Source organism: Harpia harpyja, chromosome 22, assembly GCF_026419915.1.
Source record: "Harpia harpyja isolate bHarHar1 chromosome 22, bHarHar1 primary haplotype, whole genome shotgun sequence".
NCBI classification, from domain to species: Eukaryota; Metazoa; Chordata; class Aves; order Accipitriformes; family Accipitridae; genus Harpia; species Harpia harpyja.
Window position 1 is genome coordinate 10,410,652 of NC_068961.1, and position 219,067 is coordinate 10,629,718.

The 219,067-nt window shown below is 41.9% G+C and overlaps 6 protein-coding genes across 15 annotated transcripts; 2 read left to right on the top strand and 4 right to left on the bottom strand.

Moving 5' to 3' along the window:
• Positions 1–18,348: 18,348 nt before the first annotated feature.
• Positions 18,349–20,151, bottom strand: CHST7 (carbohydrate sulfotransferase 7). The gene has a single exon (XM_052774065.1). The coding sequence runs from the start codon at positions 19,839–19,841 to the stop codon at positions 18,399–18,401; it is 1,443 nt and encodes a 480-aa protein (XP_052630025.1). The 5' UTR covers positions 19,842–20,151; the 3' UTR covers positions 18,349–18,398.
• Positions 20,152–51,538: 31,387 nt separating this feature from the next.
• TUBGCP5 (tubulin gamma complex associated protein 5) lies at positions 51,539–78,610 on the top strand. 5 transcript variants are annotated; one of them, XM_052773874.1, is made up of 24 exons: positions 51,541–51,741; positions 55,058–55,111; positions 55,189–55,297; positions 57,764–57,860; positions 58,469–58,579; positions 59,141–59,220; positions 59,697–59,832; positions 60,865–60,982; positions 62,424–62,513; positions 63,064–63,157; positions 63,458–63,704; positions 63,907–64,109; positions 64,799–64,914; positions 66,257–66,525; positions 67,493–67,691; positions 69,131–69,319; positions 70,293–70,475; positions 70,757–70,841; positions 70,945–71,065; positions 72,060–72,238; positions 73,022–73,147; positions 73,741–73,829; positions 76,311–76,411; positions 77,553–78,610. In XM_052773874.1, exons 1-24 carry the CDS (start codon positions 51,581–51,583, stop codon positions 77,597–77,599), a joined length of 3,204 nt encoding a protein of 1,067 aa, XP_052629834.1. In that variant the 5' UTR covers positions 51,541–51,580; the 3' UTR covers positions 77,600–78,610. The 5 variants fall into 5 exon arrangements, 3 of the variants coding, with proteins under 3 accessions (XP_052629834.1, XP_052629835.1, XP_052629836.1); XR_008232986.1 differs by lacking the exon at positions 73,741–73,829 and having other exon boundaries at positions 51,540–51,741; XM_052773875.1 differs by lacking the exon at positions 58,469–58,579 and having other exon boundaries at positions 51,542–51,741.
• Positions 78,611–86,076: 7,466 nt separating this feature from the next.
• On the top strand, positions 86,077–167,815 carry CYFIP1 (cytoplasmic FMR1 interacting protein 1). Of its 4 annotated transcripts, none has more exons than XM_052774098.1 (31): positions 86,077–86,092; positions 104,869–104,992; positions 105,168–105,257; positions 106,655–106,732; positions 108,540–108,641; positions 109,862–110,043; positions 111,413–111,509; positions 111,650–111,778; positions 113,070–113,174; positions 113,339–113,430; positions 114,678–114,795; positions 115,449–115,571; positions 119,194–119,319; positions 119,603–119,769; positions 121,165–121,312; positions 123,189–123,342; positions 124,572–124,728; positions 125,298–125,394; positions 125,746–125,822; positions 125,916–126,024; positions 126,594–126,713; positions 130,700–130,899; positions 137,414–137,501; positions 150,350–150,493; positions 152,048–152,138; positions 160,035–160,165; positions 162,480–162,552; positions 163,748–163,842; positions 164,977–165,215; positions 166,134–166,281; positions 166,755–167,815. In XM_052774098.1, the coding sequence occupies exons 2-31, from the start codon at positions 104,876–104,878 to the stop codon at positions 166,917–166,919; spliced, it is 3,762 nt and encodes a 1,253-aa protein (XP_052630058.1). In that variant the 5' UTR covers positions 86,077–86,092; positions 104,869–104,875; the 3' UTR covers positions 166,920–167,815. The 4 variants fall into 4 exon arrangements, with proteins under 4 accessions (XP_052630058.1, XP_052630059.1, XP_052630057.1 ...); XM_052774099.1 differs by lacking the exons at positions 86,077–86,092; positions 123,189–123,342 and adding exons at positions 86,824–87,037; positions 122,738–122,885; XM_052774097.1 differs by lacking the exon at positions 86,077–86,092 and adding an exon at positions 87,016–87,037.
• Positions 142,770–147,036, bottom strand: LOC128135296 (fibronectin type III domain-containing protein 9-like). Its single transcript, XM_052774103.1, has 2 exons — positions 146,694–147,036; positions 142,770–144,695 (listed from the first exon to the last, which is right to left on the bottom strand). The coding sequence occupies exon 2, from the start codon at positions 144,563–144,565 to the stop codon at positions 143,894–143,896; it is 672 nt and encodes a 223-aa protein (XP_052630063.1). The 5' UTR covers positions 144,566–144,695; positions 146,694–147,036; the 3' UTR covers positions 142,770–143,893.
• Positions 167,816–170,196: 2,381 nt separating the features above from the next.
• Positions 170,197–183,850, bottom strand: NIPA2 (NIPA magnesium transporter 2). 2 transcript variants are annotated; one of them, XM_052774101.1, is made up of 8 exons: positions 183,684–183,850; positions 180,897–180,953; positions 176,056–176,116; positions 175,464–175,686; positions 173,715–173,771; positions 172,873–172,963; positions 172,079–172,239; positions 170,197–171,181 (listed from the first exon to the last, which is right to left on the bottom strand). In XM_052774101.1, the coding sequence occupies exons 4-8, from the start codon at positions 175,600–175,602 to the stop codon at positions 170,544–170,546; spliced, it is 1,086 nt and encodes a 361-aa protein (XP_052630061.1). In that variant the 5' UTR covers positions 175,603–175,686; positions 176,056–176,116; positions 180,897–180,953; positions 183,684–183,850; the 3' UTR covers positions 170,197–170,543. The 2 variants fall into 2 exon arrangements, with proteins under 2 accessions (XP_052630061.1, XP_052630062.1); XM_052774102.1 differs by lacking the exon at positions 183,684–183,850 and adding an exon at positions 183,306–183,534.
• A 4,814-nt stretch (positions 183,851–188,664) lies between these two features.
• NIPA1 (NIPA magnesium transporter 1) lies at positions 188,665–204,356 on the bottom strand. 2 transcript variants are annotated; one of them, XM_052773964.1, is made up of 6 exons: positions 204,068–204,356; positions 200,807–200,854; positions 199,155–199,325; positions 196,795–196,885; positions 195,335–195,495; positions 188,665–194,017 (listed from the first exon to the last, which is right to left on the bottom strand). In XM_052773964.1, the coding sequence occupies exons 1-6, from the start codon at positions 204,225–204,227 to the stop codon at positions 193,506–193,508; spliced, it is 1,143 nt and encodes a 380-aa protein (XP_052629924.1). In that variant the 5' UTR covers positions 204,228–204,356; the 3' UTR covers positions 188,665–193,505. The 2 variants fall into 2 exon arrangements, with proteins under 2 accessions (XP_052629924.1, XP_052629925.1); XM_052773965.1 differs by lacking the exon at positions 199,155–199,325.
• Between the last annotated feature and the right edge of the window lie 14,711 nt (positions 204,357–219,067).

Below are 219,067 nucleotides of genomic sequence, written 5' to 3' on the forward strand. Positions count from 1 at the left end.
AAAGACTGAACAAGGGTGAAGTATCACATACTTGGTACTTGACCAAGTCTAGCCCTATTCCAAGGATGCAAGTTTTTTGGCCTATGAAAGGAAACCAAAAATATTTTTTATTTTTTTTACACTGAAGGAATTGCCTTTGGGGAAAGGACTGCAGAAATTTTAACTGAAGGGGAAAAAAATCTAAGCTTTTTTGGCTGAACTTCCAAATAGCTGATCTGAAGCAAGTACATAGCAAAGGTTAAAATGATGTCTACTACTAACATGATAGCTACTATGTTTTACTCCTGGGGAGAGAGAAAGACCTCATGGTAGGAAGTCTAGATAGCATGAGCACCTTATAATAACTAGAAAGCCAGATCCTGTGATTTTAATCTTTATAATCAGTGAGACAATTTGTAGATTGGCATGGAAAGCATGGTCCTTCTTGTGTAAGTTCAATATAAATTGAATTGCTGTCTCTCTTCAGACAGTATCAGTCAGAGGAGCTTCTCTGAGTCTAATTTGTAACAGTAAAACCCTGGAAGCTAATATGCTTCACATGCTTTTCAAAGAAAGGTTCAGTGTTTCTTTTAACTCTGTTTGAAGTAGCTCACAGGAATAACATCTTGACCTCAGCCTTGGCAGAGATGGTCTCTGCCTCTGCACAAGTGTGGGAATGGAATTTGAGTAACCAGAAGCCTCAACTTCATGTGCTTTTCTTTAAGATGCGGGTGAGGGGAGAAACTTTTTGGGGGAGAAACCAGAGAACTTACAGATACATCAGCAGGGAGTATTCCTCTTCAAAATACTGAACTCGTGACCCGCTGAGTCTTAGAAGCAAGGGAAGATAAACCATGACCAAGAGGCACAGACCATCCAGCAGGAAAGCAGGCAGAAAATACCCCAAACTGGCTATGTACAGTCTTGGTTGTAATCGGAGTCGCAGAAAGTAGGACAGAGCTGCTGAGTAGCTTGAACACATTCCTAAGAGAAAAACACGTAGAATAACAATTTCAAATGTCCCTACACTGAAAAATGCTCTTTGTAAGAAGCAGCCCGTGCAAACCTTATTTGCAGTGCAGGAGGAGGGTCTCGCTTCCCCAGTTTGGGGAGGAGAGTTTAATACTGCGCAGTGAGAAGCCACAGATACTTCTTGGCCTGGGATTTTTGGGAGTGCCCTTCTAAAAAATAACTTCCAGTAGAAACAAGCCTGCAAAGTGAAAGAGAAGGAAAGTGTGGAGGAAATAGTGAATTACAAAGCCAGGAAATGGCTTAAACAGGCAGCTTTACTGTGGGAACAGCATGATAAACAATTGCTACTCTTAATCTTGCAGTCCTAAATGCTGAGAATTTTTGTAGGCTTCTGCATACCTTATCCTAAAACAGGGGCAATGGGATAATGCAAAAGTAATTAAACTACCCTACCCTGATTGATCACAAAATCAAAGGCTTTCACAGGGAAGCACTGACTTGCTTCTACTCCAGAGCAAGGAAAGTAACTTTTTAAAAAAAAAAATCTTCAAAATAATCTTGCATTGCTACTATGTTTTTTTGAATCTAAAAAGCCTTTAGTAATTTTGAAAGCAGTTCTAGGGTAATATTAGTCTGGTAAATATGGAGGTGCCTTATAAAATGTGCATACATACAAACAGGTTGTAAATGCTTGGCCAATCATATTTGTGTTGCAGACTCAAATGAAATTTCATATCTTCATTTGATACTTGCAATTTATACAAGCTTTTGCTATGGAAATTAAACAGTTGTGACAGTGATTAAATGCTAGAATCAGTTCAGATTTTCAGGTAATAAAATGATCTATCTGTTTTGGATGCTTTATCTACTATGCCTTTATCGTATGCTACTTTCTTGATCGTTATCTATTTTGCACCACCCCACGTGGACTTGCAGACCTCCAAAATGCCATTGGGTTTGAAGCTTTATCTAGGGACTGAAACTTAACTGGGAGAGACAGCTCATAATAACTTATACTGGAATAAAGGACTTCATTTGTTGCCTGTACTGTCTATGTCGGGAAACTTGGTGGTGTAGAAAGGTGTCTGCAGGGAGGGAGAGAAGCCGTGGCTTTTTGAATACCTGGTTATGCTGATGCAGATAAAGCCAGTGTCCCTCCCAGGTTCATGTACAGTAGTACGGAGCCAGAAGGGATTTATACTGGTGCATGCAAAGAGGCAGCAATCTTTGTCCGAGGGAAATTAAAAATGTTTGGGTTAGTCCTAGCTTTTGTTAACGTAATGCTTTTTCATTTAATTTTTTGATGGCCCTAGTTTCTTGCATTTTTTTAACCTTTTGGAGCTTGAAAGCATCATCCCATATAAACACATTATGTGTGTATTTTAAAAGGGGGGGCAGGGCGGGTGTGTTAGAATAGTCAGGCTTCACTTTTGTGCCTTAGCACAATGTCAAAGCTATGCTACGTTGCTAGCTTATGCAAATTTGGTTAATTAGATGGCAATAATTTGAAATACTGTAATTAAAGGTCACTTTCCCACTTTTATTTAGAAAAAAAACCAGATTTGCATTCCCTCAGAGAAAGTGAATGCTCAACTTAAAAGGGTTTTGCTGCAATGTTAAAATACTTAACTTTAGGCTATGAGAAATAGATTAGATTTATTTTTTAACTAGTAAAGTCTCTGAAGTTGTTATTACAGAGGCAGGGAGAAGTAGGTCATGCAGTTCCATGTTATAACATATTTATGAATTTTATTTCCAGATTTTAGTTTAATCAAGGAGGTTATCATCCACTGTCTGATTCTGAATTTCAGTCCTAAATTGCCTGGCTGAATGTCTTGGTGTTGACACAGATTAATACCAGAAAGCAGAATACCAGAAGGTGGTATTCTGGATCGTATCAGCCGATTAGTAATAGTCATTGTGAAATAACAGCTTCCGGCACACGGGGTCACTTGAGGTAAGTTTGTCCGATTTTAGTTCGGGATGTTGGAAGTAAAGAAAGGGATATGACCCATAGCTGGTTTCAGTGGAGCAGGGAGAACGTAAGCATCTAAGGGTGTCCCAAATTTGCTTCCTTCCTTTGAGGGAGACAGGCTGCTGTGCCTTTCCTTTGCAGTTATAGGATGCGTGCTACAGGTTTTCTGTTTATTAGTTCTGATCTGATCATAAAGCACAAAATCAGAAGCAGCATTTAACCTGATTTCCATCAGTCTACCATGCTCACAACTCTTACCCTCTTGTCATTTAACATACAAACACATCAGTAAGGTTGCAGGAGGTGTCTTAAGGTTCCTTTGAACATAAAAACGCACTAGGTATCCGAAGCATATCATGCTGTCCTGACCAAGACTGCTGTGGTAGATGGTCTGTCCAAACCTTTTGGTAACTTCTGCTCCCTTGTTATCAAAGCACCCAAGGCCTGCGTGGTATGATAGGTTCAAGCTGGAGGGGGGCCAAGCACTGTATCGGGGGGGCTGTAATGTATATTAAATCCTATCCTTCCTAGAGATAATGTTATCTCTTGTGTGCAAGAAATTGGGTGCTACTGCACCAAATGTCTTTAACAACACTGAAGTAATTACTGTAAGCAGAGGTTTGTAGAACTGGAATATAATACTGTATCCCCTGATACATCCTCTTCATAGTGTTGATAGCTACAGCAACAACCATCTTTCCAAAATTTGCAGTTTAAGCTGTGAGGATTTAAGGAAGAGAGCAGCTCTCTGCGGTGTCAGGGTTTGGTTTTTTTGGTCTTCAGCACTTAGTGCAACAATGGCGTGCAGGTGCTCTGAGCCCTAGTTTGGGAGCTCAGCGTCCTAATGAGGTTAAGTAGCAAGGGATTATCGTTTAACTAAAACAGTGGGTGGGGAAGAGAGGAAAAGCAAAATATTGTGAAAGCTCTCTAAGTTGTGGGGATAGTAGTAGTGGAGGAGGGGGAATAAACACCTGCTGGGCTTTCTGCCACTGGCTGATTTGTGTACATACTTAGCTAAACATTCAATTGTGTGGACAAGATACTGCAGTAATTTCAGCTTTGTCTGAGTGTGCTGATTAAGGCTTCATCTACACATTCCTTTCTCAAGAGAAGAAATGCAAGTGCTGCTTGGAGCTCCTGCTCTGTCAACAAGTTTCAGGTTAGGTATGAAGATGGTGTTACCATTCCAGGTCAGCAAAGTACTTCATCTTTCCTTTTCTTCTTAGTACTCCATTACTTCACGTAGATCTTGGAGTCACTGGGAAGTCATTGTTTTATGTCGAGTTATACCATTAGCTGCACTAGAACAAATAATCATATTTGTCATCTGTAGTCAAGTCAGAAATATGTCATCTCTTCTTATTTGATTAAAAGTGGTGCAAAACTTCCTGTGGCTTGATATATACAAATAAACTCCGTATTTCAGCTCAGAAGTGAAAAGGGCTGATGCTGGCAGGTCTTTCCTCAAGGCAAAGCTAGCAACTCAGCCCTCTTCTCACAGTACGGAATTGATTGAGAGTTCCCTTTCTTAAAATGTAATTAATGACACCTACCTGGGAGCATCCAACAGTTGCTCCGATATCCTTTTATTTTAGGAAGGACTGCAAGCTACAACTAAAAGTAAACATTATTATATGGAGAAATAAAATACAGATTTATGTCAATACGGCTGTGATAGAGAGGAGTTATAACTTCTAAATCTGTTCTTAGAGTGAATGATCACGCAGACAAAGGAGGTCTAGGTGATACACTTCATTTTATAAGATGGTATTTGGAAAGTGCTTTGGCAAGAAGTCTTAGCTCATGCTTAGTTGCTGTAGTAAGAGGAATCTATCAGGATTAATAACTGACCATTTAATCTTGGTTCTGTTTCTTATCTTTTCACCAGTTTTCACAATGGAGAAAAGTTGCTAGCAGTGTCACCCAGAGGTTTGTGCTGCTGGATCTGGAGAAGGGAGTGAGTAGGAAAGTGAAAAATGTGTGGGATATTCAGTTACTTAGGATGATGGAACCCAAAATTGACTGTGGGGTAGTGCTTAGTGAAAAGTACCTCCAGCTATACAAGTGCAACAGCCTATAAAATAGATATTTGCTTGTAAGAAAGAGCTTGGAATCATTCTGGTTAGTGTTTAGAAGACAGCAGGAACCTGTCTTCTAAAAAGACAAACAATGTTGGGAACTGAAGTCAAAAATCACAAATCTTCTGTTGCTCTCTAAATCCCCTACGTGTCCCTGCCATCAGCATCCCATATAGCTTTGGTCATCTTTGAAAGGACATAAAAAAAAAAAACCTGAAGAGGCACAGAGCAGGGCAAAAAGGTAACCAGAAGTACAGTGCAATTTTCATATGATGAGTAAACACTGGGTTCTTTCAGTTGGGTAGAAGAGATGGCAAAGGATTTTTGTAAATATAAAAATGGTATGGCAAGGGAGAACAGGGAATGGCGATTCACCTGTTACTAAGAAAAAAATGAGAGGGTACTGGCTGACATGAAGCAGCGAATCAAAACCAAAGGCAATGTTGTCACCCTAAACAAACAGTGAAACTTGCTGTTCAAAAGTGTATCAACAGGTTCAAAAGTCAGAGTTTCTGACAAATACCAGTGGCACCGATAGCCGTTCAACACAATCCAAACCTCGCCTCTGCCTTAGGCACTCCCCCAACAGCTGAGGAGTTGGGGGAGGACTAAGGACGTCTTCTGTTGCATTGCTTTCCCTAAGCATGTCCTGCTAGCCTGAGTCAGGTACCGCTGCTGTGAAGGTTTTTCCCCTCGTACACACACAGTGAGCTAGTCTGAGTTTTGCAATAAGAGAGATGAATGCTGGAAACAAACATCTTGTGTTAACCCCTCTGCTGTACCTGCACACCGGGCTGGGGAGTTGGGGGTCCGGTGCAGAATCTGCTCGTTAGTACTGTCCAAAGCAGCGATGCTTTGCCTGTCTTCAGAGAGGACATGAGGTGGAGCCTAGGCAGACTGCTAATTCCAGTGTAAGAGACTAGTGGACAGTCTTATTTATCTTGCATTATCTTATCACGCATTTTACACCAAACCACACTAGTTACATACAAATTGATGAGTTTGTTACCATAGTGACCAGTTAGCCTTGGGTTTATTTTTCAGCTCAGTGAAAACAGGAACTCACACCTCAGGTTAAATATTTCTCTCGCACCTTGCACTTTTTCCATGACACTGAAGACATGGGCACTTCTCGGTAGCTTGTGAAATCACTGGCAAGGCTTCTGCTCACAGCGTGACCTTCTTTGAGCAGGGATGGTCTTCCTCTTCCCAGTGATGCAATCTGAGGGCTTTGCTGTACTTTGCATGCAGTGAGTCACTTTATTTTTTTGATGGCAGTATGATCCACAGTCAGCAAATCTGAGCATGAAATACTACAGTGCCAGTTGAAGGAGTTGAAACCCTTCTTATGCTATTCCTGTTGTCTTGTTTCCTTACAAAGAGCTGGAAGCAGTGTCTCCAGTCATTAAGAGTTGCTGCATTTTGACTGTACTTGTCCATTCTGGTCAACAATGAGGTTTTTAAAGAGACTGGAACTTGTTTTAGGAAGAAGTAGTTCTTGATCCTCTCCACACAGAAAGTTTGGCTGAAGAGGATGGGTGCCCTACATTTGGAACTTTACTAGTTCACTCTCATACCGTATATGCAAAGTGTGAGCTGGCTGAGAAGGCGGTGCAGGTACCTCCGTCTGCTTTCAGTGAGAGCAAACTGCCCCCTGCGCCGAAGTTCATCCTGCAGTCGAGAAGAGAAGCTCTGCAGTGAGCCTGAAAGTGAGAAGCATATCAGGTTTTGCAGTAATAAGTAGGTTTTAGCATCTGGGGGAAGATATGAAAGCTTGTAATCAGGTAAGTTACGAAGTTCAGACTTTTATTTGTTCTTTGTCATTGTTATTTAATGAGAAAGGGACTCTTCTTCAACATTACCAAGTGTTATCTTGGAAAACTGAGATCTAAGAAAAGTACAGCTATTTCCTGCCTACAACTGTAGAGCCCCTTTGTTCAGGAGGCCCAAGAATTGATGTTTTTAATGCTACTTATTTTCAACCTTTTGTTTGTTTGGTTTTTTTGTTCAATCCAAAGAAACCATTCTTCTTTTGCTTTTTGCAATATGTTTTCCTCAAATATGTGGGAGCTTCCTTCTAAAAATAAGGGGTACTCAGTAAATTTTCGGTATGCTAACATCAGCTGAATATTTGAACTGGATCAAACAAGGGAGGAGTGGAAATAATGATAGGAGAGGGTGATTAGAATTAAACTGTACTTGAAGAGCTAAAGACGTTCCGCACACTGTCTTTCTTTCCCCCAGCCATTCTGTGTATTCTTAAATATAATCAGTAAAGGATGTTTAAGTGTTTATCAATCTAACATAGCTTCTGTTCCAAGATTAACACACCTATGATATGACTGAGTTCAATATTCTCAAAGCAACTGACTTTTGTTAATCCATTTACCTCTTCTCCCTAACCAAGAGTGGGTTCATGAAGTAAAAACTATTCCTGCTAAACTAATCCACAGTCCAAGACAAAGTGATTTCTGCAAAGCACTTGAAGTAACATAAGCCATGTGTGTTTTTGAAGTTAGGAGCAGTTTTGGTTTTGGTTTGGTTTTTTTTTTTTTTTTTAAGAATAAAAAAGGTGACAGCTTACATTCAGTTTTGTGTAGCGTAATGCTTGAAAATGTGACTTTTTCTAAATACACTATGTGTTCTGAGGCATCTGGTCAATGAAATAAAGTATCAAATCCATCTCTATTAAAAATCTTAAACAAAACCAAGTCTGCTTTCTTGTTATGGGACAAGAAATAATATTTAAATACTAAATGATTACATACAATCTGAAAAAGGGAATCATAACCTGAGGTAAGACTACAGCTATCTTGAAAACATGCTTTAATCTAGAAAGGATGAGTAATTAAACACATGTCCCAGCTATAGACAGAAACTTTGTTCATGGCGTGAAATTTTCAATACCAACTGCAGTACTGAAACATACCTATCTTTTTCTAGAAATGCCAGCCTTGTCTTTCCAGCAGTGCTTTTAGTCTTTATATTACAATGAGGAGAGAGCTCTTGCCTATGCTTAGCCATGCCCCACCTCTCGCTGTACACTAGTCATCCTCTACAGAAAATTGTTTCTGTCCTACTCTACCAGTAAGTTTGTCTTGTGTCGCAATGGTGGGTTTTAAAATGGCAAACAGGAGTTGCCCTCGGTGGGAAGCAGAGCTTTCCTGGTGCGCTCCGCTGTGCCGGAGGCAGCCTCCTCCCCGGTGCCGGACCAGCCGGCCGCTGCGGGGTTGGATGTGGCCGCAGAGCTCCAGCCGCCTGCTCCCACCCGGGTCCCTCACTACGCAGATCTTGAGAAACCAAGTGCCCGCTGGCTTAGCCAAAGAGCGGGATTTCAGCTGCATGCATCTGTGAGTCAGGCTTTTCAGTAGGAATTTGGGCTTAGACCCCAGAGAAGCAGCAGCGTCGAGCAGTTTAAGGCAGTGAAAGGGAGGGGAGCCCAGGGTGTGTAGGTGCAGTTTTGCCTAACGGACCGTGGGAAAGAGTCTCCTCCGGCGTGAGTAACACCCACGTTGGTAAAACCCTACTGCACAAATAGACAGAACAAAACATGATTTACCCTCGCTATTGGTATTTAGAAAGGAAGGAGAAGGGAATACTATCAAATACAAACAAAACTACCCTCAGGTTGCTAAAAGCTATTGATAGCTGCATGCTTCAACAAAGATGCCATAGCTGTGTGGGGCAGAGGCAGCAGTAAGAAGGAAGAAAAAGGTGCTTCTAAGAAGGAAGGTGGTCCATCCTGGGCCTTTGTCCAAGAAAATTTGCAAAGATGGATGTACATTTTTTTCTTGTAGAAGTTCATTTTTTATTTGGAGAATAATACTATGCATGTATGAAAGCACTTGGTTACAATAATCAACCTAATTTTACCTTTTGGCAGTTATTCCAAAACCTGACTGTCCAAAGGATGTAAATTTGCTCTGTATTAATTGCACTTATGCCATTACAGGTATTCAAATTACTTCTCACAGTTAGATGCTTCTAGTACTATGGCTGCTTTAGTTTAAGGAGTAACTATCACCTTCCCCAGATAGATAGTTTTTACCTTTCCTGGTTTAAAACCACTCAATATGGAATGAACAGTTCATGGGTAGAGCAGTGATGAAGCCCTGCAGACATTCAGAAATAAGTCTTGGGAATTATTCTGTAGAGCCGTATACTGCTTCTGCATTCCCCAGATCAAAGCATTGTTAGAAGATGAAAAAGTTGTATTAATTAAATGCCTACCTCAAAATTATTCTAGCTGTTCTGTAACAGATCACAAGAGACTTCTGCTTATCCCTGGACCTTCCACTCCCATGCAATAGTAAAGATTTTTAAAATAAACTTTACTAAAGGCACAGCCTAACTCTTCAGACGAGTGGATGTTTGCCACGAGGACTGGGGCATCACCCACCTGCTCTGTTGCCAGTAAAGGAGTTTCACACTCTGCCTCTACCTGCTGAGGAGTGCTCCTGGGGCAGCCCCGGGGAGCTCAGTGTCTCAGAGCTGGAATTCCTCCTGGCAGGAATCTGTGGAGCTGTAGGTACAGGCATGACTGGATAAGCTTTGACAGCTCCAAGCAACTTGAAACTCAGTTTAGAAATAAGCTGAGTTTATTCAGTCTTAAAACCGCTTACTAGCTGTTTTCTCCAAGGTTAGCATTACCAGTTCACAAGCAACACGTTAACCTACAGTGGAGAGCTAAAAGCAGTAGGATGGCCATTTTCCAGGGCAGAAGTATGAAACTAAAATATTTATCTGGTGAGCTGATCTGGTGGCATTAAGGCAGAACTGGGAGTAGTTCTGGGGCTTGGGCCAGGTGGAGTGTGGAAGTTGCTCAATATGAAAGGATGAACAAACCAAAGCACTTCTTTATTGTTAAACTGAGGCCCGAATTGGAAACTAATAGGCTTGAAAGCTGATTAGGGGTTTTGCTGTTGTTGTGTAAAAATGAATTATATAATTACATGCTTGTGGTAAGACTAAGCACAAAGAAATGGCAGCAGGCTGTTTTCTGCAGCCAGTAAGAGAAGTAATAGGCTTAAACTGAATCAATGATTCAAATAGATGGTAGAGAGCGCTTTTTAACAGTGGATGTACTGACATACTGGAGTAAGTGACTGCTGGAGGACAGGAAGTCTCCATCCTTAATGATTTTAAGAACAACTTGGGGCAGGTGACAAATGTCCCATCCTATCATCTTTAAATCCATTTGAGATAAAGTTAGGTATCGCTAATTGTTCTTAAACTGGTTTTAGAAAAAAAAAGGGGAAGGAGACAATTCACCCAAGTCATCCCTTCTCAAGCAGCAGCTGAAATGACTGTCTAAAAGCTGAGGAAAGATTTCCAAAACTTCCATCAGAGAGGCCTCTGCTGTCCTTAGGCTGAGCTACATCTTCGCTGCACTTTAAATGCTACCCAAAGCATACCTGAAACTCATACTGTTTTATGCGTGTGCATAATCACTTCACAGATCTATGGCAAAATGTTAAAGACAGCTCATCCACAGGCAGGGTAGTGCTAGGGCTGTATGACCCCACTCCCTACACTTGCCTACACAGCCGGGATTTCTACCCATTGCAAGCGAACAACCACACAGCTTTTGCTTATACAAACACATGCCGCCTTTCCTTTTCCCTCAGCTCCTGCCTTCTCAAAAAAACAGGGCAAAAATTACCGAGTTAATGGTGTGGCGTTTGTTGTCCTCTTGATTTATTGTACAGCTCTAATATATTTTATTCAAATACTGGCAAAGCCAAAATTAGCAGATTTCCTCCTAGGAAATGTTATGAGCCATTAACCTATTGCAGTGTACTCCAGAACAAACTAACTATTTTACAACATTTCTGTGAAGGTCACCGTTGCTTCCTTTTCACAGAGCACAAACAAAATGTACAAAGCATCTTTAAACCAGGGCTCAGGTCTTTTTGTACATTAAAGCTGATTTTTCAGGAGACTTCAGCACTCTGTACAGAACTTTCCAGGGATCACAGGGCTCCTGGACCACACAGCTTCCTATCTTGCCATAACATGGTTCTCTACCACATCAGTTCCTTTTTATTTCTAATTTAATGGAGTTGTCTTTTAAAATTGGTTGTCTTTTTTCTCTCCCGTCCTGCCACACTGTTCTCATGGTTTAAAAAACCCTTCTTCCAACTTCCAGGCTGAAGTGATTCATTGCTCATGTACAAAAATCTGTTCTTATGCCAGCATTGTCCATAGCTTGATTACCTCTCTCCCACACTGCTGCTCACGCTGCTATGCACCACTGTCCTCTTTCAACCTTGACTTTGAGGCTAAATAAACCACACAGCTTAGTCTTCTCCAAGACAGAAGACAAAGGGCTGTTATTTCACTTAACATTTCTCTGCATCTACTAAAACGCTGAATTCATCCCCTTGGCACTTGGGTGGCTAGGACAGAGAACATGTTAGTGCCACTGCACATTTGCCCTCCTCACAACCAGCTCGCTCAGGGGTTCAGAGTCACCCCGTCAGCCACCGGTGCTCCCCGACCAGGCACACCCGCACGCTGACTGCTGCTACAGCAGTTCTGCAAAGCCAACTCCAGCATACCAAATGCGTCACTCAGCTTCTGGCAGCCTGATACGGACTTGGCCTGTTCAGAAAAACTAACTTATTTGTCTAACATCTCACAGATAGTCTGGCGCCAGGGACCGAGTCCAGTTCCTCTGAGAGCTCTTGAATATCTCAACCATAAGACACTGCCCCCATCCTTTCTCCTCCTTCAGTCTCCTACCGGATTCCTGCGCGCTTTCTAACTTCTGCCACAGACCAGGCAATGCTCACAGTGCCAGATGCGTTGCACGACCCATTCCTGCCCCAGATGGGTCTAATCTTGTGTGTTGACCAAGTGCTGTAGAGGAGAAAAAAACCCAACCACCTGTGACATATGACTGTCAAGGAGCATGAAAGGGGAGGCAGCAGATTTCCTTCAGTGCTTGACTTTGCAGCAGACAGTGGACATCCCTGTAACAGTGTGCATACGCAAGAGGTTTCCTGGCATTTTTTTTAAAAAGCTCATACTGAAAACAATAGATGTCAGTGATATACACATGAGTCACTGCCAGAATGGGACTTCTAAAACCAGTGTGCAAACGTCTGTCACTTGAACCAAGGACATGGCCAAGGACGTCCTCCAGACCCCTCTGTTCTGGCGGCTGGTGGTAATGCCCACTGCAGAAGGGACCACGAAGGCACTCCCAAATGCACCTCCGGCAAAGGCAGCTGGCTGAGACAGCTCTCACATCATCCCTGGTACTCACGAGCTGAGCCTGACAGTATCAGGAGGCAGGGGAAGACTCTAGTTTTACAAGTTTAAGCTTTACAACTTCAGTTTTGCAGGACAGCACTAATTCCCATGCCTCCCACCCTGATGCTGCTAGGAGAGCTGTGGGGCAGTCAATAAATTCCTTATGCAGAGGGGAAGAGAGGAGTCTGGTTTGCAGGAGAAATGTGTTTGTATGGCTGAGAAAGGGATCGTGGAAGGCAAGCCACCGTTGCCCTATGGACCAGCACTCCACCGGAGGGGCTGGTCCACCGCCAGTTGTCTGCACAGCCATTTGAAGAGAGAAGCGGGAAGACCTGACTTGGAAGAGCTACCAGTTTTCCCTCTACAATTTGGATTTGGCCTCACCCTGCTCTCCATCCCCCTGAGCTCTCCCCCTTCATCTCCTCCAAACAATGCTCTCGGGGCAATACCCAGCACCTCACTGCAGCCCAGCTCTTGGTCCCTACTTCTCCCAGCTTGCTCTCTCCATGTCCCTTCCTTCACTCCCGCATGCTCTTAGCTGCCTTTTCCAATTAAACCGGTCCCCGCTTCCAGCTGCCCCTCCTCATCAAATCCCAGTCCTTCATCCCTCTCACACCCAAGCCCTTTGCCCAACAAATCCCACCCTCTACAACTCAAAGGCAATTCCTTTCCCCTGCTCCCTCACGTTTACCCCATCCATCATCAATGTCTTCTCCCTCTCACCTATAGTCCCTTCCATTATTAAGCACTGGAAAGCTGAACGCTGGATTTGGGAGTCTTCCTTAGGACTACCAGCAACAGGGAAAGAGGGGCTAGAGAAGGGATAAGCAGGAGCGCAGGAATGGCAGACTCCTCCCTGCTCAGCCCCAGCACTGCAGCCCCAGCCGAAGTTACGTGGCTTTGATTCCCACTGCCGTATGTCTGGTACCACACTGAGCTCTTCTGTGGGAAAGAAAGAGGTTTGAGCATGCTCACTGAAGATAAAACCAATGCAGATTTTATTTGGTATAAAGTAAAGATACACACACATACCAAAATCACTTTTACTGAGCACATGCTATCTGTTTTTTACAAACATTAACATATTTGGCCAAATCAGAATAGAAGGCAGAGGTAAAAACAAAACATGGGGGGCATCCTCTACACAGAGGTCATTTCCCCTACCCGAACTGGAGTTCCTGTCCCAAAGCACTGAAGTAACAAATGATTCAAAGAAACATCTTTGAGAGTATTTGAACACAGGCAAAAGACCAGCACATCCTAACCCTGGGTTCAAAAGAACATGCAGTTTTGACTGAAGTTCCCCAAAGAGATTTAAACCTTAAGCCCAAGATGACAACTTTCAGCTGACATACAGCTGAAGTCTGGCAATTAAAAACAGGACAACAAATTTAGAAGCGCCAAGGAAAGAGCTGATTCCCATTTACCAACACCAAGAAATGGCGCTGCAGGTGCGGTAGGTCAGCAGCATTGCTCAACGCCTCAGTGCTGGAAGCACGAACTCCCTGGTACTCAATACCCAGACAGACTGTAAGTACCGAGATGTTAATCAGCTTCCAGCCTGTTGTCCGGAGCCAAGGCTGCCAGAGATATGCCTCAGCAACAAGCAACAGGTCCCTTAGTCATTGAAACCCACCACCTTAAGGAGCTTGGACTTAACATTCATGTCTTTAAACCACAGTCAAGAGAAGGACAATCTGGACCCCAACCCCCCACTCACGCACACATCGCCAGTGAGGTGTTGAAAACTTCTACTAGTGCAAGATTTGCTTTGAGAATCGTATTTTTCCCATATCCTTCTCCATGGTGGTAGGCGTCACGTCAAGTTAAATAGGAATGGCAAAATAGTATCTAAGGTAGCCCCAGTGCTGCGTGGATCGCAGGGTGATTCTGAGAAATGACATGCACCGTTCTCACTGTCCTTGTACTCCAGATACCATCAGAGACTCTCAGCGGCCACTCTTCTGCGTTCAAGAAAGGAACAGAACGTGCTGTCAGGCTTGTTGGCTTAGTGTTTCAGGAGCTCAGTTCTTCACTGAAATGTTGTTTAATTGCATTACCGTAATAAACCCAGAAATTCTGCACTGTTTTGTCATCAGGCTTACTGAAAGTGGTGATACCGAGAACTTAATGTTGAAACTCAGAACTTTTTCTTCATGCACAAACCGATTGGGGGGGGTGTGCTAAAATAACCCATGCAATACTGAAATTGTTAAATAAATAAATCCACAACCGTTCTAACACTTCTGTTAGATATTGCAACTGAGGGAGCTAGTAAACTATTTCTGTTGTATCTGAAGTATGCAAGTACATACCGTGGATATCTACAAGGACTCCGTCAGTAATGTTCTAGGGAGTAAAAGTAAGGCAGGGGCTAAGTATTTCTTGTTCCTGGACTTGCACCGTTCCTCACAAGTATGTCACTACAATTGTCTCCCCAAAAGCAACAAATTAAATACAGATATAATGTTGTAAGAGAGCAATTAACAATTCCAGTGTGGAAATATCACAGCCTTTTACGTACAATTACAGTACTCAAGTTTCTACCTCCCTTAAGGCAGACACATGATGACCAGAAGTTAAGTAAAAACAGATGATAGAAATAAGTCTTATGAGCATTTCTCAGTTTTGTTCCCAGTTCCCACTATGACTTTTTAATATATTACAGTTGTTAATTCATTATATGTAATGTAGCACAAAGTAGGTATTTTTCCCAAATCTCAGTCTGAACTAGTATAACTCTGTAGCTCAGTCCGGCTCTCCGATTCTAAGCCTGCCAAGTTCAGCCTGGCTATAAAATGTGTTTATTGTTCCCTTGCTTATCATGCCACCCTCTGCTCTAAAAGATGCAGTTATAGTTTGGTTTTCTACCTCATTTAGTAGAACTGGGACTTTACTTCAATGTCTCAGTTGAGCCCAGTAACAGTAAAAAAAGCTGGTGACCAAGCCATAAATGTCCAGCTGCTCTCAAAATGCAGTTTAACCATCGGTGTCCTGCTTTCAGCAAGTTCTGCTTACTTCCAAAGACAACTGCCAGTGAAATTCCACACTGGTCATCCTAATCAGACCTGTTTCTGTCCGTTCAGGTAAGTACCAACACTGAGATTTGACAGTACTTTTTTTTTTTTCTTCAAGGTACAAGTTTCAAGGCCAACAAGTATATGCTGTAAGCATCCTCAGTGATGCTTTCCAACACCATCAAAACGCCTTGAAGAGAAAAATGGGATGCATTTGTTGGTGAGCCTTAGCTGTCCTCCTTAGGCAGGGGAATTTTAGAAAGCCTTCTAGGGACTGAAGCACACGTCGCAACATCAGTCATTAAGCAACCGACATCCAGCCTTAGATGCTCTTGCACATCCTGCTCTAAGATCCCACTCCAGGTTTCTTACTCCTTTTTCAGCTTTGGGTATTCCCTGTGGATTGTTTTGAAGAGTCTTCTAATGAACTCAGGTATCCTGAATGCAAACCACAAATTGCACTTGCTGTATTTTGTACACTTTGCCCAACAGACCCCTTTTCACAGTACACAAAAAAACTTACAAGAACAGCTTGGTATGAGAAAAAACCTGAATTAATCACTAATAAAGAGCAATTGTGTTTGTTAGTGAACAACTTCTGCTGAGAAAAGTAAGTCTTGAAACAGAAAATGCATCTATGTCAAACACAGAAACTGCTTCAGAAAATACTAAATAATTTGCAATTAGTGTATTTCTTCCCAGCTATAGGCATCAAGTTAAGCTAGATGGCAACACTTCTTTCTTCATCATGATGAACCAGTGCCAGTGAAACTAAGCGTGGATTTCTGAAAACTTCTTATGAAAGACATTTACCACCTGAAACAGCAAGACGAGATTCCCCGTCAAGGTGAAGTGAATGCTTAACAGTTACACCGTACAAATCTGTGACTGCAACTTGCTAAAACCAAATCAGCAAGATATACTGGATTTTAATCTCCCATCTGACATAAGAAAATAAGTACCGTATCAACTTTTGGCATGCAAGAAAATCTTATCTTCTTCCCAAACCTGTCAGTACAAGCCAGGCTGGGTGTACTCCCAGAGAAGCTTTCCAAAATAGGTTACCCGACACAGGTTATCAAGGCATTGATACAGGTATTATCCACCTATACAAATACCATTATTAAATACCAGTAGAACACCCAGGAACAAATTTTGCTCTCACAGTGCCTGTGAGAGAATACAGAAACATCCCTTACATAATATGAAAGGTTGTTCCAGCACAAAACGAGGCCCTGTAATTTCTGCTTCAAGCAGAAGCCAAAGGACGCGGAATTGTTTGAAGCATGCTACTGTGAAATGGATAGATCTACTCAAAAACGTTTTTATGACTACATTTTTCTGTCAGATAATGAAAGAAACCTGCTTCTTGTGCCAATGCACTCTCAGGTGGGAGGGTCAAGGAAGAAAAAGTGCTAAAATAAACAAAGGTTCATCCTAACTCACTGACATGTTTTACAGCACAATATTCAGAGCACGAAAACCTACAATGCAATTCAAATGTTTCCTCCAAAAGAATGCAACATTTTTGAACTGCCTTTATTTCCAGCACTTTATATAAATATTGCTTTCTTCCTGATCCTGGATTATCCTCAATTTGAAGTTCATGTTCTCAGTTTGTAGTTGAGGACTGCACATAAACATCCCTATAACCCTGTATACTCTTGTGGGGCTGTTTAAACGCTGCCAGGCTGTAATGGACTCAGAAGCAGTCCCTAAGAAGTTACAATACTGCATCCCTAAATTACAACTGAACCCTCTATCCCCGAAGAAAAGAAATAAGGAAAAAAAGGTACTCGCAGATACACACACACATGCACACCCTTCTCATACAAGTTGCAGGACAACTACAGGAAAATGTCATTTTAAAACCCCAAATGAAACTTAAGCTTTTCTTTTTTATTTTAAATTCAAGCTTTTATTTGGGAACTTTGTGATTAATCTGTCTTAGCCTCTTAGGAAACATTTGCTTTTGTCCAGGAGTTGCCAGCTGAGAGGATGTTATTGTTCGGAAGGGATGTGACCAGGAGGACCCTGTGCACGGCACAATGTGTCAGCCCGGAAGCCAGGGAAGAAAAGTGATTCTCTCATCTGGCTGAGAAAACAAAATGGAAATACTGAGTGTTCATTCGCCTTCCAGTTACAGTCACCCCGACGCGTGTCCCCAAGAAACATGTTAGTCACCTGTATCTCACAAGAGTATCACCACCTAACTATACCAATATATTAAAAAAAAAATAAATCCTACTTTAAAAAGAATTACAGATTTCTTTAGAAAAGCAAAGATTTCTGCCACAAACATCTTTGAAACACGGAAGCAGGCGAATGCTTACCCCCTCCACACGCCCGCCGCTTCGGAGTCAGACACGGCTCCCCTTCCCTCGGCCGCTACCCCCTACCAGAGCATCAGCGACCCGCACGGGCAGAGCCCAGCCCTGCAGAGAGCCCGGCGGCCGGCCGGGAGCAGGTGAGCCGAGTCCTCCCCTGCGGCCGGCACCCTCCTGCCCGTCCAGGCCTGCACGGACCTCGGCAGCGAACTTCACAGAAGCCCCTCGCACGCGTCTCAGCGGCGACAGGAGAGAGCCGAGCGTGCTTCAGCGCTCGGGAAAGGCGACGCTCTCGCAGCCACACCGTTCGAGCCCTCCAGTTCCTTGCCGAGCGCCTTCGCTTGGCGGACGTTTTGAGTTTCGATGCAGTTTTTCGGGAGAACACCCGTGCTTTGCACGTGGTCGCGGTTTCACGTCGAAAGGGCTCCGAGATCGACGCCTCCCGCCAGACCTTCCTCTTCGACACGACCCCCGCCGCGCCCTCTCCGCGCGCCCCGTTCCCCGGAGCAAACACAGCCCCGCCGAAGCCAACGGCGGGGAGGCCGTCGGGGCTGGGTCCGGACCCCGCAGCGCTGCCGGCGCCTGAGGCGAGGCGGCTTTGCCTCCGCCAGGGCCGGCCCTCCCTCCGCCGGCGCGCCCGGCCCGTGAGGCGAGCGGCAGGCCGCCGCCACGCCAGCCGCGAAGCCCCGCGCTCAGCTCTGCGCGGCAGGCCGCCGTGGCGGAGCCGGGCCCCCCCCCCCCCCCCCTCCCGCGCCGCCCCCGCCCGTCCGGCCCTCACCCGGCGGCGGGCTCGCTACCGGGCGTCGCCGCCGCCGCTGAGGGGGTAGGCGAGGAGGCTCATGGCCTCGCCGCAGGCGGCCTCCACCTGCCGCACCTGCTGGCGGCTGAGGCGCTCCCGCCAGGCGTGGATGGCCTCCCGCGCGTCGCGGGCGGAGATGAGGAAGGGCCGGTCGGAGGAGTAGGCGGCGCCGCGGGTCATGTTGAGCACGAAGGCCTCCAGCGCGGGCGGCACGGGCAGCCCGGCGAAGCGCAGCAGGCGGCGCAGCTGGGCGCGGGGCTCCCGCACCAGGTCCTCGTAGCGCAGCTGCGTGTAGCGGCGGCGGAGCCAGGCCGGGGCGCGGCGGGCCAGGAGGAGGTCGCGGAGCCAGGCCTGGCAGATGACCTCCAGCGCGCCGCCGAGGAAGAACTCGGCGCGGTGCTGCGGCTGCGGCGCCCGCCCGCCGCCCAGCAGGCCGGGCGGCAGCAGGAGCTGCTGCTGCGGCGGCGGCGGCTGCTGCTGCTGCTGGTGGCGGGGCGGCCCCCGCGGCTCGGCGCGGTGGCGGCTGCGCAGCACCTGGATGCTCTCCCGCAGCAGCGCCTGCCTGGCCTTCAGGCGGGAGTTGTGGACGGCGCGGGGGTCGCGGAAGAGCTGCACCACCCGCAGGTTGAGGCCGGGCTCCCGCAGCAGCGGCAGCAGGGCGCCCAGCTCCAGCAGCCGCACGTCCTTGATGACCACCACCGGGTACTTGCGGCACTCGGCCTCCAGCTCCCGCAGCGCCCGCGGCGGGCACGTCTCCTCGCAGGCGGCGCCGTCGACGAGGCCGATCTCCCGGCGGGGCCGCGGGGCGGCGGGGCAGAGCGGCGGCGAGCAGATCACCTTGTTGGTCCGCCAGCCGAAGATGCCGGCCGTGGTGAGGTTGGCGGCGGCGGGCGGGGCGGGGGCCAGCGGGTCGCGGGGCCCGGGCGGGGCGGCGTAGAGGCGCAGGACCGAGAAGTCGCATCGGAAGAGGGCGCGCAGCATGTCGCGGAGGGCGCCCTGCAGGCTCAGCGCGTCCCCCGGGTAGAGGGCCTGCCACAGGTGCCACATGGGCTCGTAGAGGTAGAAGACGTCGGGGTGCTGGTTGAAGAGCTCCCCCAGGAAGGAGGAGCCCGTGCGCCAGGTAGCGTGCAGGTAGATGTGCCGCTTCCCCGCCGCCGCGCTGCCGTTCCCCGCCGCCCCGGCCGTGCCGCCGCCGCCGCCCTCCTCCTCCTCCTCCTCGTCCAGCGGCGGCTGCCGCTGCTCCCAGCCCCACTCGCTCAGCGCCTCCTCCAGGCTGGGGCAGCGCCGCAGCAGCGGCTCCTCGTCCGCCCGCCCCCGCCTGGCCCCGTAGTCCAGCGCGTAGGGCACCAGCAGGAGCAGCAGCAGCGTGTACAGCACCAGCACCGCGGCGAAGCGGCGGTGCTCCCCCCGCCACCGCCACCGCCGGCGGCCCTTCATCGCGGGGGGGCTTGCTCCGGACCGCCGGGGCTCCGCCGACCCTCTGGCTGCCGGCGGGCGGCTCTTCGCGAAGAGGCAAAGTTAGCGGCGGCGGGGGGTGTGGGCTCGGGGGGCCCTCCCCGCCGGGGAGCACGCCCACGGGCACGCCGGCCAGGCTCGGGCCGCCGGCCCCGCCGCCCGCCCGCCCTCGGGCCGCCTCCTCCTCCTCCTCCTCCTTCTTCTCCTCCTCCTCCTCCTCCTCGCAGCGCGACGCGGAAGCGCCCGCACCTGCCCCCGCCGCCGCCGGAGGAGCCGCCGCCGGCGGGGCGCGGGCTGCTGCTGCTGCCGCTGCCGCTGCCGCCGCTGCCGCCGCTGCCGGGGCTCCGGACCACCCGTCGCCCGGCCCCTTCCCGCCCTCCCCTCGGGCAGGGCCGGAGGGGCGGGCTCGGCACCTCGGGAGTCACCCCCGCCCGGGGAAGGGCGAAAAGGCCAGGTATGTTAGGGACCCAGCAGCTGAGGCTGTCCTGAGGAGGAGCGTTTGGTCCTCTCATCTACCAGGTCTCCAGAGAAAGAACACGCTACGGTAACGAAAAGAGGTGCAAATATATTTTTAGGGTGGATGACAGCTATTAAAATCTGCAGCGGGTTTCAGAAATACTGCAGTTCGGCGCTGTGGAGAGCTGCGGGATTTCTCAGCCGCGCTTTTGTGTGCGTGATGGGACACAGACATCTCGATCATGACTCATTGCTCCGGTTTACGCATCTAAAAGTTTTGTGTCTGTCTGAGCTGGTCACCCTTTGCAGTTGGTAGGAAGGAATGGGCACCCACAGAGACATTCAACCTGTCTGGGATGTCTGATAGCCTTCTGATAACCCTTCTCTTTATTAACTACACTGGGAGCATAACGTAACCAGCTGAGACTTAGACTTCGAGTTTTTTCAGACATCTAAGATTAGCTTAAGTGAGTCTCTTGTGGGATGGAGTGTCAGCAAGATGTTGACTTCAGGTGTTTAAATTCAGATGTGTAGTCTCAAAATCTCCAGCCCAGCCCCTGCCTGACCTTGGAAGAAGCTCACAGAAAGGGATGGACCACGATCCCGTGTTCCTGGTTAAGGCATCCACCTGGCAGGAAAGCGATGTCCCTGTCCTGCTGACTGTGTAGCGGGGGCTGCTGACTGTCCTAACCTCTAGGCAATGGATGGCATCCCCTGTAAAACACTGCTAACATGTAAGTGTGGCGTGCAGAGTGAAATTCGGCGAGGATAACACAATTCTTACCCTCAGTCTGTGATGCTTTGACTCCCAGAATAGCCTGTGCAGTACGTATGCACCTGTGGTAAGGCACATTACACAACCTTGGTCAACAAGATCACGGGGCACAGAAATGACCCACTCGTTATACAGGTTCTAAAAACGCTCCTTCTATAGTATAGATATATAGATATGGAGTCTGCAGCTGCTGCACATAGTCTGAATGTCTAGCTATTGAAGAATAATCTTACTTCAAATTTGTCGGGCAAAATACGAGGAGCACAAAGCAATGCGAGAGAAAAAGCATGCTTCTCTTCTGTCCAGGTGGTGAGCCAGCAGTCTGCCTGCTAACACTTTACTTGACCTCTGTTAAGTAAGTGTTAAAGACTGGGCTTCCTGCAGTTTATGGCGTGCTGAGTGAGTAGATGGTGCCAAACAAGACTTGTAGGCTCCTGAGCAGAAGAATGTAGAAATGATGGCATTGGAAAGGAAATTCTGCCCCAACATACATTTCACCGCTTATATTCGTCATGGCTTTGGGCTTTTTAAACAGCAAGATACACCAGTGTGAGTTTCAGCTCTGACTCTGTAAAGGCCACGATTTCGTCCAGACGCTCAAGCAACTAAGGGAGAACAGAATAAAAACACACTCGCCAAAACCAGGTCACAGTCTTGCCCAAAAAACTTCCCCTATCCAAAGAACACGCGTATCTAGCATTTTGAGAGGTATCTCCAGTGTAGTTGACTTCTGTGCCATCATGCAAAATAGTAATTTTGGAAGATTTGCCAAGATGGGATCCTGAGAAGTGCAGATGAGAATGGATAACTCTGAGCTGCTGGGGTTTCCCCTTTGTAAGACAAAATACTGAGTTGGCAGTAGCATCAGCACCATCGCTGACAGAGGAGCCACAGTGCAATACATGTTACTTTAAACTAATTTTGTATTGGTTTCTATGGCACATACTTGTCCAAAAACTAAAGTGAAGGTCTTAAAACAGCCTAACTAAAGTAAAGCTGTCTTGAAAAGAATGAAACATCTCGCAGCATAAGACGGCCTGCCAGACAAATGAGAAACCATAGAAATAAAACTATGTACATGTTATGCTGATTTTTTTTTCAGGCAACGGAGCTACAAACTTCTGTGGCAACTGTTCTGGAAAAAGTGAAAGATGCAAGTCACTTTACCACAAGCTACATCTTTACTAAGATAAAAACGTAGTCAGTTGTTAAGAGATGATCAAACCAAAAAAAGAATCGCAGAAAATGTTTTGTTCTGCACCTTCATGTCAGTTCCTCTGCTGAAAGAGGATTAACCTGTAAATATTTAGTTTGTTTGTTTTGGGTTTGGGCTTTTTTGGCGTGGAGAGATTGCAACAGAGCCATTTTGCCACTGATCGGGTGCCTGAGCTAGGCTTGAAATCGCCGAGCTCCAGCTTTCCTGAGGGGTCATGTGAAGTACCCAATTTGAACATTGGGGAGTGGATTGCTGGTCCAAATAGAGCTTGTAAGAGATTGGCTTTTGCTTTTCTTGTTTCTCAGTTCTGTATTAATTTGTTCTGTCTTCAGCACAGATAAGAGGGATGACTTTCCCCTGTTCAGGCTTTTTCTATGGACCATAAAGAACACCATTTACATATACAGAGGATCTTCTGCATCTCCTTCCGAGAGCGGGACAGTTCAGTACCCAAGAGAGGCAGCCAGGTTCTTCTTCATTGATATGCGAAGCACCCTGGCCATTTGGTGTCTAGCTCCTGCCTTCTCTTGGTGATAATTCTGTGCTTTATGTTATTTTATGAAGGCAGAAAAAAAGAGAATATAGGCATAACGTGTTCTGCATAGTTTAGTACAGCAGTATTTCCTTTCTAGTTTCCAAGCTTGTCACTGAAAGTATTGGCTGTTTCTAATCTAACATAACATTGGCTTCCTGTGTATTATCTCTCTAACTTAATTTTTGCTCTTCCATCTCCCACGGTACTTCTACTGACAAGAGAGACAGTAAATGCTGGAATGCCACGTTTCAGCCTCAGAATCATTTTTATCTTCTCAGGAGAGGTTTCAAAATAGAAATAGTTGCCTCTATATCTAGCCATATTTCAGCTCTCTCATGCTCTTGTGATTTTCAAAGAGCGCTTTGTGATTAAAAATAGCTTGATTAGCTGATAAAATTAAATATGCTTTGCACAGGGAGCACCGCCCTCAAACATCCTGGCTGTTAATGAGTGCTCTGCTTGCACATACTGTCACTCACAGGCTTCAGCCAAAAAGAAGTCCGTGCTTAATGGCAGCTTAAAAAGCTTCAAGAAGCCGACAAACTAGGACAATATTTTTACTTTTGAAGTTGCTTTGTCATCAGATGGTTCAACATGTGCAATACCACATGTTTCACATATGAGTCCAGTCTTAGTAGCACACACTTCAGAAGGCACATGTTGAGAATGGTGGGATGGATAAGCCAGTCCAGGCGAGGTGGCTGGCACAGAAGGGACTTTTTGCAGTGGAGTTTACCCCAAAGCGGAACAGAGGTTGAGGGCCTGCAAAAGGTCAAAAATATCACAGAAGTTTTGAGAGACTCAGTGGAAATTTAGAGGATATGAAGAAAGTGGAAAGTTGGACAAAAGGAGAGGAGACTTCTAAGCTGGGGCTGGTGAGCAGCTGAGTGGAAGAGGCTTCAGAGGCAAAGCCACGGGCAGAAGGTGGTAACTCTGCTCTCTGCACATACCTCTGAAGTCACTCTTCAGTACCTGCAAGAAAGACGAGGAAATGGGGCAGGAAAACCAGTGTTCATGACTGTCTTGGTCTGTGTACTCCTTCTGCTAGTTAAACTGGAACAAGTTCAGACCTCTGAGTTTGTGGGCTGATTTGAGAGAAGGCAGGTGTACAGCTTCAGGTTTTGGTTAATATAATCGAGTAGTCGCCGTGCGAATCATACCACCCAATGGCTCTCTGCAAAAGAGCAGGGGCAGCGGGAAGGCAGGAGACCTCTCAGTGCCCCTCCAGACTGAGGGAAGCTGGCAGCTGAGGTTGGGGACCAACAGCACGTGTGGAGTCGGAAGGGAGGGGGTGCGTTGCTCCCTTCTCGCTCCTGAATTTCTCCAGTTATTCCTAACTGAGCACTGGTAAAGTTACGCACCTGCTGGTCTCTGCTGCCTGACGTAAATGCTGGGCACAGAGCGCGACCTGGGGAGGTGTTGAGATGAAGCCAAATCCAGCGCTGCAGCCTGCTTTTGGGCTAAGGGGTGCTTGATAACACAGTCCAGCATTGCTGAACCAGCTGCAGCAGCCTGATGGGTACGCAGCTAGGGGAGCTCTTCTGCGCCTGAGAGAAGCAGATACATTTCATTTCCACTTTTGATTTTTAAAAAATTAATCTAGTACTAATACACTACACTGAAAGCGTCAGAGTGGGGATTGTCTGTGGTTTTCCAAGACGTGGCTTTTCCAAGAATGTGAGGTCTGCGTATTGAAATGGACAAAAAAAAAAAAATTGAAAGCAGGTTTGGTTTTTTTGTTGTTTTTTTTGTTTTTTTTTAATTTAAAACACGGTCCCTTTTACATCATCAGTGATCTTGTGAGGTCCTCTAACTTCGGCTAAGAAAGGAAGATAATGCCCTCACTGAAGGTGATAGAAAATGCTTACTAGGAAATGCAACAACAAAATGCAGGAGGTGGAAGGCAGAGCAAAGCAAGCTTATGTATTTGTTGAGGTTCAAGAGGAAGTTCAGAAGGAAAAAATCTGTTATTATTTATGACAGTGGAAATTCAGTTAAATCAGTAACAATGAAAGAAGAAAACATCTATTCTGCGATCCAACTCAATGCTAATGTAACTTGAGTCTTTCTAAGTTATGCCAAGGATGACTCTAATTTGAAGTCTTTAAGCCTTTCCCCTGCAGAGTGTGCTCTGTTATCCCATGAGCAGTGAGACAGTCATCTCGCAACCCAGAAGTGGGCTTAGGCTACATGAATAGCCAGCATCTCCATCGAGCCTCCCACTGCCTGGCAATTTACAGTAGCTGCTGAAGAAAAATTATTCCTTCGATAGTAAGAAATATTAATTTCGATAGTAATGTATTTGGGGTCTCACAGCTTCAAATACAAGTGCCTCAACACTAAAACGTGTGGGAAATAATTATTTGTAATGGCAGAAAGTGTGATTTTTTTTCTGTTTTCTCTCATTGTCACAGACTCGCTATTGCTGAATTGGAGATGCTGATTAAGAATAACAGCAAGCTTTTGCAACTCAACAAGTTAAGCCATTGTGTCGGTATAATTAGGGAACTAAATCTTTTATAGTTCAGTCAAGCGAAGAAATGAACTAGAAAATTTGAGACCTATTTTTAACTGGGGATTTCCCCCCCCCCCCAAAAAAAAAACCTCTGACAGCCTTTTTAACGAAATACTTACAGCTCTCCTGTGCCTTCATAAGGCAACACTTTCATGCACAGAATATAATTTTCAGACTGAGAATCTATCTGCCTTTTTATTCATTTCAGTCTTATGTGCAAATCTGTACTGGCATGTGCAAATGAAAATGCTTAGAGCTCAATCACTGCACCTACTTTATAAATTTATCCCACCAAGTTTTCTAAAGATCATTTTGTAAATTCAGAATTTCTGATGCAAATGATTTCCAGGTGTCATTACTGTGCCTGTATGGGAGAAAGACAAATGCCAGAATGTATCATTCATTTGAAATTTATTCTTGTATATGCTTGTGCCAGATGATCTAACTTTTATGAGGAAAATGTTAGCAGGCAAAAAGGTAGTGATTCCGGGAAACTCCTAGGCTCCTGGAACCTCTGGGAACTGGTTTAGCTCCCTGGCTGTCATTACTAGTTATTAATGAGGAAGTCTTTGCTGGGTTTGTTAACACTGTTAATTGGGGTTTCCCAACTTGAAGGGTAGTCAGCAGGCCATAGTTTATTTTTTTCCAGCTGTCTAATAAGTGCAACAGATTTAAAAGTTGGTTGTAGTCTCTTGCCTTGGGCCTTCATTACAAGCTTTACAAAACCTGGCCAAAGGGATCACACGCAGCTGCGACACACCATTTGTTTAGTGATGCATCAATATGCTTAAAACACTACGTGAAAACCATTTTGGTTTGACTGTAACCTTTAGCAACAAGGAACTTGCACACAGGCTAACCACACTTCCTCAGGCTCTGCAGGACAACCCTGCTTAAGTTTCCAGTGCCACCGTTTCATTTCGTGACTCCTAAACAGAGGTCTTTATTTGTGAGTACAGGCATGTCCAGCCAAAGCTGAGCCCAACTGAGTTGATTGTAAGTGGTTAGATATCAATAATTTTAAAAGGAAATCTTCATGGTTAAGGTTTAAAATAAACTTTGACTACATATAGTTTATGATACTAAGAACTGCAAGCAATAAGCTGTGTTATTTGTCTGTGAGGACAACAGAAGATTTCCTGGAAGGACCCCCACGCATGCCCACATGTGTGCAGACTCACGCATGTCTGAGAATCCCTGTAACAGCGACAACTGCATTGACATGCACATCAGCTGTCATGGATATTTTACTCCTACTCACTCTATCAAGTTTGTAGTTGTCAGAGGTAAGAGAGATTTGCCTCTCAAAGCTGCAGAACAAGGACAGGGTACTGGTGTCTTGCAGTCCCAGGACAGGTGTCTGCTACCTGCACTTCTCACTGTCAGGACTGAGCTTAGGTGGGAATAAGAAGAAAAGGATGCATTAGGTATCAGCACCCTGGCAGAAAAAAGCGATTAGGACAAAATGCTTACAGAAGTTTTCTGTGAAGGGGCGACTGCTTAAATTTACTCTGGACGGGTTTTGGAATGCAAATGTTAATTGTCAGGCTCTTTGCTGCTTTAGCTATGTAGACAAGTTAATGCAATTTTAGGTTTTATATGACTGTGAAAATTGTCTCACAAAATTTACTAAAGCTTTAGCACGGAAATCATCTGCTCTTCTGCTCTCACAGTAGCTTCACTCTTACAATACCTATTACAAAAATGAAGAGAAAACCCACAAACCCAACTCATTAAACAAGTGGGAGAACAGAAGAAAAACACAGAGTAAAAGGTCAGCACAGGATACAGCGGCTGATTTACAAATGAGAGCTAACTAATGTTCTCGCTGAACAACAAAAAAGTTACATGCAATTGCAGAGCTGCTGTGCAAATTAATTTGAACTATGCAGCTCGAAGTATTTAAATGCAGCCTGAAATCTTCAAGCTGACCTCAGCACAGTTTCTGCAGTACTCCTCATGTTCTCCTCCCAGAAGAAATTCCTGCCCATTCCACCTGTCGCCTTCGGGTTGACGATAGAAATGTTTGGGAAAATCTGATCTCTGCACCTCCTGGAATTATCCTCTGTCCAGGCAGGCTTCCCGCATCATTTATTAGCCACTGGAGTTGGTTGTATGGAGAGGAGCATGTAGGCGTTACTGGTGGTAGGACTGAACACACCAAACCAGGCTGCTCCAGCTTGCCGGCCGTGAGGTTCATCAGGCAAGACCGGAGTATGTATTCAAACTCCCTATACCTCTGCGCTGCTTACGGAAAACTTTATTGTAGTCTCCTTTGCTGTATTTCGTTGGTTGGTTGGTTGATTTTTCTTTTGTCCTTCCTTCACTGTCTTCATTCCTCTTACCTATGGGCTTTTTTTGTTTATCCTCTTGCTGGGTGGTCTGGTCATCCAACCTTCAGGGAAGAGCATTGACCCACTTGAGCCTGAAGCAGCTGCCCAGGCAGGAGCTACAGAGAGCTGTTCACATTTGTTTTGATACTGGGGTGAAATGGAAGGAAGCCCCTGTTTTGCATCTTGTTTTCACAAAATTGCCATACTTTGTGGTTTTACTGTTCGGGGATTTTTTTTTGGTGATTTCCCCTTCAATCTGCTTTTGGGAAACACCCCCTGTAAACACTGCAAGACTACTGGTAAAACAGGCAGAAAATTTTACTAAATTTTCTAATATTTTAAGTATTTGAAATTGTTGCCACAGTTGCTTCCATCAGAGTTCTGATGAAGTTAAGTTACCTCAAGCGAGGTAACTTTGATCTGGACCTTTCCTGACCAATGGCCCCCCAGTTGGGCTGAAATGGGGTCCTGGGCTGTGGGCGAGGGGGGGTCAGGGTGGGCTGGGCAGGGACAGTGGTGTCTGTAGGTGGCCTCAGGGGCCTGGCACTTGGTAACTGACAATTTTCTGCACTCTTGCCTTTCATTTCTGCCAAGAGTCACTCTGAGGGATGTGCTGGACACCCACCTACATCTGAGCTGATTCGCTGCTGTAAGGACCAGGCTCTCCCACCTGTATTCACTAATAATTGCTAAAAGAATGGAAACATACTAGTGGGCTATTGCCTTGTAAGGCTTAGTCCATGCCCTTGTATCTCCAGAGTAAGCATAACACAAACATGGCAAGCGTATATCTTCTCTGAGTCTCCTTGATGCACCCACAGCTGTTTTGCAAAGGGAGTGGGGTGTCCTTTTGATAATCAGGACAGATTCAAGTAACTTCTCTGCCATGAAGAGTCACACCTGCTTCTGAACCAAGCAAAACCAGGCAGCTAAACAGCCCCTTCACATTTCAGCTATTTTGGGGCTTTATCTACTCGGTGAAAGGACTTACAAATGGTTTTCACCCAAGCTCACAGTCCACAGTGTGAATTGAAATAAAGGCGTTTCTTAGCAGTAGCATCACGTTGCCTCTTGAATAACTCAGCCATAGCAGACTTTCACCTGATGAACACTGAGGACCTCCTTTGAGGGTCTGGTTTGAGTCATCTGCTGAGGGACATCTCCTGAATACACAGAGCAGGTCAGGAGTACATGGCCCTCTTCCAGCTGTCCTGGGCCCTGGCGTCCTGACTTACTGACAGGCATCAAGGTTATCAGTCAATCCAGCCATGCCCGGTACTTTGGGAAGTTCCTTAGTCTCAGTTCCTTCATTTTTAATCCATTTTTTTGTTCCTCTTCTTGTAAAACTCTTTATTCCTTATTTACAGCATGAACTCTCTCCACCTAAGAGTACCTTGAGCTTTGATGTACCACACCTTACAGTACCGACAAAAAGGTTTTGTAGGGAAATCTAAGTCACCACTATTCACAGTAGTTTGGCTTTACTGACTTCAGGTGTCCAGATGATGCCTAGGGATTGCTCAGTGCCATCCTTCTTCCTCTGGGAAGCCTGACAGTATTTCTGCAGGGAAGTCAAATAGATCAGTTTGCTTAAACGTTTTGTCTGGGATCTAAGATGCCCTGTGTCTATTTACTTGGTTAATTTATCCTTATCCTGTGGGAGTCCTAAAAAATTGAGTTTCTCTTCAAAGGGCTCCTGTAAAAACAATTAAAGTAATTAAAATTATCTGTGTTTGTGTTAGGAGACCTGTTTTCCTTCCCTACGTGGCCCAAACAAGAGCTTCCTGTGATCTGAGTTCCAGCCATACATCTTGCAGGGTGGACTTTTACTGCCTCAACCACAATTCCTTCTGCCCAATAATGCGCTCAAATAGAAAGCGTTTAACGTCTTTTCTGATTTAATTAGCAATTGACTCATGATGGAAGTAAAACTAGCATCAACACCAAACTGTGTGGCTTTGCTGAATGCTGTCTGTCTCAATTTCTGCTGTCATTGAATGAGAAGATAGTCAAGAAAATTAAAATAATTTGATAGGTATAGTAGATTATAGTGACATGTCTCAAGTTTTCAAATGATAGATGTTTGTCAGTCATCAGTAACCTCATCAGCAATCAATAGGTAAGTAGATAGCTTCTCAGATGAAAAAATACACTGGTTTCCACTGTAATCCAAAACATTTTAAACAGTATTTACAGGAAATTAAAAGTGTGAAAAGATTTTAAAATTCAAAATAGGTTTATCTATTTCAGTTTGGGAAAAACCCAGACCAAATGAAACATCACATGGCTAATATTTCAATCCCAATTGATTTGCCAATCAAACTGGACTGCTGTCTTTCTGTTATCATTTTAAGATGTGTAATTTTGCAGTTCAGGAATAAAAAAGAATTCATTTGCTTAGTCTCTCTTTGAATAACATAGCTTTTATAACTGACTTAAATGAATTACTTAAAACCAGAAAGGGTATATCCTGTATGCGCCTTGCAGTTCTCCTGCTCATATTAACTCTGCTCTTCACATTATCCCTTTCTGTGTCAGCCTGCATCAGTCCAGAAGCAACATCCTCAGAAGGCAACTCTGGATGTGGCTGAAAGGATCATAAGCTTATCAACACAAAATAGCTATAGTTTCACTTTGGTAGAGTGGTGTACTCGTGTTACCCATGTTACATAGTGTCAAAAATGTGATTTATTATGTATTTCTGATGTAGAAAACTGTATTTAGAGGTTGAAATACAATAAAATTAAATCAAGAAAAGAAGTCACCAAAGCTACACTACCTAATGTAATACTAAGTTGCAATAAAACCAATTAAAGTATAAAGGAAATTAAAGCAGGTCTTGATTTTTTTTTTTTTTACTATGCTATGCTCAGTAAAGTAAATTCAAAATCAAAATAATTCTGTTAATACAAAGATTACCTTTCCTTATATAAACTCTAAAAAATGACTTTGAGTTTGATCAAGAAGTCTAGACTAGGAGTGGAGAATTTTACTGAATAAATATAGAATGTAGCTGAACAGAAAAGCAGAACTATTCTTTTTTGAGTCACAAACTCGGAACCAGTTACAGAGCTCCCTTTAGTTTTTGCTATGATGATGGGATTATTCCTGTTATTCTCACATTACTGTCACATTACACACTACAGAACCTTTATAATACAAACATTAGCAAAACAGTTTCAGTAGGACTCAATCCTTAATTAAACAAAAGCACATGACAGTCTCAAATCTCTAGGTTATTTTAGGTGCATAGAATGTTTCAGAGAGTCTTTATGAAAATACTTAAGATCATGTTAAATCTGGGGAAAATTTTCTCACCTACACACTCCTATCATTGGCTTTACTGACAGCTTTTTTTCTCCTCCTCCAGCCCTGCAGCATTCACTCCAAAAATCACTCTGTGTAGTTTGGGACCTGCCTGCAGCTCTGGCTGGAGCAGTGCTGATGTACTCTGAGCTTCTGCGCTCCCTGAACTTCTGGTGGCCCCCACCGTCGCCTGTCCAGGCATCCTGGACAAACTTAAAATGGTTAGTTGGACTAACGTTTGCTGGACGTACGCAAACCGATTGCAGAAGCCCAGCTGACCTACACATTTGCAGCAAATTTGGCATGCCTAAAAGATGCTGAGGCTTCATGGCCTTGCCGCTAGTCTCTTTGGCTGCTGACGTTGGCTGGGCTGTGTATAGACATGTGCCTCTTACACGTAGCATGTGCAAAGCTGTCGCTTCCCTTGTCACAACATTAAAAAAAAAGAACATGGGGATGGATGTCCCTCAGGCAATAATAATAAACAAGCGAAAATAAAAGGTGGGGAAAAGCCGGGGGCTCACCTACTCTGTTTCCCCGGCCCTTGAGACTCTGGAACGGCAGAGTCCGGCACCGGAGGGAAGGAGCTCGTCACATAAAACGATGTTTTCTCGCTGCTTCAAGGGGAACTGGAGAGCATCTGGGAGGCTTAGATGTTGACATTGGGATGTTTTCTTTTCCCATGGTCTTCTGTTTTGAAGAGTCTGGAAAGTCAGTCTTTCCTCAAATATCAGATATCTCAGACTCTCTTGATTCTTTTTTTAGGAATTTTACATACTCCAACCTCCAAGATTTACAGATCAATCGGGTATGAGACTCACGGCCACTTGAATTTCAAGTAGGTCACTAAAAATGCAGTTATTTTTAAGCAAGCAACTGCAAAAATACTCACCATTTTCCACATTACGGACTCTGCTGTTCTGATGTCTTTCTCCAGAAAAATACTGTGACACATACAAACAGGTTTTTAAATTCTCAACACAGCCTTATCACACTGAATGGTCTTAAAAACATGTTGCCGTTGGTTTAGTAGAAGTCACTACAGAAATTACTGTTAGAAAAAAGCCTCTAACACAACAAAACCAGCTGCTCAATCATCAATTAATTGGAAAATTACAACAAAGAACTGATGATTAATTTAAACATCTCTGCTTTTCCTTAGTATGACCTAAAACCAGATGAGTATCCTTGCTCTTGGTAATATAGCAGGTGGGGTAACTTTCCTGTTTAAAACTGGGTCATGGATCACCTGACTCATTTCTGAAATCTTGATAGAGCAAAATTGCATGAAAGCTTATCAAAAGGAAACTGACATATAAACCTATTCCTAGGCCAGCTTTTCTCTTCTCACTGTGCCTCAGCAGCTGCAGGTGATGTACCATCACTCTGCTGTAGTACTCATTAGCCCACACCACTTTTACAGCTGGTGCAGGCTGATTGTCATTGGGATTTTGTACCCACGCCAAGTCTGACTTGGCTGTGTAGCTCGTATGCCCACATAGGGGTTTGAGGGTGTTATGTTGGTCATTTAAAAGAATTACTAAATGAAAATCCCACTGCTCAATTTGAAATATCCCCTGTGCCAGCAGCTTTCTAATTTGTTCAGGCACTTTGGCAGAAAACAGCTGGTGGAAGTAGCTGGTATAAATGAAGGAGGGTATCAGAGCAGACTGCAAAACATCACCTGGTACAGCAAGGTGATTTTTTTTTTACATGTTTAAAAATATATGAATATGCTAGTGTGTCTCACTGTTATTCTGATATGTCCCTATACTTTAGTGAGTTTCAGTTATGAAATGCAAATGATGCTAGTGATGTTCTGGTTATTTAGGTGCCAAAGGCTGTGCAGTGATGCTCCAGGCACCTGAGTGTGGTCTCCATGTGTGCCTGATATTCTTTGTCACCAGTGCTATACACAGTGTATGTAATATTGCCAGGATGTAATGGCTTCATCCTGCAAAATGCTGAGCACTCTCACCTGTCTGTTTCTGCTGTAAGTGAAACATGCTCCTGCTGCACCAGAAAAACTCAGTTTATATTCTGTTGGATTGAGCCTTATATTAATCTACTATAGTTACTTTTATTTTAAGTGCAGTGGTGTAGTTGTACAGCTATGCAACCTTATAAAAAAACAAAACCAGGCTCCATTTAAGAAAATAAAGGTTGGGAACGCCAGCTTTGTTAATTAATTGAAGTTCATCGTGAGGAATGTTTAGGATTTAAATGTCCTAATATAAAGTCCTAATTCAAAGGATAAGTGACAGCCACATAGCAGACAGTGTGTTATTACAGATAAGGCATTAGAGTAGGATTCAGGCTATCTGGATGCCATCGCTTTTTCTTTTATACTGAATTACTGCATGGCCTGGGACCAGACCATTTCCCATGTCTGAGCCTTTCAGCATTTGTTTGTCAGTGTTGATCTTGACTGAGAATACTACTGTAATAAATAAGGACAAATATGTAGCTCTTTGCAAGAATTGAAAACAGTGTTATCATTAAAAGGACACAACATAAATATCCAGGTTTCAGGATAAATTGGAAATTCAGTGCTCCTCTAGCCACACCATCTGCTGAGACCTACAGGCAGAGCTTGACTGGTGTAGTATCTAGAGATAAAACAATTTGCAGCACAGGGGAATAAAAGCATCTCTGCAGCAGACAGATTAAGCTGCTTTTTTTTCGCATTCTAATCTGTTAATCATGCACAGGGCTTAAGTATAGCTCAAGGCAGACCAGACATTGAATGATTTAATTTTGCGCTATTTATTGAACTGGATTTAATTTGAAGATATGTTGTTATCCGCTGCTCAGCAGTTCTTCAAAAAAATGAATGTCCATAATGAGATTTCTGCCATGAATCAGGGATTGTGTGTTTAAAATGGGTCATGGGCCTGGCCTTTCCAGGCTCCTGCAACTGCAGCTGCCTTTACGACAGTCATGCGGGCTAACCTTTGCAGAATTCACTTGAGGGTCCAATTTGGGGCCACTCCACTTAAAGTACTTACCATCCTTTTTTGTTGTTGTTTAAAACTAAGTGATGGGGGTCAGTAGCTTAAAGCAACTTCAGCCAGCACAGAAAGCAGGGAATAAAAATTAAAAGAGGGAGTCGTTTGGAGGTGAGGGGATGGGAGTAGTAAATTGGAGCTCAGCCAAGAGGATGGAAGCCAGTGGCCCTGCCAGCCCAGGAGAGAGTCTGCAGCCATTCCTGGGGAGAAGGGAATAGGCCCCACTTTCAGAAGCTGAAAAGGGCTGGGATGCTGAGAATGTGTAAATGTGGTCTGGCAGCCCCAATGCATGTAACTGCTGACAGCATCACAGCAAATCTCAGAGGGAGAGAAACAACCAGACATGGAAATATGCTTTGGAACAAGAGGGAAAACCAGCTAAATAATGGAGACTATTAAAGTATGCTGAAAAGAGGCTTCTATTAATTTCAAAATTTTTGCTTTTATAGTTTCTGGAAGGCTGTGAGCTCCTCCTGCAATGCTTTTACCAACAAAGCCTTTCTTGAATTTTTTTTTTTCCTGTGTATGTGTGAGTGTTTTTAGAGTTGAGTGGACCAAACACCTGAAGATGCAGTCTCCAGGCCTGAAGACGCTGTGCTTGTTCAGGGTAGGGTCAGATATTCTGGAGGCATTGCAAGATACAGGACAGTGCATTTTAAAGTGATTTTTGTCCGCACCATGTCCTTCCTGATGCTGTGCACAGGAGTGCATGTTTCTGAGACTTACTCCTGGTTCACATCGGTCATGCTGTGACATCTGCTGCTGTTCCTTAACTCATCTCACACATGGGACTTGGAAGAGCTGACCAGCAGCAAAGCCTGTGTGCTCCTTTGGGGCATTGATTGCTGGCTGCCATGAACATTTCTTTCGGCTAGGAATGTGAGGAAATACTTTTGTGAGAAACTATAAAATTAAATGGGACTAACCTAAAATATTCAAGTAAATAGGTCTGTTAGATCATTTACTCCCTTGCTGCATAAGCTGGCTTGCTTCATTTAGCACAGTGAAAGATATGGGTATTACCTTCCATGATTACCTGATTAAAAACTGGATAGCAAAGCAGAGAATCAGATCCCTCGTGAACTGAATATATCAAGAAAGCAATAAAGAGGTTGAATATAAAATTGCCAATGCCAACCTAATGCATCCATCTTTCTCCCTCTACCTGTTTTGGAGTAAGACAAGGAGTACTTTCAATAGCCACCAAGAATTTTGACATTTTGTTTTAACTTCTTCTCCTTCTCTCCTCAGTTTCTTCTTAGCCACATTCCTGGCTTGGCTAATGAAATTTATTTTGCATAGTAAAAGTACGTTTTTGGGATGTGAATTGGAAAGCAATGCTAATCACCAGAGGGAAAACTGTGTTGTGAAGATGAATGCATACCTCACCTTGCAGCCCAGAGAGGGCTATAGCTTTTGAGTATGGTAGGTGGGTTTGGTGGGGTGGGGGAATTAGGGAATCAAATTCTTTATTCATTGTCACTGTACTCCTAAATATTTTCCTTGGGTTTACTGATAAAATCCTCAGGGCTGGAAGTGCTGAAAAGGGGAAGGGCATATAAAGCAATATAAACTCCTTCCTTCTTCTGAGCAGCTGTTAGTCCAAGACAGCTGCCATGGATGTCCATCTGTCCCAGCTACTTGCTGGTACTAGGCAGTGTTTTGGACACATGAGAAAGGTAACTTCTGGGTTGTTTGTTTTTTTTTTTTTTTTTAAGTTCATTTAAACTATGGAGGACATTTTAAGGTTTTTTTGGGGGGTGGGAATTATGGCCATCATAGGTCAAGGTGCTCCTGGAGGGCCTAGCCAACTGCATTAAAACACAAACCTAAAGAATACTGAAAAACAAATCCTACGTTGATTACAAAGGGTATTACATTGCCTCTGTAATTCAATCAACCTATGGGCAGCTAGATGCTGTATCTGACAGCAGTCGCAGAGGAGCACTTTCTTTTCCTCACACCTCCGTACTTCTTCACACCCTATCAGCCCACTTTAATCTCTGACTCATAAACAGCTTGGAGATGACTACACTTACTCTTCTGAGTTGATCTATTTCCAGAAATTAGTGGCAGAATGAGACTTTCAGGTAAATAACCTGACCTTTTCCAAGTTGTTTGCTTCTTTGGCCATCACAGTCTCCTCAGAAACATGCCAGTTTGGTTGCAGGACTCCATCTTTCCCTTTCCCTATGGCAGCTGCACATTTTTTCCCTCCAGCCTGAGGCACTTTATATTCCTCAGCAGCTTGGACATCAGTTCCATGTCTGTTGTCTGGTCACAAAGGGATTAAAAAATGATTATTTAGTAATTGGCTAACTCTCATAATGTAAAAAGTCGTTTATTCTGTTCCCAAGAGCCACAGTTTCAGTCTATCTCTTCTTGAAAATGGCCAATGACACAGCGATCAATATCTTAACAAAATTAGGGTTGTCTGTAATAGGACCGACCCTTCAGTAAGTTTACCTTTGCTTTCCTGACAATCTCTTAATGAGCCTCTGCACGTACTATCTTGTCAAAGCTTGCATTTTTTTTACCCAGGTGAGTAAATGGAGTGACAATATCACTGACCCCTCATGACTATCCTGTTTTCATTTCAAATGCTGTGAAAGACTGGACTTACACCTAGTTTGGGTACATGCCTTGAGGAGCAGCTGCCTTTGGCTGCTTCAATTTTACATGTTGGCACTTTGCCTGGGCTTCACAGAATCACAGGATGGTTGAGGCTGGAAGAGACCTCTGGAGGTCCTCTGGTCCAATGCCCACTTCATCTTCTAACTTGATTTTATACATCTGTGTTGGAAGCATTTACAGCTGAGTCGATCACCCTGCCTACCCTCTACAGTCAATGGAGAGAAACTGGCAATTTCAAGGTGCAGTTTGTTTGATCTAGTACAAATACCGGGTTTCAAATGGGATGAGTCATGCCTGGAAACATCTGCTGCTCTCCATTGACTGCGAAGAGAGCCCAATGCCAAAGCAGATGTCTGCACTGGAAATGTCGAATCTGAGCAGATTTAGCCTCCTCTCTCATCTTTGTATTCACCTTTTAAGGTCTCCTGACACAGCTCTATACAATCTTTGTGGTCTTCCAGCTTGCTGCTGAACTTGAAAATTTCACCCATGAGGACTGGGTTGAATCTGCACTATACTGTCTGAATTAGTTCACATTTTATAAGTGTTTTGAAATTCCAACTAAGCGATGAAGGCAGGCTTTTCCCATGCATCTTCAGATCCAGTGTTTGGTTACTAGGAGTCCTTAAAGAAATCAAAAGGGCCTCTGCATATTGTCCATACAGGTCAAGCAGGACAAGTACACCACTGTCCAAGAAATCTCTTGGTGGGCAAAGTGGAAATGGGGTACTATCATGCTTCAGGCATGTCCATTCCTCAGCCATACCTTCAGTAATTCACTTGCCTCTTCCAGCTAAGTCACTTTTTTCTGACTGATGAAGAACAGAGTCCAGTGCTGCTTCCTTTTTCACCACCCTTTAAATAAAAGCAATCTGTTTCTACTTGTATTTCCTTGAAATAACTTAATTTGCTAAATACCCATCCCAGACATAGCTTGTGCACTTAACCAAGTAATTGCTTTCTGGCAGCGTTCTCTAAGAATCTGCTCACTCTTTCCCAAATGTCTTTCTGTGTATTTCCTCTGCATATGAGGAAGTTTCCAGTATTTTTGACTATAAGTGTCCCACTGGATTGACACCCTTAGGGTGGAAGATGAAAGACTCTCTTCCTCCCCCCAGGCAGGCTCACTCTGACTCCTGCCTACAGGGAGAGCAGATTCGATACAGAGAGACGGATGTCTCAGCCTGTGCAGCACCGAGCAGGGCTACTGCTGATTTACTCTGGAAACCCATCTTCAGCAAAGCGAAGCACTCCTCAGCCTCTCCCTGCTTTTTTTTTCCTTCTGTTATTGTAGTATTAACTTCATTGTGTTTTGGACACAAGAATACAATCTGAACATTTGGTTAAAATCTAAGGTGACCAAGTTGAGCTTTTTTCATAAGAACTTCAAGTTTCTAGTAACCTGAAAAAAAGTTGTATCTGCCCTCAATACCAGATCATCTTATTTTTCAGTGTTGAGCTTCCTTATCTTAGTTCCATGATTCCTGGAAGCTGCCCCAATTTATTGCCATTTGCTTCTTGGTCAACTTCATTGCATTGCTGACTGATTTTCTTGCTCTTTGTTACAGTTTTTAAATTTTCACCTCTTTTCCTCTTTTTTTTTTTTTTTTTGATGTTTCATGTTTTATTTAGCTAGTATTAGGCTGGCTTCTCTCCTAGTTTGACTTGCTTAGAAGGCAACTCTTCCTCTTTTTTCACAGCTTCTCCTTGCACTACTTTCTTCCAGAAGGTAGCAGGACAGACTCTAATTACTCTAATTTAAGCATGTGTGGCTTAATACCATAGGTGCAATTTAGTGCAAGTTTGTTGTATTGCTCTCCTCTGAAGTCAGGCCACCTGAGCTATTGCCAGCTCTTGCTGAAAGTGTTTTCCAAACCAGGTGACATTTGCCAGATGACCAGATGGAAAGTAAAATAAATTAAGAAACTAGCAAGCAGATTCAGAAAACAAACAAAAAGAAACAGAGCAACCACAAACTTTATTGGCTATCTCTGCTTGGAGCGATTCCCAAAGTCCTGTCTGTGTTTTGTTCAGCTAGGAGCTGCCAGGACATGTCTGCAGCTGCTTGGAGCTGGGAGCTGGTTCCCTTGACAAGCTGTATGCCCTGGCACTATCCCCCAAGCTACAACCTGCTGTTTACAGCAAAGATCTTCCAATTAATTTCTCGGCACGCTGGCAATTCAGCTGAATACAAACACACTTCTGGAGACATCCCGTACCCAACAGTCATGACACCAGTTTTAAACACGGTATTAACTTATGACTCCCCAATTTGTGAAACATCATCTCAGATAGCATTAGCTTGTGATCTGCCACCACGCTTTGGAAAGTCCAGGCTGGCCACTTGGCCTGCCCTCTGTTAGTATCAACTTATTAATAGACAGTTCACTCAGTGCAAACATCTCCATTCTGACAAAAGGGTTAATTAAGAGCTGAATTCATGAGAAGCCAAGCATATACATTTTCTATATTGCAGGCCTCAACAGCTACTTATTTTACAACCGTTTCAGCCTTAATGAGAAATAAAGCTTATTACTAGCTTTAGACAAAGAGTAATTATGATAACTTGGAGATTGCCCCATTATAGCTTGCAGGATCCCGTTTTTTGCTGACAGAAAGATGACATGTTTGAAGGGGCTTGTAAGAATTTGGAGATGATAAAATGAGGTGCTCTTCCTTAAATGGATTAGAGTCTCATCTCAGTGTTATAAAGCAGAACTAAGTCCAATGAAAATATGCAGGTGTTCGAGCCTCAGAAGGAAGTTCACACATACATGGCCAGGCAGGACAGGAATGACTTGTCTTCAGACAAGTTAAGCACTTGTACGGCTCGTGGGACCTATAGGAGTACAAGTTACTAATGTATACCTGATCTTAAGAACATCTTGCAATGTACTCTGGAACCCACAACCCTTCTACAGCTTTTCTGCTGTTCATTACAGTGAAAAAGGCGTTTCAAAATTGTTAGGATCCATCATGACAAATGATGGCAAAGCCAGCCAGCTTAAATCCTTGCCCTGAAACCTTGCAGAACTCAACATTCGCTCCCCCAAAGCCCTTGACTCTCAGAACTTCTCCACTTATAAGTATGCTAAGACTGTGTATGAGCAAGAGAATTTTTATTATATAAAAATAATCACAGTCAGGAACTTGCACAAAAAATAGCAGGAAAAAATAGAGATCAACTTTGACAGAAGCTCATCCACATCCAACTCCCTTTCTGTGATTTCCAGATGGCAGCCATGTTATCACTTGTTATGGAAGTCATGTTGATAGTGTCCTAAATGTGTCTGTCAATCGTCTTGCTGTGCTTGATGCTGATGTGGGCTTGTCCTAGTTAGAATTTTTGATGTTGTAAGAAGATCCTTCTCTGAGGATTTCCTAGGAGCATTTACATCGGAATAAGTAAATCTTTTTATTAGTCACCCTAGTGGTTTTCCGTGTCCCCTCACCAAAAAGTATGAGGTCTGTACTGAAAGTATGTATTTCTGGGATGTTCTTAATTTAGGAAGGTTGTTTGTTGCTTAGACGTTCATTGCTCATTGCCTATGCAAAGTAAAACTGTTTTATTCCTGTTCTTCCTGTAATACTTCTCTATGCATTTAGGTGTTTTGGAATGCATATAGCAATACACTTTGATTTCTTTTGTTGAAGAACAAATTTCTTTTGCACTGAGTAATATTTTTAAAAGATCAGGGCATTCAGAATAATTAAGATAATCCAAAGAAATCCAGCTACTCACTCTAGTTACCCTCTCCACAGCTGGTAGTGCAGAAATGATAGTGCAGTTGTTAGGGTGATGTGCATCACAATTCTAATTCTGGAAAAGTTATCAGGCGCAGGTGCCATGCTCTGTGAGTATGTCTTGCGTCCAAGCTAGTGAGTCCTACCAGTACCTAAGCTGCCATGCAGAGGTCCCTGCCTTAGCCCATATGGAAAGAGTCCATAAGTGGAAGGACATCATTGAATCATGCGTGTCAGCTCTGTGAAGAAGCACTTCACTATTGTATTGCTGGGCTTCTTACAGCACTGTGGTCCTTACTGCAGCTGGAGTGTGGTCTAGACACATCCACGTAAGCTAGGTGTAGAAATCTGTTGGCACCTGACAGGTTCAGGTTATTCACTTGGGTTCAGCCATGAGAGAGTATTTATGTTGTCTCTAGAGTTTGATCCCAAAAGCAATGTAGCTACATTCATACTGTCTGGTACCCGAGCTAGTAAGACATGCACAAAACCAGCCTGTATGCCTCTGCACCTGCAGCACTCTTCTATGTAAGGCCAGTAGAAAGTGGCAAGCAGACTATATACCTTCCAGCCACTCCCAGTGGCCTGCTTAGCTGCTCTATACAGAGCTCAGGATATTCTTTGGGGACTGCTTGTCTCTTTACCTATTTTGAATTCATGAAGCTTGCTTTGGTCTTCTTTCTTCTGCTGCTTCCTGTTAAGCTGTTTTGCTATTTCTGTTATTCTCCCTGCTTTATAAGTAGTTCTTTCATGTTTTCACATGTTTTGCTTTTCACAGCTGCTGTTATGAAACTGAAGCAACTCTTCAGTTGTAGCTAAAACATTGAGCATTTCTGTCTTTTACTGGTGGACTACTGGAGAGGTGTCTATTGGCCCTCTCCATTTAAATGAGCTTCCAGTTACATGCTAGTGTCGTGACGATATTCAGCAGCCAATAGGGCAGGTACATTTGCCTATAATTGTTAGATTTTTCCAAAAATGTCTTTTTGCAGCACACTCTGGAGAGTTTCATGGCATTTCGTGTATCTGTAAGTAGAGCTCCATGAACCAACAGCATATTCACACAGCAAAATCTGACTTCATCATTCACCATTCTGACTAGACTCAGAACCAGTCCAAACGTGCCCAAGATTTTAAACAAATCATCATTGTTATTTTGCATTAAAATTGCTACCTAGGCACTAGCTGTCATCCCTAAAGACCTCAAGGAACACATGCTGTAGCAAGTTATAACAAGAACCTTCACCTTTTCTGTTTTTAAAATAGGTTTTCAATACTGTATGTTTGCTATTTTTTTCTGATCTAGAAAAAAACTCTAGTAGTTCTTTCACTGAGGGGTTCTCCCTGAGTCAATGCTTGCTCTGCTTCCAACAGCGCTGAGACAGCGCTGCCAGATTTCTGTCACAGAAATTCTGGAGTGGACAACAGTGATTTTTCTGATGTATTATTTGCTTGAACTGGGCCACCTGCTAATAGTAATTTTAAGGATATTAAAAGCTATTTTACCAGACATTTTACCAGTTTCCCTCATTAATCTCACATCGTTCAATTCAATTTTCATTACAGATGTGATCTACAGGACTTTTCAGGACCTGGCTTTCTTCTGTGTTTTGTCAAAAGGCCATTGCATTCTTCTGATTAAGCTGATCTCTTGTTGAGGCCAGCTTGGCTCCCAGCGTTTCTTTCAGCAGCGAGACTTGTTTTGTGCGATCAGAAATCCTTTGAGCATAGAGGTGTTGGATGAGGATGAAAATATTACATACTCCATAGCAACAGAGCTACCTGGGGTTTATCACCTGGGAATGACCTGCTAAAAAAAATTATCCATTCCCAAATCCTCCCTCCTTGACTGTATCTTTTGGGGAATGCTGTGAGAAGTCACGGTGGGTAAACTCTGGTTAGTCTCATAACTCTCCTGGAAAATCATATAAGTAACTGGATAAATATTCCCCCACCCATCGCTCCCGAAATTTAAACACTTGTGGTGTCTCAGTCATAGATCACCTGGACGAAGATTCCTAGTTCCCAGATCACCTGGATAAAAGGGCTAGTAAGACATTAATAATTTATAGAATTTATGCTTGCTTAGCATCTCCAAAGGGATGTATTTGCTAAACTCAGCAAAATGTGTAAGCCAGCTATACTGTAAGGCATAAAGCAAATGCTAATTTGTCTGTAAAACTGCAGTCATGACCTAATCCAAATACTGCTTTCTCTATAGTGATGTGCCGCTACCTGAACAAGTTGTGGGACTAAATTGCATGCAGGCATCAATTTCAGCCCACTAATGCAAAAGGTTTGTGCAGTATGTAAGTGTGGGATTTGGCATAGATTAGTTGATTTTAAAAGGAAAAATCATGAACGATCTTCATCTCCAGCACAATTCTCTGTACTAAAAAGAATGTACAGAGTTCTGCTTTTTTGAACATACAGAGAATCAGACAAATTGACACAGTTTTCATCACCAAGCTCCTTCTCACTAAGCACCCCACAAATATCTCTTCTCAGGATCATACCGCTATGTTTGTTTAGACTGCTCTTGAGTTCTGCCTACCTCTTTCACCATCTGGACTATCTCTCATCCTTCCAGATGCCACTGGATCAAAACAGTTCTTAGAAAGCCCATGGTAGTTCCTGAGAAACTTTTGAGCAGCTGTCATTTTTCTTTCTTTTAGGCAGGGATATTACCAGTGTTTTGGATGAGAAGGCTGCCTTAATCTCTGCTGCCAGCTCAGATAAGGAACATGTAGATTCATTGCAATTCTCTCAAATGAAAAATGAAGATTGCCTCCAATTATTTCAACTTGTTTTAATTCAGCTTGTAATCATATTAAATTATCGGGTTTTCCACAATTTAGCAATTATGTCATTTGCTATATGTTCATTACAAACTTTCAGCTCAACAACAAGCCCAAATCAATTTCTCATACTTCGTTTATTTTTTAATGTCATCCTTATACTGTGAATTCCATTCTATGCCTGGAAATCAGATTCAAACACCACCACCACCACTGGAGCCCCAACTACATGCTGCAGTTCCATTACTCAGCTGAATAAAAAGAAATGCCCTTAACAATACTAATGTCACAGCTCGGAATGGGAAACCTTCCCAGCCCAATAGACAAGGCATTGCTCATTTCAGCATAGCACCTGAAATGATTTCAGATTTGCTGATTACCTGTACATCCAGGAGCTAGTAACAGATTCACCTAAGCACAACGCCTGGAAATAATTGAAAACTATCTAGGCTCTTCTGGAGAAGTTTTGGGTTTGTGTGGCGGTGTTTTTGGTATGGGGTGAGGGTCCGCAGGGCCGGCTCCTGTAAGAAGCTGCTGGAAGCTTCCCCGGCCCCAAGCCGGACCCGCCGCTGGCCCAGGCCGAGCCCCTCAGCGACGGCGGTAGCGCCGCTGGGAGAGCGGAGTGAAGAGGGGAAACCTGCGGAGAGTCGGGGATTGGGATGGGAGAGGAACCCCTCTGCGGGTACCGAGGTCAGGGAGGAAGGAGGGGAGGAGGAGCGGGGCAGGAGGGGATGCCCCCGCAGCCCGCGGTGAGGCGGCAGGCCGTGTGTCCCCAGCCACGGAGGGGAGCGGGGGAGCAGATGCCCACCTGCAGCCCGGGGAGAGAGGAGCCCACGCCGGAGCAGGGGGATGGATGCCCCCCAAGATGGCCGGGACTCCGTGGGGGACCCACGCTGGAGCAGGCTGGGACTGAAGGACTGCAGCCCATGGGAGGGACCCATGCTGGAGCAGCTCGTGAAGAACTGTAGCCTGTGGGAAGGACTCACGTTGGAGAAGTTGGTGAAGGACTGTCTCCTGCAGGAGACCCCCCACAGCGGAGCAGGGCCCGAGTGCGGAGTCCTCCTCCCCCTGAGGAGGAAGGAGCGGCAGAGACAAGGTGTGGCGAGCTGACCCCAGCCCCCATTGCCGGGGGGAGGAGGGAGAGAGAACCGGGAGTGGGGTTGAGCCGGGCAGGAGGGAGGGATGGGGGAAGGTGTTCTAAGATTTGGTTTTACTTCTCATTATCCTTGTTTTGATTTGATTGGTAGTCAATTAAATTGATTTTGTTTCTTCCCCAAGTTGAGCCTGTCTTTTGCCTGTGACCATAAGTGGTGAGTGATCCCTCCCTGTCCTTATCTCAACCCATGAGCCTTTCTTTATATTTTCTCATCATCCTACCGGGGCCAGAGGGGAGGAGTGAGCAAGTGGTTTCGTGGTGCTTTGTTACCAGCTGGGCTGAAACCATGACAGGAGAGTATAAAAAGGTGTTTTCCAAAAAGCACCCCTTGGAAACTTCTGAGGACCATTCAAGTTAATGGGACCTGGTAGTATTTTGTTCCCCTTTGCACAGTTGCACATTACCGCAGGAGGTAGAAAGCAGGAGAGAATCAGGACCAGGGGACTGAGGTGTGTTTGGGTACCAAGACAAATGCCACTCATTTGTTTCAAATAGGACAGGGAGTGCTCACTAGTACCATCATACCAAATCCTAGCCCTCTTATAGATTGTCTTCACTTGTATTAGATTCTTCTTAAACACAAACAGGTCCAAGAGCAAACACATGCTTTTCATTTCTGACTGGTCAGTCTACCAGCTGTGAGAAACAGTGGTCAAGGACTTGATATCAGTGTGTCCGCTAATGTGAACTGTTAGGATCATGGAGCTATGCAATTTACAGTAGCTGAGGACCTTTCTGGAGCTCTTTTCTTCCCAGGTGAATGACTGGACATTTTCTGCCATGATGCATGCCCTGGAATGCTGTGCTGCAGTTCTAGCAGTGAAAGTAAAACTTGTGGTGATATGGAAAAAGCCTAGTGAATGCGGAGTAGCGCTACAAGATAGGAAGGGGTCCACGGCCAGTGGTGGATAGAGGTTACAATGTGTACAGAATCACAGGATGGCTGAGGTTGGAGGGTACCTCTGGAGGTCATCTGGTCCAACCTCCCTGCTCAAGCAGGGCCACCTAGAGCCAGTTGCCCAGGACCATGTCTGCATGGCTTTTGAGTATCTCCAACGATGGAGACTCCACCACTTCCCTGGGCAACCTGTGCCAGTGCTTGGCCACCATCACAGTAACAAAGTGTTCCCTGATGTTCAGAAGGAGCCTCCTGTGTTTCGGTTTGTGCCCACTGCCTCTGATCCTTGGCACCACTGAGCAGAGCCTGGCTTCATCTTCCATGAAACCAAACAGCACAAGGTATTACAGTGCTACCACTACTGACCTGATGGGATGGATCACATAAACTTAAGCTGACCCTCACAGTCTGTTACCCTCTATCTGTTATTTAATCTGTACCAAACTATGTAAATATCACACATCTCTTGCTTGTTCTTTGTTTTTAAAAGAAGGGGTTTTTTGAAGTCTCCTGCCCAGATCTTCTTGTTTTCATTTTTCTCTATGTGCTGGCTGCATCCCTTAAGGTCTCCAGTAAGCCCAGTATCTCCTTTCTATCTCTTTCTTTACCCATCATGTCATATAAGTTTGTGGGTTTTTTTGTTGATTTACAAAGAAAACTTCACAAGTCTGTAAGGTTTCAGCAATATGCATACCTGAAGGGTGACTGCTGGCCTACCCTGTCCTCCAAGGTCTGTAAGAAAAAATTACACATAGTCAGAATTTTATCTATGTCCTGGTTTTGGCTGGGATAGAGTTAATTTTCTCTCCAGTAGCTGGTACAATGTTGTGTTCTGGATTTAGTATGAGAATAATGTTGATAACACACTGATGTTTTCAGTTGTTGCTAAGTAGTGTTTAGACTAAAAGTCAAGCATTTTTCAGCTTCTCCTCCCCAGCCAGCAAGAATGCTGGAGGGGCACAAGAAGTTGGGAGGGGACACAGCCAGGACAGCTGAGCCAAACTGGCCAAAGGGGTATTCCATACCATGTGATGTCATGCCCAGTATATAAACTGGGGGGAGCTGGACTGGGGGGGATCGCTGCTTGGGAACTAACTGGGCATTTGTAGGTGAGTGGTGAGCAACTGCATTGTGCATCACTTGTGTTATATATTCCAATCCTTTTATTATTATTGTCATTTTATTCTTGTTATTATTATCATTATTAGTTTCTTCCTTTCTGTTCTATTAAACTGTTCTTATCTCAATCCACAAGTTTTACCTTTTTCCTTCTGATTCTCTCCCCCATCCCACTGGGTGGGGGGAAGTGAGCAAGTGGCTGTGTGGTGTTTACTTGCTGGCTGGGGTTAAACCATGACAATCTAATATTCTACTCTGTAGTCAAAATAATACTTTATGTCATCAGAACTGTACAATGATCCTTGCTGAACCTGATGATAACAGTGTAATTAGAAGACTGGCAGCATGCTTTTTCTTTCAATAGACACGTAACACCCTTGAGCGGAAATTTAACTGCACATTAAATCCTGATTTTTAAGCAGGACTTTAATACAATACCAAATTCCTCAAATTACCCCTACTATCCTACTGTCTTCTTCTCAGTTAGTCAGCTTGGTACCCTTACAATTTCTTTATATGCACACCTCTATCCTATTTTTCCTTTAGGATTACATCAGATCTTTATCGGTCTCACACAAAAATCTGTTGGATCTGCAATTAATGAGACTCTTAACGAAGGCCCTGAAATGTCTATTTAAACATACATCCAACTAAAAGAAAGCTCAAACCGTTATAAATCACAGGTTTAAAGTCAGTTTCAGCAGTTTTTGAAATCTGTCCTACATTATATTCAATTGTGAAACTCCACCAGATGAAGAATTGAGAGTAAGAAGTTATGGTGCACTTAAACTATTGTAGTAGAAAGTTATCAGATGACCTCCTTCCTGTTAAGGATAAAGATCAGGTACATCATCTTCCTGTTGCTTTTCAGAGGTATTTTTGTGTAACTTCTGCTGTAAATCATAAGCTTATATTCTCCTCTGGTATTCAGTCACCTGGACCGATATTTGCAGGACCACAAAGGCAGGTCTTACTCTTTACTGGTAGCTCAGCACTCACATTAGTCTCACAAATCCTAAAGTTAGTGTTAAAGGGAAGTATACCCACAACATATTTATGATAAGTAACAGTTTTCTTTAACCCCCTCAGGCTAATTATTAAATAATTATTTCTATAGATAGATTGAAAATTAAAAAAACCTTAAAATCTTCAGTATTTCTTTAAACATGGTATTTTAAATATACTCTCCATCCATCCTGTGGAATTTTTCCCAGGTTTTGCTGGTAACAGAGGTGACTGATGAAAGCGATGAGAGAACTGACTAGTCTCATGCATGAGGCATGAGCCTCATGTAGCTGGTTTGTCTAATGGTCCACTGCAGCCTGACATGTTTCACCTCACGCATTCCTTCTCCTGCCTTAGAATCCTGCTTAACAAACCGGCTCATCAGTTGGGGTTGAGAATCAGGGGAGAGATTGCCTGCTCAGAGAAGTTTCTCTAAAGGACACACAGGTCAGCAAAAGACTTGCATTGTAATTCCTCCTCCAATATGTGACTGGACACAGGTGTTTATATGACATTACAAAGAGGGACACATCTCCAAAATATGACCTAATCCTATGGAGACTGTCCTGGTTTCAGCCCAGCCGGTAACAAAGCAGCACACAGCCGCTTGCTCACTCACCACCACCCCGGTCCTTGTGGGATGAGGAGAAAATATAAAGAAATGCTCGTGGGTTGAGATAAGGACAGGGAGGGATCACTCACCACTTATGGTCACGGGCAAAAGACAGGCTCAACTTGGGGAAGAAACAAAATCAATTTAATTGACTACCAATCAAATCAAAACAAGGATAATGAGAAGTAAAACCAAATCTTAGAACACCTTGCCCCCAGACCTCCCTCCTGCCCGGCTCAACCCCACTCCCGGTTCTCTCTCCCTCCTCCCCCCGGCAATGGGGGCTGGGGTCAGCTCGCCACACCTTGTCTCTGCCGCTCCTTCCTCCTCAGGGGGAGGAGGACTCCGCACTCGGGCCCTGCTCCGCCGTGGGGGGTCTCCCGCAGGAGACAGTCCTCCACCAACTTCTCCAACGTGAGTCCTTCCCACAGGCTACAGTTCTTCACGAGCTGCTCCAGCATGGGTCCCTCCCATGGGCTGCAGTCCTTCAGTCACAGCTTGCTCCAGCGTGGGTCCCCCACGGAGTCCCGGCCATCTTGGGGGGCATCCATCCCCCTGCTCCGGCGTGGGCTCCTCTCTCCCCGGGCTGCAGGTGGGCATCTGCTCCCCCGCTCCCCTCCGTGGCTGGGGACACACGGCCTGCCGCCTCACCGCGGGCTGCGGGGGCATCCCCTCCTGCCCCGCTCCTCCTCCCCTCCTTCCTCCCTGACCTCGGTACCCGCAGAGGGGTTCCTCTCCCATCCCAATCCCCGACTCTCCGCAGGTTTCCCCTCTTCACTCCGCTCTCCCAGCGGCGCTACCGCCGTCGCTGAGGGGCTCGGCCTGGGCCAGCGGCGGGTCCGGCTTGGGGCCGGGGAAGCTTCCAGCAGCTTCTCACAGGAGCCGGCCCTGCGGACCCTCACCCCATACCAAAAAAAATCCCGTGCCACACAAACCCAAAACAGAGACCCTAGTTGAAATATACCTAGTTCAAAGCAGTGTGACCTGGAAGGACATGTGGGTAGGAAGTAACAGTTACCACATGAAAATCAAGGAATATGAACTATTAAGTTTCCTAGCATTAAATCTTATTAAATGAATAGTTTAAATCTGTTTTTATAGAGTGCCTTCGTGCCTTCTCCCTGCCTGGTGTTCCCTCCTCCAGCTGAAATCAAAATACCAAGCCCTGCTACTGTAAATTGGCAAACAAAAACAGAAATGAGGCTTATGGTGAGGGAAAGAAAAAAAAAAAAGATTTGTAGCATTAAAGCCTTTTATGACTGAGGCAGCACAGATGTTATATATTTGTCCCAGCCCTTGTATCCTGTTTTGAAAACCAGCCACAGATTTCTGATTCACCAGCCACGGAGGGTGTACTTTCATTGCCTGGGGGCTTTAGGGTATGTGGTTCTTCTCTCGCTTTTTGATGCCTCCAAAGGAATGGATCAGTGAATTAATCTGAGTTAAAACTCCTGGCAAAACAGAAACAAGGCTATTTCTAACCTGGATCAATTCCCTGATTCGGTTCACTGTGTTTCTCCACGAACAGCAGAGTTGAGGGTGTGGTGTGAGGGGAAATGGACTTGTATGGGTCAGCCGGGAAGCAGGAAACCTTTCAGACAGTGCTGTCATTAAAGCCCAGGTTTCATGGTACTCAGCTTGTCATGAGGCAGCTGTTAAGATCTGGAATCCTTCTCGCTGCGAAAATCCCCCCCTTTTTTTTTTCTGATGGGGTGCTGAAATGGGTGGCTGCCACGCTCCTCATGCCACAAAGGGCACAGGTGACACATGCATGCTTCTGTCATGCTGCAAAGCCTGGAACTTCTCCTTTGGACAGCAATTGAAGCGAAGCACAGGTATGCTTAGATACATAGGAGTTAAGCAACAACCCCAGTTACATTGTATGAAGAACGCTTGAAGACTTAATATTTAATAATTTTGTTTAAAAGCCATTCACAGTATTCCAACTGCTAATTACTACTGTACATACCATTGCAGTGTCTACTAACTGTGTAGACCTTTAGTTAACATCTAGGACAACAAATTATGGCTCAAAACATTGTTTGGTTACGTCATCTAACGAGTAGAGAGATTGCTTTTGATCTAAAATAGGAAACACATATAATGTCAGAGGAGATGTAGGAACACCAGTAAAGTTTTATAGACTTTTCCTTTGAATGTTTAGTAAGTTAAAGCTTTATAGGAAAGGCCCTGGAGCAGAGCCCCCCTGAGCTCGTGTTCATGCTTAACATCCTGCCTGCAGGTGCAGTGAGGCCATCACTTCCTTGCAGTTCTGCATCTGAACCCTAAAGTAAGATTTAGCCTACCCGGGTAAAAATGTACTAGCATTTCTTAATACACTGTAAGAATGTCCGTATTATTTTATTATTGTTAGGATTATGAAATTGTACTATAACTACTATATTTTTACATAATTCTGCACATTGTGTTGGTACATTAAATACATTTTAACTTAAAAAGGACATTTCTGAGGCCTTCTTTCTACTGCTCCTCCCGATTGGCTACTCCTTTTGTTGTGCCAATATAAATGTTTTAATAGAGAAGAGGAAGAAGATATTTTGGCGGGGCAGATTACAGTCCAATATTTGTTATGAGATAAAGCAAGACAAAGCCCAACAACAAAGGACAGGACAACTGTGGCAAAGCAGGGACTGTTACAGGAATTGGTCAATAATAACATTTCCCACCGATTTGGTTAGTTTCTTTCTAGAAGGAAGCTCACGGCTCAGCTGTTGTCCTTGCAGCCCTATAAAACCATACTGAGAGTCAAAAGCATTTTCAACTGCTCAGCAAATGTTTGACATGGAACTAGGACAAAACTGGTTTCTTACACCACTCCCAACGTGCACGCTCGTGTCCTGTGTACCCAACATCCACTAATGGCGGTTTATCCAGCCATGCAAAAGCAGAGGTTCAGTCAGGGAGGAACACACCCAGCTGCCTCAGAAGAGCTGGGTGGCAGCCAGGCCTGTTGGTGCAGGGTGGTCTCAGCAAGATGCTGAGATGTGGTGTCTTAAATAGTACGTACTAATTAAATACGACTGAAAAGGGTCACAGAGCAGCTGGTGTGATGTGGAGCGCAGAGCCCTTGGGAAAACCCGAGTGATGGAGCGTCCTACCCTAACTAACCAACTGATCAAGACAGGTATCACATTTTGGTTTGCTGCAACGCAGAGCCAGCCCCAGGCCCTTATTTGGATGGCTACTAATACCCTAATTACTCATCCCGCGTGGTCATGCCTTTATGGGGCCGTCTCCGAAGACAAGTGACATTTCCGTGACAGGAAGATGCTGCAGAAGTGGGGCTGGAGGGCCACCGCCCCGCCAGGCGACCCAGGCCCCCAGCCCGGCCCCTCACGGCTCGTCCCGCCACCGAACACGACGGCGACCGCCGCCCCCCCGCTTTCCACCGCCCCTTCCCGCCCCGCGCGTGCGCACGCGCCCTCCCCCCCCGAAATCCCTGGCGGGGGGGGAGGAGGAGCCTCTCGCGAGCAGGCGCAGGGCAGTCTCGCGAGAAGCGCTGCCCACCCGCGCGGCGGCGGTGAGGGGAGGCTCGGTGTCGCCCCCCGGAGGTGTCGCCCCCCCGTTCCCACCCCGGGCCGCCGCGGCCATGGCGGCACCGCTGGTCTCGCCCGGCCACCGCAGCCGGTTCGAGCAGGAGCAGGACCGGGCCGTCCGCGCGCTGGTGCGCAGCGTGACCGGCCTGCCTGAGGAGGAGCTGGGCGGCGGCCGGTTCCAGACGGCGCTGAATTTCGCTTGGTCCAACTTCAGGTCAGCGCCCGCCACCCCCAGCCCCGGGGGGAAGCTCCGCGGCTGCGGCGGCCCCGCGGTGCCCGTCGGCGACGGGGCCGCGGCCGAGCGAGCGAGCGGGCCCCTCCGCCCCCCCGCCGGGGCCCGCCGGCGCTGCCGAGGGAAGGAGCCCCCGGCGGGGCCGGCACCCGGCGCTGGGCCGGCCCCCCTCTTCTGTGCTGAGGGACTGCGGTGTGGCGTGACCCGCCTGGCAGCCGCCTGCTCGCCTGGAAGCGAGGGGAGGGTGCCTTGTGGCTGCTGGGGTGAGGTACCCTCCGTGCGCCGTGTCTGGGGGCCGCTTGCGAGCGCCTGGCAGAGGGCCAGCGGCTGTTACTGCCTCACGTTTAAATCTCGGTCTTTTAGGGCTTTTCTCCTGATCCGTAACAAGGTGTCTTTCGACATCTTCATTTAGCTATCCAAAATTGGGTTGTTGGGGGGAAGTGCAGAAATAGTCATTAAAGGCAAAGAGCAAGTAAAGAGAACTCCACCGAATCGAGATAAAGCTTCTGGCCAAGAATACTGAGCTGCTTATATGAAAGGTTATCAATCTGCAGAAGATAATGTGTTTGACGTTATTTGAGCTTGTGGTAAGCGTGGTCTTTATTAACCTGTGGTATATACTACCTGTATCCCTTTAATTCTGTTACACTGCCATCTAAAATGTCCTTATTAGAGTTTTACACACTGCTTTTTCAGTTATTACAGTTATTGTATCAGTGTCTGCTGCCAATTTTTACATGATCTGTTTCCAGTTTCCCATACTGTCACTAACTGCTGCCTTTTCGGAGTCTTACATACTTGTTTAACTTCATGCAGCAACTACTTAATCCATTTAAAATCAATGCTACTTACATTTTTTTATGCTGTTTAAATCCATTTTGGGGGGTGAGCAATAGCGTAACTGCATTGCATCAAGTCAGGCTGTGAATCCTAACTACTAATAGGCTCAAATAAGACTATTTTAACAACCGAATAACCATTGGTAAACAGCAAAGGTGAGTCTGAGGTGTGGGAGAGCCGAGTTTGACCTGTAGCTGGTGTTTTGACAAGTTCAACTCATTGCTGAATTTTGAGGAGGCTAGTTGTATTCATTGGGAATGTAGGAATGTGGTATTGTTATAGACGCTCGTGACAAATTGGAGGAGCCAATTTGTATTAAATGACAAGATCGAATTTATTAGCAAGCGATAAGAGAGTAAAACAGCGCTGGGCGGCCGGGGAGACAGTGCTCCGCCAAAGGCTCGCGCCGAAAATGGGGAAGAGTCCCGGCTGGTATCTTCTGCATTGTGTGTGCGTTTGTGCCGTTATTTGTTTGTTAGGTGGAACGTCTTTCGTTAATCATCGGTACTTAACTGGATACTGTGGTTTTAGATAAGCGAGGAATGTCTCTACCCCCACATGCGATTTCATGAACAAAGTTAACCAGTTCATTACAATCCCCCCTTTTCTATTTTATCCTGATTTTGTTCATTAAATCGATCCAATGCTTCTTTTGCCCACCCGAGGATAGGAGTAATTCCTCTGTCCCCGATTTGTTCGTATTGCTTCCATAGCAGCATTAAGTGTGCAGTTTCTAAGCGTCCTTTAACAATAGCGATTAACCTATTGAAAATGCATGGCTCAAAAGTCAAAAATAAGATTAATACAATAAGAGGTCCTGTAATAGTCGACAATAGGGTGGTTAACCAGGGTGAATAGTTAAACATAGACTCATACCAGTTCTGTTGTGATTCCCGGTCTTTTTTTCGTTTTTCTAACCCCTCTCGTAGCTTGGCCATGGTATCTCTAACTACCCCAGTATGGTCAACATATACACAACACTCCTCCCGTAGGGCTGCACATAACCCCCCCTGTTGCATGAACATTAGGTCTAAGCCCCATCTGTTTTGTAATACTACTTCTGATAAAGACCTAACAGACTGTTCCAGGGCTGTCATGGCCTTTTCTATCCTGGCTAAATCTTCATCGACTGCTACCCTTAAAGATTGAAATTTTTGATTTTGTTGTACGAGGGAGGTTATTCCTGTACCAGCTCCAGCAGCTCCGACTGCCAGGAGTGTTGCCACTGTGAGGGCTGTAAAGGGCTCACGCTTTTGTATATGATGGGCCTGAGTAGTTTGATAGTCATAAACGAAATCTTCGGGATGGTAAATAAGCTTAGGTATCACAGCTACTTGTATACAATATTCAGTTGTCCAATTAAAGACCTTTAGGGATATACAAGGTGTAACCCCAGTTTGGGAACAAATCCACTTAGTATTATCTGCAGGAATTAACCATTCAGCTGTTATTTCTCCTGATTTGCGAGTTGTGTTACATAGGTGTCGTTTGTCTTTTGGGACATTTCCTATACACTTTCTTTAATACGGGCATATCTTCATCGTCCAGTGATACTTATGAAAAATCCTTGTACCTGCCTTACAGTTTCATTTTCTAGTTCATTACTTTGACATTGAGGTGATTTTAGATTTTCTTTCCAAATTCAGTCTATTTAGCTTAATTTTTGCTCCTGATTTAGCTCTAGTAGTTTTCATTTCTGTCTGTGGTCATGAGAGTTTTACCCCTGTGTTCTGTACAGTTGTTGCTGCAAGCTGAGGCAAACTACTAGGTTGGCTTTGAGGGCCTATATATAGAGTATCTTGACCTTGTGCTTACTGCTGTCGCATCCCATTCCCTGGTTTTTCTCTATATATAACTGAAGAACCTTACTCATATTCTAATTTCTTATGCAAAGTCCATCTTACCTTTCATGAGTTCTTATTTTGTCCTTATATATGCTACCTTTGGCGTTATGTCTGTCTGTATTTTAGTTAAGCTCCCTTTTCTTTTAGGCACTGTCCTTTACTATTTATAAAGGAGCTTCATTTGGGTTTAGAGGCCTTTCTGTGTGGGTGTTAGTTTTACCTGTGCTTGTGATGCAAGTCCCAGATAATTTTTGTGCATTTGACAGAAGATGCCTTTGACAACACAGTTCATGATCTCCTTGCTCCACTTGATGTAACCGGCAGTGTACTTTAATTGCTTAGTTTTCTGATACAGTAGTAATTTTCAATTCAGCTTAAAGTGCCGGTTAAATGTAACCTGCATTCCATTTTTCGATCTTTAAGGTCAATTGTAGTTAATCCTTCTTGAGCTAAGAGACACTGAGAATACATTTTGTTGATGCTTAATGCTGTTGCTGAGTTAAGCATGTGTTATTAAACTAATAATGTTGTCCTCATATAAGTAAATCAGCTTTATTTTCTTCCTTACTTAAGCTTCCTTTTTAAACATATTCTAATACAGATTTCTTACACAGATTTCACCGTTTTCTTGATGTGAACAGTCACAAAGTAGAGAGGACAATAGAAGGGTAAGTTTTATGCTTATGGATTAATAACGTATTAGTTAACTTTTTTGAAGCATTTTTGATACTATTTTTGTTATTAGAATACATGAAAAATTGATAGTTCATTCTGACCTTGGAAAAGCTGCAAGCTGGAAAAGACTAACTGAAAAATTTCTGAACTCACCACTCCCAAGTATTGAAGAAACAAAGGTAAGTATGTTGCAATTTCCTTGGTCTTTTTTTCCAGTACTGTTGCATTTATACTGGCAATGGAGACTTCAGTTGTAATGTTGTGTTGGAAATTTCAGATAACTTAGCAGTGGGGTTTGCAGTGGCTGTTCAGGTCGTGGATTTTCAGGGTTGTATTCCTTAGTTTCGCCATTTATTTTAGAAACGTGTTTATTGTCTTGTCAGGGTTTCAGCATGTGCAGTTTCACAACTTAAAGGACATCTTCTCATTGCAGAGATGTTTTATGGTCAACATTGTACAAATGTTGTAGCTAGAGTCTAGATGAATCTAGATTCCAGTCTGTTCTAAACCAGCAGCGAACTGAGTGGTTCTTACTCTTTGCCCAATTTTTTTTACCTTAAGTAATGTTTCTGGATGTTTTGATTTTAGTATTTCCAAATGGAGAGCTCCTTATCTGTAGCTGCCTTACTGATACTATGTATACGTTTCACCTTTGATACACTTTGCATCAAATCAGTTTAGGATATGGATTGGATGGATATGGCAAAAGTTGTCTCCCTTAGACACTTTCCAGTGTGGTAGTTTAATATTGAACTTGATCTTTGAAAACTGAAAGTTCCTGCTATTGTGAAATTTAAGCTTGTGATTTAAGAGGTGATGCTCCATATAATGATATTCTTTAACAGGGCTGTGTGTTCTGAGTTGAAGTCCAATTTTACTTCTCATTGAACTGATGTTTACCTTTCTTTGCACTGTTGTAGATTTCTTCTAATTTGTAGGGAAAACCTTGGAACCCTCAATAGCTTACACACATATCTTCAGTTGCTATAGCAACCTTATAGCAGTCTTCCAGTACCTAAAGGGGGCCTACAAGAAAGCTGGAGAGGGATGTTTTACAAAGGCATGTAGTGATAGGACAAGGGGTAATGGCTTTAAACTGAAAGAGAGTCGATTTATATTAGATGTAAGGAAGAAATTCTTCACTGTGCAGGTGATGAGGCGCTGGAACAAGTTGCCCAGAGAGGCTGTGGATGCCCAATCCCTGGAAGTGTTCAAGGCCAGGTTGGATGGGATTTTGAGCAACCTGGTCTAGTGGAAGGTGTCCCTGCTCATTGCAGGGGGGCTGGAACTAGATGATCTTTAAGGTCGCTTTCAACCCAAACCATTCTATGATTATAGTGTACTCTGTAGATTTTTGAAAAAGTACCTTTAGTTGTGCTTGTTTTGAGAGTCGAATAAAATGAAAACCAAACAAACCCCCCAAAAACCCCAAGCAAGCATTTAATACTTGAATGTTGCAAGTATCCTAAGATTTGAAAGAGCCTTTTTTTTTTTTTTTTTTTTTTTTTCCCTTTTGAAAGTACAATTGGGATATAGCTGGAGGTAGATAATATCTCATATTTGGGAAGTTAAACTGCATTTAGTTTTTAGCAGAGGCACGTAACTGGGAAGATTGAGTATTTATCAGTTTTATAACTGGTAAGTGAAACAGCAGCTTGCACATGTGATTCTGTCAATGACCTACTGGTGTTCTTTGACAAACCTTTGTAGAGTCAGTAATGTTCAGTAGGAACATATTATATTCCATATATACTAGATGAATATGGTGCTGCTTTATCAGAAGTTTGAATTATTTTTTTTTAAATACAAGTGGATCTAATTTAGAAACAGCTTTGTAAGTGTGTGGATGTATGTCAAAGTACGTAGGATGTAGATAGCAGAATCTCCATGTGTCTAGATATGAAATGGTCTGCTGAAGAACTTTGGAAAGTTAGAATCAGGCCAAAGAAAAATCTTTCTTGAGTAAGAAATGGTTGTGCTGTAAGCAGATATTAGGGAATAGATGATAACATACCTGTCTGCAGCATACCAGTGTTGGCGCAGTACTCTTACCTGATTAAAGGCCTCTGTTTCACAACTGCGTTGGTGTAATATTGGAGTTAAAGATGCATCCTTAATGCTTTGTGTAGATTTTCAGATGAGGGAAGATAATGTGAACATGATATTAAAATGTAGTGATTTTAGCAAAGTGCTTTAGCTAACTTCATTTTAGCCTCTGTTTGAAATAATTACCCATATGATAAGGGAACCTAAGCCTTGATTTCCTGCAGGTCTGTTACCTGTGCCCTTCCACGTCATCCATGTTAATGTAGCTGTCCATTATCCCTTGTCCTCTGGTGACTTCTTACATTTCACAGTACTTTAGGGTTCATCTTATCTCTTTTCCATATTCTGTGATTATCAGCTCAGTAAGAGGCAGCTTATGTTGTGGCTACTTTTGAAGTATTTGTATATTGATTGGCTAATTAGTAGACAAAAGAGGATGGATAACATTCAATATCATGTTGCAGATATTACTTTTGTAATTCAGGACTGGGGAATGGGAACTAATGGGGAGCATTCATGCAGTTAATAGGCTGATTGTTCCTAACCAAAATCTTTTAGACTGCTTATTGACCTGCTTTTTTTTTTAATGTGTTTTAAAGACAGATACACACTATTCCATACTGTCTCTTCTGTTGTGTTTGTCTGATTCTCCATCCAACACCACCTATGTGGAAAAACCGAGAGTCAAAGAAGTGGGTAAGTTTACAAGATGTTTATATTGCTAATGAAAGATACAATCCATCAATGTAATCTGATAAGAAGGACGTTTTTTCTCTCCATTTTTATTATCTCCTTCACTTCAAGGCGCTTTATTGTTTGTCTTTTTATGATTTGTACATTTAAAGTAGCCTGCAAATCTTTTCCTACCCCCATTTATGTTACATTGCCTAATTAAGTTTTCCAGCCACCAGAGTACCTTGGGAGCTCTTTTTGACTTCTACTGCTATCACTTACTAACGTTCTCCACCTGTTCGGCAGTGCTTACATGCTCAAAGACAGACAGTGGGTTTCTATCCTCAGTCTCTGTCTTGCACCTCAATAGGAGGTCTGTTGAAACAGCTTTGGTGATGTAAATTCCTATGTTCCCTATGTAGTCAAGGAAAGGGAGATACCTTTGAAGGTTTCAAGAGGGAGGTCCCACCCAGCTGCCTGCTTTCTAAAGTAGGACTGTTTCACTCAGTGCCTAAAAATGAGGCTTGTTCTTAAGTTTGAGTGGGTACCATCCCCCATTTGTTTACAGTGTTGTATCATAGACTGAAAGAAGAATATTTCAGACTAACCTAAAGAAAATCTTGCATCTTAAGATTCCTTTTTGAATGATCTCTGCACATTCCCTCGGCGGTGTTTTGAATGCACTTTCAGCCCATTCCAGGAATGTGAATATGAAGAGGTTATCTCAAACAACACTAATTACAGTTGAGTAAGCTTCATGTTTAAGATATAATATATTGTAAGTGTGATTGTTATTTTTAAAGTATTACACATCACATCATGGATATGTGGTGTCTTTTCCAGAGAGTAAGACAGTTCTTGCTTTATGTTGTTTACAGTCCAGGATCCTTGTGCATATGTAAATTATACATTTAGAATATTTCCACTGAGCTAAATGGGACTAGTCCCTATAAGGGATATGTTGCATTCTTGCATGTTTTTCCCGGACTGAAGCATAGGGTAGTGTAACATAGTACAGATAAATAAGCTGATGGCACGCTATGTTGCATATTTTGAGTGTATAAGCAACAAAACTGAGAATTAATAAATAAGGAATGTACGTGGTTGATATGTCACAATTTACATGTCATGTTGAAAATGTATAACCTTGTTAAAGGAACAGTGGCATAACCTTATGTGGAAGGGAATGCCTTTTGTTTTAGATTTAGAGTAACAAGATAATTTTAACTTTGGAGATCTTTTTAGAGGAAAAGAAAGTCAGAGTTATGTGTTACTTACTACTTTTATATTTATACTTCTCTTAGAAAAGGAAGAAGAATTTGACTGGGGAAAGTATCTGATGGAAGGAGAAGAAATTTACTTTGGCCCGGGTGTAGATACACTAGTAAGTAATTTCTTAAGGTAAAAAACCCAAACTGTATAATGTGGTTTGAAGTATGTTAGAGACCTGGTTGAGTTGTCCTAGTTCGTATGCTCAGCATGTTGATTCTTGCAGGATTCCCTAATATGTTGCTTCCATGAAATATACACAAACCCAAGCAGAGTAACAGTAATACAAATGCATTTGGTTTTCACCATGTTTTGACTTAATCCTGCAACTAAACTGGTTCCTTCTGCTGACTTCTGCCTGCTTCTAATCAGAACTTGCTGTAGTTCTGTGATCTTTTCCAGTTCTCTCATTTGTCTGGGTATTAATGTTATGTATAACTTAAACCAGTCTCTGGTAGACAGTTACATTAGTGTCCTGAATTTATAGTGGAAGAAAGAGAGAATAGTTTATGTTTGGCCTGAATAGAAGGTGATGATAGATCTGTCTGCTATGTTGTACTGAAGTGTACTGGGTTTTGTTGCACTTAATAGGATTGGTCTGGAGAAAGTGAAGAAGAGGAAGACACTCAGCCTTTGAGCAGGGAGGACTCGGGTATTCAAGTAGACAGGACACCTTTAGAAGACCAAGATCCAAATAAGAAAACAGTACCTAATGTTTCCTGGAAAGGTTAGAATAAGCTATAATTCTTCTGATATAGTCGTACGTACTCAAATTTAGCAAGCTAATGCAGCTTTGTTTATTATTCTTTAGTGAGGTATTGTGTTTTAGACCTATAATTATAGTTTTAAGGTGCACCTTATTGTTCACTACTGCTTTTTTATTTTTAACAGTAAAGAAGCAATAGGGGAGGTTTGATCTGATTTCTGTTGTTGCTGATAGAGAAGGATTCTGTTTATTTCTGTGGAAATATACATGGATATTCCAATATAGAAATGAAAACTTATATAGTAAATGTAGCATGTACTTGTATGGATATAATGTAAATTTTTATTATTAAGTATCAGAATGCTGAAACAAAATTTGGTTGACAGCAGAAACAGTTGACTCAGTTCTGGGTATGAAGCATTTTAAAAAAAAATAGTTTTATGTAATTAAAACACTAGTGGCTTACTCTTGAATAGCTTCAGGGAATATTAACTGTAGCTATATATTTTCACATAGAATATTGTAGGATACAGGATACCTTGTATAAGAAGACTGCATAATATTCGTATGTTGTATAAGCAGTAGCTATCTAACTGGGATTAGGTAAAGTTTTCTTGATAATCACATTTAAGAAAAAAAAAATTTAGGTAATGTACTAAATGCATAGTAAAAATGAACATAGTGACAATATTGGTGATATCTGGCAGTTTGTTTTTTAAGCCAGCTTGGTTTTGTATATATCATTTGAGAATTGCCTGAGACAGAAGCACATTTTCCGAGGAAGAATTGGAAACTATGTAAATCTCCAAGTTTAGTTTTTAGGACTTTGGCAACTTTTAGGAGTTGAGGCATTTCTATGTAAATTAATTTGTGCACAATGGTATCCTATAAATGAGTGCAGTAAAGTGTAAATGGTTGTAAATTGTAACTTGTTTGAAAAGATCTGTGATTCTGCAGCTGAGCGGATAGGCTTATTAATAAGTTTTCGCTGTGTTTTAAAAGCATTTCCTGAATAAATAAAAATACCTACCTGATGGTCAAGTGTTTTCACAGTCGGTGAACCTGATGCCCGCAGCTGGCTGGAGCAGCATGTAGTTCCTCAGTACTGGACAGGAAGAGCTCCTCGCTTTTCACATAGTTTGCACTTGCATTCCAACCTAGCTGCAGTCTGGTAAGAAAACAGTATCACTTACATATTCCTTACTGGCATACAATGCTAAATAATTACTTTATTAAGCATCTTTATGGTGGAAGCATAAAGATAGTATAGTTATTACTGATGTAGTTAAAAACAGAATTAAAAGGGTACAAATTAATAAGATGAACAAACAAGCTGTTTTTTCTATTAATAGATTATTTTCCTTTTATTTAGTTTTTATTACGTTTGTCATATCAGAGAGAGGTTTTCCTTTTTCAAAGAAGCAGATCTTATCATTGAATTTTGTTTGGGTTAACCCTTACAAAGGTCTCTGAGGAACTAATACAGGTGGGTTGTAAGTGGTCCTAGAAGTGAGGAGTTCCCTAAAGTTTAACTTTTTGTTTTCGGTGCCTCCCTTACAAAATTAGTCTTAAACACAGATTTTGTTTGGGGAGGGAGCATAAAGCAGTATATTGTTGTGATCTGCTGTGGGTTTAGAAAGAAAATGAGAAGGAAGTTCAATTAAAAAAAAAAAAAAAAAAAGCGAGCCTGATTCTTCCCTCTGTCCCAAATTCTGATGTATCAGTACTGCAGTAGTACAGATCATTAGATTTGTCTTTGGCTTCTTAATCTAATGAATTTCTTAATCAAGGACTTAACCAACCAACACTAAAATAAATTTATCCCAGCCAGTTATGAACCAAAATTTACAGTTAATATTAGGAAATCAGTAACATAAATAAAGCAATGCTGTTTCTGTTGCAATATTGTTAGCAGATGTGTGTTATATATATGTATGCTACATAGCCAGTATTACTTAATTGGATTTTTGAATTTTGAACATGATTACATACATTTTGCCACTGATGATATTAATGAGTCAAAATACTACAAATGCAAATAATTGTTCTACACTTTGCAAAAATATTAAAAATACTGTATTAAAAATACAAAGAATTGCATGACAGGATCGTAAGGGAGAGTTCTTAGGTGGCTGTGAGAGTTTCCATTTCTTAAGTAAACTTTTGCACTAAAGTGTGAATTTTCTTATATGGGTTAGGGAAATGGATATTTTACTTTTTGCTTAGTATTTGTAACAAAGTAACTCTATAAATTTTCACAGCATTGAATGTTAAATAATAAAATAATCAAGCATCAAGAATTTAAAAAAAAAACACCAAACCCACAAAAAGCAAAACAACCCAGATTCAGTAGTTCAGGTATTTGCTACTTAATTGCTTGTCTTGCTATGTATGACTAGATGATATTAGAATGCTTTCCATGGTAGTTTGCTTAACAATATGAGAACAAACTCTGCTTGTGTTTATATACTTAAAATGCTCCCATGAACATTGAATCTACTCAGATACAATTAGAACAAAACTGAGCCTTAGGATTATTGCTTTATCCTTACTTTCAGGTGATTCAGGTGTTACTTCAACTATTAAATTGTTTTCATTTCCTTTTTTCTAAGGGACCACCACTTGTACACCAGTGATCCTTTATACGTGCCAGAAGAGAGAACATTAGTCACTGAAACTCAGGTTATACGGGAAACTCTTTGGTAAGACCAATATCAAAAAGCTTGCGTTTCAACTTTTAGTATTTCTTTTGAGGAAATAAGAGCTTTATCTTTGAAGTGGTGTCTGAAGAAAGAATTATTACTGATCTTTTAGCTTGCACCATTCCTGACAGTAAAGATGCTGCTTATGTCTGTTAACTATTTGGATTCACAAAGAAGGAAGTAGCTTACTGCTTCTTATATGCATTGATTCTTCAAGTCTAACTGTTAAGAAGAACCAACTTGTTCTTATCCTGCCCCTGTGGATTTTTAATACAGTGTCCAATTTTAGAAAGTAGGTTTGAATCATCCTATAGCTGGAAATTATCTCAACTGGAAAGGAACTTTAGGAGATGTTTACTTGATGCCAGTGTTTTATTGTTCTTGTTCTAGCAACAACTTACAGTACCAATAGCATTGTAGTTGATTTGTGGTCCCCTTTGATTTGAAGAAAGGAAACTTTTAGGCAAGGGAGAGCTAATTCTTTTATTAATTATATAATTATGAGTCTATTAAGGCGGAAGAATTACTACTCTTTTTGTTTCTTTTCAAGGCTACTTTCAGGAGTGAAAAAGCTTTTTATATTTCAGCTGAATGACGGAAAAGTGTCTGTGCGGAATGATATTATTGTAACTCATTTAACCCATGTAAGTTGTTTCTGAATCTCTATCTGTCATTAGGAGGACGTAATTTTGGGGAATAGGAAATTAAACTGCTTGTGGAAAAATCACATTTCCACAATTATGTTTTGACTAAATTAAGAACATCTGACTTAATAAAACTGAATGGACTGTTCCCATATCTGAGAATGTCATGAAGCTATAGAGATGATAGAATTTTATTGTATTTTAATTCATAGAAATATCTTGTGATTTAATTTTTAGGCTTTATAAAATACAGATTTTTATTAGATGATTCTAAAAAGTTTTGGGTTTTTTTTTTTCCAGAATTGCCTGAGATCTGTATTGGAGCAGATAGCGGCATATGGTCAAGTTGTGTTTAGACTACAGAAGTTTATTGATGAAGTGATGGGACACAGCCCGGAAAGCATAATGCATGGAACAGTTTCCACTCCAAAGAAAACTACCGAAGCCCCATTCAGAACCTACCAAGCTTTTATGTGGGCCTTGTATAAATATTTCATTAGCTTTAAAGAAGAGCTTACTGAAATTGAAAAATGCATAATCAACAAAGGTACAGTGCAAGGGAAATTTTACAACGGGGGGGGGCACACAAGGAAATTTTTATAAGAGGGGAACATGAAAAACATTATGCAGATACATTTTGAAACTGTGAAAGATGCCATGATACATTTTAAAACCTCATTAATAACACTGACAAAATTTTGATTTTCTCTTGGATGTTACATTTATACATCTTTGGGGTTTTTTTCCAGATAAAACAGTCACACTTTCAATAGTAATAGATAAGTTGTCTCCCCGACTGGCACAGCTGAAGGTACTTCACAAAGTTTTCAGCACAGGAGTAGCGGAAGTGCCACCTGACACTAGAAATGTTGTACGAGCATCTCATCTGCTTAATACTCTCTACAAAGCTATTCTTGAGTATGACAGTGTTGGAGAAGCATCTGAGCAAACGGTAGGGAAAATCATTCCTTCCTTAATAGAACAACACGCTAGAAAATTTAGTAACTTAAATTTCTGTGTGGTGATGGAGTACACTAGCCTTATGCTACTGAGGATTGAGGACAAATTTGGTAGCTATAATGCGTTACTGTTTTCTGACATGAGTTCACTCAACCTGGACAAAATCAGATTTATGAGGAGATCAGCAGCAGTGTGTTTTTAGGATTGAGGGGAGGGACGGTGGGCAATCATCGGGCAGGTAGCTGTTATGAAAGAGGGAGCTTTGGAATAGCTTTCCCTCCCATTTCTACAGCTGCATAATTCAGTTAATGCTGAAATGTAGGGTTCTGGGTTTTTACAGTAACTTGTTGATTATAGTAGATGTCATTATGTCCTTTTGTTTTCTTGTTTTCTGCGTTATAAAACCACAGAATGTTTTAGGACTATCCCTTACTGAGTGAAAAAAATGAAAACTGTTGTTTGGGTCTGATGACAAAAGTAACAAGGGGAAGCATGCACAATGTGGGCTTCCATTAAAACTGCTAAAGCTGTAATTTTTAGTTTAACATTTTATCTTGAAAAATTCTTAAGGGTGGTTATGTATATCATAAACTATAATTGCACAATTAAGAGGTTAGGCTTTGCCACATTGCTTCTAATGCTTAGTATAAAAACATTCAGCCACTTTTTCTTTAAATTCAGGTATCCCTTCTGTTCTCTCTCTGGGTTGAAACTGTGAGGCCATACTTACAGACAGTGGATGAGTGGATCGTCCATGGTAACTTGTTTGATCCTGCAAAGGAATTTATCATTCAGAGGTAGGGATACTGATACTGGCCACACATAATGCTGTACAAGTAGGAATACAAAACCTGCTGTAGAACATAGGAAGTAAAGGGTGACAATAAAAGCAGGATTTCACGTTTGTTATTTTACTTAAGTAGAATTAATTTCTTAATCATACTTTTACAACTTTTCTCAAACTTCCCATTAGGAAAATGGCATTAGATATGGAGCCCTACCGGGTATTGTTCTGGAATGGAAATCAATAGTTTTATTTTTTCCATCTACAATAAATAATCAGCAGTCTGACTCTGAGTGTGTTGACTTTTTTAAAAGCAATTAACCATTTTTCAAAACCAAGACATTTTCAAAAATTACAAAATTTACTTTTTAATTCTTCTACTAATCTATGGTTGTTATAAATCAAATGCTATTTAGAATTAAGATACTCATTCCTTCCAACTTGTAGCACAAGTTAGTATGGCATCTTGAATTACATGCACATATCCTAAACATTATTTGAGCTGTTAATTTCTCTTCTGTTTATATGCTATGTTTTGCTGGTCCCTTTTTTGACAGCTTGAAATGGAAAGTGAATATAGAAACTAGAATTTTGGCTCGTAATTACAAATCCATTTCCCCCCATCTGCCAAACTTAATTGAACCTCTGTTAAGGCAGATCAAGGTGAGCATGAAGTAAGAGAACAGCTCTAGTACTATTGTCATAAATCCTTAGTAGCTGAGATCTTTAACATCTTTATTATGTCCTACTTGACTTTCTGTGGTTATGTAGTTGTGTTTTCAGTGCTACCAATAGGGGTGATTTCAACTTTTATTTATATTTGTGCTTCATTTTAATTATCTAATTCAGGTTGTTTTCCATCTGACTTCAAAGACCAAGCTGTGTTTCAGATGTAAACAACACAAAAAAGCAAAGTGAACTAAGAATTGAGTTTCACCTACTCTAGAATTTTTCGGCTTTCCCAGTGGTTTTTGCTTCATTGTGGGTTTTAAATAAATCTGCAAGTCAATCACTAATCATTTTGTTATTAAGGATGCATGCCACTGTGAATAGTTAACTTCCTGGACAAATTTTATTATAACTACTCTATTTGCCTTGGTTTGGGGGTTTATTTGGTTAAATGATTGTTTTATCTCCTGTGAGCTGATTCTTTATCCTGCTAAAGCTATCATCTTTTCTAGAGGTGTGTAGAGAGTTTATGATATGAATGAGCTTATTTTATATAGTTTTGAAAGTGCTTCTTGGCTATCCTAAGAGAAAGGCAAAGCATAGAGCAAAGATGATGTGCATCTTCTAGTAGTGAAGTTTCGTGTTTTCAAAAGGGAAATACTCAACAGCTTTTTATTTCTTCGCAGAAACAAAAATGTTCCAGTTAATCACAGAGATTTTTGGTATGCTACCTACACATTATATAGTGTGTCAGAGAAGACAGAGAATGAAGAGAAGATGAGTGATAATGCCAGTGCCAGTTCTGGCAGTGATCAGGCCCCTTCAAGCAGGCAACACACTATGGTCTCTTTTCTGAAACCGGTGCTAAAGCAAATCATCATGGCTGGAAAATCCATGCAGCTGTTGAAGAATCTTCAATGCAAAGATGGGTCTCCACAGCAGGCTGCATCAAGAGGTGAGATGTCAGTTTGTGGACTATCATACCTTGGGGTATCTAACAGTATGGGTGTATTTTTTGTAGTAGTGTTTCCATCGTTTTAGAATAATATAATGTTCCATGTTGAATGTCAGTATCATGGTTGGTAACTTCAGGTGTGATCAAAAACAGTTACTCTTCCAATGCAAAAAAGTGACAAGAGCAAAGTTAATAAAGATTGAGTGTTCCCTTTGCTTTTTATTGCTTTAAATTTTTCTTAAACTTGCTTTCATGTACTTGCAAACCATTTTTTTTGCTATGAGACAAATGAAAACAGCTTGTATGTTCTAATAGTAAAACTGTTTTGTTTTAATAAATAGTTGTTTTCCATTACTAAGTGATTGACTAACTCTGAGACAGCATGTGGAACTTTTTTTTTTTTTTTAAAAGCTTACTAATAATTAGATGACAGATACTTGGATATTTAGGATATTTATCTTGAATGACTGTAAAACATAGTACAACAGTGTAATCAATGTTGGGGTTTTTTTTTTTTTTGAGGAAACAAAGTTTTTGGTTTTGCTGTTTCTTGATGTTTAGAAGTAGAGGTAGTTAAATTATTTTGGAGACACTCTAGGTTTATTTCCTGCTTTGGTGTGAGAATATTATCTATTCTAGTGAATACTGAAGGGTTGTTTCAGGTGCTAAGAATTAACTGCCTTTGCAGCTGAAGGAGGAAGTTCTCTAGCAGTCTCAGAACTATTTCATATTTCAGACGCCCATTCAGCAATCCATTTGAACATATGCCTGACCTTAGGCATTTGACTAGTCCTATTGTTTTAGCAATGCCTATTTAAATATGTATTTGAGTTTTTTCCTGAATAGTGGCCTAAACTTAGTATTTTAAAAGTTAGCAAGTAAATGTTGGACTATGAAGTTGTTCTTATAGTTCAGATGATGTCTTCTCAGAACAAAATCTTACCGTGGAATGTGTTGCCCAATTTAGATGCTGAACGAAAGAGTTTGTATACGCTGTTCTTGGAATCGGTGCAGTCTCGTCTGCGGCATGGGGAAGAGTCTGTTCCAGATACTATTACAGAACAGCAGGCCACAAAGCAGAGCCTGATAAAGATGCAGTCTATAGCAGAAAGACACTTGGAACTGGATGATGTCCATGACCCACTGCTGGCTATTAATTTTGCCAGGTAAATGAATGATCCTCCTGCTGTGTTGTTAAAAGCAATGTTCTGCCTGGTGACATTTGGTAGACCAAATTTTTATTGCTGCTGCTGCTGCTAAACAAGCAAGTGCAGAATAAAGAGGAGCACCAACAATCAGTGACAGAAGCTAAATAAACACCACCCTTGTGCTTAGTTAAAGAAAAACAATTAAAATCAGTGAAGAATCTGCTACTCACATCTGTTAGCGTACAAAATGGGAGTAGTCTTTATCATAACAGGCTTTTAGCACATAAGTGTTTTAATAGTGAATGCTTTTGTAAAAACTAAACTTTTAAATGTGTTTGCTTGGAGTTTGTACACAATGGCTTTGATTTGCACTAAGTATATTGTTTGAAGAATGCACCTTCAGTTGCGCTGTGCTTAAATAACTTAATTTTAAAAGCCTTCCAAAATTCATGTTAATTGCATAAAAATTCTTCATTCTTCATAATGAGGGAAGTCATATAGAGGTTATAAAAGTCTTGGAAATTAGCAGGAAAGCCGAACTCTGAAAATCTTACTTATTTTGTGATTACAAATAAGAAAATATCTATTTATGTTTTTCCTAAATACTAATTGGTGATTTACGTGTTTTCATTTCAGTCCTCGGAGGAGTTTGTTTTAAAGAAATCAGAACTAATAGTAGATAAGAGTCTATTACTTCCCTTGTTCTTTGGGACTATTCTATTTGTCAAAATTCATAGATCAATTCAATGTCTGACTCATCCAGTCTATCAAAGCAATAGCTGATATGAGCCAGGCTTCCTCTTACAATGGATTCAGCTAACAAGTAGCTTTTTACAAATTATTATAATAATTTGATCCTTTCTGTGACAAAATAATTAAACTTACCAAGTTTAGACTGCAGATACTCTCTTTCCATGATATAACAGATGATATATAGGGACCCCATATTTAAGGTGCTTCAGACCAAGTCTCTGTGTGTGTGGTGGGTTTTTTTGTTTTTCAGTTTGTGGTTTTGTTGTTGTTGGGTTTTGCTTTTTTTTTTGTTCAAATTTTTACTGTTTCTTTAATTTTATTTTTCTTTCCTGGGAAGTTCATCTGACTGCTGTATGTGCACAATATAGTTTTAAAAGTTCCTATGATTCTGGGTTTGTTTATTAAGCTGTATAGTGTTTGAACCTGACAGGTTTTTTCAGAATTATTCCTTGAGCAATTATGTGATTACAGTATGCCATCCTTTTTGCTAGTCTTATGCCTGGTCATACAAAACCAGTCTGAAGGATCACTTAATAGGCTTGATATGTACTATAGTTATGAAACAGCTTTTATTACTTCTGCACCATATATTTTAGAGCAGAGGATCCAATTTTGATTAAAATCTTTGAAGGTATGACATTTTTGTTTTATATATTGTATGAATTAGGGAAGAAGGTTATTAAGTAGTTTGTTTTATTTTGAAGATTATATTTGGAACAGAGTGACTTTCATGAGAAGTTTACTGGTGGGGATGTTTGTGTGGATAGATCCTCAGAATCTGTGACCTGCCAGACTTTTGAACTGACATTGAGGTCTTGCCTTTATCCTCACATAGACAAGCAATACTTGGAATGCTGTGGTAATCTAATGCAAACTTTAAAGAAGGATTATAGGTAAGAAAGTAGATTTGCTTTTCCTTAATGCTTTCTTTTAATTACCAGTGGTATGCCATATGCTAAAAGCAGGAATTTTATGTTGTGTTTCTACTCCAATTTGATAATCAATGATAAAATCATTAAGGAGGAAAGGGTGATCTAACATGATAGAATCCTGGGTGAAAACTTGGTCTAACTTAAATCAACAGCAAAGCTATCATTTGTCTTCAGTGGATGTTCAACAGGGAAATTGTTTCAAGCAGTACTTTTAATAGTGTTGTTATTTGAAACTGGAAGACAAATTTTAGGAAGCCAGAATATATTTGCTTATAGAATCATAACTCAATCTCAAACTAAAATCAGACAAAAGAATGTTATGTGGTATTTTTATATTACTTAGAGTAAAATGGTGTCTTCCTTTTACCTTTCAGGTGGTCATAAGTCATCACTCTTTTTTTTTTTTTTTTTTTTTTTTTTTAATCTGTCTGAAATACTTTGTCTTTATAGTCACGGTTCTTGTGAGAGTTGGAACAGTACTGTTCTTCCTACTTTATCCAAAAAGTAAAATCTGTAATTATAATTTTCTGGGGCTCCATAATAGTTTCTTCTTAAGACAGAGCTCTCCCTGAAATTGCACCCCCTTCCCTAAATTCTGTTTAGGGAGGGGGACAGGGTTTCCAAACTCTAAGCTATTTTTGAAAATTGCCTAGCCCATAAGATGGCTGAATACCATGAGCACCTCTGTTGAAGTTAGTGGGGCTGTTCAAGCTTACAGGAAAAAAATGGCTTGGTTATTTTGTTTTATTTGAACATATGTGAAGGCTGTCTGAGAATTAAGCAAAGAACTTACTGTGGACTTCATTAAGTTTGTGTTCAATACCGAATTCTTGTAGTGAAGAGTTTTTAAGATTTTTGCTTCTGTAATAGTTGTGTTTGATTTCACTTGTATGGTGAAGGCTGAGGAAATGTTATATGTTTGTTCCCCATTTAGGCTTGTAGAATATTTGCAGGCAATGAGAAACTTTTTCTTACTTGAAGCTGGAGATACCATGTATGACTTCTATACATCTATTTTTGACAAAATCAGAGAAAAGGAAACTTGGCAGAATGTTGCTTTCTTAAATGTTCAACTTCAAGAAGCAGTTGGGCAACGTTATCCAGAGGACAGTGCAAGGTAAAATGCAAAATCCTGCAAAATATAGTTTAGTTACGTTTCTTTCACGCTTACCTATATTAATGTACTTAACTTGCATAATGCAATACTAATTATTGCGTAGTCATTAAATGAATCTATTTTAATGAAGTTTTGAGCTGTTGTCATCTCTTCTACCCATGTCCCCCAGATTAAATCAGACAGTTGGTATTTAACAATAAGAAATAAAAAGAAAATTAATGAAACTAACCACTAATTTAAAACCTATTATCACCAATTAAATCACTTGTTTCCTTGCATAGGTTGTCTATTATATTTGAAAGTGTTGATACAGCAAAGAAGAAACTCCCTGTCCACACCTTAGATGGTTTGACATTGAGTTACAAGGTAGTGAGTTAATATTGCTGCAGTTCTTAATCTAGAATAGATTTGACATGTTGTATTAAAGTGACTTACATTTTTTGTCTTGATTATCCCCTCCTCTTCTTAGGTTCCTTGGCCTGTGGATATAGTTATAAGCTTAGAGTGCCAAAAAATTTACAATCAAGTTTTTCTGCTCCTACTGCAAATAAAGTGGGCCAAGTATAGTCTAGATGTTTTACGATTTGACGGTAAGAAACTTGTTCAATGAAAGATACTCTAAAAACTTGTTCTGTGGTCTAAGGATATAAATAGTGTGCTGCTTTCTGCAATAAGTAGTATAAACCAGGTAGAATTTTGCTTTGTTCTATAAAATATTAATCTCTATTAGCTTTGCAAATTGGATACATTAAGCAGGGCATGTTTTTCGCTTCTTTTCAGCCCCAGGGACAGCACTGTTTATGTGTTCCCTTTGTCCCTTTGATTCAGGTCTAGTTAGTTATTGGAAGCTTGTTACTTCATTCTTCAGACCTTACTGTTGAAAGAAGGTCTGTCTGCCACACCCTAATGTTTTGCTTTATGTATAGTCCAAGTTTTTATGAGTAATAACCTTGCAAACAAGTTAAGAAAACAAGATGGAAAAAATACTCTAAGATTGAAACAGTAAGCTAGATAGTTAGGAATACATACTCTAAGCTGCAATTTAAATATTTAGGGACTGTAGAAAGAGATTTCTTAGTGTCTCCTTGACCAGGTTAATGTTTATACTCTTCCTATCCCATATAAAGTAGATACACTCTTCATGTCCTAGAAAAATAAATTAGAAAGTTGATGTGTTCATCTGTGTTTTGTGTATCAGTTAAGTAATTCTCTTCCTAAAAGTATGTGGTTTTCTGTTGTTTAAACTTTATGGGTATGGCTTTGTGCTTAAGTCTTTTCCCCTTTGTGGAGATAGTATACACATTTATTTTTAATGTAGATTTTTTTTTTTATCCTTTCACATAGTCTTTAGCTCTTAAATAGTATTTCCTATTCTAGTATTTATCAAGTTGCGTTGTACATATACTATCAAACTATTCAGTATATTGTTGTTATGTTTTAATAACACATCTGAATTGCAAGAAAAATCTTACATCGCTATTGTGTGCAGAATAATAAATAACAAATTTCAGTTTTAAGTAACATTTTAGCTACAGTTTGTCTTCATAAGCACTTCAATATAATACTCTTGCCTTTTCTTTTTAGAACTAGTCTGTGCTGCAGAAAACCCACAGGTTAAGGAAGGAACTGTATTAGAACAAGGAACGCTTCCTCTATTTGGACCGCAAACAGAAAGTATAAAACAACAAATACATCGCATGTTCCTCTTAAGAGTGAAACTTATGCATTTTGTTAACAGCCTGCACAACTACATCATGACTAGGGTTTGTCTTATGTCACAATTTCATTTATATTAAAATCTTGTAACTGGAGATGCAGTATTAATTTTCCTTTAAAACATAAAAAACAAAAATAAAAAGCAAAATCTTAGTCTAATGGCCTTTCTGCAAAATGATTTTGAGCTAAACAGGTTTCAGTTTTAACTTGGTGGTTTTAAATCAGTAATTGAAAAAATGGTTTAGAAGTTCTACAAGCATATGATTGATCTTTGGATATTACTAGTTCTTTTTGACTGTTTCTCCCAGTGCTAGATGACTGAAGCACAGTCATGTAAAAATAGGTTTCTGTAAGCTGTTACTCTCTTAAGAGCTATTATGCTTATGAAAGTGCTACTACAGACATTTTAGTTAAATGGATCCTTCTCAAAAATCTCTAGTACACAGATCCAAAAGTGTATACATGACTTCTCAAATATACAGGCATTGTGGGTAGATTCGTATCTGATCTACTGTTGCCTTTTTTTTGTCTTCAATAAAATCAGTATACTCCAAATTGGCTCCTCAGGGGATAGTCTGCCCTTGTGCAATGGCAATATTCCTATTTATATGAGGAAAGTCATTGTGCAGTTATGAGAAGAGCTCAGATTTTTTGCTATTGATGGTATTTTGCAATTGATAGTAATTTGTAGGGTGAGCCTAAAATTTGAGAGAGAAGAGTGAATGAATCAGGCAATTTTAGGCTCTTAAAAAAAAAAAAAATATTGGAAGAGTCTCATAAGCACTTGTGTGCAACATGAAATTTAATAGCTATGGTCTTTTTTTTTTAAGATTCTTCACAGTACAGGCTTGGAGTTTCAGCATCAGGTAGAAGAAGCCAAAGATTTAGATCAATTGATAAAGATTCATTACAGATATCTGTCTACAATCCATGATCGCTGCCTGCTGAGAGAAAAGGTGGGTAAAAAAACTGGCATATTTGATATATTGAGTTTAGCGGGACAAGAAGGTAGTTTAGTACTAGTTATGCTGTCTGTTTTGCAGTTCATACATACTAAGCAATAGATAGGTACTCTTGAGGAAATGGTAGCTTTTCCAGAGTTAATATTGAGATCCAGTTTCCCTTGCAAGTCTCAGCTCAATTCTGTCAAGGAGAGAAGATAAAATTAAATTCTTTATATTGGATTTTACATGACTCATTTGTTTCTAAGAGACAGGAGGATTTGAACAAACTGAGGCTTGATAATGTAACGAGGATTATACATACTGGTGTGGCAGGGAATGGAGGTACATGGATAGCATTGTAGCCTTCTATCCCACATACTGTCTCTGCATAGTCCTCATCAAAATAGTCAGCCGTGAAATGAATTAGAGAGCAAATACAAAACACATCTTAAATTTGGAAGAATCGCATTGTACTTAGGAGATTGTTTTTACCGATCAGGTTAAATGGTATGGGATACCTTTGTATTGCAGCTTAATAATGAAAATGATTATGTTTAACAATGACTTTCTGACTGTTATTCCTTTTGTTTTAATTCTTATTTTAGGTGAGCTTTGTGAAAGAAGCTATAATGAAAGTGTTAAATTTAGTACTGATGTTTGCAGACCGTTGGCAGGCTGGTTTGGGGGCTTGGAAGTGAGTACACGTACCTAAAATTCTACATGGTCTTAATTTCACAGCTCAGAATATGATTTTTAGATATTTTTTGTGTGAAATAAGAGGACTTTGCTCAGTGTTTAACAGCAGATACCAGAGGCTAATTCCTGTTTCTTAGCAAAAGTGAAATTTATTTTAGATAAAAATTAACAAGTTTCATGCACTTGTGTCAGTGTTTGTTCAGCGTTTTCTAATTAAAAGGGTGGCCAATATATAACTTCTAAGAGTTTGAAAAGATTGTAGAGCATAGCAACAAAGAGGGTTTTCTTTTCCTTCGTGTTTGTTCATATTGGTAAAATGAGGTGTTCACAGGTTTGGTTTATGATCATGTTTCCTGGCAATGATTTAAAATTGTAGGCAGCTAGATGCTGACATTCATTAATTGGTTTATGAAAAGTGGGATTATTTAGTTTGGCCTTCATTCTAGAAGGCAATAGATTTTTGTTTTTCTTTTAAAAAAAAAATCACCTAAATCTAATCTTTAAACCCCCTTATTTTTCTAATCTGGACTGTCCAAATTACAAAGCCTTTGTAAAAAATTTGTGGTAAAAATGTGGAGTTGTTGAAGTCAATGAAAGTTCTGCCGTTGACTTTGGAGTCAAGATTTTCATGCAGAATGTTTGATTCCATTAGTTCAAATGCTCAGATTTTGCATTAGTGGTGAAATCTGAAGTTGTTTTTGGTCTATCCTACCTCTTCTGTAGAAGCAATGTGGGATTGGTGTCATGGTTGGGATTTTTAGAAAAGATGTCTGCTTCCTTATGTGCCGTGATTGAAGTTAGGAACCCACCTGTAATTTCCAAGATGAGATTAATGTGTTGGTCTGTGAATCAGTTGCTCTTCTCTAAGCCATCCCTTAGACAAGATTAAAAACAAGATCTGATTTTTTATTTTTTATAATAAAATAGTTCAATTGGAAGGGACCTACAATAATATCCAGTCCAACTGCCTGACCACTGTAGTGCTAACCAAAAGTTAGGCATATTATTAAGGGCATTGTCCAAATGCCTCTTAAACACTGACAGGCTTGGGGTATCGACCACCTCTCTAGGAAAGCTGTTCCAGTGTTTGACCACCCTCTTGGTAAAGAAATGCTTCCTCATGTCCAGTCTGAACCTCCCCTGGTGCAGCTTTGAGCCATTCCCATGTGTTCTGTCACTGGATCCCAGGGAGCAGGGATCAGCACCTCCCTCTCCATGTCCCCTCCTCAGGAAGCTGTACAGAGCAATGAGGTCACCCCTCAGCCTCCTTTTCTCTGAACTAGAGAAGCCCAAAGTTCTCAGCCGATCCTCAGGACATTCCTTCCAGCCCTTTCACCAGCTTTGTTGCCCTCCTCCGGACACATTCAAGTACCCTCACATCCTTCTTAAATTGTGGGGCCCAGAACTGCACACAGTACTCCAGGTGAGGCTGCACCAACACTGAATGCAGCGGGATAATCCCCTCTTTTGAGCGGCTGGTCATGCTGTGTTTGATGCCCCCCAGGGTGTGGGTTGCCCTCTTGGCTGCCCCGGCACACTGCTGACTCGTACTGAGCCTGCTGCCGACCAGCACCCCCAGATCCCTTTCCGCAGGGCTGCTCTCCAGCCACTCCTCTCCCAGTTTCTGCTTCATACTTTTGCTTGTGTAACCTGTAGCTTGAAGGATGAATGACAGCAGGCAAGTCTCCAAGGCTATGTCTAACGCTCAAGGCTTGATCTATGGCCCTGAGGCCAGCTGGTGTGGACTGGCTCACATCCGTATTTTTCAGAACTAATTCTCTTTGGCACAGATGCTACCTAGAACTTGGATTCCGCTCTCCTGTGGCATTAGGAAGTTGCTATTTTTGGAGTGCTTTTCTGATTTGAAGTGTCAGAAATAATTTGTGAAGGCTGTTGATAAAGACTGGCCATGTGGTTGTGTGCTCTTGGATGTGGCAGGAAGAAGTCATAGCTGATGTAGTTTCATCCGTATCCTCCTGGGAGAGGGGAAAAAGGAAAGGAGTGACTGTTGTGAACTACATCTTCTCCCTCTTCTGGTGAGCGCTAGGTGGCACAGTCCAAAGTGGAATTCAAGAGCTGGCTGATAGTCAAGCAGTGTGGGTGTCCCTCTTTTATTTGGTAGCGTAGGTTTACCCCACGGAGCTCTGAAGCAATAGAGACCAGGAATGGCTGCCTTGAAGTACAATGCTATGTAGGAATAACAGTTGTCAGTTGGAACCACACAGGTCCTCCTACTCACTGCAGAGATTTCTAAGATGATGAGGAAATTAATGCCATTGTGGTAGTGCTCACGTGCTCCTGTCAAAATTGCCTTTGTTTTCTAGTAGTAGTATACGCAGGCATAACTGATATATTGTAAGTTCAATCCAGGATGCCATGCAAAGAGTACTTTTGTCATTTACTGTGAAGTTTTGGTCATATTTTGAAGATAACATAGTGGCTTGTCTGTTAAGCATTCCTCTGTTAAACTGTTTCATAGGATGGAATCCATAGAGAAGATGGAATCTGATTTTAAAAACTGCCACATGTTTCTTGTAACTGTTCTCAACAAAGCTGTCTGTCGAGGCTCTTTTCCTCACTGTAAGTACATGAGGCTTTTCACATACCTGCACTTACTGGGACACAAGCTTTACTTGGAATGTATTTATGTTTTAATCTGTTTTAATGTTTGTCAGTACATTTTAAAAGAACCTCATTTTGTGAGTTATTCACAAAGGGACATGAAGCCTTACTTCTTAATAAGTTAACTTCATTATTTTTTTAGAGTATTGGTGCCATGCTTTTTTTATGCCATCTGTCTTCAGTTTACCTGTTTTCTTGACAAGGGCATGCTGATGTAGCCAAGCAAGTGACAAGCAGTTTTCTGAACAAATGAATGAAACTAAGTTCTGGAGGGCATAGAAGAGCATTCATTTTGTTGTTGTTGGGTGACAGCTGTGATATATCTTGAACAGATAAAAATTTAGTATTATGGTGCCTCAGCTGCAACTGCACCAAGCTCTTGGCTCTGCCCATCTGTTGGAATTTACTTCCTCTGTAGCAGAAACAGCAGAAGACGACATGTCTGTGCTTCTACTTGCAGCCAGTTATTAGCTGCAAGTAGTAATTTAAGCCAATTAGCTTAAAATTCTGATCAGTGCCAGTCTGAGTTAAGGGGGCAACTGCTGAATGGAGTTAGCTGGGATGTAGATGCATGTTCTAACAGATTTCTACACCACATGCAGATGTCGTGCTTAGGGACATGGTTTAGTGCTGGACTTGGCAGTGCTAGGTTAATGGTTCAACTTGATGAACTTAAAGGTCTTTTCCAGTCTAAATGATTCTATGATTCTAAAAGAGGTAATATCTGACATCACTGCTACTCAGTCTACAAGAGCTTGTCTGCAAGAACCATCTGTGAGAATGGCTTACTGCATATAACCCCCGCCAACATTTATTCATTTTTCTTCATGTACAGCAGTTAGTATTTCAAAGGAGCTAATTTCTTACCAGTTCTTACCACCTGAAATAACTATTGGATAACTGATCATGAAAGTGGTGAAATATTGTCTAAACTGACAGAGATTCATAAAATGTCTTACAGTCTTAAATCCTGAAGTGTTACAATTTAAAAAATAAACTGGTATCTTCCTTTTAAACTACAGAATTGATTAATGCAATAAATATTTTCGGACTGCTGCAAATGCAAATATTAACTACTTTTTTATGGTTTGGTTCACAGTGGAATCTTTAGCTTTGTCACTGATGGCTGGCATGGAGCAAAGTTAACACCTGAGTCCATTGAATTAATAAAGAACTGAAAGCAGCATTTATGTTGAAATTCCCTTGTTAAAAAGCTGTAAGCATTTTACACTCTAGTTTGAAATGTATATAGCTAAATGATGCTGATGGTTTGGAGCTGTGTAAAATATTTTAAAATGTAAATATTGTACAGGTATTTAAGTGTATTGGTTGTGGCAGTATTTTTCTCTGTATGTATATGCTTCAACATCAAAAAACACGTTTAGTGTAACATTCATCCTGTGTAAACAGTCTTATCTGAAAATACCTGAAATGTATTTCATGCTGTAAAAAGGATTTATTTTTTGTTTAATTATGAGTAATTGCTGATTTACTTTTTCCATTAATTTTGCAGCTGTGAATAGGTCACAGGGCAGTGTGGAGTGGTGTGACTCAATTCTTATTATTCAAAAGCTTGGTTGAGTTAATTTTTGGCCTTTTTTCCTTTGAAAAAAGGCTAAGAAGCATTCATCTTATTTGTTTAATGGTTCTTAAGAACTCTTTCGGAACAGTTATGACTGTTACAATAAGCTGATGTAAAAAATACAAGATTAACTTACCAAAATGGATTATTGCAGACCATGAAATACCAATATTTTTTATGTTAAATGTTCAAATGCTTACTAATTTTAGAAGTAACTTTTGTCAGTTTAAGTAGGATCAAGATCACAGTGTGTAATATATTAATTTTAACTATTGGATTGTTGAGATGTTTCAGAGGTGGTCAGATATGACTTGACCATTCTCCTCCTCCTAAGCCTTTTGCAAACAAACCCTACATCTAATAGCTCATCTCTTGTAAAGCAGTAGATTGTAATATAGAAGGATGCATTTCTAGAGAACTACATGTGGAATGTGTTCTGCACAAGATGACTTGCCCTGTCTCCTCCCCATGAAAGTTTCTCTGTAATTCTGGCATCAGTATACTTGCATTTAAAAAAAGAATCAATTGTAGCCATTTACCTATTTATTTATTTGAATAAATACCAGATTTAATAATTGGAATGTCACCATTGTGTGTGTTTCTGCTGAAAGCCGATCGGTAACTTAAAGTTTGAGGGCTGTTTCTGCAAGATAAATGAAGTATATTACTACCAACTGTGAGACTGTGGCTCACATTATAAAACTATTTTTTTTTCAGCTGTGAACAAATAATTACTATATATGAAAATGCATATTGGGTTTTGTGTTTGAACAGGAGATCTCAAAAGGTTCTTCCAAGTTATAGCCATAAAATGTTTTCAGGAAAAAGAATTTTTTTTTTTTTTAAAGTATAACACTGGGAAACTTTCTGCTGCCCTGTAGCATGTTTTTTTTTGTTTGTTTGACCGAGTTGAGTTTTTGCTTTAGAGAACATTATGTTTGTATTATCCTCTGCTACCACATGACACCCTTTTCCAAGTGGATGTTTTTTGTGGTAAGTGGACACCTATTAACAAAAGTAATTTGTACTTCCAGTTTACCATGACTGGTCCTCATTTGAGATTCCATGTTGTTTATTGCAAGCAGAGACAGTATATGTTCTTTATAAACTGTTTCTTGCTCACTCAGAGTAAAAAATGAATAGCATGCTAATAGTTTTAAAAGGCATACTTATACTAGAAATTTCAGTGCTTGTATGCACTGGTTCATTACTTTTTGAGTATATGTATGTCTTGTACACTGTGCTTTTAAAAAAATCTTAACAAGTGGTTGCTTTATTTCTCCTTTCTACACAGTGGTTACCTTCAGTGAAATTACTGCTTTTCATAGACTTACCTTAGATAATATTAGCTAGATATGGCAGAAAAAATCCTTCAATCATTCATGTTGTTGAAACTATAATTCCTAGTAAATCCCTTTGCAGATTTTACATATTTTATTTGAAAGACCCCATGCAAGTGAAAGATTTTGTTGTTTCACCCAATTTCCTGCTTAGGAATTAACTTTGTATTCTGCAGAGAGACTTCTGTGCATTTTGGAGGTGGGTGATGCCTGGACGCCATTTTTCAGCCAGCTTCAGAGCTTTGTTTGCTTTTCTGTCATCCCAAGAGCACAGTGGAAAATCTAGCTCTGGCAATGTTGGCCGATTCTAGTCACAGATGTCCTCCATGCTTAGCTTTTTGTGTGTCAGTAATACTCAGCTGACAAATTCCCTTGAATGAGTCTGTCTTATGGCATCCCTTTTTCTTTCTTTAAAACCACAGAAAAATAAGTCCTTTCTTTTAGTGTGCATGCCCTGTAATGCCACCAGGACCTTACCATCAGTCCCCTGGCAGTAGTTAAAATAGCTATTTACCTGTTTGGAAAAAAGAAGGCTTTTAGTGAGGTTTGAGGTATTTTATTTGCTCAAATTTCCTTGTAATGTTTTCTGATTTCTTTACAGAGCAGAGTTGTTACTTGGATTCTCTGCTGGGTCCATTCCTTCTGGACACTTTTTTTACTCTGTTTCCAAATTCACATTTTTATCAGTTATCTCTGAATTGATTTGAATCTTAACTTTAGGACACTCTTCCTCTTTGATGGAGGAGACCTAGCATTTGAGTGTGCTTTACTTGAACTTCTGGAATTTCAAGTAAGCAATTGCAGAGATGTTAGAAAAACAAGGCCTAATTTATTGTATGTTTGTATAGGCTTAAGGAGGTTCTGTCATAGTCTATTGTTTTGTAAATTGCCAAGTCTAGCTAAAGGAAAGCATAAAATAATACCCAGCAAAGCACGTAGAAACGGAACTTTCTAAGCAGGTATCTTCTAATTTAAAAATGTATTTTTAAAAAAGCCCACTAGGTGGCAGATTTTAAAATTTTAAAATTTTTTCTTGCTCTCTTTGGAAGCTCATGGCTGTTGCTTTCATATGTCAAAAGGCTAATCTATATTTAAATGAGAAAAGGCATGTGTTTTCCCCTAAATATGTCTGATCTAAAAAGCATAAAATAAGAAATAATTATTTTATAGTTTTAAAAAAAATTCTTGATTATGGAGAAGAGGATTTAATGAATTATTGAAGGAGAAGAAACATAATCTGGTTTACAGTCATAGCCAGATTATTCTGATACTAGAGAACTTGAAACTAGAAAGAGGAAAAAGATGTTTAGATCCTGGTCTCAGCCGTATTTTTCTGTTTTATGCTAAGGCACAAAAAGGCCTGCTTGGGTTTTTGAAACATGGAATAAGTACTGAAATGATGTACAAGGGAGAAGTGAATGGCTTTAAAAAGCAGCACTGATATGGCTGGAACAGCAAGCATGGATTTGGGCGCTTAGAAGTAAGGATTTGGTTAGGTGGTATTAGAGAAGATTATAATATTCACAGGAAGCTGTTATGTCTTGTCTAAATTCTTTGGAAAAGAACACACTGCATTATTGGATTCTCACAGCTTCATCTATACTTCACGTTGACCTTTATTTGTTCTTTTTAATTTCTGGGTGCATTCTCTCATAAAAGTCGCAGCATAGAAGCCCTCATCTATCTGGCTCAGTACTTTTCTTCCTTCTCCTTTTCTTTTCCTGTGGGCTGCTTTAATCTCTAGGCCACATTTTACCACAGATTCAGTAAATTCTCTAACGCTTTCTTTGCTCTTTAGTTTTAATAACCCCTAATTAACCACTAGGTCCTTGAGGACCTTTGCGTGCGTCAAGCTCTTGATATCAAAAAATTTAGCAACCAGTTGTCGATTGCATGGTTTCCGTGGTAGCATGATTAAAGATAGTATCTCTAAATTGCAGGCTGATTAAAAATATAAAAAAAAAATCTCTGACGTGCTTTTAAATCTTATTAACTGTAGAGATCTACAAATTTTCCACCTGTCTTCCTATACTCTTTTGCACACTTAGAGAAGAACCTTTCCTCACTGATACAATTCATATTTATTGGATTGTGCAGTGGCTTGTTGCTGCACTGTGCATTTATTGCTGGGAAGTCTGTAGGGGATCACAGGTCTTGGGGTCTATATAGCTAATAAAGTTACCAGCTTTAGAGGGGCAGGGCTGGGGTAAAGAGTGGGTGGGATGAATTGCCTAACATACGTGCCCTAGTTTCTGTATTGATGTCCTGCAGGAGCAAAATGAATGTAATTTATGATAGAATCAAGAAGGGATTTAATGCTTGTTCATGTCTGTCAGGGAGTTGGTGGGTGGACTCTGGTGTAGTTGGCGACACGGCGTGCAGCATTCTTGGAAAGCAGAGTGGGCGGATACGGGCCCATTATACAGATAAAGAGTTACACGGGCCCATGGTACAGATAGAGTTAAGTCCCTCTGAGTTAGCAACAGAACTTTTGTCTAGCATTTCAGGGAGCTGGAAAGCAGAACTAGGAAGCCTTCCGTGCTCAGATCCATTTGAGATAGTGGCATTCAGCACTAGGAGGGAAATGGGAACCAGAGCTGCATGTGTCATGATGTGCTAATGGGTATTTATGAATATGCAGTCCACTTGCTGCTGTCAGCTGTGCTCTTGGCAGCACATGTGCTCTTGGGGTAGGAATCTGGCTTTTCCTGGAGGTAGAGGTAGGTGTGGGTGACCAGGTCACTCTGCATTTGCATAAGGCATTGTGAAGCTGAGAGCTCCTGGTAGGAGTAGTGGTGGAAGTTATGTCTTTACGTAGCTGGCCAGGCCTGCTGCTGTGGGCAGGTTCTCACTTTCTGAGCTGGCTGCTCATTAAGACCTCTGAGACAGTTGCTGCTTTCTGCTTGGTCTCTTCTGCTTAAACTCTCCCAAGTGCTGTGCCCTTTACATAGGTGCCTGTCTCCTTCTGAGAGCTGAAACAATGGGTTTGCTATATGTGGTGTGGAAGCATATAATCTTTTTGTAGCCTTGCTGTGCTTTAAACCTTTTGCCGTGTCTGACAAACTTAAGTCTGTGCTGACTTCTTGTGTGAAAAATCTTGTCCAGTCCTTTAGAGTATGGACAGGTGGCTGATATGTTGCCAGAGGTTGGATTTAATTTTTGAACTGATTATAGACAATTACCTGTTTTCTTTCTTTGTAGTTTTGCATGATGTCCCATTCTTGGGGTCATTGTGGCCATTGCCTGTTGTGGCTTCATAAATACCTTTTTGTGTCAGGTCATGACAGTTTCCTGTGTTGCCTTACCTCCTTTCTGAGGATGAAAAGATCTCTGTGGACTCAGCAGGTAAAAAAAAAAAAAAAAAATTAATAGCTAGGTACGCTATTAAGCTTAATCACTAAAATATCTGAGTGGAAAGGTGCAAAACCAGAGAGTACATCAGTATCTTAGACATAGCAGACACCTCATGGCAGGACAACAAGATTCCTGTTGAAGCTCTCAGGCTGCTGTGGAATGGAACTCTTCAGTGGATTCCTGTGGGCTCCTGCAGAAGGTTTTCTTTCACTGACTTTGGATAAATATAATAAAGCCCAAAGAAGGAAATTAAAAATAAAATTAAAATAGCTGGAATTTAGGAAGTAGAATTGTGGGTGTCTATGGCTAGCATGGTGCCTTGAACAAAGGCTTTATGTAGTCTTCAGATGATCACATTAAGCTTGTTACTACTATATTGTCTTGGTGTTCATCTGGTTTAGGTGTAGGGTACATAAATTGCCAGGAGCTTGATACGTTAATGTTATAGATGTCACTAAAGATCATTGACAGGCATGGGTTAAATAACAGGTTTAAATAAATACCACCTAAGAAGGGGCTGTTTGAGATCCTAAGTGTAGCCATTGGCCTCATAAAAACCACATCTAACTTGCAGTGGATAGGAGATCAGTTAATGGCTTGATCAGGAGCCTGTAGATACATGTATCTTTAGCTTCGCTCAGAAGGCCCACGCTCAGTGGAGCAAGGGTAATTAAGAAGGATGGATAGAGTAGAGGGAGAAGCAGGTCATGGAGACCCACTGGATGCCTTTAGTCAAGGACTGTCATTGCAGTACTTAAATTGCACAAAAATGGAAAGAGCAGGGAGTTGTGAGGGCATTACAGAATTAAATCAGGCAGCTGGAATGGTGTGGTGTGGGCTCTTTTAAAATGGTTCTGATAAGCATGCCTCATGTTACATGAGAACATGGACATCAAGATGGTAAAATGCAATTGTCCTCTAATTCCAATATCGAATAATAGAAAAGCAACACAAATCTTGACTAGCTGCACATCATCATCATTATTTTTTATCTGACCCTATGGGTAGCTATAAACTTGAGTATGGGAATGTTGATAAAGAGCAGATTGCTCCAGCGGTGGGGAAGTAGCTCCTTCACCCACTCAATACCTTAGAAGGAGCATCGCAAGACCTGGGGCACCCGCCAGTCCTTAGGACAAGTTGTTATTGCTCGGACAGTATGGCGCCAGTTGGCAGCATCCTGCTTTCATGCAAAGCAGCTGCTCCTGGCACCAGGTGGCTTTTGGCAAGTACGGGAGCTGCAGTGGCAGTCTCGCACAGGAGCACTAAGAAGCGTCACCCATCTGGGGGCAAGCTGCTGTTGATCCGATGTTGCTGGGAGCTTTTGGCTTTACTTGGAGCAATTTCCCTGTCCTTGCCGCTCCATTGCATCTTGTTAACGGAGGTCTCTCTGCTGATGTAGGCCAAGTGGCTGCATTAGGACAAGGCTGTTCTGAATTTGCGCTCTCCCAGGACAAGGAAAGAAAACCAATCCTGCGTCACGAAGGTGAGTTATTTTTTACCGAGCTTGTTGCCCCAAGCAGTGTTTGTGGAAAAGGGCATAGGATGAACTGCATTGGACAGTATCAGCGGTCATTTTAGGAAGTGAAGCATCTGAACTGGTTGTGTTTTACAGTTTTGATTGAGCTGGCTTTAGAAGCTAGGCTGATAAGGAGCTGTGATGGGTGAAATTAATTCATTTGGTATATGCACTCAAAATACTTATGAATACATACAAAGTCAGAGAAGAATAAGCAGCCATATCCTAGAAAAGAAATTGTTTCATAGAAAAGACTATATTGCAGCACTGGGAAAAATATCACTGTGAAGATGTGTCTGTGATGGGATGAAATGGTAACAATAACATTTTGCATAATTTCTCCACAAGCCGTGGGAATTCTTGATGATAGGGAGTGGGTGGAATAATTGGATTAGAGAGTACATGAAATAATGAGAATTAGGGGGTTTAGCAACTTATTCCTGCTTTCCAAAGGCTTTCTTGTAGATGCTATTACAAAAAGGCTATTTAAGGAAACTTAATACAGTGGAAACTTGTTTGAAAAAAACAATAGATGAAGTAAAGGCCTAATTATTCTGTTCTCAGCACAAAAATCATTAATAGCACAGTGTCCCATTAACAGCTGTTGAAAACAGAGACCTAAAATTACGTAGTTTGCTGATGATTATTATGGAGGATTTTCAAGAGTAAATAAAATGTTGGATGTGACTTGAAGCAGTCAAATAAAAGCAAATAGGCTTTGAGGAAAAATTGGTTGGAAGTTCCCATTCTCTCAACTGACTGTAACCCCTACATATAGTAGGTTTGTGGATTCTGTCTGCCATAAAATAGTGGATGGAAAGAGAACAATCTTGATAAACTTTAGTGAAAAAGAGCTGGCAGTTTCATTAGATGAATCTTGAAGAAATAAAAGCAAAACAGAACTTGAAATGGGAGAACATTACATGGAAAAGGTAAGTGAAGTTTGAAATGAGCAAGTACGTACATGTTTGTTGTGTTTTACAGAAAAATAAGAGTGAGAGGTGGTCAACAGCCAATGGAAAATAGCCATTGTTGTTTTTTCTATTTTTAGTTTCAATCAACAGTGGCATTTCGGATACAAAAAAGACACGCCTGAGCACCCTCTGGAGGACACTTAAAAGGGTTTCCTACGGGATAGCCTTTGCTCCTTTAAGGTTAGTTAGGTCCTGCTGCGCTCTTTCCCTCGCCATCCTGTCAAAACTGTAACGTGGAAAAAAACCCAAGTGACCTGTTAACGCCGACCCCGGGGTCCCCAGGGCGCTGGATTTCCCTGCGGGGGCTCTCGCGGTGCTGCCGGGGGCACCCGGGCGCCGAATCGGACTTTCTCTGGTGGGTATACAAGTCCGACGGGGGGCACGGCCGTGTCACGTACAGAGCTGTCGTCTTCTAGATGGGTTTCCCCGTGCATACGGCACAGAAATGTCGCTTTCATTAAAAGCGAAGAGGCGGCTCGGGCCGTGGCAGTCGAGCAGGCAGCTCCGCCGCCTGCGGCAGCGCCGGGCCGGCTCCGGCTCCCCGGGCGGAGGAGGAGGAGGGGGAGGAGGAGGAGCCGGAGCCGGAGCCTGGCGGCGGGGAAGGGGCGGCAGGTTTGGGATGAGGCGGGAGGAGGAGGAGCTGGAGCGGCAGGAAGGGTGTTTCCCTGCGCAGCTCCCGGCTGAAGTGACTCAGACAGGAAACTCCCCGCCAGGCGCGGCCCAGGAGCGGAGCCGCCGGGCCGACGCGACCCTCGGCGGCGGCGGCGGAGGACACCGGACCGGACCGGACGGAGCCGAGCGGAGCCCCCGGGCGGGCGGACGGACAGACAGACGGGCCCCTCCCGCCGCCCGGGAGCCGGCGGCGAGCGGGTGAGCAGCGCTTCCCCGGGCCCGGGAGCGGCCTGCCCGCGGGGTGGGGGCCGTCCCGCCGGCGGCGGCGGCGACTCCCCCGCGTCGGCTGCGGCTTCGCCCCCTCCCCCATTTATAAACGCTTTCGCTGAGGTGCCGGACGGTTCCGCGCCCCTCTCGGTAGTGACCGTGAGCCCGATACGCTTATTTTTGACCTGTTTGTTCCCCCCGCTCTGTTTTCGGTGCCCCCCCCCCCCCCCCGGGGCTGACCCCCTCGCAGCAGGCTGCGGCCCGCCGAGCTGCGGGGCCGGGCCCGCCCCGCCGCGGGGCCTCCCCGGGGCCGCCGCGGGGGCTCCCGCTGCTCGGGCGGAGCCGGGCCCCGGGGTGCCCGGGCGTCGCCTCGGAGGCGCTGCCCTGGCGGGGCGGCGGGAAGGGAAGGGAAGGGATGGGATGGGATGGGAAGGGCCGTGCGGCGGCTCGGCTGTCGGCGACGGGCAGGTGGCCCTTCCTCCGCCCTCAGGCGGCCCTTCTTCCCTCAGGCGGGCCCCGCCAGTGGGCAAAGGCTCGGGGGGAGCTACCTAAAAGCCAATTTTAGTCTCTTCTTCGGGGTGCGGGGTCTGAATTGCGCTGCTCTCACGTGTAGCCCGTGTGTCTGCAACTCAGGGGTGGTCGGAGTTCTGCTCCCTAGGCTGTCCGGGAGGGGAGTAGGTGGGAAAAAATAAAAGTAAAAAGCCCTATGCAAGTTCGTCCCGCTCTTCAGTTAAAGGAGATGGTCTAGCGTCCGTCTGAGGACATAGAGTAACTTCCCCTTCAGGAAGCAGAGTTTGATCCAGTTAAAATAACTGCGCTGTAGTGAGAGCAGCAATGTAAGCATGAAACTCCCCAGATGGATGGTCTGGTACCCCGTCCCTCTCCTACCTGTCTCTGATGAGCAAAGAGATGCAGACAGACATGCACTTCATCTGTGTGAGTATTCCTGTAGTTCGATTAGCAGAGTTGCTGATGTCTTTGCCCTTCAGAAGGCTCTCATTGCCTTGATTTTTTTCCTGCGCCGTTTGATGACAGGTTTGAGTAGCATTTAGGCATGTAAATGGTTGTTTGTGCCAGGGAGGCTGTTAGGAAGAAGTTGTCTTTGTGGGATGTAGCCAATCTGCCTGAAGTGGTGGCTGGAGAGAGCACATTGGAGGGGGTGGAAAGCTGTCTGGAGGAGTTGCTGCTTAATTAGAAGATCATACCACGCTTTGCTGTAAACTGTGGGAAATGGAGAGCTTAGGCTAATGAGCAACTCCAGTCTTTATTGCATTCCAGTTACTTATTTGCCGTAACTTTATTACAGTAAACTTACTGAACACGTACACATGCAGCGTTGCTGGTTAGTGTGTTTTTCAAAGTGGAACTTCTAATAATACTATAATGTAATTCTGCGATCTCTGGATTATGTTTATATTAATTGCACTTACAGAAACTGTTTTAAGCTCAAACCGAGTATCTCTGAGATAGCTAGAAAACGAATTGCTAGTCCTTACTTACGTGTTCTGGTCCTTGGCTTTATTTAAGTCCTACTTTTACCTTTTGAAAACTCTTTTTTTTTTTTTTTTTTTTTGCATTTGTAAACACAGAGTTTCTCCTGATCTAATGTAAAAGGCTCTTTAAGCATTCCCAGACAACTGGTCTGTGAAGTCGGGCTGGTGTAGGCAGCCAGTGTCTCCGTAGCTGCCGGGAACGAGGAGGAGGAATCTGGAAGCAGCCTGTACAGCACTGGGGTACAGCAGGAAGCCTTAGTCCCAGTATTGTCAAAGCTTGCTCGGCTTGCTCTCTAAGAAACGTATAGTAGTCTTTCTCTGCAGCAGCTTAGAATTTTTTTTTTAAATTTTTATATATTTTTTAGTAAAGGACAGTGAGATTGAAGGAATATCTCAATTGTACTTTGTGGTTTTCAGATTGCTACACCTAATTTAATTATTTATTTCTTTAGAGAATAAACCTCTTGGAATCTTAAACATATACCCACCTCACCCCCCAAACTGCCCTGCTGAAGATGAGTAAGACTTCATGCATTTTATTTACAGACCTTGGGTTTGGTCAATTCCTGTTGAGGGTCCTAATGAGAAGAGTGGAGTGGTGTTTGAAATGTGTTCAGCAGTATTAACATAAAACTGATTCTCACTTAATAGGTATCACAATACTTAAACCTAAGTGGAGCTGAATTACATAAGTTGTTTAATAAAAAAAATAAATCTATATTCTAAGAAAGGGAACGTTCCACAAACAATCCAGACTTTTGAGTTCTTAACTTCTGAATGTATGACTTAAAAAAACTGGTAGTCCTTTAGTGATGTACCTGTAGTATCTAAAGCGTTCATTAACAAAATTCTTGTTTCTTCAGTTTACCTTGGGTGGAAATCAGCCCCTGGGCTTGAACCCACAAGTTCTCTTGACCCATTACACAGACTTTAAAGTGTAATTAAATAATTAGCAGCTATCTGTTCCAGCTGTGTGTTTTGTGTTAGAAGTTTGTCTGATATACTCCTTAGATTTGGGTTAGTGCTTTGTTTATTCATTCTGCGAGAGAGGTGTTTTGGAAGGTGGCTTGTTCCTGAGGGTAGGTTTCACAATCTTGTCATAAGTCTCTTCTCAGAATCATCTGATTTTTGTTTTTAATTTTTTTCTCAAAGATTTCCAAGATATTTAGGCTGAGGTGGAAGCTTCAGGGTAGTTGGGTTTGAGCTGCAAAGTTGGAACAAAAAGATGGAAAAAAAAAAATCCCCACAAAGCTCATTTTCTTGGATTCAGTTTTATTCACCCTTTGGCCTGAAAGCTGCTGGAATTGCTTGCAATGCTATACAAGAGAAAATTAATTTTAGTATAATTTCCACATGTATTTATGTGTGCATCAAGACGATTTCATTTTACAGCTGTTGCTCTACATTCTCGGGGCAAGTTCTTCATGTGGTTCCTTTGCTGTACCAACAAGTAAAGTAAACTTTAATGTAGGGCGGTGTGTTATACTATAGTGAATCAGAAGTCAGCCATATGATTGACTTCACTTCTCTTGAAACAGTGACAGTGTGAGTTTCTGAATTTTTATTGTTTATATGTTTTTAAATAGCTGTAGTTACTATGGCAAGCCCCAACTTAATAAGCAATTATTCTTGAACCAAATTAAGTGCCTGTTTACCTAGGGATGCTGCAGGAGCTTGACACAACCCAAGCATGAATGGCCGGTGAAGTGGTTCGGGTGGATCCATCCATGCACTTGGGAATGTGATTCATTTAAACAGTCCTCAGCTTCCATGTGGACATGCTCTCAGCTAAGTCACACAGAGAGGGAGTAGTAAATATAACAGATTTGGAAACTATGGATATTTAGAACATATACCTTGTTACAAGTGGCCTCTGACAGACCTTATTCTTGCAGGGCATTTTGTTAGTTTTTGGCTACATTGTTATTTGAATACATATCAAATGAAAACCACCTGCTTTTATCTTTTTTTTTGTGCATGTGTGCAGATCTGACACGGTAATATGAAAGAAGGACGTTTCAACATTGTGAAATATGATTGTATACCTACAAAAACTTACTGAGAACTTAGTAATGGTACTTATATTTTAAGCTACAGACATCAGTTTAGGATTCTTCTTTACTATACATCTGCCTTTAGAAGCTGACGTTTGTAGGTCTCAGGGGTACACTTTGCTGTGTAATACTGATAAGTGAGAGTGTGTATTGATTTGCTTGGTTTAAGGTGTAATTCCATTAATCCACATCACCTGCCTCTCTAGTGGTAAAATTAATGTATGATGCATTGATGAGACTTGCTACAGGAAGGTAGAGGGTGCAAAATAGCAGATAATCTTTCTATCTCTTGGCACCAAAAATGCTGTAACTCATCTTTTGGGTAGCTCCTTATCTCTGGTAAACACATCGGCAAAAAACCTCTGAAGCTTGTTTTCTTCATAGGACTTAAAAGATTTTCTCTGTGTCAATATGTACTGTTTGTTCTCTACCTCTATTATGTCTATAAATTCATAAATGTGTGCGTTGTGGAAAAAATCCTGTCTTCAAACAGTTCAGTGTTTTGGGGGGAAAAGTGGCAGTCTTGGACTTCTAACTGTAAAAAGTAGGGTTGTGGTAAAGGTGGGTATGGTAGAAATAATTGTCAGGCACTTGCCACCTCAGTAGAAACCCTGCTCCCCTCGGGCTGACCGTCAGCAGGACAGCAAGTGAATTTATAGCTGTGTAACCTTTCTAGAGAAGCTGTTGTGGGAGAGGCGATTTAAGGTTGTGGGGAGCAGAGTTGAGGTCAGATCTGGCTGGGGGTGCTGGGGAGGGAGCCCAGCTCTCCAAGCCTTCCCGTTTGGGAGGTGGATGTCCCTGCTCCCGGGGATAGCTAGGAGCAGCACTTGTGCCCTGCTGCCATATCCCTTCCCCACGTCTTCTGTAGCTGCTTCATTCTGCCAGACCTCTGCTTCTGCTGGCCGGGACCCCAATGGGGCATCGATCGCATGGCCTGGTGAGGCACTGAGCTCAGGGAGGGCTCCTGGGGTGGAAATCCCTTTGTAGCTAAATGAGCGGCTTGCTGGGCACTCCCTGTGTGGAACTTACCCAGCTGTGGTCTGCCAGGTGTGGATTTGCAGTTCTCCAAGTCATGCTGTGAGGTCCCTGTCAAACACTTCTCGATAACCAGAGAGAAGTAAAGGTGAACATGGTGGTACAAGGAGCTTTTGGAGGTGCTTGCTTTATGCACTACAGGTATACAGGAGATTTGTTTCCAGGGTTTAGATGAAAATATGGTAGTGCTGTTTGTCACTTTAAAATACTTTAATTCTGATAGGGACATGAACACTTTGTTGGCAGGAAATAAAAATGCTATAGACCTGAACTTGATTTATAGTCTTCTTTCAGTATAGCTCTAATTATTTTAAGTGGGTTCACTGACATATATTAAATCAATAAGGAGAGTACACTGCATTATACATTCTGAATGTGAAGTTCAGGTGAACTGTCGTGACACATTTCTCAAGATAGATGTGGATGCTTCTCAGGTGATATCAGAAGTAAAGCTTTTGATGAATTTTCACTGAAACTGCATATTTTCATGTATTGTATAAAAATGAATGTTACAGATGATGAGCTGTTTTAGAGGAAAAAGAAGGCTTAAGAAACTAAAAGCTATTTGCTTATTTCTGTTTTCTCTTCCACCCTGTCCTGCAGTATTTCCTTAATTTTTTAAGAGAACTATTAAATTATGACTTGCTTTTTGCCTGATTCTCCCCCTCCTCCCTGAAATGCACAGTGGTACACTTTTTTTAACAGCTTCTGAAGCCTGTTTTTTAAAAATACTGTAATTTTGCAAATTGTACTGAGTTGGATATTTAGTAAAAAGCTACTTCTAGGCATGAATAGTACAAATTTGCCTAAAGTATCTTCCAACTTATTTTTCAGATAAAGCAGTGTAATTTTTTTTTTTCTTAAATGAAAGTTGAGAGAATTGTATTGTTGATTTACTAAGTACTTACAGGTAGAGGGAAGAAGTGGGAATGACAGCACACAGCCTCTGTTTCAAAGAGTCATTGTTACTGAAGCCTTTGTTCACTTGTTAAAATAAGGCAGTGCCGAAGCCAGAGCTTCAGCTGCACGTTTGCGCTGAAAAAACCCGCTGGATATAATTAACGGCTGTCATGTCATGGGGGGGCATATACTGTAAGACAGAGCTGGATGCATCATGCAAAGGCGCTGCAGAAGGGAGTCTTGGGGGGCTGCCCCTACCTGGGCAGCTGTCCCCAAGCAGTGCTGTGGTCCCCGCAGGCAGGGACTGCTGCCGGGCGGGCTCCACCAAGAAGCGGTAAGGCTGACCCTGGAGCAACCACGTCTGGAACTGGGCTCAGGAAGAGAGTGCTATCCTCCCCTCCCCTGAGAAAACAATGTTTTCTTCTTTATTTCTCCCCAGTCTTGTGAAATGAAAGTACAGTTCAAGAACTCACGTGCCTAAATTAACAGTTTGTCTAAGGCTGAGGGGTTGTATTGTTGCTTAGATTGAAATCTGAAGACTCCAGACTTGTCTTTCTCTCGATCTTTGTGGCTCATCTCCCTCACCTGTAACATGACAGACTGGTGCTCAGCCCACCATCCACTGCTCCTTTCAGCATATGCACACAGGTGTGCCCTTTTTGATTAAACTAACAGCAGTCCCTCCACAAAGGACAACCAACCAAACCCATGTTGAATAGGCATGAGCATGAGCAATCTGTGACGGTAGTCTTTCTGCAGGATGAAAGGTGTTGTGTCTGAGCAACACCAGGCTAACTCCATGTGCACATGCTGTCTCCTCTCTGGGGTGGTTATTGCTCTTCCTGCTTCCTTCCTCGTTCTTGCAGAATCCTTCCACCGGGAATCTTATCTTTGCTAAGAAATGAGAGAGCTTTTCGCAACTGCTGAACATGCCATAAGCACTGTGCTTTAGTGCTTAGCTTCTGTGCTAAGCTTTATTCTTGCCCAAAGCAATGCTGTTCAGTATTGCTTCCCAACACACCCATGCAGCAGCAGGAAGAATCAGAAACAGAAGCATGGAAGAAATGCGCATTGAGGACAGCTGCAGGAGATAACAGCAGCAGCACAGCAAAATGGCCAAAGCAGCAAAACAAGAAGATTAAACAGCGGAGGGGAGGAGTGAACTGAGGAAAAGTGTGAAAGGAGTGAGAGGAAAAGAACATGAAAAAGAGAAGGGGAGTGAGTCAAGAAGCAATAAGAACTGAAGTTGAAGGACAAGCAAAGTGTAAGTTGCAGCTGGTGCAACTCAAAGATATAATATCAGGGAGTATTAATGGGGTGAGACAAATGTAGCAAACAGATCTCAGCACACCTAACCTAGAAAGAGACAACAGTTAAATCTTTAACTTCATTCCAGCCTGAAGTGAGGCCAAATATTGCAGAAGAGTTTTTAATATGTATGTAAGTTTAAGATTAATACATTTTTCCCATGTTCACTTGGAACTAACTCAGCTCTATAAGAGTTAATTAGTAAATCAGCACAAACCCCCTCAGCCATCTAGCCCCACCAATAGCAGTTTTTTAATTTTATATTGGCAACTTAGATCTTGGGCTTCAGGCTTAGGTACACAGATAAAACAAACCAAGCAAAACCCCTCTGAATTCTTGTGGCACAAGTGCCATTGCAGAGGGGGTTGCATGCTGCAGACCAAGCTGCAGTGACAGGCCTTCCCTCCTTGCTTGCATGCATGGGATGCCTTTGGAGCAAACTTTACAGGGTAAGGCTTCTCCCATATCGTCATAATGGATTCTCAAATAAAACGAGTGGGGATGAGCAGAATCAGTTTCCCATTGTGAAAGCATGTGCATTATGCTGCACTTGAGATCCATGCATGGGGATAGCGTATGACCTTATGTTTTATCATCAGGAAGTTGCATCTCTCCTCCAAAGCTTCAAGATGTGGAATGGTACTGCAGGTGCATAGTACTAGCCAGGCTGCCTATCAAAATACCTGGTGATTACTTGCTGCATTGTCCACTGCAGGTGCTGCTGCTGTAAAATTAGTACGTGCTCATCCATGTGCTACTGCTGGCTGCTAACACTGCAGGAAAAGATAAACCCACTCCTGTGCTAACTTGCTAGCAAGAATATGGTGACTCCAGCCTTGTGCTATGATATGGGAGTGCTAGGGTTACACGATGTTCTCTAATTGTGGAAGAGGTTTCTTACTGATGCTTTAGAAGGGAGTAGCTAGTAGACCTGCACCTGGTGCCAGGCATCAAGAAAGGTGATTCTGTCCTACCCTGGCTCACCAGTCTTGATGTAGGCTTTGTCCAAAGAGCCTGAGAGTTCCCATTCATAACCTGTTGTGATGATAGTAGAATGTCAGGCCTTCCTGTCATTCGAAATGTGCTTGAATTAGTCCAGGACATTGGAAGAGAATGCCTATAGTTACTTGACAAGCATGACCGATTGTCATCTGAGCGCTGGTGGTCAGTGTGTCAGCGAGCCATTTCAGCTACACGACAGCATCATTAGCAGCAGTGTCCTCCTGACCTTCATTATCTTGTGGGAGGGAGGGAGGAAGGAACAGTATGGAGTCATGAAAGCATGGCTTTTAGGTTGCATTAATGGTGCTGCTGTTGCTTACTGAAGTAGCTGATACTGCACAGAATTTGGTTTTTGAGGTGATAAAACAGGTGTATCACTGAATGCTTGAAGCTTGGTTGCACAGTTATAGCATAGGTATTGCTTGTGTAAAGAGATGGGGATTGCTTGTTGTGATGTTTCCTTGCAGGAGACAGAAGCTGGACAGGTAGCAATGTAGGCTACCTTAATGAAGAAGGTTGCATGAAAAATTCACACGTGACTGAACACAAAGAGCTTTTAGTTTGGGAAGTTCAGATTTTCTAAAAAAAAAAAAAAATTATTTTTATATATATATAATTTCTGTGCTTTAGCCTTACATTTTCCCCCAAATCTGTGGCTGCTCTTGGAAGCCTGCTTCCCCCCCTGCACCCCTCCAATGGCAGGGCAAAGCAGTTAATGTAAGCCACACCGCCCTGTAGGAGTCTAATACTAAATTAATTTTTTCCATTATGTGGCCATTCTTCTGGGACTTGCTATGGTGCTGGGATGGGATAATTCAGTGCTGGAACTTTTGTTTTCTCTTTTACACCTCTTGAGCCTTCTTTTATTCCAATCACAGATGTATTTTTGAAAGCTTAACAGTATGTCAAATCTGTTGCACAAAAGACTGTCAGCTGCTGTTTGCTTTCTTCTGTCTTTTACTTTAATCAGGCAGGCCAGTAAATGATGTGAAAAGCATTTTTCTTTGCTCCTTCAGCTTATGCAAATGTGTTGCTTAGGAACGAAGAGGAGCTCCAGTCCCGAAAGGAACATCTTACACTGATCCCCTTGGCAAAAAGGCGGATTGTGCCGACCAGAGTGCAGAAAAAGAGCATTCAAACGGGGAAGATCCAGCACATTGCTGTTCTCTGAAGTACTTTAGTTATCAGTCTGTTAAAATGTTTTCTGCTCAGCCTGAATTGATAGGTATGCAGTTGAATAGCTGAGGCTTTTGAAGTTTAATTAAAATAGAACTAAAAGGGAATTTTTGAGAGACATCTTGGAGGCTTGAAAGAAAAGTGAATATTATAGTAATCACTGTGCTGTTCTTGGAAGAGAAAATCCATTCCTTTTGTTAGCTCTTCCCTTCACAAGGGCTTTTTGTGATCAGGGTCTCACAGTTAACCGGAGTAGGAACATTACACAGAATACTGAATCAAATTTTCTTCATAGAAAAATGATTTACTTGATTTTCTGCAAGCCAGTAACATAGAAGAATGACACAGTGGAACAGAAGAAACCTGAAAATGTTGTGTTGCTATAGGGATAAAACTTGAACTTCTGCTGCTGTGCAGACCAAGCCTATTCCTGGGGGAATGTTGTCATTAGTTCCCATGGAGTTCACTGAGATTGGTCCCATAGACCCTGGTTCAGCAGGCCGTTCAATCATCTTTTTAAATTTATCTCTATTTTAATTTCTTTCCTTCTATGCATGGACTGTGGGATGCCTTTGTTCCTCCTTTTTGAAGGATATGCTTCTCTTCTCCCTCTTTAACTGTTGTACATAGGATTTTCCTGATTTTCATCGTGGTATTCTGTCCTGTAAAGTAGGGTAAGCTTTGCCTTATTTATTTATTTATGTATTTATTTATTTATTTGTGCATGTTTTAAAAAGTCAAAACAACTCATGTGGATACATATTGCAATTCATGGTTTGCATGGCAATGGTAATCTTCAGTATCCATGCCAGGCTTGAGATTTTGTTTTAATTTAAGATTCAAAGATGCTTTTGCAGACTTAGGAAAGAAGAGGGGCAATGTCAAAGGAAGTGCTGTTTAAAGTGCAGACAGACTTCCTCTTTGTCTTATTTTGAGCCTGGGAACATGTACAAGCACTTGGAGGTCAAATGTGTCTGTTTAAAAGCAAAATGAAAAAATGTGTCCGGTGAACTACAAAAAGGCACGGGGCAACCCTTTCCAATGCCTGTTTTCAGTCAAATGAAACAGTGTTCTCATCTGCAAAGTCATAAAATATTCTGTAATCCAGCAATTTTTTGTTAGTCATTTAAACTCCACTTTAATTATCTCACTCTTTGGCATGATCTTTCTCCATTTTTTTGGATATGAAATAATTTTTTCCACTTACAAATTCCAGTGTTTTGAGATCTTTTTGTGTTATGTAGAGCATGGTCTTACCAAAAACAATTCCCTGAACATCCCCAAACACTTCTGCTTCCTTGGGCTGTACTCTCACGCTAATATTTGCATGTGTTTTATTGGTGTTGGATGTACCCTAGTTTCAAGAGTTACGTGGTACAGGGTGCAACTGTGGCCCATTCTGTGCAGCAGAGGTGGGCTGTGCTGCAGCATCTCTTCTTGCCCCACTTGTGCAATTGCACTAGCATGTTGCTGAACATACTGTGGTAACTTCTCCCACAGTGGAGAGAGAGAAAGAAACTGTGCTCAAGCGGGTCAGGCTTTGCTGATCCCAGCTCAGAGTGTGGCGTGTGGCCCCTGGCTGCCAGCTGCAGCCCAGAACTGCTGATCCAGCCTTTTGTGACCGGGGGCCCCAACCTCTCCTCTTGAGCAGTGGGAACTTGTCTGGCAGTTATGGTGGCCATAGGATATGTTTTTCCTAAACTGTTTCAGGCTGTTGGAAGTGTAACTGTCTGCATTTTGAGTGGTTCCACGCTTCTTTTAAACTTCAGGTTTTCTTGGAGCTTGTGGTTAAATGACTGAAAATATAAGCTTTGGAGAATTTCTTAATTTTGGTTTTTTGGGATGTATATTTAAGATACTGGTGTCAGAGAATGGAGAAGTAAATGAGTCCCTGTGATTTGACCCATAGGGTTTGTAAAAATGAAGAATTTATGATAATTTCAGTGCTTAGCCCTCTCTTTTGCACCTGAATGGTGACTTTGTTTTATGCTTTCTTCCCGGAAAAGCACTTGCACTCTTGTGTTTCCCTGTGCCCTGTTGCTTTTCATTAATTACCGTGGGAGGTTAGCCAGAGCTGCTGCTTCTCTGACTCTTCTCACCCTGAGATTCAGCATGGCTTAACTCTTTGCCCATTTAGCTCTTCCCGCCTGCCTGGCCAAGTGTGGCTGGAGGTGGTGGGGTGTGTGTTTAGGGCAGGGAGGGAGGGGGTCTGTCAAGAGAGAAAGCAGCAGTAGGTGGGCTGCTCTGAAGAGGATAGGACCTCAGGAGGGGTTTGCTCTGCTGTCGCTGCTGTGGGGACAGCCTAGGCAGCTGGTGGTTCGTTCAGGAGCAGATGGGACGTGCCTCATTTTTCAGCACCCATTTTCAGAGTCCATCCGAAAAGTGGGATAAACGAGTGGAGGAAAGTAATCTCATCCACCACTTTTTCATCTACCACTACTAGGTTACTGCAGCCCTTCATGCCAGGGCAGCTTGAGGACCCAACTGAACCCAGCTGAGCAAAGACACTTGTTTTACTCTCAGACTGCTGGGGACATTCTGGTAATTCAGCTGAAGTTAAGCTGAAAAAAGCGCAGATCCTTTACGTTGTCTCTTTCATACTTCTTTTTTTTTAAATCGGAGGTTAATGGTAAAAGGAAATCATCTTCCATGAGCAGCTGAGCTGTTGCCTAAATGAGATGAGCCTTTGCCCACCTTGTCAGCTTGAGTGCCCCGAGCAATAAGGTTGGCTGCCGTGCCTCCACGGGTGGTATCGGTGCTGGGGAGGGGTTCCCTCTCCGTACATTGCCTGCTCACTCCTCAGATCTTTCACTTGCCGTGCTATCAGCTAAACCCTCCTTTTGTTTTCGTGGAAGTTTACCTTCCAGGGCACGAGATGAGCATGTGATAGCAATAGACCCACTTATGTCCATCGCCTGATCTTTCTGGTATGCAGCAGTATGGCAAAAGATGTGCTGTAAGGAGCTGACAGCAAAAAACACCTGGAAATTGTCACTGCGTCCAGATCATTACCTGCTGCAATCCACCATGTTTCAAGCAGGAAGACTGCTGGCTTACCACTTGGACGGTTGTGTGAAGATAAATCCTTAAAAAATTCAAGGTGAGGGTGCTCAGGTGTTCCCAAATCTTTGAGTGATGCAAAGTAAAAAAAAACACCTGTCAGCTATGGGATTTAGGTTTTAATTATTTTTGTTTATTTGAGGGAAGTTTAATGTTGTTACTCCTTTTTCCAAAAAGGAGAGCAAGGATTGACACAAAGTGAATGCCTCTGTGTAATAGTTCAAATTAGTGTTTTCTGAAGAAAAGTTGCTCTTGCTGTAGCTTGATACTCTCTAGTTTGGTTTTTTTTAACCAAAGGGCTGACTTATACTATTTATCTGTTTTCTGTGGGAATGGTCACTTGAAAATCTTAGTCCAGAGGATAATGCCAGTTTGCAATTAATTTAAATGGCATACGTGCTTTCACCTCTCCAAGGAGTTACTTCCCGTTCTTTCCCTCTATATTTTCAGGATACTCAATATACTTTTTGTTTTTTTTAAAATGCTTTGTGATGACATGATACCACCCTCATCATCTCCTCTGATCTCATCTAACACAGCCATAGAATTTCATCTGATAATTTTTGTAGCGAAGGGCTTTATTTTTCATCTGTAAGTAGATATTGCTCAGACCAGTTATTTGAGGTTGAACTTTTTACGTTGGGAATCAATGTCTTTTTAAAGCTTAGTGGGATAGATTCTTAAGGCCATTAGAGGCCGTTACTGGGGAAGTCTTGGCCAAATGATTGTGGCAGAGGCTAAAGAGGAACTGCATGGTAATTTCTGTATTTATAACAAGGTCTCAAGAAACCTACGGTTACCTAAGTTCATTTGCTTTACCCGTATTTTTTTTATTTTTTTTTTAACTTAATTACTAGCTACATCTGTTGAATTGTGTGTGCTGTTGCTCGACAAGTTTAAGAACTATCTCCTATCATCAAGCATCGTTTTCCTGTTTTAACTATTTATAGACTGAGCGCCAGAGTTGTCTTTTGATCTTCTCTTTGGTAAATAATCTGACCTGCTTTACTCTGTCACTGGAAGAAATGTTTAAAATTCAAAGGTTTTTTTTTTTATAACTACTTAACTCCCTGGAATTTGGGGGAATTTTTTTAACTTTGAGCTTGAGAGCTGAATAGTATGATAGCAGGCCTCTCTCACAGTGATTCTGAAGTTAATGCGCTCTACTCTCTGCTTTCTCAGACCTTACCTTCTGGTTTTTTATTATTTCTTCTGGTCACTTTTCTATTTTTTTGTCCAAAAGACTTTTCCCTATGGTTCGCTCCTGTTCGTATTTTTTTTCCAAATAATCTGATGCCTCAGGAGGCCTAAAGGAGAAAGGCTGAGAGATACATGCTTGGCATTTTCTGACATGCTTGGAATTAAAAATGTAGATCTTTTGCAAAGACTTCAACATTATTCTGTAAGGATAGTGATGTGGAAATGGTGTCTTTATTAGGATTGACACTCATCTCCTCTAAATACCAGAGCAATGTTGTGTGCAGGTCACTGCATACCATGCAGTTGTGTTGCAAATATTCTGGTAAAGAAACAAAAATTTAATCACATAAAAGAGTTTGGTTTGATTAAGAAGTAGAAAATTGTGAAGCATAGGTATGAGAGTGTTAAGTTTGAAATGTAGTCAGAGGAACTTAGGAACTTTAGAAAATGTACTATGTGTAACCATAAGAATTCAAGTATTGTCTAAAATCAGTTAACCACAGAAACTTTGACAAAGATTTGTTGATTTGTAGTGTTTTGTTTTAGGAAACTAAGGAAACCATTATGGACACCAGTTTGCTGCTTGGAAACCCCTTACCCTTCCCACCTCGATCTAATTATTGAGGATTCTAATCAGTAGAGTTAAGTGAGATTAACCAATGATTGTTTTAACATAAGAATATTAATAAGATGGTGTGACTGAAGGACCAATTATTAGAAAGGTTACATTTAAGAATAGACATAGTATGCATTTTTATGTAAATTAATATAGATGATGGTAAGAATTGTACTGTGCAGAATCACCTAAGAGAGGTCAAGAAGCAGACAAGTGAGGAAGACTATGGAAGACCACCAGAGGGCTTCTGAAGACCACCAGAGACCTTCACTGCACCTGTGTGAAGAGACATTTACATATGCTAATGGTTTATCAGAAAATTAATGATTATGTATAACATTTTCTAGAAATTTAGTGACTATGTATAACAGGTGCGTATTTAACCTGCACAGTTAGACTAGACAGGTGCACACGATAGGTGGAGCGATCCCCTGTGTGCCCAGCGCTGCAATAAAGGAGTGCCTGCTTCTTAACTTCTCATTGCTGTTAAGGAGTTTTATTCCGGATTTCAGTAACAGTTGCATGGCTGTGAACAACAGTACAGAATTACGACTTTTAAAAAAGATTGGTGAATCTTTTGTCTGAATATGTTTCAATAATAAGGCAGCTCTGAAGTTAAATCAAAATGTAAACAATGCTAAAGTGACTTCAAGGTCTGGTGCCTTTTTTTGTTTTGTTTTTCTTGTGGACAAAAAGCAACGCAGGCAGCTCAGTAAGCTTCTCTGCAGCACAAGCTTTTCTGAGCATGTCAGGCCCAGCCAGTGCTCATCTCCTTCAAGACTGAAGAAAAAGAAGAATATCTTAATTTAAGCTAGTCAGTGGCCTTGCACTAACTTACCCAGTTTCCCTAAAAACCCTGTGATTGACACCTCTGGTCCTTGGACATAGTGGGACTTGGCACTGTAAGGCTGAAACTTGTCTATGCAGGAGACAGGGATTTTCTTGCTTTGAAATCCAGAAAAGGGAGCTGAAATCAGCACACATGCTGCTGTTTCCTGCTTAGAAAGCTGGGTGTGCTTATGAGACACCAAAATTTAGCAAAACAGCTTGCTGGCATATGTGATTCTCTGTGTGATTATCTGATGTCAGATAATTAATGGTTTTTAATTAAGCTGTGTATGTCCAGGAAAATGTGTTCTTGGAGTGCATTTTGACTTTACTGCTATAATGATGGGTCATGATACAAAGATAACAAAAGAGGATTATTTCAAAAGTAATTCTTACATGTCTTCTACCTGAGAAAAACCGTCTGGAAAACTGTGGAAAAAGGTACAAAGCTGAAAACACATCATCACAGGAATTTAGTAAGAAAATAATTCTCGCAGTTTGGGTAAATTTACTAGTATAACTATAATTATCAGTATAACTACAGCGTTTTAATCTGTTCTCATTTAGGTAAACTCCTAATCAGACTGTGGCTTCTGAATTTTTTCAGTCAGTCTTTGAAGTTTCTTATGTTCTCTGCCAAAAGGGAGTCTGTTAAAATATTAGTGCTCCTGCCCAGTAATTTCACCTGTAACAACTCATAGTGAGTGACTCTTAAGGAGGCAAATCTATCCAATTTTGTGTCTTGGGAATTTTAGTTTTCTTAAATTAATTTTTCTGAGACATAGTGGGGGAAAAAATTCTGGTTTTGCTAGCCCTCCGTCGCTGTACATTAGAAATATTCTGGAGCTGTTTTATTAACAACAGCAGCAAAAAAGAAAGAGGAAAAAACCCGAACTTCAAGGAAATCTTTCTGTCCTGGTCCCAGGGCTTCCGCGTCAGGCGAGGAGGTGGCAAGGACCGTGCGGTGGTGTCACCTGGCTGTGGGAGGTTGTCTCCTGGCTAACACGGCATGAGTGCAGCTGAGCTCTGGCTGTCCCCACACCACTGCTGTTGTCAAACCTCTGCTGCTCGCTTCTCGGGGGGCAGGGGGGAAGCGCAGATCATGCCCTCACAACGTTTGCAAACGTGCCAAAGCTCGGCAGGAAGGAGCTGCTTCCTCTCTCATGTCTTGCTAGGTACCAGAGTAAAAAGCTGAACAGGAACGTTGAACTTGGCCAACGAAACACCAGGCATGTGGATACCTTTACCCTTTGGCAAAATTACAAAGCGGAGCTGTCAGCGAGTGACCTTAAAACAAGAAGGCTTTTGTAACAGTCTGCACCCGATTACTTATGTTTTCCTGGTTCAAAAAATGCTGATCTGTCTTTGGGAAATCATGCCGAAGGGCTTGGAAAAATGTGCTTTCCCGTATTCCTCTTCACAGCCCAGAGGGCAGCAGGAAGCTTTTGTTTCTGAGCTTGTGCCTCTGGCCTGCTAACGGGGGTTTCCCAGACCTGTGCTGTTAAATAGATGGCAGTGTGAGATGGGATATTGGTTTTGCTTATGCTTTGGTTTCTATTTTTAAATTATTTTCCCAGTATTAAAAAAAATCCAGATAGTCTAATGTCTGATAGTCTGAACATAGGAAGCTGATGCTGGAGGATAACCCCTGTGCAATTGTAAATACTGAGGCCAAAAGTGTGCAGGCATGCTTTCTGAAATAGCACGTATGGGGATTAAGAGCCATATCTTCAGAATATTTCCTTGTAGTGCTGAGGAAATGGAAGTCAGGAGCCTGGCTTTTATGAATGCCTGTCTTTCTCCTGCAGCAGGGACCTGAGTCATCAACGGACCATGTTTTGGGAGGAGAAGGAAGATGTGTGCATTGGGGAGAGGGTGTTGATACTTTTCTTGCACTCAATGACAGCTCCCCTTTACGTAGATAAGAGCAGTAATTTTTGGTGTAGAATGGGCAGCCATTTTTCACCATGGTTTTTGGAGCATGGGTGGAGCAGTTTTTTGTAGCAGACCCCCGTTGTGCTTGCTTGGAGCCTGCGGTTTGTGGCTGTTTGCCTGTCCTGCGGTGCAGCGGAGGAGAGGGCCATGGGCCCATTGGTCCCACCACCATCTCGGAGCAGCTGCACGGCCAGGTGTTTCTGCTTTGATAGAGAGGCTGAGAGGAGGAAGAGTTTCAAGCTGGAAGGAGCCTTTCAGTTAAACTAACCTATGTAAAGTGTTGTGTTGTTTTCTTTTTTAGCTAAAGCTTGATCTAGAGGTACTCAGACCAAAAATGAAAATACTGTTTATTTGAAATGCTCCGACTTCTTGGCAACTCTCTTCTGTTTCCTCTAGGGTAAAGCTGTTGACAGTCTGACCTCCTCACAGGACTTTTGCCCAGACATGGAATTTTTTTGGCATTTGTTTATTTATCGAAGGGAGGACGCTGTGGCTTTTGCCGGTCTCTAATTTGAGAATAACTGTGGTTCTTGTAAAGGAGCTTGAGCTGGGTGTAGGTAGGTGTTGGGCAAGCATCCTGGTGCAGGTCTGCCAGCCGGCACTCCTGTCAGTCCAGTCCTCCCTCGTTTTTTGGCAGGGATCACAAATTGCACAATATAGGCGTTTGTTTATGTATTTATTTTAACAAAAACTCAAACGCTCAGGCTTGAAGCAAGGTTGGGGCTGGGGTTTCAAGAAACAGAAGGCCTGTAGACCTTTCTGATGGTGGTTGTTTAAAGTTATCGGCAAGCTCTCTCTGTACGTGGTGTGTTAGCTTTGTAGAGATGGCTTGGGACGCAGGGTTGGTCTCTGAAGGAAGATAGGTAATCACTTCTGGCTGCTTCCTTCCCTTTGCTTTGGCTTTTGGTTTTTTGGTTGGTTTTTTTTTTTTGTCAGCTGAGCCTTTCCTTGGAGGTAAAGCTGTTGTTTCTGTGGGGCTTTCCACAGGAAACCATAATTAGGTAAGAGAAAGTGAGGAGGTTTTTCTGCCAGGCCACTAAAAGTGCAGGAAGTGGGGGGATTGCCGACCCATCCTGGCTCTCTCACGGTGAGCTTTCGGCAAAGCTGTGGCGAGATCTGCCCGTTCCCCCCGCCTGTGGGGATGGCAGGTCTCCACGGGGGTGACACGTGCCAGGCAGAGCCCTGTTCCTCCGGGGTGCAGGCGCTTGTGCTTCAGGGGGTGTTCCTGTCCTCCTGGATAGAGCCAAGGGCAGCCCTCAGACCCTTCATAGTAGGTGCATGGTTTTGCTCTTCTAAGTGGGGGGAAATAACCTGCAAAGCCCTGTGGAATAAAAGAGACAGCTTGATTAGAGGTGTTGTCTTAAAAATGAGGAATTTTTTACTCCACCTAGGAGGATGAGTAGATCGTTATACAAAGTAGATGATTGAGTTGTTCCACCCTACACTTTCTTCCTAAAATTTCTTCTCGTAGTTGTTTTTGGTTCAAACCCCCATACAGTGGCAGCAGTTGAAGGTGTATGGAGATCGCCATGATCCTGAGGAGTTTTGTGCCTATCTATCACTAACCACTCAAAGCGGATCTGGATGTCCCAGGACATGAAACACTGGAGACTGCTGGCACCTTTTGACAGCCAGGTCTCCTGAAGATGGACTGGTAGTATCTGTGCATAAGGGTTTGAAGACTTGTTGGCTCAAAACTGAAACCTTACAGGAAAGTTTTATACCTCTGCTTGTTACAGGATTTTTCTGTGTTTATCATAACTGAAGCAGACCATAGAATAACTTTCCTTCTAGCTTAACCAGAGAAGGGCACATAGTAGTCTTCCTTTCTCTACTGTTCATTAGAGGTCATCCTTTCCTCTATTTTGTGTGTATTTCTGGTGTGCAGCCTTGGTGAAGAGAAACATTGCTCAACTCATAAAAGTAAGGAGGTGGGTGTTAGTCCTAAAAGTCTTTTTTAAACTTGTATACTAAAACCAGCTGGGTTTCAGTTTTGACTGTTTCCCTTCTGTTATGGTTGAAGGGAAACTGCACATTTCCCACAGCATGAGTAGTCCCCTGCTCTTCGTACTACTCACTTGTTTTCTGTGTATAGAATAATATATAAAAAGTTATACGTATGTGTGTATACATTTATGTATGTATGTATTTTTTAACCAGGTGCAAAATGACTGCTCAAGTAACACTGGAGGATGCCTTGTCCAATGTGGATCTCTTGGAAGAATTACCATTGCCAGATCAGCAACCATGTATTGAACCGCCGCCATCATCTCTGCTTTACCAGGTGTGTTGTCATTGTAGGAAAAAGAGTTTTTCCATTTCCCATTGCTGTTAAGAAATAGAGTATGTGCTTTTAAAAAAAAATGCAACACCAAACCCAAAGCATGTTTATATTTGCAATATATATAAAATTCTTTTCCTTACCAAGGATTAAATTGTGCATTTTGCTTTCTCTGCAGCCAAACTTCAACACTAATTTTGAAGACAGAAATGCATTTGTCACTGGCATTGCAAGATACATTGAGCAAGCTACAGTCCATTCTAGCATGGTAGGTAGATGTGCAGATATATACTTTTGTGTTAACTTGGAACAAAAGGAAAGGAACATGTCTTCTTGCATTTCATTGTAAGACTTGTGGTCACAGAAAACCACAAACCAGGTTGCCTACAGCACTTCCAGGAGGCAGTGAGATGAAAAAGTGTGTGGCTTCTCTTTTTTCATACATGTACTTCTTGATAATTTTAAAATGGTATTTCTCCTTGATCAGCCAATGTTGCTCAAAAGTTTCTTGCTTTCATTATGCATTTTTACAGTATTGTGAGGTGAGTTGGTTGTATTGACAGGTAGCTGCTGTAACTTGAGTGAAAAATTACTTCCATCCTCCCAAATTTCCACTACTTCTCTGTCAGTTTAGTGGTGTTGAAGGGTTTTTGTTGGCTTCCTCACTGTGGAGTATGTTAGTGGTTTATTGGCATGCTTCTGTGTAAGGTATTCTGTGGTTTTTAACAGTTCCACAATATAAGATAAGACTTTGTACTAGTAACTCCATCCATCTCTGCTGGTCGTGTTGCTGTTTTGGGATACAAATAAGTTGCAGGCTGTGAATGCTGGTCTGTACTGAACTTGTCATTTCATGGCACTCCTGGAAAATGAGGAGTGAGGTGTCTTGTAATTCTAGAAGTCAATTCACAAACAGTGGAATGGGCAGGTTAAGCACCTGATTACATGCTACTGAAAATTATGTGTATTTACACCAATCTACTCTTAAAATTATCTGGCGACTCCTTAACCTGTTTTGATTGTTTGCATGTTGTGGGCCCTCTCCTTTGACATGTAAAAAAAGGATATTGCTCTGCGTGTGCTGACTCTTTCAACCTGGACCATTCCACTTGCAGTACCCAACGTTAAAAAGAAAAACAAGACCACCACCCCCTTTCGGGTTAGCATTTTTATTTATAGATCACAGTGTCTTTAGTTTTGGGGAAGAAAGAACAACACAAAAACCAATCTGATCTGGGGAGATAATAATTTTTTGTCATTAGGTAGGCATATTTGCTGCGGTTGTTGATTAGTGATCTAGTGGGTGTTTGTTGGCTTACGTGGTATTAAGAGGATGATGTGAATTCTCTCAGAAATAGTTTGGGTGCTAAAACACGTGACTGAGAATAAATGAAATTATTTTTTTAGCTGTTGGTTTATAGCCAAGCTGGACCTCAGGAGCTGGTCAGCTCTAATACATGTAATATGCCAGCTGAGCGTATGAATTATGGTAATATTATTTTACATACATACAGTTGATGTATCATTCAGCTTGCAATATATTTGTGTTTGTACATATACATTCATCATAGGTTTGTTTGGACAAGGTTTTGGAATGATGGAAGACAAGTGGATTTAACCCTTTTGTATTACAATGCCTAATTATGCTGAGTGTCTTTCTTACAGAATGAAATGCTAGAAGAGGGTCAGGAATATGCAGTCATGTTATACACATGGAGAAGCTGCTCAAGAGCCATTCCTCAGGTAAAGGATGAAAATTAAACTGTCATGCGTCATGTGAACTTCTGTCTTGTTTTGGTGTGGAGTTGCATGGATATAGCTTTATCAAGGAGCTATGAAATGTAGTCTACTTTGACTCATGAATAGGCAAGCTGTGCATGCCATACTGTCTTTTAGCACTTGGGGACCAGTTGGTGTGTGTCCTGTCCTCCCCTGTCCTCCCCTGTCCTCCCCTGTCCTCCCCTGTCCTCCCCTGTCCTCCCCTGTCCTCCCCTGTCCTCCCCTGTCCTCCCCTGTCCTCCCCTGTCCTCCCCTGTCCTCCCCTGTCCTCCCCTGTCCTCCCCTGTCCTCCCCTGTCCTCCCCTGTCCTCCCCTGTCCTCCCCTGTCCTCCCCTGTCCTCCCCTGTCCTCCCCTGTCCTCCCCTGTCCTCCCCTGTCCTCCCCTGTCCTCCCCTGTCCTCCCCTGTCCTCCCCTGTCCTCCCCTGTCCTCCCCTGTCCTCCCCTGTCCTCCCCTGTCCTCCCCTGTCCTCCCCTGTCCTCCCCTGTCCTCCCCTGTCCTCCCCTGTCCTCCCCTGTCCTCCCCTGTCCTCCCCTGTCCTCCCCTGTCCTCCCCTGTCCTCCCCTGTCCTCCCCTGTCCTCCCCTGTCCTCCCCTGTCCTCCCCTGTCCTCCCCTGTCCTCCCCTGTCCTCCCCTGTCCTCCCCTGTCCTCCCCTGTCCTCCCCTGTCCTCCCCTGTCCTCCCCTGTCCTCCCCTGTCCTCCCCTGTCCTCCCCTGTCCTCCCCTGTCCTCCCCTGTCCTCCCCTGTCCTCCCCTGTCCTCCCCTGTCCTCCCCTGTCCTCCCCTGTCCTCCCCTGTCCTCCCCTGTCCTCCCCTGTCCTCCCCTGTCCTCCCCTGTCCTCCCCTGTCCTCCCCTGTCCTCCCCTGTCCTCCCCTGTCCTCCCCTGTCCTCCCCTGCTATAGCAATACCTCATGGAGTTTGTGTTAATCTTACTGATTGGTTCAAGAGTAGTATAGGGGTAATGTGCTCTAGAAGCAAAATTTTTGATTGTCAGATCTGTTTGAGGTCAAAATTTAATTAATTTCTTTCAAGAAAATGGACACCCCCCCCAACTTAACACGTTCAAAGCAGATTTAACAGGTGGCATAGCGTGTAATAATTACAATTCAGGTTAAACATTTAAGTTTCTAGACATCCTATGTAGTAATTTTCTGAATGTCAGAGCTACACACTGTTTTATTGATCTGTATACAAAAGTAAACCCCTATGAATAGGTGAGAAGTCCATAGGCAGCCTCAAGTGTCTGGGAGTGTTTGTACAGGGGTGGGATGGGAAAAATGTAAAGATGCATCAGAAAGTGGAACAAAATTATAACCATGAGCTGACACCTGCCTGCTTCATAACGAGTTTGTAATTTAATTATTTTTGTACTGAAATGCAAGGAAGGCTTATCCTGTGGTTTAAATATTTAGAGTGGAAATCAGGTAATCTGTTTTTATTTCTGGTTTTGGCCCTATTTTAGTGCATGACTTTCAGCAAGTGGCTTAATAATGTGGAAAGAATATTGTCCTAACCATACAGAGGTGTTTGAAAACTAAATTATTTGCTGTGAGGTAATGCAGAGAAAAATCTTAGATATTTTTTTTTTTTTTGTAACGCACACAGTTAATCTTAGAAGACTAGCGTAAAATTACCCAAACTGGCAATTTATGCCTTAAGTTTGTCACTTTAGGATGATAATACATCTATGCAAGTTGCCATTGGGGTTCTTAGTTTCTGAAGCTTTATGAGCAAAAGTTCCAAGTCTAATGATCTCTTTAATTGTCCTCAGGTCAAGTGCAACGAGCAGCCTAACAGAGTAGAAATTTATGAGAAAACTGTAGAAGTTCTGGAGCCGGAAGTCACAAAACTGATGAATTTTATGTATTTTCAGGTAAACGGAATGGAAACAAAATTTGTCAGTAGGATTGTATTCTCATATTCCTATTTTGTATGCTTGATCTTGTGTGCTCAGTTACTGAACCTAGTCATTATACTTTGAAAAAACCCCCCATATTGTCTCACAGAAGGGCAGAATTTCTAACGCCTATCTTGGAAACTTCAGGCGATCTCCATTAAGACTTTCAGCATAAAATCAAAGGTAATTGTATATGGTCTCTACGGAGCACGTGGGGACAGTTCTGGCACTAGGAAGAAAGGAAATAGAAATATAATGTGTTGCACATGTATACATAAAAGCATCTTGGCACAGAAACCATTTGTTGGGAAGTGAGGGATCCACAAGTCTGGACACCAAAGCAGCAGGTGCCAGTTTGCTATGCAAATTCATAGTTGAGGCAAGCTAACCCGGTTGTTGTGACCTGCCAGCCACCCGAGCTACATGGGTGCTGGAGAATAGCAGTCTGTCTCGCTTTCTCCTCCCGTGCTGGAAGGTTGCCATCTGGTTCAATGGACTGAGGATGTTTCCAGGCATTATTTGGAGGGAGCCAGAGCAGCTAGAGCCCGCAAGCCCTGGAGCACACAGGAAGAGGAGACTGAATGAAATGTAGTATTTCCTGTCATCTTCCCCAACTGGCGGATCTTACTGGGTACAAACAATCTCCTTTCATTCAAGGAGGTTAGTGCTCTAAAGTCAGAACAGATTCCTCTTTACATTTGAAGTCGCTGTCTTTTTTGTACTTGTAATCACCATCTCAAATGTCCCTGATGTGTGCTTGGAAATAAGCCCTCAAATAAACATGTGCCAAGATGGTTTTGAGAGTTGGCATGTACAGTGCGCTGTGGATTTTTTTTGTTTTAAGGGAACGTACCTATAATTTGCTTTTTAATGCATATACATTTCCTCACTAAAGAGCGTGAAATCACTTTTTTCAAAGGGATTTTAAACTTTTATGACTTTAATCTGCAAAGAACCTTGCCTCTTGCGCCAGGCAGGCTCTGTGGCAAAAATCACTGGTGACACTTGTAGCACTCAGCAAGTCCACAGAGGTGGAGCTGAAAAGCCTGTGCTGATGCCTTGTTAGCCTTGCATGCTTTAAACATTTTTCTGCTTCAGTGGCGCTTTTCATCAGACCAGCCCCAGTTATGCGATGAAGCTTTTCTCCTGGAAATGTCATGGCTTTTACTCCTGTTTCTTCTTTTTTGCCCCATTAGAGAAATGCAATTGAACGATTTTGTGGGGAGGTGAGACGCTTGTGCCACGCAGAGAGGAGGAAGGACTTTGTGTCTGAAGCATATCTGATCACGCTCGGCAAATTCATCAACATGTTTGCAGTATTGGATGAGTTGAAAAATATGAAGTGCAGTGTGAAGAACGACCATTCAGCCTACAAGCGGTAAGCGGCAAGGAGCGACAGGACCCGGGTTTCTGCTGCCAGGATAGAGGCCTCCCACGAGATGGCAGCAGTTGCTCTTTTTCTGACAGCTTTCTCTTCAAAAGTAGTCCCTTCGTGTGTGGGACAGGTTGGGATGCACTGACTGCAGTTAGGCAGTTGAGTAAATCTATTTTCTTTATGCTTTTCTTCCAGCAGCAAAAGGTTCTTCTGCCTTTTAATGCCAAGCTGTTAAATACTTCTGTCTTGGTGTACGCTAAACGTAGTTAATATACTTTGCTCAGTACAGCTTTTCTTCTTAAGTTTGAGAGGAAACTGGCTTTCTGGTTGCTTGTGCCACTCCTATCCTATCCTATCCTATTTTAGGCATCCACTTTTGACATTTGTAGCTGAGAGTTTTTACACTTGTTCTTAAGACATTTCAGCTTTGCTATTTGAGGTCGTCGTGACCACAGGTGTAGCAGGGAGGGGAGGAGGGTGGAATATCAGTGGCCAACTTTTCTGCTTGAGCTGCCAGATGGTAGCGGGTATCTTTTGTCAAACATGATGGTGAGAACAGCAGGGGAAGACAGTCTTTATGCCAGCTGTAGCATCTGTGATCTTTCATAAAGAAAACCATTCAGGCAATGACTAGCCAATTTTATCTATGCTGCTTCCACTTACATGAGATTTAATTTCTACCTCTACCAGTAGTTGCCTTTTGTAGTTGTTGTTGTGCCTGGAGATCTCTTAAACTTATTTGGTTTGCATTTTTTTCTTTGGATGTGTGTTTCTGGAGGACAAACTCTATTTTCTGGAAGGCTGACTTTTCCTGGATTGTTGCGTGGCTTGGGTCTATAAAGCCATCGCTGCCCTCATCAGTTGAGGGATATACCCAATGGTTTTTGGGTTGGGTCGGATTGGGTCTTTTAACTAGGGTGCAGTGGGGGATTTGGGATTAGAAGACAGTTCATTTGGGATAAATTAAGGCCATATCTCTCTTATAGTGAACTTTCACCTTTCTTTTCAGCTGTTTTCCTAAAAAGCCTTCCCTTTATCTTTCATGAAACAGGCTCTTGACACAGATTTGTTGAGTCCATAGCCTGTGTTTGGATAACTCACATTTATAAAGCTGTGGCAAAAAAGTACTGACTGTGTCTGCCAAGTTCTCTTTCTGCTTGATTCAGGAGTTTGGAGGTGGGAGATGCACTGACGTTGACAATCCTGTACGAGCAGTGAATGTACGCCATGGTACTGGCACTTAAAGATCTGCTGACACCTTAGAGTTCCCCTGGCAGATTTGGGGATGAGTGTGTTTCTATTGAGAGGGGACAGATTTGCTTACAAGCAGTCCTGCTGAAGAGAAATACTGTTTTTTCTTCTGTTTTCAAAGAGCTGCTCAGTTCCTGCGGAAAATGGCAGATCCTCAGTCCATTCAAGAATCCCAGAACCTCTCCATGTTCCTTGCCAACCACAACAAGATAACACAAGTAAGCTTTAATTGTCTTTTTGCAAAGTACCTAATGCTTTACAAAACTATTAAAATAAAACTCTTCCAGGTTGGTAGTAACTGTTGATGCCCAGGGAATATAACTACTTGACTAATATCTTTTTCATCTTTTTTTTCCAGTCTTTACAGCAGCAGTTGGAGGTGATTGTTGGCTATGAAGAGCTGCTTGCAGATATTGTGAATTTGTGTGTGGACTACTATGAAAACAAAATGTATCTAACGCCCAGTGAGAAACACATGCTTTTGAAAGTGGGTTTCTTTTTGGTACAAAATTAAAAAAGAATGGTTGAGGCAGGACACAGATATTTGAATTCCTGTTTGGTTTTTTTTTTGTAAATTGAACCAAATTAACCAAATAACTCAAATGATTCCTTTTTTCTTTTTTTTTCCACTCTCCATTGTCTTTTTATTTTATTACATGATAAATCTATGTAGAAAGTTTCTAATCCATTTTCGTTTGTCATAAATTGAAGTTGACCCAATTGAACTGCAGCGTTTTTAGGAAACCAATTCCATGGAATTGTGTTTCTATGAAGTATAATGACAACAGAAAGGAACTACTATGTTTTATTTTAGATATGTGGCAAGTTTGTATAAAAGGCTTTTGGAGGTATCAAAGTGGTTTTGGTGTATCAAAGATTTCAGGGAAGAAGCAGCTTAAAATTAGGGTTAGTAAGTAGTTAAATTTACTTAGCTGGAATATGTACACGTAATAAGAGGCTGCTGGGCAACGTGAAGTGTGGTTGACATTATCAGCTGCATATCTTGCAGTGGAAAAAAAGGTATAGAGTAAGAATTGAAAATTTGCCTGATGACAAATATTTTGAGTCCCTTCAGTGTTTAACTTCTGAAGAGCTCTGTTTATTAGGACCAAACTGAAGCATCATGAAACAATACATGAATTCTAGAACATTTACATTCTGTCTGCAGGGATGTGCAACGTGTCTTTCATATTTAGGCCTTTTGTTTGGTAAATGTAGAACACATTAAGTTGCTGATGCTCAGCTCTTCTTGTTATAAATACTGAATTATAACATAATGAATAACTTGGACAAAATGTAATTAGATATTTTTTGGATGCTTCTGAACTCTTGAGTGTATAATTCAGAGATGTGCTGAAAGCCATAAAAAGCAATAGCTCAGAGATGTTAGATCTAACTTTCTGTTACAGATCAGTTTGCATATACAGAATTTTAATAAAATGGAAGTGAAAAAAAAAAAACCTGCCTAAAAATAGCCAGACTCTAGTTTCAGTGAGATTTTTTTGTGTGCTAAACCTTGATACAAACAAGTAGCATCTTTTAAGGATAACTTGTCAGGCTAATGTTAATGTAAAAACTACTAATATACATATAATAAAAGAATACCACAGAAATGTATGTATTTGAAAATATATTCTGTTTGATGGACAGTGGGTGTTTCAGGCCTGTGTTTTTAAAGTATTACTTTTTTTTTTAATGATATGAAGAATGGTCTTACTGCAGCAGGTTTTTATATTTGAGGTCCTTTTGCGGAGAGGTTTGGTTTTTTTCTTTTTCAGGTTATGGGCTTTGGATTGTACCTGATGGATGGAAGTGTCAGTAACATCTATAAGCTGGATGCAAAGAAAAGGATAAATTTAGCCAAGATAGACAAGTTCTTTAAGGTTGGTTAAGAGATTTGGTTAAGTGTTTCTTAATATGTGATTTTAAAGGTAATTCCTCCTTGCATTTTAAATATATAGGACTTTCATATGGGTAAATAATGGTTTGCTTTCACTAAGATTTGTGTTTAATAATTTATCTAATCTCATTTATTCCCTGTGTACAGCAGTTGCAGGTTGTCCCACTGTTTGGTGACATGCAGATTGAACTTGCAAGATACATTAAGACCAGTGCCCATTACGAGGAAAATAAATCCAGGTAAGGGGGAGAAGGAGACAGAGGGGAGCATCTGGGCTGGGGAAAGTCAGACCCTTGGAGTGTATTTTCATAATTACTCATTAGTCTGTGGCTCTGTGGTAATTAGTAGGATTTTTGCCTCAGTCTATTTTTTGGTGTGGGTATTTTACTATTAATGTATTTCATGTAATAAGTACAGCTAAAGAAACAGGTCGTTTAAAGACCTTTGTATGCTACTGAGCTCATTCTTGCATCCGTGACGTTTCTTATCACCTGGGTTGGAGGAAATGAATTTTATCTTACACTAATTTCATTTTTATTTTTTCCTTTAAATATGAAACTTTCTTTAAAAGAAATGAAGGATTTTACTAAGCAAGGTGAGCAGTAGTAGTGCATGGGTAAATAGGCATGTGTATATTGTATATGGAGCAGCAACTTAGCTTGTCTCCCCCCTCATCTTTTTTTTTTTTTTTTTTTTTTTTTTTTTATTGCTAGGTGTGCAGCACAGCAAAATGGCTGGAAAATGCAGCCAGTTTTTACATAAATGGTTCCATGGTTTATGGTTATTGCTTTGTTTTAGTGAACATTTCTGTGCTCCTCCAAGACCTTCCCTCCATGCAGTTATGTGAATTTAGAATGTAGTGCTTTGCATTTTAATTCCTGCAGAAAAAACACATAACCTGCATGTAATTGCTAAGAGAAAATCATCAGCAGTGGGCCTACTGAGCTACTAAAAATATGAGGCTACTTAACATGACATTCTGGGTAGCATGTCTTTTGTGTCCCTCTTGATAACATGTTGATAGTATTTAATAATGCCTTTTTTTTTTAATAGTTGGGAGCATACTGTAGGCTTTTCATAGTTAAACAAGAATAATGAAAACCAATCTGAAGGTAGCTAGGTGTATCTTACAGCCTATACCTATACTTCTGCCCTGCCTTTCAGTACTTTTCGGTTCTGTCCCTAAGTGTTTGCTCCTGAAGAGAAATGCTGGTTTGTATTTCATAGCAGCAGCCTTTAAAAAACATACAGAAAAGAAAAAAAAAAAATTTTCTCTTAAGACTTGGAAGAAGTGCTGTTTGAACTCAGAAGGGCAATCCGTCACTAATGGATTGTGCAGGGTCGGAGGTAGAGGTGTGAGGAGTGGAAAGGCCTCAAAGGAAGATTTTTTTAAAAAGTCATGCATTGTGGTTCTTTCTTTGCAGTATCAGTTGTACTATTTATTGCCTAAACTGATTTAGGTGGGGGTTTTTGTCGTCTGAAACAGATGGACATGCACGTCTTCCAGCAGCAGTCCCCAATACAATATATGTGAGCAGATGATCCAAATCAGAGAAGACCATATGCGTTTCATATCAGAACTGGCTCGTTACAGCAACAGTGAGGTGTGTGGGATTAAAGCTATTCATGCAAATTTCACATCACTGATTAACAGTTTCTGTTAAATATCTGAAGAGTGGGTAAACCTCAGGCTAGGTAAATGACAAAGCTCAATCATCTGAACCAAGAAAAGCTGGCTGCAGGGCTAGTACCCAGTCTCTGTATGATATTTACACTATTTAAATTTAAAATAATAATGATACATCATACAAACTGCAGTATTCTTCTGCTTATATCTATCTATGTAGGATATATATCCTAGAACTTTTGGCATATCTCTTTTGGAATAGGTTGTCTAGCCCTTACTCCAAATGGGTGCTCATAGCAGTTTAAATGAGACTAAAAGGAAAGAAATGCACATGTATACATATATAGAACCTATAACTATATATAATATACCTAATTAGTGTCTTGAATTCATCTGCAACAATATTTTGGTGATGAGGGAAACCAGTGGTTTCCATCACTTGACCAAAATCTGTGAAGTTTAACTATGTAAGTCTCTAGAAGAAAAAGCTGATATTAATGCAGGTGTTGGTACATGATGCTGTTTCAATGCTTTAAAAGAAATCTATGTAGAAATTTGGCTATGGATGCTGGATACAGCATGTTCTGATGTGGGTTTGGGGTTTTTTGTTGTTGTTTAATAATGTTTTAGGTGGTGACTGGATCTGGTAGACAGGAAGCTCAAAAAACAGATGCAGAGTATCGGAAGCTCTTTGATCTGTCTCTCCAAGGCCTGCAGCTTCTCTCCCAGTGGAGTGCACATGTCATGGAAGTGGTATGTTATCCAGGGAGTAAAACCAGATGGAAAAGAAGCAGCTTGGTGAGGTTGGACAGGCTTTGCTTTAATGGAATGAAAATGTGTCTTGTGTTTTGTTCCCTTAATTCTCCTCTTCCTTCTTCCTTCACTCCTTTTCTCCTCCTGCTCCAAAACACATTTTCAGAGGAAGGCACATGAAGTTCTCAGAGGCTAGGAGTAATGCTGCTGCTTTCGAGATCCAGTAGCATGTACAATCTCATACAGTCAATCTCATACAGTACATTCAACTTGTTATATTTAATGGATAGGTGATCATTTGTGAGCCTTGACTAGATGTTTTTGCGTTTGTGGTGGGTTGACCCTGGCTAGATGCCAGGTGCCCACCAAAGCCACTCTATCACTCCCCCCCTCAGCTAGACAAGTGAGAGAAAATATAACAAAGGGCTCGTGGGTCGAGATAAGGACAGGGAGAGATCACTCAACCAATTACCATCACAGGCAAAACAGACTCAGCTTAGGGGAAATTAACTTAATTTACTGCCAATCAAACCAGAGTAGGGTAATGAGAAATAAAACCAAATCTTAAAACACCTTCTCCCCACCCCTCCCTTCTTCCCGGGCACAGCTTCACTCCTGAATTCTCTACCTACCCCCCGCAGCAGCACAGGGGGATGGGGAATGGGGATTACGATCAGTTCATCACGTGTTGTCTCTGCCGCCTCATCCTCTTCAGGGGCAGGACTCCTCACACTCTTCCCCTGCTCCAGAGTGGGGTCCCTCCCACAGGAGACAGTTCTCCACAAACTTCTCCAAGGTGTGAATCCTTCCCACAGGTTGCAGTTCTTCATGAACTGCTCCAGCATGGGTCCCTCCCATGGGCTGCAGTCCTTCAGGCCCAGACTGCTCCAGCGTGGGTCCCCCACGGGGTCACAAGTCCTGCCAGAAAACCTGCTCCAGCGTGGGCTCCTCTCTCCACGGGGCCACAGGTCCTGCCAGGAGCCTGCTCCAGCACAGGCTTCCCACAGGGTCACAGCCTCCTTCGGGCATCCCCCTGCTCCGGCATGGGGTCCTCCACGGGCTGCAGGTGGAGATCTGCTCCACCGTGGACCTCCCTGGGCTGCAGGGGGACAGCCTGCCTCACCATGGTCTGCCCCACGGGCTGCAGGGGAATCTCTGCTCCGGCGCCTGGAGCATCTCCTCCCCCTCCTTCTTCACTGACCTGGGGGTCTGCAGGGCTATTTCTCTTACATGTTCTCACTCCTCTCTCCGGCTGCAGTTTCTGTCCCCACCACAACTTTTTTTCCTTCTTAAATCTGTTATCACAGAGGTGCTACCACAGTTGCTGACGGGCTCGGCCTTGGCCAGCGGTGGGTCCGTCTTGGAGCCGGTCGGCATTGGCTCTGTCAGACATGGGGGAAGTTTCTGGCAGCTTCTCACAGAAGCCACCCCTGTAGCCCCCCCCACTACCAAAACCTTGCCACACAAACCCAATACGTTGTTGCTCTTGATACGTACATTTTGTAGACTAAGACTTCATTATTTTCCTCTAAACGTTGTTTAAAATTATATTCTGTTAGAAATATCCATACCAACATGCAGTCACACAGGAGGTGATAGAACAGCTTCAACTAGCTATGTTTAGACATCTTCACTTAGTAAATTGAAGCATGTAAGGTCTTAACCAAAGACACAAAAATGGATGGAAAGGCTCCTATTTGCTTTAGATTAGGCTTTTAGTCAAAAGGAAAGTAAATGTGGGGAAAGGAAAATTTGAGAGGAGATGAGGGAGGGGAAATAAAGAACCTGCAGAGTTATTTCTCTGTATTTTAATAATTTATTTTAAAAACAGATGCCAGTTAGAAAAGTGACTGTGTTTTTTCCAGTAAGAAACTGCTTAAGGCAGAAATTGAAGAGGAGGATGCAGGAATCCTTTTTATGCTGCAGACACGTAGATAAAAGCTGCATGTCTTACCTGCACCAAAGCATGTTCTAGGAAGGGTTGAAACAGATGACATATTGTATGAGAGAAGCCAGACTTGCTACTCCTCTGCCTCTGATGTCTGAGGGAGCATCAAGCCATTTGCACTACGTGAATCCAGTGCGGTCACAGTGGGCATAGCTAGAGACCCAGTTTTCTTTCTCTTCTGTATTTTTGACTACCTCTTTTAAAAGCCAGTAGACGAGTCATGCTTTTTCCTGTATTATCCTATTCCTGTTTAAATAAACAGTGTATTTTATGGTGAAAATCTTATTCTGCTTTTCTCCTTCTTAAGAGAAGTTTCTGTCATTTGTTTCTGGCCTCTTCAACTCCCAGACTTGATGCCTTTATTTCTGTCATTGCAAGTTGCTGCATTCAGGCTCTCTCTTCACAGTGACTATCTTCCTATTTTATTATATATCTGTAGAAATTCTCTTGTTCTTAGATCTGTTTTTATCCTCCCAGTTCCAGAACAAACTTTCTCTGAGGACCACAGCAGGGTTTTTTTGCCTATTATCACTGCTTTTCTTTGTCTTTCTGATTTGTATGGATTCCCTTAAGCACTTCTCATGTAAGTTTGTGTTCACCTTCTCCCTGCCTTCCTACTGAGAATTTATTCTGATCTGGAGTATTCTACTTACTTACCTGTCTTCTGCATTCACTTGATATCCATGAACCTTATTACCTGCATCATGTTCAGATAAAAAGTTTCAGGTTACATTTGATGTCCAACTTAACCCTGTCAACTTAATGCCCCCAAAATGCTTCATCTTTGTTTAATAATTTCCCCGGTGTCCTCTTTGTAGCATGTAGGTTGCAGGGTGTGATGCTCTTTTTTGCTGTAGGTAAATTGGTGCAAATATTAATCCATTATAGTATGCAAATTTATATTGCTCTGCAATCTAACACTTATGTAAAGGCAATATCAGCCAGACCTTACTATTTGCTGAACTCAAACTGTGAGAAAATTGTATTTAAATGTGACTAGGATTTTTCACTAGATGTACCCTGATGGATATTAGATCAGCCTGACACTGCTCAGGAACATTTTGAGCTGTGTTTGCAGTGACTGAAAAGGCAGTATTTAAGAGAAATGCATGCTGTGCAGATGATATTGTCACAGATAATACAGCTATTTCCACACCTTTAAGCCTAGTAAACATTAAAAAAACCCCACTCCAAAACCATGTAGTTTTCCTGTTGTCTTTTGAATTCTAAATGTGAATATTTGGCCAAGTTCGAAGCTTCTCTTTTTGTGTGTGGGTGTGATGGATTTTTTTGTTATGCTCTGAGGTCTGTCTGTGTTTCTCATGCTTCAAGTGGAGAAGAAACTTATGCCTACGCTAGCATTTGCTCAGTAAAAAATACCCTGAAGTGCATTAACTGCTGAGTGTGAATTGCATTTTTTGAACTAATACAGGATCGCTGGCTTTCAAGAAAATTTGTTAGGCAGATTATTGTTTGGCATTTCCACTAGACAGTAGTTTCAGAATTTATGCAGGTTTTGAGAATGGTACCAAATACCATTTTTCAGATATTCTTGAAAACACTGGAGTATTTCTTAAAGCATGTTATTTGTGTCCAGCTATGTTTTGTGTTTCTCAGGCCTCTTTTTTTTTCCCCACATCTTTTTTTCTCCATATTCTGCTGTGTGAACTGCAGTATTCATGGAAGCTGGTACACCCAACTGACAAATATTCTAATAAAGATTGTCCTGACAATGCAGAAGAGTATGAAAGAGCAACAAGATACAATTATACTAGTGAGGAGAAGTTCGCTTTGGTTGAGGTAAGATAAATCTTTTTTTACAGGGATTTTCCAAAGATTAATTCTATACAAAGGAGAACATTCTCTATAAGCATTTTCTATACCCAGTGCAAAAAGACAGCATGCCCTGTGTTGACTCTGAAAGAGCATGTTTTCCTCTATTCAATATGTAGGAGGAGCACAGGAAAACTATCCTTTATCTTTTGTAACTTCCCCTTTTCTCATTTTCTGTATTTAAAAAAGGGCTTTTTGAACAATTATACAAACAAAATAAGAAAAATACATTTTTTTTTTTTTTTTGCAGGTGATTGCCATGATCAAAGGTCTTCAGGTGCTGATGGGAAGGATGGAAAGTGTTTTCAATCATGCCATTCGCCATACCATTTATGCAGCTCTTCAGGACTTTGCCCAGGTCACACTTAGAGAGCCATTAAGACAAGCCATTAAAAAGAAGAAAAATGTCATTCAGAGGTAATATTCTTGTTTTCATCTTCTCCTATATTCTTTCCCCCAAATCTTACTAAATTTGTTGCAGAATTGCACAGCTGTTAAATTTTGCCTCTTATAGTCTGTACTCCCCTACTAGCCTGTCTGGTATTCAAAGTTAGCTTGGTTGAATATGTATTGGAAGTTGAAGAAGTCTGAAGTCAAAAATGAATGGCTGCCAACATGGCTACAGTAAGAGTCCAGGCTGCCTTGAGCCACTTAGTACTGCAGGAAGTGTTTTGTCCCCTGTAGTTTATTTTTATTTTAGGGAAAGGTAAGTACTGTAATATTGCAGGCAAGACTGGTATTTTTATTTTGAAGAAAGATGTTACTGTCCACCTTCCTTATGATTCCAGTGTTTCCTCTGCTTATGTCTCATATCTACATCCCACCCCATAGTCTTAATCTCTGCCCTCTTAGCATCCTGCCTTCTTTCTCAGCTTCTGCTGCTTTTGGCTTATTAGACTTACAGTTCTCTTCCAAGTGCTCCATCTGCCTGCACTGATTGGTGGCATTGCCTGATGTTATTTTTTTGTCCCTAATTGTTTGCTTTTAATCTTGACTCGTTTTCCATTTGTTTACTCCCACATTTCATTGCAAAGCTCTCAGAGGTGAAAGTGTTTGGTTAATTAGGCTATTGCTAAATGGTCTGCCTGCCACAAAAGTACCATCATAAGCTAAAAAACCCAAAACTACTTCAAATTATCAAGTTTGCAGGGAGTGTCTTTTTGTCCCAGGGACTTCCATGAAATAGGGAAGTATTACTTTCATACCTGCTCAGATTTGGGAGGAGGCATTTGCTTGATCGTTCAGCACACCATAGGATATGGCTGCCTGTGTTTCTGACAAGTATCTGAAGTCCAGTTCAGTATTTGGAGTTGGAAGTATGAAGCTGTTTGTATAAATTCCAGCTGAATTCTGGAGTTCTGCTGGAAACAGGAATTCTGCTGCTTCTTTTCATTTCAAGCCAGAACTGTCTCTCTTTAGTTTGGTTAATCTGCTTTGCTTTGATTGAATAATCTGTTTTTTGTGGTTTTGGAGAACAAAATAGCTTGATGTGCTTGCTAAGGATCCCAGAGGTGAATTCTTGACAACTGACTTTTGTCTCTGGTGTACCAGTTTCAGAGGTCAGCTTTCTTCTGACAGAAGAGAAGGGCTCTGGACTATCCTTTTTGATAAACAGCATGGAGCGATTGTTTTGTGGATGTGGCATTCTTGAAGTTGTTGGCGAAATCGTTTGTGGTTGCTCTGAGTTACCCTGAGCTCCTGAATGCTGTTGCAAAGTTTCTGCGCTTGTGGAAGAGTGCTTAAAAAAAGTAAAATGTTCTCATCAGTGCACTTGGATGTGTACCAGTCTGAAGTATTGTGAATTGTGTTCAGTGTTTTGCAGGCTATCAGAAAGACAGTCTGTGACTGGGAAGCAGGTCATGAGCCGTTCAATGACCCAGCTCTAAGGGGAGAGAAGGACCCTAAAAGTGGTTTTGACATCAAAGTCCCAAGGCGTGCAGTGGGACCCTCCAGCACTCAGGTATTTTCCTGTCTGGTGGTTGTGATATCTGCCAACAATTATTGCATTAAATGTTTTCTCTCTAGCCTGAACTATTTAAAAATTGCAGGTTTGGGGTTTTTTTTAATGTGAAAAATCTACTTTGATTAGATTTATATTTACAAAATTATATATAGTTAACCAAAATCCTCTGTCTGGGTTGCTGTCACTTTCTACTCTGACACGTAATATTTCCAAGCATTCAATCTCTTTAATTTGACTTGCTGGGAAGAAATATATTCTCATTGGGGTCCTAATGTTTTTTAAATAATAATTTTGAACTATTTGAATTGTTTCTTGACTGACTCCCATCTCTGGTATAGCTGGTGGATTTATTTTTTTTTTTAATTCCATTATTCAATAGTTGTCTATGTATTTTTAAAATATGTTTAAAATATAAATGTTTGTCTGTAAAATGTGGGAGAGTATTTGACTTCTGACAAGATCCCTCTTACTGTTCAGTAATGAATGATAAAACTGCTCCCTAAAATCTATTTAATCTGCTGCTGCCATTCAAACAAGAGGTATTTCAAGTGTGTTTTCTGTGGTAGTCGTTGAAATCCCATGCCTAGATGCTCGTTCCAGTTACCTCCATATAATTCTCTCTTTTATTTTCTTTGTGGGTTTGTTTGGAGGGTGTATGGTCTGGTATTCATAGCTCATCTGAGAAAATGAGGTACTGAGCACTTTGGGTGAAAAACTGAAGGCAAATGTGGTTTGTAAAAACATTCTTTTAATACCTAAAATCTGTGGGGAAGAGAGCATGTATGGATAATAATCTTGGGTAATAAAAAGTTGCTTAAATTGTGGTAAGATGGGTTTAATGAAGATTTTGGTTTGGGAATTGGAAAAAAATGTTTTGATTTCTAATTTTCTGGGAGGAAAAAAAAAATTAAATATCACCACCAGTGTGCTTCTCCTGTGCTTGGTACGTTTAAGGGCTTTGTTTCACTGGCTGCAACAGGCTGTTTAGAGTATACAGTTCTGTCTGCTTTTTCTGTTCTTGGGCTGGCACATTTGTCTGTCTCGGCTGACAGGAGGAAGGGAGGTCAAATACATTGATTTTAGATGGGGTTTTCTCAGTTTCATGCAGTTCTAAAATGGTTGTGTATGAATTGGTAATACTTGGAAATCTTTGTGAAATCATTTGAGAAGCTAATGGCTGTCTGAGCATCCTCTGAAATGAATGGGAACTTTTCCCTTCGCTTGAGGGAGTACCAGATTGCAGTGATTACTCTGAACGAAGAAACCTTTCTGTATGTCCTCCTCTGCATGCTTACTGTGCTGCTTTTCATTTTTAACAAACTAACACATTTTCTCTGCTTCTGTTTCCCCTTCCTTATTTACCCATGTGTTTTTATTAACGGATTCTCTCTCCCCTGCCTGCCCCTGTCTGTTGGTTTTTAGCTCTACATGGTTCGCACTATGACAGAGTCCTTAAACTCTGCTGAGCTGTTGAAGCAGCTCAAGTCTCTGGGATTGGAAAAGCTATTGCATGTGACACACAAGTTTCTGAGGCAGTCCTACATCTATCCGCCTCTTTTAAACTTTGGTGGTAAGACATTACTTATTACTTTTACTTTTTGTGGTGATGTGAACTGTTCCACTGCAAATGGTCTGCTGCTAAGTGTCAGTGGAGGTCCCCTTGGCATGGGTAGGCATTTGTGCTGGTGCGTAGGCTAGCGTTGCATCTGTTCCTCTCGCCTGAAAGGCTTTTATCCACACAGTGCCAGTTTTCAATTTGAAGTGGAGCAGTCGCTTACTGATAGTAATTCTCAGTGTTGCTCAACTAATGTACCATGTGTATTTTCCTTTTTTCCCCCCCTTTCCACCACAATTGTTTCCTTTAATGATACAGCTTTACATGGTGAGAACTATGTTAGAGTCCCTCATTGCTGACAAAAGTGGTTCCAAGAAAACCTTGAGAAGTAGCCTTGAGGGGCCCACCATATTGGACATAGAAAAATTCCATCGCGAGTCTTTCTTCTACACTCATTTGATAAATTTCAGTGGTAAGATATGTAGATGATCAGTGTCCAGCTTAGCATGTCCTAACACCTCTAACACGACCTGGAAAATGTTTCCGATTGCCTAAGTCAACTTACCTTTGGTTTATTTATCAAAAACCTTGGTCTGTCCAAACTTTTTCTGAGATGTGATGTTCAGTATTGTGGTGGGATTTTTATTTTGACTTGTTAGACATTTGTTTATAATGTATCAAATTTCATATTGTTACCTCCCTTTTCTATTTTTTTTAATGTACGTATTTATATAAACAAGGGACAGATAAGCCTATACACACTGAAATTTTAAAAAGGAAGTCGTTTTTGTGGTTTGGTTTTGGGGGATTTTTTTGGTTTTGTTTTAAGTACAGAGGAAAAAAATTCTCTGTTGTGGTAAATTTGATGTCATTTCACTACTCTTACTATTCAGTTAATTGTAATCGGAAACATGCTGTCCTAAAGAATTCACCTACTGACATTGAATGTATCTAGTCTTTGTCATCACCATGCTGTGTGTCTTTCATTTTTGTTTTGCTACTGGACTCCTTTACCCTCAGAGAAGGGGGAGCCTGTTAATGTCAGTCATTACGCTACTGGGGAACAGCACTTCAAAAGGTCTTCAGAACATCTTAATGTAAAAAGTTCATTCCTGTTTTGGTTCTCAAGCCTTCTGCAAAAGAAGGCTCGTGCCAAGTGTTTTCTGGAGAGGTGGGAAGCACACCTCCGTGCCCTTGACAGCAGCCTTAGAAACTTTTTGTTTTAATCCCTCCTTCATGTGTTCGTCTGTCATTTCCTGCACATCTAATCAACAGGAACATGTGGAGCAATTCAGTCCTCCAGAGGGAGAGATGGTACTGGTGGATCCGGTACAATTTTGTCTCCCTCACCTGCTGCTTCCCAAGTTCAGTATACAGCTTTCTCAGCCCCCAACTGAGAAGTTAAACTAGAAATCCCCCTTCACTGGTGTACATAGTTTTTCTGTTTAACTGGTAGTCTGGTCCACTTCCATGCTTTTTTGTGTAATAAGGCACTACTCTGCGGGCAAATGTGGAGTTCAAAACTCTTTGAAAAAGTCATGGGCTTTACATTTTGAATTTGATTTACATATTTGGCCTAGATATAGCTCTAGTGACTCATGGCTGCTTTTTTTGTTTCACATTGCATCATCAGAATCACAGTTATATTGTTCCTGATGTATTTCTATAAGAAGTGTAATTCTTCCTTATTTATTCTGAAAGAAACCCTGCAGCAATGCTGTGATCTGTCCCAGCTGTGGTTCAGGGAATTCTTCTTAGAGCTGACCATGGGCAGAAGAATCCAGTTTCCCATTGAGATGTCCATGCCTTGGATTCTGACAGACCATATTCTGGAGACCAAAGAGGCATCAATGATGGAGTAAGACCTACTTGTGCTCTTCCACTGAATGATTATTCTTAATGATTGCCATTCCTTATTATAATGTTACTGCTTTTATTGGTTTTAACAAGCAGTCACTGAGAAGGTATTCTAAACCTTTATAAAATTTTCCTCTTATATTTGTCAGTTTCCAGATTCTCAGAGTTTTCTTTTTGAAGTGAATAATTGAAATACCGAAACTTTCATTTAAGTATTATTGCACTAGCCAAATATGTTGTTCCCTGAGTGAGTTCTCCTTACTCACTCCTCAAAGATGTCAAATATAATGCATAGAGGTAAAAGCATAGTTCCATTTTGATGGAAAGCTACATCTAGAAAACAAGTTTCAGACTGCAAGCTTATCTGTACAATTCCTTGGACAAACAAAAGACTTTCTTAAAGGAGAAATTGTGATACTTTATATAAAAATTAAAACAAAAAAAATTATCCTGTTTGCATGAACCACGTGTAGGTTACAATATTGACTGGCTTTCAACATTTTGACTGCACCATCCTAAAGAATCATAATTTCTATAAACATGTAACTCTTTTTATTCTTTTTCATTCAGGTATGTTCTTTATTCTTTGGACCTTTATAATGACAGTGCTCATTATGCACTTACTAAATTTAAGAAGCAGTTCCTCTATGATGAGATTGAGGCAGAGGTAAAGCAACTTTATCTACTGGAGAAAAATAGTCTGTACCTGAATGTGAAAATGATGCTAAAGGCCAAGACCTATTATAAGAGATTCAGAACAGTTGGAGACAATAAGCAAGCTGAGAAGAAAGACCAGAAGATGGGTAACTGGTTGGGTAATATGTTGTGAGGAAGCCTTTAGGCCTGTGCAAATTGCCTCACATTAATGCTGAAAATGAATGTCATCTTCTCTTGTACTGGAAAATTTGGATGCATTAACTTTCTTAATTATGTTTGATAAACAGTGGGAGGTCTTGGATAATCTCCCCTCTTTAAATTTTAAGTATCTCTAAATGCACAATTTTTTTTTCTCCCCAAGGTAAACCTATGTTTTGACCAATTTGTCTACAAGCTGGCAGACCAAATATTTGCGTATTACAAGGCAATGGCTGGCAGGTAGCTATTCTGGTAGTTAGAACTTTTATCCATGCATTTCTGCTCTGCTTTGCTGTCTAATATACTTTAAGCGTTTTCTGTCTTTCTTAATAGCCTACTTCTGGAAAAACGATTACGTTCAGAATGCAAGAATCAGGGAGCAACCATTCAGTTGCTACAGTCCAACCGCTATGAGACACTGCTGAAACAGAGACATGTCCAAGTGAGTTAACTCATACTCTGTTGTATTCCAGTTGCTTGGCAATTTTCCAATGGTGTTGATTTATGTAGGTATATAAAACTCTTCCCGTGCTTTATGCTCTGTCATCTAAGTGGTATAACTGACATTTGAGATCAGCTTTTTTGTCATATGAAAGAGTAAATTGAGAAAAAAACTTAAAAGATCCTGTTTAAATGCGAATGTCTGGTGCAGTTAAGCAAACACAAGCCAAACAGGAATGTCGCATGTGGTAGCGTTGTCTTCCTAGTAATGTCTTTCACCAGTTTTCAGTATGTTGTTGGCACAATGTCATGGAAGCATAAAATGCTGATATAAATACTTAGATGTAAATGCAACATGTGATTTTACTTCTTTTTTGAGAATTGGGATGTAAATTGTAATACCTCATTTTTTCCTGAATTTCTAAATTTTGTCCATCTGCTTTGCTTCTGTGTGTTTGGAATGCAAGTTTACCACATGAGAGTCTCTTAATCAGTGGAGTCTCATAGTCCTTGTACAGCTTGTCTCATAATTTGACTTTTAGTTCAAAACTTACAGCATTTTTTCTTTAGCTTCTTGGTAGGTCAATAGACCTGAACCGACTGATCACTCAGCGAATTTCAGCAGCCATGTACAGGTCAATGGAACTGGCAATTGGTCGATTTGAAAGTGAGGATTTGACTTCCATTGTGGTGAGTGTTGTGTTGCAGTTTTGCCAGAACACTAACACAGCAGCTGGGATCCATCATGGGGGGGGGAATGAGAGAGAAGAGGGGTTCAGATCACTTAAAGAATCACCTCCAATTGTATTAGCAATTGAAAAATGATTTAATAGAAATTTATATAAAAGTGCAACTTCACAGAATTCGATGGCCAGGTTCACTCCATTACTTAGTACATGGATGAAATGCACTCAGGAAAATTAAGTTAGAATCAGACTAAACTTATGTATATAGAGACTGAAAACTTAATAGGGTAAAAAGAAATAAGGTAAAAAGAAAAATCAAGTTAGAATTAATTTCTTGTGATTTGTGCAAAGATCAGGAATGTGGAAAAGTAGGGGAGGCTCTCCCGTTGAGTCACGAGGTTCAGAAAAGACTCCCTTGCTTTCTAAACTCCTGTCGGAGCCTAGGTGCGGCTGGATTGACTCCGGGTCCCAGACTTGGTCAACTGTTTATATCTAAAGGGATTATGAGTATAATAGCAGCCTAAAATTCATTCACAGTTGAATGAAATTCACAATAGTAATTGAGGTATAAATTTGAAAGTAATAACTTATACTTCCTATAATATACTTACTATCAACTATTCAGGTTAGTACACGCGCATGCATAAAGACACTAAGAGATACGCGTATAAGAGAGTAAAATAGAGTAAAAGAGATATACCTGTTAAAAATTCCCCTTGAGGTCAGTGAAAATATTCACATTGAATGCTTCGGCATTTGTCTCAATGGGCGAAGGGTCGAGCCTCGAGGAGCGGAGAGTATCAGCCCAGGTCGTGTTGGCTTTTGGCGACAGACCTCTGATTTTCGCAAACAGGAAAGTTTGCGAGCTCTGAGAGGTGTCCCGCTCAGAGGGAGATGCTGGTCGCAGCCCGCTGCAGTCCAGGAGAGCTCAAAGGGCCTCGCTTAGTACCGCTGTTTATAGGTTTGGGAGATGATTGACTTTTGTCATCAACAAGTTGCTGGAATCCCAGCTGTGCTGGTACCGTTTCACGTGCAGATAAGGAAAGCTCCGAGGCTGTCTGAGAATAACTTAAAACAGAGATATGGGATGCTCCAGGATTGTCAGGGGAGGATTGTAATGTCTCAAGGTTGTTATGAGAAAGAACTGGCTGCAGGTTGCTATGAGAACTGGCTATCTCTGCTCCCGTCCCCCACCTCTGCCGGGCAGCAGGAGTCCTTGAGACGCACAGCATATCTCCCGTTTTAGCTGCGTCCCAGTTCCTGCCACAGTCAAGGGTCGCTTAACTGCCCGACTCATTATACTTTTGCCAAGGCCTAGGGAGACTGCCCCAGTTCATAAATCAGCCTGGAGAGGGGGAAGAAATGCACAACCACATGGTCTAGATGCTCTTTTTGTTTTAATTTAATTTATTTTAAGTTAATTTTTATTTCTTTTATTTGCATTGATAATGATAGACATCTAGCCTTCCCCCTCCCCTTATAAATCTGTATTTGTTTTTAATGGCAGAAGCAAAAAAGTTTTCTCCGGCTTTGCTAGATGTCCTCTAAAGTATTCTCTCAGCAAATAGCTGCACAGTCACTCCTGAAAGGAGAAGAGGCTGAATGACTAACAGGCAAACTTGTTTTATCCTTAACTGTAGTTAAATATATATAATTAGGAATAATTGAAGCAGTCTCATTAGAAAAATAATAAAACTTTTCCCTCTGATATTTTGTTTTAATTTTTCTCTAAGTGTGAAATCACATAATGCTGTGGTTGAAGTTTGTCTGGTTTACTAAGTCTAGTTTGGCAAAACCTCTTACCAGAGAGGCGGCTTAGTCTTGCAAAAGGCATTCTTCTAGTCACCTCCAGCTACATCATAAATTATACTGGCAAATCCTCTGTTGCCATTGTGGTATATTGTAGACTTTATTAATTCTGATGTGCTATGATTTTTTTCTCCCCGCACCTTAACCTGCATCTCTGTTCAAACAGTGCTTTGGCCTGACCTGACGCAGTACTCTGGACTATGCTGCCGTACACAGGACTGTGCAAGTCCCAGTCCTGTTGATTCTGAGAATCTTGTTCTTTCCTTGCCCAGAAAAAAAATAAACCTGCTGCAACCAAGGGCTTTGGGAGTAAGGTGTAAACATCACCTGTAAAGAAGGCATATGCTAGGAGCCATGAGGAAACAAGGAAAATGAGCATTCTTGTGATTTAAATTTTTATAAATGCCCACTTCTGTCCATGCTTATAGATAAATTGCAGACCAAACCAGCCTTGTGCCTGGAGAATCAAAATGAGTTTATTTGCCCAGGCAGCTTGGTTTTGTAGCATGACAAAAAATTTTTTTGTGGAGGAACAAGATCTGACTTGTGCCTGTGGAAGAAGAGCATCTGTGCAATATTGAGGTGTCTTTTGAGTTAGTTTCCTGATTAAAATGCTAAAAAACAAATTTTATTTCCAGACGGCATGAATTTGACATGTAAATATGCAGTCAACAAGAAAAATGTCAGACACATTCAGTTCTGCTGGAATGAAAAATAAATTAAAAGTTATGCAAGCAAGTTTACCATTGGTCTTTCCATAACAAGTTTTTTTTACCAGTGAGATTTTGTCATGCAGTTAACTACCTTGATTTAATTTCATTCTTTACTGAAGATAAATCAAATACTGAGGCCATAGAGCCTCTTGACTTTTCAGTACTTGTTGTTATAACCTTTGAATTATTGAAATGTAGTTTTTCTTTGTTATGTGCAGGATTTTCTTAGTGGCTAGGTGAACAGAAACCATTGATGATGTGTTTCTTAGGTCACAGGTTCTCACTCTTTCTTGAGTTAGAAAGTGGCAGGGCTAAGGTGGTATCCTTCCACAATGTTCCCTCTTTTTTTATGCTTTTTTTTTTGTTTTATGCAAAATAATTTCTGCTGAAAACTGCTTGGTTTCTTCCGTGAGAAACTGATACTAATAGCTTAACTACTCAGTAACTTCTGCTGTTTTTCAAGCCAAATAAATTAAATGAAGGTGGTTAAAAGACTGAGCTATTTTTTCCCCTCAGATTGGACTCAATACTGTAGTAACAATCATAGTGGTTCTTTTTCCTTAAAGTAAATGTTGCTCACAGGTTTGAAAATCCTTTGAAACATGGAGCAGTTAAATCTGACAGCACTGTATGGGGAAGACGACCAGTAGTTTGATGCACAGCTAAACAAAGCCACTGGACATTGCACAACAATCTTTAAAAGCAGTGCTTGGGTTTTTTTGGAGTGAGAGGTTGTGCTCTTTGTGTTTGGTGTTTTCAGTGTCTTCTGTCAGGGATGGATTTATTTTATTGTGTTGTGTTTTATTGTATTGTATTGAAAGTGCCAGAAACCATACTAGGAATTTCTTGTCAAGAGGAGAAACATCACGAAAGGCAGTGCTCATGTATAGTTGTGTAGTCTGCAGCTAGTGATTTTGTGGATACTTTCACAACATTTGTAAATGTCTGGTCTTGTCTTTCATTTCATCTTACTACATTCTTAGCTGGAGAAACCACAAGAAAGTGTTATGGTAAATGTGATGTTATCCCTACCAGTATGACTACAAAAGCTAGTTCTCCAGTCACACTACTGAGCAGAAATTACTTTGTGATAGCTTGTAAAGTAGGAAATGCAGAAGATGCTTCTTGGCCTATGTCTGAGCCCACTTAAATGCTGGAGTTTCAACTTCTGCTCAGTGGAAGAAGAGTTGGCATAGATCTGTGTTTGAGACCCATCTGCAGTGTGGACCGATTATAATGAATACCTTTAAAGTCTCAGGGGGTTTTCATGGGAGATTACTACAAAACAATCCCAAGAGCACTGATTCTTTCCAGCTCTTACCATTACAGTAAGAGACTGGGGGAGAGTCAGTTTTTCATTTTGACTTCTTTCTAGTCTTCTATTCGGTCAAAGTTATTTAGGTACTTTGTTGAGATTCTCCACTTTATTAAATGCACTGCTCACTTTCTTTCCTCTTGTTTTTTGTAGGAGCTGGATGGCTTGATAGAGATAAACAAAATGACTCACAAGCTTCTGAGTAGATACATGACCTTAGACAGCTTTGATGCCATGTTCAGAGAAGCCAATCACAATGTGTCAGCCCCTTATGGAAGAATCACTCTTCATGTCTTTTGGGAACTCAATTATGATTTCCTTCCAAACTACTGCTACAATGGATCTACTAACAGGTTAGCATGGCAGCCTTTTGTTTGCAGCAGTTCTTCTACCACCCTCCTGCAACTTCTTTCCTAGCAAATGCTGACAAGTCCATCTCTATTCATTTAGTGTTTTCCACTTCTAATGCTTTACTTGAAATGAAGCAGCATGAGTCATTTTACTAAGTACTGTCAAATGTATGAAAGCCTGTTATTTGTCCACAATAGAAGTCAAATGTCACTGCAGCATCCAAATTCTGATATTTTAATGACTTAGCTATGATATGTTGGAAAATAAAGTGTGTCCAAAAATACTGCAAAGTGCCTATCGGGAAGATATTTTGGTAAACAGGATCCTCAACTGTGAGACAATGGAAATAAAATTATATTCCTGATGCTGCATTAATGTGAAGAAAAGGACTGTTTACTGGAGAAGGGAAGAGTTCAGTGTTCACTGCAACTACAGTTGCTTCCTTTAAGGAGAGGGAGTAATGGAATTAGAAAGAGGAAGGTAGGATCTAAAGTTTGAATGAGCGGAAGGCGCAGTGCTTGGGACTTCGCATTTCTGTAGTTCCTGCTTGTGTGCTCTTTTTAGGATTTGTGCTGCTTTTAGCCTTTTCTCAGGTTTTGGTTAAAGCACAGTGAAGTGATAGTAAAGTGATATTGAATATTGAGCTGTAGGAAGAGGAGGAAGCGTGTTCTCATCTTTCACAGTCTCCTTGGAGAGCTTTCCTTGTCTGACATGTTCCATGATGGTTATGTTGCATTTTAGATCCAAGATTCTGTCTGGGGGAAAAAAAAAAAAAAGGAGTGTTTTTTGTGGTTAAGTTTTAGCCAAGAAACTTCTGTTACATTAATCTGTTTGCACAGGAGAGTTGAATGTATTTCCGAGGAAGCTGTTGTGCAGTTGATGTATCTGGAGATCAATATTGGAATATTCAGTGTGATGTATTAAGAATCATGTAAGCATAATATTAAAAGAAAATCTTGATGAAATGCTGATCCTTTACCTGTCAGCTTTGATGAAAGACATTCAATAGCTCCTATCCAGTCTGTGTTCATCCTGGCTATACGGACTGCCATACTGCAGACGACAGTGCTTGGGAAGCGAGGGTGGAACACGAAAGGACACTAGCAGGATCCTGTAGGACTGTTGCTTGTCTGCTTAAAAACTGTATGCATGAATTGAGTTAGGCTGATCCTCAAGCTTGTCAGGTAATTAATTCAGGATAATTAATTTAAGAGATGATAAAGGGAGCCAGATCTTGGACACATGGTACACATACTTCCTAATTTCATCACAGAATTGCTTTGGTTTCAGTCAAAAACAGCAATGTGGAGAGAATTAATGTGTGTTGCACATGCTATACAGTGCCCATTGATATTTTTGCTGGGAGAGGGAACAGGGAGTTTCCAGCCCTTTTATACTTCTTAAGCATGTTCATTATGTCTGTTGCTGCCTTGCTGTTAGCATGGACTTTAAATTGATGAGCTCTCTCTGCATTCAACTGTACAGGTTATTGTGTCCAAATACAGGAGTACACAGCGAGGAGCTCTGTGAGAACTGCTAGTTTAATTCTTGGCTCTTGATAGGTAATGTCTTGCATGAAAGCTACGTGTAAACAAGGAAAGAAAAGTAACAATGAAAAGCTGGAAGAAAGAGAAATAAGTATGATGAAAAGCAGAGAGGTTACTTGGTGGTGAGGGGTTGGAGCTCCCAGGAAGGAAATGTGTAGTACCTGTGGCTGGCCTTTTATTAATTTGACCACAGCCTAGGTGTAAAGGTCCTTCTTTTAAAGTTAGTGTTTTGGTCAGATTAACTTGTATCCAGTACCTTTTGAAGTTCTTTTCCCAAGAATGGTTGAACTTGATGATTTCAAACACCTGTAAAAGAGTTCAAGCGTTTAGAAACCCTGCAGGTTTGGTTCAAAGGCTAAGGCTATTCACGCAGAAGTGTTGAAACACATTTGATGTTTAATTATTTGGACCTTGGGAGGGTTTTTTTTTATATCTGATAATGTACTGAGATTAAACAGTGAGCCTGCTATTAAAAGATTTAGCAATTTAATAATTGCAGTTGCTGGTTTTCTGAAATTGTCTCATTAGTGCTGGCCAGCTGCACAGCTGTGTCCAGACTTTGTCTTTCCAGACTTGTCTTCTCTGTGCTGCTTCGGATTTTTTTTAAGAGCTCTCTCATGTTGGCCCTCAGTTGCATGTTTTTCCAAGCCAGAGGTCTTTCTGCACGAGGAATCTTTGTCATGCTTATGCCTGTGTCTGTACTTTTTTTCATTTCCCTGTATCTTTGTGGAGTTAGTAGGACTAGGGCTGTCCAGAGGATTCAAATGACACAAGGACAATTTCCAGATTTTTGTTGTTCATTCCTTTTCCACTATCTGTAGCGTTTCTTTTTCTGCCTTATTTTCTTTACTAATTCTAAGTTGGTCTTTTCCTTCCATGATAGCTTGTTTTGTGTTGAGGGCTAACAGAGGAGCAAGTGTGAGGCAGCCTAGACGTTTACTTGGATTGAGGATTTTCTGTGCTTTCTTGACACAAATGATACAAGCTTCCAGAGACAGTAGTCAGACTCTATCTCCTCTCAACACATTCACCAAATCTGTATTCTCTGCTAAAAATTCACATGTATAGCACTCTTCCAAATGCAGTATGGCATGTTTCTTCTGGGGATACAGATTTCTCACAGAATGAACAAAAAGACCAGCTTTTTATTTTTCTGCCTGCCTGCCTGCCTCTCCCCCTTCCTGTTGTGAGCTCTCTGTCTCTCGCACTGCTTTTCAGCCTAGTTTTCACATGAGAGCAGCTGTGTCTTCTTGTCCTGCATATACTCGGATAGTCACTGTTCAGAAAAATTTTCAGCCCTTTCAGACACTGCTGGAGCAAACCTGAAAAGCAGCACTGGCAGTGAAAACTACCTACTTTCTGCTACAAAGACCCAAATGGTGCAGGGATATAGGCTCATGCAAAGTAGGGGTGACTGTAGTCAACTACCTTCCCCCACCTAAAAAAAACCCCAACCAAAAAAAAAGTCTTTCTGCCAAAAGGAAAGGTGATAGCAAGGGAGCGGTAGCTGTTACTCTTTCATGCTCCATTTCGTTTGCTGTTTCCTCACACTTCAGTTTATAGCCTCCTGTTCTATCTTGACACTCCTGTTCAAGAAGAGCGAGTTAGATCTAGCATTCACTGAGAGGAGGTGTAGGGCTACCCTTAGGTCTGGTAGACAGGACAAACGAATTTGAGAAGGCTGGTAGTTAAAAGTGTTCATACCAATTAGGGAAGTGCAGAGGGACACTTTCTGTATGAGCAGGGAGGGAGGATTGTGATATCTTGCTACTTCTGAGATGAAGCTTGGAAAGTTTATGAATGAGATTGTCTGTCTGATCTGGTGCCTGCAGTAGCAAGGCAGCAGCAGGTTCATTGACTGAAGTGGTCTTTCTCAGATTTCTCCTTATTTTCTTAAATAGTTTATGGTAATTAGAATCATAGAATCATTTAGGTTAGTTTGTGAAGTGCTCACTATGAACTCCTTCCTGGTAGGTTCACAGAAACACTGATATAAAATGATTTGATCCCTAAAATACTTACTTTGGGGCTCATGTTGTCCTTTAGCAATCACTGTTGCCAAGCTTTGGTAAGCCAGCAGGCTTTTTCATCTCCTTAGTTGACTTGGACTGCTTACACCCTGCGTTGATTAAAATGGATTAATTGCTGTGAGATCATCAACACTGATTGAAAAGAAGTGATTATCTTGGAGGATGCCAAAACCTGCATCCAGCAGTATCTGAGGGAAAGTAAAATTTGCCTAGCTTTAGCATTGATATTCAAAGAGCTTCAGTCCTTCAAAGAGATGCTTCTGTTCCTTGGAGGAGGAGCAGGAGGAGGCCAACCGGCAGGATGTCAAAAAGAAAACACACACACACACGTGGAAAAAGTTTGAAGAATGGCAGATGATGCTGAACTGTAAAGGTTTCTATATAGCCCTTAGTTTTGAGAGAAGAAATCTCTAATGTTTATCTGAATGATATATTGGGATTATTCACATACCTCCTAGAATGATGCACTCTCCTTAGCCTGTTGTATCCTCAGTCTTAGCCATAGCCCTTCCATGAGATAACAAGTGACTGTATCTCTTGCTCCTACTTCCTTTTCTTAACCTGTTTCATCCTCTCTCAGCATCTTTCACCCAAGAAAGTATAAAATGAGTGCTTGTTTCAAGTCTTTAAGAAAGCTTTAAGACTATTTTGCTACTACTCTAAAACATTAGAGATGGAGAAACCCCCAAGAATGTAGAGGAGCACTGGGGAACACACAAGAGTTACTTGTGCTTGTACAGAGCTAGTGAAACTTAGGGACTGTGTCTCAGAAGTCTTTCTCCAGTATTTGATTTCTGAGGCTGTTATTTCTTCTCAATCCAAATACAGTCTGACTGATTGGCTCCCAGATACTAATGATTTTATAATTCAAATATATTCATAATACCTTTTTGAAAAGTCTAAGAATTATAGTTACAGCTTCCAAAGTCATGGGATGCACCCACACTTATATTCTGAAACACTCTTTTACTTGTGAGGGTTTTCATTTAGTGGTAACAAACCAGCTCTTGCCCAATATGTCTGCACACTGAAACCCAGTCTTATCTCAGATGACATGGTATCTCTTTTAATTTCTTTCATTTTTGAGATTTTCTTAAGGCTTGAAAATTGATGTCAGTTTAAAAAGGAATAGGATTTGGAGAGAAAGAAGGGGGAATGGAGTAATCTCTGGGATTGTCATATGTTGCAGATTACTTTGAATTCCATCAAATGTTTACATCATCTCTGGTAAACTCTTTAATGAAGTGTCTGTGCAGAGAACAGATTCAAGTGATCTCAAGAGGAAGTTTTCAGTTGCTATGTAAGTGAGAGAGAAAGGGGCAAACTTGTAAACTGAGGAAATGTAAATGTAAGGAAATTTAAATTAGAGAGAGAGAGTATAAAAAATAATACAAAAATGATCTTTTTTTCTTCAAAAGCTCTAAATGCAAGTACTTTCTGGACTTCAGCAAGTAGAAGTATTTTTGGAAAGACGGGGCTAAAATACATATGAACAAGTAGCTGAAACTGTGGGTATACCTAATTTTGAGCAGGTTAAAAAAATACAGAAAACCTTGTCCTGCAGTTACAGATTCTCACAAGAATGATTCGCATTACTCAGAAATAAAACACAGTGGAAATAATTGTAAGCAACATAGTGCAATTTATACATGTTTGGGTGAAACAATTTTTGATTAGCATGGCTGGTTTTGTTTTCAGCTAGAAAATGGGTCTATTAAAAATAGAAATTCTATGTTCTTTCTAGGAAAAATTATTAATCAATCATTTATTTTGTGTGCTGATTAAATTCAAACATTATTTTAAAGAAAAAAAGACCAAGATACAGTTGTATCTTATGATATTACAAAGTACTGCAAACTTCCTTTCCTGAAACCTTTTCCTAGATGCATTTATTTTACTCAGCTATCACTCAGAACAGCCTGATCTGATACAAACATTTGATGTACACTTCTTAAATAGCTGGTTTTCCTCATCCCTGTGTATATACAGCTTTGTACCATTTACAAGAAATCCTTTTTATCAAGTTAAAAAATAAAGTAGCCATCCAACCTGTAAACACACACACCAATAATTTTGCTCAGTTTACTAAAGTTAAGCAGAATCAGAACTGTAGGAGATGTTGATTAACTTCTTTCTGCACTAAAACTGTAGTGCTGCAAAATGTGCATTACACAGTTAACAGGCAACATCAGGGGAGTAGGTCTGTCCTGCTCGTTCGCAGGAGTACTCATGCCTGCGGAGTTCTGCCCAAGCACAGTTTTTCACACTCTGGGGTCCTCAGTTTGGCGTGGGCTGTTTGATCCTATCTTTTGCAGTACTCCATATCTTTGTGGTTCTCTTGCCATCCTCTTAACAATACACAAAGGTAAAGCTAAACATGATTTGTATTGGTACATGCTCACACTAAAGTATGATCAAACTTTTGAAACATTAATTTTGCTACAAGGCTTATACCCCTCCTCCTGACTTTTTTTTAAAGGGATTAACCTAAAGTATTTCTCCTGCTGTGAGTTTCTTTGGTGGGAAAAAGCTCCAAAGCATTAAATAGAAATGTCATGTTCTTTGAAGGTGTAGTTCATTCTTAAGGACTTAATTTTGAAAGCACAAGGAACTTCCTTACTCTCTGTGAGAGGCTGTTGCTACTTTGTTAGTTGATTCTCTTTTTGCTGGGCTGGGCTAGAGTAGAGGTGAGAAGTATTTTGCACACCACTGGAAGAACAGAGTCCCAGTAAGTGATGGAGAATTGGATTATGATTTGTGTCCAGGCTTTTGGGCAGTGCAGGCTATGTGCTTCCCCAGTTGCAACTTGGGCTGAAAGGCTATGAGTCTGGCTTTGATTTTATATGTAGACAAAAGCAGTATTATACAGGGTAAGGTGCATTAGGCGCACACTTACTAACCCAAGTATAATTAATGAATTCTTTATTTTGGTTTTATAGATTTGTTCGGACCGTGCTACCATTTTCTCAGGAGTTTCAGAGAGATAAGCAGCCTAATGCACAGCCGCAGTATCTCTATGGATCAAAGGTTGGATTTAATTTCCTTTATATTTATGGTTTGCTAATGTTTAAAGGTATCTTTTTTAATTATAGAAATTATAGAATATGAAAGTTATTAAAAATGGCTTCAAATATATTTTGGGAGTATTTTAAATTCAACATACGCCTTTTTTTCAGACTTTGCTGTGAAGCTCATCATATGTTTCAGCCAAAGTGCAAGTGATTAGTCTGATGGTTAGTCTTATCTGACAAAGCTAAAAATAAGTCCTTCTCTCAACCACCTTGCATTGCACAGTTGCTTATAGTGGCAGAGCAGACTCAAAGAGAAGATTAATTAGTCATCTGGTGAAGTGAGAACAAGAGCCTATCTTGGGTGCAGCTGCTCCCTTGTTACAGTGATGAAGACTGTGATGGCAGGAGGAATGGGAACAGATAGGAAAAACTGCTTCAGATGTTATCTGACTTAAAAGGAATATAGATTCTGACCACCCTAAACTATCAGATACCAAACTGCTTAAATTATTTCCAAAAAAATTAGCATTTCTTTGGCATCTTCAACCCAAAGACCTCAAAGTCGTTGTGATGAACTTGGCCTTCTGGCCATCTCATCTCCTGTATTAACATCATCTTTCTTGCTTTGCACATTAGGAGTGCCTAGAAGGTTTATGCAAGTTTTCAATAGAAGTGTACATGATATGCAGTCACGTACTCTGTGCCTTAAGGCAATGCCCAATACTGAGGTTGGAAAGGAGCTTATGTGGGTGACAAGTTGAGAGAGTACATGGCACAAGAGAATAGTTGTGGGCTTTCATGGAGCTACCCAAGTGAGGAAAGTTAGCCTGTATTCACAGGACCAATGCTATGCTCATGTGGGCAGTATTGAGTATTGGAGGGATAGATTTATTCTCCCTGATCACTGCAGATTTATTTTCTTACACTTCAGAATTATTACCTGAGTCTTAACAACAGTTAAAGGTATAGCACATTAACATATATCTGCATTTTTAATATCCAGTCAGAAATATTGATCTACTTCCTACAGCAGTAAAAACCAGCAGTGGTATCTTCAGCAAATCATTTGAGAATATTTAGCACTCTTAATTTTGCATTGTTTTCTTGAGTATCAGGGAGGCAAAATGAAAGTATGGAAAAGAACCATTAAAATATAAGGATCAAATTAGAGGACTGTTGACTAAAAAAAAATTTTTTTAAATTATGTACTCAATTATCCTAGTAATTTATACAAGTGCGCTGTGTCATTTTCATATCTAGCTACTTTCATTATCTAGCTCCTACTTAAACATGAGCATAATTAGCCCTTGCCTTACTGTTATTTCCCACACATCATATCCTAGTTACATGGTGCAATCTCTGTGATTTGCCCAGCAAGCTAGTTTTTGAGAGCTGAAGATACAGCTCAGAAGTTACAAATTTCAATCCTAATATATCTGCTGCATTTGTAAAACTTTCATGCTTTTAAAATGTAAAGGAGGTGGAAAAGGACTCACATGTCTTTAATGTAGAATGTAACAGCTGATTGCCTGGTACTGTGAATAGTGTTTTAAATAATTGTTCTCCAACAGGGAACAGTAAATTATAGGAAAGTGGGATTTTCTTACATTAGGATTATTGTGTTTCTTACTATTTTAGGAATTCACCAGATGCAGTGTAAAGAGCAAAAACCCCACTGAATTTAGTAGAGACTGCTAACTTAATTTATCTAAGTGATGATACAGTGGGGTTAGTGACAGAGGATTAACTGGGGAACCCTTTTTTTATCAGTCAGGTTACATTATTAAAATGAGTTTAGTAATCTTTACTCTGAGAGCTGTACGTTTTCAGAACTCTCGTTATTTTTCCATATGAGCAAGAGCAATCGAGGGTGTTCTTAGATGCATTTCTGGAGCAAGTTTCATAACTAGATATGCCTATTTTAGCAAATATTCCTGACTCTGTAGTTTTAGATATTTACAACAGTATATTTTTATTGAATCTAATGTATTTTGGAATTGAGTATATCTGAATGGAATTTTAGGAGGACATTTCTACTGTATATAGCAAGTAACAGATAGTAATTTTTACATGATAGAGGCAACAAGTTCTAGCGTGTGATGTAATTGCATGATATTATTCTGTGTACTATATAGCCAGGCTTGCCACAGAGCACATCCTTGTTTGGGTCCTTCAACAGTTATATTGTTGAATTGCCTCCTGACTGGATAATAGTGGGGTATGGAGTAGCTATGTATTTTTTACTTTATTGTCTTTTCTGAGTTCTTGAACTACTCAAGATATTCAGGTGAGCACTTCATATTGATCATATGGCCAAGGAATATGACTTTTTATTTTCCCCATTGGACTTTGTTGTTGTTGGTTAGGTTTGGGTTTTTGGCGTTTTTTGGGGGTTGGGGTTTTGGAGGTTTATTTAGCAATCCATGGTGTTTATTTAGGTCAAAACAACAGCATTGTGGTTTCTTGTGTATATGTACACTCACACATGCATGTATTGGACTGTAACGGCTAAACACTTTCTGTGCAGAAGCTTTGCATGAGCAATGTGCTTGCTTAAGAGTAATTAAAGAAATTTTTAGTTTTGATCTCAAAGTGTTCACGTAGTCTCAGGTATTTCTAAATGGATCAAAGCATTTGGTCTATATTAATGTGTATTGATGCTTAGCATAGACAGTTGTGTCCCCATTCTCTGTTGCATCTAAAGCTTTCTGAGCAGTATCTTCATCCAATTAGCAAAACAGAAATGCACAGATACAAATTACTTCTCCTGGCTGACATGGGAGCAGAGCTGTCAGGTGGGAAGGAGCTGACCTGCAAAAGCTCGTCAGCCTTTTAAGTGAGCTGGAGTATTTTAAAAGCTTGTTGAGCATGGTCATTGAAATCCCTTTACTCAGGTGAAGTGTGTGTAGGATTAATGAAATGAATGTTAGGAGATTGAAATTTGGCAACGTGGGCTGGATGCATAAAATACTTAATAATGCACATATAACAAAGAGTCTCTTCTGGGGATTTGAAACTAACTTTGCATGTTAATGAAGTACCTGGTTTAATAGAGGTTGTGTAGACCAGAATTTAAGAGCTTCCTTTCTGGCTTATACAACATCTTTCAAAGATTTTCATGTTTGTATGTCTTCTGCATTTTGTAGATGCTAACTCATTTGTTTTGTGAAAAAAGACCCCTTTGGAAAATACTTCTCAGTGTGAATATAATGGTTTTTATCTACTGCTGGTGCACAAGTTAACATCGGTTTGCACTATGTTGCATCTTGTTATCAGTTTAGTAATCACTTAGCAAGTTTGCCCCTTGCTAGATCACTGTTAAAACTGGACAGTGAACTACCAAAACACAGAATTGCCAGAATGAACCTGAATGAATCTGTAATAAAACTTTCTGAGCAAGAGACAAAGAATCGTGTAGCTCTGTGTGTGTGTGATGACATGAGTTCTTCAACAGTAGTGCAGAAGTCAGATGATGCTCATTATGCATTGCTCATTTGCAGTGGCTGCAAGATGGTCCATTGCTTATGAGGTGATATAAATATTTATCTAAGTAGTGCAGAGTAAACTCCTTGGGTGGAATGATTTTATATTTAGATGAGGTAAATCCCATTCCTGGAAGCACTTCCACGGTAGCTCCTTGCCATCTCAATTTGATACATGTGTCTTTTTGTATATATGTGTTTGTGTATAAATAACAAGATTCAGTAGGTGAATGCCTCAAAACTGCTTTAAGACTCAACTGCTCCTTGTTCTCAGTATGGTATATAAATGTCTGTATAACATATAATTGCATGTAAATATATGTATTGGACTGCCTTAAAACCCACATAAAGAAACAGAGATGCAGAGAGTAACAGGTTTTCAAGGGCCCAAGATGTTGGCAGAGATGAGAATATGTCTCTTGGCTGCATCCCTTTAACATTAAAATCATCTTTTCTCTCTTTGATGAAATCCAAGTCAGAGAATCATTACCGTTAATTTGATTACAAGATCATTTTAAAGCATTTTTTTCTGTCCCCGCTACCCAGCCACCCCTTTTTGGCAGTAAACCTGTAGTGTTGGCTTATGCTCTGAAGAGAGTTTTTCAGTGTCTGTTTCATGAAATACCTTCATCTGAAACAGCAGTAAACTGTTGTTGTCTTCAGAGTTTATTTAAGACTGATGTGTAAGACAAAGAAGAACATGTGTCAGCTGGAGAAAATGCTATGTAGGGGGTGGAGAACACATTATTGCTAACTTAACACAATAAAGAATGCCTTTTGAAGTGTTTTCTAAAAGTAATACTTGCCCTCATTCAGCATGTGTTTCTGTGTGTTGTACCTATCCTAGTAGGAAAAAGTAAAGATGCTGCCTCAAACTTATGCCAGCTCCCGTCTTCCTAGCAATATGAGAGTTGACGTCTTTCACAAGTTGTGGGAAATGTTGTCAAAATACAGTAGCTGAAAAGACCCACTGCCTGCTGTGAAATACTCAGTGGGCACTCTCTTGCCAAAATTGTACACCCCGTCGGCTTTCAGGGCATGGTGGAAAGGGATGGCAGCTGCCCAGCCAGCAGTTCTCCAGCCTTTACTTTACAACTGAGCTGTGTCAACAAGAGCTGACTTTATGCATACGTTCGTATCAATAGCAGTTTAAAATGCCTGCAGTCAGAGTGTATCTTTGTTTTTCAGATGTAGCATAGCGTACAGCAATACTAAGATTTATTATGTTTTTATGGAACACAAATGCACTTAAGAGATTTAAAACAGGGTGACTGTCATGGTTTAACCCCAGCCAGCAACTGAGCACCACACAGCCGCTCACTCACTTCCCCCCACCCAGTGGGATGGGGGAGAGAATCAGGGGAAAAAAAAGTAAAACTCTTGGGTTGAGATAAGAACAGTTTAATAGAACAGAAAGGAAGAAACTAATAATGATAATAATAACAAGAATAATATGACAATAATAATAATAATAAAAGGAATGGAATATACAAAACAAGTGATGCACAATGCAATTGCTCACCACTCGCTGACCGATGCCCAGTCAGTTCCTGAGGAGCGATCCACCCCCCCAGGCCAACTCCCCCCAGTTTATATACTGGGCATGACATCACATGGTATGGAATACCCCTTTGGCCAGTTTGGGTCAGCTGTCCTGGCTGTGTCCCCTCCCAACTTCTTGTGCCCCTCCAGCCTTCTCGCTGGCTGGGCATGAGAAGCTGAAAAATCCTTGACTTAGTCTAAACACTACTTAGCAACAACTGAAAACATCAGTGTGTTATCAACATTATTCTCATGCTACTTGAAAGAAAATTAACTATCCCAGCCAAAACCAGGACAGTGACCTATATGTGTAAGCCAGACAAAACTTGTCATGTTGTGAGGGTGAACGGGTTTCTGTCCAAAGGGCCTTTCTTGGCACTTTGCCATGAAGCTCAAGGCAGAGTGAGTTGATTGGCAGATTTTCTTATTACAAAAATAAAATATGTTTTGGCATGTTTTTACTTCCTTGCCCCTTCATTATACAAAACGTACTGTACGGTTGGATAGAAATTTGCAGCTGGTGAATGAGTTTCATCACTAAAACTGAAAGAGAAAGAGAGAAGGAAAGGCCAGCAGTTGCTTCTCTGAACTCTTTTTCCTCTATAGGGGAGTCACTCGCCCCTGGAGCAGAAGGTGGCTTGTGGTGGGTGCAGAGGAGTGCAAAATACGATAACCCAGGATATTTCCTTAGTTTCATTAGAAGTGTCCTTACAGAGTCACTATCTTGCATATGTTTTTAGGCCTAGGGGAAATTTGAAAGACAGATGAAAGGATACCATTAAAATCCTGGTGAGTTTAGCTTACATGCTGAGATTGACCTCGTTCAGATGGGAGCTATGGAGAGCACCACGGTCAGTGAAGTGCGTAGTCTTGAGTGTAGTAGTTTGTAGTGTGTAGTTTGAGAAGCAGTCAGGATTGTGGGGGTAAAACTCACACTGGCAAACCACTACATACACTTGGGGTGTATGTTCCCGTTGCCTGTAGTGCTGTCTCAAAACTTCTACTCAGTTTTATTTATGCTAGTAAAAAAAAAAAAAAGTCTCTTGGTTACTTGATTAATTTTTATATTTGTTTGCTGTTTTAGACTAAAGAAAAGCAACCAAAAAATCCCCTCAAAATGTAAACCGATTATTTGCTACATGCTTAATTTTTAAATAATGGAGTGTGGCTGAAGTGCTCACTTCTTGGGAATCTGAACGTTTGCCTCTGAGTACCTCTGGCTGTGTACGGGCTGTTGGAAAGGGATGTGACACCGGAGGTACAGCCAGGAGTGCTGCGGTGAGCGGTCGGAGCTCCCCGTTGTGAGCACCGACAATGCATGCAATGTGTTTGAAGCAGTTGGGATGTCGTACGTAGTAAAAATCTCCTCCCTGACAAAAGGTTTCTAACTTATAGCAGAGCACTGTCCTGTCGTTGGCACTTGTTCCCAGCTTTTGGAAGTTGGCATGATGGGCTCCTTGCATGCTGAGGGATTCTCTATGATTGTGGCCAGCTGGATGCCACCTGCATGCTTTTCCTTGGTGTCCTGCATCAGTTGGCTCTGCCCGCTGAGCTCCTCCGAGGCGTACGCTGTGCTTTTGGTCCACGCCTTCCCGCGGTCTTGTTTGGAGGTCCCCTTTCGCCCTTGCAAACGCTCGCGTCTCCTGCGGCACAGGAGGTGCAAGCAGCCATAGAGGAGGATTGCGGCGATGATGAGGAGCAGGACGCTGCTGGTGAGCCAGATGCCCAGCGCCAGCTCTTTCTTGGTGTTGCTCGCAGATGCCGGGTCTTGTTCCAGCGTGTTAAAAACTCTGCACTGGTCACTGGAGGGGTTTGCGGACTGGCAGGTCACGCACACGATGTATGTCGTTAGCGGAGTTAGGTTTTCAACAACAAAGGAGGAGTGGCTGGCAGGCACTCTCTCTTCCTTCTGAAAGCTCTTTCTTGAGTAACTGGATAGCATGCTGTTCCAGTTAGGGTGGTACATGATGCTGTAAAAGCTGTCGGCACAACTGGCCATTTTTGGCCAAATTACCATAGCCGTGTTTCCTGTGATGTTTTGGACGATTATTCCCATTGGGACGTTGCTCTGGTGGTTTTTTTTTTTTCTCTCCCAATGCTGTAGAAAGGGAAGGTGTTTGTTTCCCAGGGAGGTAACTGAGAAGCTGCAGCACTGGGGATGTTGTATGGATCTTAATCGTAGTGCTCTGTAATTTAGGAAAGGAGTTTATTAGGAAACTATGCTCTTATTTTTGGTACTGCTGTGTAAAAGTGGGAATTGGAAGTTCTTAAAGTTTGGGGTATTTTAAACTCTGTATTTCTTTCCCAAGTGAAAGAATAAACATATGCTTATAGAAATTCAGCTGGAGCTGCTGCCTGTACAGGTGACCCGTTGTATCTTGTCTCCATGAGAGATGGTGCGTTTTGCAGAATTTGCAATCGGGGAACCACTTTCTTTCACCATTTTTTTTCAGATGACTGAAAAAGAAATGCAGCATTTGTTTTTGTCTCTAGTCTAGTATCTTGCATTTTATTTTACTTACTTGGTGTTTTACATAATCTCAAAGCTTGCTTTTGTGAGCAATGAATTTTCTTACGTTAAGTGGCAAGAGAGGGGTGGCAGGAGTGGCTATTGAGGGATAAATGCCTCTACCATCCGCAAGTCTTCATTTTTGCCAGTCACAATCAACTGAAACACAAAACAGTATGTGGGAACATCACCAGATATTATTTTTTCTCCAATATAATTTTATATTAGTTTCTTATTCAGTGACATTCTCTATTTTTTGCTGGTGAGTTAGCACATCTGTAGCCACTGCTAGAGCAGCAGTGGCTGTGATGACTACATTGGTGGCATCAGCATCACAATATTTAGTCTTGATGCTAGTCAGCCTCTTGGAAAACCTTTCTCAAGCTAAGCTTAGATGGTGAAACACAGCTTTCACTATAGCATACCTTTTGGATAAATAGTGGGTTTTTAAAAAAGGCCTAATACTCTGTTCTGTTCTAAGCGATTGTATGTAATTCCATAGTCTGTCTGCCCTGAACTTATGCTCCTCCTCATTATAAAGTTAAAACTAGAAAAACAGCCAGTATTTTGAGATTCTCAGTTTGTGTTACCACTGTAAATAATGAAAGGAAAACATCTATTTTCTGCAATTTTCTAAACAAGTCTATTACAGAATATACATTAACAGCCAGTGGGTATTTTCATTTGTTTGGCATGGTTTTTTTGCTTTTAGTGTTGTGAGGGTAACTTCTGAAAAAGAGCCTACATCAGCAATTTAATCTGATTCTCTTAGTCAGTTTCTAGTGGCACTCGTGAAAGTTTTTTCCACTGTGAAAGTTTCTTACTTTTTTTATGAAGATAAATGTCCATGACAGTAACACTGTATTTCATTGTTTATGACTTCATTATAAACACTAATTATTTTTTTAATGATCAGGTTTAAAATGTTAATTCTCCTGGCTAAATAACAACTGGCTATTGAAAATTCTCCTGATGAAGAAAGCTTGTAAGATTTGCTCATAACATATTCTGAAATTATTCTGTAATACTTTTATTGTATTTTATTAGATAGGAGGCTCACAAAATCTATATTATTCTAGTAGGATTTTGATAGTTATATTAATAGGAAGAATTCTATGACTGTTTATGTATGAAAATTGTTGCTCGAAGGCTTTTGGATTATATTTATTGGGAAGTGGGAAGAAAAAGATGTATGTTTATTTTCATTACAATGTAAAACCTTAGATATGACTGATCTGGGTAGATGCTGCCATTCTAATTGTGTCGTAACTGCACCCTCTTTGATACAGCAACAATATAATGGAACTGAGTTCGCTATCAAATAAACTTATTAGACAGACACATTTTGGCATTTATGCAGCTTTTGCAGATATTAAAATTGGGTGCATTAGTAAGATTGGAGCTTTTACTTGCTCAGTTGTCTTCTCTGTAGCCGGTAGATCCCAATTACTTAAAATTATAATTTATTTTTTATAGAACACTTCCTAACACAGTCTAGAAACAATAGTTTCATCCTCACAGCATTTTGTAAGTAGAATGTCTGGATTTTAATTAAATAACAGTAATACATTTCTATTGTTACAAAACATCAGTTATTAGGTGACACATAATTACTGACATGTAAATGTTTGGAAAACCCATTTGATGTTTTACAGATTATAAAGTCAGTACTTACCGTCACTTCCTGATGGAAATTTCATATAGTGATGCTGCTGTGAAAATTATATAAACACTAAGTTTTCTGTATCCCTTTTCACATGAGTTATTTCCTGCCTGATCTCTCTGCTTGCTGGTTTGCTTTTTCTTCCCCTCAGATTCCCTGGACTGAATTCTTATTGCTTGGTGCTTTCAGTTTTTTTCTCCGATGCTGCTGGTGGCATGGTTTCTTTGTCTCTTCCACTTAAATTCATGCAAGCGCACATCTTGTCTAGATGCTGTTGCCTTGCTTTTCAAAGAACATACAGTGGAAAAAAAAGTCTTTTTCCCCCTCTCTTGCTTGCCTCGCCTTGGACAGTGTACTGCCTGAACATCCCTGTTATATGCTCTTGTGCATGTACCCGTGATGCTGTGAGTGATTAATGTTAGCACTTTGATGACATCAGCAACTAGCAACTCTTTTTTTTTTTTTTTTTTTTTTTTAATTTAAGTAGGGGAGGGAGCAAGCATGGCTTAAAAAATAATGAACTCCCTCTTTCCTTCCCTCCCTCTCCACCCCCACCTTCCCTTTGTTAGTGGCTTCTTCCCTAAGCATTTTATGCTTCTGTGCATTATGGGGGGGGAAGCAGCAGTGGCGCGTGATAGTGTTTTCTAAATACCTTGTCACAGTTTATAAAGCTCTGCTAATCCAGCGTTTACAGGTGGACCATTTTAGGTACTTCCCCATGAGGGTTACATTAAAGAAAGATGTATTTCTAGTTGGCTGGCTTCTTATTGTTATGTATTGGTGAGTTTTTAAATACTGAAATCATGTTTTTAGGGCTTGCTTTTCTATGACAAGTTCCTGCTGTGCGAAGAGGAGTTCCCTCCTGTTAACCTCATGGCAGTAAAATGCTTTAACCTACTGAAGTAAAATTCTCCTTGCACTATAGCCAAAATAGATAGTTTGGACATGTTTATTGTAGACACCTACCTGATTGGAAACATCAAAAGCAAAAGATTAAATCTCACCCTTTTAGGGACAGTTGTATAAAAGCTTAGTATATTGGGACATTCATCTGCACATATTTTCTTACGGTTTTACCAGTTCTCTCCCCCATCAATGCCCCAGACCCCTTTTCTGTATGCAGAGAGGTATGGAAATGCACCCGTTGTACTAGAAGGATGCCGCTTTAGGCTGTCCACCCAGTGGGGTGTGTTTGGAGTTTAGCCTTTCAGCCAGCTCCAATCTAATAGCAGGACTGTGTCTATTTTAGTTTGCATTCACAGAAAAGATGGGTGAGTATTTGGAAACAGCCCTCCTCCACAAAATCGACATAAGCCTGTGGTCCTTAGAACAGAGCTTCCCAGACTGACAGATGGCTGAGGCCAGGGGACCCTCCAGAGCAGGGTGACCTGCAGCAGGTTGCTCAGGGACGTGTCCAGTCAGGTCTCGAACGTCTCTGAGGAGAGAGACTCCACAACCTCTCTGTTTGACCACCCTCACAACGGAGATGCTTTTTCTGATGTTTAAATGGGATTTCCTGTCTGTGCCCATGGCCCCTTGTCCTGTCACTGGGCACCACTGGGCACAGTTGGCTCCATCATCTTTTTTACTCCCCCCATCAGTTTCTTATGCACATGAATGTGATCCCTCTGAGCCTTCTCTTCTCCAGGCTGAATAGTCCCAGCCCTCTCAGCCTTTCCTCATAGGAAAGGTGCTCCAGTCCCTTAATCATCTTTGAGGCCCACTGCTGGGATCTCCTGTATGTGTCTCTGTCTCTCTTCTGTACTGGGGAGGCCACCACTGGACCCAGTACTCCAGGTTTGTCTCACCCATGCTGAGTAGAGGAGATGGATCACCTCCCTCGACCTGCTGGCAGTGCTCTGCCTAATGCAGCCCCGCTGGCTGTTGGCCGCCTTTGCTATGAGGGCATACTGCTGGCTCGTGGTCAGCTTCTTGTTCACCAGGACCCTCAAGATAAGAAAAACAAAAAAATCCCCAAACCTACCTTCTGCAGGTCAGGCTGTCTCAGTATATAGTTTCATCACACAGATGGAGACAGAAGTTCAGGCACTTAAGAAATATAACTAAAACTTTAGGTAAATTTCAGTACTGGCAACTTCTTGAATTTTTGCATTGCAGAAATAAATTGCTGGTTATAAATTTCTGTGGTCATTGAAGCAGGATAAAATTATGTAATTTTCTATGTGTGAGTGTTTTAATAACTTATGCAAGGTTTCTCACTTAGGTCAGGAGCTGCCTGATTCAGAAAGTTGGTTTTGCATCTCTGGTTCTCTCTCATTATGACCTAGATGGTTTCTTCTGAGCCTGTGCTGTCATGTATTTCTTTCATAGTGCAACAATTTTTGACGCACGAGGGTTTGTGAAGGCGAATCTAAGGCATCCACAAAAGGTGGCCAAGAAGTGTTAACCTGTTGCTAAATTTGCATTTGCTATATATCAGTCTAGAATCCAATTTTTTAATTTCTAAGACAACGGTTCAAAACACGTTGGAAACTGGTGTTTATATAGAGATTTACAACAAAAATAAAACTGTATCTTCTATCCCAATCTCTTCTAAAGATGATTTGTAAGTCCTTTTATGAGACTAAAATCCTCCAAGAGCTTGGTAGAGTTTAATGACTTGAATTCCTAGTAGTTTCTTTGTGCAATGCCATGTATTACAGTATCTGGTATTGACTTGCATGGATAATTGGAGCAGGATCTGCACTGAAGGGAAGGTCAATGTTCTTCCTGGATACTGGTGAAGGAAAATTTTTTGTTACAGCTGATGTGTGTGGAATTGAAAGTCTAGCAGTATGCTGTCTTTCATGCATGTATTGGAAAGAGTGATAACTGCAGAAAAGAAAAGGAAGCACAATGGAACCTTCAGCAAGAAAGGTTGACAAGATTCCCCTTTAAAATTAAATTTCAGGATATTAGGAGAACAACCCACTTACAGAAATCGAGGGTGTTAAGTTAGGTAACTCCTCTTTGATCCGCAGCTTCAGCAAGCAGTTCCTAAATCCCTACACAGCATCAGCGTGTACAGTTGTGTTTGCTTTGAAGAAATAGCCATTAATATGGCAAAGCACCTGGTCCTATTTATACAACTCTGGAATAATTTCCATGAGGTTACATCCCAGACTTAGATTTGCTTTGATCTTCTGTATAGCTAAGGGGTTTGAAAAAGAGAGATCCTTATTAATTAGTTGCAGAGCAGTAACTGCAGAAGGCTGGTTTTTTGTAGTTGAGTCCTCAAAGATCTAAAACACCTATTATGAACTAAAAATTGAAGTAACTTCTTTCAAGATGTTTTGTACATAAAATGGACGATATAGGAGCAGAAGCTGTGCTTTAAATTCAGGGATCTGAGAGTTGGCATTGACTGCTCTTATCCTTTTATACCTGTGTAAATAGAAAAATACAAAAGAGGAAATGTTCATGGCTTTATAAATGGTTAAGTGGAAGATGCGTGGTGGAAAAAAAAGCATTTACAAGTTTTTCTTGCTAATACAGAGATTTTGGTTGGAGTTCCTGCCTTACAAAAGGGAAGCTTTGTATTTTAACCTCTGGAGAGAGAGAGAGACAAAGTTATTATTAATATGCTTTAAAATGCTGTTTAAATGAGATTATTATAAAGATGCAGTCAGCTGAAATTGTCATTAATTGTGTCTGTTCTCTCGTTTTAGGCATTGAATCTGGCATACTCCAGCATCTACAGCAACTACAGGAATTTTGTTGGTCCCCCTCACTTTAAAGTCATCTGTAGACTTCTTGGGTATCAGGGTATTGCTGTGGTGATGGAGGAGTTGCTGAAAGTTGTCAAGAGCCTGGTATGCCAATTGTCTTTCATTTTCTGCTATTCCAAATGGTTTCTGATAGGAAATGTCTCAAGAAAAACAAAGTGAAAGTAAGGTGTCAGATAAAACTAATTAAAATCTTACTTCCACTGAAGTTCAATATAAGCTGTGTTTGAGAGTACTCAGTGTCTTGTGAGAGCAATAGAAGATGTGCCTTGGTAGCCTGAGCAGTGTTTTGAAAACCTTGGATTCTTCACTGGAGATGAATTTAATTTGTGGAGACCTCTGCTGTTATGTCCTGGGTAAACTCTGGAAAAGTATGACTGTTTCACATTAGTTGATTTCAACTTAAAGATTGTACTGTAAATTCACTTTCTCGATATTTTTTTGACAACAGCTGGAGTGTGCTTTCTGCCTTGCCTAACTTCAGGGCTTTCATTAATAACATCATTGACAGATGACGCCTTAATAACAAGGAAGGTTTAATCTCTGTGCTTGATCTAGCAATGGATAGCATCAAGCCTATTTAGAAGAGTGCTCAGACCAGATGTTGAACAAGTTATCTATACAGCCTAGGTATCTTGTATTGAAAAGGGTCTTTTCTGTAACTAGGAGGAGGTTGAGGGACTGGCTGTTCCCTGTATTATTAGTATCTGTGTATATAGTCATAATGCATTGCAGTTAAGTTTAAGCCAAAGAAATTGTCTTTTCCTCTCTTTCCCTGTTGCCTGTAAGGAGCATGCTGCCAAAATAATCCAACTATACTGGGGGGTAGCTGTAGTATTCATAATCTCACTTCAGACACTTGACACATTCAGTTTGTTTACAGTAATTCCCACAATGTTCTAAGTACATTTTTTGCAATCTAGAAAGGCTGGAGCCTGCTTGAAGTGGTGCTGTGGTCTAATCTCCAGGGAAAGAGGAAAACACAGATATTTTTTGTGGTTTGGGGTCAAGTGTTGGTTTGTTGTTTTTTGGGGAGATTTTTATTATTATTTATTTAGGTGGTAGATTGTCTCAATTCATTAAAAGTAGCACTGAATGCTTGGGCATTTATAAAGAAGGTTAAAAGGCCTGGGGGGAGGTATCCTGCTGATGCAGATGTTCAGATGTAGGGAGACAGGTATGAAATAGGTGTCTAGTGGGAGGAAGGTAGACTGACTGTAGGCTGGGACTGTGTCTTAACTGGTATGCCCAGAATAGCCAGTTTGAGCTGTTACAGACATACCTGATGCTAAGGATTTTTCTCTTGTTGCTTTTGAAAGCATTCAAATGCAACTTTTTTACCAAAAATCTAAAAGATGATTAGACAATAGAGACAGTCTGCGAGAGAAGAACATGATTTCCTCTTTTTTAGCTTCCTGGCCTTAGCTGTTGTGCCACTCTTCCTGTAGCAAAAGGTGGTTAATGCCATATGAAGGGAAGTGCAACTGTATTCATTTGAAAAATTTTTAAGATGATGACTGACAGAATTAAATGCAAGATTTTTAGAGCTTGTTTAGTTCATGTGTAGTTTGAATGCAATTTGTTGTAAAGTTTCCTAGTTCAATAACACTAACATGTTTACACACATCTGTTTTCTCTTAGTTACAAGGGACCATTCTTCAGTATGTCAAGACCCTAATGGAAGTGATGCCCAAGATCTGTAGGTTACCGAGACATGAGTATGGTTCTCCAGGTTAGTTCATGTTTGGTGTTACCATAGCAGCCTTAATAAGATGATACTAATCACTGCCTTCTGGATCATGCGTACCTCTGTCTTTCCCTCCCTCTCTTCTCTCTCCTAATAATCAGCACTTAGTCTGTTTGGGGTTTTTTTTTTCATAATAAGAATCATGGAATGCTGGGCTTTCTGAAAATACTTGAAGTTTTAAGACTTCTGTGTGACGGCATTACGACATAATTGATCTTGAGCTGGGACGTTCACAATGGTTTCTGTTCCTAGTCTTTCTCATAAGTGTGTTGAGCTTTTCCCTCTGCAAGTTAGCCTCTCACACTTGTTCTGTTTAAATGTCTAATTTAAATAACCCTGATTCTCTGGAAAAGCCTCTGTTCCCTATTCCTTTGTCCTTATCAAATTTAGGATAAAGGGAGTGATACTGCTGAGAGGCAAACTGGTCTTGCCAGAATAGTTATGTCTGAGGCTTGTGTGGGGTGCATCTTAGCCACTTAACAGGAGGTGTGACAGTTGCAGAAGAAATGACTTTGAAAGCTGCTTGCCACTATGGAGAAATAATTGGCTAATTAGTATTTATCACAATGTTCACTGAAATTCTGAAACTGCTTCCCCCCCTTCAAAATATTCCTCCTCCACAACTTCTAATTAACACAAATTAATCCTTCCATGTGCCACCCACCTCATGAGTATATCTTTATTTTTCCAGAGTTGCATAGGTTTATTAAATGCCACTCCAATTGGAATGAGGTTGGCTTTTTTTTCCACTTCCCACAGCTTGCTTGACGCTCATTACCAATGTTAAATGAAATTGAGGACTTACTAAGTGTTTCCTTCCTGTTTTTCTCCCTGGAGTGTAGAAATGGATGAATCATGGTACTTAGCAGTATAAAAATAATCTTATCTGAGGTTTTTAGCCACTCATTAAGGTCTGACTGCAAAAGCAGTAGGTATTCTCAAATATAGATCATGCATCAGCAGGGTCTGTGAGATGCTACAGGTGACATTAGGAAGCTCATAGTCTCTTGCCAGAAGTCCTCACCTGTAAGGAGTAAGTATTTGGCAGGAGATGCCCAGGGACTTAAGCAGAAACTTTCTCTTGAGGTTAAAAGCAATCCATCCTATAGGAAAGGCAAAACTTTACTTGTGCAATGGTAGCCTTCACAGGACTGATTAAAACATTTTAAAATCAGTCATCACTTTCCTGTTTAGTAGAAATCACAAACTGCTTTGACCTCATATTTACTCTTGCAAAAGAAATCCCATATGTTTAGATGCCTACTGTACCAAGAGGTCAGAGTAACTCTTGATTTTTACAATGGAAGATCATAGCAACTAGAATTGGACTGGATCTCAAAAATCCAGCTGCTTCTCTGCTCCTTCCCTGCCCCCGTTCGTGACAGGTTTTGTCCTGACACATGTATTTTTCCTGTTCCAAACTGTTGCTAGCAGTGGACACTTAATAACCTCCCGGAGAGTCTCTTCCAAGAAATGGCAGAGACAGCCTTTATAGCACTGTCGTGCCGCCTCTCCCTTTCCTTTCAAAGACACTAGACAGAAAAGGCGCGTGGAACCTCAGGGCACCTCCATCCCTCTCTCACATCACTGAAGAATCGTGTTGTGCTCTCTGATGCCTTCCCGTCATGGAGATGTCTGCCCTTGGAGCAGCTCTGACTGATAAAGGAAAATGTTCTCTGCAATGGGGACGTGCTGTATATTTTAGCCCTCATCTGGCATCTTGAGAGGAACTGCCAGATTGTAGAAGGGCAGGCTCAAACCATGCTTGATTTGAATCACTGTCCTCTCCTTCCTGTGCTAAATTCTCCTCTGTAGCAGTCTTTGCCACACCTTGTTTACTTGGTTCGCCACAGAAAATGCAAGCTAATGCGTGCCAACTGTTGTCCGTTCCCTCCTCTGCCTCCGAAAGCTTCCTGCAGAAGCTAGTTGTAGTAAGTCTGAGTGCTATGGGGCATGTCTGTGTGCTGCTTCTACTCTTTCGTAACAAACCATTTAATCAATTCTTTGCAATTGGCAAAATGCATTTATCAATTCAGAATTAATTTCCTGAGACACTTCACATATGCGAAGTGATTTAAGTATGCTCAGTAAGTAAGCCTCTAGCTATTTCATACGCTTCAGACTCTTCATTTGGAAAGCTTTGTTTGGACTCTGTTGATTGCAATTCCTTGAGCCCTACATAATCAGGCCTTTAGACTTGCGGATTTCTAAACGTGATTTATTCCTGCTAAAAGGAGCAGGGTACCAGAGTTGTTCAGGACTCCTGTTTGCCAGTGGGTTTGTTTCCATAGGAACAGTCTAAAGCAGTGGAGAACTTGCTCATCTTGTAGTCATAAAAATATTTGTCTAAAAATACATGAAGCATAAGGATTTTTAAAGGGACCTTTTAAGTTCCCTAAAGCTGTTAAAGGAATATTGGCCTATGAGAGTTTAAACTTGAAATTTCATCTTGGAGGTAACATTTTCTTCTGTTTTTCAAGTATTTGAATACGGCATTCCTGCTTTTGATGAATCAGTATTTCATGTCCTGCCACTCTGAAGTGTCATTGGACACAATGAAGAAAGCAGTGGGTCAGCTCTGCTGTGAGATGAGGCTTAGATTTTTGTCACTGGCATATCACCCCTCCAAAAGAAAGTTTTTTTAAAAAATCGATGAGCTTAGCAAGATATAAACTTGGTGAGAAAGTAGCCTAATTGTGTATTTTTTCCAAAGTAGAGCATTTCCATGTTTCTTCTTTAAAACAATAAATAAATCAACCAAAAAAACCAAAGCTGGCACAGGGCAAAACGCTCGTTACACCAGGCCATGATCTCTTGATATCCCATGTGTTTGCACGGCAGTTCAGGGAAGCCTCCCAGTGCCCCGAGCTGCCAGCTGCTGTGTTCCTGTCTGTCCTTTGGCTGACTGTGCTGCTGGCAACACCTTTGAGCTGCTTCAGCACAGCAACCTGGCAAAAAACAGTCTTCCACCCCTTCTTTTTCTGGAATATTTCAGGTCAGAGTCTAATGAGAACTGGAGCTAGCCTGAGCTGGGAAGCATGGTGGAGGGCAGTAGTGGCTAGAGGCTGCTGGGGAAGCATCGCTTGGGGTGCAGCAGGAGGACTAGTAATGCTTCCCATTATCTCAGGTTTTTGATCAAACTTGGATGAGTAGAATAAGTTAATTTCTTGGTGCGGGTGCAATGGCTTGAGTCCTCATGGGGAAAAATATGAAGGCAATTTATTCATAGGTTTTTCTGGAACTCGTCCATTGGAGAAAGATTTGGGAGAGAATCACAGGCTATTTGAAAGAATTTTGGGGCAACCCAAATCACCCAGATGATTGCGAAAGGGCAGTAAGGACTCATTAGATATGCAGAACAATAGGACATTTCTTCCTAGCAAAATAAACACAGTGCACAGGATCCATGGTCGTAATTCCCAGATATACATGTATATGCTTAAACCTTATGAACATTTCTGTTGAAAGAAATGGCATAACTGCTGGTATGCAGAGTTAATGATGTCTCTTGTGAGCCAAAGAAGTATTTGCAGCTGTCATTTTAAGGTCTGTATGAAAGTGATCATAAACTAAAGGTCATTATAGCACCCAGTTTCTTGGGAGCAGTTTTGCTGTTGCAGATTAGCAGATTTTACTTGACAATAGTCAAGTCTGTATTCTGCAGAAAAAAAACCAAACCACCACTGGACCAAGAATTATATTCAAGATCTAGTTTGTTTTTAGTCAGCAATTCAGTTCTAGAATTAATAGCTAATTTTTGTCCTAATCTTTTAGGTACCAGAATTGTTACAAGCTCTGGAACGTGTTTGATTTGAGTCTGTAGGTGTGAATTGAGATGGTTTTGTAGAAAATGAAAGGTGACCAAAGTGAAGAAAGCCAACCAGCTTTGTGTTGCATGCGTTGATTTGGTCTGACTTCCTAAATTAATTAGTGTACAGACTGCACAGCTGAAACTTGGCATCTGCTGTTTGAGTGCTGTTGAGATAGGATTTTGGAAGCAGAGATGAAACCTAATCCTTTATTAATCTTCTATACTTTACTGGATCTATTTTCTGTCAACAGCCTTTGCTTCTGCTGAGATCTGTGTAAATCAGAAACTGGGATTATAAGATTGATTCTTATGACACCTAACATCATCCCATCTTCAGGAATAGAGGGGTTTAATTAAAATTGCTTTCTTGGAGGGAACTAGCAGAAAACCTTGATTCATTTGCCTCGCAAAATGCTATGTATATATAAGTAATTCGTGCTATGTATATATAACTAATTATGAATTGTACCCACAAATAAAATTAGGGGAAGGAGGAAGGTTGCATACAGTTAAGTGAAATTAACTTTCCCGAGACACTTGTTCTTCTTCCAGGGCTTCAGTATGCATGTGTAGTCTTTCATAAAAATACAGTTCTGTGTAGTGTACAGTATAAGGAAGTGTAATCGGGAATGCCATTGCTCAAACATTAATGAAAACATGTTGATGTATTTCTGCTGCAGGACTCCACTGGGAAGCAGATCGTGCTTTCAGTGTAATTTCTGTTCCATCAAAAATAACCTGTGTAGCTCTGTAAACTTCCGTCTGTTTTGCTGGTAAATCAAGTCCTTCATCTAAGGGGAAGTAGTACACCGTTGATGGCAGCATTTGGAACAACTGCATGCTGAATACTGGGTGTCAGATTTTCAAAGTAATGACACAATTTGTTCATGAATGCATGTGTGTGGGTGTGTGTATTTATATATCTGTATATGGAGACTGGGGCTTTGGGTGATGAAATAAGGAACTTTGTTAAGGACTTTTGAGAGGAACTCTGTCACCTGGAGTGACTGTAAAAGACAACAGATAATTGTTATGGTATGAACCTCAAGCCTCTTTGACTTCTGCTATCCTGCTGCTTTTGGGCGGATTTACCATCTTGCTTTGGTTTCAGTCACACCTTCAGTATGAGTTCCTTGTTGCTGGTCACAGTCCTCTGTGCCACTCGTGGTTTCTCTCTGTGCCATCCTGCTCCTTTATATTTGCTGTAGGTTACATCGATTATTCTCAGGATTTCACTGCCCATATAACACTGATAGAATTTTCTCATTGTCTTTCCAGACATCAATTTCTTTTCTGAAAATCCCCACAAAATCGACAGGGTGGGCAAGGGATTGAGGGAAGTCTGAACTCCCCCCTCTTTTCCATCCGTGTAATGACCGATAGTTGTTTCCATGTTGCGGTAGCAGAATCGTTCCTGCTGCTTTGCGCAGCTTCTATTTCTCACCAAGTTGCTCCCCACTCACCATGCAAGCTAAAGGGAAAAATGTTCCCATGTCTGTCCTTGGTGCCAATATCCTACCTGCTGAGATAGTGCTTTCTCACCATGGTGGCTATGTGGAGAAATCTACAGTTACTCACTGTGTTTTGGGGAGTCTTCCAGCCCTTCTGTTGGTTCACCATCGATCTCTGTGTATATGCCATGGATACTAAGACCAAAAGCCTTGGTAGATTTTCTAGTTTGATTTCCTCTATGGCACAGACCTAGTCCAGGATAACGCAATGGACTTTTGTTTCCAGAAAGTCTTGGTATGAGGAAAGTATTTGACTTGACTTCTAGCAGTTGATCCTTAGAAGACCTTTCTTGCTCGGTGTGGAAGCCCTTTCATCAACAGAGAAAAACACAGAGGGAATACTAGGGTGTGTAACTAAAACACACTGTAGACTTGTGGTAAATCTTGCTTCAATTCCCCCACTTTGCAATTTTCCTAGTATAAAAAAATTTTTGTGAAAAATTTTCTGCCTTACCAATCTGCCTTTTCAACCTCATCTTTAAAATATGATGTCCCAGTATTTAGCGCTGCAACATCCTGTTGCCATGGTGGGCAGGTGTGTTTAAACAACAAACACAAGTGGTCACTGCTGCTCAAACACCTGGGAATTGCAATTGGCCTTTATACCGCAGCGTTGAATGAACATCAACAGTCTTTGCCAGTGCTTTTTCATTACATAGTCCCATGTTATGGGAAGGAGGGAGTTGGCGATGCGCTGGCATGACTTGTTTGCTTTTTAGCTAGATTTAAATGTGTCTCCTTTGAATAAATCAAGCTCAGCAAGCACTCGCTACATCTGACCTTTCTCTGTTAGTTTTTCAGTTGTTTTTCTGTTGAGTCGCTAAACTACTAAAGCTAGGTCTGAAATTTATCTCCACTGAGGGCATGTGGAAACACTCATTTACTGCAGATTTTCTATTGACAAACAGTTCTTTGAGATGTAACAGAGCCAGCCCTGCATCCCCTCGCCATGCACTTTACTGATGTTTCATGTTACTAATTTTAATGACGTGAGGCTTTCTGTAGAAGTGTGTGGGTTAGCTACACATTTCCCTCCTTCACTGTACATATTCAAGGTTCTCTGCTGAATTTCAGGGATTTCCTTGGAATAGATATGCTCCAGGCTGTATTTGATGTTTGTGCTCTTCCCTCCCGGCTCTTGCCTTGCTGGGTAAATACTGAAATCTAATCTTCTGCATGGGAAGTGTTCATCAGTTGTGTGCAAGGAACACATGGGAAGGTGGTGGGGGGCAACTGTGCTCTCTTTCCTTGTCTCCTTTCAATTGGTTTGGATGTGATTGGGTGGAGATTTAACTGCCTGACTTGATTCAACGTAACGGAAATGAACTGCGGTATGTAGCACGCAATTCGAAAGCTTTGCACAATGTATTTTCTTCTGTCATCAGTCGAGGGTTTGATGGCTTTTTAAAAGGGCCAGGCTTGTGCAGACAGATGGAAAAATGCTGATAAAAATTAACTCGTAAAAAGCCAGAGAGCTGTCTGACCTACTGTAGTTCTGTGCTCTTCCTTGCCCATCCTGCACATCGCTTTCACCTCAGTGGTGCTAACCACATTGGGCATCTGCAGAAGCCGCCGAGCCCAGGGTTTCCTGGGCTTGTCTCTAACCAAGGGACTGCACAACCTTTCTGGGGCTGGGGGGAAAGGAGCTGGAAATCCACCAGCATGTTTTGCGTCACTGTTGTTTAGGAGAGGCTTGGTGGAAAAGACATATGTTTATGTAAATTACATGGTTTTGAAAATCATAATTTTAGCTGGTTTTTAACAGCTTTTGGCAAAACTTTGACAGAAACAGTGTTCCAACTGTGCTTGTCAGCAGGATCTGATGTACCCTTGCCAGCAGAGCTTGACTTGTGATTTCTGTAATTGTTTTGTGAGATTGCAGATCACCTCTGGCCGTCTGTGGCACCGTCAGAATCGTAGCCACCTCTTTAGTGCTCTGCTTCTTGCTGGCTCTGTCATCCTTGAAAATAACAGCTGTGAATTGAATGTGTCGGGTGGTGTAGCAGGTTGGGGGACAGAGGCTGGAACAGGACTAATAGTAGACAAGAGCCCTAGTCTCTATTTCTGCTCCTGGAAATTATTTTCTTACCTCTTTTACTGGCTCCTTTTCCAGGAGTGAGAAGCTAGGCACTCCATTTTGCATGATTTGTCCAGTTAAAAAGGTCAGCACACCACTGGCTTTAACACTTCATAACCTCTGAATTTTAAGGTGTTTAAATACTGCTCCTTTCAGTTTCCTCTAGGCTGCACGTCTGGAGATAAAAAAATCTCATGTGCTGATACATGGAGAGAGAACTCTAAACCTGCACCCTCGGCTAGTTGTGCTCTGATACAGTGTATGTATGTGCGTTCAGTGCAACCTTTGAATAGACAAATTGGTTGAAAATTGGAGTGCTTTTGATGCAGAAAGAAAAATTAGTCCTGATTTGTATGACTCTTATCCACATGACCAAAATCTTTTGTCTGCTTTCCCAAAGTAACAGGTGTGCCTGTGTGTTCATCACTAGATTTCATTCTGGCTCCTGAGATTTAATTTTTTTGCTTCTCTTTTTATTTCAGGTATCTTGGAGTTTTTTCACCATCAGTTGAAGGACATCGTTGAATATGCAGAACTGAAGACTGTCTGCTTCCAGAATTTGCGGGAAGTGGGAAATGCCGTCCTGTTTTGCCTCCTCATTGAACAGAGTCTGGTAGGTGCCTGCTGTGCTAGCTTAAAACCCATCTGTCTCTCAAAATGTACTCTCAGATTTTTGTTACTAACGTCATAAATAACAGGGCTGAAGTCTGCCAGTTTGCTATTGCTGATGGGCAGATGGGTAGAAACAGTTCCCTGCTCTGATCTCTTACAGTCTTGCAGGGGCTTTCATGTCTGCAAGATAGCAGGGATGCCTGACTTTGCTGGGTGAGAGACATTGCCTCATGTATGGTACCTGAGGATCAAATATTATGATCTTCGTCATAAATTATGATGAAGTGCAGTATTCCTGCAGTCGGTCACAGGGTGGCTATTCTCATTATGCGAATGAGTTGTGCATCTGGTACTGTTATTTTTCTTCCCTGCTTGTCATTCCTGTTGTCATCTGAAACACTGCAAAGTTAACATGGACTTCTTGGACATCCTTCTTGCTGCTAGAATGGCTGACAGTGGTGCCCACTCTGCCAGACATTCATCCGTCCTAGTTTGAATGAAGCTGTGAAATAAGTCCAGTCTTTCAGCTGCTTCCTATATGCCTAGCCTCTACCTTACAGCATGCAAAGCTGCCTGCTGTTGAGGGCACGGTGCCACAATTGCTCTTTATCCTTATCTCTCCTTTTCCCTACTCTTTTCTCATGTTATGCAATCTGCTGTTCAAACAAAACGGCCAGGCGTGTAATATCTTGGTCTTTGTGCTTTTGGGTTCTTACAGAGGTGTAAAGGCAGGCATTGCTTAGGGGCCAGAAAAGCAACAGGTGTGATGTCTTCCCTTTCTTTTTACCCGTGTTGTGCTTCTGAGACTTGGGTGGGGAGTCTCTCCCCTGCCTGTGGGTACAGGATGCTCTGCCCACGCTGCGCAAGCACATGCTGCCGCTGAGGCTGGGCTGCCCGTCACATAGAGATCTTTGCTGACTGCAAACCAGCTGCGTCGTTTCCTCAGCAAGCTGGCTGGGGGCCTGCCACTGCACAAAAATAACTCCTCACATAAGACTCCTTCTCTAGGGTGCATTAAAGCTGTTGATGTTAGATAAGGTAATGAAGACACGCTGTTCCTCAGAGTCCTGTTCATGGCGTTAGAGGATCCCTCCCTTGTGGTGGAGAGTAATTGGAGGGACAGGTGACAAACAGTGAAACTGTGTTCAGTAATGGGATAGCTGAAACAAAATGAGAAGCTGGATTACTTTGGATTTAGGCTAACAAGGTATGTAATGAAAGGCCAGGCAGGTGAAGGCCCTCACTGCTGGAGGGTGTACTGAAGTGACACCAGCGCTGGATCCCTCTTTGGGATGCCGTCTTGGTCACAGTTTCTAGTAATACACCCCTGCTTGCTGCCCCTCCTCTTGGTTTTGCCCTCAGTGGTACCCCAATGTCCTGTCACGAATTTCAGTATTTTTCCATTGTGGTCATCTATCATAACTTAACTGAACTTTACCCCAGTGCAAAATGTAGGTCTGCTAGTGGGTGGGTCTTGTTAATCTTGACTGCCTAGCACACGCATTTTCATAGTGTTGACATAGAATTATAGAATCATTTAGGTTGGAAAAGACCCTGAAGAGTGTCAAATCCAACTGTAAGGAACTAGATGTGGGAAAGGTGTATTAACCCTGGTACCCTGGCCTTGCTGAGGGTGTGGCTGGTGAACATCTCGTCTAATACTAGTGCTGAGGGACTAAAAATGAGCAGGGTCTCTACTCCAAAAATGAGGAGAGGGGCTTAGCAAAGTCATGTGTCTGCTTCTGGTCATCTCTCCAGTTTCTCTGCACACACAGCAGCCAAGAACCAGGAGACATCTGTCTTCCTTCCTCCCATCCCTGAAGATGTAAAATACTTCCCGAGAGGTGGTTCACCGCTGCTGTCGTGTGTCTCGGCCTGCCTGGCGGGGACATGCCCCCACCACCATAATGGGTTATGGGCATAGCATTGGTAAAAATAACCAAGCAGTGAGTCATCTTCACCACTGTTTGTCTGCACAGGAGCCGTCTGCTGCTTTCACACCGAAATTATGCACTCTGCATTAGTCCTTTTAATAAATACACTGTCCTTTACGAAATGCCAGCTGAGGGTGGGAGGAGAGCTGCTGGCCTTTATTTGGGAATCCAAGGTAACCTGGTGAAATCAAATCGTCTTTGGGAGCGATCTGGTGAGGAGAGCGAGGGCTGGGAGCAGCTCCATGCGGTGGCGATGGATGCTGGCTGCCCTCTGGTGTTCCTGTGACGGCGTCGGCGTGCTTTTGGAAGCCCATTTTGGGGATCTGGTGTGGTTTGGGGATTCTTTGGTCCTAAATGCCTCTTGTTTCCTTTTTGTTCCAGTCCCTAGAGGAAGTGTGTGACCTGTTGCACGCAGCGCCGTTCCAAAATATCCTGCCCAGAGTTCACGTCAAAGGTATCGCCTAAGTGAAAATACCTTCCTTGCGTAACGCTTCCCACTTTTCTTGCCGGCTGCTGCGGTTTCGGTGACTGTCCCCAGCCATCCTTTACAACACCGCTGTTAATTACGGGACAAAGGTAACAGGTTCAGGCCTGTTTGCCTGGCTGAAAAATATGTGCTGCTTAGCGAGGCTCGGTGCAAATTACACAAGGAAGAGGAGGAATGCCGTGACAGGGAAAAGAGTGATGGATACCCAGGGCAGTATTACCCCTCTATGTGGATGTGGTGAGAGGCTTTTCCGAAGGTGCTGTTTAGCTTACATGATTGTCAGTTAAATGGAGTAGGCTTGGTCATACAGGGTATAGGAAGTCTGTCAGCAAGTAAGTAAATACAAGTCCTCCCTGGTCCCAGTAGACTTTTCACGTTTCTTTTTACTAAACTGGGCATGCAGTAGTGAATATTTGCAGGATTACTTCCTTTGGTATCCGCTTTCCTCATCCTTCATCATCAGAAAGTGACCTTTTTCTTTTTTTTTTTTTTTCCCCTCATGCTTCTCGTTCTGTGTTGCTCCTCTCTCTCCTTTCCTCTCCATTTCTTACTGCCAGAGCAGCTGATAAATTCTGCTCCAAGAAATCCCGACAGCTAAAAATCTTTGAGAATATTTCCAGACTTGCTGTAGCTACTTGCATCTCTGCAGAAGACTAACCAGACCATTGTAAACAGTATTTTCCTATTTGCTGGAGAACATTTCGTACTTGCCAGTGATGAGGGGGTACCAACCGCTTTTTTAAGCCTTGCTATACACAACATTCTACCCTCATTATACCCCATCTTCTAGGGTCAAGCATTTTATGTATGATAGGGACAACTTAGTTACCTTAGTACAAGTGGGAGTCAAATATGTTAGCAGCAGTGTAATAGAGCTTTATATTTTTTTCTTGAATTTAGTTAATTAAATGTATTCTACTACAAATCCTTGTTTCTGTTTGCACATGCAATGCAACATTTTAAAATATGTATTTTTCTAAAAGCTTAACCTTTAACGAAGATTAACCAGCTATTAAGAACTGAAATTACCTATAAAAATGACATACCCAGTTTTCTTCTGCACTGAATAAAGATTGTGTGAAAATAAGAATTTTCTTGGTTAATTGCAACTTATTACTGCTCTCTTCATTTTTTTTTTTTTTCTTCCCCCTTCTCCTTCCAGAGGGTGAAAGACTCGATGCTAAAATGAAGAGACTAGAATCAAAATATGCTCCACTACACTTGGTTCCTCTCATTGAAAGACTAGGAACACCCCAGGTAATCTCTCTCATTTGTGTCAGAGGCAAATAAAAAAATTTCTGAGGCCTAGAAAGCCTGTCCTTTCACAGGTGCTGATAGCAGTGTCAGAACTTCAACCTGCGCATCCAGCTTGTTCACACAACAGGATATTTTTTTTTCAGATCCATGGATTTGGTAAAGCTGTTAAAGCTCAGAAGTTTAAAACATTTGAGATTGGGTTGGAATTGACATGTTTTGGGGAAAATGTGATCCCTCTCAGTATAAGAGCCAGCCTGGGAGGTCTTAGTGCAAATTCCACCAAAAGCAATCAGTTTTCTTGGGCATGTATATTTTAAAACAATTTATTTCTCTCTCAGCCAGATGATTAGAAACTCTTGGAAAATGAGCTGAGTTGAGCTTTCCTGGAAACACAGTGACCAAAGAGAACATTCTTGAACTGCCTTTGCAGCTTCAGCACTATTTTCTGTCAGTGTGAGGGGTACATGAATTCCCTGTTAACCTTAGCAGTTTTCAAGTGATTGAGATGTGAATAGTAGAAACTAAGAGCAGAGTGCTCTGAAGCAAAGACTTCAGACTGCTTTTATCATCATATGTGCTGCAGCTCAGTAGGTGCTGCTGCACTGTAGGAGAGGGCTCTCAGTGTGATGGCACGAGCTGGAACAAGCCCTAACCAAGCATTGCCATTTACGGGGTTTGTCTGATCCTGTTTGTGCTGGTTTTGGAGCTTTCCCATCTCTAACAGCAGCAGCCAAGGGAGGTATGCAGAGGAGCACAGGCAGGAGCTACTGCCTCTACTAGCAGCAGAGTGCTGAACTCTTTGGTTTTGCTTTTTGCCTCCATTCAGGCAAAGAATTCTTTAAATTTCCCTGGGACCAGCCCAGGATAAGCATTACCACAGTTAGTGTTACTTAGTACAGCAATGGTCTGTCTGCTTGAAAAGGCTTTTACAGTTTTCTCTGAATGTTGTTTCCACTGAACTGAACCCTAAGTTAGCAGCCTCTGACCTCACTTAAAGTCAGGAGATAGTTCTCCCAGAATAAACCAAGTGAAACTGGAAAATGTGGTGTTTTGTTTTGGGGTTTTTTTTTAAATAAAGTCTTGTGGTCAAGTGGCTTTTACCAAGATTTTGCGCTTTCTTTCTCTCCACCTTAGCAAATAGCAATCGCAAGGGAAGGGGACTTGCTGACCAAAGAACGCCTCTGCTGCGGCCTGTCCATGTTTGAGGTTATCCTGACGAGGATCCGCTCCTTCCTGGACGATCCCATCTGGCGCGGGCCCCTGCCCAGCAATGGGGTGATGCACGTGGACGAGTGTGTGGAATTCCATCGCCTCTGGAGCGCCATGCAGTTCGTCTACTGCATCCCCGTGGGAACGCACGAGTTCACTGTGGAGTATGTACTGCCAGCTGCCAGCGGTCCACCTGCGGGCAACAGTACTTTGCTTGTCCTCCCTGTAACTGGCAGGGGGGTGCAAAGCGTTAGAATGGAGGGGTTTGTTTGCCCGGCTGCAAGAGCTTAGTGCGAAAACAAGGGAAAGTGCTGCTATCACTGGGAGGGGCTCATAATCCATGAACACAGATATTATTGTCTTTAATGAAAACAGCCCTCTATTTTAAGTATTGCCAGTGTATAATGAATGATCCCATGACAAACAGGCCCTAGCACGTGTCTTTCAATAGTAGTCAGACCCCTACGGATGCTGAACTTATATGCACCAATGTTCAGCTATTTTATTTATTTCTAACAAATATTTTATTCTCTGAATTAAGAGCAAGAATGAGCACTTGGAAGTTAACATGATTAACATGAGTTAACCAGAAACTGTTGGTCTTGGTTTTGTTAATTTTGATAATATCCTTATTTTGAAAAACTGTTGAGCTGTAATGTGTTTTTCACTAAGCAATTATGGAGGCAACAGCATAGGACGTTTCCTTTCTTTCATGTTTGTAGCCCAAAGGAGCAGAGTGGTGTTGAATTCCCACTTTGTTTTCTTTTAAAGTGTTGTTTCCTTTAAAAATGAAATATAATGCTGCTGGAGTCTAATGGGGAGTAAATGTTTTTGGAGTAACTCTACGTTGTATAAAACTGGGGGGGGCTTCTGGTTTTTTAAGCATCCATTTGCATCACTCATGTCTGGAAAGAGAACTTAATTTACTAGAGATTTTGCAGTATTTATAGACTAATGTCTAACATATTCTAGAGTGGTATGTATGTAGTTTAGTGTAATGGCTGATGACTGAGCATTTCCTGTGGATATGTTTCTGAAGATTTAGGCAAAACGTGCTTTACGTGGTGTGTTTTCTGTCTCAGGCAGTGCTTTGGAGACGGCTTGCACTGGGCTGGCTGTATGATCATCGTGCTTTTGGGACAGCAGCGTCGCTTTGATGTGTTGGATTTCTGCTACCACCTGTTGAAAGTCCAAAAGCATGATGGCAAAGATGAGGTTATAAAGAATGTGGTGAGTTGAAAACATCTGTTGTGTATTTGCGGTAGTAATAAAGACAACACTAAATCAGAGCTGTTTGTACTCGGATGCAGTGTAGATGTAGCAATCACTTTTCAGAATGAAATGCTGAAAATGAGGGCACCAGGGGTTTTAGGAACAAAAGATTAAGGCATTGGTACTGGAGTTTGAAGACTGGTCAGTGAGAATTCTGATTTCCTGACTATGTGGGATTTTCTTAATGCTTTCCATCTCATATACGTGCATTTGGATTATGACAAGGCTGCTGTAAATTTCCCTTTTTTTGTACAAAAAGCAGCACTGTCAAAAACCAAAATGCACCTTGGATTTTCACTGGATTAGCAGTGGAAGGGAAACATTCATAACGCTGCTGGGAGAGGTGAGGTAACAGCATTTGCTGCTTTTGTGTCTGAGGCTTTTTATCTCCAAAGCTAATTCCTGCATGTCTGGTTTTTTGATGTTTGCAGCCTCTGAAGAAAATGGTTGAGAGAATTCGCAAGTTCCAGATTCTGAATGATGAAATAATTGCTATTTTGGACAAGTATTTGAAGTCCGGCGATGGAGAGAGCACACCTGTGGAACATGTGCGCTGCTTCCAGCCACCTATTCATCAGTCCCTTGCCAGCAACTAGACTTCCCACCTAACAATACTTTTTGCACCTGTTTAGGCTAGAAGTACGAGAAAAAAACCAACAAAAATCACACCAACAGTTTTAAGGAATACTCTCATTTGCATTCCTCAGTATGCCTCTGCCATTTGAGTGGTGCACTGTCCTCTTCAGTCTCCAAGCACAGTAACTGTATACAATCCATACTTATTTTTCTAGGCAAAAATTTTATACACTTTGATTAAAAACCTGCGACTGTAAAAGATTTTTGAAATCTCTTTGCATTCCTGTACTGAAGTGGCCATTTTAGACTGGACTGGAATAATTTTACCTTGAAGCTATCAAAATAATAGCTGTGGAGGATTAGAAACTGGGTTCTGTAGAAAAAAATTTTTAGAAATCAATTCCTAATTGTTTCTATTAGAGCATTAATTGCTTAATTAGCCTTTATTAAAAAAAAAATCAACTATGCTGGTGCTTTGTGAATAATTTTTCTAGTCAGTTGATTATCTTTCTTCTTTGCAAAACTATTCTCTGAGATCAGCAATTATGGAAATGAAGGCTAATTAAGGTGATTGTTTCAAAGTGATTTAACATGGAGGTGACTGATAGTATTCTGGTGTTTCTAAAAGGCAGTAGTTTGACTGATTAGAATGGGGACTGTTTACTTTTTCCTAACGAGAACTTCTAACACAATTTATATTTTGGTTGGCGATATATACCCGTGTACCAAAATACATGTTTACAAGTGATAAGGAATTCTTGTTTACAAGAATCTTGTCTACAGTGATCAGGTGTAATCTATCCCAGTACGTAAGCTCTAATGAAATTAATCATGATTTACTTATGGAAAGTATTTGTTTAATTACACTTACTGTATTATGCAAACACCACATCAGTAAAATTGTTTGTAAAACTTTGCAACTGTAAAAGTTGAATTTTAAAGCAACCTGTTCAGCCACAAGTAGTAACTCCTGCTTGCTTACTGCAGGATTCTAACAGAGCTTTTCAGTTGGTTGTTAGGATCAACCCAAAGCAAACGTGAGTTAAGATGGCTGGAACAGACACAGACAGAAAATTACACATTTTACCCAGGATATGGATTCCTGGATATGTTACTTGGTTAGTGTTTCTAACCCATAATGTGAAACGAAGAATGCATCCCTGTGAGAACCTGTTTTTCTCCCTTCCTGCTTACTAGTTCCAGGTTAGGTTACAGCTCATCTTTTCTCCTGCTCAGCTCTTTTCAGATTTTTCACAGCAATGGAATCGAGTCCCATAATGGGTAGAAATGAGTGTCTGACAGAGGAGGTACGCAGGACATGAGGAATGTGTGGGTACTGGGGCAGTAGGGAACTGGATTTTGAGGAAAGAAATTAACTGAAATTCCTCAGCAAAACAAAGGATGGAGATTTGCTAGGCAATCTATAAGCAAATTGCCACTACCACAGGTTTTCCCAGGACATCTGTGCTTGAGAGCTGCCATTCTGGAGTGGTCTCTGTTGTGGTGAGAGCACGCACAAGGTGTGGGAGACAGACGTAGGAAATGCTTGTGCTTTGTTATGCTAGCTTGTTGCAGGATTTCTTTTACAAGGTGCTTAACAGACAGTTTTTTTCAAGAAATGTTTCTTGTTCTCAGAAGACTTCTAGTCAACCAAATGCTTCCCTGTGCTTCCGGCTTCAGTTAAGGAAATGAACAACTTGGTTAATTTGTTGAGATAATCATTGGTTTAGGGATCAAGTCTCACACACCTGAGGCTTTGGCTTGGCACTGTGGTACAGAAATGGTTAATTAATAAAGCCTGATTTTTTGTTTAACTATTTAAAAATAACTGATCATGAGGTGAGTAAAGTAAGTTCTAGTTCTTACCAGTTAACCTTCAGCAGTAAGAGAATTGGTCTCTAACATCTTAAAACTACTAGCATTGATAATTAATTTATGATCATTTTTTTCTGTTTTGTAAGCATTTAAGAGAATTCAGACATTAGTCCTATGAGATGTTTGTTTCCTGTTTTTCAAAGGTAGGTTACTTTTTTTTTTCAACAGCATTATTAGACTTGATGGGAGCTAAAACCTCTTCACCTGGTGTAACTGCTTCTCCTACCTAAAAGGAAAAATGCAGCAAGGTACACCTTTCGTGTAACTTTTTCATTTTTAATTATTTTCTCATCAAAAACAGTGGGTGTGGAGGCCAAAGTGCCTCTCACAACATAAAGTAACAGACTCCACTGTATGAAATCATAACCTGCTCTTTGGATAGGCTGGTGCTTTAGTACTACAAGTGGCAACCCAGAGTTCAGTGACTCCTTGGCAGTTTGACTTCTTCCCTACTGCTCCCCGTTACTGTGCTTTGTTGCGTAAGCCTTAGAGCGACGTGTCTGGGTGCTGCTGACGTGATGTCCCTTAAAATTAGATAGAAGTTCAAATCCCATTCTTCAACTAGAATTTAAAGAACCTTTTTCTTGCTGGACTCCTCCCCCCCCCCCCCTGCAATTATGACATATACCAAAGGAAGGCTGCAGAGTTAGTTTCACAGGTGGGAACTGGGTTTTTTTGTCCTACTAATAAATTACACTCTTAAAACAGTCAGCACTAAAACTGGCAACTTAGAGCAGTAACTAGTTGTCTCTGTACCAAATAATTTCTAACCTTCACATCTATGGTAGAAATGTTCTTATAAAAACTGTATCACCGATTTTTATTTTCTGCCTTTGCAAGTTTAAATTGCCACCTAGCTGCCTCACCCAACATCTTTTAAGCAATGATGTTATGCTCCAATTTTTTGGCCCTTTTTTAAAAACTTGCATGTCACAGCCAGTGGCCGTGTTACTGCAAACAAAATGGCAATTCTGTGAGTTCAAGCTGTAACATCAAAACCATGGAGCAGCTCTACAGAGCTAGCCAGGGCAGTGTGCTGCAGCAAACAGAACCTGACCTCTTTTGCAGAAAAGGGAGTAGCTCTTTAATAGCAGCCAAAAAGATTCAGATCCTTCCTCCGACATAGACTGGTGGGGCAGGAGCTACAGCCTCACCTATCCAAGCAGAGCAGAAGCTCCTGCCTTGTTGCTGCTGCCAGCCAGTTACTCTGATTGGGTTAGGTTGAGGGGTTTTTTGATGCAAATCCTGCAAGTTTAGCATACAGCTTTAGTTAAGCAGTATTTTCAAAGGATTAGTCTTGCTTGGTTGTAGCTTTCCCTTTCCTCTTTTACAAACTGGGACAAGAGTCGTTACTGCAGCTCCTGTTTTAGTATGTTTACAGTCACTCAGGGCACAAGTACAAAGGATCCAGGTTCACTGCTATCTTTTTACCACCAATGCAGAAATAAAGCCATTTATTTTTGATAAAATTGTCATTAGTGCAATACATCTTAAAACAGAAGAATGTAATGAAAGTATTTACACATAACTTAAGCAACAAAACCAACTGTGGTCTGAGGTCATTTTAGTATTTTTTAAAGTAAAAATAAGGCAAATAAAAACCCCTTCAGTGTTCTTTATCCAAACTAATTGAACTTAAAAATTAACGATTGTCTACACATACTGTTGAAAAGTACATGATTTTCCAGACAAGCTCAGACACTTCACAGCAGAAAAAAAAAATCCAGAGTTACAGAATTGTTCTTTTCTTAAGTAACATACAGATATTTTCAGAAGGCTGACAGACTTCCATTTCTCCTGGCTGAGAGACTCTCAGTGGATTGTATTTCACCTAGGCAGGCAGAACTTTCTTCATCATGATTAAAGCAGTCATACGTGCTCAGCAAAGTACCATTTGCTGCTCTATCATCTTTGCGCAAAGAAAGGGGCAGATTTGCTAGGGTGAAATTAACATCTTTGAAGGCATGCAATAAAAAGATCCCCACAATAATAGTCAGGAAGCCACTGAAGGTGCCAATAATGTCATCAGCCTCCATGTGTTGCCATTCCTTGAAAAGGATGGCAGAACAAGTTAAAACAGATGTTGTAAATATTACATAATATATTGGAGTCACTATCGAAGTGTTGAATATATCCAGAGCCCTGTTTAAATAGTTGATCTGCGTGCTCACACAGACAATAAGGCTTAGCAGCAGAATCCAAGACAAGGGATGTTTCAGCACTGGTTTTCCTGCAAAAAGTTCCTTTATAGCGATGCCCAAACCTTTTACACAGGAGACTGATAATGCTCCAATTACAGAGCAAATTGTTATGTACACAAGAATGTTGGTCTGTCCATGGCGAGGTCCCACCACAAATATTAGAATTAAAGACACAATGACAACAAGAGTTGCAAAGACCACAAAACCTGTGGTTGGGGAGGAAAAAAGAAAAATCTTGTTATTGATGTACATTACCAAAAGCATCTTGGAGGTACTGAGAAAACACTAACAATACAATTGGCTCAGCTTAAACAGAACAGTTCAGGATGTTTCTCATTACTCCTCCAACATCGAAGTTAAAACGATTTTAGAGTGAGCTAGCTAAAACAAAGAATGAAACTCAGGCATGTTGTATTACCTTTATCAGTCCATCAGCAAGATGACTACAGGATTAGATTGCTGTATTGCCTTACACGCAGACTCAGAGAGGCACAGATGCCACTGGATACAGGCTTCTGTCCGAATGCTGTTTAGGGCAGTTATGTTTTGGCAGGCTGCAACATTCATCGGCGGATTTCCAATAATCAGGTCATTCCTTAAGATCAGCTTTTTAATCTCTGTGCTGGCTATTTCCTCGTGTTTCAAATGGGATTTGTCTTTGCATATATAATATTTTGCAGATGTGTATTTGCAAGTGCCTCATCTTCCATGTAAGCGTAGGAGCTAGTCTCCAGGATTACACTTCTCAGACACTTGCCACAGCACCTACTTATGTAATTTTAAGGATAGCTCAAAGTTGGGCTTAGAGACTGATGCACTTCAGTCAATATTTACAGAAGCTGTGTTTATTCAGCTGTGCTGCTGCATTTGTTTAAACTGCCATCTCAGTGGTTCACATGAAGATACTTTGTTCAAGGCCAGACAAGTTCACTGGCATCATGCAAAGCTGCCTATGGTATTATGTCACAGAATTCAAATCTCTATTTCATTCTGACAACATGAAGCAGACACGGGCTATCTTTCTGGAACTTGAAAGCAGCAGTAATGAAACTATAATAAAGAAATGATGGGCTGCAGATATATAAAGACAGCATTTTTCTTACCTGGATCACCTAGTTTGTGGGACATTTCATTCAAAGTTTCTACTTCCTCCTCTTGTGGAGCATGAATTACCATCACAGTTGATCCCAGTATACTTAGCAAACACCCTATTTTTCCATGTAGATTAAGTTTTTCATTTAAAAAGAAGGATGACAGAATGGCACTAAGAAGAAAAAAAGGCACCAGCAAACATGGAATTAGGAATAACTAACTCATTCATTTGCTCATCAACTTACACATTGCTTTGACTGTACAGGTCACTAGCATACACAGTGCGCAGCTTTTGGTGAGCAGGAACACTATTAATGTCCATAAATCAGTTATGGTAAATCTACTAATTAGGCATTTACTTAAAATAGCTACCTAGCTGATTTTTCTATCTCAAGATACTTGCTATGGACAGGACTACCTGTTAATATTTGGCATCTTTCCCCAGAACCCCCTTTTTATGCTGCCTCCCCAAAACCTCTATCTAAGCACTTGTAAAAATTTTTAAAAGACAAAAATCTTAACTCTAATTAGGAATTAAAATACTATGTTGTATACAACATGTTTTTGAAATGCAGAAGATGATAGCTTTTCACAGATCAAGGTGTGTAGATGCATTGCTAGAACCCTTTTAGAGCATAGTTGCTTCACATTTGGAGAAACTTAAAAGTTACTCCTGAGGTTTATAAGCACACTTTATGTATAGTTAAGAACAAACCACATTTATTACAGCATAATTCAGTGACACATTTCTAAATAACTATTTTACTTCTCTCTCCAAAACCACACTGCTGTTGGTGTTTCTTACCTTACAAGAACACTGAGAGCTCCTAAAGGAGTCACTAACGTAGCTGGTGCAAAAGCATAGGCAGCAAAGTTAGCTACTTCGCCAGCTCCCACTGCAGAGTAATAATAGTAATAAAAAAAGGAGTTAGGCTGTCTTACGCAACAAACCTGTGAATCAGTGCAAGTGTTCTTGTAGACACAAACATGCAGTAAGGAAACAATGGAAAATTCTAATTATAGCATTCAGCTAACAGTACTAGCAGAATACAAACCCCCCATTACTATATCTTAAAAACAGGCTGGGGGACTACAACAGGTATTAAAATTAATTGAGCCAAATTAGAAGGTGTTTTATTTTGGTGTCTATGTTATAGCTCCCCAGCCTGCCAACATGAGTCATGAACTTCTGCATGGAGAAATCTGCAATAGCAGGATACACGGCTATGCATACATTAAGCCATAGTTACCTGAGCACAGCCAGTAAGTCCAGAGTTTAAGCAATGAAAAAACCCAAAAGTTCAGAAAATAGACATCATCCCAAAATATGCTTCCCTCTAAATAATCTTGTATATCTAAGCACTTCTCTGCTAAGACAAAAACCAGAACACATGTGCTAGCGAAGAGATACAGAAGTCTAAAGTCTGCCTAGTTCCACTGCCCAAAGAGGAAAATAAAGTTAAGGAAAGAACTTGTGGTGAGAGATGTTGTATTAAAATCATTAGAGCTGCGCCCATCAAATCACCAGACAGCATTACCATACACTGTAGAATCCCCATCTTGCTCACATTTTGTAACCATTGCTGCCATCTGTGGCACAGTCATTTAATGAAATTATATAAAGCAGATTATATTTTTGATACTTACTTGAAAGAAGTCCAGCCCACCACAGCCACTCCTTAAGGTATGCATGACCACCTTGACCTGAAATTGAAAGAATGTTTGCTACTCCACTAAAAACATACATCAACAAACAGTAAGCCCTGTCACCGATGACATCACCAAAATAATTTTTGCAGCCCATGCCCTTAAAAATATGGGCAATCTTTTGATACTTAGGCTTTATAGTTAGAGGGGTTGAAATACAATCTTCAAATTTCTGATGTGCATATGCCTCCTATAGTCTACTTTGAAAACTAGTTATTTTATTTCTTTTGTATTAGAAACGGTACTGATGACCATATCTGCATTGCCCTGAAAAACAGTTCTTTCAACTCATTGTAATGACAGGAAAAGTCAAGTTTTGTGTTCTTATGAGAATGCTACTTTGTGGAAATCCTGTGTGGTTTATGTGGCTGAAAACATGAAATGTAGTCACACTTTCCCACTGCGCATCAGGGAGCATGAATTACTTATCTCGAGATCAACCATCTTTTAGAAGCAGAGATGACAGGTACCAAATTAAAAATATTCAGATTCAACCCTCTGAATCATCTGAGGATGCTGCAACCATCCTATCTGAATCTATTACCTTCCAGTTTAAAACCATTGCCCCTTGTCCTGTCACTACAGGCCCTGGTAGAAAGTCTCTCTCCGTCTTTCTTTTAAGCTTCCCCTAAGTATTGAAAGGCTGCTACAAGGTCTCCCCAGAGCCTTGCCTCCTCCAGGCTGAACCACCCCAACTGTGTCAGCATTTCCTTACAGGAGGTGTTCCATCCCTCCGATCAGTTTTGCGGCCCTCCTCTGGACATGCTCGAGCACGTCTCTCTCTTTCTTTCTTGTGCTAGGGACCCCAGAGCTGGACACAGTACTCCTGGTGGGCTCTCACCAGAGCAGAGCACAGGGGGAGAATCACCTCTCTCAACCTGCTGGCCACGCTGCTTTTGATGCAGCCCAGGATACGGTTGGCTTTCTGGTCTACAAGCGCACATTGCCAGCTCATGTCCAATTCTTCATCCACCAGTATCCCCCAAGTCCTTCTCCACAGGGCTGCTCTTAATCCCTTCATCCCTCAGCCTGTATTTGTGCTTGGGATTGCCCCAACCCAGGTGCAGGACCTTACACTTGGCCTTGTTGAACTTCACAAGGTTTGCACAGGCCCACTCCTCAAGCCTGGCCAGGTCCCTCTGGATGACATCCCTTCCTTCTAGCAAATCAACTGCCCCACTCAGCTTGGTGTCATCTGCAAACTTGCTGAGGGTGCACTCGATCCCACTGTCTATGTCACTGCTGAAGATATTAAATAGTACTGGTTCCAGTATGAACCCTCGGGGGACACTATTTGTTACATGCGATCATTACATGTGATTTTTAGTTTTCTAAAACAATCTCCTGACACTCAAATGCAGTTAACATTCTCCTAAATTCACTCATTCAGGAGCATAGATGCAGTTAAGAGTGCTGGTTCCAAGTTCAATTTGCAAGTACAATTCAGACTTAACTGACATACAAAGGAAGCGTTCAGCAAGTGTCCCTAGAGGGCATTACACACAAATTAAATAGTATATATCACACACAGTTACATGCATCTTGACACCAGAGAAAAAACACATCAGCTGTATGTTTTAGGTTTCATATACCTGTAACAAACAAAGTCAAAACAAGATCATAAGTTTAGTAATTTTCTGTTAAACAGCAAAACTTAAATGTCAGCAAGTTTCTTAAACATGTATTTACCTGCTCTCATGGAGCCTTTCCTAGCTAACCGGAGAAGGCCTTTCTTTTTCAGGATGAAACTTCCTCCGATGAAAGTGCTGGAACTCATAGCCAACACCAGACCAATACAGAAGTCATATCTCCCACGAGTTTGGCTCATCTCGTAAACTACTAAAGACTGTCACACTGATCAATGAACAGTAGAACTTCTGTTACTCAACACAAGATGAAGCAACACTGAAACCTGAGCAAAATAAACACATCAGAATTAAGTTGGCAGAAATACATACTGTATAGGAAAATCCTCAACAGCTCATGCGACCGGTTCTCCTGTGAATGGTCTCTGCTATGAGTGGTTAAAAAAAAAAAAAAAAAGGCAATCTTTGAAGCCTGTGTAAGCTTGAACCATGGATGAGTGACTAACAAGTCTGAACACACAGAAGGAAGGGCTTCTGACCTGGCATATAAAAACTGAAATCCGAACAAATAAAACTTCTTTGAAAAAAGTTAAGGAAAACTTAAAGATGTGTGATTTATTTTTCTTTTCATTAAGTACACCAATCTATGTCTGGCACACCATGTAATTGATGATACTGATCAAACAATTACTTACATTGAAATCAGTTTGTAAGAGAGTTTGAGAACAGCCACAGCATTTCTTCCATACGAACTCACTAGAAAAATGAAAGAGAAGATTAGAATGGGTGTTTAATCATATAGTAATTTCCTGAACACAAACAAACTTGAGATGTATGCACATGCACTTATCCTCTAACAACCAGGGAAATCTGGAACAAGAAGCAAGGCAACTGTTTGTTGATATATTTTACAAAGAGTTTCCCATACCTGTATGAAGAATCTTTTCACCTTAGCTACAATAACTGTTAAGAGTGTACAGTTTAAAAGCTTTCACCTAGCCTGCTAAGACTCCAAATTTAGTTAGGTAAGACCTTCAACAACAGCTTAACAGAAGATGGCGATTTTTAGGCTAGAAGTCAAGATTTTACATATTCAACCTCCAGCTTAACAAGAATATTTATTTCATGCATCTTTTCTCCTGTTACAAGCTGCAATGAGGATATCCTGGGTTCCATCTAACACACAAGATTTTGAATTTAAGGTATCTCTATAAATAAGTTTTAAACTGGAGGAAAAAAAGCTCAAAGTACTTTCGGGGTGATTAAACCTCTCTGTAGTATGAAGGGAAATGAAAACTGTTTTTAGGCTTTGATTTCAAGACAACTGATAATTATGACAGCACAGAGAACTGCTCTAAAGGAAGAAAATGGCCATAGATAAAACAATTTTTATTTCCTGGGAACACCAATCACAGGTGTGCCAAGACTAGCATTTAGTTCCCTAAGCAGTTATCTTCCAGATATTCAGAAGCATGGCATATGATGTAAGTTGCATTAACAAGCTTTTGATTTAAAAGTAAAAAGGGGGAAAGAAGAGGATGGAATAAAATGTCTCCATTTCAGTGCTTACTGGAATCTGAATTCCACAGCTTTAATGTTGAGATACAGCAGCAGCTTCCTCAAGCAGGAGTACAATGCTGGTGTCAAGGCACTGCAGCATCAAGCACCCTCTTTTATGCCCAGGCAGAGATGGACGCACCCACAGGGAGTCCAGGACAAGATAAAATCATATTCCAATCTGCCATGCCAGTTCACAGTTCTGATTCCTGCACCTGTTTCTTCAAAACCCATTTTCTTCCAAAACTACCTTTCCCTGTACGTTCTCACTTCCGACTTTGATTAATTTGCTACACCCCTAGGAAAAACCTAGGGGAGAGCTACAGGTAGGTTAACATTAAAACTGAACACAGATCCTCTTACTTGCATCCAGTTAGGCTGTGAAAAAGTATAGGAACACAGTCCCATTTAATAAGCACTCAACATGGCACTATTCAAAATGCTGCAAGATCCACAGTTCAAAATTCTCAAATCCTCTTCCCTTAATCCTTGCATAGTAATTTTTAATATCTTATTTTGTAGAAAAAATTTAAGTAAATGAACTGCAAGGCTCTGCTTTCATTTTCTAGCAACTTTTAAAAATAAACTTAAGTAGATTCTTGCATGATACAAAATCACCTATCAAGCAAAACCAAAAAAGACAAATCATTAGTGCAGGAGACAGACCAGAACAAGCCATCTCACTAACTGCATCAAATATTTCTCTGGTTTTGAATTCAAAGCAAGACTTTCAGTCCCCTGAAGAATAAAGGCATTTTTCATTGCAAGGAAAAGACATCAAGAGACTTTTGCGACTGTTCTCTCTACCACCTTTTCTAGCAGTAATAAGTCATGCTGTTCAGGTAATCAAGTTAAGAGTATTCTTCTAGCTCCAGCTGGTGCAAAATGCAATACTGGTATAGCATCACCTGGGGGAGGGGAGCTTCTGTTGCTGAGCTTTTCTACTCTGCCAGTGTTTTCAACAATTGCTACGCTAGTTATATTACTAATGGGAATATTTTTACTAGCGTAGCTTTTTACTAAAACAGAACTCACCATACTGGCAAAACCACTTTTTTCTTCTCTCCCTGGCTTGCATAGCTTCATCTACACGAAAACATTTCTGACAGAGGTAAAGAGCATCAGTTAGTCCCATCCTGACATCTTCCACCCACTGCATTTCAGAGACAAGGGAAGAAGCACAGGCTGCTTTTCTTTGGAGTAGAGGAAGAATTTGATTGCAGAAGAATGAGGAAAACTTGCGAGCTAACAGGTAATTTTCTGAACTTAGACTTAAAACACCCTAAGGATGCCACACTTCAAAACTAGTAGCTCCCCATGTCCCAAATACATTAAAGAGTTTTTGATTCCCTGTCAACCGCTGTTAGTCTTGTAAATGACTCAAATCTTAACCACTTCTTCACATATATTACTGCTAGCTCTTTTTGCCAAGTTTATTTCTCCTCACAGACATGGTCAGTCACATTTCTGCTTGGGCTGGACTGCCATACTTCCATCTAAGGTTTATACAGATGTCTACATGCACTGACCATTTCTGCCACACAGTCAAGGTGAACCCAACTTCTTTCTCAAGAGATTTGGTTCACTTTGCATACAGCGCAGATATAATTCGCACGTGTAGAACTGACATGTATAGCTGCAAAGTCAAAGCAATAGCAGGCACATGAAGTTCTACACTCAGGAGATCAGTAGTAAAGACTTAGTAAAAGAAGAGGAACTACTGTGTCCTCATAAATATCATCAAGAAAAATCATTATCATTGGAAATAAGAAAATGCCATGAAATGAGCAGTTTCTGGAATAAATACTCCTCTCCCGTTTCAGCTTTGGGACATGCCAAAGCTGTCCCATTCCAGCAGCCAGGGCCACTACTAAGTTATAAACAGGAGAGAAGCCAGAAAATGTAGGAGTTAAAGCTGGCAGTGGTGTTAGTTGTATTTGGTGTAGCTCTACAAAGGTTCTTTAATCAAGTTCACAGCTGATTTCAACAGAGAGATCATTTCAACCATCCAAGACTAGCAGTTTCATGGAGGAATACTAGTTTGCTGCTCTGATTTCAGGGGTGTAATGAGGGGATGAGACCTTCCTATCCACAGAAGCTACAACATTTACAATGCCTCTAAGAACCACACATTTATGAACTGCCTGTGGATCTTCTAGTATCATGAGTCATAACTCTCAGCATGCAACAGTGCAATGACAGACAACACAGGGAACATATACTGAGTTTGAAGGTTATCAGACAGGAAGAGGTGGAGAAAAAGCTTTCTAAAAAAAAAACAAACCTGCAGGACATAAGCAAGGCCAGATTAGCCTCAAAGTTTGTTTGCTTACTTTTAAGCTGTAACCAAGAAATATCAAATGCTGACAAGATACAGACTCTCTGGTCTAAAACACAAGGAAACACTTCTTTGTCTCTTTGCTCAAAAGTCCTTTTCTCCCCAAAGCAGCATGCACACAGCACTCAAAAGATGTTATATATTTATTGTAACAAATAAGCTATCTAAATATTCAGAAACACTAAAAGTGGTATCATGAGATGAAATAATATTTTACATTTAAAAGCAGATAAGCATAAGTATGAGGGAGTTATCAGCCAAAGAAAATTATCACCACTTCCCAAGTTGTACATTGTATGGAAGCAATAATTATAGTCAGTAAAAGTAAACATGGTGTTTGCCATCAGCCCTCAAGAGTTCAGTAAACAGTCTTTTTTCCTAGAAGTAATCTAAATACATGTTAAAACATTTAAATGCTAGAATTCACAATTTTCTCGTCTAAAACCTGATCTTCTTAACTGTGAAAAAGATGTCACTAAACTAAAAAAGACCTTAACAGGCCATTTACTTCAACCCTTTGCCATGTATAGCATCACTCACTGCTGCTCCTCATCACAGATAATTCAGCCAAGCTTCTCCCAGGAAATAGTTACGAAGAAAACCTCACAAACACAGCAGCCGTGCTTTGATGCTGTTAGGAACTCTCATTATTTAATGATCTTCATCTAGATCTTCACTTTGACTACCAAAGCCCGTTATGTTTGTACACTCTGGAATTGGAAAAGATACAAATCCCTTTATCTTGGCACCCACATCTTAACATTACCCTGCAAGTTAGGTGCTTGGTACCTCCTGCTGTGCCACCCTCTGGGCCCTTTCCCAATAGTCCACAGGTTTTTTTATGAAGCTCCCGAAGCTGCATACAGTACTTTAGCCAAATTATTACTTCTGCAACACTGTGGAAGACTATACTTTCTTTCATACAACCCCAAACAGGTGGTTTTCTTAGCCCTTCCTGAGCAGGCATCTACTGTTGACTCCTCAACTTCTCTATTAGTATAACCTCTAAATTCTTTTCTATAGAACTACTGTTCTCTAAACTGTCTCTGTATAGTAATTCATTCCTGCCTGGGTGTAATAACTTTCATTTACTCCTATAAAAAGCATCTCTTTTTTTCCAGAAATGTTTCCTGAAAATATTCATCTGCGTTTACACACTGGCGACCCTTCCATGCTCAATGCCATTATTTCTTCGTCCTGTCAGCCAGATCACTAATACTAAACAGTGCAAGATTCAGACATGATTCACACGGAAAGATTTTTAAACAAAGGTCTGTTTTGACAAGACGCTAGTAATAGTTACTCCAGGTACAGCCATTCAGCATCTTTTGAACTGTTCTGTGGTATTTTATTTTCAATTCTGCTTACTTACAAAAGCTCCATGAGAAGTTTTATGTTTCTAAGGTTGAAATAGCACCTATTTAATGCCCTCCTAGCCATAAAGCTTTTCATGGAAGAAAAAGGGGTTGAAACAACAAGTTGCTTTTAACAAATACACACTGACTATTATGTGTCACATTGACTATTATGTGTTCCCTTCTTCCTTTCCACGGGCATAAAACCACAGGAAGCAGAAACACTCCCTAACAACAAAAATGCAAATGTTCAGTGATGAGCCTTTCAAAGGCTCATTATACATACCAATTTTGTTCCAAAATCCAGAGGCATTCACTTCTTAAATATTTCAATGTTAGGTTTCTAAAATATAAGTTAAAAATAATATTAATTAGCATTTTAAGAATTCAGCTAAAAAAACTATGTCCATCATTTCAAGTTAATCTCATTTTCATGCATGACACGTAAGACCACACAATGTCTCATCTATGCTTTAAAAAGGGAGAGGATTTTTGTTCTGAAAACACTTGAATAACAAAGTAGTGTGATTTTAAATTTGATCTTCCTTACGTATGTCTCACCTGAAGCGTTACAGTTATTTCATCCCTCTGCACTTCACTTATCAAAGAAACTAACTTGCCATCTAAGCTAATCTTTCGAAGGTAACATGCTAAAGTTGAACTGAAATACTATCCAAGTCCTTTCGGTTTTGTTCCGTAACTTAAGTGCTAAGGCACTTTTATTACAAAAACTAATGTAAAGTTTTAATTATCGGCTTTGGTACAGTTGAATTTTTAGACGATGTTTATATACAGAACTCCAGGGCAGCAGGGAATATGAACACAGAAGTATTCTCAGTAAGATTACTAAAATCCCCAAAACATAGCTAACTCTTTAATCCAAGTCTTCTTCCTCACTTATGTTCTGTCCACTCATGAACATATCTTTCAAACACCGGTACAGAGAGAACACTGAAAGGACAGATAGAACACAGCATTAAGATAAAAGAGCTGCTGGTTCGAAACTTACTCACACGGATCTTTAAAAGGCAAGATGCATGCATACAGTACCTAAAGATTCTGTATACATGATTTAGGAAAGAGTACCTTCGATTTTGCACTGTAAGTCTGCCCCAATACAGATATAGTTTTCCAGCTTTGTCAAAGTTAAATGAGTTGGCAAACTTACACATATAATTATTTACATATTACATAGGCAAGGAAAAAAAAGTATTTATTTATAATGTTACATATATGCATATATACAACGTTAGAGGCACTAGCACAAGTACTCAGAAAGCAAAACGTACGTTAACAGTTCTACAGTTGCCTATTTTAAAAGTTTTAGTTAAACTGTGGGGAAACTTATCCTTTATAGCAGATTTCTATTACTAAAGCAAAAGCAACAAGTATTCAATTTTAAGAAACTGGGAGAAAACAAGAAAAATGCCACACTAAAAATTTTTGTACATCTTATTTGCTATTTGTAGTTAGTCTTTTCTATAAAAAGAATGACCTTCAATTAAAGCATTTTCACATTAAAAAGTATCTTCACTAAAAGAGTGCTATTCATTAACTAAATGCAAAGTACAGACAGTGCTTTATAGCTGATACTGCATTGACTGTATTTCGTACAAGTCTATCAAAATAGACTCAAGATAAGAGTAGATGATATGACTTGCTTCATCTTTGCTGTACCTAGTACACTAGCTCCGCTCTCAGTAGGATGAGTCACCAGCACAGGTTCACTTAAGTTCTACCTTTAGTATTTAAGATGGGCAGTTTCAAATTTAAGATCACTCAATACGTTAAAAGTCAAATCCAGACATTAGTCACTGTTTTTCCTTTGGCATCACTGATAATCTCTTATAAACTGCTTTCTATTTGCTGGGATTTTATCCTGAGAATTAATAACTAACGAAAGCAGAACTGGTGCAACACTGAATTCTAAATACAACGATACTGATGGAAACTTACGCAATAATTTCCTATCAACGAACTTGTTACCCTTCAGGGGAAAAACCCCTAACTGTATACAACGAGGCACATCAAAAGCATTCAGAAATAGCCATGATGACTTACATTTATTATGTTTTAATTAAAAATAACGTTAAAGATATTGCTGGAAAATGGAGAAAGTTGACTGGTTGAAAAAGAAAAGCTCAGAAAAAGAATCAGGGACGAAAGAGTCAGACCCAGCCTGTATCTCCACAGCATGAGCATGAACACAAATCATCATTCTGAACTACAATGCAAAACTGAAATTATTTTTTTCCACCTCAAGCTAAAGGGCTTGCCAGGGCTCTGACCTTCCGCGGAAGCAGATCTGGAACCAAGCTGCGCAACCCTCAAACTCGGCTGAACTCAATCCTGAGCCAAACTGGTTTAGCTCCCTGATGAACAGCAGCGCACGCTCCATTAAGAAGCACAACAGCTCCGGCAGACCTAGCACACTGTAACTTGCCGGTTCTGTCCAGTTAGGGAACCTAACAAACACCCAGGTTTTTGGGGGGTTTTTTTGGTTTGTTTTTTTTTTAAGCTCGGCCTCCCGAGCCCGAACCACAGCAAGCTTCCCACGACGGGGAAACCAACACGGAGAAGGTCTCCCCGGCCCTCCGCAGCCAGCTTCAACGGCCGGAGCCGCCGCCACGGCCACGCAACCACCGCCACCCGCCCGGAGGAAGCCCGGTTCGCCCCGGCCTTGCTCGTTCCTCACCCGCAGCGCCCAACGCCGAGGACCTTGCGCGGCTCAGGGGGCGGGAGCCGAAGCGGGGAGAGGGACACCCGGGCACCGGCGCTCCCGAGGCGGCATCGGCGAGGCAGGCAGGAGCCGGGACAGCCGGGGCCCCGCGGGCGGCGGGGCCGAGCCGGAGCCCTGAGGCGCGGGCAGGGCCCCTCCCGGCGGCGGGGCCCTCGCTCCGGCCGGGCGGGCCGCGGCCGCGCCTCACGCCCGCAGAGCACCGCCCGGCCCGGCCCCAGCGCCCCCGGCCGCCGCCTCCCCCCGCCCTCCGAGGGGCCGGCCGGCCGGCCCCGCCGCCGCCCCTCAGCCGGGACCCCCCACCCCGGCGGGCCCAGCCCGCCTCTTCCCGGTTACCTGCGGTCACCGCCCCTCACACCCCCGCCGGGAGCGGCCCCGCGCGCGGACAAAGAGGCGGAGAGGGGGGAGGGGGAGGCCGGAGCGGGCGGCGAGAGGGGCCGGTGCCCGCGCGCTCCACCGCCATGAGGGGGCGGGGAGGGGGGGGGGGGGGGGGAGGACCGGCAGCCAGGCGCGGCGGGCAACGGCGGCGGGAGGCGAGGGAGGGCGGGCGGCGTCCCGGGCCCGGCCGCCCCCTCCCCGCCGATTCCGGCAGCGCCCGCCGGAAGGGGCGGGGCGCGGCCCGGCCCGGCCCACTGCGAGGCAGCGGCGGGGGAGGGGGAAGCCGGGGCGCCCCGCCCGCCTCGGGTCGGGTCACGTGCCCCCCCGTAGCCCCTCCCACTAGCCCGGGGCCCCTCCCCGCCGCCGCCACCGGCCGGCAGCCGCCTGCCCGCAGCGCCCCCCAGCGGCCCGCCGGGGCCCCGCCGCCGCTCTGGTGCCGGTGAGGGCGGGCCGGCGTCCCCCCCCCCCCCGGGACGGGGACACGGACACACTCGTCGTGGAAACGGCTCCGCCGCACCCAGCGCCCGCTGCGGCTTCTCAAACGCCCGGTAACGGGCGGCGGGCGCACTCCCCCCCCCCCCCCCCGCCCCGCAGCAGCGCCCAGTCGATCCCTGCGTCTTGCCCCAGGCGCTCCCGCCAAAATCCCCGTGACCGAGCTCTTACGGTCTCACAGGAGAGAAATACTTCGCCTTGCCAACCGGCCGCAGCAGGGGAAAGGGACGCTTCGTCAGTTAACGCGGGTCCCGCGCTCCTCCTGCGTGCTTGACAACCAAAAATGCTTTATCTCACGTGAAGTAGAGGCGACATACACGGCTCAACAAGTATTCCACCTGAGCTTACGGCGAAGAGTCTTTGGAACAATCGTGACAACCTTCAGAGGCGCAGGGCTCTTCAGAACTCCTTCAGCAGGCCTCGGGCAGCTGCCCGGTGACATTAGGCCTAGGAAACCCAGCGCTGCCAAAATAGGCGCGATAGCTCCACGTGGAAGATGCAACTCTGCTGCTTCAAATAGGACGAGACTGTTTTGTCACGTCCCTTAGCGACAACGGTTCTTGCTTCTTCAGCCTTCTTGCCTCAGGATTTGCATTGACGTGACCGTAGTCTGCACAAGCAGCTGCTTCATTTTTCCTAAACTCAGAAACAAAACCGGAAAAGCAATCTCGGCTTTCCCTCACAGGACACTGTCGTGGTTTCAGCCCAGCCAGTAACAAAGCACCACGCAGCCGCTCACTCGCTCACTCCTGCCCCAGCCATGGTGGGATGAGGAGAAAATATAAAGAAAGGCTTGTGGGTCGAGACAAGGACAGGGAGGGATCACTCACCACTTATGGTCACGGGCAAAAGACAGGCTCAACTTGGGGAAGAAACAAAATCAATTTAACTTACTACCAATCAAATCAAAACAAGGATAATGAGAAGTAAAACCAACCTCAGAACACCTTCCCCCATCCCTCCCTCCTGCCCGGCTCAGCCCCACTCCCGGTTCTCTCTCCCTCCTCCCCCCGGCAATGGGGGCTGGGGTCAGCTCGCCACACCTTGTCTCTGCCGCTCCTTCCTCCTCAGGGGGAGGAGGACTCCGCACTCGGGCCCTGCTCTGCCGTGGGGTCCCTTCCACGGGCTGCAGTCCTTCAGGCCCAGACTGCTCCAGCGTGGGTCCCCCGCAGGGTCACAAGTCCTGCAGCAAACCTGCTCCAGCGTGGGCTCCTCTCTCCATGGGTCCGCAGGTCCTGCCAGGAGCCTGCTCCAGCGCGGGTCCTTCCCACAGGGTCACAGCCTCCTTCGGGCATCCCCCTGCTCCGGCGTGGGGTCCTCCCCGGGCTGCAGGTGGAGATCTGCTCCACCGTGGACCTCCCTGGGCTGCAGGGGGACAGCCTGCCTCACCATGGTCTGCCCCACGGGCTGCAGGGGAATCTCTGCTCCGGCGCCTGGAGCATCTCCTCCCCCTCCTTCTGCACTGACCTCGGTATCCACAGAGGGGTCCCTCTCCCATCCCAATCCCCCTACTTACTGCAGGTTTCCCCTCTTAAATCTGTTCTCCCGCAGGTGTTACCACCATCACTGATGGGCTCGGCCTTGGCCAGAGGTGGGTCCGACTTGGAGCCAGGGAAGCTTCTAGCAGCTTCTCACAGGAAGCGGCCCCTCACCCATTACAAAAAACCCCGCCACACAAAGCTGTAACAGATACCCCTAACAAAGCTATTCCTCATCGTGTTACCTGCTGTGTTCTTTCTCATTAAAAATGGTCCCTCACTTTGTCAGAAAAATAAAATTTCCACACCACTCAAAGCAAATGGATAAATTTTGGGCCTATTTTATTCTCTAAGGCAACATTCCGTTCCCCAATTTAAAACTAGTCTAGTATTCATGACATGAACTTAGCACTTGTGAAGTAGTTTTATATATATATATATATGTGTGTGTGTGTGTGTGTGTGTATAAAAATATATTTTTAATATATAAAACCCAGTAAGCAATATGCAGTTATTACCTACATAATTACACAGTAGGAGGCTGGCTTTTCTGTGTTTTACAAGATACCAAAACTGTGAAGTCTTTGAAAAAGCTCAAAAGCTGCTGAAAAGGGTTCCTCAAATGGATTAAAAAAGAACTTAACAGCTGTACCACCTAAACTGGCACAGTATAAACAGGAGCATCCAAGTACCGATATCTAAGTTTAAAGGAGCTAAAGAAATTAATGTGCCAAATGCTGGAAACTCACATACATATTCCTGAGTTAAACGGTAACAATGTCTGAAGCAAGTGAATTTAGTCTTCTCCTTCCACTCTCCTCCCTTCAAAACCACCTCTCAACCCCCTAAAACAATAGTGAAGGGAATAAATACCTGAAAATATTAACTGGACTCCTTTAAGCACTACAGACTCTTTGTGGGACTTCAGTCATTATCTGTCAATCCTCTTCCTCACATTTCTTCAGCTGCTAGTTCCGCTTAACATACTGTCATCTGTTCACACACAATACAAATTTTTTTACGTGCTCTCAATTCAGCACAAATCATAAAATCTTTACTTCAAAACCATGGGTTGTGCTCAGTAACAGAAAATACTCAAAGCATCTCTGAATAATTTACAACAGCGTGGCATTTCAGGCATGTTTGCTGAGTATCTGGAAAGAACTCCAAATACCAGAATGGTGGTAACCTGCCTAACCTAACCCGTTCTCGCAGGGTAACTCAGCAGCGCAAGCCACCTTTGTGCTCAATGAATTTCACAAGAGAGGTCAGCCAGCGTAGGTACTTTTGCAAGGCTAGACGGGCTTTTTCAGGGCTTAATATCTACTACGTGTATAAACATCTCCTAAGGTTTAAAAGGAGAAAGAGCAAAAATACCGCCCATACAACCTCAGGAAACATGACCGGGTTAGCAGGTAGTCTAGCTTGTGTTGCATACCGACTGACTCCTGTGCAGCAATTTCCAGCTGTGTACACACAGTGAAGGGGTTGCGATGAAAGCCACCATGTGCCAGCTGCCGAGCTGCTCTCTGCTACACAGTCCCTGGGCAGAACAGTGCCAGCTGGCAGAGTTTTAAAGCATCCCACCAGGGTGGTGAATCCAGTGAGGTCTGTACCTGGCAGAAAATTGATTAGGGAATCGGGCGGCTGTAACAGGGTCTCTGGTGGCCACATCCCTGCTGCATTTCATGAAGACAACTGAGCAGAACAAAGTTGCCGTGTCTGCGAGTCTACTCTTAGAACAGTTGCACTGTCACATACAAGGAACTTAAGGGACTCCACTCTTAGAACAAACCTCGGAAAAATCAGTGTGACTTTTTCTTTTGGCACCATCAGGTTTTGGACTTTAACACTCTTCCCATACGACCTGTGCTGGCGAGATACATATGCTCAGGATTGGTTACGTCCCAGACTTTCAACAATAACAGTGGCATAAATGCCATACTTGCCTTTACCACAGTACTGCCTGAGAGGCCTAACTCCAGAGATGAACAAGAAGAGAATAGAGAGTTGAATGTTCCTGCTAAAAATACATACTCCTTATCCTATTTACTTAAAAATCAGAGATGCTGCATGTAGAAGGGAAAGCTTCTCTAGTTTTCTGGTCTATCTTTGTACATTGCATTAATATCATCAACACCTTTAAAAATAAAATTGCAATGACATACCCAGTAAAGAATCCATGCCAGTCTTTTCCACTGCATACAACACTTTATATTGGAGAGGAGCTAATCTTGTTTAAAAATAACTTTCAATTTTGACCAGCAGTAATACTGGCGCATCCCCTAAAACACAAGTGCAAAGACTGAAAGAGTTCTTAATCACAAATCCCACCATAAAAAAAAAAAAAAACCAAAACGAAAAACCTGAATGCCTGAAAGTCATGTATTTGCCGATACCTGATATGAGGAGCTAAGCATTTCAGATGAAGGATTAGACGGGCAGCCACTGTAATTTTCCAAGTGATTTTTCCTGCAGGAAGCTCTTGTGACAGTAAATTAGACTGGTGACACAGGCTTCCTTACAGCTGTTGCCACTCCATGCACACCCAACTGTGGAGTAGTAGATCTTGAAACAAAAGCTCTAGCAAGTAGCCAATTTACAGCAACGCATGAACAGAGCACATGATAACCCTTAAGACACAGTTTGAAGTGACTCAGGCCCCAACAAACCTTTCTGCCAGAGAAGCGTTCATTTTACCTGTGAGCAAACTTCAGTACAATGAAGACATTAAGATTACACCTTGCTGGTAGACACCACTACATGACAACCAAGCCCTTCACATGGCAACTGATCTGTACCCATGAAAGAATCTGCTACTCTCAGTAAAAGCAAGGCTGCTATTTTATGAAAGGGTAATGGAAATAGTTTGGGCTTATGAATTGGGATTAGGCTGTACAGCAGCTAGATGTGTGGGAAACTAATTTTTTTTTCACCCCATGTGATAAAGAGGAGTCACAAAACAAGCATTGAGCTAGAAATAAATCATTTATTTTAAAACAATACAGGTTAATAAATAATTAGTTATCAGAAAACTTAATAAATAGCCTTTTATAATTTACACAAGGCAAATACAACATGCCTATAACTATTTTTTAAAAAGCAAAGAGAGTAAGCTTGACTTGTAAGCCATTAACAAATCTATATATACATTATTTGGAAGCTAATAAAATAAACCATTTTTATGTAATCTGTAGTAACTATATTGCAATAGCATTGAAGCAACCAAACCTGACACTGTATGTTTGTTGCCATCCACCTTTTCCCCATATCCCATTAGAAGTATCTTTTACTTTACCGGGGGGGGAGGACAAACAAAAAAGAGAGAAAATTCCACAGCTGAAGAAGAATTTAACTTAAAAATACCCCTTTTGTGTAATATTTTCCACTCTGTAGAGCAACTGTCAGGGGGTGAGTTGGGGGCGGGGGGGTGTGGTGAACCCAACCCAACAAAAAACAATAATAAAACCAAACTTCTTTGCAGCTTTTAAAAAAGATTTCAAAGATTTCTTAATCCTTAACATTTCAACACTGCTGTCTGAAACACTTGGGCACTAGTAATAACTGTTGACATCATTGGTGCCTAACACGGTACACACTAAAATTCTGCATCACTTAAGCCCATATTGAGTAGCACCAAAGAGTTATTACAAAGACTAATCTCTGTAAAGAAAAGATAACAGGTAATAGATAAACATTTGGTAACATTTGATTTAACAGTAAAACTTCAGCTGTTAGACCATCTCAAGACAACTGAGGAAGATCTGTAGAATCCTTGATGTTTTATATTTATGCAACAAGAACGTAAGAGGGGTACAACATGCAAACAACTGCCCATTTAAAGCGCCCCATATATATTAACGCCAAATCTTTCTTCAAATACAAACCCTCTATTTTTTAAATAAAAAGGAAAGCTAAGCCTCAGTTTCTAGTTTTCAACAAATTAATCCAGTGTTTTCATTTTTCAGTGCTAGTTACTTCAGAAAAACACATATGTTCAGTATAAACCAAGATTACTAATAGGAAGCCTCACTTGTCAATCTGTGATATGACAGGTTCTTATTGATGTTAGTCGCAGCTCACTAATAAATAGGCTCTATTTACACATAGAGAGTCCTGGAAAGTCAATACAGCAGATAACTTGTTTAAGTATTTTTCTTTTTTACATAAGTATTTAAGGTGTAAGAAATTTTTTTTTGGTTGTATCAAAAAGGTTTCTATTCTCCTACTGAACATTTGAGGGATTTCTGACACCTAATAAAGATCATGACTGACACATGTAAATCCTCCATACACTGAAGGGATAATGATTAAAGAACTATCTTCAAGTGAGTACCAAGTAAATATGTTTGACAAGTATAATAGAAGCCAGACATACAGAGTGAAATGCCTTTCATATGGATTTGAACTTAATTCAGATGCATCCCACCTCTGTAATGAGTCCACTTTTTGGATGCGTAGCCTCTCCCACTTCTACTTTGGAATCAGAACTGAAGACGTCTGGCTCGTAGCTATCAATAGACATAATGCAAAGAGAACGTGAAAAGGGCAGACCCATGAGGGACACCAAAGCTCAGGAGACAACTATGCACATTTGCTCCCTGAGATGATGGAACCCAGATATCTGTCTTATTCAAAGTGCTTACTTGTCAAAGGGGGGGGGTGGGGGGGGCAAAAAAGAGGGAATGGCTAAAATTCAACTTCAACAGTGCCTCCTTTTAAATCAGAAAAGCAACAGGATTAAAAAAGGTAGGACACCTAGAATGAGGAGGGCGTGGGATGGAGGGGGGAAGAATCATACCAACAGTGACAACAGAAAATGCTAATACATTTCTAAAGTTAGAACTGAACCAGATCCAGGCACAGCAGAACTCAAAAGAACACTGCTACATACTGAACAAAGTAGCAAAAATAAAGGTTGCCATTATTTAGCATTCATGATGTAAAAGGCTGCAGATATAAATGATGCGCAAGGCCACGAGAATTTCTTTCACCTTATGTGCTGGCTTTTGACATCTCTGTTTTAAACAATAAGTTTAACTAGACGTTTCTAGAAAGCTCATCAAAGATGAGGAGCAGCTGGGGAGAAGAAACCTATGCAGACATTTATCAGATGTCAGGATGGTCAGAGGACCACAGAACATGGCTGCTACTTTGTTCTTACTCTGCATAGTGAGTGCTTACCAAGTAAACTTGTGTGTGTGGTGCAGAAAATGGCAAGGTTTAGACAGGGCAGTCAAGTCATTTTCGATCTAATATTTACTAACAATTTGCATATGCACTTAACATACTAGGATAGGCACTTTCTAAATAAATAGGAATGAATTTTAAAACAAAACAAGACAAACAAACATGGCCAAAGGAGGACTAGGATGAGACCACAATCATTTCCATTCTGACATAAAGATTTTCACAGAAGTCTTCAGATATTAAAGGCTAGTAACAAAACCAATGTGCAACTCATGAACTCTGAATTTGAATTTTGAAAAGACAACTTGACTGCTTCAGAAAACAGCTTTTTTTTTAAAAGCAGGTGACTATAGGTCTCATAACCTATGTACAATTCCAGTTTCAATCAGAAAAAAGGGAATTAATATGACAAAACATAACTGTCTGCTGAGAACCAAGATACCATCTTCCAATCAATAATGGACAGAGATTAGTTTTATAACCTAATTCCCCTCATCTACAATTCTCAAACTTTCTAGAAACCATGCACAATATTTGAAAATCCACGAAGATGGCCTTTTCTCTGCTAGAGCTATTTTATTTCACCAAGATACCCAGTTTCCATGCTGGCCTATAACAATGTACGTTTCTGCCAACTCAGAGTCATTCCCCCCAGTCTGGAGTTATAAAACAAGCTTCCAAATAACATAATGGGGCTCTTACTCCCTCAGAACTGTCCCTTCAGAATACTAACTCTTTAGGATTCACTGTTCACAATTATTGCTGCCATCAGAAGGGCTTATAATGTTCCTTTTAAATGAAAACAGAGGCTGAGTTTTAAGGTAACGTTAATTCAGGTCAAAAAAAAGCATCAGGAGAGTGGACAGTATTACTCCCCATTAATCAACGTCTGCATTCCTGTCAGCCAGCCACAAAGCTACATTCATGATTCCTTGATAAAGTGTCATGAACTTTTTCAAATACTGTCCCATAATCATGTTGGGGGTTTTTGTTTGTTTCAAGAGACGTTCTGAACTAGAGATGTTGAGTTCTACTGTACCCTTCCATTTTTGTACTTAAATGGAAACCAACATTCATTACTTTTCAAGCTTTCCTTACAAGTTTTTGACTCATGATGTTTTAACTACAAATATAAGTAGAACATGAAAATTAACTATTTCTTTCTTTGACATATCAATATTCTCTAAATGGTTTAAACTGAACAGTTCAGAATCATTCCAATCATAGCTTAAGCTATCTGCAGTACTTGTCAAAATATTATGGCTGAACTGTTCACACAGGTCTGTAAATTACTGGATCTGAATGTATATCCCTGTGGGTTATCTGAAACTCAGAGCTCTGAATGCCTATGCTTTTTCAGTCTTTAACCTCCTTTTCCCACGTTACAAGAGGATCAGACAGTCTTTTTTTGAGCTATGAGAAATCTCATGCTCTTCTCTCTCAAATTTCTTTTTTTGTGGGCCCTGCTTATTAGCTACTTCACAAAATGGTTTCCTGTCTTTAGTCACTTAACTAAAACAAAGGTATGCCAACTGCTTTAAACAGTCCTCCCCTAGACTACCTCTTTCCATTAGGACTATGGGTTTTTCAGAAGCTGTCAAGGCATCTAAGGGTTTCAGTTCAGGTTTGTAAATTCTTCCAAAAATGTGTGGCTCCTTCTGGATGTTTTACGCGTTTAGAATTTGAATACAGTCCAATATTATAGACAGTGAAATTGAATTATTAAACTGGTATAGGCCATCTGAAACAAATACATTCACATTTATGCAGTATTTTTGGCTTACAAAGGCACTGAAATAGTTCTGAGCTGCTTACAAATAAGCCACCATATAGGCAATGAGTCTGTGCATCATTTCCACATCCTTCACAGTCCTTCTGTCTGCTCCCTATTAAAAACTCTCAGATGAATGTGGTAAGTCTTAATGCACATAAGTTACAAAGAAAAATGCATACCTGGACACTACCATCAGCTGATAAGTAATGACTGAAAGATTTTTAAGGGTCCACTGCTCTGTATAAAGAATTCAATTTAAAACTCCCCAGTGTCTTCACCGCATAGCAAACCAAGTTGCCAAGACAGTCACTAAAAAGGACAAATCTGCAGTCTGTGGTTCAACCAACATTTGTCTCAGAATTCACAGCCTTGACGGTGAACACATTGTTATATTGAGATTAACAAATTGTTCCACTCACTTTCCCCCCCCCCATATTTTAAGGTATACATCACTCATGAGAAGTGTCAGATTGAGTGCATTAGAAACTGATGTTCTCTGCCCACAGAAACAGTACCTCAGAAGCCACAACAATACAAGCTTTCACGCACAGGTCTGTTGGAATATGCCCAGATCTTTTCTGATGGATTAACTTCTACAGTAAGGAAATACATCAGTCTCTATGCTGACTCAATCAGTGGTTCCAATTAAAGTCATTTATTGTGTTAACTGGGGTACATGGACAACTGTTCCTTTGAAACTGGATGGAGACCTCCAATTCATTTCACGTAGGCCACCAAATCGTCAGAGGGTAACTACCAACCTGAACCATATTTGAATCAGTGACCTAGAAATGAAAGGCTCTGCATCCTTCCCTGAGCCATCCAGTTTCCCCTCAAAAAAACATTTTAATCTGTCTTCATGTTAGGTTTATTTAAATCCCCGATATTGAAATTGAATTCCTTGAAGACTTGTATAAGAACAATTCCAATAGATACTGTGGTGAATCCACAAGCCATTCCCAAGAAATCTACAACTCCTACATTACTCCATTCCCTGAAAAGGATGGCTGAAGCCAGCAGGACTAGGGTGGTAAACACAACGTAGTAGATGGCACCAAACACAGAGGAGTCGAAACATTCCAGTGCCTTATTGATGTATCTGAACTGAATGATAATGCTACATCCTAATACTGCCAGAAGTACCAGACAGAGGTACAGAGCCCTTTGACTCGATGGGTTATTGTGAAAGATATCTTGAGCAGCTAGCCCAATGCCTTTTGTGCTGGGAACAGTGAAACTGCCCAACAGAGAGCAAATACTGATGTAAACCATGATATTAGTAGGTCCATGAGCTGGAGCTATCCAGAAGATAAGCAGGAGAAGCATTAGCAGCACTATGCAGAGATAACCCACGAAAACTGGAAAACAAAAAGAAGACAAGATAATAGCAAGGTGAGAACTCTTGGCCTCCTGAAGATTTTAGCAGGCAAATCATGTCATACCAGTGAACTTCAGGTATACACCAGGATTAAGATTTGCTATTGAATATAGATCCAAATCACTCACTGAGCTTTTAGAGATGTTGTGGGCATCTGCAACCAATGATGTTGTCATATTCTTTGGGTAAAACAAATCATCATGTAGTAAAATAAACACTCTTGCACATTTGAACTGGGTTTAAGATCGCTTTTTTTATTTTATTCTCTCTTCCATCAGGACTATACTCCTTAAAGCCCCCTATGACAGACAGCAGTGATAACACCTCATTCATAACCAGTTCAATAAAGCATGGTGTGTGGATCCAGCAAAGAGCTTAAACATAAAGTTAGATCCCATTAAGGTGAGTGAGATGAGTAGGGACGGTTGGAAGAACCGGGAGTCTGTATCATTTAGAGTACAGCATCAGTACACAGATTAGACTGGTGCAAAACAGTTCATGCTTTACGGTTTTAAAGAAATATATTTCCAATTCATTTTGGTCAGATTAAAATGGTAAATTTAGATCAGAAAAATTTATTTGTTTTCTTTGCGAATTTTTTGGATAGCTGATGTTATTAGGTTTGAGTTTCTCTCACCTAAAAACAATTAAAGGAAATAACAATAGTTAGCAGTTTAGCTCTTAGGCAAGAAAAATAAAAGTGGGTCTGGCACATATTAGCACTACTATGTGTCCTCCAGCAGCTAGTGGGGCTTCGCATTCTCTATGAGGAAGAACAGGCACTTCAGCATATGCCTCAACAGCCTATTTCTACACACCTTTATTGTGCAAAGAAATCTGCTCGGAACATAACTGGTATCTAGTATAAGCTTTTAATAAAAAAACAAATGCAGAATTAAAGAACAAAAGACAATCGTTATTTTTTGTTTTGTATAAAACAACTTAAATTGAGATCCTGGAATTACACCTTTCATCTTGAAGTAGCAAGATACACTTTTTCATAATTTTAGAAAATTACAAGTTCAAATGGCCATCGTTCTGAGCTTGCTGTGCAGGATAATGTTTTCAAAAGTATCCACATTTTCCTTTCTGTACACATGTACCAATAAATCTGACGAGTTCCAAGTACAGCAAGGCATAGTTTTCCTACACAAAAGCTGTACTGGTTTGCCTCTGTCACGTCATGGTTTCTTCATAAGTCAATTTTCCTACCTGGTAGAAGTGGTAAGCCTCTTCCTCCTGTGTGCTCTTGATCAACCTCACAAAATCATTATGAGTTAATAAAAGAACAAAGTACCTGGATTTGTAAGCTTCTCTTCAAGCTCAGCCTGAGTCGTTACACTCTCGGACTTTGGGGAATGGATGATGAGAACAACAGACCCAGCGCAGCTCAGCAAACATCCCAGCTTGCCAAGAATGTTCAGTTTTTCTTTCAGTAAGTAAGAAGCTAAAATGGACCTTTCACAAAGAGGAAGAAAATCAAAAGTTTGACTACATCCTGTGAATAATGCTCTAACAATGATGTGCCACATGAATTTCTCTCTTAAAGGAATAGTATCAAATGTTGGTGGATCTCCGACCAAATGTTGATGGATCCTCAAAATGCATTTCTGACTTATCTTAGGAAAGATTCATCCAGTCTCAGTCTTACTCAGTCCTTGACGTCTCATCTCAGGAAAAAAAAACAAACAAAAAACCCACAAAAAACAAACCCAACAAACAACCCAACCACAACACCCCAGAAGACACCACCACATCACCCTCTCCAAAAAAACCCAAACCCCCAAACCAGGCGTCTGGCACCCAAGGCAGATATCTACCCATTAACAATTCAGTGAGCTGTCACAAAGCCCCATTTTATAGGTGCTACGCAGTCATGAGGTAAAAGTGACCTTTGGTTGCAAAGATCACAGAGCTCAGCTCAGACACATAGCTGACCAAAATACACAAAATTATGTGGCCTAGGATAAAATAATAGGTGGTAAGTAGAGCACCATCAGTGTGCTTCGTAGTGTATAAAACTAAAGACAGCAGTGAAGCCCATACAAAGCAATCTAAACTCTGAAGTAGATGACCAGTGCAGTCAGATACACAATTCAGCAGCCAACAGCAGGCAACAGAAAAATCTCGAGGCAATGCATGGCTTTGTTTTTAAAGAATTGGACTTTTTCACTGCAGTAGTTTCACAACTGTAGTTTAGCTATTCACAAAACATTTAGTTGCATATTAAACCCCATTTAGGAACGCTCACTGCCTTTTTTGTTCCCCCCACGCTGCCCCATGAACATAACATTCAAGAAGCTGGGGGCATGCATATGCAAGGGACTCCCTTGCTTCAGGAAAGGGGCCAAATCCAATTAAATGAAAATCAGCATCAATAAACACATGTGGGCTGTGGATAGCAGGGGAGAGAAAGAATGGGAGACAAAAAGAAAGATCTACATAGTAAAGGAACTGTGAATAAGAGAATAGGCAGAAGTGTCCAGAATAACCACAGGGAAGGGGGGGGGGGGAATATGTTTATCTGTTCCAGATCATAGTAATAGTTAAAGCAGAAGATACTCAGGAACCTTTTCTTCACCATTGCTGCCTCCCCCCCACCTTTGCTGGGGAAAACAGGAATAGGTGACATTATAACACATCATTAACAGTCATAAGCCTGACTTCTCGGTGGCCCTCCAGTGATCACTGAGTCTATCTGACATTTTATTAAGTAGTAAAAACATTCAGATAAGAACAAGAAAAGCAAACTCTTACCCAAATGGAACACCAAGAGCTCCCAAGGGTGTCACTAACACAGTTGGGACTGCAGTGTAAGCCAAGAAATTCCCTATTTGACCCAGAGCCACTGTCAAGAGAACCAGAAATAAGCCTTCAAATCCCTTTGTAAAAAGAAGTAATGAAAACTTACCCAATACTGTTTGGGAAAGACTGACCTTACTGGAAAACAGATGTTACAGATTTGCTTAGCTGTGTTAATTTTGCACTTAAACAAAATGGCTGGAATTTTTCTATATTTTTAAATTATTTTTTAATACAAGATTTATATTTGCCACACAAGAAGATCCAAGAGGGCACAGTAAATAATCTCATTTGCAACTTCTCTTAGTTGAATATAAATAAGAATACAAATTAGAAACACTCATGGATTACACTCAAATATCTTGATATTACACTAAAATATTTAAATGAGGAGGGCTAAAAGTATACATAACCCATGATTTCACCTTTAGAACGTGCATACATGTAACACGAAGCACTTGGTTATAGTACTTAACAGCAGTGTTACCCTTTTGGGGGGAAAATAAGGACTGCTGAGGAAAGGAATCTACTAATGAAATGCTAAGCACATGCATAAGAGCTCTTCGATGCACAGTAGACCACATCAAATTTTCATAGCACTATATAACACCAAAAGTAATTCCTGACCATTGTAAAAAGAACAGACCCCTGACAAGTCACAATAACAGCCCCACAATATTATTTTTTTCTTTCCCCCAATAAAAACAAATTCCAAGATGTACCACACTATTGCACATCACAGCTGTGATAAACAGTTCATGCATTCAAGTTTTCAGTTAAAAAAGAAAAGCTGGATGGTTTTGCAAGTGCTGGCAAGTTTATAATAGGTCAACATGATGCTTGCATAGTTACAGGGTCTGTGGTAACTGGCAAGAACCTTGAGACTGAACACAAATTACATACAGCTCGAATTTCCAGTTGATGTTAAGAGCCATTATCAGCATTTAAAAACATTTCAAGAATCCAAGCTGCCTTTATGCTCAGGCTGGCATTGCCCTCGACTATCAAATATCATTACCATCATCCTGTTCTTTACACCTGCAAAGCACTGTGCAAACATTAATTAATTTACCAAATTAGCTCACGTTATCAGTAGAGCTGAAGACCTGTGTAACCTACAGGAAACACAAAGGAGACAAACAAACTTACAAAACTGCAGAGTGTGGCAAAATTATACTAATTCAATTCACTGAGGCTTTCTCTGCACGCAGGAGTGTGCCAGAGAAGTTAATGAGCAGAATTTCTACAAGAGTCAGTGATGGTCTCCCTGCCCCTGGGAACAGACTAACTCAGCTATCAGCCTCGGGCTTGGCTTTCAGCAGATGTACGTGGCAACTTTGGCATTATCTTCAAGGCATCTGAAGGCAGTGGGGCAGATCTTGCGTGGCGGACAGGGCACAGCTGGCACACTGTGTTTCTGCAGATGATTACATACATTTCCAAGTGACTCTGACAAAAGGTTGCTTTTTTTGGAGGTCAGGTGCCTTAACTTTCTATTGGAAGGTGCCTTAAGTTTCTGTTGGAAGAACCCTAACAGATGGCACCAACACCGATCTATAAATTAGGTCTCTGAAGCTTCAAACTGCTCATATTGTAAGGCAACTGAACTTACCAGAAGCTTTCAGCATCACCATGGAGTAATAGTAAGTCTCTTACCACTACGAACGACAGACCAGGACTAATTAAGACCAATTAAAAAAAGAATCTCAGTAACTGTTACCATCTACCTGAAGTTGAGGACCTTTGCTGCCAACCTATCCAGTCCTCTCTGGATAGAAATTCCTCTCCAGATACATCAATGCTGTAAGTCAAGACATGGCTTCAGTTCCTGAAGGCAGACCAAGCTTTAAACTTGCTAAAGGAGTACCAATATCCCCGAAGTTATTGCAACACAGAACTTGATGCACGCTGACATGGCTACATTAGCAAGGAGACCAGGAATAGATCGGCACAGCAAAAGATGTCTGCTCTACGCATGTCAGGGTTTTTATTTCAGACTAAATTCAGCCTGCTCCCACGGACTGAAAGTCTATTTGCAGCTGGTGTGCATTAGGCATGTTCCTAGAGTGCATCTTCCAGCCTAGTTTCATCTTAAAGTCCAGTTCAGGAGCTCCAACACGGCTCCAAAACATGAAATAAAGCCCAATCCATGGAGACAAACAGGAGATTCGCTTCACAAGGGTATTCCCCATCTAAGATAAAACACTAACACAGATGTATCCACTATAAAAACCCACCGCATCTATACTGCTATCAAAACCTGCACCAAAACTAATTAATTAGCCAATTAATTAGTTTAATGCTCATTGAAATACCTGTACACATGCTGCAATCACTCTTTTGACTACAGTGTAAGCAAAAGTCCCTTAGCAGAATCTGTGAACCTTCCTTTGAAGTCTTCAGTAATCCAGTGGATCCCAAGGCCCCAAAATGGTTAGGCAGTGTTATGCTGTCAGCATGCCAACACAGAAATGCTTGTTCACCATCTGAACAAATATTGTGAAAACAAGTTGATAGAGTTTATGTGGGTTTTGTTAGCCATCCAAACTCCAACTTCCCTGCTTGAGAAAATGATGTCAGCTGTTATAATTCCACCCAGATAACTTGGGATACTGCTAATTCCCCAAACATCACCTTTCTCGGCATCCCATAGGTGCCTACCTGGCCCTTGCTATTGCTGTTTGTGACTCTCTTGCAATTCTGCATCTGTAATATCCTTAAGCAACTCTTCCCTTGGTTCCTTTGTAAACTTACTGAAGCTTTGTTTCACTACCTGCACCTAGCTACTGGACAAAAGCCAACTGATACCATTCCCTTCAGCTGTTTTGCCTTCATTCAATTCATTCAGCTCTTTTAAGCATGAAATTGTTTTCTCTGATTCACCAAGATAAAGTCCTGCAATAAAACCTCTCTTATTTTAACTCCTTCTGCTCAGAGATTCAAGACGGGAGCCTCATGAGCCATAAACAACAGTGATTAATGCACAGATTTATTGCTACTTAGGCAGTAGTGATCCTGGCAGAGGAGGAAGCTGATAAAGTGCTACTTAAACTCAGGTTAAATTAGCTGAGGACTTTCCTCTGAAGCTCTGTTGGCTTCTACACTTGCTGTGAACTTTGTCCTTCAATGGATCTATACGTTTCCATTCCTTTTGCATAGCTTGAAGAAACAAAAACAGAGACTTACCTTACTGTCATGAAACAAGGGGCACAACTGGACTCATATACTTCTCAGAAACAGCATCAGAACATTTCCAAATAATTCACAAAAGGCTGGATTAGAGTCTAAAAGTGGGGTATGATTTTAAGCACGTGGGTAGAACTAGGGCTGAACTGTAAGAGGAGAAAGCTAGCTGCTCCCCGTGCTCTGGATTCACATCAGAGAGTGAACTTACTGTGAGCAGAGTTTACAAAGATACTAAGAGTAAAATTACACTGATCTCATATCAGCACCGCACAAGGCTTCACATTAATCTTGTAGATTAAAAGCAAAACTGAAACTATATCTGTCAAACTAGAAATCAAAAAAGATTTTTTTTAATTGAGGCTGGCTAAGTGCTTTCTGATCTAAAAAATAACATGTGCTCAATGAGCCCTTTTGTGCAGAGGGACAATTTCTTATTCAGCTTTGACTTTTATTAAAAACCAAGCGGACCAGAGACACAAACTGTGCAGGAACCCAGAGTCAGAGCAGCGCGTGGCTGCCAAGGGCTGCAAGAACCAAACGGGTTGGAAATGTGGAAAGATGTCTGACTCAGGTTTGCCCCAGCTCTTTGCCTTCTCAAACACTGTCAGTCACAGTAGCCAGAGTGAGAGTTTACTAAAGGTGGGATATTTCTGAGGGATGGGAATTTTGTGACAAGTGAGCGTGAGATTCAAGATGAGAACCCAGGTTTCCTGATGTCTCGTTTCACCATCTAAGTGCAATTTCTCCCTTCAGTAAAAATAAAACCTTTTAGGATACTTACTTGCAATAGTGCCAGACCACCATACGATATCCGTTAAGTACGAAGTACCTGAAAGAGAAAGTACAGGAAGAGGTATTAGAAAAATATGAAATTGCAATATTGGAACTACGAAACAGAATAATTTCAACAGCCTCAGCTATTAAGGATCTTTGTCTTAACCCTGTTGTTCAAGGCAACTGAATGGGAGGGGAAAAAAAAAAGAGAGGGTGCTCAGATTTGGCCTAGGTGTCCAAGTCAGACCTTCTTGAGGCAACGTATTCGTCAGAAGTTCTGTTTTCCAGTTTGAAGTACCTGTGCGATGCTAACGCGGTATAACACAGGAGAGTGTCCAAAATGTCACAAAATGCTTCTGAGGGTGACATTTAAACATACAGATTAGAACCACTAGTAGGAGAATGGGAAACCTATGGAAACAAAACATGATTTGGATCAATTAGTTTGCTAATATAACCTCAATGAAATTGTATCGGAGAAATTGTAGCAGAGAAATTGTTTTGGCAGTAACATAGCGTGGACTGATCCTCCTGCATTTGAGCTTTGGAAAGCGCTACGACTGAAGCCTCTGAATTCCTGACATACTGCCCCGTTTCAGAGAGAGGAGTAAAAACCCTGGATTGTCCCTTAGTGCCTCCCAAGCTCAAGGATGATTATTTTCACTGCCAGATTATAGGCTCTTGCCTTGGGATGTGCCAGGGGAGCCTGTGCACCACGTTTTATGAGTTCTGCTTCTGTAGAACATCAAGGCTAATGACGGCTTACTAAACTAAAGCCTGGCCTCCACTAAGCGTAACCTTGGCATCACATTACGCTCTTACGTTCTGCTCCTCTTTCTAGCAATTCAGCTCTGCATTTATTTGGGAAGATGCTCCCTCAAGAGCTGCTGGAGCAATAGGCAATATTGTACCAACTCTGAAATCCCAAATGAAAGAAAAACACAGTGATCTATAACTCTGGAGATGTATAAAATACTAAGTGCTTGGAAATCACACTATATAATTGAAATGAGATGGAAAATGACTAATGAAAATGGCCAGCTTTAGAGTGGGTGTAATAATTTTTAGACTTTTGTTATTGCATATAAAATAAAAACACTGTTGGGGGCACAAATTATAGAAAATATTGACTCCAGTAACATAACTTTGGAAAATATTTGTCACCCGCTGCTGTTTCTAACTAAGTAAGGATTACTAATTGCATTGATACTCTATTATTGATTCAATAGAGAAGACAGAAAAGACTTGAAGTGCCTCCTTGTTAATTATACAACACTTACTGAAGCCAGTGGAAAAAAGACATCATCTGACACTGACGATCTTGGGCTCACAGCTCCAACTGCTAGATTCAAGGCAGAACCACACTGCTTCACAACATTAGAGAGAAACCTAGGGTATTTGCCTGGATGTCTCCATACTGAGCACAGCAATAGGAAATACTACAAATCGCTCGGCAAGATACACGAGTAAACACCAGTAATATCTTCAAAACAGGATGTTTTACAGCTGTCAGAGCCGGGAAGGCAGGCGCACACACCCATCACCCACTTAGCCCCGTGCTCCACTGAAAGCTCTTCAGGAGTAATTAGACCCAACTATACTGCAAAATGGAAACTTCCCCCAACTGCCTTGGGATGGAAAGTCATCCCTTTCTCTCCCGTTTTCTCATTGTTTCCCTTACAAAAAAAGATTTGTATTTATGATGCAAACGTGACCTCTCCGTGAACAATAAAAATAGATTACAGCTATCTTTGAGAGAAAGGGAGACTATTGCTGGCAAAACAGTAGTTTATCATCTGAGGCCCTTAACTGTAAGGTCATTGCAGAAAAGGCAAAATAAACTTGTTAGATCAGGCTGCCAGCTGGTAGTAATATAGTTGCAAGCTTGCTCTGCTCCCCTGCATCCACCCTGAACGCGCTAGATGCAGCAGGCACTGGAAATGCACTGCTGCACTGTCTCAAATACATGTATGTGTATATATATATTTACACACACACCCCTATACAGGAAAAACACCTAGCACGTCCTGGCCACTAAAAAGGATTTTTCATAAGAAAGAGTTTCCAGAACCTAGGGACACATGTTCATACACACACAGACACCATCACTTACAAAACAAATGGCTATTGACCACAGAAATACAATTAAAAGGCCTCACACAACCTGCGTTTACAACTTTCCCCTCACATAAAAGCACGATATTAAGAACAAATAAATATATTGCATTTTCCTATGTTCAAAGCATCAAGATGCAACTAGCAAATGCTATTCAGAGGCTGCATGCTTTGGGGAGCCCCAATTTCAGAACAGAATACAGCAGATCTTCATACTCTGTGAATTAGCAGCTCTGTTTTGGCTGAACCGTCTAGATAGCACCGTCAGTTCCTGAATACGTTCATCTCAGAAAACAGTAAGAAGGAATGGGATTTCAATGCGAAAAACGAAAGATGGAAACGATTTCATGTGGCTGGTGCGCCTTTCTTCTCTACAAAGGGAAACCACCACGTGACTGATGTAACTTGCCGCGTGTGTCCGCGGAAGAGCCAGAATAAACAAGCGACAAGATGTGCAGGTGCTGTTCACGGCAAGAAACGACCCGAGCCAAAGAAATGGGTAGAAAAGTCCCACGAGTGCACGAAAATGCCGCAAGACAAACCTCCGCCCGCCCGCCCGCCCAGCCGGGTCCCCAGCGCCGTGCTCCGGCCTGACAGCGGACGGCCGAGCCGGCGGTTCCTCGGGGGGCTGCCGCTGCCGCTGCCGCTGCCGCTGCTGCTGCTGCCGCCGCCCGCGGTGAGAGCCCCTCGCTGCTCTCCACCTGCCCTCTCCCTCCTCCGCAGTTCGCCACGTCCCCCACGCCGCGCTCCAGTCACCCACCTCTGATGTCGAACACGATGAAGGGGACAAACTAAGGCCGGCTCCCCCCGGTCCAGCCGCCAGGCGACACCGTCACCGTCACACCCCCCCCCCCCCCCCAAAGCAGAGGGTCTGCCACGGCCCGGGGGTGCCCGTCCTCTGCCCGCCCCCCCCCCCTTCCCCGCCCGGCCCGGCCGCCGCAGCGCGGGGCATCCGCGGCCCTTCCGCGGGGGCGAGCGGCCCCGGGGGAGGCCGGGCCGTTCCCGGGGCGATGCGGGGGGAACCCGTCTCGCACGGTGCCGGGGGCGATGCCTCGGACGCCTGGGAGGCTACCGGGGGCAGGCGGGGGTGCGGAGGGGAGGGGGGGGGGGGGTGTCGCTCCCGCCCGCCGCCACCGCAGCGCCGGGCCCCTACCTCGCCCGCGGGCCCGCACGATCCCCTTCTTCTGCAGGACGAAGGTGGAGCCGTTCACCAGGCTGGAGACCACGGCCACGCTCAAGCCCAGCGACACGGCGGCGGGGCCGGGGCTCTGCGCTGCCCCCTCGCCCGCTGCCGCACCCACCGCCATCCGCATCGCCCCGCCGAGAGCTGCCGGCACGGCGGCTGACCGGGCCCAGCGCACCCGGCACCGGCTCTTGCGCCGGGACCCGCCCTGCGCCCCGCCGCGCCCCGCCGCGCTGCGCGACCCGCCCCGGCCCCGGCCCCGGCCCCGGCCCCGGCCCGCCCCGCCGGGGGCGGCTCCGGGCGGGCACCGGCGGCAGCGGCGGCGGCTCCTGGCGCCCGTCCCGCCGCGGGACGGCAGCAGGATGACGTCATAGCAATGGCAGGTCTTCGCGCCCCCCCCCCCCAAACCGCCGCCGCTCTGACGTCACGGCTCTGTGACGGCCTGCTCCGCGCTGGCACCGCGGGAGGCGAGGCGGCGCCGGGCAGAGAGCTGCCCCAGTGCCGCTGCCGGCGGCTCCCAGCGTTTTGGGGGGATATCCCCGGCGTGGGGAAATAGGGAGCAGAAGCTGCGGCCCCCGCGGGAGGGAGCCGCGAGCGTCCGTGGGCGGGGGGACGTGCGGGTGGATGCGGGAAGATGTGCAGGGGGATGCGGGAGGATGTGCAGGGGGATGCGGGAAGATGCGGGAGGATAGGGGGTTGCAGAAGGACGTGCAGAAGGATGCGGGAAGATGTGCGGAGGGATGCGGGAGGACAGGGGGATGCAGCAGGACAAAGGGATGCGGGAGGAGAGAGGGGTGGGAGCAGATGTGCAGAGAGGGCTGTGGTCTGCAGGAGGACAGAGGGAGCCCTGCTGGGCCAGGGTTTCTGGTGTGGGAGCAGCTCTGCTTTCCAGCGCTCTCGCTTTCCCTTGGGGATTTTAAAATTTATGTCGGCTCCCCGGTTCGGCTGAGAGCACGGTGCGTTGCGGCAGCAGGGCAGGAGCGAGCTGAAGGCCAGGCGAGGGCTCAAGGCTGCTGCTGCACTCGTGGCCCGGAGCTGCGGCTCAATCCACCCCACCACCGGCTGGGTCAGTGTGCTGGGCAGAGCTGGAGAATTAGCAAGGGAGTGTGTGGCTACAGAGTGGGAAAGCTTGGCCACTGCCAAGGGCCATGGACATTGCCTGAAAACTGTGGGATACGTAATCACTCTGGTTTTGTCCAGCAGTAAATCCCAGAATCTACATTTATTTCCAGGAAAAAGTTCATTCTCTCCTAATGGCACAGGGCAAGCTCAGCTGCTCAAAATCAGGAGTGTCCCGGCCTCTCTCACCTACCATTCAGCAACTTCCAGGTTCTGGGAGGGCAGAACATAAGTCATCCTGCCATCATGGAGAAGGGCTGGAGGTCCCTCTGGTAGCAAGACCCCTGGGCCATCATGGGGCCAGGGGTCTCTCTCTCAGAGAACTTAGTCTCTCAAAACATGAAGTGTGGAGCTGAAAGCAATCTTCCTTGCTAGGCAGAAATATTTTGCAGCACGCATTTCATTGCAGTTCTTACCATTCCCAGATATGTGTTGAAATAAATCAATCCATAAATGGATTACTGTGGCAATATCCATTGAAGGAAATGGGATATGGTATCTTGGCTTGCTGTAAATGAAAGTGGACATTTTTGTCATTCGTAACTATTGGGCAGAGTTCTTAGCATAAATTTTAGCATTCCCAGAAAATAGGAGTTTAGAGAAGAGGCAAACTCCCGAAAATGTTTCTCTTGTTAACATATTTCCCAGTTTGCCTACGCTGCTTGAGGCAGCTATCCTAGGAAGGCCCAGGAGGGGCTGCAATATGCTTTTGTTAAGGTTTAACAGCAAGAAGGTGTAATACTTAACTGCAGTATTGCCTATATTTTCACCTAGGTTGCTTCGTCAGGTCACTGTATAAATATTGAATGCTGTGGAAGAGCGGATTCATCCTTGCGAGACTCACAAGACCTGCAAAGTGAGAACACAGGAGGTGGAAGAACAGTTATCCATAGCAACCCTTGAAAACAAAGATAGAGGTGAAGGCAAATGCAGGCTAATTATAAATATCCATTTCTGATCTATATACAGCCTAGTAACATGTACAGTGAAATTTATTATAGGAAATAATTTATGCTTGCACAGTGGAAAAATGATATATATTTAATGGCCTTTGCATCTAATTATCAGGCAACTTTCTAAACAAAGCTCAAAGCTGACCACTTTTTATACTCAAAATCTCACTCTGGTCTGGTTGAACCAAGACAGAAACAGATACCAGAGATCTCAAGAAAGCAGTTTATTTCTCTCTTTAATCTCCTAATTGTAAAACTTACATATGCCTTTCTAAAATCTGTGTTTGGATAGGTAATTCTAAATACACTTAATATCTGCCTTATTCACTTGCCATATAATAGTTGTAGTGTTCTTAAGAATTAGTCATAGACTAAAATAATAAGCACAGCGCTGATAAATATTACATTTGCAAAGATCTTGAAAAATGGAGCCTGACTTCCCTAATGTCTTATAAGATCACTTGATGCAAAAAAATCTGCATTATCTAGTTTACAAACATTTTGAACCAAAACTTAAAGGTACCTCAAAGATAACAGCTGTTATCATTAGTTGAATGGAAATTAAATGACCTTTCTTAAACCATTACATATATACATTATATAAACTCCTAAGGTCCATCTCGTCTTCTGAGACTGAGTTTTGTTGTGATAGCATCATTCCTCCTGCCAAAGTTGTGTCATCATGTTTGCAGTATTGCAGAACAACATGCTTTGGGTTAGATTGGCTTGTACATTGCAATACTGCAGTATTACTGATGTCACAGCTGTCTGGTGTCTCATGAACACCCAAATTGCTTAGGAGGAACCTCAGGCTTGTGTGGCATTTCCTCCAACAAACTCTGCTCCTCTTCATCAGTCTTATCCAACTCCAATCTAAGCACTCATAGTACTTCTAGTTCCACACTTGTTGGCTACATTGCTTAATTCAAGCAAGGTGTGAGAGCTGGTATAAAAAATGTACAGGTTGCTTTATCAAAGTAACTCTGCTCTGGTAGAGTATGGGTGTTCAGGATCAGTCAAGAGGTAGGAGCAGTATTTTGTAGACTTATGTAGGGCTCCTACCCAAAGGAAGGGATGAGTGATTGAGGTAAGTCTCTTGGAAGTGAGTAAGCAAAGTTGGTAGGTGGTCCACCATTTTTTGCGGGGGTGATGGACCTTTTTTGGTTAGGATGGGTTTCTCCCTGATCTGAAGGGGAAGAAAAATGCCTGTGCCTGATATAAAGGAGTGTATTGTTTTGCTTCCTCTCTAACGGGTTGGATTCCTCTGTTATGTTTGTTTTATGTACGTAAAATAAAAATGATTTTTTTTTTTTAATTAAAGCAGTTGTTGGAGTGTTTTATCTAGGCTAGAGGAAAATGAGATCATTTTGTATATCTGGCACAGAATAAGAACACAGTAGCTGTGCCCAGAAGGTAATCTGAAGCTCCTTATAAAATAGCTGGGAGAGCAGGGTAGAAGTTTTTTACCAACAGCTGTATCAGACCCTGAGGCAACAGCAGTAATTCTGCTTGGCAGAAGCACTATAGAGATCCACTTTGCCAGCAACTGAAGCAGTAGGAACCGAAACTGCAAAGAAACCAGCAAGAAGACAGTGGCAATCCTTGCTATTTTTCTGGCTCTTGAGAACCAAAGACCGCAGTAAGCGCAGTTACATGAAGACTTGTGTAATAGTCCACTGAACCTGTGTCTGAAGATGACCTAAAACTCCTTTCTAAGGAGTCTTGAACAGTTGCCTGGAGTATAAAAGCAGCTTTGATATAAGTGGGCCATCACTGGTATGAATGGGTCCTGCTTTGGCAAGGAAGTAACTTGAATCTTGGTTGTAATCCAGCTCTTGATTTGTTATGGGCATCCATACCTGCGGATGGGAGAATGAATGCAAACCTGCTGAAAGGTACTGCACTGCACTGATGGGTCCTGTCAGCTTTTTTGCTCTCTAGTCCATTAATAAGGACTTCATTAAACTGGACCAGAGAAGACATTGTAAAGTCTTTGGGCCCAGATTTGGGCTTTTAAAGTCCATAGTGGTCTTTGTGAAATGAAATTGTAGCACTGAACTCTACTGCACTGTAGACAGTGGCCACAAGACCCCTGCAAACATCCTCTGGAGCTGGAACTAAAGAAAATCAAGTTCAGCCTTGATGTCTGAATTTGAATGTCTGAAACTGCAACAAAATGCCCTATCTGCAATATGGGAGGTCACACAAGCTTCTGTGGTTTCTCTGTCCTATGGGTTAAAAGAAGAAAGGCAGCCCTTGGGCTACACCAGCTCTCTTCCAGGGCAGAACAACAGGCTGTAAATCAGCACAATCCAGTGCAGTCTTGAGCGGAAAAGTGAGGGCAGGTTAGGTTTCCTTTGTTAAAGGGTCCAAGGTTCATGCATTGGAGCTTGTTATCAGTGTGCAATTCTTAAAGTCTGGTCTGAACAAGTATTAGAAGGTTCTTTCGCCCATGGAAGACAAATTCTCTGCTAAATGACAGTGGCCACACATAATTCTGGAGTTTTGGAGAATTTCAGCATCCTTCCTGAAGAGATGGTGCAAGACTGATGTTAGGTTATTGACACAGAAAGCATGGCAGGTGTACTGCAGACAGATCATACCATTTCAGCCCTCCTGCTGGGAAAACAGATCTCTTCAGAGAGAATCTGTCCTTTGTGCAGCAGGCAGAAGCTAGACAGCTAGTTCTGATGTATGTTCATGATCACGCTGCAGAGAAGCCACATTAATTAACATCATGTCTACTCACATTTGCTGTGCGGAAATCACTTCTAGATCCTAAGTGACTAGGGAACACAGGAAAAAGCACAGATTTTCCAGTTAATCTTGTAGCAGATGATATAGTCCACCTACATTAGTTGCAAACTCTGACCAGGGCATACTCTTCTATGCTGATTTCCAGAAGTTGAATACACCATCTTAATGTGATTAATATAGTATATGTATATCCAGCTCCTTGTCTTCATATATTAGAAGGGTGGTGAAAGCCTAGCACACACTAGTACTTTAGCACAAACCTTTAGAACAAGTCTTACGGTGTAGGTATGGTCATCACTATCATCTTAAAAAAAAAACAGGCTCTATCACTATCTTGCATGCAAAGAATTTGCCTGTCTCTCCCATACCTTGGCTGTTAATTAGCCACATTAATCTTCTGCCTGAAGGAAGTTCTGGACCATGTTTCAGACTTGCAGATGTTGTCGGTATGTTATTGTAAGCTTTGACGTGGTGATTCACATCACTTCATAAGCTGCATACCAAACTAGCATGTAGTAATCATTGAATCACCTATGGTGGTAGTCTCTTCCCATTAAGTTGGTCAGCTGCTGAACTCAATGAGTGGAGACCAAGTTTTAGGGTATACCTTGGAGACTTGGACAATTCAAATTCTCTGAAGTGAAGAACATCGGAGGCAGTCCTCCTACTAACCAAGTAAACTCTCTCATAAGATTTGCTGGGTAGTTCCAACAATATATATATGGATTTTCTACTACATTGTTCCTCAGCAAATCATCTTTTCTAGCAGACACCTCAGGGAATACAGCAGTCAGCTGCCTGCTCAGAGATCAATCTTTGTAAGGTTGAGTACATCCTGTACTCCAAAGCCTGAGTTTCATTTTAAAGTTTATTTTTATATGGGCACTTTGGAATGCATTTTCAAGGCAATATTGTTGGAAGACTGTAAATGCATTGCAACGTATCTGAACTAGAATTTTTTGTCATCAAACTAAACAGTAGGGTACCAATTTCATTATGAGAATGGCCCACATTTAACTACTTTCCTCTTGAAGCTTCACTTTCAACTGACTGTGCATTTGCAAACTGTAAGCCATTGAGCTCCTGGGACCCAGTTATTTAATTCTAGGTGTTTACAATATGCCATCATCCATGTTTTATCTACTAAATATGTGCCTTCTCAGCAGCAAAGCCACATCTCCAACTTCACTCACCATTGCTCCTGAGGGCACAAAGCAGCAGCCTGTCTGCTCTGGGAGAACAGTACTGAGAAGCTGGAGTTCCCACCTAAGGGGCTTAAACAGGGTCCTAGCAGAAGAAATGGTGATGGGCTGAAGCAAGGGTGATGGGCTGATGCAAACCATTTCTAGGGAGAGTCTACCAGACAGTGCATGATAGAAGGAGGCTTTCCATGAAGCTCCTCTGCTCCACATCAGAGCAGCTGCAGAGCCAGCTACTTTAGTATTTAATATTTAATATTTAAAACTGAGTTTAATATTTAAATCAGAGCTGGTTTGAGAGTTGTAATGAAAGGCAGCTGTGGTAGTTACTTATCTGAGCTGGAAGGAAACCAATTGGCATGAGGTTAGTCTCACTGTGTTCGGCAGATGTTCAGTGTTATCCCACAATCATCGCACACGCTGATCTGCACCTATTAATAAGACAAGGCTATGTTTATATTAAATGTAACATTAAGATCTTAGGCAATGTCAGAAAGGCATTGTCACCTTCTAGGGAAATTCATTTATCTTCTCTAAATCCTGGCAATGTCTATCCTGAAAAGTCATTTTTCATAGTAGTTAAGGTACCTATTATATGATAGGTCAATATTAATGCCCTGTTGTATGTCAGGGATCCTAACATAAAGTGGGTTTTAGTGACTAAAATGCTTGGGTTGAATTTGGTTTGAGTTTACACAAAGCAGCCAACAGGAATGCTAACTAACTTAGGTGAAATTGGAAGTCATGTTTCTGGTCCTTAGCAGATGAGGTACCAGGGATGCGGGACAATTATTAGACTGAATTACTGAGTTTCTTCTTATTTCAGCTATTCTGCTTATGAATTTGGGATCTCTTTGACATACATCTGTCTTAAAGATGTCTTTGATAGTGTTTGCTCCTCAAATACTTACTCCAAAGGGGTGGTCCCTCTTACATTTCTACTGCCAGGTGGAGCAGCCTTAGGTTTACCCTGGATGTATGAAGATTGTGATTAGTGGTACCCTGACAACAACTGACTTGCGCACAAAAGGAATTAGGGTTGCTATACTGTCAGAATGAGATCCAAGAACAGGAATCCCTGTGCTTACATGTCACTAACTTTGAAGTGCCTCGAAACATTTACCAGCTATATGAGATGTCCAGCAAATATTGTAGGTAGCATCAACCTTCAGGGCAAGTCTTCCTATGTACGGACTGCAGAGAGATAAAGTGGTCTTTAATGTACATCATACTATCTCCAGTTGTAATGATTAAGAGTATTTTAATGATGATTTTAATGATAACTACTGCTGAAATGAGATCATGTGGTTGAGAGTCATGAATGACTGTAACAAATAATATTGTCTCAGGTCTAATGATCTAATCTTAAACTCAATGAAATGATGAGGTTCCTTCATCAAACAAATATGACTTAAAAAAAGAAACAGAACAAAACAACACTTTTCAAAAGGAAGCTGTGAACAAAAGCGTATTTTTAAATCTTTTGTCTCAGGAAATCTTTCCTTCAAATGAGGCTGACTGCATAATAGCACTGTGAAAGGCAGATAAGATAATTGCTACTTCAGCAATAGAACAGCAGGAATGCCTGAAACTCCTTCCTCCCTGTGATTTAGCCAGTAGCTGAAACAGAATAATTCTCTACCTTAATGTTTCTTTTGGACTCTGTTTGGCTGACTTCAGTTTTGCCAACCCCCAAAATTAATATTTGGGAGACTTCCCTCTTTTGGCCCTTAAATAAATAATTGTTTTGTCTGATTGATTGTTTTGTTCTTTTTTTTTTTTTTCCCTTTAAACTTCTTCTGCCCCACTCTGAGCTCAGGGACAATGATAGGTGCAGCAACACCTGGCAGGTTAGAGCACGGAAGGCTTTCAACCACCGTTGTGAGAGTTCCCTCTCCTTAAAAAGGAAAAAGCCAGCTGGATTTGGAGATGTGCATTAGTCAGATGTATAGGGAGAAGGAAATACATCAGCTGCAGTATCAAGTAGGAAACAGAGATCTTAGCTCAGGAACCAGAAGTATACTTCACTAGTACTGCACTGCACCCAGGACTACTGCCTGGCTTAGGAGGAAGACACATTTTAGGCTGTTTGTTTCTGCAGGTTCCTATACCCACGTCAATTCTTCCTGCTGTGGGAATGGCGGAGGAGCACTGTGGTTATAAGCTATCCTGCACATGCCACCAAGCATTAGCCCATTCTTCCTTCCGCCTTTGCGATGAGAGTGTGGCCAAGTGGTTGCTGACAATATAGCAGGATGTAAAAGTGCTCTTCCCTTTGGAGCCTGGGCACCTGTATCATAAAACACAAACTCTTATCAAATTATCTAAATAATGAGAAAAACAGTAGTAGCAGAATCAAAGCCTTGCTGCTAGAAGGTAGGCTACAGCCACGCAGTAGCTTGAGGAAATGATCACCATGCTGAGATGCTGAGATGAAGCAGATGGGAATTTTTTTTTCTATCAAGTAAGAAAGCAGCTTGCTATTTGCAGTAGTGCTTAAAGCAAATACATGCAAACACTTGCTCATCTGAACTGTGAGACGAATGCATTACAGTTAGCCTCTGAGATTCAGTACTGAGCTCTTCTCAATATTTAAGATTAAGCACATGGATCTACTAACACCAGCGTGCTGAGTAGGAAGTGGCACACCTAAATGCCACCTGAGTGTCTGGGCTCTGAGCCTTCTTTTCCACTGGTTCACTGATGTTTGGGCTTCTTTTTCCATGCACAGAGGATTGCAAGCAGGAGTATACAGGTTTTTGAGTACACAGTGATTATTCATGGGTGAAAGCACACAGAAGATAGCTAGGTCTAACATGCCTAGCGTACAAGACTCAGTACCCCAGGGCGACATGTTCTCGTTGATCACACAGTTGTCAGTCATGTGGGAAAACCTCAGTCGTTGTTGCTCCTTGGAGCAGGCTAATCCTCTGTCTTGGTGAGTTGCTGTCTTCTACCTACCTTTTGGTTTTTTTCCTCAGTTTTCTAACTTTCACATTAGCAGTTTTCTCTTGAGGCCTTGAATTAATAACTAATATGAGTCAACAATTCCACTTTTTTTTTGTGTGTGTGTGTGTGCTTTTCTTATCTTGCCTGGCTCTCTCACTGCCTGACAACAATTTTCTTCAGTAAAGCCACACATCTTAATTAATTAATTGGACCCTGTGCTGTGGGCTACTGTTTATGGTCTTTGGAGAGGACATGGCATTTTAGCCCAGCTATTCTCAAACTGATAATGGTTGCTCCATTAGGGACCTGGGGAATGCATGTCCTAGTGAGGGAAGGTGGCCTGTCCCTGGGGAGCTGCTGAGAGATGAGTAGGGGAGGGAGGAAAGCAAGAAGATGGCCTGGGAACAGAGCCAGGAGGTGAAGAGGTGCTTAAAAGGTTCCCTCTGGGTGAGGACAGGCAGCACCAAGAAGCGTGGCTGAGGCAATCCGTGGATTTTGAGAGCTGTTGGGAAAAGCCACCTTCTCCTGTTGTCTCTGGTCCTGGTGTCCCTGCTGAGGGTTACTGGTTTGGCTCTGTGGCTTGCAGCAGTTACAGGCTTCTCCTGCTTCCTTTCTCAGCCTGGCTGTCAGGAGCTCCTTCACCCCCTTCCCCCTCTGTCCTCTCCTTGCCATGTCCCCTGCTGCACTCCAGCCAGCCCTCCCCCTGCACCCATCCAAACCGAAAGCAACTTTTACATGGGAAGAGCACCCAAAATCCAGAATGTACTTATGGTGAGGGGGATGTAGAAGAGCAATCTGAGGACTGCTGGCTCAGCGCATCTTCTCCCACATTGCTGAGGAGGAAGTGGCACTTCTCTGCATCCCAAAATAGCATGACAACATTTGAATGCCCAAATGGCACTGTGCGCATATATGGCAGGGGTTTCTCCTTTGTCACAGGAACTATCTCTGTAGGGGCCGAGTCATGCTAGTACCTGGCTGGCTCTCGGGGGAAGAGCTAAGGAACCTGTGGGGGCAGATGCTCACTCTGAAGAAATGGCATGTAGCATCCATCCATCTTCTCTGGCCCTTCTAGGCAGTTGTCCAGCCTGTCAGCCCTGCCTAGCAGCGACTTAGGTGTAAATACTTCAGTGCATTGTTGTTGATAAGCTCCCACTGTCCTTTGGAGTGGTCATCATGTCACAAGAACTACCATCTGCATCATTCATACAAAACCTAACAGCTGGGAAAACTGTCATTTTGGCTGCTAGTTTTTACTTGTTATTTGAGTGTTGACAGAGTCCCTCTCCTTCTCTGGAGTTCCCTCTCTGCTGTTCTTTTTTTAGTGCTTCAAACTCTTCTCCTGTTCTACTCTTCCAAGTATTCTCTGGTTGCTTACCTATGTTCCAATGACTAATGTTTTTGAAGGGGTGAATCTCTGCACTTTCTATGCCCTTTCTAGTCAGACACTTAAACATTACTGCAATAGGTCTCCTACACTGAAATGAAGCATAGGAGAAATGGGGAATCAAGACAGTTTCTTGAACTTCTATGCAACGGTAATCATTAACTTTGACCCCCTACCTATATGCTAGAATTAAATGAACAAAGTCCTTGCTGTGAAACTATTTTTCTTCAATATAAGAAATACTTGCAAACTGAATCAGCAACTTAACTGTAGCATGTGTATTTTTACAGTCCATTAGTTTGACGGTCTGGCCAGTTTTGATGGCCCATGTGGGTTAAACACAAAGTATGTTTAAAATGATGGTTCAGACAAGAAATGCCCAAATTCAGCCTTCCCATGCAATTTTAATATGGCCTGCAAGTGCAAGTATGTGCTGATATAGCATTAGTGTATCATAAAGATGTGAATCACTGTACGCATATAAGAAGGGTAGAAGTCAGGAAGGAGGCTACTATGAGGCAGAGGTCTTCAGCTTCTCGGAGAAGTTGAAAGATGTCAGATGACTTTGGGGTCCAGATGGAGGGGACTGTCATTTTCTTCAACACCTGAATACCACGTGGTATCGCTGTCAGGGCCATGAGGGGCCCTGTAGCTCTGACTTGCCCCGACCAGCCTCAGCTGGGACCCCCACCCACACTCTCTGCCCATTGATGCAGGAGCTCCACTGAAGCTCAGGCCCGGGACGCCACTGAAGCTACGTCATAGTGCTGTGTGCTCCTGGCCAGGCCCCTGACATGCCTGAACTGTTGTTTGCATCTCCGAGACTCACCTCAGACCTGACTTGTCACCTTGCCTTTGCCTGTCACCACCCTTCCCTGCTTGCCCAGTTCAGGCACTGTGCTGCGTTGGTGACGGCAATGCCCGCGCTGTGGTCACCCTCAGCTCCTGGCTTGCCCTCCCTTCTAGAGTAGCTCTGCTGCTGCTGCTGCTCCCTGGCAGCTACCTCAGGTCTTCCAGAGCCTGGAGCTGAGTACCATGGAGCCTGTTCCCCAGGCTGTGCCAGGGTCTGTCCCCAACTGCTTACCCACCAGCTCCCAGGCTGCACACAGGGGCTTGCTGCTCCTGGCTGACCTCCAACGCCTGCAGGAAGCTGTGGTCAGCATGCAGAGGCAGACAGCAGCCCGTCAGGTTTCTTTCACATCCCCTGCACCCAGAGCAATCTCTGTCCCCCAGCTCCTTGAACCCTTCAGCTGGAGTTGGGCAAGGTGTAGTGGTCCTGACCAGCAGAGCATTGTACACTGAGGAGTTAGTGATCCACATAACAGTTAACCTGAACAAGCCTGAAGGTCTGTGCTTTGCTGCATGTACAGGTTGGCATTGAGGCTTGTGCCATGCTGCACATACCCCTTGGCTGCAGGACAACCTCGGCCAGCTCACTGCAACAGCTCCCACTCAGTACCGGTCATTACACCACCTGTATGTCCTTGCCTTTATCTAGCAGTGCAGAAAGAAGTTCTCATGCGAGCATCCTTTCTGTTTGACAGTAGAAATGATGAATAGAGTTGTTTTCTTGTAAGGAAATCCCATCATAGCTTAAATGATCAAAATGGTGTAACCATTTCCAAGGACGGGGTCTGCACAGTGTGCTGCAGGTGGATCAGAGGCCCGTTCGATGCTGCGTGACTTGAGGTTTCCAGCATCAAAGGGACGTAAGATTATCTGTACTATTCTCTCTTTCTTTATACTGTTAGATTTAATAAATAGGATTTTATATGACAATTTACAGAGTCTGAGTGACTTTCTTACTGGCCTCATCATGGTGCAAAACATAAGGATACAGCAATTTATGAGTCAGATGCAGCTAATCTTTACTGATTGGCAACTGCAAAAGAAGCAAGAGTCAAAACCAGCAAGAAAATGTGTAGGTCAGCAATGGCAATGAGAGGGGGTGATTCTGAGATTAAAAATTGTGCACCACCCAGGGGTGACAGAATTTGGCCTCAAGAGAACAGGTGTCACAGGGAATAGGCTGGCCACTGTCACTAATAGAGTGGAGGAATTTTTTTTTTTTAATAAAGTTTTTACCAGGTACAAAATTGACACAACAAAATGTCATCTAATCACCGCACACAAACAAAATTTCATGGTACTGAGCAACTTCATTGTTAAAGGTCATTGCATCTGACTCTCATATCCTGCAGTTCAGGTAACTAAGAGACAGTGCCTCCTTTATTACCTTTTCTTAGAAATAAGGGAGGGAAGCATGTGCCTTAGAATAAGCCAGTTTAGATTTTAATCTCTAAAATGGATTGAGAAACTAAACAGGTATGAAATGACAGCATAGAAAATGCTAGTACATGCACTAAGTAAATCATTGCTTCCGCAAGATTAAAACATTTACTAGCTTCAGTTTTAGTATTTTCTGGATGCTGATCTGTGCCTATGATTCCAAGACATCTAAACTTACCATCAACTTAGCTGGGTATGTATTTAAATAGCTGGTTGAACTGGGATGACTCTCCCTTTCACCATTTCTGTGCTCTATCTTTCTCTAACAGCACTGACATGCTTGGGAAGAGAAGAGTAAAACAATATTGTTATCGTAAGTCTATGCTCTTTGAGAGAGATTAGAGTTTTCATCTGACACTCCCACTATGAAAAACTGCTTAGTAAAATAGCAGAGTAAATTTTGTGCAACGCTTTCTCTTTTCGGCATCCCCTATTTTTGTTGCTCACCGTGCACATTCCTCCCACAACGTGGAGCTATCTCACCAGGGAAATGGGAGGATGGGCTGGTGAATCCTAAACTTCCACTGACGAGCAGCACTATGCTAATTTCTTGGGCAGTAGGCCATCATTTTGGAGGGAAGGATGGTTATTAAAGAGGAGAGCATTAGTGCTATATTTAACACCTTGTTCTAATGCTTTAAATGATTTTCTATGCACTTAGTGAAGGAAATCTAATGTTTAAGATAAGCAATCAGCTGCAAACCATCAGGCGAATACTTCCAGCTCTCAGGGTTGCAGCCCTTCGTTCCCAGGGTCCCCTTCCCTTCCTTGCCCAGCACTGAACTGGATTTTTATAAATTATGGCTCACTCAAGGGCAAGATGTTGGAAAGCTCAGAAGCTCAAATACACAGGCAGCTTTTGTGAAATATGCAAAAAATAGGTTCTTGAATGCATATCTGAAAAGAATATTTTATGTTTCTTTCAGAGAGATAACTCATTTAAAATACTTCGGAGCTAAGGCAAGAGCTGACCCCAAACCCTGACAAATCTCATTTGTAAGCCATTTCAGAATAGCTTACTTAGGCCAGCGGCCGCCTCTGTCCTACATGGTTTACTGTACCTGTATAGACTGATTACATCAGCATGTAGGTTTCCTCCCCTCCTTTACGGCAAAGGAGGGGAAAGGTGTCTGAAAGATTTTGGCTGTCACATAAGTCTTGATATATTTTAACCCTGTGCTACGTGGCTACGAAAATGGAGAACGCCAGTATGAAGTAGTATCCCCGTGACAAAATTATTTTTAACTTGCCTATGCTTCAACATGGGAATATTGCATGTGGTATACCTTTGACAAAGTTGTGTTGGTGGGCAGCAGGGAGAAAAGCTGCCTGTGTACCTCCTCCCCAGCTGCTGAGCTTCGGTCATGCTGGACCTTGTGGCAGGGAGGCAGGAGGGACCACAGCTCCCGTGGATGGACTGGCAGAATGGACTCACTGGCAAAGTGGAGAGAAAGGGAGTCAGCAAGAGGGGAGCGAGTATGAAGAGGGGAGAGAGATTCTGGTCAAACCAGGGAGCCTGTCTGTGCAGAAGGCAGGCCCACAACCATGCTTCAGAGGTCATGGAAAAGAGGGTTTCCATATGCACTTCTCTGGGTCCCCCTGAGCTTGGTTAGGACAAAAACTGACTGTGAGGTGCTTTTAGACTTCAGAGAAATGGGGGGGGGACCCCACGGTTCAAAGGACACATTTTCAAGTCTTTTTAATATGGCTCACCCAGCAGATCTGGGTGACCTGGGTGATCTTGCTCCACTATAACACACGAGATCTACACAGAAGCCCTTTGGCATGTTCACATCAGGAGAAAGGGAGGAAGGAGGGAAATCCAGCACTGCTCTTGGCTGACTCGTGGTCCTCTGAGCCATGGAGAAAGGTGTGGCCTCCAGACGGACTGCGCATAGTCTTACAGCCATGACATTCAACGTTCCTGATCCTGCGAATCTCCATACCAAAACACAATGCTACTGGTACCTACCCTTTTATTTTAAAGGGTGCCATTTATATGAAGATAGAGGAGCCTACAGCTTGTTATTTACATTGCATGCAGACTAAGGCCATCATAAGTTAGATATTTTATGTTCAACTAATGCTTAAATCAGTAAGATTTATTCAAAGGATTTCTCATTCACTGGAAGTTGTAACTGGTGAAACTATACTATTGCAAACACCATTGAAGTTCAGATGGGACATAAACCCTTAGAAGTATCTGTGAGAAGGGAAAGGTCTGGAGGAGAACAAAGGACCTACTTGTTCCTCTACTAAAAGAGCTTCAGGGCTTTACAATGCCTGCTGCCTCCTGGGGCTTTTGCTCTGTTTCAAG

Excerpts from the sequence above, each read along its gene's own strand:
- CYFIP1 (XM_052774098.1), top strand. The coding sequence starts at position 104,876 with ATGACTGCTCAAGTAACACTGGAGGATGCCTTGTCCAATGTGGATCTC. Across the intron at positions 126,025-126,593 it reads TGAAACAGAGACATGTCCAA|CTTCTTGGTAGGTCAATAGA; the intron begins GTGAGTTAACTC and ends TTTTTTCTTTAG. Across the intron at positions 126,714-130,699 it reads AGGATTTGACTTCCATTGTG|GAGCTGGATGGCTTGATAGA; the intron begins GTGAGTGTTGTG and ends TGTTTTTTGTAG.
- NIPA2 (XM_052774101.1), bottom strand. The coding sequence starts at position 175,602 with ATGAGCCAAACTCGTGGGAGATATGACTTCTGTATTGGTCTGGTGTTG. Across the intron at positions 173,772-175,463 it reads GAAAGGCTCCATGAGAGCAG|GTCAAGGTGGTCATGCATAC; the intron begins GTAAATACATGT and ends TTTCAATTTCAG. Across the intron at positions 171,182-172,078 it reads CCACAAACTAGGTGATCCAG|GTTTTGTGGTCTTTGCAACT; the intron begins GTAAGAAAAATG and ends CCCCAACCACAG.
- NIPA1 (XM_052773964.1), bottom strand. The coding sequence starts at position 204,227 with ATGCGGATGGCGGTGGGTGCGGCAGCGGGCGAGGGGGCAGCGCAGAGC. Across the intron at positions 199,326-200,806 it reads GTGGTCTGGCACTATTGCAA|ATGGTGAACAAGCATTTCTG; the intron begins GTAAGTATCCTA and ends ATATTTGTTCAG. Across the intron at positions 195,496-196,794 it reads GCTCTTGGTGTTCCATTTGG|GTCCATTTTAGCTTCTTACT; the intron begins GTAAGAGTTTGC and ends TCTTTGTGAAAG.
- CHST7 (XM_052774065.1), bottom strand. The coding sequence starts at position 19,841 with ATGAAGGGCCGCCGGCGGTGGCGGTGGCGGGGGGAGCACCGCCGCTTC.
- TUBGCP5 (XM_052773874.1), top strand. The coding sequence starts at position 51,581 with ATGGCGGCACCGCTGGTCTCGCCCGGCCACCGCAGCCGGTTCGAGCAG. Across the intron at positions 57,861-58,468 it reads ACCGAGAGTCAAAGAAGTGG|ATTCCTTTTTGAATGATCTC; the intron begins GTAAGTTTACAA and ends TTGCATCTTAAG. Across the intron at positions 73,148-73,740 it reads GCTGCCTGCTGAGAGAAAAG|GTGAGCTTTGTGAAAGAAGC; the intron begins GTGGGTAAAAAA and ends TTCTTATTTTAG.
- LOC128135296 (XM_052774103.1), bottom strand. The coding sequence starts at position 144,565 with ATGGGAATAATCGTCCAAAACATCACAGGAAACACGGCTATGGTAATT.